This window comes from Anomaloglossus baeobatrachus, chromosome 2 (assembly GCF_048569485.1).
Source record: "Anomaloglossus baeobatrachus isolate aAnoBae1 chromosome 2, aAnoBae1.hap1, whole genome shotgun sequence".
NCBI classification, from domain to species: domain Eukaryota; kingdom Metazoa; phylum Chordata; class Amphibia; order Anura; family Aromobatidae; genus Anomaloglossus; species Anomaloglossus baeobatrachus.
The window spans coordinates 401338067-401609522 of NC_134354.1; the positions used below are offsets into that span (position 1 = coordinate 401338067).

The 271456-nt window shown below is 47.6% G+C and overlaps 1 protein-coding gene across 1 annotated transcript; it reads left to right on the forward strand.

The window, feature by feature from the left end:
• The first annotated feature begins 70832 nt into the window (after nucleotides 1–70832).
• CYP4F22 (cytochrome P450 family 4 subfamily F member 22) lies at nucleotides 70833–214318 on the forward strand. The gene is made up of 13 exons (XM_075336096.1): nucleotides 70833–70911; nucleotides 103049–103271; nucleotides 132032–132176; nucleotides 157209–157262; nucleotides 165829–165956; nucleotides 167190–167311; nucleotides 170979–171246; nucleotides 172437–172503; nucleotides 182799–182925; nucleotides 192290–192423; nucleotides 195752–195816; nucleotides 195923–196005; nucleotides 211725–214318. The coding sequence occupies exons 2-13, from the start codon at nucleotides 103050–103052 to the stop codon at nucleotides 211894–211896; spliced, it is 1587 nt and encodes a 528-aa protein (XP_075192211.1). The 5' UTR covers nucleotides 70833–70911; nucleotide 103049; the 3' UTR covers nucleotides 211897–214318.
• Nucleotides 214319–271456: the final 57138 nt, after the last annotated feature.

A 271456-nucleotide genomic window follows, 5' to 3' on the forward strand; every position in this document is an offset into this window, starting at 1 on the left:
GGTGCAGGGAGGAGATGGAGACGGCCTGAGAGCTGTGCGTCCGGTTGGACCGGGGGATGTTGTTACTCACAGTTCGCTTTGCAAGAAAATTCACACAGCGTCAGGAATTAACCAGAAACTGTCGGAGCCCGCAGCCTTCGGTACGGAGGGTGTTAGTGTCCCACGCATGGTGCAGCAACCCCTGTTCGTTCCCTGCAGCCAGGTGCCTCTTTCTCCACTCTCTCTCCTTCTCCTCAGCCGGGAACGGGGAGTCTACTCCCCGGCAGTGATCCGGGTCACCCTTGGTACCGGCGGGCCGCTACCCTGCCCTGGCTACCTCTGGCCCCTTCCTCACTACCTAAGGCCCTGTCCCGGCCCTTTTGGAGCACTCTTCTGTAGCAGCCCAGGAGCTACAACTCCAGGCTCCTCTCCTGTCTCTCTCTCCACACACTCTGCTCCAGCCCCTCCCCTCCTGCTCTGTTTTGCTCTTACACTGGGGGAGGTGGTTTGTCCTGCTGCACCGGTGTGGGATCAAGTTACCAAGGAGGATTAACTCTTTCTGGGACAACCTGGCTTTGCCAGGGCGTCACAAGCACATTACAGGTTCCCCCTTTTTTTTTGGTTTACACCAGATAATATCATGTGGATATTACTAGTGTTATTTTATTTAAGAGTGTATGTAACTGTATTAGATGCATTTCTGCACTTTATGGATGTTTATCATTCCAGGACTTTTAACCCCTTTCTGACTAGAGCCAATTTTTATTTTTGCACATTTAATTTTTCCTCCATTTTCTTCAAAGAGTCATAGCTTTTTTTTGTTCCAGTGTACATAGCCTGTCTTTTTTTGAACATCTTGTAGTATTGAATGACCCTATTTACTTTACCATATAATGTGCTGAAAAATGTGGAAAAGTGGAAAAAAAATCCAAGTTGGGTGAAATGGTGAAAAAAAATTGCATTTTTGTCATGATCCAGGACCAGTATTCCCCACTCCAGAGTTTCCCAGACCCGTCCTGTTCATGTCAGGGGTTAACTCCCATCAGCCTCATTCTGGTTTCAGAACCTCCGGTCTTGTCTTCTGTTCCCTGTGACCTTTGTGTTTCCCTCTGCATACCTGATCTCTCGCCATCCGACTTCGGTTCTGTTTTCTGACCTGATTTTGATCCTCCCTTTGCAGTGACTTCACTTTCCTGGCTTGCTGCCTGACAGCTTGGATACTCTATTGCCCCCTAGTGGTTCGCCTGTGAATTGCCTGCTGAAGTTACTCTGCTGTACTTCAGCTGCCTTTCTGTTATAGTGTTACTTTGACTCTCCTTCACTACTCTGCTACCACTTAGTGGGAAATACGCTGTTCTACGCCTTATTAGCCCTTTGTACAGCGTGATAATTTTGCTATAGTTTTTTATGGGTATTGTTGTTATGGTGTTAGTCGTAAAAATGACCTGCCTTTATGATCCTTCAGGATAGTGTGATAATGATTATACTAAACTAAATTGTTTTCTATATTTTAGGGATTATAACTTAATCACAATTAAGTTTCTTATTGAGCCGTGTGAGGGCTTATTTGTTGCATAGGGAGCTGTAGTTTTTATTGGTTTCTTCCTCCAATTGCAGCTGTTAGAGGCAAGTGCTGGCTGTATAACACAGTCAGTACCTGCCATGTAAGGATCAGGATCTCAACCTGTCCATTACACATGCACCTTTTCCAATTATGGTAGATGTTGGAAAGGTGTTAAAAAATATATGCATGGCATATTGTGTCCAAAAACTACTTTCTGGGTTTTGTTATCTTGTTTAAACACCCTATTTAGGGATTTGTTTTTGCTTGATTCAGGGTCTACCCTTGATTGTAATGTGGTTTCCTCTGGAAACAGTGAATAGTCTTGTATCCTTCTATAACTGTTACAAAACTCTGTTCATAGTAGCCTGGAAGCTCTTAATAGGTTGCTTAGAAACTTTGTAATAGCCACTCTGTTTGGTATATTTCAGGGGAACTCTGGCCTCTCACTTTAACCCCTAAACAGCAATTCGAATTTACACAAGGTCCCCCTGATTAGTATTCACAGAGTGATTGCTGGCTTGTGGAGAAAGCTGGCAGAGAAGGATCATACTGAATGAGTCAAAACCAGAGAGGGTTGCAGCAGGATAGAACAGGAGACAGATGAAAAAGTCAGGAGGTAGTCATAGTCAAAACTAGGAGGATAGAGTAAGAGGCAGAATCATCAGACAGAGAAAAGGTCGAAGTCAATACAGGGTGGACAACAGAATATAGTAGATCAGGTAGAAAAAAGATACAGGGTCTGATCAGGGTCAAAATGAGCCTATAACTGGCAGCTAGAGACAGGCTGTTAAAAGCTTAAATAGGAAAAAGCCCCACCTGTGGCTCCAAACAGATTTATTTACATCTGATCATTAGCCCTGTGCAGTAAAATATTGGTTGATTGGCTGAGGGGACGATGTGTCGCCCCCGTGGAAGCAACCGAGCTGCTCGGATCCGGGTTCGCTGTGGCTCGAGGGTCTCCGGACTGGGCGTCGTGTGGCCACTCAAATGAAAAGGGGGGTAATTGATATAGTTCGTGACGCCACCCGTGGTGTACGGTAATTTGGAAGTATCGCTGCTGCCATTGGGAGTACCCGGGGTGATGAAGTGGGGCAGCAAGGTGTTGTAGCCCTCCACGGGTAGGGAGGAATGCCCAGGGGACTCAGTGTGAGGTGCCGTGGGATGCAGGGGTCACTCTCGTACTCACTCAGTCAATAAACAGACGCTGACAACCGGGTAAACCAACTCTCTGGATGCCGCTGCCACTGAAGGGAGCCTACAGTATTGCCTGGTGATCTATGACCTGCCTCCTGGCACTAAGTTTAACTTCAACGTGGTGGCCCAGTAGTATGGAACTTGCCGGGCCCCGCTCCCCACTGTGGCTAAGTGTGGGAGCTTGCTCTCAGGGCTCACGCTTGGGATTTTCTGGACTGTTTTGGATTGGAAAGTCCTATCCCCCTCGTTGCTCTAATACCCCTATTCTGGAGTGGGTGGAAACAGATCATAAAGGCTTCGTTCTCCTCAGGTGAATTGTCGGGTTGCCTGAAGCTACTCCCCGACCTAGGGTCCGTGTACCCCATTGTACCTTCAGTCCCAGATCAGTGATGGTGCTAGGCTGCCAGCTGTCCTCATCGACAGGTCCAGGCACCTTGCCACAATCCCCTGCGACCGGGGGTCCAACTCCTCTAGGTCCAGACCACCGTCTGCAACCTAGACAGCTTCTCTTAGGAGCCACCTCTCCCTACTTCCTCTCACTCTCACTTTCTGACTACACACTACCGACTGACTACACACCTCACCTCCCCTCCCTGACCCCCCAGGTGGGCGACTCTATTCCACTCAAGCCCTCCACTGGTGTGCCTGGTGGGTATGGTGCAGGCTGTATCTAGGATTTGATTTGCTGTTGGAGGCAACACAGTCAGATAGGGACCCAGAACCATGAAGGACTTGGAATACTGCACGGAAGGGCAGTTTGTGCAGTACCCTGTGACGACCTGATAGTCCAGAGGCATCACAACAAGTCCCAGCTACACTAATTTTTAAATAAAACATGTTTGTAGTGGCATATGAAGCATTATTGTAGCACCGCCAATGACAGAGTCAGAAGTAGTAGAAGCGGGTTCAGACACATATGTGATAATAATAAAGGTTAACTTTAATAATTCCATGGATGTGTGCATATACTTTCTAAATATAGCTGTAATTTCAATATAGATATACCTTCTTTAACTGTATAGAAAGGCATAAGTAAAAACATAGGGTATAAATTTGTTTTATTATAGCGGCCTAAGATTATATTTTACCATAGATGCCTCCCCTCGTACAGAATAACACACACAACGCTACAGACACACAGCGCTCTACAAACAACGCAACACACAAACAACACCGCTCTCACCCGCCGCCACACCCAGACAACACCCAGAACATGTACAGCCCCTACACAAACACTTGGTAACTACACACAACAACATCTATATATATATATATATATATATATATATATATATATATATATATAACAAAAATCATACATTAACTACACAATATGTAAATTCTAGAATACCTGATGCGTAGAATCGGGCCACCTTCTAGTAATACATAAGAGAAATCCAATTGGAGAGATCTGGATGCAGATACTTAGTTTTCTTACTATACTTTGTTTCTGTTTCTCACACCCACCTTGTCCATTGTTACGAAATGAGTCTGTTGGTAAAATGATACCCTTATTGTAGCTTGCGGGAAACAAAAGACCCTCAAAACTGACAGCATGTAGCTAAATCTGTGTTTTCGTTTTTCCATGACCTAAACTAAAATCAATGAATAGTTAAGACCACCTTGTTGAGCCTCTGTTTTTACTACATGGAATAAACTGTGACAGTTTGCTTGATGGGAACTACATCCATGTAATGACAGACACGGTTAGTCCCCAGGCAGATTACAACAGCTAGGAACTATGGAGAGAAAAAACAAAAAGACGCTTCTATATCTAGTTGTTAATCTGCAATAGAGTTTCCTTTCTTGAAACCAAAAGAAAAGTGTCAAACAAGTCGTATTGTTCTCTACACCTGCAGCTCTTTACCACCTTAAATTGTCAAGGGATAATTACTTATACTGAAAATGGCTTCTTTCTTTACCACAGCCGTCACCTTAACACAATACTCATTGTCTACCATAAAAGTGCAATAAATAAATGATGTTTCATTACAGGAATTTCCTTTATTATATTCCGTTTTTAAGGTTGATTGAATTTCAGTGTTAAAATATTTCATATGCCATAAAGTATAGTGAAGTTTATAAGTCAATTCTCCAGGAGACGTTTTCTACTTGGCCTTCACCAGCCTGAACATGGTGATGCCTGATTCTCCATAAGTCATTGTCTATGCCAACATGTTACAAATGATTCTGTCAAACCTAGTGCAAGATTAAAAAAAAGTGAGGACCGATGTGTGGACATTACAGGATACCATTCAGATGAATGTGGCAGAAACATCTAGACCTGCTACCTGGTTTGATCACCAGGTGAGGACCAACGGGTGGACACTACAGGATACTAGTCAGATGAAGGGGGCAGAAACATCTAGACCAGCTACCTGGTTTGATCACGAGGTGAAGACCGATGTGTGGACATTAAGGATACCAGTCAGATGAAGGTGGCAACATCTAGACCTATTACCAGGCTTGATCACGGGGTGAAGACCAATGTGTGGACATTACAGGATACCAGTCAGATGAAGATGGCAACATCTAGACCTATTACCAGTCTTGATCACAGGGTGAAGACCGATGTGTGGACATTACAGGATACCAGTCAGATGAAGATGGCAACATCTAGACCTATTACCAGTCTTGATCACGAGGTGAAGACCGATGTGTGGACATTAAGGATACCAGTCAGATGAAGGTGGCAACATCTAGACCTATTACCAGGCTTGATCACGGGGTGAAGACCAATGTGTGGACATTACAGGATACCAGTCAGATGAAGATGGCAACATCTAGACCTATTACCAGGCTTGATCACGGGGTGAAGACCGATGTGTGGACATTGCAGAATACCATTCAGATTAAAGTGGCAGAAGCATCTAGACCTGCTACCTGGATTGATTATGAAGTGAGGACCAATTGTGGATATTACAGGATACCAGTCAGACGAAGGTGGCAGAAACATTCAGACCTACTACCTGGCTTGATCATGAGGTGAGGACCAATGTGTGGACATTACAGGATACCAGTCAGATGAAGGTGACAGAAACATCTCGACCTACAGTACTACCTGGCTTGATCACGAGGATTGTAGTGATATCAACAGTACAGAAGTAGAAGTGATTTCATTACATGAACAATAATGTAATAATTAGAAAAAAGTGATCTTCACTTTTGTAATGTATATACTGTACTATGCCCTAAGCACAGTGGATGAACGCAGGTACATATTTTGACAAGGGTCCAGGAGCTTCAAGCTTCACCTTTATGTCAACTTGCCGTGACGGAAATTGTGTTCAGTAGGATTCCATTATGATGACAAATCTCATGGGAACCTGTCACATTGTACAAGCAGTCTGATCTTTAAACAATTTGATATAGAGAAAAAGCTGAACAGAATGTTATATAGCTTTGTTGGAAAAGATTTAGTACAACTTGTATTTTATTGATTGAAATCTCTGGTGTTTGTATGTATGAGTCCAGTGGGCGGCAATACTGGTGATTGATAGCAATCTATGAAGGCACAGTAAAAGGGAAGACTGTCAATTACCATTAGGACCACTCACTGGGCTCATGCATACATTCTAAAATCAAATAGACAAATGCCTATTCCAACTCTGTAGGCCGAGTCTCAATTATGACAACTATTATGGATCGAATCCAACAATCCAAGATTTAAATTAACATTGAGCTCTATGTCTTAAATCCCACAGTTTGGAGTTAGGGCGCTTTCACACATCTCTGCAATTTGGTCGAATGTCAGATCGCAGTTCATGGACTGGCTACACCAGTGCCGGCGTCAGCACCTGGCGCACCCAGGCAAGTGCCAGAGCCATGGACTGCTGGGGGTGCCCACTTTCCATTAGCAGGGGCGGTGATGTATCTTCAAGTTCCGGGGACTGCAGTGTTCAGGCCGGCAGCCGCACTTTGCTGACTGTCGGCCATTTAAATTCATACTTGCACACAGTGTTCACTGCTGAATGCTGCGTGCAGGGGCATTAAAGTTCATCAGTGGGCGGAGCTCATGTGCGGTGTGCTACCATCCCACAGATGAAGAGAGGAGCCGCAGTGCTGATAGCATCCCGCCGAGCTGTATGTTCCCCCACCCCAGTGCTCTGTACCCCCCAGAGCTGTATGTACCCCACCCCAGTACATTGTAGCCCCCAGAGCTGTATGTTCCCCGATCCCAGTGCTGTATATCCCCTGACCACAGTGCTGTATACACTCCCAGAGCTGTATGTCCCCCCAACTCCAGTGCTGTATACCCCCCCAGAGCTGTATGTCCCCAGACCCCAGTGCTGTATACCCCCCAAAACTGTATGTCCCCCTATCCCTGTTCAGTATACCCCCAGGGCTGTATGTCCCTTACCCCAGTGCTGTATAACCCCCAAAGCTGTATGTCCTTCATCCCAGTGCTGTATACCCACCCAGAGCTGTATGTCCACCCTCCCCAGTACTGTATATGTAGAGCCCCATGGGGCAGGTGGTTAACCTACTCATCGCTAGGCCGTTTTGGGTCGGGTCAGGCGTTGTCACGGGGTGGCCTTGCCTGGTTCTGTTGCTCGAGGTGTACAGTAAATGGTGGGGGAAGCAGGGTATTGGGGAAAGTTTGTCATGACACCACCTGTGGTGTGCGGCCAGGGAATAGAGGATGATAAGGGTTGTAAGTGGTGCAATGGCCATTGGTGCCCAAGTGCTGGGCGGCGGTGCCAGTAAGGACAAGCCAACACAGTCTCTGTAGGTTCAGGGTGTAGTTTACTCACAATTTCAGCTGCTAGTCCAGTCATACTGATCATTGCCATGATGGTCTCCGGTCAATCCCAGATCTGGTAAGGGGTCACCACCGGTGTTTTGAGAGAGAAGGAGTGAGAGTCCTATGTCTTGACATAACTATGGTCCTGACGGGTCTGTGTTGCGCCTATGTCTACCCCAGGTGGAGCCCGCTCCCAGGAGGCTGGCTTCAGTGACCGGGAAGTCCCATGGCCATTATGACCACCCCCCTGTCTACCCTGAGCCAATCCACCCTATGTGAAGGCTCCTAAGCTGTATGTAGTGTGTGTTTGTGGAACACCGATGATTAACCCCCTCCTTACCTGAGATAGATACCGCACCTTAATTGAGGTGCAGTTCCCTGTGGCGACCACAGCCTCAGGAGCACCACATTCCCCCACGGCTAATGGCAGCACTCCCATGCTGCAACAAAACACAATTAACACTGCATTTCTTATATGCATGTAACAGATAACAGTTACCAAGAAAACATCCTTTTTAGGAAGCAGCATTTACTTCAAACGTTTCAAACATGTTCAACATTATCAGTGTTGTGAATGTCATCTGAGTGGGTGCTGGTGTGGAGCTCCGTATGGTGGCCAGGAATTGTAATGAAGCTGAGTCTGAATCTGTGACTCAAACAGGTGATGGAATTAATTAGGAATCCAGGAAGTCCTATTGCAGATCAGCCTAGTGTATTTAGGAGAGCAGTTTCTGCCTGGCGGCCGCCGGTGATGGATTTTTCCTGCTGCTTCTGAAGATGGCTGGGAGTTTTTCCTTCAGTTTGTCCCATTTATTCTGTGCCTGAATCTACTCCAGATAAGTTTACTAGTTTGCTTAATTGCTGGAATTGCACTTAAGGGTGTTTCTGCTATTTCCATTTTGTTCTGTATTTTGGATTCTTCTTTATGAGGCTCTGTCTCTCTGCTTTTTGTGAGCAGGGCAGTTTCTCCAGCAAGAAAGGGAGCTTGCTCCCTGTTCATGTTTGGATTATTTAGTAATAATTAATAATTTAGCAGTTCTCTTTAAAGTGTCTGGCACAAGAGTACCTGATATAGTGGTGGAGAGACCATGTGGTCTTAGAATTTTTATTTATCAGGAGTTTGGTATTTTTTACAGGGGTTTTTTGCTGGCCGCAATCAGTTATCTTTACTGTCCTGTAGTAAGTCGGGCCTCACCTTTGCTAATCTATATTTTCTTTCTGTGTATTGTGTTTTCTTACATCACCGTCATTGCATGTTGGGGGCTTGCTATTTCTTTGAGGACTGCTCTGAGGCAAGTTAGGATTCCTCATTTCTATCTTTGAGGTGTGGCAAGTTTCTACGGCAGTGACGAAGTGTCTAAGTGTGTTAGGAACATCCCACTGCTACTTCTAGTGTTGTCCAATAGATAGGGGATTGTGGTCAGCTTAGATTCCAACTACTCTTGTGGTTTTGTTTTTTCCTGATTAATGGGATTTTTTGTGATCGTCCACGGTTACCAGTTTATAACATCAAAACATTTCAAATCAGAAAATATCAGAAATGAGAAAACATTCAGCATAGAAAAACATCAACAATTATTCTTGCTTGTTTGCTGGTGTTTCCAGAGGGCCAGTCCTGACACCCTGGCTTGGCGCGATCATTGCATATCCTCTGGCATAATTTCCTGACCCGCTGCAGTGACGGCAAATGGGCCGCCAGTCAGCATCGCAACGGTCAGTTACTAGAGCCGGCGGGTACCTTCCACGTCGCATGACCAAGAAAGCCAGTAGTATCGGGGGTGAGCTCAATGGTGACAGGTCGTTGGTTCTCATGGTCCCGGATCAGCAGTGGCCAGGTTTCCTTGGGCATGAGATATGCCTGGAACAGGTTTTAAAGTCTCTTCTTCCAGTTGGCCAGGGTATATGCCCCCACCGAAGACTGTGGCAGCCAGGTCACGCCTGGGAGACATGGCATGGTAAAGGGCAAGACCGAACCTGCCTTTACAACTCATGGAACATCCCCGACCTCCTCTCTTAGGAACAGATCTCTTGGAAAACTTCACTTTTGCACAGTCTATCAAGGAGCACAGTACCCAGGTTTAAATGGGCCCAATGTCCTGTTCGTGACGCCAAATGTAGCGCCCCACGGGGCAAGCGGTTATCCTACTCGTCTCCGGGCCATTTCGTGTCTGGTCAGGTGTTGACACAGTGTAGCCATGCCCAGTTCCGTTGCCCCGAAGCGTACAGTAAATGGTGGGGGAAGCGGAATATTTAGGAAAGTTTGTTGTGACGCCACTTGTGGTGTGAAGCCAGTGAATAGCCGCCGCTGCCGGGTTCCTCGCCAGGGCTGGTGTCATGGCAGCCGGGATGGTGTCGCTCCCCACAGGCGAAGAGGGCCCCTAAGTGCTGAGCGGCGGCGCTGGTAAGAACGAGCCAATACAGTCTATGTGGGTTCAGGGTGTAGTTTACTCACAACTTCAGCTGCCAGCCCGGTCACACTGGTCAATCACAGATCCAGTAAGGGGTCACCACTGGTGTTTTGAGAGAGAAGGAGTGAGAGTCCTATTTTTAGGGTGTCCCCCTCTGCAGTTAGGTGCCCTGGCTGTGCTCCCGCTCCAAGCCCCTTGGCCCAGAAAAAGTCCAAGATTCCCGGAGGTGTCTTGCCAGAACTATGGTCTTGATGGGTCTGTTTTTAGATGTGAGTGTTTTGCGCCTATTTCTACCCCAGGTGGAGCCCGCCCCCAAGGTGGCTGGCTTCAGTGACTGGGAAGTCCCATTACCGTTATGACCACCCCCCTGCCTACCCTGAGCCATCCACCATATGTGAAGGCTCCTAAGCTGTATGTAGTATGTGTTTGTGGAACACCAATGATTAACCCTCTCCTTACCTAAGATAGATACTGCACCTTAATTGAGGTGCAGTACCCTGTGGCGACCAGAGCCTCAGGGGCACCACATACATTCCCCAGAGCTGTATGTCACCCCAGTCCAGTGCTATATGCCCCCCAGAGCTGTATGTCCCTTACCCCAGTGCTGTATAACCACCCAGACCTGTATGTCCCCCCGCACCAGTACTGTATAACCCTTAGAGCTGTATGTCCCACAATCCAGTGCTATATACCCCCAAAACTTTATGTCCGCTTACCCCAGTGCTGTATACCCACCCAGAACTGTATGTCCCCTGACCCCAGTGCTGTCTAACCCCAGGAGCTGAAGGTCCCCCTCCACAATGCTATATCCCCCAGTGGTGTATTGTATGTTCTCCCACCCCAGTGCTGTATACTCCCCAGAGCTGTATGTCCCTCCACCCCAATGCTGTATATCCCCAGAGGCTGTGTGTCCCCTGACCCCAGTGCTGTATACCCCCGAGCTGTATATCCCCAACCCCAGTGCTGTATGCCCCCAGAGCTATATGTCCCCCCATCCCAGTGCTGTAGTATGTCCCCCCACCCCAGTGCTGTATACCGCCCAGAGCTATATGTCCCCCACCCCAGTGCTGTTTACCCCCAGAGCTGTATGTCACCCCAGAGCTGAATACCCCCAGAGCTGTATTCCCCCCAGAGATGTATGTTATTCCTCAGAGTTATATGTACCCCCACCCAAGAGCTGAATGACCCCCTGTAGAGCTGTTTGCCTCGCCATTGCTGTATGCCTCCAGAGCTGTATGCCCTCCTCCCCAGTAATGTGTATGCCCCCTAGTATGTCACCACACTCCAGTGCTGTATACCCCCCAGAGCTGTATTTTCCCCCACCCCAGTGCTATATAGCCCCGTAGAGCTGTATGTCCCCCCACCCCAGAGCTGTATATCCCCCTAGAGCTGTATGTGTGGCGCCCCAGGACCTGGTCGCCACAACAGCATTGCCCTCCCAAAGGGTTAATGCTGAGCCTGGAGGTAATTGGGAGGTCCATTGGCCAGCAAGTTTAACATCCAACGCAGTTCTCCCTCCGGCCAGCAGGGGGAGCTCTGAACCTGGAATTCCAGGGAGCATTCCTTAAGTCTGACCTGAGGGAGGAAGTAGTGTTCAGTCTGTAGAGAGAAGTGAAAGGAAGCAGACGCAGAGTGTGCTGTCCTGTGGATCTGGGGCCTGGAGCTGGAACAGCTTGGCCCAGGGAAGCAGGAGTAGCAGAGAGGCAGAGAAGAGACTCGGACATCGGAATCTGTGGCCACCAGGGCATAAAATACTCCCTGGTAGCCGAATACGAAGGGCAGGAGAGCTGCAAGCACCTGGCCCATAAACAGCCCCAAGGTACAGCTGCAGCATCAGAGCCCGGTGTGGACTCCAGCAGAGAAGCACCAGAGAGGGCCTGCGCAGCCTACCACAGAGGGAAAGGGACGTACCATCGGTCCCAGCAGCAAAGAGGGCCATTGCTGGATCCAGAGAAGCAGGGTCCTATCGTAGTAAAGAAAGGAACAGGAGTAGGCCTCATACTCAGCTGGCCAGAAAGATCACCCCAAGTACTTCCAGGCCGACCGGATCCCCTTCACCACCTGTGACGGTCTGCCAGGATTGGACTGTTCCCTAAGTAAAAGAGGAGAAGGTAAAGAGACTGTTGTTTGTGCCTGGTTCTTTCATTGCCTGTCGGCCCTGCACCGTGTTAGCCACACAACACCATAGACTTTCACGAGCACTAACAGTGTCCCCGGGGCTCCGCTCCACCTGTGGGGAGTAGTACCACCATTGCTGCCGTATCATCACCCCGGAGGCCTCACACAGCAGCGGCGGCTTAATAGCCGCAGGCCACAGGTGGCGTCACGAAACAAATACTTTAATTGCTCCCAAGTCACCAGCCATATTAAACTGACACCCACCAGGGCCACGGAGTCGGGCCCCGCCACCACTGACGTCCCCCGGACTAGTCTGGCCCGGCACCGGGTGTCCCATAGCCCTGGGGTGGGCGAGTCAAATTTTGGCGTCACGAACAGGATTTCGTGCCCGGTCCCACCGGGTACTGTGCACCTGCAGAAACTGTGCTTAAAAGACTGTGATACTGTTTGCAAACTACCGCCGCCATTAGCCTCGCCGAGCGCAGGAAGAAGGGGGGCGTGCCTGACAAAGAGCGCGAAGGGAGCGCGCCATCAGAGCGGATCGCCGTTAACCCCGCGCGACCCAGAAGGGAATTTGAAAAGTGAACGGAGCCTGGTAAGGTTCACTAAGGGGGAGGAAGATGTCCGACTCGGAGGGAGGGCAGGTGGCTGCCATAGCCCGAGACGCCGCAGCACCAGCCGAAGCAATCACAGTCGCCGTCACCCCAGCCCCCGCTGTAGTGCCGGTAATGCCTATCACAATGCCGTACATCCCGGGAGCAGAATGGCTGCCGCAGTACTCCGGGGAGTCCCATACCTTGAGCGACTTCAGAGAAAGGCTGCACAGCTTGTTCCGGGTGTATCCGCTGACTGAGAGCCAGAAGGTGGGCATATTAATGGGGCAGCTAGCCGGCGCGGCCCAGCGTGAAGTGAAGTCCTGGCCTGATACAGATAAAGGGACAGCAACCCAGATGCTGGCCAAGCTAAAGAGTACTTTTGACACCCGCACCGCTGCAGAAATAAAGATGAGATTCTTTGGGTGCAAACAACGGGCCACAGACAGCATAAGGGACTATGCCTTAAACTTGCAGGAGGCCCTGAAAGCAGTTAAACAGGTGGACCCAGAGAGTGTACGTGAAGAAAACAAACTCCTAACTGAGCAGTTCATAGAGGGGCTCCTGTCAGATGCCCACAGGACCCAGCTGCGTATCATGGTCCTGCAGAACCCTGCTTTGGACTTTGCAAAGTTTAAGGACCAGGCCATCCGGGTACTGAGAGAATCTACACCGAATGACCCAGTACCCCTCCGACTCTTGCTATCACGTACCCAGGGGTGGTGCCTGCAACACAAGCCGCTGCAGGGGCTGAGGCGCAGTCCCTGGATAAGGATCCCGCTGCAGAGCTCAGACAGCAGGTTCAGGAGCTGACCAAGACTGTAGCTGCCCTTGCCAAGACCGTGCAGTCTCTACAAGTGACCCCATCGCCTGCAAGAATCGAGTTGGCCTCCAGCCCATATGACGTCCCATGGATGCGACAGAGGAGGATTCCGCCGACCCGAGGAAAAGATACAGACCGGTATGATTCAACGGGACAACCGATCTGCCGCCGCTGCAGTCAGGCGGGCCATATTGCAAGACACTGTCCTTTAAATGGGCCGAGCCTGGGGCCAGGAGCCAACCCCCAGGTGTAAGGAAGCCCGGCTCAACCCCCAGGCGCAGCAAGTATGTGGGAGGACGCCCGGTCCTTCCTATTGTGCTGGATGGGATCCCTTTGAATGCCCTCCTGGATACGGGGTCCCAGGTAACAACCATCCCTTATAAACTGTACAAAAGATATTGGGCTGATTCAGACATTGACCATGGCCCAGATGATGATTTAACAATTGTGGCCAGTAATGGTCAGCCCTTACCTCAAATTGGGTATAAAGAAGTAACCATTAAAGTGGGGCGGGTAGAATTGCCATGTCAGGGGATGATAATTGTAGATATTGATCGCAAAGAATCTGACCCACTGCTAACCATTGGTACAAATGTGATAGAAAATTGTATTGCCGAAGTGATAATTTTGTTGCAACAGGTGTCTGAAACTGCCAGCTCCGGGCAGCAGCTTGCCCTACAGAGGGAGATCAGAGCCCTGATGAGGAGGCAGCAGGTAGAGCTGGCCGGAGGAGAAATTGGCAGTGTGAGGGTAAGTGACCCCCTCCCCATTGCAATACCCCCAAGAAGTGAAATGTTGATATGGTGTCGGGCAGCAATAGGCCTCAAGGGTCAGGATTACCATGCCTTGGTAGAACCGGTGTATTCAGACAGTAGGCCTGGAGTCCTGATAGTCAGAGGGGTAGCAGATGTCTGCAAGGGGAGAGTGCCCGTCCGTGTCCTGAATTGTGGGGAGGAGGAAGCCAAATTGCTCCGGTACGCCACTGTAGCAAAACTGTACACTGTCAGCAACAATACCATCAAAGCAGTGGAACCCTTGACCCCGTCCGACCAGGCGGAAGACAATGGCTCCAAGGGGCAGCTGGAAGACTGGTGCCAAAAATTACATGTGGGCACCGACTCCACCCCCTCACACCAAAAGCATGGGGTTTACCGGGTGGTACAGGAGTATGAGCGGGTCTTCAGCAAACACCCCCTAGATTTTGGGCAGGTAAAAGGGGTTAAACATCAAATCTCCACGGGTGATCATCATCCCATTAAAGAGAGATACCGCCCTGTACCCCCAGCACAGTATCAGTGTGCCAAGGAAATGTTACGAGAAATGAAGGAGGCTGGGGTGATCAGAGATAGTTGTAGCCCCTGGGCAGCTCCACTAGTGCTCGTAAAGAAAAAAGATGGTACAATGAGAATGTGCGTAGATTACAGACAAATTAACCGCATTACACATAAAGATGCTTATCCACTACCCAGAATAGAAGAGTCACTAACGGCCTTAAAGTCAGCTAACTATTTCTCCACCTTGGATCTCACCAGTGGGTATTGGCAGGTTCCCGTGGCAGAGGCGGACAAGGAGAAGACTGCATTCACGATGCCAATGGGCCTCTGCGAGTTCAACTGTATGCCATTCGGGCTCTGCAACGCCCCAGGGACATTCCAAAGGTTGATGGAGTGCTGCTTGTGCCACCACAACTTTGAAACCGTGCTGTTGTACCTGGATGACGTCATAGTCTACTCCAAGAATTATGAAGACCACCTGAGGCACTTAGCAGAAGTGTTTGAGTCCTTGTCGGAATATGGCCTGAAGATAAAGCCGTCCAAATGTCACCTCTTGAAGCCAAAGGTACAGTACCTGGGTCATGTGGTCAGCGCAGAAGGTGTGGCACCTGATCCGGAGAAAGTCACCGTTATCAAGGACTGGCCAAGACCCACCACGGTAAAGGAGGTGCGGCAGTTCCTTGGGCTGGTGGGCTACTACCGAAGGTTCATTGATGGTTTCACAAAGATAGCAGCGCCCCTTCAAGATCTCCTGGTGGGCCAGCCAAAGCAGGCTAAGAAGCAGAGCCCTCCATTTGAATGGAGCAGCCAAATAGAAACATCCTTTGTCCGGCTGAAAGGGGCTCTCACGGGAGAAGAAATTCTGGCCTACCCTGACTACAGCCAGCCGTTTGTACTGTACACAGACACCAGCAACGTGGGCCTGGGAGCAGTTCTGTCCCAGGTGCAGGGAGGCATAGAGAAGGTGATAGCTTACGCCAGTAGGAAGCTTCGGCCCACAGAAAGGAACCCAGAAAACTACAGTTCCTTCAAGCTAGAGTTCCTCGCTATTGTTTGGGCAGTGACTGAACGCTTCAAGCACTATCTGGCATCGGCCAAGTTCACCATCTTCACGGACAACAATCCGTTGACACATCTAGCAACAGCCAAGTTAGGTGCGTTGGAACTGCGATGGATCGCCCGGCTGTCTAACTTTGACTTTACCATCAAGTACCGAGCTGGCAAGAAGAATAACAATGCTGATGCGCTGTCCAGAATGCCTCACTTACCCGAGTCTGGAGAAGACCTGGATGAACTCGAAGAGATAGAGTTACCGGCTTTCCATCACCAAGGTGTTTCCCAGTGTGAGCATGCTGTAGGAGTGAAGCACTCGAGCCAGCACGAGGTCTCGGTCAACCCATTACTCCACCATAATTGGGAAGAGACACAGAACGGTGACCCGGCCGTGCGATTGGTCAAAGAAAAGCTAGCACAAGCCGAGACCCATCTTGGCCCAGATTCTCCAGAAGAAGCCCAGCAGCTGTGGAAGGAGAGGGGACAACTGTTCACATACCAACGCAAGCTCTGCAAGAGATATGTCAACTGGCGAACGAATGAACTCGTCTGGCAGATAGTGGTCCCACAGAGGGATGCTCCAATGGTCCTAGCAGCTTACCATGATAACGCAGGACACTTCGGGTGGAAGAAGTTGGAGACCCTACTCCGTGATCGGTTCTACTGGGTGCACATGAGAAAGACAGTCGAGAAGTGGTGCCGAGACTGTGGCCCGTGTAACCTGAAGCGGAAAGATGATGCCAGCCAGAGGTCTCCCCTACAGCCAATTGTCATGAAGCAGCCCCTGGAGTTGGTGGCCCTGGACCACTCGAAGTTAACACCAAGCCGGTCAGGCTATGTGTACGCCCTCACCATTGTGGACCATTACTCTCGTTTCCTGGTAGTAGTGCCCGTGAAGGACCAGACAGCCAGAACAGCAGCTAGAGCATTTCAGGCATACTTTTGTCGACCTCACGGTTACCCTGAAAGGGTACTGACTGATCAAGGTCCTGCATTCGAGGCAGAAGTGTTCCAAGAGTTCTGTAACATGTACGGTTGTAAGAAAATCATAACCACACCGTACCACCCCCAAACCAATGGATTGTGCGAGAAGATGAACCATGTGGTTATTGATATGCTCAAGACTCTACCTCTGGAAGAAAGAAACCAATGGCCAGAGAAGTTACCAGATCTGGTAGACCTGTACAACCATATCCCAGTAAATTCGACCAACTGCAGCCCTGCTTACCTGATGCGAGCAAGACCTGGCAAGTTACCTGTAGACTTTGAGATGGGGACTGTGTCACCTGAAGCGGTTCAGGAGATAGAAGATTGGGATACAGAGCGACAACAGCAGTACCGCAAGGTCCAGGAATGCGTAGAAAGGAGCCTGTCCCAAGCAAGAACGAGACAAGAGCAGCATTACAATCAAACAGCTCCAGCAACTCCCTTAGCACCTGGAGAACAGGTCCTCAAGAAAAAGCGGAGGGCGCATAAATTAGATGATCAGTGGGAGAATGAACCCTACACCATTATCCCCTCCAACTTTGACAATAGTAAGGTATGCCTCATAAGCAAAGATGAAGGCAAGACCTATCAAGCAGTTTCTCGAGACCGCCTGAAAGCGTGCCCCGAACGGTGCAGAACCCAAAAAGAAGTAGAAGAAGTACAAGAAAGTCCCCAAAGTCCAGAAAAAGAGGAAGAGATGATCCAAACAATCCTTGGAAAATTCCCCAAAACTTGGACCCGAATAAACAATGCCATAGTGGTACCAGTGTTGATGTTCCCGCAGTTGGTCGAGCCAGAAACAGAAGAGGTTCCAGATCCACCTAAAGAACCGTCTGCTCCAACACGAGATGACACGCCAGCAGTGGAACAGGAGAATAAACCCCCTGTCAGTGGTGAACCTGTCATACCCTTGGCGACTCTCAGACCACGTAGGCAATCATCACGCATACCTATCAGGGTTAGGCCTACCTGTAGTGCTGAGGTAGAAGACACACCAAGTAGTCAGGGGCAGATACCAGAGCTACGCAGGTCCCAACGCAGCACTCGGGGACAGCCCCTTCCAAGGTATAGAGAGTAAAAAGAAAGAGTACTTATTAGAATGTAAATAGTTATGTGAAATGTCTGTAATGTTGTGTATAAAATGTTTTTTTTTTTTGGTACAGAAAATGGACAATTGGGCCACTGGACTATGGGTGGCCAACACCTAGCTGTACATAGTTAGCACCAGTGTGCTCAGCAACCCCTGAAGAAAAACCCGTCCGGCGTGCATAGAGTGGGGTCATCAATGCTCTGACGCACGCCCAGAGCCTACGTTGGGGGTTTTATCACGGTGGGTCCCCCATGGAGCAGTGTAATGGACACCCGGCAGGGAGCCACACTGGACTCTTATAGTTGTTTAAGGTTGTAACATGTATGTCTTGTTTTGTTTTCTACAGTCCGGGAGTACTGAATTTAACTTAGGGGGAGTGTGGCACCCCAGGACCTGGTCGCCACAACAGCATTGCCCTCCCAAAGGGTTAATGCTGAGCCTGGAGGTAATTGGGAGGTCCATTGGCCAGCAAGTTTAACATCCAACGCAGTTCTCCCTCCGGCCAGCAGGGGGAGCTCTGAACCTGGAATTCCAGGGAGCATTCCTTAAGTCTGACCTGAGGGAGGAAGTACTGTTCAGTCTGTAGAGAGAAGTGAAAGGAAGCAGACGCAGAGTGTGCTGTCCTGTGGATCTGGGGCCTGGAGCTGGAACAGCTTGGCCCAGGGAAGCAGGAGTAGCAGAGAGGCAGAGAAGAGACTCGGACATCGGAGTCTGTGGCCACCAGGGCTTAAAATACTCCCTGGTAGCCGAATCCGAAGGGCAGGAGAGCTGCAAGCACCTGGCCCATAAACAGCCCCAAGGTACAGCTGCAGCATCAGGGCCCGGTGTGGACTCCAGCAGAGAAGCACCAGAGAGGGCCTGCGCAGCCTACCACAGAGGGAAAGGGACGTACCACCGGTCCCAGCAGCAAAGAGGGCCATTGCTGGATCCAGAGAAGCAGGGTCCTATCGTAGTAAAGAAAGGAACAGGAGTAGGCCTCATACTCAGCTGGCCAGAAAGATCACCCCAAGTACTTCCAGGCCGACCGGATCCCCTTCACCACCTGTGACGGTCTCCCAGGATTGGACTGTTCCGAAAGTAAAAGAGGAGAAGGTAAAGAGACTGTTGTTTGTGCCTGGTTCTTTCATTGCCTGTCGGCCCTGCACCGTGTTAGCCACACAACACCATAGACTTTCACGAGCACTAACAGTGTCCCCGGGGCTCCGCTCCACCTGTGGGGAGCAGTACCACCATTGCTGCCGTATCATCAGCCCGGAGGCCTCACACAGCAGCGGCGGCTTAATAGCCGCAGACCACAGGTGGCGTCACGAAACAAATACTTTAATTGCTCCCAAGTCACCAGCCATATTAAACTGACACCCACCAGGGCCACGGAGTCGGGCCCCGCCACCACTGACGTCCCCCGGACTAGTACGGCCCGGCACCGGGTGTCCCATAGCCCTGGGGTGGGCGAGTCATATGCCCCCCCCTCAGTGCTGTATACCCCCCCGGAGCTGTATACCTCCCAGAGCTGTATATCTCCAACCTCAGTGCTGTATACCCCCAGAGCTGTATGTCCCCCCCATCCTAGTGCTATATGTCCCCCCACTCCAGTGCTGTATACCTCCTAGAGCTGTATGTCACCCCACCCCAGTGCTGTATACCCCCAGAGCTGTATTCCTCCCCAGAGCTGTATGTTCTTTCCCAGATTTGTATGTACCCGCCCCCAAGAGCTGAATGACCCCCTGTAGAGCTGTTTGACACGCCATTGCTGTATGCCTCCAGAGCTGTATGCCCCCCTCCCCAGTAATGTGTATGGCCTCCAGTAATGTATATGTCCCCATCACCTCATGTGATGTATACACAACAGTGTCATAGTGCAGATATGTCTGTTAGTGATGGCCACCAATTAGCGTGGCACAGCCACATACCCAGTAGGAGCTGGATGGAAGTCAAGTGGGGGGGAAGGGAGTGAGGCTGCTGCCGCCTTTCCAATATTAAAAATATCTCTAATATGTCTGTGTTGTGTGCATTTATGATGTGTATATCCAGGGCCGCCACTAGGAATTTCAGGGCCCCATACTGGCAAAATTTTCGGGGCCCCTTGGGACTCCGCCCAGGCTCCACCCCAGCTCCGCCCCCACCCATCAAACCTCCTACAGTCTCACTGCCACTCTTGGAAAAACATGTAATATATATATATATACACACACACATACAGTTAGGTCCAGAAATATTTGGACAGTGACACAATTTTCGCGAGTTGGGCTCTGCATGCCCCCACATTGGATTTGAAATGAAACATCTACAACAGAATTCAAGTGCAGATTGTAACGTTTAATTTGAAGGTTTGAACAAAAATATCTGATAGAAATTGTAGGAATTGTACACATTTCTTTACAAACACTCCACATTTTAGGAGGTCAAAAGTAATTGGACAAATAAACCAAACCCAAACAAAATATTTTTATTTTCAATATTTTGTTGCGAATCCTTTGGAGGCAATCACTGCCTTAAGTCTGGAACCCATGGACATCACCAAACGCTGGGTTTCCTCCTTCTTAATGCTTTGCCAGACCTTTACAGCCGCAGCCTTCAGGTCTTGCTTGTTTGTGGGTCTTTCCGTCTTAAGTCTGGATTTGAGCAAGTGAAATGCATGCTCAATTGGGTTAAGATCTGGTGATTGACTTGGCCATTGCAGAATGTTCCACTTTTTTGCACTCATGAACTCCTGGGTAGCTTTGGCTGTATGCTTGGGGTCATTGTCCATCTGTACTATGAAGCGCCGTCCGATCAACTTTGCGGCATTTGGCTGAATCTGGGCTGAAAGTATATCCCGGTACACTTCAGAATTCATCTGGCTACTCTTGTCTGCTGTTATGTCATCAATAAACACAAGTGACCCAGTGCCATTGAAAGCCATGCATGCCCATGCCATCACGTTGCGTCCACCATGTTTTACAGAGGATGTGGTGTGCCTTGGATCATGTGCCGTTCCCTTTCTTCTCCAAACTTTTTTCTTCCCATCATTCTGGTACAGGTTGATCTTTGTCTCATCTGTCCATAGAATACTTTTCCAGAACTGAGCTGGCTTCATGAGGTGTTTTTCACCTCATTGAATTACAGATTAACGAGGGAGACGCCTTCAGAGTTAATTGCAGCCCTTAGAGTCCCTTGTCCAATTACTTTTGGTCCCTTGAAAAAGAGGAGGCTATGCATTACAGAGCTATGATTCCTAAACCCTTTCTCCGATTTGGATGTGAAAACTCTCATATTGCAGCTGGGAGTGTGCACTTTCAGCCCATATTATATATATAATTGTATTTCTGAACATGTTTTTGTAAACAGCTAAAATAACAAAACTTGTGTCACTGTCCAAATATTTCTGGACCTAACTGTATATGTCCTTCTGGTATATATGACCCCTTCCCAGGCCACTCATGGTGTATATGTCTTGCTCCTGGTATAGATGTCACATCCTGGGGGCTTCCTGGTGTGTGTTTGTGTGTGTGTTTTATATATATATATATATATATATATATATATATATATATATATATATATATATATATATTACAATAATTATTATTATTTATCCCCCTCCTGGGCACATGTGGGTATATATGTTTCCAGCCTGGTTTCTGACTCTTCCTGGTGAATATGCCCTCCTCCCGGTATATATGTACCATCCTGGGGGCCTCCTGGCATTTTGCTCCCACGTCGCACGGCGTCTTTTCTGAACAGTGAGCCGTGATGCATTTTAGCATCCTCCCGTGCATCTAGACCAGGGGTGGGGAACCTTTTTTCTGCCGGGAGCCAGTTGGAAATTTCTACCACCCTTCGGGGGACACAAAAAATTATCAGCTTAAAAACTACCCTAATATATTTGGTTAATTGATTAATTAACCCCTTCACGACCACGGGCAGTAAAATTACGTCTTATGTTAGGCCCGTTTCACATGTCAGTGAAAAACACTGACGTTTGTCACTTGCGTGTAAAACACGCACATGTCCCTCCGGTTGCCGTGATTCACGGCACACGTGGGTTGTCTAAGTGCAATCCGGGCTCCGTTCTCCGTGGCCCGTGATTGCACTTAGAGATAAATTCACCTGTGCGCGCTCCCGCTGTCCATGGTGCTGAACGCTCCAGCGGTGCAGCATCCGGCCGGCGCTGACCCCCGCAGCAGCTGCTTCCGGGTCGGCTGTATCGTGCATCATGAATATGCGCGACAGTAATGAGTCAGCTCAGAAGCAGCAAGCTGCATGGGCTGTAGAGGACATCGCTGGAGCCGGGTGAGTAAAAATGATTTTTATTTTAAAAGCACGTTTTTTTTCCGGCACGTGTTTCATGGACCACACCACTGCGTGGTCCGTGGGACATCAGTGATGCCAGAAAAAAATGGACATGTCTCCGTGCGGCAATCACGGACACGCGGGTACGCCGCACGGAGACACGTGCAGTGAAAAATCACTGATGTGTGAGCAGACCCATTCATTATAATGGGTCTGCGTATATCAGTGATTCTGGTACGTTTAAAAAAAAAGCACAAACGTACCAGAATCACTGACGTGTGAAAGGGGCCTTAACGTGACTTAACGACCAGGGACGTAACTTTACTGCCTGAAGTTGATTTGATTGCCGTGGCCATAGTAATGGCTTTCAAATGATGTCCCCTGCTGTTTCTTACAGCAGGGGGCCTTTGCTTGACCCCAGGGGGGGTGGCATCGCCACCCCCTATCGATGATCGATGTGATTGGCTGTTCAAATCTGAACTGCCAACCACATCGTTCGCACTAATTTCGGCAAAAATAATGCCTGAATTAGTGTGATACTGTGAGATCCAGCTATGAGATGCTGTAGCAGCTACAGCAGATCACAGGTGGACCTCAAACATGTCGCCCCCAGCCCCTGCAGCACTGATTGGAGCGATCGTGCTATGACTAGAGTTGAGCGCGGTTCGAGGTTCGCCAGTTCGCGGTTCGAGTGATTTTGGGGGGTGTTCTAGATCGAACTAGAACTCGAGCTTTTTGCTAAAAGCTCGACAGTTCGAGTTACGTTCGAGAACAGTTCTATCAGCAAAAGCAGGGCTTTTTACAGCTACAGTGTGCAGGGAGCCTTCGCTGGCAGCCTGCGGTAAGCTGGTAACCAAGATAAACATCGGGTATCCAAGCAAAGCGCTTTGGTTAGTAACCCGATATTTACCCTGGTTACGCGTGCAGGGAGCCGACACTTCCCCGCTAGGCTCCGCCCCCTCCTGCACTCAGCATGTACACACACATACACACACACTCACACTCACCTGTCCCCAGCCATGCAGTCCCCGGCACTGATGTCCTCAGCGCCACATGGCCCCACTAGGCTCCACCCACTTCGCACTCCGCCACCCGCACACATTGCCCCGCTAGGCTCCGCCCACCTCACACCCACACACATTACCCCGCTAGGCTCCGCCCACCTCACACCGCACACATGGCCCCGCTTGGCTCCGCCCACCTCGCACCCGCACACATTACCCCGCTAGGCTCCGCCCACCTCGCACCCGCACACATTACCCCGCTAGGCTCCGCCCACCTCACACTCGCACACATTACCCCCTAGGCTCCGCCCACCTCGCACCTGCACACATTACCTCGCTAGGCTCCACCCACCTCGCACCCGCACACATTACACCGCTAGGCTCTGCCCACCTCGCACCGCACACATAGCCCCAGTAGGCTCCGCCCACCTCACACCGCACACATTACCCTGCTAGGCTCCGCCCACCTCACACCGCACACATAGCCCGCTAGGCTCCGCCCACCTCGCACCCGTACACATTACCTCGCTAGGCTCCGCCCACCTTGCACCACACGCATGGCCCCACTTGGCTCCGCCCATCTCGCACCCGCACACATTACCCTGCTAGGCTCCGCCCACCTTGCACCACACACATATCCCTGCTAGGCTCCGCCCACCTTTCACCCGCACACATTACCCCACTACGCTCCGCCCACCTCGCACCCGCACACATTACCCCGCTAGGCTCAGCCCACCTCGCACCCGCACACATTACCCCGCTACGCTCCACCCACCTCGCACCGCACACATAGCCCCACTAGGCTCCGCCCACCTCGCACCCGCACACATTACCTCGCTAGGCTCTGCCCACCTCGCACCCGCACACATTACCTCGCTAGGCTCCGCCCACCTCGCACCGCACACATCCCCCCGCTCGGCTTACCTGCGGTGATGAAGTCCTGCCCTCCCGACCTCAGCGCTGACACTGTCCTCCATGGCTGCCGCTTCACATCTGTCACTGCGGCCCATGACTGTCACTAGCGGTGACGTCACGGGCCGCTCGAGATACTTTGCTGTGAAGGTGATTGAAGTCAGTGTGCAGTATCAGCAGTGCAGGAGATCAGCGCAGGTAATGTACCTCGCTCCTGACAGCAGCACTTATCATGCCCTGCAGTGACCTGGGCTGACCTATTGATGTTATCTCAGGTCACTGCATTGCTCTCCCAGCCAATGGGGAACATTCTGTTCTTCATTGACTGGGACAGTGACTATGGTATGGATCATCATGGGAACCGCTTGGATTACAGCAGACCTGGATTTGTTTTTCTTTCTAATAAATTGGTTAAAGAGGGAATGTGTTGGGCAGTGTTTTTTTCAAATAAAAATGTGTTTGTCGTCTTTTTTTTTATTACTGACTGGGTTGGTGATGTTGGGTATCTGATAGACGCCTGACCTCACGAACCCCAGGGCTTGATGCCAGGTGACATTACACATCTGGTATTAACCCCATATATTACCCCATTTGCCACCGCACCAGGACACGGGATGAGCTGGGGCGAAGCACCAGGATTGGCGCATCTAATGGATGCGCCACTTCTGGGGCGGCTGTGGCCTGCTATTTTTAGGCTGGGGAGTGTCCAATAACAGTTGACCTCCCTAGTCTGAGAATATCAGACCCCAGCTGTCTGCTTTACCTTGGCTGGTGGTCCAATTTTGGGGGGACCCCTACGTGTTTTTTTTTTTTTTTTAATTATTTATTTAATTTAAAATAACAGCGTGGGGTGCCCTCAGTTTTGGATTACCAGCCAAGGTGAAGCTGCCAGCTGTGGTCTGCAGGCTGCAGCCGTCTGCTTTACCCTAGCTGGCTACAAAAATAGGGGGAATCCCACGTCATTTTTTTTTAAAATGTATTTATTTATTTTGGTAAATATAAGGCTAAGCACCCCTTAGTGCCACATGAAAGACACGAAACGGTGCAAAATTACAAAATGCAGGAGAGTGGGACATTATGTGTCCTTCTGCCATTATAATGACAGAAAAGACTGATATGAAGTGAACAAGCACAGGAAAATCACCAGAGCGCTATACGCTGTGAAAAGCAGTAGAAAATGGCACTAGACTGAACATGTAGGTTGAAGCTATGGATCCGGGGTAAATTTATGTATTTTCCCTCCTTCAGTTTTTTGGCAGTACTCCAAAAAAACGGAAGGCACACGGATGACAAACAGATGACATACGGACCGTATACGTGTCACGCTCCCGATGCCTCGGCACCGCTCCTTACCCACTGATCCGGTCACACCTGCACGACACCGCTCCTTACCCACTGATCCGGTCCACGTGTCCACCGGTCACGGCTGCCACTCCCGCTCGTGCTTTCCTGTGTCCTGTCCCCAGTCTCATGTGTCTGACCCATGCTTCAGTATAGGGTCGGGCCGCGCCCACTCAACTGGTCTTATGGGCCCAGCACTGCTGCAGCAGGATATGACATGAGGCTGTGCTGAGTATATAAGACTGGCCTTGCCATGTGGGCGGGGCCTGATCAACGTGTCTTGTAAGACTTGTCTTGAAAGCTAGGTGCTCAGGTCCCCCTTGTGCCGTGTCCTGTGATCATACTATTGCCTGACATTCCTACCCGGCACCTGTGACGGATTCCTGCACTGTCTCCAGGAACTCTGAAGCCCCAGTGACTGTTATACCCGTCCCCTGTGGGACGCAGTCCCTGCCATGCTAGTGCTCCGGCTACCGTGCATCCAGGCCTCCGGTGGGGTGCACGGCCCAGTGGATCCACCACCCGGACCTAACAATACGGAACGGAAATGGATGCCACACGGATGCACCCGTGAAAAAAATGGACCGTTTTTTGCAAACCGCAAAAACGGATCGGTCGTGTGAATGTAGCCTTATTCTATCTGCCGTTTATAAACAGCAGGCAGAAATAAGTGAATAGCGCACCCCAGCGTCAGAAAATCTCCGGGGTTTCAGAGGGTAGCTGAAACCCCGGAGATCATGATTCAGGTCGGTTTGTCCGGTCCCCGCTCACGTGATCACCGGTATACACCGTATACCGGTGATCACGTTACAGAAAATGACAGCGCCGGTAAAAAATTATCTCCCATCTGGCATGAACAAACATGTCAGATGGGAGATAAATCTCCTCCCCGGTCCCCCGGTGTCGCCAAAGTGCCCCCCCCTGACCCCCTCCCGGAAAATCCAAGATGGCCGCGCGCACAGCGGCGCGCTGGCCGCATTCACCCTACTCCTCTGATTTCTGTCGCATGTGCCATAACACATGCGACAGAAAACTCCTCCCCAGGCCCTGCCAGGTCACTCCCTATAACGCCACCGGTGTTCCCCGGTGTCCCACGGTACCTGTGCAGCGTTGAATCCCCGCGGCCCCCTCCTTCACAATAGATGCTGCCACATGCACAGAGCAGCTGTCAGCTCAAGTTCCTGTGTTCAGACACAGTGAGTGGTGGTAACAATGCATCTGTAAGCTACTGCAATGCCCTGCTCATGAGGTAAGGAACATAGTTGATCAGGAGAGCTATACTACATTTCCAAATGGAGGGATTTGCTTTTATAGTTGCCCTGCTTAACGACTACCAAACATGAGAGTCCGTTATACGCCACAAGAATACATGCCTAAATAGCGAGCTCTGTTGTTTATGTTTAGTATTCATTCAGCTTGATAACTGGACTTAAAGGGGTATTCATTCTCCAAGATCCTATCCCCAATATATAGTAGGTGGAATAGCAATAATATCAGCAAATTCCAATATTTGGAAATGTAGAATAGTTCTCCTGATTAGGCATGCCCTTACCTCATGAGCAGGGCATTGCAGCTTTGGTAGCAACAGTTACGACATGGATTCTGCTGCTGTCGACCCGGGGAGAGTGGGTGCAGATTCATTGCACCCACACTCCTCATATGGAGGGTCTGCAGTCCTAGAAAATGGGGGATACGTTCCCTGAGCGTGTCCCCCCATATTCTAGATGGTCCAGAGTCGTCGTGGGACCCCTTTATTTTTTTTCCTTACAATAAATTGGTGAAAGAGGGAATGTTTTGGGGAGTGTTTTTTCAAATACATTTTTTTTCGTCTATTTGTTTTGTTAGTACTGACAGTTTGTGATGTCGGGTATCTGATAGACGCCATGACATCACAAACTGCTGGGCTTGATGTCAGGTGACTTTACAGCTAGTATCAACCCCATTTATTACCCCGTTTGCCACTGCACCAGGGCACGGGATGAGCTGGGGTGAGGCGCCAGGATTGGCGCATCTAGTGGATGCGCCAACTCTGGGGCGCCTGAAGTCTGTTATTTTTAGGCTGTGAAGGGCCAATAACTATGGACCTTCCCACCCTGAGAATACCAGACCACAGCTGTCCGCTTTACCTTGGCTGGTGATCCAATTTGGGGGGACCCTACTTTTTTTTGTAATTATCATTATTTATAAAATAATTATAAAAAAGAGCCTGGGGTGACCTCCACATTGGATCCCCAACCACGGTAAAGCTGCCAGCTGTGGTTTTCAGCCTACAGCCTTCTGCTTTACCCTAGGTGGCTATCAAAAATGGGGAGACCCCACGTCATTTTTTTTAAACTATTTTTTTAAATAAAAAAAATTAATTGGCTTCCCTGTATTTTGATTGCCAGCCAAGGTAACGCCAGGCAGATGGGGGTGGCAACCCGTAGCTGTCTGCTTTATCTTCGCTGAGAATCAAAAATATCGCGGAGTGCTATGTCATTTTTTTAATGATTTATTTTTACAGCACTGTCATGTCAGGCAATCAAAATACAGGGAAGCCCTTTTTTTTTTAGTTATTTAAATAAATAAATAATTAAAAAAAATATATATGGGCTCCCGCTGCATTTTTTGTATTGCTAGCTGATGGTAATCCGAGCAGCTACTGGCTGCTAACCCCTACTGCTTGGTGTTACCTTCACTGGCAATGGAAAATCCAGGGAAGCATTTTTTTTGCCAAAAAACTAAAAAAAAATGCCGTGGACTTCGCTATATTTTTGTATGCTAGCCAGGTACAGCAGGCAGGTACAGCTGCCCCCAACCCCCAGCTACCTATTTGTACCCGGCTGTGAACTAAAATTATAGGGAAGCCCTTCCTTTTTTTAATTATTTCATGAATTTCATGAAATAATAAAAAAAAAACCGACGTGGGCTTCGCCACATTTTTGTGTCCAGCCGGGTACAACTAAGCAGCTGGGGATTGGATCCGCAGCACAGGTTAGCCCGAGGTTTCTGGGCCCCTCTGCTGCGAATTGCTGCCTGCAGCCGCCCCAGAAAATGGCGCTCTCATAGAATTGCCATCTTCTGGCACTGTATCCAACTCTTCCAGCAGCCCTGAAGCCGGGTGGCTTGCTGGGTAATAATGAGTTAATACTAGCTATGTTTTACTAGCTAGTATTAAGCCAGAGATTCTTAATGTCAGGCACGTTTGACCCAGCCATTAAGAATCTCCAATAAAGGGTTAAAAAAACCACCACACAGAGAAAAAATACTTTAATAGAAATAAATACACAGACACATTAGAGACTCCATCTTTATTACTCCCTCTCACCCCTCTAAAATCCTGGTCTTCTGTCTTCTTTCTCCTTCAAGACATGCAGCTCTGTCTGCTCCATCAGACAGCAGTGCATGGAAGAAAGGACGCTGTGCTCCGTGCAGAAATCACTCTGTGAGAGTGACCACAGGCTCCCGGCTTTAAGCGATGGCACGGGTTGCCATAGCAACGGTGCTCCGATCACGTGATTCCGGTGCCACTGCGTGCTGGTAGCGGGACGTCCCCGTCACCGCTACCAAGCGCATTGCTATGGCAACGGTGATCTCCGTTATTGACTGGCTGTGTCACCGGTTAGGAGCCGGCTTCTGCGGACGCTGGTAACCAAGGTAAACATCGGGTAACCAAGAAGCCCTTTCCTTGGTTACCCGGTCTTAGCCTTCGTTACCAGCATCCACCGCTGTCACGTTGTCAGTGCCGGCTCCCTGCTCCATGCACACATAGCCAGACTACACATCGGGTAAAATTAACCCGATATGTACTCTGGCTAAGAGTGCCGGGAGCCAGCGCTAAGCGGTGTACGCTGGTAACCAAGGTAAATATCGGGTTGGTTACCCGATATTTACCTTAGTTACCAAGCGCAGCATCGCTTCCACGCGTCGCTGCTCGCTGGGGGCTGGCCACTGGTTGCTGGTGAGATCTGCCTGACAGCTCACCAGCAACCCGTGTAGCGACGCTCCAGCGATCCCTGCCAGGTCAGGTTGCTGGTGGGATCGATGGAGCGTAACAGAGAGATGCAATGACAGGTCCTAGCATGTCGGCGTCATAGTCATGTGACCAGTCTGTAGCCAATGAGATAATAGACACGTGACTGGTCATATGGCTATTTTGACATCACGATAAGTCCTGCATCACTGCTGACAGTGCTGGTTACCAGGAAGATTCAGCGATCATTGGATGGAATAGCGGCAGGAGACAGAGTGCAGGACGGATCACGGGGACAGGTAAGTGTTATGGCAATGTTTATTAACTGTATGTGTACATTTATAATGTTTTTTTATGTGTTTGTGATTGCCTCCCATTGTTTCCTATGGGGTTCGAGCGGTTCGCCGAACCGAACTCGAACCAGACCTCAGTTCGGCGAGCCGAACCGCGGCCGGTTCACTCATCTCTAGCTATGACGCGCAATCGCTCCAATCAGTGTGCAGTGGGGCGGTCTGATCTGCAGGTGGTCGCCCTCCCCAGGCCTGTGCTGGTCTGGGAAGCCCTCCCCCAACATGTCTGCAGCGTGGACTGGCTGGTAGTTGTGGTACCACGCCACCGCTGCTGCTGCCGCCGCTGATGTCACTGCTCCTGCTCCACGTGAGTACTGTGAGTACTGTGCTCACCTTGCAGCCCGTGCCCGCTCCCGTGACGCCCCCTGCGCACTCCCGCGATGGCCCCCGCCTATGCCCCCCTGTGATCTGCCCCCCCACGCCCCGATCTGCCCCCGACATCCCGATCTGCTCCCCCCGCGATCTGCCTGCCTCCCCCATGATCTCTATTCTGCTTCTGCAGCTCCTTCTCCGGTATCCCACTCCCCACTCCCCCTCTGCTCTCCCCTTACCCCTCTGCTCTCCCCCCGACGTCATCTTACCTGTCTTCACAGGGTCGTCCGAGGTCTTCACTGGCCCGATCACATCTGCCTCCATCGCTGGGTCCATCCTGGGTATTCTGCAGAGCTGTCCAACGTCCTGCCTGCTGCTTCTGTAAAGCTGTCCATCTCGCTTGCCTTCTGTTCCTCCTGCAGTTCTTCTGGTCAGTGATCCTCCTGCTAATCCTCTGGGTACTGTGAGTATAACTTTTTTTTTTCTTTCTGTTTCCCATGTCCATTGTTACACCTCATCCGTCTGTGCTTTTTTTTTCTCGTATCCCTGACGCTTTTTGTATCGCATCCGTCTGTGCGTCCCGCCGAGCGCTGATCAGGGATGCACATAACGTATCTGCATCCCTGCTCAATTTTTGGCGTGACTTTTTTTTTCGTATCCCCGACGCTTTTTGTATCGCATCCGTCCGTGCATCCCGCCAAGCGCTGGTCAGGGATGCACATAACGTATCTCCATCCATGGTCAATTTTTGGCGTGACTTTTTTTCCGTATCCCTGATGCTTTTTGTATCGCATCTGTCCGTGCATCCCGCCGAGCGCTGATCAGGGATGCACATAACGGATCGGCATCCCTGCTCAATTTTTGGCGTGACTGTTTTTTTTTTCCATATGCCCGACGCTTTTTGTATTTCATCCGACCGTGCGTCCTGCAGTGGCCGATCAGTGCACCGCGTCTGTGCATTTGAAAAGTCAAATGGCGTTCCTTCTCTTCTAAGCCCCGACATGCGCCCAAACAATTGATTTCCACCACATATGAAGTATCTGCGTACTCAGGAAAAATTGCACTATACGTTTTATGGTGCATTTTTTCCTCATACCGTTGTAGAAAAAAAAGCTACCTGATTGATGCAAAAATTTTGTGGTAAAAAAAAAATAATAATTTTCACGGTTCAACGTTATCAACTTCTGTGGAGCCCCTGGAGGTACAAGGGGCTCACCAAACATCTAGATAAATTCCTTGAGGGGTCTAGTTCCAAAATGGGGTTATTTGTGGGGGAGCTCCACTGTTTAGGCACCATAGGGGGTCTCCAAACGTGACATGGCGTTCGCTAATGATTCCAACCAATTTTGCTGTCAAATGGTGCTCCTTCTCTTCTGAGCCCCGCCATGCGCCCAAACAATTACTTTCCACCACATGTGAGTTATCTGCGTACTCAGAAGAAATTGCACAGTACGTTTTATGGTGCATTTTTTTCCTGATACCCTTGTGAAAAAAAAGCTACATGGTTCAAGTAAAAGGTTTGTGGTGAAAAAAAAAAAGTGTATTCATGGCTCAACATTATGAATCTCTGTGGAGCCCCTTGGGGCTCACTAAACATCTAGATAAATTCCTTGAGGGGTCTAGTTTCCAAAATGGGGTCACTTGTGGGGGAGCTCCACTGTTTAGGCACCATAGGGGGTCTCCAAACGTGACATGGCGTCCGCTAATGATTCCAACCAATTTTGCTGTCAAATGGTACTCCTTCTCTTCTGAGCCCCGCCATGCGCCCAAACAATTACTTTCCACCACATATGAGGTATCATCGTACTCAGGAAAAAATGCACTATAAATGTCATGGTGCATTTTTTCCTGATACCCTCGTGAAAAAAAAGCTACCTAGTTGAAGCAGCAGTTTTGTGGTAAAAAAATTTTTTTTTTCTTTTCACGGCTCAACATTATAAACTTCTGTGAAGCCCCCAGGTGTTCAAAGTCCACATCAAACATCTAGAAAATGTATCTGAGGGCTCTAGTTCCCAAAATGGGGTCACTTGTGGGGGAGCTTCATTGTTTAGGCACCACAGGGGGTCTTCAAACCCGACATGGCGTCCGCTAATGAGTGCAGCTAATTTTGCACTCAAAAATTCAAATGGCGCTCCTTGCCTTCCGAGCCCTGCAGTATGCCCAAACATTTGATTTCCACCATATATGAGGTATCTGCCTACTCAGGAGAAAATGCACAATACATTTTATGGTGCATTTTTTCAAGATACCCTTGTGATAAAAAAAGCTACCTAGTTGAAGCAACAGTTTTGTGGTAAAAATTTTTTTTTGCTTTTAACGGCTCAACGTTATAAACTTCTGTGAAGCCCCCAGGGCTTCAAAGTGCTCACCAAACATCTAGAAAAATTATTTGAGGGCTCTAGTTTCCAAAATGGGGTCACTTCTGGGGGAGCTCCATTGTTTAGGCACTTCAGGGGGTCTTCAAACCCGACATGGCATCTGCTAATGAGTCCAGCTAATTTTGCGTTAAAAAATTCAAATGGCGCTCCTTCCCTTCCGAGCTCTGCCGTGCGCCCAAACAATTGATTTTTACCACATATGGGGTATCAGCGTACTCAGGAGAAAATGCACAATAAATTGTATGGTGCAATTTCTCTTTTCTTCCTTATGAAAATGAAAATTTTATGGCTAAAGTAACATTTTTGTGTTAAAAAGTAAAATTTTCATTTTTTCCTTCCACATTGCTTTGGTTCCTGTGAAGCACCTAAAGGGTTAATAAACTTCTTAGATGTGGTTTTGAGCAGTGTGAGGGGTACAGTTTTTAGAATGGGGTCACTTTTGGGTATTTTCTGTCACCTCGGCCTCTCAAAGTCATTTCAAATGTGATGTGGTCCCTAAAAAAATTATTTTGTAATTTTTTTTGGAAAAATGAGAAATTGCTGATGAACTTTGACCCCTTATAACTTCCTAACGAAAAAAAAAATTGTTTCAAAAATGTATGATGTAAAGTAGACATGTGGGAAATTTTATTTAGTAACTATTTTGTGTGACATATCTCAGATTTATGGGCATAAAGTTTGAAAATTGCGAAATTTTCAAAATTTTCGCAAAATTTCCTAAATTTTCACAAATAAATGCAAAAAATATTGGCCTAAATTACCACTGACATGAAGTACAATATGTCACAAAAAACAATCTCAGAATCGCCAGGATCCGTTGAAGCGTTCCAGAGTTATAACCTGTCAAAGTGACACTGGTCAGAATTGCAAAAAATGGCCCGGTCATTATGGTGTTTTAGTGGCCGGGGGTGAAGGGGTTAACCCTTACTGTGGTGGCTAGAGCTGCTTCTCTTTGGTGCGGCTGTGGTGTTCAGTGATATTGATCATGTGGCTTCTCACAACTGCTTTTCCAAGTTTGTCTCGGTCTGAAGCGCAGTCAACAGATTGGTAAATCATATAAATCAGGTAGGAGATGCTCAAGGCACACACATCACAGGAGGGACTGAGCGCATATGTATATATCACAGGAGGGGCTGGGAACATATACACACATCACAGCAGGAGGGACTGGGGGCATATATATATACAACACTGGAGGGGCTGGGGCTCGGACAGTACTGCTAGGCACAGACAGCACTGGCGGTGGCACGGACAACACTAGAGAGGCACAAACAGGACTGGAGGACATGAACAGGACTGAGGGAGCACAGACACCATGGGAGGGAGGCACACAGCACTGCGAGGGTGGCACACAGCATTGCGAGGGTGGCAGGAGGCCTCACAGCAGAGAGGCAGGAGGCTCACAGCAGGGAGGCAGGAGGCTCACAGCAGAGACGCAGGAGGCTCACAGCGGAGGGAGGCAGGAGGTTCACAGTAGAGGGAGGCAGGAGGCTCACAGCAAAGGGAGGCAGGAGGCTCCCAGCAGAGGGACGCAGGAGGCTCACAGCAGAGAGGAAGGAGGCTCACAGCAGAGAGGAAGGAGGCTCACAGCAGAGAGGAAGGAGGCTCACAGCAGAGGGAGGCAGGAGGCTCACAGCAGAGGGAGGCAGGAGGCTCACAGCAGAGGGAGGCAGGAGGGTCACAGTAGAGGGAGGCAAGAGGCTCACAGCAAGGGGAGGCAGGAGGCTCACAGCAGAGGCACGCAGGAGGCTCACAGCAGAGAGAGGCAGGAGGCTCACAGCAGAGGGAGGCAGGAGGCTCACAGCAGAGGGCAGCAGGAGGCTCACAGCAGAGGGAGGCAGGAGACCACGGGGTGGAGGTTCCCCATCCCTGATCTAGCTGAAGCAAGACAGGGGCTGGGGTCAGCGGTCAAGCGGTCCGCGAGCGGCCACCCATGGACAGAGATCAGCGCCCCCCTAGCAGAGATCAGAGGGCCCTGGCATAGATCAGCGGTCCCCCCAGCAGAAATCAGTGGGCCCGGGCAGAGATCAGCGCCCCCCCCAGCAGAGATCAGCGGGCCCGGGCAGAGATCAGCGCCCCCCCCCAGCAGAGATCAACGGGCCCAGGCAGAGATTAGCGCCCCACCCAGCAGAGATCAGCGGGCCCGAGCAGAGATCAGCGCCCCCCCAGCAGAGATCAGTGGTCCCGGGAAGAGATCAGCGGCCCCCTCCAGTAGAGATCAGCGCCCCCCCTAGCAGAGATCAGCGGGCCCGGGCAAAGATCTGTGCCGCCCCCCCTCCTCACCTAGCAGATGTCAGTGGGCCCCGGCAGAGAACAGCGTCCCCCAAGCAGAGGTCAGCGGGCCCCCCCAGCGATCGTCTTCAACTTACAGCGCTTACCTGTCCCTGCTGGCTGCCGCGTCCTCGCCACCTCAGCCGCTGTTGAAGGAGTATAATGAGGTCGCAGAGTGATGACCTCACCACACTGCTGCACGGCCCAGCGATGACGCGCCGGCGCTCTGCTCTGCTCCAATCACCCTGCCTCCACTACAGCACATGGCTAATTTGCATGCGCTGCCCCTTCGCATGCAAATTAGTCATGTCAGGAAGTGAAGCGAGTGCGACTCTGTGGGGCACCTCTGCTGCTGCTGTGATAGGGGCCTGGTGAAGAGAAGGGGCCCGTCCTGCCGGGGGCTTAATAAAGATAAGTATTTACCCCGGGCCTGGCCGTGCCCCCTCTGTTCACCGGGCCCCCTACACCAGGCACAGTAAAAATGCACTGATGGCAGCCCTGTGTATATCTACTGTGTGTATGTCAGTGTATATGAATATGTATAGATTTATGTCTATTTTGATGTATTTTTGTGAATTTGTCATTAAATATGTATATGTATGTATGCCTGTATGTGTATATATCTGTGTATGTACATGTCTGTGTGTGCACGGGGCTCACTGAGATTCTTTCGCCCGGAGCCCAAAAAAACCTAGAGCCAGCCCTGGGCCACACGTCTTCCAACATGAGCGTGAAAGCTTCAAAGAAATATATGAAGCTATGTCGCTTGGGTCGGGAGAGCCGCTGCCAGTCCGTGCATTGCGATCTTTCACACTACGTCTTTTTAACATCCGTTGAAAACGTTATTTTAGCGGAAGTACGGATCCAGTGCAAATGCGTTTTCATTTCAATGCATTTGCAATGGACTCGCGTCCACCTGCGTTCACCTGCGTTTGCGTGCGTTATAGTGCGGATCCGGTGACTTGCAGTTTTTTAACATGTTTCAAAAACGCTACTTGTAGCGTTTTTGAGCTGCGTCAAAATACTGCAAGTCACCGGATCCGCACTATAATGCACGCGAACGCAGGTGAACGCTGGCGTGCTGATAGACAGGATCCTGCTTTTGTACTGAGCATGCCCAGAAAGTACTGAGCATGCCCAGAACCAGTCTCGCGTGATCTGTCTCTCTCTCCTCCTCCCTCCCTCACCCTCTCTCTCTCTATCTGTCTTTCCCCCTTCCTCCCTCCCTCTCCCCCACCTGAGAGCTGCGGACACTCGTAACCAAGGTAAATATCGGGTATCCAAGGCCGATGTTTACCTTGGTTACCAGCGTCTGCAGCTGTCAGAAGCCGGCTCCCAGTCTAGCTCCCCTCACTCCCGATCACATGACTCCAATGCCCGCCCCTAAACATCCAGTGCAGGATCCTGCAAAATAACATATGCGTTTGCATACGTTATTTGCTGTAAAAGCAGGATCCGTACTTCCGCTAAAAAAACGTTTTCAGCGGATGTTAAAAAGACGTAGTGTGAAACCAGCCTAAAATGCATGCTCTCCTGCTCCAGCAAAGCCTCTCCACACCTGCTCCTGAGGATGCATCATGACTAAATCCCCATTAGAGCCAATTGTAATAAGTTATATAATGTATTTACAAAAATACCTAATTTTTCCTTGTTCCTTTATCTATACGTATTCATGAATAACTTATAAAGTCATGTTAATAATTGGGATATAATTCTGTTCAACTCCCACTGTGCTACTGAAGACCACAGAACACTTCTATATGCAGAATGTTTTTGGAGTCAAGACAAATCAATTCCTTCAAAATGTATCAAAACTGTTTCAAAAGTGCAGGTTTGTCATAAATTCAGTTATTTAGCTGTGCTGGAATAATGGGGTACATCCATCAGGACCTCTTCACCCTATATTTGTTATGGACATCGAAGGGAAGGGGAATTTCATCATTAGACTGCCCTTCATTTTAAAAATAGAAATAAAAAGCTAATAGAAAGCGGCTACCATGGTCGACTGAGCGGTGGGGTGAGGTTTACAGGTGCTGGACCTGGAGCGATCAGGCATTTTTAAAGGAAACCTGTCACCAGTTTTGGAGCCTATAAGCTGCGGCCACCACCGATGGGCTCTTATATACAGCACTCTAACATGCTGTATATGCGCTGCCCCGCGACAGCCGACGGGCTGCTCGGATCCGGATCCGCAGTGGCTCGAGGGGTCTGCGGACCCGAGGCGGGATTGCGCGGCCGCTCCAAATGAAAAAGGGGGAAAAGATATTTACAAAAGGGGGTGAAAGAATTGGATAGTGTTCGTGATGCCACCCACGGATCGTGGTAAGGCTGGATACCACCGCTGCTGCGTTTAGGGGAGAGCACCCGGGAGCGATGGGATGGCAGCTTGTGATGTTAACCCCTCCGCGGGCAGGGGAATGGTGTCCCGGGGCTCGGTGATGGTTGGCTGGGGACCCGTCGGGAGTAGAGGGGCACAATGTACTCACACAGTCCAGAGATTCTGACACTGACACCGGGTAAACCAAAGTCCTGAATGCCTTGCAACATTTGGGTGAGTATGCTGGGTCTGTGCCCTTTTGGCGTTGCTGGTTGGTCTGAAGCCTTGTCCCTTGGCACTGTGTTTACTTCTGTGTGGATCCCTTTTGCCTGTAACTACTCGGGTCCCGCTCACCTGCGTGGCTAGCAGGGTGAGCTTGCTCTCAGGGTTTATGTTTGGGATTTTCTGGATAGATTTGAGAAGTCCTATCTCCCTCGTTGCGCTAGTACCCCGACTTTGGAGCGGGTGGAGAACAGTTCGTGAAGATTCCGTCCTCGTCGGGTGAATTACTGGGCTGCATAAAGCTCCTTCCCAGCCTAGGGTCCGCGTACTCCGCTGTGCTCTGGCCCCTGCCCGGTTGTAGCACAAGGCCGCCGGTCTGCCCTCCGTGGCAGTACTGTACCCCCTGTCACTATCCCCTGCAGTCGGGGTTCCAGCTCTTTCCAGGCCAGGGCAACGTCTGGCACCTGGGACGGGTACAGGAGCCCAGCTCCGCAGCGTAACCATGTCCTGTCATGGCTCACTGACACTCTCTGACTACTCTGACACTTCTGGTATTCCTTCTACCATCCCCCTATCTGGGTGGCCCTATTCCCCTCAGGCAGCCCAATGGGTGTGGTGCAGTGTGTTCCTCACGATTTGTGTATACCTGTCCTTAGCAACACCAAAGTGACAGGACCAGTAACCAAGGAGGAGCGGGTACCATGAAGAAGGGCAGATTGCACGGCACCCTTGTGACGACCTGATAGGCCACGGCGTCACATATATAAGAGCTCAGGCCACTGTGTAGAGTGTAAAAATCACTTACTAATATTTACCTAATGGTCGATCCGGTACAGACTGGTCGGATGGGTGTCTCCATTCTCCGGTGCCGGCGCCTCCTCTTTCAGCCATCTTTGTCGTTCTTCTTCTGAAGCCGGGGTGCATGACGAGTACTACGTCATCCACACTCGCCAGCATTGAGGTCCTGTGCAGGCGCACTTTGATCTGCCCTGAGCAAGGTAGATTAAAGTATTGTAGTGCGCCTGTGTAGCGCCCCTGAGCCACTCAGGGCACTACTAGGAACTGCATCCTCACCGGGATGCAAGGCCTACCCCCGGGAACATGGAACACCAGTGCCAGTGTGACGCCCTGGCAAAACCAGGTTGTCACAGAGACTGGACAAATCTTCCAGGTGCAGGAGTTTATCTTCCTTGGCGTACCAACACAAACCCACACAACATCAGCCAGCAAAGCCTAGCCACCCGCCATGACAATAGGGACACACCAGTTGGAGGGGCCAAGTGGGTGGTGACGCCCACCTACTGGTCTTGAGGTGTCCTGAGAGGGAACAAGTGAGTTGGAGTTGAGCAGTGAGAGAAGAAGTGAGAGGAGTGTGAAGTGACAGGGTAGTCAGGGGTTGGAGCCTCTGAACTACTGGACTACTGACTAGCTGGCAGTCGGCAGACAGGGCCACAGGCAATGGAGATCCGGTCGCGGGAGACCTTAAGTGGACCGGGGCAGGGTTGTAGCCCGCCGGTGCCGACAGCGGGAATCCGGTCCAGAGGCCGTGAACAGTCGGGGTGCCTGGACCCTAGGGCGAGGACTACTTCAAGCCCCTTGTCAATTAGCCAGCAGGGGACAAGATTCCACGTCTTATCCCACCAGCAAGCCCAGAGAGTGAGACAGAAGCCCAACGAGGGGAATAGGGCTCCCCAATTGCCTAATAAGATCCCACGGGTCAGTTCTCGCGGGTCACAGCTCCCAACACACAGAATCACCGGGAGTGGACTTCCCCGTTTCAAGCGGAGTAGTCAAACTAAAGACACAAACACTAAGTGCAGGAGGAAGGGACCCCTGTTTGCTGTATCATGGTGTGGGACCCGAATACACCTGCCGGAGGTCACCGCTCACTGGTAATTTGGTTTACCACTTGGACTTTCTGTGAATTCCTCTACAACTGTGAGTACACCAATACCACCCGGTCCAGCCCTACAGAATACGCTCCGTAGCATCCTTCCCCATACACCTGGGCCCCGGGAAAACACCTCCCCTACCCGTGGAGGGGATACCATCCTGCTGCCCTGCTCCATCAGCCCCGGGCATCCCATACCAAGGCAGCGGCGGTGCCACCAATCATCACCGCAACCCACAGGTGGTGTCACTGACAAACTTTTCCCCTGTAAATACCCCCCTTTTTATTGTTGTGGGTGGCGGGCTGCTGCACAAGCCCCAGATCCGACCGCCACGTGAGTCACAGACACGATCCCGGATCCAAGCGCCTCGGGTAGCCTTCCCTGCCGTGGCCGGTCACCGCTGGCCGTAACACCAGCAACACCTAGACACACCAAAATCCTAGTTACCACTCCACACTAGGGGTAATTGGCTAGTCGGACACAAGGGAATGGCCACCTAGAGGGTGGAGCCAGACCAGGGGACTAGACAACCTGGTGGGAGGGGACAGCAGTCAATCTAGAGAAGTCAGTAGTAGTTAGTGAAAGTGGAAAGACGTGCCTAGAGCTGGGTCGTGTAACGGTGGCCCGGGGGCATGGGAGAGTGGTCGCCAGGGCAGGTACACCCGAATACCGCTGGGACCAGAGAACTGACGGGGCACGAGGTCCTAGGTCAGGCAACAGTTTCAGACGGCCAGGCAAATACCTGCACAGTGAGGGGACCTTCACAAACCTCACTGATTCACAAATCCGGGGGCATCAGCAGTAAAGCAAGGATAAGGGTTTCGGGACACAGACCAGGCCTAAAAGGTTCACACTGCCCGCCGTACGGACAAGGAGACTGCCACAAAAAGGGACAGTCGGGCCCCAAACCGCTCCACGATATGGAGACCCAACCACACTGAGGGTGCCAGGGACAGAGCAATCGAGTCATCAACTGGCACTGGAACGACAAGGACCTGAACCAGCCATCCAAGGGTCAAGAGTGAGTAGAGACTGTTAACTAAAACCCATGGTTTAGCCTCCCTTATTACTCCATCATACATCTCCCAGGCTCAGCCCTACCTGCGGAGGGCCTACCACCACAGCTGCCATTACCACCAGCCCTGGGGATAACCAACTCAGCAGCGGCGGTTCCACCATCTTCTGTAATGAGGAAGCCCATTTAATATATGGGGTGCATGTCTTTAGAAGCACAAGCTAGGTACAATGTATGGGCACTGCAATATGCTGGACAATACAATGTACTGGGCACTACAATGACATATTTGCAAATTTTCATTCAGCAATATCCATTGCTGCTTGTTGTAGGAAAACGCCCATGGAGTCAAAATTGTCACTGTTGACAAATTCCTAAATGGGGTATAACTTTCAAAATGGGGTCATTTGAGGAGGGCTCTGCTCTTCTGGCACTCAGGGTTTCTGTATATGGAGTATGCAAAACTATTGTACGAAAATGTGTACTTCAGCAGTTAAATAGCGCTCACTCCTTCCCTCCTGAATCTTGCCATGTGGCTAAGCAGTCCTCTACAGCCACATATGGGGTATTGCCATGCTCAGCAAAAATTGTGTGACACATTTTGATGCAGTGTCTACCAGTTTTCCTTCGTGAAAATGTAAAATTTGAGGCTAAAACAACATTTCTGTGGAAAAATGTAAATTCTTCACCAATTGTATAAAATTCTGTAACACACCTGTGGTGTCAATATGATCACCCTTAAATGAATTCATTGAGGAGTGCAGTTTGTAAGATAGGGTCAATTATGTGGGTTTGCTGTTCTGATGCCTCAGGAGCTCTGCCAATGTGGCATGGCACCCTTAAATAATTCCAGCAAAATGTGAAGTCCAATATGGCACTCTTTCATTTCTGAGCTTTCTAGTATCCCTCAATATCAGTTTTAAGCCACTTATGGGGTATTGGCATACTAAGGAGAAATTGCACAGCAATGTTTATTGTTCAATTTCTACTATTACACCTTTTGAAAATTAAAAACTTGGAGCCAATGCAACATTTTAGTGAATAAAAAAATAATTTTCATTTCCTCAACCCAATGTTATACAATTCTGTAAATCGCATAAAGGTTATAAATGCTCATTAATCCTCTAGATGTATTCCTTGAGGGGTGTAGGTTTCAAAATGGGGTCACTTGTTGGGGTTTCCACTCTTTAGGTACATCAGGGACTTTCCAAACGCAACATGATATCTGCTTTTTTTGAGCCCTGCCATGCGCCCATTCAGTAATTTTCCACAACATATGGGGTATTGGAGTATCCTGAAGAAATTACACAACAAAATGTATGGTGCATTTTTTTTCTTGTTATCCTTGTGCAAATAAAAAATTTGGGGCTAAAGGAACATTTTTGTGAGAAAATGTGAGGGTTTTTTTTGTTTTTTTTTAAGTTTACAAGGCTCAACACTATAAAATTCTGTGAATCACCTGGGGGTTCACAGTGCTCATTACAAATCTAGATAAAATCCCTGAGCGGTCTAGTTCCCAAAATGGGGTCAGTTGTGGGGGTTTCCACTATAAACGTGACATGGCATTGACTATTGATTTCAGACAATTTTGCGTCAAATGTTGCTCCTTCCGTTAAGAGTACTGCCATGCACCCAAACAGTAGTTTTCACCACCACTGGGGAACTTCCATACTCAGGAGGATTTGCACAGCAAGTTGTATGGTGCTTTTTCTCCTGTTGTACTTGTGAAAATAAAAAAAATGTATTAAAGTTACAAAAATAAATAAATTAAAGTTACATTTTCATGTTTTTATTCCACATTGCTTTGGTTCCTGTGAAGCACCTAAAGGGTTAATAAACTCCTTGAATGTGGTTTTCAGCACTTTGAGGGGTGCAGTTTTTGAAATGGTGTCACTTTTGGGTATTTTCTGTCACATAGAAATTGCTGATAAAATTGTAACCCTTTCTAAGTTCCTAAGAAAACAAATGTTTAAAAAATGTTGCTGATGTAAAGTAGACATGTGGGAAATGTTGTTTATTAACTATTTTGTGTGATATAACTCTCTGGTTTTAGGACATAAAAGTTAAATGTTTGAAAATTGCAAAATGTTCAACATTTTTACGAAATGTCCAATATTTTCTCAAATGCAATAATATTATCCTAAATTTACCATTAGCATGAAGTACAATATGAAATGGATGAAAAAAACATTCTCAGAATCACTGGGATCCAATTAAAGTGTTCCATAGTTATTACATCATAAAGTGACACTGGTTAGAATTGGAAAAAAATGGCTCAGTTATGAAGGTGAAAACATGCTTCTGGGTGAAGGAGTTAAATAGACTATATTACTTACCGGCAATGGGATTTTCCTGAGTCCACGACAGCACCCACAAGAGAGGGATCCGCCCCCTTCAGGACAGGAAACCTACAGATAAAAAAGGGGCAGTCCCCCTCCCTCATCAGTTGGTTGCAGAGAACCGGGAGAGGGACCGCCAATGAATGAATATACAAAATAGACAAATCCCAGGACACCAAAATGGTGAAAAAAACAAACAAGAAAGGGCAGGGGTGTAAAGGGTGCTGTCGTGGACTCAGGAAAATCCCATTACCGGTAAGTAATATAGTCTTTTCCTTTCGTCACGACAGCACCCACGAGAGACTTAGAGAGAATACACTCAGAGGGTGGGAAAAACTGCGCGAAGGGCCAAGCCTCCAACGGAAGACAGGTGAAGAACAAAGGCCAGCTGGCAGAGCCTGGAAAGGCGGACGGAGAGGACCAGGACGCAGCCGTACAATACCATCGATGGAGACACTGGTCACAGCCACCCAAGGGGGAGGTTACCGCCCAGGAGACGAATCCGACACCGAGGAGGCCAGAGGAACTCGCTTCATCACAGACGATAGGGAAACAGCATTCCATAGCCATCGGGACAAGGGACGGCACGCCACGAGAGGACCACAGCCGGAATCCTGAAAGACAAGAACAAAGAACAAAGACCAAAGACCAAACCCCCCCGCCAAGGGGCCGACCTAGCGACAAAGGCGAGGACAGAGACCTCTGAACCGAAAGGAATGGAGAAAACACCCCGCGCGGGAAAGAACCCAAAGACACCCCGCGCTGCAGGAGAACAACCCGAACCGGAACACCCCAAGGAAGGAAGGACCAACGGATAGGGCCGGACAGGCGCGAACACACCCAGGAGAGGCAAGGGCGACCAAGAGACAGAGGAACAGGTACAGCACCGTACCGGACGAGGAGGAGAAGAGACTCAGAGGAGAAGCAGGAAGCCCGAGGCGCCAGGCCAGGCGGAAGGCCAGGGACGCGCAAGGCGGCAGAGGTGCAAGGCAGGAGCGCCGCAAGGAGCAAGCACAAAAGTGCAAGTCCCAGAAACGCAGGATGAGAACACAGGCCCACACGACCAGGAGGTCCCGAGGCACAGAGGCCAAGAGGCACAGAGGCACAGAGGCACAGAGGCACAGAAGCACCGAGCCCAGGATGCACAGAGCCCAAGAGGCACAGAGCCCAAGAAGCACAGAGCCCAAGAGGCACAGAGCCCAAGAGGCACAAAGCCCAAGAGGCACAGAGGCACAGAGCCCAAGAGGCACAGAGCCCAAGAGGCACAGAGTCCAAGAGGCACAGAGTCCAAGAGGCACAGAGACCAAGAGGCACAGAGTCCAAGAGGCCCCGAGGCCAAGAGGCCCAGAGGCCAAGAGTCCCAGAGGCCAAGAGGTACAGAGGCCAAGAGGCACAGAGGCCACGAGGCACAGAGGCACAGAGGGCAAGAGGCCAAGAGGCACAGAGGTACGGAGGACAAGAGGTCCAGAGGCCCAGAGGCCAAGAGGCCCCGAGGCAGAGAGGCGAGGAGGCACAGAGGCCAAGAGGCACAGAGGCACGGAGGCCAAGAGGTAAGAGGCATCGAGGCACAAGGGCCAAGAGGTACAGAGGCCCAGAGGCACATAGGCCAAGAGGTACAGAGGCCAAGAGGCCCAGAGGCACAGACGCACAAGGGCCAAGACGACAAAGGCCAAGAGGCACAGAGGCCAAGAGGCACAGAGGCATAGAGGCCGGAGCCAGGAGGCATAGTGCCCGGAGGCCCAAGCCAGGAGGCACAGAGGCCAGGAAAGCACAGAGGCCCAGAAGGCACAGAGGCCAAGAAGGCACAGAGGCCAAGAAGACACAGAGGCCAGGAAGGCACAGAGGCCAGGAAGGCACAGAGGCCAAGAGGCACAGCAGGCCAAGAGGCACAGAGGCCAAGAGGCACAGAGACCAAGAGGCACAGAGGCCAAGAGGCCGTAGCCAGGAGGTACAGAGGCACGGGGCCAGGAGGCCCCGAGGGCAAGAAGGCACAGGAGCCAAGAAAGCACAGAGACCAAGAAGCCAAGAGGCACAAAGGCCAAGAGGCACAGAGGCCAAGAGGCACAGAGGCACAGAGGCCGGAGCCAAGAGGCACAGAGGCCGGAGCCAGGAGGCACAGAGACCCGGGGCCAAGAGGCCCCGAGGCCCCGAAGCTACACAAAGGCCCGGAAGCCACACAGAGAGACGGAAGCCACACAGAGGGCCGGAAGCCACACAGAGGGCCGGAAGCCACACAGAGGCCCGGAAGCCACACAGAGGCCCGGAAGCCACACAGAGGCCCGGAAGCCACACAGAGGCCCGGAAGGCACACAGAGGCCCGGAAGGCACACAGGGGCCCGGAAGGCACACAGAGGCCCGGAAGCCATACAGAGGCCAGGAAGCCACACAGAGGCAGGAAGCCACACAGAGGCAGGAAGCCACACAGAGGCCAGGAAGCCACACAGAGGCCAGGAAGCCACACAGAGGTCAGGAAGCTACACAGAGGCCAGGAAGCCACACACAGGCCAGGAAGCCCACACACAGGCCAGGAAGCCACACACACAGGCCAGGAAGCCACACACACAGGCCAGGAAGCCACACAGAGGCCAAGAAGCCACACAGAGGCCAAGAAGCCACACAGAGGCCAGGAAGCCACACAGAGGCCCGGAAGCCACACAGAGGCCCGGAAGCCACACAGAGGCCAGGAAGACGCACAGAGGCCAGGAAGCCGCACAGAGGCCAGGAAGCCGCACAGAGGCCAGGAAGCCGCACAGAGGCCAAGAAGCCGCACAGAGGCCAGGAAGCCCCACAGAGGCCAGGAAGCCACACAGAGGCCCGGAAGCCACAGAGACCAGGAAGTCAAGAGGCCAGAGGCATCGAGGCAGGAGGCACGAGGCCAGGAGGCAACCAAGGCGCGCGGCCAGGAAGTCCAAGGCACAGAGACAGTACACATAGAGGCCCGAAGGCAGGAGGCACCGAGGCCAGGAGGCACAAAGGCCCGAGGCCAAGAAGTACAAAGGCCCGAGGCCAGAAGGGCACAGAGGCCCGAGGCCAGAAGGCACAGAGGCCCGAGGCCAGAAGGCACAGAGGCCCGAGGCCAGAAGGCAGAGGCCCGAGGCCCGAAGGTACAGCGGCCAAAGGCCAGGAGGGACAGTGACCAAAGGCCAGGAGGGACAGCGGCCCCAGGCCAGGAGACCCAGCGGCCCAAGGGCAGGCAACACAGAGGACCAAGGCCAAGAGGCACAGAGGACCAAGGGCAGGCAGCACAGAGGAACCGAGGCACAAGCCATGAAGCACGAGGCCCGGAGCACGAGGCCCAGAGACACAGAGGCCCGAGGTCAGAAAGTCCGGAGGCCCGGAGGTACAGGGACCAGGAGGTCCAGAGATCCAATCCCCAGGAAGCGCAAAGGCTAGGAGGCTCAGAGACCGGGAAGGCCCGAGGCCAGGAGGGCGCGAGACCTGAGGACAGAGGACACAGAGGCCACAGACACCAGGAGGGCCCGAGGCCACAGAGGCCAGGAGGACCAGAGGCCACATAAGGCCAGAAGGCCCCAAAGGCCACAGAGGCCCGGAGGCCCAGAGGCCACAGAGGCCAGGAGGCCCAGAGGCCAGGAGGCACAGATGCCCAGAGGCCAGGAGGACACACACAGGCCTCATGGGCCAGAAAAACACACAGGCCACAAGGGCCAGGAGACACAGAGGCACAGGGGCCCGGAGCCCATAGGGACCAGGAGGCCCCAGAGGCCACAAGGGTCAGGACCCACAGAGGCCACAGGTGCCAGGCACCCCAGGGGGCCAGGAGGCGACAGGGCCCACGAGGTCACAGAGCCCACAGGAGCCAGGAGCCTACAGGGGCCACAGGGGCCAGGAGTCCACAGAGGCCACAGGGGCCCGGAGTCCACAGAGGCCACAGGAGCCAGGAGTCCACAGAGGCACAGGGGGCCAGGCAAACACAGAGGCTACAGGGGCCCCAGGCCATGCAGCAGAATCCAGCTCCAAAGCCCGATCAGGAAGCCACACAGCCCGGCCCGAAGCCACACACCGACCCCGGACTAGCGCAGGCAGGGACTCCGGGACGATCCCCCGTGCACTGCCGGGACACCGCCGAGGAGACAGCGCGTGGACGCGGCCCCGGACACAATGCACCCATCGTGCAGCCGGAAGGCGCAGCCCGCGCCACAGGGAGAGGCGGCGGCCTCCGCACAGACATTTCGCCATGCGGCTGTGAAGACGCAGGCACGCGACAGGGAAGGCTCCGGCCCGACCGCAATAGACTCACCAGCATCGTCAGCGTCCGGCCAGGATGGAGGGGACCACGGGCTTCACAAGGAACCTTCCCGGCCGCTCCCCCGGAAGTGCTCCTGAATACTTCCGGGTCACTGCAGCAGGGAAGCGCACACCTTCGACGCGGCAGGGCCCCCCTCGCCGCGCACACGTCTGGCAGAAGCACACCCTGCTTGCAGGCGTCATATCACCCGGAGGCAAAGCCGGACCAGGAGAAAGAGGACGAGGTGCACCGGAGGACGGAGTCCACGAGGGGAGCTCCACCGACCGTGCTTCTGGATCCAGAGCTCCGCCGTTCCCTTGGAGACCGCACGGACTCACCGGACCCAGGTACTGTAGGTTCCTCTCCATGCAGGACAGGAAACCAACTGATGAGGGAGGGGAACTGCCCCTTTTTTATCTGTAGGTTTCCTGTCCTGAAGGGGGCGGATCCCTCTCTCGTGGGTGCTGTCGTGACGAAAGGAAAAATAAATTTCAGCCCTCAGCAGTCTAATACCCCTAAATGAAATCCTTATTGATCAATTGTCTCAACGTCATCTAATTAGTAAATTAAGTCCACCTGTGTGTAACTTATTCCCAGTATTATTACAATTGTTCTGTGAAGGCCTCAGAGGTATTTTTTTGAGAACATTAGGGATCAAACACTATCATGAAAACCAAAGAACACACCAGACAGGTCAGGGATAAAGTTATAGAGAAGAGTAAAGCAGGGTTAGGTTATAAAAAAAAAAAATTAGCCCAAACTTTGAACATCTCATGGGGCACTACTTAATCCATTATCCAAAAATGGAAGTAGTATGACACATTACAAGCCTACCAGTATATGGCCGTACACTTAAATTAGTATTCCAAGCATCAAAAGCACTATTTAGAGAAGCATTCCAGAGGCCCATGGTGATTCTGGAGAAGTTGCAGAGATCCACAGCTATGATAGGAGAATTTGTCCAAAGGACAAAAGTTAGTCATATGCTTCACAAATTTTGCCTTTATGGAAGAGTGGCACAAAGAAAGCCAATTTTGTAAGCAGATCTTAAGAAGTACCATTTGCAGTTTGCAAAAAGCCATGTAGTGGACGCAGCATGTTGGAGAAGGTGCTCTGGTAAGATAATACCAAAATAGAACAGGCAACTGGTCAGAATTGATGGGAAGATAGATGGAGCTAAACACAAGGCAATCCAGGAGTAAAACCTATTAGAGATTGCAAGAGACTTGAGACTTGGGTGTAGGTTTACCTTCCAGCAAGACAACAACGTTAAACATACTGCCAGAGCTGCAATGGAATGGTTTAGATCAAAGCATATTCATATATTTGAATAGCTCAGTCACAGTCCAGACCTACAGTACAGACCAAAAGTTTGGACAGACCTTCTCATTCAAAGAGTTTTCTTTATTTTCAGGACTCTGAAAATTGTAGATTCACATTGCAGGCATCAAAACTATGAATTAAAACATGTGGAATGAAATACTTAAAAAAGTATAAAACAACTGACAATATGTCTTATATTCTAGTTTCTTCAAAGTAGCCACCTTTTGCTTTCATTACTACTTTGCACACTCTTGGCATTCTCTTGATGAGCTTCAAGAGGTAGTCACCGGAAATGGTTTTCCAACAGTCTTGAAGGAGTTCCCAGAGATGCTTAGCACTTGTTGGCCCTTTTGCCTTCACTCTGCGGTCCAGCTCACCCCAAACCATCTCGATTGGGTTCAGGTCTGGTGACTGTGGAGACCAGGTCATCTGGCGTAGCACCCCATCACTCTCCTTCTTAGTCAAATAGCCCTTACACAGCCTGGAGGTGTGTTTGGGCTCATTGTCCTGTTGAAAAATAAATTATGGTCCAACTTAACGCAAACCAGATGGAATAGCATGCCGCTGCAAGATGCCGTGGTAGGCATGCTGGTTCTGTATGCCTTCAATTTTGAATAAATCCCCAACAGTGTCACCAGCAAAGCACCTCCACATCATCACACCTCCTCCTCCCACATGCTTCACGGTGGGAACCAGCCATGTGGAGTCCATATGTTCACCTTTTCTACAAAGACATGGTGTTTGGATCCAAAGATCTCAAATTTGGACTCATCAGACAAAAGCACAGATTTCCACTGGTCCAATGTCCATTCCTTGTGTTCTTTAGCCCAAACAAGTCTCTTCTTCTGTTTCCTAGCAGCTATTTTACTATGAAGACCTGCTGCACAAAGTCTCCACTTAGTTGTTCTAGAGATGAGAAGGTGTGTCCAAACTTTTGGTCTGTACTGTACATCATATTGAGAATCTGTGACCAGGGCCGCCATCAGGGTATTACAACCGTGAGTGGTGTACCGGGTCCGGAGAAGAGGGGGGCCTGGCCGTGCCCGGGTTAATTACTCAGCTTTATGAAGCCCAGGCCGGGCTCTCCCTATTCACCAAGCCCCAGTCACAGCTGCAGCATGGGAGCCCATCAGTGTCACTTCAGTCACTACATATGACTACGATGCTTGCAAAGCCCTTCTAGTGCATCACATGCAATTTAGCAAGGTAGTGGAGTAGAGCAAGGAGGCGGCTCGTCATCTCGCAGCCCAGCGTGATGACATCATCACTCTACCTCTCAGCACAGTGATGCGGGCAACGCAGAGGTGGCGAGAACATGGCATCTGGCGGGGACAGGTAGGAGCTCCAAGAGCTGAAGATTGCCGGAGGTGGTGGGGGGCCCGCAGTCCCCAGCCTCTGCCTTGCTTTAGCTGGATGCGCTTTGGAGGGTGCACATCCAGCCTAAATGCATGGCGGCTCAGAGGGGATGCCATGCAATATGTGAGCCGGGGAGGGTGAGTAAAATGTTTTTGTTTTTTTTTCTTTTTGCAGCAGACAAATATGGAAGGGGATGTATACAAGAAGGACGGCACATATACCAAAAAGGGACATATACAAGAATGTGCCCAGGAGGGGGATATATATGCCAGGAGGGGCCCTCGAAGGGGACATACAGTATATAGAAGGAGAACATACAGTTAGGTCCATAAATATTTGGACAGTGACACAATTTTCGCGAGTTGGGCTCTGCATGCCACCACATTGGATTTGAAATGAAATCTCTACAACAGAATTCAAGTGCAGATTGTAACATTTAATTTGAAGGTTTGAACAAAAATATCTGATAGAAATTGTAGGAATTGTACACATTTCTTTACAAACACTCCACATTTTAGGAGGTCAAAAGTAATTGGACAAATAAACCAAACCCAAACAAAATATTTTTATTTTCAATATTTTGTTGCGAATCCTTTGGAGGCAATCACTGCCTTAAGTCTGGAACCCATGGACATCACCAAACGCTGGGTTTCTTCCTTCATAATGCTTTGCCAGGCCTTTACAGCCGCAGCCTTCAGGTCTTGCTTGTTTGTGGGTCTTTCCGTCTTAAGTTTGGATTTGAGCAAGTGAAATGCATGCTCAATTGGGTTAAGATCTGGTGATTGACTTGGCCATTGCAGAATGTTCCACTTTTTTGCACTCATGAACTCCTGGGTAGCTTTGGCTGTATGCTTGGGGTCATTGTCCATCTGTACTATGAAGCGCCGTATGATCAACTTTGTGGCATTTGGCTGAATCTGGGCTGAAAGTATATCCCGGTACACTTCAGAATTCATCCGGCTACACTTGTCTGCTGTTATGTCATCAATAAACACAAGTGACCCAGTGCCATTGAAAGCCATGCATGCCCATGCCATCACGTTGCCTCCACCATGTTTTACAGAGGATGTGGTGTCCCTTGGATCATGTGCAGTTCCCTTTCTTCTCCAAACTTTTTTCTTCCCATCATTCTGGTACAGGTTGATCTTTGTCTCATCTGTCCATAGAATACTTTTCCAGAACTGAGCTGGCTTCATGAGGTGTTTTTCAGCAAATTTAACTCTGGCCTGTCTATTTTTGGAATTGATGAATGGTTTGCATCTAGATGAGAACCCTTTGTATTTACTTTCATGTAGTCTTCTCTTTACTGTTGACTTAGAGACAGATACACCTACTTCACTGAGAGTGTTCTGGACTTCAGTTGATGTTGTGAACAGGTTCTTTTTCACCAAAGAAAGTATGCGGCGATCATCCACCACTGTTATCATCCGTGGACGCCCAGGCCTTTTTGAGTTCCCAAGCTCACCAGTCAATACCTTTTTTCTCAGAATGTACCCGACTGTTGATTTTGCTACTCCAAGCATGTCTGCTATCTCTCTGATGGATTTTTTCTTTTTTTTCAGCCTCAGGATGTTCTGCTTCACCTCAATTGAGAGTTCCTTAGACCGCATGTTGTCTGGTCCTAGCAACAGCTTCCAAATGCAAAACCATACACCTGTAATCAACCCCAGACCTTTTAACTACTTCATTGATTATAGGTTAACGAGGGAGACACCTTCAGAGTTAATTGCAGCCCTTAGAGTCCCTTGTCCAATTACTTTTGGTCCCTTGAAAAAGAGGAGGCTATGCATTACAGAGCTATGATTCCTAAACCCTTTCTCCGATTTGGATGTGAAAACTCTCATATTGCAGCTGGGAGTATGCACTTTCAGCCCATATTATATATATAATTGTATTTCTGAACATGTTTTTGTAAACAGCTAAAATAACAAAACTTGTGTCACTGTCCAAATATTTCTGGACCTAACTGTATATACAAGGAAGGGGACCAAAACCAGTATCTCTATATCTCTTGTTTTCTTTATATTGTATTTGAACCCATGTACCTGTAATGTGCTGTGATACATTTGGAGCCAGTGGATCATGGGTTAATTCTGAGGATTTCAGCAAGAATCTACACCTGTTTGTTTGGAGAACTTTCCCATGTATGGGTATAAAGAGGACTCAGTTCACATAGTAAAGCCACTTGACAAAGGCTACACTCCTGTAGCTGAAACGCGTCGCTGTTGTGTCAGTATCCATGGAGGACTATGTCTTAACTGTTCATATGTTTATATGACCGTTTTTATTGGAAAACAAGCAGAATAAAGCACCTGGAAATTTACTGACGTATCTCTCCTTCTTGCGCTGGGCAGAACTCTTCCCTCTTCATTATACACAGGTAACAGCACCTGCAGCCCGAGCAGCAGAAGGAAATCTGAGCACATGGAATGGGTAAGCTGAAAGTTTCTCTTTTTGTCTCTTAAAAACCAGGATGAGGACATATATATCAGAATGTGCCCAGGAGGGGGATATACATACCAGGATGGGATATATACCAGGATGGGTACATATATACCAGGAGGGTCCCAGGATCGGGACCTACCATACCAGAATGAGGACATACAGTATATGCTAGTAAAGGGACAATAAACCAGGATGGGTACATACATACCAGGAAGGGCCCAGGATGGGGACATATATACCAGGATGTGGACATATATACCAGGAAGGTGACATATATACCAAGAGGATATTATACAGAGGGGTAATGTGTGTAGCACGGAAAAGGAAGGGAGTATGCTCCAACCAAAATCCAAAAGAAAACAAGGTTTTCCAGCTACTTCATCAGTAGGATAAAACGTGAATTTTTATTTTCATCAGTTAAAATTATTAGCCACCCAAGGACTACATGTTTCGGCACTAAATGTGCCTTCTACCAGGTCCCAAACTGAACAAAAACATACGGACTCAGGATATACGCAAAGGGTGTATACCTACATACAAAAATATACACTTATATTATATCAGGACAAGGGTCTTAAACAAATTCTAGATAATCATTTCATTCAGTATGTGCCTTGCCAAAAAGTTCCATTTTTGTCTTATCTGTTCATAGGACATTCTCAAAGAAGCTTTGTGGCTTGTCAACATGTAGTTTGGCAAATTCCAGTCTGTCTTTTTTATGATTTTTTTTCCCACAATGGTGTCCTCCATGGTCGTCTGCCATTAAGTCAACTTTGGCTCAAACAATGACGGATGGTGCGATTTGACACTGATGTTCCTTGAGCTTCAAGTTCACCGTTAATCTCTTTAGATGTTTTTCTGGACTCTTGTGTTACCATTTGTATTATCCGCCTTTTTGATTTGTCATCAATTTTCTTCCTGCTGACACATCCAGGGAGGTTAGCTACAGTTCCATGGTTCTTAAATTTCTGAATAATATGTGCAACTATAGTCACAGGAACATCAGGCTGCTTGGAGACAGTCTTATAACCTTTACCTTTAACATGCTTGTCTAAAATTTTCTTTCTAATCTCCCGAGACAACTCTTTCTTTCGCTTCCTCTGGTTCATGTTGAGTGTGGTACACACAAAGTCACAAAACAGCACAGTGAGTATCTGTAGCCCTATATATGGGCCAACTGACTGATTACAACATTGTAGACACCTGTGATGCTAATTAGTGTACACAATTTGATTTAACATGTCCCTTTTGTCACATTATTTTCAGGGGTACCATCATTTCTGTCCAGGTCTGATTCATGAGTTTTATGTTTTTAAACATTTTGTGGAAGAATGGTTGAAAAGAAATAAAATAAATAAAACACACTTTAGTTGGTGTGCAACATTTAAAAATGTGGAAAAGTTCATGGGGAATGAATACTTTTTCAAGACATTTTCATAAAACAGATCAGTTATATAAATTATAGATCCTTTAAAATGGAACATGACGCCAGTGTGAGGAGAGTCGTACATGTAGAAATGCTCATTCAACTGATATAAGCTTGAGACAGTCAAATTACATGTTTATTTGAATAGAGAGATATAAATGAGCAGTCTTATAATCTTATAAATAAGATTATTGGACAATATTTATATTATACTGTGACTTTATCTTTCAAATAGTAGAATACGGTACACTGATAAGAATGGACTGATATGATACTTATTATTTTGCATTTTCAAATGTATTCAGTGTATTTATGAAGTCTGCCACATGGTGACACTAGTGAATCATAAATCTCGTACACAGTAACTAACCTACTGTTTACTGCTTAGATCTGCACCATTTTAAAACTTGGGCATTTCAAGAAGTAAAAGCTCACCTGACATTCTAGAATAAGCAGTCGTGTGTGTATATGAGGAATGACAACATTTTTGGCTATTATGACACGCCCGCACCGGGGTCTGGGGGTTACTCGTTACCAGGCTGTAGTTCTGCTCTGTTCTGAAGATGTCACAGTGACAGGGCCCGGTTCCGTAACCCCAGCGATGTTGTTAATAAAGATAGCTGATGATGGTGGGGAAGTATTTACAAAAGAGATGTCGTGATGCCACCCGTGTTATGCGGCAAGATGGGTGCCGTTGCTGCTGCTCAGTTCCCTGGGTGGCAGTGGTGATCCAGCTGAGTTAGTATAGCTCTCCACAGGTAGAGCTAGGCCCCAGGGCTGTTGGGAGTAGTAGTCTTTACGAATGATGGAGGGACGTAACGTTAGGGTACAGGACTGAGTACGCCGGCAATAAATAAACAACACAAGGGCCGTAATTTGCTTTACCTCTTACTCGGTAGTAGATGACACAGGCCTGGGAGACTGGTCCAGCAGGTAGCAGAGGTACGGTCAGCCTGGAAGCAATTGAAGGAATCCACCTAGACGGGTGGGTTCAGAGGCCTTCCTGCTTGCACTGTGATTTATATGTCCCTGCGGCTTGAAGCTACACTGCGGCCTGTTCCTTGTGTCACTAGTGGTTCTCACCCGTATGGCAGTCAGCGCAAGTCTTTCACTGGTGCCGTTCCACTGGTCACGGCTCCTGGTTCTACTATGCAGCTTTGCCCTGGGTGTTCTGTGGGCCAGAAGACCTGCAGTCTCCTGTCCTCCGGATTTAACTGCGGGGACTTCAGTACCCACGCAGTTTCGGACTCCGGCATCTGGTCCACTGCGCTCGATCCTAAGGAAGCTATATCGCAGCTCCCTTGCCAGCGACCGTCTTCTCTCTCCTCCTTACTTGTTCTGACCTGCTTAGTTTCACTTTTGTGTGTCTGTGTTACTAACACCTCCTACAGGCAAAAATGCATAGGGAAGCTCACCTCAAACTGGGTTCTCGAGCTTCCCCTTCTGGTCTGGAGTTAGGAAGTGTTGAGTGCTGGTGCACTTATCATGGGGGACCCCCCTTCTTGCTTCCAGGAATAACGTCACCCCCTGTGAGGAGGGCAATGTTAATGTGGCTACTGGACTACTGGGGTGCCACAATTATATCACTTGCATCCTGTGTTTTATTCTAATATCTACAGTACAGACCAAACGTTTGGACACACCTTCTCATTCAAAGAGTTTTCTTTATTTGACTTTGAAAATTGTAGATTCACATTGAAGGCATCAAAACTATGAATTAACACATGTGAAATGAAATACTTAACAAAAAATTGTGAAACAACTGAAAATATGTCTTATATTCTAGGTTCTTCAAAGTAGCTACCTTTTGCTTTGATTACTGCTTTGCACACTCTTGGCATTCTCTTAATGAGCTTCAAGAGGTAGTCACCGGAAATAGTTTTCACTTCACAGGTGTGCCCTGTCAGGTGTAACAATTGGGATTTCTTGCATTATAAATGGGATTGGGACCATCAGTTGTGTTGTGCAGAAGTCTGGTGGATATGTAGAGCCCCTGACTATATCAGGGTGCTACAGGAAACTGCATCCTTCCCTAAGGGTGCAGGACCTCCCCCTCATGGTTCCAGGTTCCCAACAATCGGTGTCCCTACCATCAGCACCACAAATACCAACTACACCTCACATCATGACCTGTCAGACACACCAGTGGGTTGGTCAAGCTGGAATAGGGCCACCCACCTAGGGGTCAGGCAGACTGGTGGAAGGAAGTGAGCAGAAAAGTGAGAGCCCTCAAAGAGTGAGGCGCTGGAGTGTTAGCTCCTGGGGAGCTAGACCGAGGTTGGGTCGCAGACTATGGTCCAGGACCAATCTGTTGCAGGGACGTTGGAAAGGGGTGTGACGGACTTAAGGCCGCTTTACTTGCAACAACATCACTAACGAGATGTCGTTGGTGTCACGGAATTCGTGACCCACATCCGACCTCGTTAGCGACGTCGTTGCGTGTGACACGTACGACCGCCAACGATCAAAAATACTCACCTTATCGTTGATCGCTGACACATCGTTCAAATCCCAAATATCATTGCTGGTGCTGGACGCAGGTTGTTCTTTGTTCCTGAGGCAGCACACATCACTACGTGTGACACCCTAGGAATGACAAACAGTACCGTACCTGTGTCCTCCGGCAACGAGGTGGGCGTGGTTATCATGCGGCTGCTCTCCGCCCCTCCATTTCTATTGGAAACCTGCTGTGCGACGTCGCTGTGGCCGGCGAACAGCCTCTTTTCTAAGGGAGCGGTTCGTGCGGCGTCACAGCGATGTCGCCGGGAAGGTAAGTCCGTGTGACGGGTACTAGCGATATTGTGTGCCATGGGCAGTGATTTGCCCATGACGCACAAACGACGGGGGTGGGTGCAATCGGTAGTGACATCGCTAGCTGTGTGTGAAGTGGCCTTTAGTCTTGGAGGACTGTCGGCACCAGAAAGCCCAATAACCGGACCGGTACGAGGACAACGAGGTACAGGACCCTAGGTCAGGAACCGACTCAACGTCCTGATAATTAACCTAGGAGGGAGAGTATCTTCACGAACTTCCCTAAGAGCTCAGAGATTGAAGGCATCAGCACAATGCGGGGGATAGGGTTTTCCAGATAAAGCAACCCACTGAAATCCCAAGTGCCAGCCATCAAGAGCACAGCTACACTACAGACAGTGAGCGGGGCCTTAACAGCTTCAAACCAAAAGGCCACAAACAGACAACTAAATTGTACATGGAGGCAGGCTCTGGATTACCAAGTGACACCGGTGGGAGCGGATACCTGGATGTGGTACACAGCCGCAGTGGCAGTGGTACACAGAGACTTTGGTTTACCTGCAGTGTGTGTCTACTTTATAAACCTCATCCAACACCACGACTACCACAGTGAGTACCCTGATCCCTGCATCCTGCCTTCCCAAATAACTAACAAGTACCCTGAGTCCGGGGCTTTCCCTACCTGCGGAGGGACTGACACCTTGCTTCCCCATACCATCTGCCCCGGTACTCCTTCTAGCAGCGGCGGTACTCCCATTACCGCAACCCGCAGGTGGCGTCACGAACTTCTCCCCTGTAAATATCCCCTTTCACGGATCAAAGTGTCCGCCAAGCAGGGTCCGGACGACCCCCTCGAGCCACGATCCCGGATCCGAGCAACCCTACTAACACCGGGGCGGTACACCTTCACAGCTGATAGTCCTACTAAATAGACTGTTAGAATTTGTATTATGGCAAGAAAAAAGCAGCTAAGCTAAGAAAATGAGTGGCCATCATTACTTTAAGAAATGAAGGTCATTCAGTCCGAAAAATTGGGAAAACTTTGAAAGTGTCCCCAAGTTCAGTGGCAAAAACCATCAAACGCTACGAAGAAACTGGCTCACATGAGGACCGCCCCAGGAAAAGAAGACCAAGAGTCACCTCTGCTGCGGAGGATAAGTTTATCCGAGTCACCAGCCTCAGAAATTGCAGGTTACCAGTAGCTCAGATTAGAGACCAGGTCAATTCCACACAGAGTTCTAGCAGCAGACACATCTCTAGAACAACTGTTATGAGGAGACTTTGTGCAGCAGGCCTTCATGGTAAAATAGCCGCTAGGAAACCACTGCTAAGGACAGGCAACAAGCAGAAGAGACTTGTTTGGGCTAAAGAACACAAGGAATGGACATTAAACCAGTGGAAATCTGTGCTTTGGTTTGATGAGTCCAAATTTGAGATCTTTGGATCCAACCACAGTGTCTTTGTGCAACGCAGAAAAGGTGAACGGATGGACTGTACATGCCTGGTTCCCGCCATGAAGCATGGAGGAGGAGGTGTGATGGTGTGGGGGTGCTTTGCTGGTGACACTGTTGGCGATTTATTCAAAATTGAAGGCATATTGAACCAGCATGGCTACCACAGCATCTTGCAGCGGCATGCTATTCCATCCGGTTTGCGTTTAGTTGACCCCAAACACACCTCCAGGCTGTGTAAGGGCTATTTGACTAAGAAGGAGAGTGATGGGGTGCTACGCCAGATGACCTGGCCTCTACAGTCACCAGACCTGAACCCAATCAAGATGGTTTGGGGTGAGCTGGACCGCAGAGTGAAGGCAAAAGGGCTAACAAGTGCTAAGCATCTCTGGGAACTCCTTCAAGACTGTTAGAAGAGAATTTCCGGTGACTACCTTTTGAAGCTCATCAAGAGAATGTCAAGAGTGTGCAAAGCAGTAATCAAAGCAAAAGGTGGCTACTTTGAAGAACCTAGAATATAAGACATATTTTCAGTTGTTTCACACATGTGGTAATTCATAGTTTTGATGCCTTCAATGTGAATCTACAATTTTCAGAGTCATGAAAATAAGGAAAACCCTTTAAATGAGAAGGTGTGTCCAAACTTTTGGTCTGTACTGTAGTTCTCTCTTAGCTATTAGATGGAATGTAGCTGCTCTGATGTCTCCTATACACATTACACATGGATTCATTCTTCTTTCTCTCTTTAGATTATGCTGAGAAGTAGCAGAAAAGAGGGCACTGTAGCATTATTGTGCAGTGTAGTTGTGAATTCTGGACTTGGTAAGATTAATCACTCTCTCTATCTTTCTATGGCCCCCTTCACACGTCAGTGTAAAACACTGACGTTCTTCAGTGACATGTAAAACACGCACATGTCCCTCCGTGTTCCGTGAATCACGGCACACGTGGGATGTCCATGTGCAATCCGTGATCCGTGATCCATGATTGCAAATGGACATTACTCACCTGCCTTCGCTCCTGCTGTCCATGGTGCTGAACTCCTCAGCTCTGCAGCGTCCGACCACCGCTTTCTGCAGCTCCTTCCGGGTCGGCTGTTCCTGCTTTCATGAATATTCATGAGTCGGGCAGGAGCTGCAGAGAGCGGAGGCTGCACAGCGCGTCGCTGGAAATGTGAGTTGAAAATGTTTATTATTTTATGTCAATGTTTTTCTGGTACATGTTTCACGGATCACACACGGATCACACCATAGTGTGGTCCGTGGGTCATCAGTGATGCCAGAAAAAAACGGACTTGTCTCCGTGCAGAATCACAGACACGCGTGTACGCTGCACGGAGACATGTTCAGTGAAAAATCACTGATGTGTGAGCAGACCCATTGACTATAATGGGTCTGCGTTTGTCAGTGATTCTGGTACGTATATACAGTCATATGAAAAAGTTTGGGCACCCCTATTAATGTTAACCTTTTTTCTTTATAACAATTTGGGTTTTTGCAACAGCTATTTCAGTTTTATATATCTAATAACTGATGGACTGAGTAATATTTCTGGATTTAAATGAGGTTTATTGTACTAACAGAAAATGTGCAATCCGCATTTAAACAAAATTTGACCGGTGCAAAGATATGGGCACCCTTATCAATTTCTTGATTTGAACACTCCTAATTACTTTTTACTGACTTACTAAAGCACTAAATTGGTTTTGTAACCTCATTGAGCTTTGAACTTCATAGGTAGGTGTATCCAATCATGAGAAAAAGTATTTAAGGTGGCCACTTGCAAGTTGCTCTCCTATTTGAATCTCCTATGAAGAGTGGCATCATGGGCTCCTCAAAACAACTCTCAAATGATCTGAAAACAAAGATTATTCAACATAGTTGTTCAGGGGAAGGATACAAAAACTTGACTCAGAGATTTAAACTGTCAGTTTCCACTGTGAGCAACATAGTAAGGAAATGGAAAAACACAGGTACAGTTCTTGTTAAGCCCAGAAGTGGCAGGCCAAGAAAAATATCAGAAAGGCAGAGAGGAAGAATGGTGAGAGCATTCAAGGACAATCCACAGACCACCTCCAAAGACCTGCAGCTTCATCTTGCTGCAGATGGTGTCAATGTGGATCGGTCAACAATACAGCGCACGTTGCACAAGGAGAAGCTGTATGGAAGAGTGATGCGAAAGAAGCCGTTTCTGCAAGCACGCCACAAACAGAGTCGCCTGAGGTATGCAAAAGCACATTTGGACAAGCCAGTTACATTTTGGAAGAAGGTCCTGTGGACTGATGAAACAAAGATTGAGTTGTTTGGTCAAACAAAAAGGCGTTATGCACGGAGGCAAAAAAAACACGGCATTCCAAGAAAAGCACTTGCTACTCACAGTAAAATTTGGTGGAGGTTCCATTATGCTTTGGGGCTATGTGGCCAATGCCGGCACCGGGAATCTTGTTAAAGTTGAGGGTCGCATGGATTCAACTCAGTATCAGCAGATTCTTGACAATAATGTGCAAGAATCAGTGACGAAGTTGAAGTTACGCAGGGGATGGATATTTCAGCAAGACAATGATCCAAAACACCGCTCCAAATCTACTCAGGCATTCATGCAGAGGAACAATTACAATGTTCTGGAATGGCCATCCCAGTCCCCAGACCTGAATATCATTTAAAATCTGTAGGATGATTTGAAGCGTGCTGTCCATGCTCGGCGACCATCAAACTTAACTGAACTGGAATTGTTTTGTAAACAGGAATGGTCAAATATACCTTCATCCAGGATCCAGGAACTCATTAAAAGCTACAGTAAGCAACTAGAGGCTGTTATTTTTGCAAAAGGAGGATCTACAAAATATTAATGTCACTTTTATGTTGAGGTGCCCATACTTTTGCACTGGTCAAATTTTGTTTAAATGTGGATTGCACATTTTCTGTTAGTACAATAAACCTCATTTCAATCCAAAAATATTACTGAGTCCATCAGTTATTAGATATATGAAACTGAAATAGCTGTTGCAAAAACCCAAATTGTTATAAAGAAAAAAGGTTAACATTAATAGGGGTGCCCAAACTTTTTCATATGACTGTAAAAAAAGCACATACGTACCAGAATCACTGACGTGTGAATGTACCGCCCCGCGCTCGGCTGCAGCCGAGACGCTCGGATCCGGGCTCGTTGGAGGGTGGCTCGAGCGCCTCCGGACCCGGGGTCACTTTGCTCTGAAAGGGGATGCTGGCGCTTTTGGTGGGGGTTAGGAAGGTGCACGGCCGGAGCTGCGCTTGAGTTCATGACACCACCCACGGGATGTGGTGAAGGTAGACACCACCGCTGCAGTTACGGGGCACCCGGGGGAGATGTTATGCAGCAAGTTGTTAACCCCTCTGTGGGCAGGGATGGTGGCCCCGGGGCCCGTTGGGGATAGCTGGGCGGTGCAGGGCGGTGCGTGGCCGGATGGCACTGTTGTACTCACTGTTATTGACACACTCAAGTTTCTGGTAAACCAAGTTGATGGTGATCGGTGCCTTTCGGTGGTCTTGGCCTTTCTCCTGCACCGTGTTGTGTACTTGGGCTGCCTGCGCTTCAGCGATGGGAGTCTGCTCCTCGACTTTGTGAATGTCGGGAGAGCCCATTTGCCCGCAGACGATGGCCCGTGGCATCTCTCTGCCTGTGCGGTGGCTTTCTATCCCCCTCGGTGGGCTGTTGTCTTCAGTCAGGACTTGGGTGGGAAGACCTATAGTCCAGACCACAATCAGTTAATTAACTCAGTCCAGTGGATTCTGGAGCTCGTTTCAGGGTCTGAGTACCCCCCTGTGTGCTCTGGTTTCCGAGTTGGTTCCCGGGTCGGTACAGGCGGGCCACTACCCTGTTCCGGTCCACCACGGTTCCACCGAGCCGTCTTCCCGGCTCCTGCAGGCTAAGGCCACCATTTGCCTCCTAGCCAAAGGTGCCCGGGCTCCAACCCCGGCACCTGTCAGACTGCTGCAGACCTGGACACAGGCCTGCTTCCACTCTCTTTCATTCCTGTCACTAATCTGAACTCAAACTGAACTGTTTCGTGCCTCAGGCCCTCTGAACTCCACGGTGGGCGTGGCCAACCGCCTGGCTCCGCCCCCTTGTGTGTTCATCAAGCACTGAGGGAGGTGACTAGGTTTTAAGGGTTGGCTGATGACACCTTTTTGGGGCACAGGTGTAGTGCAGGGGTCTATCTGTGACTACCTGGCTAGTCCAGGGTGTCACATGAAGGGGGCCTAAGGCCTATTTCAGATGTCAGTGATTCTGGTACATTTGTACTTTTTTTTATACGCACCAGAATCACTGACATACGCAAACCCATTATAATGAATGGGTCTGTGCACACATCAGTGATTTTTCACTGACCGTGTCTCCGTGCTGTGTACATGCATGTCAGTGATTGCCGCACAGAGACATGTCCGTTTGTTTATGGCTTCACTGATGTTCCACGGACCATGCAGTGGTGTGATCAGTGAAACTCGTACCAGAAAAACACGGACATTTAAAATAATAAACATTTTCAACTCACCTTTTCAGCGACGCTCTGTGCAGCCTGTGCAGCTTCCTGGCCGGCTCATGAATATTCATGAATGGAGTCAGAGCCGACCCGGAAGTAGCTGCAGAGAGCGGTGGGCGGATGCCGCAGAGCTTGAGTCTTCAGTACCATGGAGAGCAGGAACGGGACAGGTGAGCATACGTCCATGTGCAATCACGGATAACGGATCACGTATCACGGATTGCACATGGACAACCCACGTGTTCCGTGAATCATGACATGGACATGTGCATGTTTACACGTCAGTGAAGAACATCTGTGTTTTTCACTGACGTGTGAACGGCCCTAATGCTGTGCTGCCAGTTTATCTAGCTTTGACCAAGATGGAATTGAGGTGATTCAAGAGAATAATGAGGCAGTGGGAGGAGAAGTGGCTCATAAGTGGAGAAAGATACAGATTTTTCTGATAAGATACAGTGCTCAGGATAAATGAGTACACCCCAGGAGAAAACCTTTAGAATCAACATTTTCTATGGGATACCAAACAACAAAATACTCCCACAGATGTGAGCCATTGATTACAAACAAAAAAAAAAATGTAACGATCATTTTCCTAACAAATTCATTCAAGATCATGTTGCAAAAAATAGCACACCCCAGTAAAAGTCTTAGGAGGAAAGCTAAAGTTTAGACTACAAAATTAAAAAAAAACAAGACTCTAACCACAGGTAAGTCTAATTATTCATTAAAGGGAGTATGTCGGTAGGAATAGGATCAATCCTCATATGCCATCTTATTTTAAAGCACCACTCCAGTGGGGGATTTTCACTGTTGTAGTGGTGCTTTAAATCTAAGACCCTTGTCTTATACTCACCTGTCACCATCTTCATCTTTTTCCAGCGTCACTCCGATCGGTCTCCTGTGATTTGTGATCTGCTGGCTGCTCCAGTGTGTCATGGAGTGAAGAGGCCACAACTCAATGTTAGTCTATGAGAGTCTCATTCATGCTTTGTTCTAAAGCCTGCTTTACATGTTACGATTTCGCATAGGATATCGTCTGCGATCGTAACCGCCCCCATCATATGTGCGGCACGTTCAATTTTGTTGAATGTGCCGCACAAACGATTAACCCCCGTCACACGTACTTACCCGTCCATACGACCTCGATGTGGGCGGTGAACATCCACTTCCTGGAGTGGGAGGGACGTTCGGCGTCACATCGACGTCACGCAGCAGCCGGCCAATAGAAGCGGAGGGGCGGAGATGAGCGGGACGTAAACATCCCGCCCACCTCCTTCCTTCCGCATTGCTGGCTGGGAGCCGCAGGACGCAGGTAAGATCTGTTCATCATTCCCGTGGTGTCACACACTGCGATGTGTGTGTGACGCCCTGGACTAGCCAGGTAGTCACAGGCATGACACCGCCCGCACCCCCTCCCCTAGACAGGTCCATCAGTCAAACTCAAATCCTTGTTGCCCCCCCTCCAGGGGCTGATGTCCACACCCGGTGGGGTGGAGCCAGGTGGTTGGTCCCACCCACCGAGGAGTTCACAGTCCTAAAGGCGGGAAAAAGAGCAGTTAGTTAGTCAGTGAGAGAGAGTGGAGAGGAGTGGAGTGAGGAGCCCAGGGTGGGCAGGAGTAAAGTGGAGTGAAGTAAAGGAGAGGCGAAGCTGCCGGTGTCTGGGAAGGAGCCCGGGCACGGAGAGCAAGGTCGGCAGACGGTGTTGGCCGTCTGCAGGAGTAGGTGCAGGTCGGTGAAACCGAAGGACCGGAGACGGGCGGTGACCCGCCGGTACCGAGCCGGGAAGCAGAACCTGCATCAGCACGAAAGGGCAGGGCCATTGGACCCCGACCAGGCTAGAAGCCGCCGGCAAAGGTCAAATCCGAGTGTATGGGGAACCCCCGAGGTTCCTTAACTACCAAGTCCCGTCAGAAGGCAACCGCCCAATCCGTTCGGATAGAGAGCCAATGCCAAGGGCTAGAGATCCAAAGGGCCAGCGCCTGCGGGCAACGAGAGCTCCTTAGGGCATATACACCAGGGAGTGGACTACTGTTGGGAAACCATCATAGTCAAGCCAGTTTCAGGGTGCAGGGAAAGACAGCCGCCACCACCTGTCCGGGGAGAGCACAGACGCACCAGCCGGCTGCGGGACCCGTCCATCCAGCCATTTGGTTTACCGAGGACTTTGTGCATTTGTATCTGAGCGAGTACAACGGTGCCATCCGGTACCGTGCCGCGCTGCCCCTGCAACCCTGCACCCCCGGCCATCCAGCCTCCCCATATCACAACCGGGCCCCGGGATCACCAACCCCTACCCACGGAGGGGGAATCGACATCCTAGCTGCTCCCCACCATCGCTCCCGGGATCCCCGTCACTAGCAGCAGTGGTGTCCATCATCCACACGACCCGTGGGTGGCGTCACAAACTGTCCCCTAACAAACAAACCACCCTCTTTTCACTCACGGGCGAGGAGCGCTGCTCGAGTCCCCGGGTCCGGCCCACCGCTCGAGCCACCGAGCAGCAGCAGCAGCAGAAGCCCCGGGCCCGCCAGTAGCGAGCAACATGTGATACCCCAGGTGCGATGAACAACCTGATGTTAAATTTATGAGGAATGAACGACGTGCGTGCGATGAACATTTTACCGTTCATTCGCAATCGCATGTAGCTGTTACACACTACAATGTACCTTACGATGCCGGATGTGCGTCACTTACGACGTGACCCCGCCGTCACATCGTAAGATATATTGTAGTGTGTAAAGCGGGCTTTATTCTCATAGACTTACATTGAGAGCTTGGGATGCAACTTCTGACTTCGTGATGCCTTCATGAGATCGGAGCAGCACCAAGAAAGGACGAAGCCACCCGAGAGTGAGTATTAAAATAAGAGTAGGGGACTTAAATTTAAAGCACCACCCCAGAGCTAAAAAAAAACAAAAACGCTGACGTGGTGCTTTTAATGATAGTGTGTGTTACCAGTGTGAGACGTGTAACTAATACAAAACAGTAAAACTAATCTTATTCTTCTTACAAACACATTTGCTGCAGCTCTCACAGCTCTGCTGTATTACAAAAATATTGCAACACTGGCAGCTTATGAGATGGACACTGAAGCACTGACAGGACATCTACAGATGTTTCAGGTATAATCCACAATTCTGCAGTGAGACCAAGAGAGCAGAGAGCAGCCATTACATATCACACTACAGGGATGAACATGCCATTGGTGCAATCTAAGCAACCACAGTGGCCTAAAAGGTAAAGGGTCTGACTTCCATTTCCAAAGCAGTTGATATTGTGTATTTTAATGAGCTATTGGACTTCAATGGGCCTTTTTACTGTCCTTGCATAAGTTCCCTCTTCTATCTGTGTCTGTGTTACATCACCACCGGAATCCGCTCCACAAACTTCTACTTCGATCACCTGGCGACGCCCTGTTCCTGCCGTGGATAGTGCTGGTGATAGGAGAAGAGTCGATGCCAGCGGTGCTGGTGAACGTAGGCTCTGCTCATCCACTGGACTGGGTTTCCTTGGGATCTACAGGTGGCGTGTGTCTTCCAGCTGAAGTTACAATCATTCAGCTACAACCAATGGGAAGACACCACACCCTTCTTATTACCCTCCTGTCTGCTGACCACTGCCAGAGAGAGTTCTGTATTCCTGATTCCTGTCCTACCCTGTTCTGTTTAGTGATTCTGGTGTTCTGTCTTTTGCTTATTTCCTGACTACCCTCCTGCCTGCTGTTTATGTACCTCGCTGACCAATCCGGATTTGACCTCTGCTTTGTTTTCTGCTTACGTCCTTGCCTGCGTGATTCTGTCCCTGTTTTGCATTTACCAGTTCGACCCTGCCTGACTACTACTCTCATCGGACTGCAGCCTTCCACAGGTAGTGATCACCTTGGGCCCTGTGTAATTCCACATCCCTGTATAGGGCTTAAAGGGTTTCAGGGTTCTAGGGGTCCTGCTTGGTGAGTGGCATTCCTCTAGTCTGTCCATTACAGTCCGTCTGAGTCTGTGGATCCAGGCAGGCGTTACAGTCTGCCACTGTCACACTGTTAACATCCTGTGTTTCTTATATTCATTTGTAGTATTGATTTCTTACATTCGTTTATACTATTGATAGTCATTTAATGTCTTTTGTTATGTTAGCAAAACAAAACAAAAACAAAACAAAACAAAAACAAAGGGCATTTAAAATCTTAAAGGCTGAGAATACAGAAATAGCATTGCAGGAGTATAAAGATAGCAATAGGAAATGTAAAAAAGAAATCAAACAAGCAAAATTAGCTACTGAAACAAAAATCGCCAATGACATTAAAATAAATCCCAAAATCTTTTATAAATACATTAATGCCAAAAGGAAAACAAAGGATAGTATCGGCCCCTTAAAATATAATAACAAGTTAGTTATAGAGGACAAACAAAAGACTGAGATATTAAATAGGCATTTCTCATCTGTATTCACCAAGGAACTGACTGTACCAGGGATCATTCAACAAGTGAAAAATCAAAGTCCACCACCCGATATAATTAATTTAACACAAGATGAAGTACGCCTACGTCTGAGTAAATTAAACATTGACAAATCCCCAGGGCCAGATGGCATTCATCCACGAATATTGAGGGAATTGAGCTCCGTAATCGACAGACCGCTGTATCTCATCTTTTTAGACTCACTTGTAACGGGGTTGGTGCCTCAGGATTGGAGGATTTCTGATGTGGTACCGATATTTAAGAAAGGTAAGAGGGTAGATCCAGGCAACTACCGTCCAGTAAGCCTGACATCAGTAGTATGCAAAGTTTTTGAGGGCATTTTAAGGGATGACATGCAAAAATATATTGCAGAAAATAATATGATAACTGACAAACAGCATGGATTCATGAAAGATAAGTCGTGTCTAACCAACCTGTTGGGGTTCTATGAGGGGGTAAGTTCAAACCTGGATATTAGTAATGCAGCTGATGTGATTTATTTGGACTTTGCAAAGGCATTTGATACTGTACCACATAATAGCCTTATACTAAAGCTCCAGAAGCAAGGACTAGGGGACACAATATGCAACTGGGTAAGGAATTGGCTAAAAGATAGGAAACAAAGAGTAGTCATAAATGGTACATTCTCTAAGGCTAGGTTCGCACACTGCGTCTTTTTGACGCTGCGTTTTTGTGCGTTTTTGGCCGCTAAAAATGCACAAAAACGCACCTGCGTCGAAAAAACGCGGCAAAAAACGCACGCGTTTTGCCGCGATTTGGTGCGTTTTTTTGCTGCGTTTTTGCTCACTGCGTCCTTATGCGTTTTTTATCAGTGAACAAAAAAAAAAGGTCTGATGTCATTTCCTTCTTCAATGTGTTCTTCATTCTCCACTAGTGTATGCAGAAGAGCAGACAGCTGCAGAACTACAAGGCTCAGCATACTCCATCCAATAGTGTATGCAGGAGAGCAGACAGCAGCTGTCAAACTACAAGGCTCAGCATCCTCCTTCCAGGACTGTATGCAGGATTTCTTTGCCCCCCCAAACAAAAAAAATGACGTGGGCTTCGCCATATTTTTGTATGCTATCCGGGTACAGCAGGCAGGGACGGGCTGCCCCCAAATCCCAGCTGCCTATTTGTACCCGGCTGGGAACCAAAAATATAGGGAAGCCCTTTTTTTATTAAATTATTTCATGAATTTCATGAAATAATTTTAAAAAAAAAATGACATGAGCTTCGCCCAATTTTTGAGTCCAGCCGGGTACAACTAGGCAGCTGGGGATTGGAATCCGCAGTGCAGGGTGCCCATGCTTTCTGGGCACCCCCGCTGTGAATTGCAGTCCCGCAGCCACCCCAGAAAATGGCGCTTTCATAGAAGCGCCATCTTCTGGCGCTGTATCCAACTCTTCCAGCTGCCCTGATGCCGGCTGGCTCGCTGGGTAATAATGGGGTTAGGGCTAGCTGTATAGCTGGCCCTAAGCCCGAAATTCATGGTGTCACGCCAATATTAGACATGGCCACCATGAATTTATAGTAAAGATAAAAAAAAAACACAACACACAGAAAAATATTTTTATTAGAAATAAAACACAACACAATTAGTGACTCCATCTTTATTGAAATAAAGAACCCCCCCTCCGCAGTAATCCTGGGTCAGGGTCCCGCGCCGTCCAATCCGGATCCAATATCATCTGATCGGTTTGCTGGAAGGCAAAGCGATCAGATGATGTGTCAGGATCAAGTGCCTGAATCCCATCACACATCAGCTGATTGTATAAAAGCCGATTGTACAATCAGCAGATGCATTGGTGCAAAAAAAAAAAAAAAATACTCACTTATGTGCTGATTACCGGCAGCTCCTGCAGCGATGGGGCGGGAGTCTGATCCTGTCCGATCGCTGCAGCAGCTGCCGGTAATCAGGGATGAAGTCTCCTGACGCATCCGCTGATACCGGCCGGGCGCCCGCGTCACCGCGATACTTACGATCACCTGATGCGTCAGGTGACTGCATCAGGTGATCCATCGCCAGGTCCTGCATCCATCGGAGGTTTCCCGGCCGTCTGCACACAGCCGGAACGGGGGTGGCGATACCGTGAGAGGAGATGGGAGCGGGCATGGCACCGGGAGGCTGCAGACAGGTGAGTATAACTTTTTTTTTTTTTCTACTGTTAACTTTTGTTTTCGCAGCCGCTTCCACCTCCCGCCCAGACATGGCGCCGCACGGCAGCATACATGCCCAGGACCGGAGGTGGAAGCGGCGGTGACGGTACCGGGAGGATTCACGCTTCTGTGTTTACTGACAGAAGGAATCCTCTTCCTGTACACGTCACTTTACTACCCACCTCCTGCATTTATAGCTGCGTTTTTGGTCTTAGAAACGCACCAAAACGCACCAAAACGCAGCTATTTGCATTTCTCATTGCGTCTTTCAACATCCCATTGAACTCAATGGATGAAAAGCGCAGTGAAAAACGCGGGAATAATTGACATGCTGCGTTTTTGTGGCACCACAAAAACGCAGCTGAAAAAAAACAGATCATAGTATCATAGTATCATAGTTTTTAAGGTTGAAGGGAGACTCTAAGTCCATCTAGTTCAACCCGTAGCCTAACATGTTGATCCAGGGGAAGGCAAAAAAAAACCCAATGTGGCAAACAAGTTCCAATGGGGAAAAAATTTCCTTCCTGACTCCACATCCGGCAATCAGACTAGTTCCCTGGATCAATACCCTGTCATAAAATCTAATATACATAACTGGTAATATTAAATTTTTCAAGAAAGGCATCCAGGCTCTGCTTAAATGTTAGTAGTGAATCACTCATTACAACATCATGCGGCAGAGAGTTCCATAGTCTCACTGCTTGTACAGGAAAGAATCCTCGTCTGTGATTATGATTAAACCTTCTTTCCTCAAGACGTAGCGGATGCCCCCGTGTTCCAGTCGCAGGCCTAGGTGTAAAAAGATCTTTGGAAAGGTCTCTGTACTGTCCCCTCATATATTTATACATTGTGATTAGATCCCCCCTAAGCCTTCGTTTTTCCAAACTAAATAACCCCAAGTTTAAAAACCTGTCTTGGTATTGCAGCCCACCCATTCCTCTAATAATCTTGGTGGCTCTTCTCTGCACCCTCTCCAGTTCAGCTATGTCCTTCTTATATATGCGGTGTGTGCGGATCTGTGCTGTCCGCACAGATGTGTGCGGACAGCAAAAATGAAAACTCATAGACTTTGCTGGGGAAGCAAAGTCCTGCAGTTTTGAGGCCAAAAACGCACCCGAAAAACGCGCAAAAATGCCGCGAAAAACGCACTGTGCGCACATAGCCTAAATGGGCTATAGTCAGCAGTGGGGTGCCGCAGGGATCTGTGCTTGGACCGATTCTTTTTACTCTCTTTATTAATGACCTTGTGGATGGGATTGATAGTACAGTGTCAGTCTTTGCCGATGACACCAAACTATGTAGGATATTAAAAACTGACCTGGATAGTACAATATTACAAAAAGATCTGGATAAGATGTCAGAATGGGCAGATACTTGGCAAATGAGATTTAATGTTGATAAATGTAAAGTAATGCACCTAGGACGGAGTAATCCTATAACTGTGTATACATTAAATGGAAGTAAACTCGGGACTACAGAACAGGAGAAGGACTTGGGTATTCTCATTACAAATAAGCTGAGTAGCAGCACTCAATGTCAGGCAGCAGCTGCAAAAGCAAACAAGATTTTAGGGTGTATAAAAAGAGAGATTAGATCCCGTGATCCCAACGTATTGTTACCCCTCTATAAATCACTTGTAAGGCCACATCTGTAATATGGGATCCAGTTTTGGGCTCCACATTTTAAAAAGGGCATTCAAAAGTTAGAGTCAGTTCAAAGGCGGCTAACTAGACTATTACAAGGAATGGAAGGCCTCCCATATGATGACAGGTTGAAAAAGATAGATATGTTTAGCTTAGAAAAAAGACGTCTCAGAGGAGATCTCATTTATATGTATAAATACATGTGTGGTCAATATAAAGGACTGGCACATGACTTATTTCTTCCAAAGACAGTACTAAGGACCAGGGGGCACTCACTGCGAGTGGAAGAAAGGTGATTTCGGCAGCTAAATAGGAAAGGGTTCTCTACAGTAAGATTAGTCAAGAGGTAGTAATGGCAGATACTATAACAGCTTTTAAAAAAGGGCTGGATGATTTCCTCACTACACACAACATTGTGACTTAGTGACAAAATGACTTAGTGACAAAATATATAATTTGTGAAGGAAGATTGAACTAGATGGACCTAGGTCTTTTTTCATGTAACTGTAATTATTCAGATTTTTGTTTTATCAGGCTTGTAGTTCTAGAATCTTACCACCAGGTGGAGACATGATACAGGGAACAGGTGTCAGACACTTGAGCTGCTAGAGCCATTTATTGGTCTGAGATGGGCATGCCCAGAGGCATTTGAGACTTCAGGAAGTGTAAGCAAGAGATAAGTTACTGCTGAAGTTTGTACTGCGGAATTGCCTGATATTCTGCTCAGTGACAGGTAATGTCTGCATTTCTCTGCTTATAAGTGTCATGTTCGCACTACATGCTGTAATGATGGAAGAACAATGCATTGCATCATAAGCTTCTATATCAATGTTTTGTCTATGCTCTTTGTGACTCTTCAGCTGCTAAATCCCAGCATTTCCTGACAGTCCACGGATTCATGTGTTGTAAGGTGTTCCTGTCATCTTTAAGTCCTTGTGCAGACAGCTGTATTTTTGGTCTAAGTGCTATCGGTGAAAAAAACCCGAATCGCACTTAGACCAATGTTATTCAATGGCGCAGTGCAGAGGAACGACTTTATTCACTGACAGAATCTGTGTGTGAAAAAAAATGCAGCATGGTTGATTTTCCTCTGGAAATCAGATGAAATTCACCCATTGAACTCTATGGGTACAAGAAAAAAAACCAAATGCCACAATACAGCACCCGATTTTTATATATAAATTGCAATTCTGTAACAAAAGAAACTGTAAATGATCCTGTAAATGATTAAAAACCGCTGTAGTAAAAATAACAAACTTCATACGGATGACAAGTGAGAAAAAAATGTACGTAAAAATGAGTCTATAAACAATTGATCCAATTTTCATCTAGAAACATAGGAAGATTCTTTTTTTCTCACTAGGCATCCATGTGCTGTCCAATTTTTATGTTCCATAATTATAGTGGATCGAACTCAGATCAAAAATAGGGGCGTGTGAACCTGGTCTAAGGATGAGATTTATTGGTAACGTTGTAATATACCAAACTATGTGAAAATCATGTCACATTTATCAATATGGTGTAAGGGGTGGACGGACCCCTTACAAAGAGGCGCAGTTTCCCCCCCTGAAGATACCCCCGCTGGGGTAGACAAAGCCGTTAATGTTAATGTTTATGTTTTACTGTATTTGCACTGTATAGATGGGTTCCCCTAGTGGCCGGGTGGGACGGCTGTCCCAATAGAAACAGGGTAGGAGAAAGGAGGAGCCGGCAGCAAAGGGGCAGGTAGAGAGTGTGGTAGAAAAAAGGAGGGGAGTTTTTTGAGTCAGTCGAGTCCGGGACGGGAGAGAAGAACAGCGGGGGGCAGAGTGTGGGAGCTAGCTGAACAGCGTACGAAGAACAGAGAAAGAGAAAGTGTCCTCTATGGTGAAACAGGTTTGAGTGGGTCAGGTCTGCTGTAGCCGGAGTGGGAGCCCAGGTGAAGTAGAGTAGCCGGGCACACCCCCACGAGAGGAGACGACAAGAAGAGGTGTTCCCCCATCAGGAGTTGTGAAACGACGCTATCAGCTTACTGCCACTGTTGTGAAGATGTGTGCAATAAACGTGCCTTCTGATTCAACTGATCTTCGTCTGCAAAGTATTTATACATCTGACAGCGTTTTCTGTACCACCACACTCTGCCCCACCAAGCAATCTCTTGTCCCAAAAGTGACGGCGGAGCCGGGGGTAAGCCTAATAGAAAAAGGGGCCACGACTACAACCCCCGAGGCACCCCCGGCACCCCGTTACATGTGGCGTAGTCGGCAGGATCCGGATTATCAGCAGGGGGTCCCGATCCAAGAAGATGGAGACCAAGTGGTGCCTAAGGCGTTGGACCAGGCACAAGACGGCGGTAAGATGGCCGCCGTCTTCACGAGTACAGCGAGCGCGCGAAGAATTGGCGCCAAACGAAAAACCCTGAGTTGTCCGGCGAAGAAAAAGAAGTACAGAGTGCGCCGCCCAAAGAGGGGAGGTGCTGGCCCCAAGATGTTGCTGAAGACATGTGAAGAGGGCAGCGTTACAGAAAAGAAGAGGTGTCGCCTGAGCTGGGTCGATTTGATGTGCGAGACTGGGGGTGGAGTGTATACAAGAGCGGGAAAAGACGGCCCGCCTCCACCTTCCCCAGCATCTCCACTGTCCCTGGCGCCATTACAGGAAGAGCTGCAAAAGACGCCAACTCAACAACTGACCTTAAGTGAGATGGAGACTCAGATGAAGCAGCAAGCTGCAGCGGGCGCGCTGGTGGCAACCAGCCTGGGGAGAGGACGCCCGAGGCAGACTACAGCCGAGGAAGCCCTGACCATTAAACTACCGGCTGTGCCAGGAGGTCCGGAGCGGCCCGCAAAAATAACGTGGGTCACTTCCTGGGATGTCGTGACCGGTGAAACCTCCACGGAAGTCCGGGCCACCTACAAGACACAACTACAGCCGGGAAGCGAAATGCTGGAAGCACCTCTCCAGAGTCCGGAGGTGGTTACACCAGACAAGGTGGGTCCTCCAGCCCCCACAGAAGTTCCGGCCCCGGGAGAACAACATGCCCGGGAGTTAGAGGAAGATGAGTGGGGATTCTTCTGGGAGCCGGTAAAGCCGGCGCCCCTGACCCGACGACAGTCCCCACCGCCTGAAACCGATCCGGTGCAAAGAAAGGTTACTGGCCGAGACCGTGACCCGTGAGATGATGGCCGGTCCCCTTAGCGAAGAGTTTGATCGGCAGTGCACCGTTGGCACCGTGGTCAAATTCAATCAGGCGGAGGGCTATGGGTTCATAGAGGACGAAGAGACCGGGGATCATTTTTTTTATAACCGGGTTAACCTGGACACTGAGGGCTTGCCCCAACGGCTGCATACCCTGTACCCGAGAGAAAAAGTGAAATTCCGGAGAGAAGTGGGATGCCGGGGCCTATTTGCCGTAGGAGTGACCCGGATGCCCACTGCTCAAGAGGCCGCACAATGGCAACAAGAGATTGAATGGGAAGAGTGTCAGTGCCGGAGACGTACACAGCGGAGACCGGTGCTGGCTGAGGCTGCCCGGCCGAGAAACCCGCTGGCGGTGTCGCCAGAAGTCACTACCGGACTGTTAGCTGAGCCGGAAAAGGAGACGCCGGCGGTATTGGCGATTCGTCAAAGTATGGTGACACACCCGGTGGTCGTCGTTGGAAGTCCACAGCCGTCCCGACCCGCTACTCCGTCACCTCCGCCGGGAGTCGAGGGGCCAAAGCCGGAGCCAGAAGAATCGGAGACACCGGTCAACTATGAACCGTTCCGGAGGCTGCGCCGCTTGCCAGGTCAGTCACTCTCCGATTATGTGAGGGCCCAGCGGGCCGAATGGCTACGAGCTTATCACCCCGTGTGAATCCCAGTGACCGGAGAAGGGGGCCATATCCGTGTTAAGTACCGGTAGTGTTGAAGAACCGGTGAAGCTTTATAGGTTGTAACCATGTTTAAGTTACCGAGCCCGGAAGGAGCCTGATGCTGAACTGTGCGAGGACTCCCTCTGTGATGTTAAGGAGGACTTTATTGTTTGTGCTCCTGCCTTCAAAGACCGGGAGTGCTGTGAGAGACTCCGGGCAGAAGATCAGCAAAGACCGGGAGCGCCTGTTATGGCCTCCAGGCAAATCTACTGCAAAGACCGGGAGCTCCCTTGGAGGGACTCCGGGCGCCGGACGTATGCGCTCATTGATTGTGGTTTTATATGAAAGTTTTAAGGTTTTGAAAAATTTGTCTTGCTGCTAAGATCGTGTTTTGCAGGTGCGGGCCTTGCCGGGAGGCTAAGGCAAAAAGAGGGGAGGAATGTAAGGGGTGGACGGACCCCTTACAAAGAGGCGCAGTTTCCCCCCTGAAGATACCCCCGCTGGGGTAGACAAAGCCGTTAATGTTAATGTTTATGTTTTACTGTATTTGCACTGTATAGATGGGTTCCCCTAGTGGCCGGGTGGGACGGCTGTCCCCATAGAAACAGGGTAGGAGAAAGGAGGAGCCGGCAGCAAAGGGGCAGGGAGAGAGTGTGGTAGAGAAAGGAGGGGAGTTTTTTGAGTCAGTCGAGTCCGGGACGGGAGAGAACAGCGGGGGGCAGAGTGTGGGAGCTAGCTGAACAGCGTACGAAGAACAGAGAAAGAGAAAGTGTCCTCTATGGTGAAACAGGTTTGAGTGGGTCAGGTCTGCTGTAGCCGGAGTGGGAGCCCAGGTGAAGTAGAGTAGCCGGGCACATCCCCACGAGAGGAGACGACAAGAAGAGGTGTTCCCCCATCAGGAGTTGTGAAACGACGCTATCAGCTTACTGCCACTGTTGTGAAGATGTGTGCAATAAACGTGCCTTCTGATTCAACTGATCTTCATCTGCAAAGTCTTTATACATCTGACAGCGTTTTCTGTACCACCACACTCTGCCCCACCAAGCAATCTCCTGTCCCAAAAGTGACGGCGGAGCCGGGGGTAAGCCTGATAGAAAAAGGGGCCACGACTACAACCCCCGAGGCACCCCCGGCACCCCGTTACAATGGTGCACTGCTCATTATTAGTGCAGTATGAATTTTCTAACATATTAGTTCCTTTTTTGTGTCCCCAATGTAAACCAGTATTTTATTCCAAATAGTAGCGTGTTATTCATGATAATTTGTTTAAAAAATTATTAATTAGGTAATCCGATTAGCCTCATGACACGCATTGTAGTCACCTATTTACTGCCGACTATCACATGCCTCAACTGTCCGAGGACTGAAGAGCGGGTCATCATCATATTGTGTTCTAGCACAGTCCTAGGGGGGCTTTACACGCAACAACATCGCTAGCGAGATGTCGTTGGGGTCACGGAATTCGTGACGCACATCCGGCTTCGTTAGCAACGTCGTTGCATGTGACACGTACGAGCGACCGCTAACGATCAAAAATCGTGGATCGTTGACACGTCGTTCAAATCCCAAATATCGTTGATGGTGCTGGACGCAGGTTGTTCGTCGTTCCTGAGGCAGCACACATCGCTCCGTATGACACCCCAGGAACGACGAACACCGTACCTGCGACCTCCGGCAACGAGGTGAGCGTGACTTTCATGCGGCTGCTCTCCGCCCCTCTGCTTCTATTGGACGCCTGCCGTGTGACGTTGCTGTGACGCCGCACGAACTGCCCCCTTAGAAAAGAGGCTGTTCGCCGCCCACAGCGACGTCACTAGGAAGGTAAGTATGTGTGACGGGTACTAGCGATTTTGTCCGCCTCAGGCAGCGATTTGCCTGTGACGCACAAACAACGGGGGCGGGTGCCTTTACACTAGATCCATGAGGATTAGAACAGTTGAGTCAAATTTGTGTATTGTGTCCTTTATACAATTTGTTTCTATCAGCTCGAAATTGCCCTAAAGTGTTGCAACTTTTGGCATTTTTGCAGTCCTGGACGGCATTGCTAACTTTTTGAAAAGAGGAAAGAGCTTGGGTGGGATAGGCATGGGCATGCCCAATCGCGTCTGACAAATTCATCATAACTTATGCCACTAATGTGGTGTAAATGATCCCATAGGTATATGTGATAGGTACCTAGCACCTCATAATAAATTCTCTGCATTTTACACCACAGATAAAGTCTCTAACACCCTGGAGTAATAAGCGAAGGGGACACAGGGCAGAACCTCAACAGTTGTAGTTTTTATTATCCATTTCTATATTGATGGTATTAGTCTGGGTTGTTCCCCTTTTAGAAACAGACGTCTGTTGTTTGTGTGGAGTTTATGAAAGGATGTAACTTTCTATCTCACTGTCTCTTCCTCTTTTCTCACTAGATGAATTGGCAGAAACATTTCTATAGTCTGAGGAGTATAGCGCTATATGCACATGGCACCTTTCAGCCATGTAGTTTTCCCAGGTTAAGTTGTTTTAGGAGACCCCACGGTGGTTGTCCTAAAGAGTAATGATGGGTGAACTCTCAGCTATTTGGGATCAACGGGAAATAACCAGACTTGAAAAAACAAAACGGCTCTGGCTCTTTTTTACTTGATACTGTTAACTTGTATTTCTTCCCATTTATTTGAATGTGTGAAAACACTGCAAAACTCCTGTATTGCTGCTGCTGATTGCTGTATGTCAGGCAGCTGGGGGATCTTCCAGTATCTGTCAATCTCAGAATAGACTTGCCTAGCATTTCACCTAACACTTACCACAGTCTCACCATAGTCATAAGCTTTGAATAAAAAAAATTGATACCAAAATAATAATATTTTTTTTGTTGGGCCATATTGATACTGTGGTTTGGATTATGTGTTAATGAAAGTGGGTCCATCCCATATCCAGAATTATGTAGTCAAATAGTGACAGAAAATGAGTGTCTGCCATAGGCCTGAGAAAAAAGAGAGAGAGCCCAATGTACAGAGGACTGTGCTCCTACAACAGGGAGATGTGGACATACCTGTATAACAGTGAGACTAGTGATGGGCGAACCTGAACTGTAAAGTTCGCAGCTCGTACCAAACACATAATGTTTGTACACACGACCCCGAACACGAGCATTCCTATGAAGCTCGTGTTACAGTTCAGGTCCAGTTCGGGTCCATGGGCTGTAAAAAAAAACAAAAAAAAGCACATTATTAAAAAACATTCTGATTATACTTACAGGTCCCGCGACGCATCCTGCAGGCTATGACATCATTGAAGGTGCTGTTAACTTCCAGGGGTATTCATTGCACTGCTCGTCACACGGCAATCTTCGGCTGTTTTTTTCCGTGTTTGCGGTGACGCTAGGGTTCACCCGAGTCCATGGCTCATGGACTCGATTGAACTTTGACTATCACTCTGCGAGTGTCGCATCGCATCACCCGGCACGGCACACACTCTCCTGACAGGTGCAGGTAGGCTGCATGTATTTCCATGTATCGCATGTATTTGCCCCTGTACGGAGAGTGTCATGCCATGCGGGGTGATGCAATGCGAGAATGCACGAGTCATACGCAAGTGGAATCATACCCTCAGTGTCAACCTGCTTCTCGCTCGTTACAGAGTGATGAAGCAGAGCTGACATGGCTCGCTCTCCTTGTTTCTCTCTCTGTAGAGACGCTTGTCTTTACAGAGTCATGAAACGGAGCTGACATGGCTCTCCCTGCTTCTCGCTCTGTATAGACGCTTGTCTGTACAGAGTGATGAAGCAGAGCTGACATTGCTCTCTCTGCTTCTCATTCTGTAGAGACACTTGTCTATACAGAGTGATGAAGCAGAGCTGACATTGTTCTACTTGTTGACTACGTCGTACTAAGGATTTTTTTTATAATAAACATGGAGTATCCTAATTTTTTTGTTTTATTTCTAATAAAGAATTTTTTTCTGTGTTGTGTTTTTTTTACTGTTTACTAGAATTTCATGGTGGCCATGTCTAACTTGGTGTGACACCATGAATTTCGGGCTTAGTACCAGCTGAGAATACAAAGCTAGTATTAACACCTTTATTACCCAGCGTGCCACCACCATCAGGGCCACTGGACGAGTCGGGTAAAGCACCTAGAAATGTCGCTAAGAAACAATGCGCCATTTCCAGGGGTGGCTGCGGTTATCGGCGTGGGGGGCCCAGAATGCTTGGGTCTTACCACGGTGAGAATCCCAGCCTTCAGCTGCCTGGCTTTACCTGACTGGCGATCAAAATACGGCGGGAGCGCACACATTTTTTTTAATATTTTTTTAAAATAATTAAAAAAAATTAATGGGCTTCCTGTATTTTGATTGCCAGCCAAAGTAAAGCCAGGCAGATGGGGGTGGCAGCCCATAGGTGTCCGCTTTATCTGCGCTGAGAATCTAAAATACTGTGCCACGTCTTCTCTTTTTAATTATTTATTTATTTTTCCACTACTATATGTGTGAGGGACCCAACAGCCAATCACAGACACTGTCACACAGAATGGGCATCTGTGATTGGCTGTTGGAGTAACCTGGAATCTGCCCATACATTCCAGATGCTAGAATGTATAAACTGGTTTCAGGTTACTCCAGCATCCAATCACAGACGCCCACTCTGTGACAGCGTCTGTGATTGTCTGCTATTTTAACAGTAAAATAAAACAAAAACACAGAGAAAAAAATATTTTATTAGAAATAAAATAGAAGACATTTAGGACTCCATCTTAATTACTCAAAAAAAAACTTTGACATAGTCCAAAGGCGGGCGAGCATCTTCAGCTCTGCTACATCTGACTTACAGGACTTTCCATGACGTCATAGCCATGTGACCAGTATGTAACCCAATGTCTGTACAACATTCATATCAGATTGGTCACATGGCTATGACGTCATGGAAGGTCCTGTAACCCGGGGGCACAGCAATGATCAGACACGAAAGCAGAAGGGGCTGTTACACAGAGTCTGCTGAACGCGTCGCGGCAGGGGTAGGTATAATGAGAATGTTTATTATTAACTATACAGTGGAACCTTGGTTTATAACAACAATCCGTTCTGGGAGTGTGCTTGTAAACCAAGTTACTCATCTAGCAAAGCAAGATTTCCCATAGGAAATAATGCAAGCTCAGACAATTTGTTCCACAACTTGTTCAATGTCCCATCCTGGTCCGCTATTGTGCCATTCCACACAGGCACAAGCACGCACAAACACACACAAACACACATGTTATGCTCACCTTACCTTCCGTTCCCTCGCCAGCCTCCTGGTTCATATAGTTCACCGGTACAGGATGTATATCTGGTAACCATCGCGACCGATGCCGGAGCTTCCGCTGCACAGCGCTGACGTCAAAGGCATGAGCGGCTGACAGCTTGCCTCTGATTGGTCAGCGCGCTTCCTTTGAGAAGCGGCTGACAGCGGAAGTTCCTCCATCGTCGCGATGGTTAACCGATACACATCCTGTACCAGGAAACTACAAGAACCAGGAGGCCGGCGAGAGAATGGAAGGTAAGGTGAGAATAATATGTGTGTCTTTGTGTGTGTTTGTGCGGACTGCAAGAAGGGTCAGAGCATGGCGAAAGTACAGAACCGGAAGTGTGCGGAGAGTTTTTGCTCGTACAGCAAAGCATTGCTCGTAAACTGAGTTACAAATTTACAGCAAGCTTTGCTCGTATAGCGAAATACTCGCACACAAAGTTACTCGTAAACCAAGGTTCCACTGTATTCATTACTTTACAGCCCCATCCCATAACTGTAAAATCCAAGTTAGGTGTTCGGAGTTATCTCAGAACCCGAACTCAATCTTTACAAAACGTTCGAATGAGGTTCTCGAACACGAACATCGGGGGGTTCGCCCATTACTAACTGAGACAAATTTGTATCTTTTGCGTCGGTGAGGCATGTCTAGTGATGAAAGCTGAGTGCCTTCATTTTGAGAGTTGAAATACATACAGTATATTCATACCCCATGAACTTTTAACCTTTTTTTTTACGTTACACCTACAAAATTATATGTACAGTATTTTATTGGGATTTTATGTGATATACTAACACTAAGTAGCAAGTATTTGTGAAATGTAAAAGAAATGATACATAGTATTTTAAATATTTTCAAAATATAAATCTGAAAATTGGGATGTGCCTTTGTGTTCAACCTAATTAATCGGTACCTGAGAGGACCACCTTTTGTTGCAAGTCTTTGGGGTCTGTTCCTACCAGCTTTGCACATCTAGAGGCTAAAATACTTGCCAATTCTTCTTTGCAAAGAAGCTTGAGCTCAGTGAGATTGGATGGAGGCGTCTGTGAACAGCAATTTTCAAGTCTTGCCATTCACACACATTAATATGCTTTGATCTAATCCTTTCCACTGTAGCTTTGGCAGTATATTTAGAGTTGTTGTTCTGCAGGAGGGCGAAACTATACCCTAGTCTCAAGTATTTTACTGCCTCTAACAGGTTTTCCTTCAGGATTGCCCGGTATTTAGCTGCGTCAACTCTTACCAGCTTCCCTGTTCCTGCTGAAGAAATGCATCCCCACATCATGATACTGCCACCAACATGTTTGATCAAGGGGAGGGTGTTTTCAGGACGATGTGCAGTGTTAGGCTGCTTTCACACATCCGGTTTTAGCAGTGCGGCTAAATCCGGCTCTAAAACCTATGCAACGGATGCAGAGAAAAAAACGCATCCTTTGCATAAGTTTTTACATGCGGCCCGTCCGTTCTTTGCCAGTTGCGGCACGCTACTGAGCATGCGCAGTGCAAAAAACCGGCATCCATAGGCATGCATTGGAAAAAGCACCGCATCGTCCGGATGCGGCGCAATGCGTTTTTTTTTGCCGGACAAAAAAACGTGCCAGGCAGCGTTCCATCCGGCTGCCGCATGGGCTAAATATGCCGCATCCGGCAACAACCGGACCGAACGCAAGGCCATGCGGCACAATCCGGCACTAATGAAAGTCTATGCGGAAAAAACGCAACCGGCGGCAAAAAAAAACGATTGCGTTTTTTCTGCAAAGAGCCGGATTGTGCCGCACAGCAAAAACCGGATGTGTGAAAGCAGCCTTAGCGCTTTGTATTTAGCAAAAAAAGTTTTACTTTGATTTCATCTGACCAGAGCACCTTATTACACATACTAACTGCGTAACTTCATAGCAAGTGGAAAAAAATGCTGTGATCAGATGTAGAACTATTTAGGCTAATTCCAAAACACTATGTGTGGCTCAAGGCTAACACTGGACATCACCCTGAAAACACCATCCACAGCATCAAACATAGTAGTGGCAGTATCATAATGTACACATTCTTTTTTTCATCAGGAACACAGAAGAAGGTCAGTGTTGATTGGAGGATTAATAAAAATACGAAGCAAAATGCAGGGCAATCCTGGAGGAAAACCTGTTAGAGGCTGCAATAGTCTTGAGACTGAGGCATAAGTTCACCTTCTAGGAGGACAAGGACCCTAAAGATACTGCCAGCATGCATGGTTTTAATCAAAGCATATTCATGTGTTTTAACGTCCCAGATAGTGTTGAGCGAGTAGTTAACTATTTGTTCTCGCTATGCTGTTAGCGAGTATTATCCGCTACTCACATATTCGTTACTAGTAGCAGGCGCAATGTAAGTCAATGGGAAATACTCGTCAAGTAGCGAGTAACCCGAAAGCCGTACTTTTCGTGCGAGTGGCGAATAGTACGGCTTTTGAGCTACTCGCTACTTAGTAACTATTTCCCATTGACTTACATTGTGCCCGCTACTCGTAACGAATATGTGAGTAGCAGACAGTACTTGTTAACAGCATAGCGAGTACGAATAGTTAACTACTCCCTCAACACTAGTCCCAGACTTAAATCCCATTGAGAATCTGTTGCAAAACTTGAAAATTGCTGTTAACTGACGCTCTCCATCCAATCTCATTGAGTTAGAGCAAGTTTGCAAGAAACAATGGGCAAAAATTTCAGCCTTTAGTAGACATGCAAAGCTGGTAGAGATTTAGGACTTGGTTGCGCCCCACTATTCTTTTATGCTAATTGTCTGTGTTGCAAAGGTAATGTGTTTTAGGTACCTAGTATGCTGTTAATGTATTCGATAAAATGACTACTGCTTCGAGAGACGTGTGAGTCCCTGATGTAGCAGATCCAAGACTGTGTAGTGGCCGACACCACCTAGCGGTTGGGCAAGAGCAGCGGTGGGTTAAATGTTAGATAAGATAGGGGAGGAGTGACAAATGGTCAGGGGGGTTGGTTAGAGAGACGGGCCTAGTGAGAAGGAGCTTTGCAGAAGAGTTTGAGGAGTAAACTTGTGGCACGGTGTCAGGAGCCAGTCAGGGAACCTTGAGGTAACCTCTTAAAGGTCCGGAGCCTACGTCTCAGCCCGGCGGGCTCAGGGAACTCATACGACTAGACAGCTGTCAGGGCCCCCATAATCAGACAGTGGTGAGAAGAAGCGTGGGGGAACGGAGACACAGGTGCAGCTTGCAGACTAGTTCCAAGATAGTGGAGATAGGTGGAGTGGGAGTACCACAAAGAAACAGTAACTGCAGAACCGTCAGCATTAAGGCCATGTCTGTCATAGAGTGGAAAGGATAAACTGTTCAAGTTTTAGTTTGCCAAGAGTACTACGGTGTCACGTGTATGTCTACTGCGTCCACGACGGGGACTGGTTGCGAGGTGATGGACACCAACCCAACAAAAATAGTAAGTGTCATACACCCCATCCGAAGGCCTTCACACGCACTGTCTCTCTCTGGTAGAGGAGTGCAGGGCCCCCACAGCCCGGCATTTGTACCTTCCTTCAGAGACATACCTCAAAAGACTTGCAGCAGTAAGTTCAGCAAACAGTGGTCCTTTTATTATTAACTCAGAGTCTGGATTCAAATGCACATCAGAATTTTCAGACTTATATTTTTTAAATATTTAGAATACCATGTATAATTTCCTTAATACTTCACAAATACTTGCTACTTTGTGTTAGTATATCACAAAAAATACCAATTAAATACAATTAAAGGGAATATGTCAGCAGGTTTTTGCTATGTAATCTGAAGACAGCATGCTGTAAGCGTTAAATTAGGAGCATGACAACCTGGAAAAAGGGCCGACTAGTCAGAGGAACTAACGCCCCTGTGACTAGTCACAGGCCTAATTAGCATATGTACAGCGAGGTTTATAAGTTGTTTTTTTAAACATTCATATTAGTGAATAGCGTAATACAGGGCTGGTTAGGCAAGAAATTTGGGCATACAGGTTACATTGCTGGGTTGGAGGGTATTAGGTACCTGACTGATTCCCTTTAAGTATGCCGTTTTGCAATCACAATGTGCTCTTATACCCAAATCTGACAACTTTTTAATTCCTTCATTTGCCACCTCTGCCATTTATTAGTCACTGTTTCATTTAAAGCATTCTGTATCATAGCTTGCATAACTTTATATAGCTATAGCTTTCCTATCGTTTTCTAGATACTAATACACATCAAACATGAATTAGAAATGTATTTCTAAAGGCTTTGTGCTCGTTGCCAGAATGGTGAAGACTATAGTGTTTTTTCTGCTTTCAAAGATACTAAAGTCCAGCAGAAACCTGTCTATGAGACTGAGGATTCCTTTGTGAGAGAGTGGGCAATTTGCCAGTCTTCCCGGGGTTTGTGCCATGTTGTTTTGTAATGTGTGAGGACCACTGAAGATTCTCTGTTGGTGTTTTATGCACATTGGACTGAGTTCATACCTTTTAAAATAATGTGAAAATGTGTAATAACCATGCTGGAAATTCACATTAGTGCTCGCTCACACCAACGTATAACACGGACGAGGGCTATCCAATGTTTTATCCAATAGCACCAATGTTATACTATGGGGCAGTGGAGATCTGGCGATGTTTTCTCCTGCCCATTCTGCATGAGAAAAAAGCACAGTATGCTGCGAGTGACAGCTCAAATCAGATTGTGCATACCCATTCAAGACTATGGGTGCATGAAAATCATCGGACTGCACTCGGATGACATGTCCACCGACTCATAGAATGAAAATATCTCCATCTTCTTCTTACCAGTGATACGATTCTTTCCTCTGAGAGGATTAGATCCTACTAAGCTGACACTCTGATCAAGCTTTGATCAGTGTCAGCATGGAGTCAGAGATAGATAGCAGACTCTGCGTGGAGTCAGAGGTAGATGGCAGACTCTGCGTGGAGTCAGAGGTAGATGGCAGACTGCGTGGAGTCAGAGGTAGATGGCAGACTCTGCGTGGAGTCAGAGGTAGATGGCAGACTCTGCGTGGAGTCAGAGGTAGATGGCAGACTCTGCGTGGAGTCAGAGGTACATGGCAGACTCTGCGTGGAGTCAGAGGTAGATGGCAGACTCTGCGTGGAGTCAGAGGTAGATGGCAGACTCTGCGTGGAGTCAGAGGTACATGGCAGACTCTGCGTGGAGTCAGAGGTAGATGGCAGACTCTGCGTGGAGTCAGAGGTAGATGGCAGACTCTGCGTGGAGTCAGAGGTACATGGCAGACTCTGCGTGAAGTCAGAGGTACATGGCAGATTCTGCGTGGAGTCAGAGGTAGATGGCAGACTCTGCGTGGAGTCAGAGGTAGATAGCAGACTCTGCGTGGAGTCAGAGGTAGATGGCAGACTCTGCGTGGAGTCAGAGGTAGATGGCAGACTCTGCGTGGAGTCAGAGGTAGATAGCAGACTCTGCGTGGAGTCAGAGGGAGATGGCAGACTCTGCGTGGAGTCAGAGGGAGATGGCAGACTCTGCGTGGAGTCAGAAGTAGATAGCAGACTCTGCGTGGAGTCAGAGGTAGATAGCAGACTCTGCGTGGAGTCAGAGGTAGATGACAGACTCTGCGTGGAGTCAGAGGTAGATGACAGACTGCGTGGAGTCAGAGGTAGAGGGCAGACTCTGCGTGGAGTCAGAGGTAGAGGGCAGACTCTGCGTGGAGTCAGAGGTAGATGGCAGACTCTGCGTGGAGTCAGAGGTAGATGGCAGACTCTGCGTGGAGTCAGAGGGAGATGGCAGACTCTGCGTGGAGTCAGAAGTAGCAGACTCTGCGTGGAGTCAGAGGTAGATAGCAGACTCTGCGTGGAGTCAGAGGTAGATGGCAGACTCTGCGTGGAGTCAGAGGTAGATGACAGACTCTGCGTGGAGTCAGAGGTAGATGACAGACTGCGTGGAGTCAGAGGTAGATGGCAGACTCTGCGTGGAGTCAGAGGTAGATGGCAGACTCTGCGTGGAGTCAGAGGTAGATGGCAGACTCTGCGTGGAGTCAGAGGTAGATGGCAGACTCTGCGTGGAGTCAGAGGTAGATGGCAGACTCTGCGTGGAGTCAGAGGTAGATGGCAGACTCTGCGTGGAGTCAGAGGTAGATGGCAGACTCTGCGTGGAGTCAGAGGTAGATGGCAGACTCTGCGTAGAGTCAGAGGTAGATGGCAGACTCTGCGTAGAGTCAGAGGTAGATGGCAGACTCTGCGTAGAGTCAGAGGTAGATGGCAGACTCTGCGTAGAGTCAGAGGTAGATGGCAGACTCTGCGTAGAGTCAGAGGTAGATGGCAGACTCTGCGTGGAGTCAGAGGTAGATGGCAGACTCTGCGTAGAGTCAGAGGTAGATGGCAGACTCTGCGTGGAGTCAGAGGTAGATGGCAGACTCTGCGTGGAGTCAGAGGTAGATGGCAGACTCTGCGTAGAGTCAGAGGTAGATGGCAGACTCTGCGTAGAGTCAGAGGTAGATGGCAGACTCTGCGTGGAGTCAGAGGTAGATGGCAGACTCTGCGTAGAGTCAGAGGTAGATGGCAGACTCTGCGTGGAGTCAGAGGTAGATGGCAGACAGTCATTTGATGACCTGTCATTAAAAGAACAGTGATTTAAAGAATAACTAAACTTTTATTTAATAATTTGTGAAGCAAGGAAAGTTCTGAAACTTTGCAAATTACTTTATAAACAAATGTGTCTTCATTCTTGTACAAAAGAAGCATGTAAATGACTGCCCTGCTGGTCTATTTTCCTGACTTTACCTGCATTGATATCAGAACATTCTCATTTGGAGTACAGATGATGGCATTGAAAGGGTTGGCTAAGCCCTTGTACCTCTGGAGATAAGCTGCTGCAGGTGATTGTTCTGTAAGCACAGTGCTCAGAGGAGGAGGTAAGTGCTGATGCTGACCCTTTCAGTGCCATCATCTGTGCTCCAAATGGGTATGTTCTGTTATCAAGGCAGGCAAATACATTGAGGAAAAGTGAGGCACTTACATGCATTTATTTACTGGAATGAAAACAGATCTCCTTAAAGTTATTTGCAAGGTTTAATGATGACAAAAATGATTTAAAAAACAGTTTAGTTATTCTTTAAATATTTGGTGTCTTCCTGCTTTGCAATGGCTGCCATCCTGCCAACCAGCGTGTGCTTATCAGAGTGTTACCGCCTCTCCGGCCAGTCTTTACACCAAATTTATTTGAAAAATGTAAACTTTAGTATTGTAACTAACTTATTATTACTGGCATCCAGGGGCGGACTGGCCCACCAGGAGGTCGGGAGAACCCCCGGTGGGCCCCTGCTATTGATGGCCACGCCCCCTAGGCCCCGCCCCCCTACCCCTCCTGGGCCCCTATGGATGTGTGTGAGAGGCCCCGCCCCCGCGGCCGGTAATTTCACTAATCATATCGGCACATTGCCCGGAGAGCGAGCAGGGGCCCCCGGGGGGGGGAGTGCAGGGGCCCAGTTCCGGGGACCGGAGTCCTCAGCAGGAAACTGTGGCTGCTGTCTCTTTAAGGCACGCAGACCACAGTGTCCTGCTGCTTTGAGCTTCATCTGTGGGCGGAGCTACCGCCCGGCGTCCTGCTCTGTCCCAGAGAGATGAAGTGCCAGCCAGCAACCCCCAGCACAGCGCTGGCCTCCGGCGCTGTGTGGGCCCCCTCTCATCCGTGTCCGAGCAGTAAGTGCTACCCCCCTCCCCCCCTCGACCTGTATACTCCCTCCCAGCCACCCAGTTTATGGGCCCCAGTGAGCTGCATGGGCTTTCCCCACCTCAGGAGCTGCGTGTGCGGGCCCCCAGGAGCCGTGTGTGTTGGTGCGGGCTCACCTCTGCTACATCTGCCCTGTGCTTGGTGTCGGCTCAGCTCTGCTACATCTGCCCTGTGCTTGGTGTGGGCTCAGCTCTGCTACATCTGCCCTGTGCTTGGTGTGGGCTCAGCTCTGCTACATCTGCCCTGTGTCTGGTGCGGGCTCAGCTCTGCTACATCTGCCCTGTGCTTGGTGTGGGCTCAGCTCTGCTACATCTGCCCTGTGTCTGGTGCGGGCTCAGCTCTGCTACATCTGCCCTGTGCCTGGTGCGGGCTCAGCTCTGCTACATCTGCCCTGTGTCTGGTGCGGGCTCAGCTCTGCTACATCTGCCCTGTGTCTGATGCGGGCTCAGCTCTGCTACATCTGCCCTGTGTCTGGTGCAGGCTCAGCTCTGCTACATCTGCCCTGTGTCTGGTGCAGGCTCAGCTCTGCTACATCTGCCCTGTGTCTGGTGCAGGCTCAGCTCTGCTACATCTGCCCTGTGTCTGGTGCGGACTCAGCTCGGCTACATCTGCCCTGTGTCTGGTGCGGGCTCAGCTCTGCTACATCTGCCCTGTGTCTGGTGCGGGCTCAGCTCTGCTACATCTGCCCTGTGTCTGGTGCGGGCTCAGCTCTGCTACATCTGCCCTGTGTCTGGTGCGGGCTCAGCTCTGCTACATCTGCCCTGTGTCTGGTGCGGGCTCAGCTCGGCTACATCTGCCCTGTCTCTGGTGCGGGCTCAGCTCTGCTACATCTGCCCTGTGTCTGGTGCGGGCTCAGCTCGGCTACATCTGCCCTGTATCTGGTGCGGGCTCAGCTCGGCTACATCTGCCCTGTGTCTGGTGCAGGCTCAGCTCGGCTACATCTGCCCTGTGTCTGGTGCGGGCTCAGCTCGTCTACATCTGCCCTGTGTCTGGTGCGGGCTCAGCTCGGCTACATCTGCCCTGTGCTTGGTGCGGGCTCAGCTCCTCTACATCTGCCCTGTGCTTGGTGCGGGCTCGGCTCCTCTACATCTGCCCTGTGCTTGGTGCAGCCTCAGCTCTGCTACATCTGCACTGTGCTTGGTGCGGGCTCAGCTCTGCTACATCTTCCCTGTGCTTGGTGCAACCTCAGCTCTGCAGCAGCCGTGTGTGCGGGCCCTAAAAAGCCGCGTGTGTGTCTATATGTGCAGCAGAGTTGTGTGTGTATGTATGTATGCAGTAGAGCTGTGTGTGTCTGTCTGTATGTAGCAGAGTTGTGTCTGTATGCATGTATGCAGCAGCTACAGAGTTGTGTGTGTCTGTATGTATGCATGTATGCAGCATCTACAGAGTTGTGTGTGTCTGTATGTATGCATCTATGCAGCAGCTACAGAGTTGTCTGTATGTATGCAGCAGCTACAGAGTTGTGTGTGCCTGTATGTATGTATATATATATGTATGCAGCAGCTGCAGAGTTTTGTGTCTGTCTGTATGCAGTAGAGCTGTGTGTCTGTATAAATGCAGTAGAGCTGTGTGTGTCTGTATGCTGCAGAGTTGTGTGTCTGTCTGTATGCTGCAGAGTTGTGTGTGTCTGTCTGTATGCAGTAGAGCTGTGTGTGTCTGTATGTATGCAGCAGAGTTTTGTGTCTGTATGCAGCACAGTTGTGTGTGTCTATGCAGCAGAGCTGTGTGTGTCTGTATGTATGCAGCAGAGCTGTGTGTCTGTATGTATGCAGCAGAGTTGTGTGTGTCTGTCTGTATGCAGCAGAGCTGTGTGTGTCTGTATGTATGCAGCAGAGCTGTGTGTGTGTATAATAGGCCTACATGTGTGTAAAAAGGTGAAAGTCTAGGACTAATAGCAGCAGTCTTCAATTAGATCTTTGATTGTAGTTCCATGAAAAATAAATATTTTGATGGTTTTCCACATTTTTGAAAATTTCTGGATTATCAACGGCCAACGGAGGGGGGCGGCAAATTTGACGACCGCCCCGGGCGGCAAAAGCAGTAGCTACGCCACTGCAGGGGCCTCTCATACTCGCCTGTCTGCAGACTCCCGGTGCCATGTCCGCTCCCGGTACCGCGGCTCTGGCTGTGTGCAGACTGCCAGGACACCTCCGATAGCTGCAGGTCCTGGCGCTGATCACCTGATGCGGTCACCTGATGGAATCAGCTGACAGTGATAGTGACAGCGGTGACGCCGGCTTTTTACTACCCGGCCGGCTAAACTATCAGCTGATGCCGTCAGGAGACTTTATCAGCTGATTACCGCCGGGTCCTGCATTGATCGGTCTGACAGGAGTCTGCACAGAAGTGTGTGGGTTTTTTTTCTTTTTTTTTTTTGCACTGTTGCATCAGCTGATTGTATAAACGTCTTTTATACAATCAGCTGCTGTGTCATGGAATTCACATCCTTGATCCTGACACATCATCTGATCGCTTTGCCTTCCAGCAACCGATCAGATGATATTGGATCTGGATTGGACGGCGCGGGACCCTGACCCAGGATTACTGCGGAGGGGGGTTCTTTATTTCAATAAAGATGGAGTCACTAATTGTGTTGTGTTTTATTTCTAATAAAAATATTTTTCTGTGTTGTGTTTTTTTTTTTATCTTTACTAGAAATTCATGGTGGCCATGTCTAATATTGGCGTGACACCATGAATTTCGGGCTTAGGGCAGCTGATAATATACAGCTAGCTCTAACCCCATTATTACCCAGCGAGCCACCCGACATCAGGGCAGCTGGAAGAGTTGGATACAGCGCCAGAAGATGGCGCTTCTATGAAAGCGCCATTTTCTGGGGTGGCTGCGGACTGCAATTCGCAGAGGGGGTGCCCAGAAAGCTTGGGCACCCTGCACTGCGGATTCCAATCCCCAGCTGCCTAGTTGTACCTGGCTGGACTCAAAAATATGGCGAAGCCCACGTCATTTTTTTTTTAATTATTTAATGAAATTCATGAAATAAAAAAAGGGCTTCCCTATATTTTTGGTTCACAGTCGGGTACAAATAGGCAGCTGGGGGTTGGGGGCAGCCCATAGCTGCCTGCTGTACCTGGCTAGCATACAAAAATATGGCGAAGCCCACGTCATTTTTTTGGAGGGCAAAAAACTCCTGCATACAGTCCTGGATGGAGCATGCTGAGCCTTGTAGTTCTGCAGCTGTCTGCTCTCCTGCATACACTAGTGGAGAATGAAGAACATATTGAAGGAGGAAATGACATCAGATCTTTTTTTTCAACAATCTTTAATGGCATTGTTCACTGATAAAAAAACGCATAAAAAAGCAGTGAGCAAAAACGCAGCCAAAAACGTGGTAAAAACGCATCGTGTTTTTACCGCGGGTGCATTTTTGTGCGTTTTTCTGCGGCCAAAAACACACAAAAAACACCTAGTGCGCACATACCCTTAGTGTGCAGAGAGCCGCAGAGGATGGAAGACAGAGGAGAGGCCACCGGTGCTTGGAGCAGGTAAGCGCTCAGTGAGCCGAAGATGCAGGGAGAAGGGCCACATAAGATGGAAGCTATATGTGGCTATATGGGGAGAGGGGCCACATTAAGATGGCAGCTATATGTGACTATGGGGAAAGGCCACATAAGATGGGAGCTATATGTGGCTATATGGGGAGAGGGGCCACATTAAGATGGTAGCTATATGTGGTTATATGGGGAGAGGGGCCACATTAAGATGGCAGCTATATGTGGCTATATGGGGAGAGGGGCCACATAAGATGGTAGCTATATGTAACTATATGGGGAGAGGAGCCGCATTAAGATGGCAGCTATATGTGGCTATATGGGGAGAGGAGCCGCATTAAGATGGCAGCTATATGGGGAGAGGGGCCACATAAGATGGGAGCTATATGGGAAAAGGAGCACATGGGATGTGATCTGCTGGGGAAAGAGGCCATAATGGGATGGGATCTGCAGGGGAAAGAGGCCATAATGGGATGGGATCTGCAAGGGAAAGAGGCCATAATGGGATGAGATCTGCAGGGAAAAAGAGGCCATAATAGGATGGGATCTGTATGGGGAAAGAGGCCATAATGGGATGGGATGTGTAGGGGGAAAGGAGCCACATGGGATGGGATGTGTAGGGGAAAAGAGGCCATAATGGGATGGGATCTGCAGGGGAAAGAGGCCATAATGGGATGAGCTCTGTATGGGGAAGGTCGTCCATTCCTATTTTAGCAGGGCTCCTTTAGTAATAATTTTTAAAAACTGTAAAAAAAAATCATTTAATACAATAAGAGTGACAGTGACTGGAACAACTGGTGCTGGACAGGAGAGTGACGGTATTGGAGGGGAAGGAGATTTTACTTTAAATTACTTGTATTTTTTGGTTGAGGAAATTGCGTGAAAATGGGTGTGGCTAACAGAATGGATGTGGTTACAGAATGGGTGTGGTTTTCAAATGGGCGGGGTTTACAGAGAACCTGTTAAAAATTTGAATCCCACCCCTGCTATATACAGTATGGTAACTGCATGGTGCTGGTGGGCCCCAAGATTGATTTTTCCTGGTGGGCCCCAGGTACTCCAGTCCGCCGCTGCTGGCATCCAAGGATATACGCAATACGATCAGTTCTTTTAAAAATAAAAAAAAATCTTTTTTTGTTCTGTAAGAAAATGGTAGAGAGATCTCAAGTGGTAACTACATGAAAGGGTCATAATGAAAGGAGCTCTGTAAGAGTGGCTTTGGTGGACTCTTTCCATTCATTCAACTCATGAATGGCCATTCTAGACTGTTGCATTAGCTACTTGAGGGGCAATGAATTAAGAAATACTGCTCTTTCCAAAGTTAATAACTATTTAAAATGATTACTAACTATTATCGGTTGGACAACAGCTTTAATAAAACAAAGGTTTTTTAAAATTCCAGATTAAAGGGAACCAATCACCAGAATATTCATATATAACCTAAAGCCAGTGCTATACTGGCACTATCAGGCTGATTCTCTACATACCTGTAGTGGTCAGCTCGGATGTATAGGTTTTGAAATCTAAGAAAGTAAAGTTTATAAAATCACCAGCTTTTTGAGTGACAGCAGCTGAGGATCAGATAATATCTGGGGGGTATTCAGAGTTATCCCCTCCCCTTTTAGAATTAGCATAAGTATTATACAATTGTTTTAATTTTTGACTTACAGGACGTATGCTGAGGTCATACCCATGTGACCAGAAGGGGCGGGCCTTAGCCAACAAAGCTGATACCAGGAAGCAACATTTTTCTTTTGGCTGAGGCTGCGCCCCTTCTGGTCACATGGGTATGACTTCACACAGGTCCTGCAAGTCAAAATGTAAATCTATTGTATAATACTTGTATAGCACTAGCTTTGTGTTATCTACGAAAATCCTGGTGATTGGTTCCCTTTAAAGAATTATGTTTATTAAACCAGGAACAAACCTCAACTCTCTCTGCTGTATCTGTAGCTTTACCTTAGCCAGACAGAAATATTCCATTTTCACCTTAAAAAAGCTGAGATGAGAATAACCCTTTAGAGCTCCTAACTTGTTATGTTACATTCCTATAACGAGCTGTGTGTCCACGGGAATTGAGCCCTACCTTTGTGATATAGGTTGTGGAAAAACTCCTGGATATATTCTAGTCACAAAAAGATAGGGATTTTTGGTTTTTGGTGAAATTTATGTAAAACATGAAAAGTTCACGCTACAGTGATATTTTATAATAAAAGTAAAGGATTTAAGTAGAAGCATGCAATGGTGATTTCCTCATCTCAAACAATTAATTGATATAAAAGCCAACAACAGTGGTGGGTATAACCCTCCTCCCAAAAAGGCAATGTCTCAATACCTTGTCATGTCGCCTTGCGCATCAATTACAGCTTGACAACAATATTTCATGCTGTTTACAAGTGGAGTTACTGTCTGCGGAGGCATGGCATCTCACTCCTCTTAAAGGGTGGACCTCAGGTCATTGAGGTTCTGGGATACAGAGTTATGAGCCTCTACACGGTGGCTCAGCTGATCGCATAGGTTTTCTATGGGATTTAGGTCTGGAGAAAGTGTAGGCCACTCCATTTGAGATATCCCAATCTCCAGCAGCCGTACCCTAAAGATGCAACCTCAAAGATTAATTATGTTATTCCAGTGGTAGGGTCTTCTCACTGTACCATTCACAGTGTAGGGCAGTTCTGTAGTGACTAGACACACACCTGCCAACACTGTAATATCACCACCAAAGGCTCATCTGGTGACAACAGTGGCTGATGCATAGCGCTCTCCTTGACATCTCCAACATCATTGGTGGCCATAATTTCTGCTCAGCATGAATTGACTTTCATCAGTGAATAGCACTAAGGTCCACTGGTCCCTCATCCAGCGTAGATGACACCTGTGCCTGGTGATGTGGTCAGGTACCCTTTCAGGTTGTCTAGCACGCAGACCACGCTGATGTAAATGGTTTTGAATGGTCTGATGTCACACTTGTGTGCCTCTCACCTCCATTAAATGTGCCTGGAGTTGTGTGTCGATTATCATCCGGTTCCAAATGGCACTGTACAAAATAAAGTGGTCATCATTGTGGGATGTGGCCAAAGGACGCCCACTTTTATGCCTTTCTGTGACTCTTCCTGTTTCTCTGTATTTCTGTTGCAACCTGTTGTTGATGACACTCTGTGACACTCTAAGCTCAGTGGCCACTTTTATCTGAGAACATCCTGCTGAAGCCTTGCAATAACGAGGTACTGTTGATCAACTGTAAAGGGGGCTTTACACGCTACGACATCGCTAATGCAAACTCGTTGGGGTCACGGATTTGGCGACGCACATCCGGCCGCATTAGCGATGCCGTTGCGTGTGACACCGATGAGCGATTTTGCATCGTTGCAAAAACGTGCAAAATCGCTCATCGGTGACATGGGGGTCCATTCTCAAATATCGTTACTGCAGCAGTAACGAGGTTGTTCCTTGTTCCTGCGGCAGCACACATCGCTCCGTGTGACACCGCAGGAACGAGGAAGCTCTCCTTACCTGCCTCCCGGCCGCTATGCGGAAGGAAGGAGGTGAGAGGGATGTTACGTCCCGCTCAGCTCCGCCCCTCCGCTGCTATTGGGCGGCCGCTCAGTGACGTCGCTGTGACGCCGCACGGACCGCCCCCTTAGAAAGTTCGCCAGTTCGCCGGTTCGCCGGTCACAGCGACGTCGCCGGGCATGTGTGACGGGTCTGGGCGATGTTGTGCGGCACGGGCAGCGATTTGCCTGTGTCGCGCAACAGATGGGGGCGGGTACCCACGCTAGTGATATTGGGACCGATATCGCAGTGTGTAAAGCCCGCTTAAGGTGTCGTCTTCCTTTCATATCAAAATGTGAACAGAATGATGAGAAGGACTGTTTAACTTCCAATTGTAATTGAACCCCAAAATTTATTGTGTGATTCATGGATCAAACACCTTTTGTGAATTTTGCAATTAAGCTCCTTGTTAGAGAACAGCAAGTGCAAAAAGTTCTGCAACCTTGTACAGTTGGATACGTGCTTTCAAAAGTCACATTAATTCACCTTAACAGGTTAGGGTGCATTTTAAGATCATCCTGAAATTTTCCAAAAAGCCAAATATCTCTAACTTTTTGTGAGTAGTGTTGTCACTATGTGACTGCAGGTGTCACGCCTAGTCATGGAAGGACTCTAGGTGAGCAGATTAGGAGGGGATCATGGAGTCACCTCCAAGCTCTCACCTGAGGCTGAACCCTGCACGCACTAATGTCCCTAGACAGTTCCTTTCCTCTGTGCACCAATCACGTGCCTAGGCCTTCGCTGACCCTAAACTCACCTTAGCTAGTGAGGGCCAGCAAAACACTAACGTTTGTAAACCTGTGGTGTAGAATCAGCAAACCAAATTTGCAGCAAATCCTTTATTACAGCCCTATTGCACTATACAAAACCATACTGTATGTAAGGCCCTGTGTGCACACTGCGTTTTTACCCGCGGTTTTGCCGCGGAAATTTATAGAGAAATGTTTGTGATCTTTCTTCAGACATTTCCCAGCAAAACCTATGGGGAAAAAAAATAGCTGTGTGCACACTGCGTTTTTTTCTCAAGAAAATTCTTTCTGAAGAATTTCTTGAGAAAATTTCTTGAGAAAATGTGCATGTCACTTCTTTTCCGCAGGTAGCTGCGGTATTTCACTCCGTTCACTGTAATGTAATCGCGAAATACCGTGGGTATACCGCAGGTAGCAAATCATGTGCGGTATACCCCCGGTATAGCCGCAATTTACCTGCGGTAATGCTCATCACTGCCTGTGGTTTTGCAGGGAGTGATGTCATTATGACAGAAAGAGGAAGCGGAGCAGAGTAAACACACAGATCACACTCCCTGGACGCCGCACAGAAGCACTTCCTCCGTCGGGTGCCTGTGCAGTCTGTATCCCGCTCCAGCCCCGCGGCTGCCTGCACTTCAGCATGTCAGTGTCTGCCGGCAGTATCAGCAGCTGCTCATGCTGCAGTGCTGACAGCCGCGGGGATGCCGAGCGCTGCTGTCAGGAGGTTAGATGAGGTCATTACCTGCTGTGACGATCTCTTGCCTCCTGACGTCAGCGCGGTCACTGCCGTCTATGCCCGTCTCGCGGGCGGCCCGAGACTGTCACTAGCGGTGACGTCACGGGCTCTCGTGATACTGCTGAGAACGCGGCGAGCATAGAAGTCAGTGACAGCGCTGACGTCAGCAATGTAGGAGATCGTCACAGCAGGTAATGATCTCATCTAACCTCCTGATGGCAGCGCTCGTCATTCCCTGCAGTGACCTGGGCTGACCTATTGATGTTAGCTCAGGTCACTGCATTACTCTCCCAGCCAATATGGAACATTATGTTCTACATTGACTGGGACAGTGACTATGGTATGGATCGCCGTGGGACCCCCTTATTGGATTACGCCGAGCCCGGATTTGATTGTTCTTGTCAATAAATTGGTGAAAGAGGGAATGTTTTGGGGAGTGTTTTTTCAAATAAAACTTTTTTTGTTGTCTATTTTTTATTTCTTACTGACTGGGTTGGTGATGTCAGGTATCTGATAGACGCGTGACATCACTAACCCTAAGGCTTGATGCCAGGTGACATTACACATCTGGCATCAACCCAATATATTACCCCTTTTGCCACTGCTCCAGGGCAACGGGATGAGCTGGCTAATGGACGCGCCACTTCTGGGGCGGCTGTAGCCTGCTATTTTTAGGCTAGGGAGTGCCCAATAACAGTGGACCTCCCTAGTCTGAGAATACCAGACCACAGCTGTCTGCTTTACCTTGGCTGGTAATCCAATTTGGGGGGACCCCACGTTTTTTGTTTTAAATTAGTTATTTAATGTAAAATAACAGCGTGGGATGCCCTCTGTTTTGGATTACCAGCCAAGGTGAAGCTGCCAGCTGTGGTCTGCAGGCTGCAGACTGTCTGCTTTACCCTAGCTGGCTATAAAAGATGGGGGGACCTCACGTCGTTTTTTTTTTAATTATTTATTTATTTTTTGGCAAAATACAAGGCTAGGCACCCTTTAGTGCCACTAAATGAATGGTGCCAGCTTAGAATATGCAGGGAGGTGGGACATTATATAGGTCTTTCTCATCTATTATCTATCTCTCTATCTATCTCTCTATCTATTCATCTATCCATCTTTCCCTCTATCCATTATCTGTCTATCTATCGATTATCTATCATTATCTATATTATTTATTGCAGTTACAGCATAAAAAAACGCAGGGACCAACCTGCGGAAAAACCGCAGCAAAACCGCGGCAAAAACGCATGCGTTTTCCGCGGTTTTGGTGCGGTTTTTTACCGCAGGTGCGGTAATCTTCATCTCCCAGAAGTTTCTCAAGAAATTTTCTTGAGAAAAATCACTTTTCTAGTGCGCACATAGCCTAATATGGCAAGTCGTAAAGTTGCGCGAATCATAAGATTGCGTTAATCCTAAGTTTGTGCCGAGTCCTGAGGTTGTGCGAGTGTGTAACTGATGCAACCAATTGTATCAAATAGTATACAATGTTACAGAGCTATACTATATATTGCCACACTTTAAACAGATGAGAATCAAAGGTGAGCATGTTCTAAATTACTATCGTCGATAAGACTATTTTATTGACTATAGTTGAGAGGTTAAGGATAATTTATGTCTGCTATCTGATTTTGAAATCTCTATACGTAAAGTACAAGTTATCCTATGTCCCAGGTGCCGTGTAGACTTTTTATTCCAGTTTTTGGGCTGTAATTTTACTGACTGATGTAACTTGTATAAACATGGCTGGAGATAAGGAGGCACTTTATTTTTCTATTAATAGAGCATAAAGGGGCTGAGTTAATCTTAAATTAAGCTTTTTTAGAGCTCATATTTCAGGCATAGGGGTTAATAAAGAAAACATCGCTAGAATGAAAGTTATGCTGAGCTCAGATAAAGTAGCAAAAACTTAGTGACAGATTTTTGAATAGCCATGCAGGGGTTTTGAACACATTCTGACGGGTATCACACATTAAAATGTACAAAACAGTTGGACAACTCCTTTTATATCAAAATCATATTTCCCCAATCCAAGTGACATGATGATTGATGAGTTAGACCTAAGCACAACTGATTATTTGATATCTGGATCTATGTCTATCAGTTGACCACCTGAGTAGCTGAATTTTGAATGGACTTGTTAACTTAGGATAGTGTTCCCCAACTCCAGTCCTCAGGAGCCACCAACAGTGCATGTTTTCAGGATTTCCTTAGTATTGCACAGGTGATCATTTAATGATGACTCCAACACATGAACAATACTAAGAAAATTCTGAAAACATGCACTGTGGGTGGCTCCTGAGGACTGGAGTTGAGGAACACAGTGGATTATCTTTACAAAATCCACTCTGCTGTAGATTTCGCTACCATACTCCATGCATGTTCATCATTAACGGCCCAGCCATAGGTCTTCTGGCCTGATCGCAGCAGTCTCATAAGCATATAGTAATCTGTTGGATTTGGGCCTGGAGACCCCAGGCCAGTCTGTACATGGACCATGTTTGACAGATGCCTGAATTTGGCCTTATAATAAGGTTTCTCCTCTCATGTTCACTTACATTTTTGAATGTAATAAAGCCCACTAGAGAGGGAGTCTGCTGATCATGATGTGAAACTCATTTGTTTAAAGCAGAACAGCCAAAATAGTTAAAGGGAACCTGTCATCAGATTTAGCCCCTACAAGCTGCCACCAATGGGCTCTTATGTACGGCATTCTAACATGCTGTATGTAAGAGCCCAGGCCGTTGTGTAGAACGTAAAACTCACTTTATAATACTTACCTAAACGGTCGCTGCGGTGGAGTTGGGTCAGGTGGGTGTCTTCGTTCTCTGGTGCCGGCGCCGCATCTTTCGGCCATCTTTGTCATCCTTCTTCTGAAGCCGGGGTTCATGACGCGCCCTACGTCATGCACACACGCAGGCATTGAGGTCCTGCATAGGCAGTATTGTAGTGCGCCTGCGCGGGACTGGCGAGTGTGTATGACGTAGGGCGCGTCATGCACACAGGCTTCAGAAGAAGGACGAACATGGCCAAAAGAGGAGGCGCCGGCACCGGAGAACGAAGATGGCCATATGGCTCAACTCAACTTCAGCGACCAATTAGGTAAATATTACAGAGTGTTTTTTATGTTATACACAGCGGCCAGGGCTCCTATATACAGCATGTTAGAATGCTGTATATAAGAGCCCACTGGTGGTGGTGGCGGCAGCTTATAGGCCCCAAAACTGATAATAGGTTCCCTTTAAACCTTTTTTTCTGTCCTAAGCTTTTTGCAAAAAAACAGCTTCAGAAAAATGTGCAATTCAATTTGTTTGCAATTTGTGCAGATAAAAGACAAACAGAACATTAACATTCAAAGTAGATTTAGATGAGATGTATGCTTGAGATGGATGTTATGATATGTTGTGCAACATCCTTCCTTGTCAAAACCTGTAGAATATTTATGGTTGCGGGAAGTTACGGTTGCTTTCGTCAAATTGTAGGTGGTTATATGCATATTAATGTCAGGCTACTAGCCCCAGGTGTAATAACTAGCAAATACTCCAGCGCTCCGTTGTCTTTCATCTGGCAGTATCATTAAAGGAGCATGTCATGTTGGACATGCAGTCAGATTAGTGAACAGCATGATGTATGTAAGGAGAAGCTGAGCAGAAAAATATAGACAGTTTTTCATCAAGATTGAGTATAACTTTGTGGTTATGTAAGTTCAGTGGGCGGTCCTATTCAGTGATTGACAGCTATATCTCCATGTACATGTGACGCCCTGGGCAAGCCAGGGGTCACAGGTCACAACACCACATGCACCCCACATTCCCAGCAGGTACACCTAAGTCAAAACTTAAATCCTTGTTGCCTTCCTCCAGGGGCTGATGTCCACACCAGGGGGTGGGCCAGGCGGTTGGCTCCGCCCACCGAGGAGTTCACAGCCCTGGAGGCGGGAAAACCAGGCAGTTAAGCTAGGGACGTGGAGGAGTAAACAGTGGAGTTGTAGTGAGAGAAAGAAGAAGTGACAGAGAAAAGTGACAGCAAGAAGCCTGAAGTTGGTCCAGGTGTGTGCCCCGGACTGAGACAGCAAGGTTGGCAGATGGCGGTGACCGTCTGTAGGAGAGATTGCTCGGAGGTTGCCGAAAGGACCGTGGACGGGTGGTGACCCGGCGGTACCGGAGCGGTATACAAAGAACAGTCAGCACCAGGGCAGGGGCCTTTCGGATCCCGGCAAGGCTAGGAGTCGCCATAATTTGCCAAATCCGTCAGTGAAGGGGACCTCTGTCTCCTAACAACTAAGTCCCGATTGAAGGCAACAGTCCGACCGTTAAGGGGAGACACCGCCACCGCGAAGGCACCAGTTTCCCAGGGCCAGCGCCTGCGGGCAAGAGAGGGGCTCCTCCGGCTCATATCCAGGTCGGGGAGCGGGTAACCGGTGGGAATCCATCGCTACCAAAAAGACTATACATAGGTGCAGGGAAGAGACCGTCACCGCTAACTACAGGGAACATCAGCACCGTAACCGTCCGAGGGACCCGTCCAACCAGCCGTTTGTTTACCGAGAACTGTGGCGTGTTTACTGGCTGAGTGAGTACCTTCGTGCCGTGCGGCACAGCGCTGCCCCTGCGCCCCTGCACCTCCACAGGCCCCATACCCGCCTGTCCACCATACCAACCCCATCACTGGGCCCCGGGACCACCAAACCCCCTAACCACAGAGGGGCAAATCAACAACTGGCTGCTCCATACCATCACTCCCGGGCTCCCCAGACAGAGCAGCGGTGGTGTCCACTTAATCACCACAACCGTGGGTGGCGTCACGGACAATAAACTATCCCAACAACCAATCCCCTTTCACTCACGGGCGAGGAGCGCCGCTCGAGTCCCCGGGATCCGGCCCATCGCTCGAGCCACCGAGCAGCAGCAGGCCGCAGCAGCAGCGGCAGCCGGACCCGAGCAGTGGGAGAGCGCAACGTCCCCTCCTCCGCCCGCGACATACACACTGTAAAGACTGTCAGTCACTGAATAGGACCTCCCACTGCACTCATATGCCTACAAACAACCGGTATTTCAATTAATAAAATGCAAGCTTTATAGAAACGTCTTCCACTAAAAAGTATATCAATCTGATCAGCTCCTCCTCATCTATACTATCTAGTCGGCAGATCAGATACCATTTTCAATATGACTATATTACTTAGTTTTTCTGCTTCCAGACTACGCCACCACTGCAGCCAATCACTGAGCTCATATTACTTGTGCGGTGTACCACCACTGCTGACCCCAATGATTGACTACAACCGTGATGTGTCCCGTAGACATGAATCCACTATTATAGCTTATCAATAAAGACCGCTCTGGACCCTGGATAGCTGTATTTATTATTTTATAGGTTTCCAGCCCTGTGGCTAAATACAGTTTGGACATTTTGCTACGAGGACACAGAAATAGTCAGGTCCACAAGTTCGGAGCAATTTGCAAATAAAAAATGTAAAACCTTTTAGGATGTCTTCCTCAACTTTCTGACATAAGTACAAAGATTAGGCTCTCTTCACACCCACATTTTTAGTGTTCTGTTTTAAAAGCAGAGAAATACAGGTTAGTAGGAAAATTGATCTACAGTCCCTGACAGAAGTTCTGTCGCTTATCCATGTTGTGTAAATAAAAGCTTATAACCTGACTTTATATTCATCCATTGGTTTCATAAATTACTCTTTTGAAAGCTGAAACCCTCACAAATTTGGTTTAGGTTATGAAAATAAAGTTGCTGCAAAGCTGAAATATTGATCATTTAATGAACACAGAAAGGTAAGATTTTGGCAGGACAAAAGTTTTGTTGCCCACAGAAAGTAATGTGAAATTCAAACAAATAATTAACTTCTAATACAAAGATATGTTGCATAACATTGGTGAATGAAGTTGTGGTGCTATTAGTGCCATATTTAATATTGTGTATGACTTCCATGAGCTTGAAGGACTGCATGCATGTGGTTCAACAATGATTCATACAATTTATTGATGAAGTCATCAGGAATAGCAAAGAATGCAGTCTTACATGTCTCCCAGAGTTCATCTAGATTCTTTGTTTTTGTCTTCCAAGCTTCCTCTTTCATCCTACCCCAAACATGCTCAATGATGTTCATGTCTGGTGACTGGGCAGGCCAGTCCTTGAGCACCTTGATCTACTTTGCTAGGAGGAACTTTGTTGTAGAGATGGATGTATAAGATGGAGCACCATCCTGCTGCAGAATTTGACCCCTTTTATGATTGGGAATGTAAGAGGTAGCTAATACTTCTTGATATTTTAGGCTATTGATATTGCTTTCCACCTTACAAATGTTTCACACACTCCCATACTGAATGTAACCCCAGACTATGATCTTTCCACCACCAAACATAATTGTTTTCTGGATCCATACGAGCTCCAGTAGGTCTCCTGCAGTATTTGCGGTGGCTGTGGTGTAATTTAACTGAAGATTAATCAGAGAAATCCACCTTCTGCCACTTTTCCAGCGTCCATCTGCTTAGCAGGCTGTGGGACTTGGCAAAACCAACATGTTTTTTTAATTGCCTTTTGTTTAGTGCTGGCTTCTGGGCACTGATTCGACCATGGAGGCCATTTCGAGACAAAATCCTACAAACTGTTCTAGTTGACACAAGGACTTGAGGTGACCAGGCCTTTTGGAGCACTGCTGCAGTGGAAGAGGGGCTGGCTTTGGATTTTCTAACCAACTAACGTTCCCCCTGAGAAGTTGTCTTGTGGGGTCTGCCGGACCTGGGCTTGTCAAAAATATCTCCAGTCTCTTCAAATCTTTTTTTAATACTTACTTGACGCTGAGACACATTAAAGGTGCCAGTCACCTCTGCAGTGGATCTGTTCTTCAGCCTCTTGATAATCAAGGCTTTGGTCACGGTGGATTTTTGGCATGTTGTCAGAGGTCAAGTTGCAGTTCAAGTGAAGATCTGGGGTGCTGGGTTTCTTTTTATAGACACCCACTAATTAAGCGATCATTTAGTGAGCACAGGTGAGGATGTGAACTAGGATTGGGTGCATTATATGACAAGGCGACAAAACTTTAGTCTTGCCAAAATCTGACCTTTCTGTGTTCATTAAATGATCAATATTTCAGCTTTGCAGCGACTTTATTTTCAGAACCTAAACCAAATTTGGAGGGTTTCAGCTTTCAAAAGAGTAATTTATGAAACCAATGGATGAATTTAAAGTCAGGTTATAAGCTTTTATTTACATAACATGGATAAGCGACAAAACTTCTCTCATGGACCATAGACTGTATTTCAAAATGTATCAAAACTGAAGCAGAAGAGCCCATTGATTTCAATGAGGTGTCTGGTATCCATTTTTTAAATGTAACAGAAAGTTCTGTATTTATGTATGTATGTATATATATATATATATACATATATATATATATATATAAAAATATTTTGTTATCAATAATAGTAATAACGATGAATTGTTGTTATTAATTATTATTATTATTATTTTATAATAATTCCTAATTATTATTTTCTTGTTCCCCTTTTTATAATCAGGATGTTGCCCATAGTGGATCATGTGCTGGATGTGCTAAATCTAGAGCACACACCCTTCAGAACTTATACCATCACTGCTTTACTTTTGCTCTTTGCTGCCCTTATTGCTCGCACTGTCCTAAAGGTGGCGCTTTACATCCAGGCATATTCAGCCAATGCCAAGAGACTCAGCTGCTTTCCAGAGCCTCCAAGGCGCAGCTGGATTTTTGGACACCTAGGAATGGTAAGTCAAAACAAAATTTTATCACACCCATATTTTTCTGACTATAATATGCACCTTATCTAAAGATATAAAATTAGAAACTAGGAAATACATTTTTTCCTACTGGTTAAAATTTTTCTGGTGGTGTAAAGTGGAGGGGTCACTATTACTAATTTCAATGCACTAGAGTAGAATAGGAAGTTAAATTGAATTTGTCAGCAGGTTTTTGCTAGCTCATCTGAGAGGAACATAATGTAGGAAAAAAGATTCTGAATCCAGCGATGTATCACTTAATTACTGTATGCAGCTGTTCTGACACAATCACATTTTTAAGATTTAGCAAAGCAGCAGGAGCTGAGAGCTGTCACACCCCCACCAGGCTCCCAATAGACATTGTACATCAATAGTGAGGTGTCAATCACAGGAAGGGGCATGCCAAACTGCCTTGTGCATGACATTGTAGTCCAAGAATTGATAATCACAAGGTGATAAAGCCTCTAGTTTAAGTAAACAACACACCACCCGATAAGAGAAACATAATTGATTTTTTTAACTCCTACAGCATGCTGTTCTCAGATTACATAGGAAAAACCTGCTGACAAATTCCCTTTAATACATCTGTTAGTGTTTTTCTGCAGTCACATAAAGCTTTACTGAAAAATCATTATATACATTCTGCAGTGCATGTATACATAACACTGCACATGCACATTTAAAAACAACACTGCTATATGCATAATATTGTTACATGCACATTTACACACAACTCTGTTACATGCACATTTACACACACAGCTCTCCTACATGCATATTTATGCACACAGCATTGATGTATGTACAGTTACACACACAGCTGTACTACATGCACATTTATACACAAACACAGCTCTACTCCATGCACATTTACACACAGCTCTACTACATACACATTTACACATGTACCAGTACATACTTTCTAGCTGGGATCTATAAAAGCTGAATATTATATATGCATGTCCATTTGTATGAAACACCAGTTGTATCTGTGCTAATCTACCACTCTGGATTCCACATGCTGTGAAATAATGATATGTCTGCATGCACTTCATAATATGTTACACATTGTTGCTATTAGACCATGTCAAGGTTGGAATTACCTCTGCGCACTTTAGCGCTGTTGTTATCTTTCTGTACAGTCACATTGCAGGAAATGTAGCACCATTCACCGAGCGACAAGCCTGACATTTGGCACTTTCTCGTGAAAACCTTTTTCTTTGCAATACTAAACAAGGTAGGGATATAAGATCAATGGCCTTTCTGAGCCCACTCTGTAATTTCAAATGATGGTCTGGCTATCTTAGTAAGGGTATGTGCACATTACGTCTATGTCAGGTGGATGCACTCTGTAACCCGTCTGAAAAAGTGTCCAGAAAACGCTCAAAGAAAATACATAGGCAAAAATTAATTGCTGTTCACAATTTTGATCGTCTTTTAAACACTTTAGGTTTCCAAAGACGCCAAAGAAGTGAGATGACCATTCTTCAAGCATTTTCTGCTCTGTACTTTATATTCGGAATCAATGGGAAGGCTCAAATCACTCCCGGAAAACACCTGGGTGCCTTTGTGAGTGTTTGGCACGCTTTCTAGCTTAAGAAACCACCATTGATTTCTTTGTTGTAAAATGTAATTTAAAAGAACAAGCAGAAAACGCTAGTATAATTAGATACTGGAAAAATGCTCAAAAGAAAAGCTGGCGGTCAAAAAATTGTTTAGGAAATTAGCCACAAAAAAATGTTAAAAATAACACTATGGGAAATAAAACTCCCTGAGTTTTCTGAAGCATTTTCCTCTTAAAAACTCAATAGGTTCACCACCCTGAAAAAGACGTCTAATGTACAAACCCTAAGGGCTCGTGTGTAAACTGCGTCCTGACCAGTGCAGAAAAAAGCACACCCTCTGGCAGACATGACACTGCGTTTTGACAAAAAGAATGCATCCCAAACACATGTATTTTGGATGCATTATGCATGCATTTTACATGCGTTTTGGATGCATTTTTGTCAGTGCGGTCCCCTGCAATTCAGCTCTGCTACATGCTCGTTGACAGCAGACACAGACAGAGTCGGGCAATGAGAATGAACTCGGATGAACTTCACCCGACTTCATTGTCATCCCACGGCTCTGTCTCTGTGTGCTGTCATAAACTCAGGTGAACCTCCGAGGTCAGTGCCAGGACACAGGAGTCCGCAGCAGTGACGTCAGAGCTTTACCCGATTTCACTGACATCGCGCAGCGCTCTCTCTCTCTGTCGCAGCCTGATTTGCGTTCACACATGAAGGACTCACCTGTGACCGCAAATTCCCTGAGTGACTGAAGTGAGCCACGTGATTAGTGGTGCTATCACTCACCTGAGTGACAGCACCACTGACAGCGTGGCTCACTTCAGTTGCTGCGTGGAGCTGACAGAGAGCGGCGGTGTTCTACGGCCGCTCCTGTCAGCTTCATGTAGCAGAGCTGGATGCGTTACGGGACCTCGTGAGAATTACACTGGACCTGGAGAGGTATTTGGGGAATTTAATAAAGTGGTCAAAGAGGGTGTTTTTTTCATCTTTTATTCCAAGTAAAGGATTTTTTCGGGTGTATGTGTTTATTTACTTTCACTTACAGGTTAATCATTGGGGGTGTCTCATAGACGCCTGCTATGATTAACCTAGGACTTAGTGGCAGCTTTGGGCTGCCATTAACTCCTTATTACCCCGATTGCCAACGCACCAGGGCAATTCTGGATGAGCCGGGTAGAGTCCCGGAACTGTCGCATCTAATGGATGCGGCTATTCCGGGCAGCTGCTGGCTGATATTTTTAGGAATGGGGGGCTCCCCATAACGTGGAGCTCCCCATCCTGAGAATACCTGCCCACAGCTGTGTGGCTTTATCTTGGCTGGGTATCATTTGGGGGGAGACGCACGTTTTTCTTTTTTTTAAATGATTTATTTATTTTACTGCACGATATAGACACGCCCACCGGCGGCTGTGATTGGTTGCAGTGAGACAGCTGTCACTCATCGTGGGGGCGTGTTTGACTGCAACCAATCATAGGCGCCAGATGCAATAATGAGTGGACGACATTTTCAAAAGACGAGAAGCCGCCAGAGCAGTGTGACAGCCGTGCAGCGCCGTACCGGTGATCGCGGATCGGTAAGTATGAGAGAGAGTTGGGAGGGAGAGACTGACATCAACAGAGAGAGAGATAGAGAGAGAGAGACAGAAACTGACCGACAGACCGACCGAGAGAGAGAGACCGAAAGACCTGCGTTTATGTCAAAAAAACATGCAGATCGCAACAAAAATGCAGTGCAAATGCACTGCTTAGGCTAGGTTCACATTTCCGTTGTTTATGATAAGTCACAATCCGCCGCTCTGATAAACAACGCGATCTGTTTGGCGGATTCCGTTGTTTCCCATAGACTTATATAAGCGGCGGATTGTGACTGATGCCCTTGCGTTGCATCCGCCGCCCGACTGATCAGTCGTGGAACGACTGACCGTCGGGCATCAGAAACGCAGAGTGTAAAGTTTTTTGAGCAGCAGAATCCTTTTGATTTCGCTGCGCATGCTCTCTCTCGGCGACCGAACGATCAGCTGATCACCCGGCGGCCGGCTTCTGTGAGCGATCAGCTGATCTCCCGGCCGCCGGCTTTTGAGAGCGATCAGCTGATCGTTCACAATAGCCGGCCGTCGGGAGATCAGCTTATCGCTCACAGAAGCCAGCCGCCGAGAGATCATCTGATCGTTCTCAAAAGCCAGCGGCCGGCTATTGTGAACAATCAGCTGATCGTTCTCTCTCTCTCTCTCTCGTTTTACAACAGAGTCCGCTTTCTCATGACAATGAATTCCAATTCTTGTCATCCGTTGTACAACGTATCAGTCACAAGCGTCAAGCAACGCATGTGACTGATGCAAAACAACGGAAATGTGAGCCTAGCCTTAGCATTTTGGTAGCGTTTTTCTACAACTCATTGATTTCAATATGTGTAGAATGCTGCCAAAACAGACAAAAGAATTGACATGCTGCTTTTTTAAACGCAGAGATTTTGTCAAATTTTTGACAATCAAAATGCTGCGTTTAAAAAAGCTTTGTGCGCACGGATTTTACATGATTCTCATAGACTTTGCTGGGGAAGCAGAACGCATGAATTTTGACAATGTGACAGTGCAGCTTAAAACACTGCAGAAACGCAAAAAACCACAACATGCGCACGAGCCCTAACAGTACACCATTAATCCAAAGGAAAGAGACTGACACTGGCAGCCTCTAATCAGCTGTTAAGCTAAGATCAAGGAAGGGTGCCCTACTAAAGTCCTGACAGTATGTAAAACACAACACAGAATTCCAATTAAAATACTCAATAAAGTTCGATCATCCAGAAGCCATATCCCCCTATTGAGCATGTTGTAAAATTTTTGTAAACCACATAAACATGGTACAAGGCTTAGAAGACCCCTTTTTTGGCTCTAATTAAAATAGAATTCTGCTTCATGTCTAGTAAATCTGCTCTAATATTTTTTCCAAATTTTTTTTCCTTAGCTGAAACAAGGTTATATTAACCCCTTCACCACCTTGCAATTTTCATTTTTTTTTTAGCTTTTTCATAACCTTCTTTCAAAGCCATTTTTTTTAATCTTTTTGTCAATCTTGCCATATGAGGGCTTGTTTTTTTGTGGGATGAGTTCTACTTTTGAATGAAACCATTCATTTTACCATAAATGGGAAATAAATCCAAGTGCAGTGAAATTGCAGAAAAACGTTTTTATTTACCATGTTCACTATATGGTAAAACTAAGGCTGCTTTCACACTATGTTTTTTTAACATCCGTGATGAACGTTTTTTTAACGCAAAAACGGATCCAGTGCAAATGCGTTTTCATTTCAATGCATTTGCAATGGACTCGCGTCAACATGCGTTCACCTGCGTTTGCGTGCGTTATAGTGAGGATCCAGCGACTTGCAGTTTTTTAACTTATTTCAAAAACGCTACTTGTAGCGTTTTTGAGCTGCGTCCAAATACTGCAAATTGCTGGATCCTGACTAAACAGCACGCAAACGCAGGTGAACGCTGGCATGCTGATAGACAGGATCCTGCTTGCTCTACTGAGCATGCCCAGAAACCAGCCTCATTTGATCAGTCTCTCTCTACCCCTCCCTCTCTCCACCTCCCTCCCTCCCCCTCCCTCTCTCTCCACTCTCCCCCGCCTGAGAGCGGAGGACGCTCGTAACAAAGGTAAATATCGGGTAACCGCGGTCTTAGTTACCCGATGTTTATCTTGGTTACGTGTGCAAGGAGCAGGCAGCCGGCTCCTAGCAGCTGCAGACGCTCGTAACTAAGATAAACATCGGGTAACCGCGGTCTTAGTTACCCGATGTTTATGTTGGTTACATGTGCAGGGAGCCTGCTCATAGCAGCTGCAGACGCTCGTAACCAATGTAAATATCGGGTATCCAAGCAAGTTACCCGATGTTTACCTTGGTTACGAGCCTCCACAGCTGTTAGATGCCGGCTCCCAGTCTTTCACGTTCAGTTCCCCTAACTCCCGGTCACATGACTCCAATGCCTGCCCATAAACTTAAAGTGACAGGATCCTTTATATTAACACATGCGTTTGCATGCGTTTTTTTGCTGTAAGAGCAGGATCCGCTTTTGCAGCAAAAAAACGTTCATGACGAGTGTGAAAGCAGCCTAACCTGGCATTATAATTCCAACAATCAGTATGAGTACATATATACCAAACATGTGTACCTTTCTTTAATTGAAGTAGTGAAAAAAATTCAGAAGTTTGTAATTGAATTTATTTTGCCTTTAGTAGAGATGAGCGAACCGGTCGCGGTTCGGCTTGAGGTCGGTTCGCCGAACGGAGCTCCCGTTCGAGTTCGGTTCGTCGAATGTTCGACGAACCGAACTCGAACCAATAGGCTATAATGGGAGGCAATCACAAACACATAAAATTGCATTATAAATGTACACATACAGTTAATAAACATTGCCATAACACTTACCGGTCCCCGCGATCCCTCCTGCACTCTGTCTCCTGCCGCTATTCCATCCGATGATCGCTGAATCCTCCCGGTGACCGGCACTGCCAGCAGAGATGCAGGACCTATCGTGACGTCAAAATAGCCATGTGACCAGTCACGTGGCTATTATCTCATTGGCTACAGACTGGTCACATGACTATGACGCTTCATGTAGGACCTGCGAGTGCATCTCTCCGGTACACGGTGCACATTTGTGTATCGCCGTGTACCGGCGACATGCTCTAGCACACGGTCGACTCCCCGTTCCGTTAGGAACCGGCTGACACAGCCGGTCATTAACGGAGATCACCGTTGCCATAGCAGCGCAGTTAGCGGTGACGTCACCGCTAACCGCGGCTCCGAGAGCACCGTTGCTATGGTAACGCGTCTGTCAGCGTTACCGCTGTTACTGCTGGCAGCCAGCAGCACTGATCTCTCACGGAGTGAAGGCTGCACGCTACTTCCCGATTGTAGTGAGGATTGTAGTGAGGATGAGGTGCCCCAGCTCATCAAGTGATGAGCTGGGGCACCTCATCCTCACTACAATCCTCACTACAATCCTGAAGTGCAGTTTTTTCAAATTCATTTAAAGGCACTTGGAATGCTGAAATTGCTGCTTATAATTTAAGCCTCTATTAAAAACCTCTTATCAGCGCTGGTTTATTGGGGATTTATTGGGCTGACAGGGGGTAATAAAGATGGAGTCTCTAATGTGTCTGTGTATTTATTTCTATTAAAGTATTTTTTCTCTGTGTGGTGTCTTTTTTTTAACCTTTTATTGGAGATTCTTAATGGCCGGGTCAAACGTGCCTGACATTAAGAATCTCTGGCTTAATACTGGCTAGTAAAACAAAGCCAGTATTAACTCATGATTACCCAACAAGCCACCCGGCTCCAGGGCTATTGGAAGAGTTGGATACAGCGCCAGATGATGGCGCTTCTATGAGAGCGCCATTTTCTGGGGCGGCTGCGGACTGAAATTCGCAGCAGAGGCGCCCAGAAACCTCGGGCTAACCTGTGCCGCGGATTCCAATCCCCAGCTGCCTAGTTGTACCTGGCTGGACACAAAAATGGGGCGAAGCCCACGTCATTTGTTTTTTAATTATTTCATGAAATAAGTGAAATAATTAAAAAAAACGGGCTTCCCTATATTTTTGGTTCCCAGCCGGGTACAAATAGGCAACTGGGGGTTGGAGGCAGCCCATGGCTGCCTGCTGTACCTGGCTAGCACACAAAAATATGGCGAAGCCCACGTCATTTTTTTGGTGGGCAAAAAACTTCTGCATACAGTCCTGGATGGAGTACGCTGAGCCTTGTAGTTCTGCAGCTGCTGTCTGCTCTTCTCCATACAGACAGACAGCAGCTGCAGAACTACAAGGCTCAGCATACTCCATCCAGGACTGTATGCAGAAGTTTTTTGCCCTCTGAAAAAATGATGTGGGCTTCGCCATATTTTTGTATGCTAACCAGGTACAGCAGGCAGGTACGGCTGCCCCCAACCCCCAGTTGCCTATTTGTACCCGGCTGGGAACCAAAAATAAAGGGAAGCCCTTTTTTTATTATTTCATGAATTTCATGAAATAATTAGAAAACAAATGACGTAGGCTTCGCCCCATTTTTGTGTCCAGCCAGGTACAACTAGGCAGCTGGGGATTGGAATCCGCAGCACAGGTTGGCCTGAGCTTTCTGGGCCCCACTGCTGCGAATTGCAGTCTGCAGCCGCCTCAGAAAATGGCACTTTCATAGAAGCACCATCTTCTGGCGCTGTATCCAACTCTTCCAGCACCTGCCTGCTATACCTGGCTAGCATACAAAAATATGGCGAAGCTCACGTCCTTTTTTTGTAGTTTTTTGGCAAAAAAAATAAAAAATGCTTCCCTGGATTTTCCATTGCCAGTGAAGGTAACACCAAGCAGTGGGGGTTAGCAGCCAGTAGCTGCTTGGATTACCCTTAGCTAGCAATACAAAAAATGCAGCGGGAGCCCATATATATTTTTTTTAATTATTTATTTAAATAACTAAAAACAAAATGGGCTTCCCTGTATTTTGATTGCTGGACATCACAGTGCTGTAAAAATAAATCTTTAAAAAAATGACGTAGCGCTCCGCGGTATTTTTGATTCTCAGCGCAGATAAAGCAGACAGCTATGGGTTGCCACCCCCATCTGCCTGCCGTTACCTTGGTTGGCAATCAAAATACAGGGAAGCCCATTAATTTTTTCTATTTAAAAAATAGTTTAAAAAAAAAATGACGTTGGGTCCCCCCATTTTTGATAGCCAGCTAGGGTAAAGCAGACGGCTGTAGCCTGAAAACCACAGCTGGCAGCTTTACCGTGGTTGGGGATCCAATGTGGAGGTCCCCTCAGGCTCTTTTTTTATAATTATTTTATAAATATTAATAATTACACAATAAAAGTAGGGTCCCCCCCCAAATTGGATCACCAGCCAAGGTAAAGCGGACAGCTGTGGTCTGGTATTTTCAGGGTGGGAAGGTCCATACTTATTGAGCCTTCACAGCCTAAAAATAGCAGGCCGCAGGCACCCCAGACGTGGCGCATCCACTAGGCGCTTCACCCCAGCTTAGCCCGCGCCCTGGTGCAGTGGCAAACGGGGTAATAAATGGGGTTGATACTAGCTGTAAAGTCACCTGACATCAAGCCCAGCAGTTTGTGAAGTCATGGCGTCTATTAGATACCCAACATCATAAACTGTCAGTACTAACAAAAAAAAAAAAAAATCGACAAAAGAAATTTATTTGAAAAAACAGTCCCCAAAACATTTCCTCTTTCACCAATTTATTGTAAGAAAAAAAATAAAGGGGTCCCACAACGACTCTGGACCGTCTAGAATATGGGGGGGAGACACTCAGGGAACGTATCCCCCATTTTCTAGGAGTGCGGACCCTTCATGTGAGGAGTGTGGGTGCAATGAATCTGCACTCACTCTCCCCGGGTCCACAGCAGCAGAGTCCATGTCGTAATGGTTGCTACCAAAGCTGTAATGCCCTGCTCATGAGTAGAGTTGAGCGCGGTTCGTGGTTCGTGGTTCTCCAGTTCGCGGCTCGAGTGATTTTGGGGCATGTTCTAGATCGAACTAGAACTCGAGCTTTTTGCAAAAGCTCGGTAGTTCTAGAAACGTTCGAGAACGGTTCTAGCAGCCAAAAAACAGCTAAATCATAGCTTGGTTTCTGCTGTAATAGTGTAAGTCACTCTGTGAATCAAACTATTATCACATTTCAGTGTATAGTGTGCGTGAACAGCGCCTTCAGATCACTGCTGTTTCTATAATGGCGATCGCCATTTTTTTTTTTTTTTTTTCTTGTCTTCCTTCCCTAAGCGCGCGCGTCTTGTGGGGCGGGCCAGCATGTCAGCCAATCCCAGACACACACACAGCTAAGTGGACTTTGAGCCAGAGAAGCAACGGCATGTGTGATAGGATCTGCATGTCACATGTCCCTGCATTATAAAACCGGACATTTTCTTCACGGACGCCATTATCTGCCTTCTGCGTCTTTGGTGTCAGACATCACTGTCGCAGCTCCGTCTTCCTGAGTCCTATAGCCGATACAGCTGTATGCGCTGCATACACAGCGTTAGACAGCTTAGGGAGAGCACTTTATAGCAGTCCTTTTAAGGGCTCCAACCGGCAGGGTCAGAGAGCCATAGGTGACAGGTCCTGCAAACAGCAACAGCGTCTGTGTAGCCCAGGTCAGGGATTTCCTACCTGCATTTCACCATTAGGAGGGAATAGAAAGGCAGTCTTCCATTCCTCTACCCAGAGCACCACAATCCTGCCACTGTACCCTCTTGTCCTCTGCACACTCCAACTGATAACTAAGCCATTATACTAGCAAACACTCAGTGTACCTAGTGGCATCCTATACGTGGCTATTGGACTTTGCTATAGTCCCACTAGTGCAAAGACATTTGCAGAGCGCGTCTGCCTGCGTTGCACACTACAACTCATTCTAACCAAGCCATTATACTAGCAAACACTCAGTGTACCTAGTGGCATCCTATACGTGGCTATTGGACTTTGCTATAGTCCCACTAGTGCAAAGACATTTGCAGAGCGCGTCTGCCTGCGTTGCACACTACAACTCATTCTAACCAAGCCATTATACTAGCAAACACTCAGTGTACCTAGTGGCATCCTATACGTGGCTATTGGACTTTGCTATAGTCCCACTAGTGCAAAGACATTTGCAGAGCGCGTCTGCCTGCGTTGCACACTACAACTCATTCTAACCAAGCCATTATACTAGCAAACACTCAGTGTACCTAGTGGCATCCTATACGTGGCTATTGGACTTTGCTATAGTCCCACTAGTGCAAAGACATTTGCAGAGCGCGTCTGCCTGCGTTGCACACTACAACTCATTCTAACCAAGCCATTATACTAGCAAACACTCAGTGTACCTAGTGGCATCCTATACGTGGCTATTGGACTTTGCTATAGTCCCACTAGTGCAAAGACATTTGCAGAGCGCGTCTGCCTGCGTTGCACACTACAACTCATTCTAACCAAGCCATTATACTAGCAAACACTCAGTGTACCTAGTGGCATCCTATACGTGGCTATTGGACTTTGCTATAGTCCCACTAGTGCAAAGACATTTGCAGAGCGCGTCTGCCTGCGTTGCACACTACAACTCATTCTAACCAAGCCATTATACTAGCAAACACTCAGTGTACCTAGTGGCATCCTATACGTGGCTATTGGACTTTGCTATAGTCCCACTAGTGCAAAGACATTTGCAGAGCGCGTCTGCCTGCGTTGCACACTACAACTCATTCTAACCAAGCCATTATACTAGCAAACACTCAGTGTACCTAGTGGCATCCTATACGTGGCTATTGGACTTTGCTATAGTCCCACTAGTGCAAAGACATTTGCAGAGCGCGTCTGCCTGCGTTGCACACTACAACTCATTCTAACCAAGCCATTATACTAGCAAACACTCAGTGTACCTAGTGGCATCCTATACGTGGCTATTGGACTTTGCTATAGTCCCACTAGTGCAAAGACATTTGCAGAGCGCGTCTGCCTGCGTTGCACACTACAACTCATTCTAACCAAGCCATTATACTAGCAAACACTCAGTGTACCTAGTGGCATCCTATACGTGGCTATTGGACTTTGCTATAGTCCCACTAGTGCAAAGACATTTGCAGAGCGCGTCTGCCTGCGTTGCACACTACAACTCATTCTAACCAAGCCATTATACTAGCAAACACTCAGTGTACCTAGTGGCATCCTATACGTGGCTATTGGACTTTGCTATAGTCCCACTAGTGCAAAGACATTTGCAGAGCGCGTCTGCCTGCGTTGCACACTACAACTCATTCTAACCAAGCCATTATACTAGCAAACACTCAGTGTACCTAGTGGCATCCTATACGTGGCTATTGGACTTTGCTATAGTCCCACTAGTGCAAAGACATTTGCAGAGCGCGTCTGCCTGCGTTGCACACTACAACTCATTCTAACCAAGCCATTATACTAGCAAACACTCAGTGTACCTAGTGGCATCCTATACGTGGCTATTGGACTTTGCTATAGTCCCACTAGTGCAAAGACATTTGCAGAGCGCGTCTGCCTGCGTTGCACACTACAACTCATTCTAACCAAGCCATTATACTAGCAAACACTCAGTGTACCTAGTGGCATCCTATACGTGGCTATTGGACTTTGCTATAGTCCCACTAGTGCAAAGACATTTGCAGAGCGCGTCTGCCTGCGTTGCACACTACAACTCATTCTAACCAAGCCATTATACTAGCAAACACTCAGTGTACCTAGTGGCATCCTATACGTGGCTATTGGACTTTGCTATAGTCCCACTAGTGCAAAGACATTTGCAGAGCGCGTCTGCCTGCGTTGCACACTACAACTCATTCTAACCAAGCCATTATACTAGCAAACACTCAGTGTACCTAGTGGCATCCTATACGTGGCTATTGGACTTTGCTATAGTCCCACTAGTGCAAAGACATTTGCAGAGCGCGTCTGCCTGCGTTGCACACTACAACTCATTCTAACCAAGCCATTATACTAGCAAACACTCAGTGTACCTAGTGGCATCCTATACGTGGCTATTGGACTTTGCTATAGTCCCACTAGTGCAAAGACATTTGCAGAGCGCGTCTGCCTGCGTTGCACACTACAACTCATTCTAACCAAGCCATTATACTAGCAAACACTCAGTGTACCTAGTGGCATCCTATACGTGGCTATTGGACTTTGCTATAGTCCCACTAGTGCAAAGACATTTGCAGAGCGCGTCTGCCTGCGTTGCACACTACAACTCATTCTAACCAAGCCATTATACTAGCAAACACTCAGTGTACCTAGTGGCATCCTATACGTGGCTATTGGACTTTGCTATAGTCCCACTAGTGCAAAGACATTTGCAGAGCGCGTCTGCCTGCGTTGCACACTACAACTCATTCTAACCAAGCCATTATACTAGCAAACACTCAGTGTACCTAGTGGCATCCTATACGTGGCTATTGGACTTTGCTATAGTCCCACTAGTGCAAAGACATTTGCAGAGCGCGTCTGCCTGCGTTGCACACTACAACTCATTCTAACCAAGCCATTATACTAGCAAACACTCAGTGTACCTAGTGGCATCCTATACGTGGCTATTGGACTTTGCTATAGTCCCACTAGTGCAAAGACATTTGCAGAGCGCGTCTGCCTGCGTTGCACACTACAACTCATTCTAACCAAGCCATTATACTAGCAAACACTCAGTGTACCTAGTGGCATCCTATACGTGGCTATTGGACTTTGCTATAGTCCCACTAGTGCAAAGACATTTGCAGAGCGCGTCTGCCTGCGTTGCACACTACAACTCATTCTAACCAAGCCATTATACTAGCAAACACTCAGTGTACCTAGTGGCATCCTATACGTGGCTATTGGACTTTGCTATAGTCCCACTAGTGCAAAGACATTTGCAGAGCGCGTCTGCCTGCGTTGCACACTACAACTCATTCTAACCAAGCCATTATACTAGCAAACACTCAGTGTACCTAGTGGCATCCTATACGTGGCTATTGGACTTTGCTATAGTCCCACTAGTGCAAAGACATTTGCAGAGCGCGTCTGCCTGCGTTGCACACTACAACTCATTCTAACCAAGCCATTATACTAGCAAACACTCAGTGTACCTAGTGGCATCCTATACGTGGCTATTGGACTTTGCTATAGTCCCACTAGTGCAAAGACATTTGCAGAGCGCGTCTGCCTGCGTTGCACACTACAACTCATTCTAACCAAGCCATTATACTAGCAAACACTCAGTGTACCTAGTGGCATCCTATACGTGGCTATTGGACTTTGCTATAGTCCCACTAGTGCAAAGACATTTGCAGAGCGCGTCTGCCTGCGTTGCACACTACAACTCATTCTAACCAAGCCATTATACTAGCAAACACTCAGTGTACCTAGTGGCATCCTATACGTGGCTATTGGACTTTGCTATAGTCCCACTAGTGCAAAGACATTTGCAGAGCGCGTCTGCCTGCGTTGCACACTACAACTCATTCTAACCAAGCCATTATACTAGCAAACACTCAGTGTACCTAGTGGCATCCTATACGTGGCTATTGGACTTTGCTATAGTCCCACTAGTGCAAAGACATTTGCAGAGCGCGTCTGCCTGCGTTGCACACTACAACTCATTCTAACCAAGCCATTATACTAGCAAACACTCAGTGTACCTAGTGGCATCCTATACGTGGCTATTGGACTTTGCTATAGTCCCACTAGTGCAAAGACATTTGCAGAGCGCGTCTGCCTGCGTTGCACACTACAACTCATTCTAACCAAGCCATTATACTAGCAAACACTCAGTGTACCTAGTGGCATCCTATACGTGGCTATTGGACTTTGCTATAGTCCCACTAGTGCAAAGACATTTGCAGAGCGCGTCTGCCTGCGTTGCACACTACAACTCATTCTAACCAAGCCATTATACTAGCAAACACTCAGTGTACCTAGTGGCATCCTATACGTGGCTATTGGACTTTGCTATAGTCCCACTAGTGCAAAGACATTTGCAGAGCGCGTCTGCCTGCGTTGCACACTACAACTCATTCTAACCAAGCCATTATACTAGCAAACACTCAGTGTACCTAGTGGCATCCTATACGTGGCTATTGGACTTTGCTATAGTCCCACTAGTGCAAAGACATTTGCAGAGCGCGTCTGCCTGCGTTGCACACTACAACTCATTCTAACCAAGCCATTATACTAGCAAACACTCAGTGTACCTAGTGGCATCCTATACGTGGCTATTGGACTTTGCTATAGTCCCACTAGTGCAAAGACATTTGCAGAGCGCGTCTGCCTGCGTTGCACACTACAACTCATTCTAACCAAGCCATTATACTAGCAAACACTCAGTGTACCTAGTGGCATCCTATACGTGGCTATTGGACTTTGCTATAGTCCCACTAGTGCAAAGACATTTGCAGAGCGCGTCTGCCTGCGTTGCACACTACAACTCATTCTAACCAAGCCATTATACTAGCAAACACTCAGTGTACCTAGTGGCATCCTATACGTGGCTATTGGACTTTGCTATAGTCCCACTAGTGCAAAGACATTTGCAGAGCGCGTCTGCCTGCGTTGCACACTACAACTCATTCTAACCAAGCCATTATACTAGCAAACACTCAGTGTACCTAGTGGCATCCTATACGTGGCTATTGGACTTTGCTATAGTCCCACTAGTGCAAAGACATTTGCAGAGCGCGTCTGCCTGCGTTGCACACTACAACTCATTCTAACCAAGCCATTATACTAGCAAACACTCAGTGTACCTAGTGGCATCCTATACGTGGCTATTGGACTTTGCTATAGTCCCACTAGTGCAAAGACATTTGCAGAGCGCGTCTGCCTGCGTTGCACACTACAACTCATTCTAACCAAGCCATTATACTAGCAAACACTCAGTGTACCTAGTGGCATCCTATACGTGGCTATTGGACTTTGCTATAGTCCCACTAGTGCAAAGACATTTGCAGAGCGCGTCTGCCTGCGTTGCACACTACAACTCATTCTAACCAAGCCATTATACTAGCAAACACTCAGTGTACCTAGTGGCATCCTATACGTGGCTATTGGACTTTGCTATAGTCCCACTAGTGCAAAGACATTTGCAGCACGTCTGCCTGCGTTGCACACTCCAACTAATTATAACTAAGTTGCATTGTCAGGGATATTTATTCTTTATTATTCTGCTGTTAATAAAGCTAGACCACCACTGCAATCTTCACCACCTCTCAATTTTTACTACCACATTTTCAGTCCACAATCTTGTCGCAATCAACATGAGTGGCAAAATGACAGATGCTGGTGGAAAGGGGAAGAGGCGTGGTGGAAAAGGCAAAAAAGGTTTTGTCCGTGGGGAAGGTGGCAAAGCTCCATTATCATCTGCTGAAGATAGACCATCTACCAGCAAAAGTAAGATGTCTACTACTTACCGTGGACAATCCGATGTGCTCCCTTTTTTACGGACACGAACAACAGGAAGAAAGGTAGATGATGGGCAAAAAAGGAAAATGCTTGAATGGATCTCAAGTGGTCCAACAAGTGCCCTCTCAGCCACTTCAAGTACCGCATCCAAAAAACACCAGTCCTCTGAGTTGTCATCCCAATCACACTTGATTTCTCCCAGCTCTGAAGTCTCCATCAGCCCTGCACAGTATGGTGGAACTGAGATGGCTGAGTCTGCAGAGCTGTTCAGTCACACTATAGCCTGGGAATCAGAGGTCTGCTCCCAAGCTACAGTGAGTACAGAACAGGAAATGGTCTGCAGTGATGCCCAGAACCTTTGTGACTCAGATTCAGGCCGTGAGGACCAAGTTTCTGAGCATAATGTTGACCCTTTGTCACAAACTGTAACACCTGTGGTTATAGACAATGAGGAACATACTGATGAAGATGAGACGCAGATACCCGATTGGGATGACAACTTAAATATTCCGTCAGGGCAAGAAGAGGCTCGGTCTGAGGGGGAGGGGAGTGCAAACACAACAATTGATGATGACGTTCTAGATCCCACCTACTGTCAACCCCCAGTCAGGCACTCGAGGAGGTCAACAGAGGCGGTGGAGGAGGATGCAACCGACGACGAAGTTACCTTGCGCCTTCCTGGACAGAGTCGGAGCACTGGTAGCACGTCTACAACTGCATCCTCAGCCACCACTCTGCCTATGAGCATTATTCGGGGTGGATCAACAGGTCGCATGGCCTCTAAGCCTTGCCTAGCCTGGTCCTTTTTTCACATCGAAAAAGATCGCCCAACTCATGTGATATGTAACATTTGTCATGATTCTCTTAGTAGAGGTCAAAAGCTCAGCAGTTTGACAACTTCTTCCATGAATCGTCACATGAATAAATATCATAAGTCCCGGTGGGAAGCTCACCGTGCTGCAATGCGGCCTAGCTGAGCGAACCATCCACCGCCCGCCCCTTCCACTGCATCCGCGCGCTCTTCATCTTCTAGGACTGTGGGGACAGCTGCCACACCTGTTTTTCCACGCAAAACTTCCACCACTGTAACCGCAACAGGCAGTTTGCTTGTAAGGTCGTCAGTTGGTTTGGAAGGGGAAACAAGTGAGTGTGTACAGCTCTCTCAGACATCGATAGCACCAACGTTGGATGAAGGCAACATCATGTCTCCGCCTGCACTTTCCTCACAAACCTGCATTTTTCCAGGGACACCCTACTCAACACCGTCTACACACAGCAGCCAGATCTCTGTCCCTCAGATGTGGTCAAATAAAAGGCCACTTCCTCCGACCCATGACAAAGCTAAGAGGTTGACTCTATCCCTCTGTAAGCTGTTGGCTACCGAAATGCTGCCTTTCCGCCTAGTGGACACACAGGATTTTAGAGACCTTATGTCTGTCGCTGTGCCCCAGTACCAGATGCCTAGTCGCCACTACTTCTCTAAGAAAGGTGTGCCCGCGCTACACCAGCATGTCGCACACAACATCACCGCTTCCTTGAGAAACTCTGTGTGTGAACGGGTGCATTTCACCACCGATACTTGGACCAGTAAGCATGGACAGGGACGTTACATGTCGCTGACTGGGCACTGGGTAACTATGGTGATAGATGGTGAAGGGTCTGCTGCACAAGTCTTGCCGTCCCCACGACTTGTGTGTCAATCCTCTGTCTGTCCAAGTTCCGCCACTGCTTCTGCATCCTCCACCTCATCTGGGTCCTCCACCTCCGCCCCAAGCCTGCCTGGTCAGGCCACCAGCGTTCTCACTGCGCAGAAGGAATCACGCACCCCTCATTACTATGCTGGCAGCAGAGCGCAACGGCATCAGGCGGTCTTTAGCTTGACATGTCTTGGTAATAAGAGTCACACAGCTGAGGAGTTGTGGTCAGCTTTGCGGTCCGAGTTTAATAAATGGTTGTCTCCACTCAAACTGCAGCCTGGTAAGGCCGTGTGCGACAATGCTGCAAACCTGGGTGCGGCACTTCGCCTGGGCAAGGTGACACACGTACCTTGTATGGCTCACGTGTTGAACCTTGTCGTGCAGCAATTTTTAACACACTATCCCGGCCTAGATGGCCTTCTGAACAGGGCACGAAAACTGTCAGCTCACTTCCGCCGTTCAAGCGCCGCAGCAGAGCGACTTGCATCGCTCCAGAAGTCTTTCGGCCTGCCGGTTCATCGCCTGAAATGCGATGTGGCGACACGCTGGAATTCAACTCTCCACATGTTACAGCGACTGTGGCAGCACCGCAGAGCCCTGGTGCAATACGTCATGACGTATAGCCTGGGCCAACGAGATGCAGAGGTGGGGCAGATCACCCTGATGGAGTGGTCTCAGATCAAGGACCTATGCACCCTTCTGCACAGTTTCGACATGGCGACGAATATGTTTAGCGCTGACAATGCCATTATCAGCATGACGATTCCAGTCATTTACATGCTGGAGCACACGCTAAACACTATTCGGAGTCAGGGGGTGGGACAACATGAAGGGGAGGAACTACAGGAGGATTCATATGCGCAAGGGACAACAACATCACGAAGGTCCAGACGTTCATCATCACCAACGCAGCAGGCATGGGACCATGGGGGACAGGGATCGACAAGGGCGCATAGTAGCAGGCGAAATGTTGAGCAAGGTGCAGGAGAACATGAAGAAATGGAGGACGAACTGTCCATGGACATGGAAGACTCAGCGGATGAGGGAGACCTTGGTCAAATTTCAGTTGAAAGAGGTTGGGGTCAGATGTCAGAGGAAGAAAGAACGGGTAGCACCTCTATGCCACAAACACAGCATGGACTTGGTCCGCATGGCTGCGCAAGACACATGAGTGCCTTTTTGTTGCACTACCTCCAACATGACAGTCGTATTGTCAAAATTAGAAGTGATGATGACTACTGGATTGCCACACTATTAGATCCCCGGTACAAGTCCAAATTTTGTGACATAATTCCAGCCATAGAAAGGGACGCACGTATGCAGGAGTATCAGCAGAAGCTGTTACTAGATCTTAGCTCGGCTTTTCCACCAAACAACCGTGCAGGTGCAGGGAGTGAATCTCCCAGTTGTAACTTGACAAACATGGGACGGTCTCGTCATCTTCAACAGTCTACCCGTACCAGTAGGACCTTTTCTGGTGCCGGTAACAGCAATTTTATGGAATCTTTTCATAATTTTTTTAGACCCTCTTTTGCAAGGCCACCAGAGACAACAAGTCTGACACATAGTCAACGGCTGGAGAGGATGATACAGGAGTATCTCCAAATGAACATCGATGCCATGACTGTGCAACTGGAGCCTTGCTCCTTTTGGGCTTCAAACCTACAAAAATGGCCAGAGCTCGCAACTTACGCCTTGGAGATTTTGTCGTGTCCAGCTGCCAGCGTTGTCTCTGAACGTGTATTCAGTGCTGCTGGGTGTGTGCTGACAGATAAGCGCACGCGTCTGTCCAGTGACAATGTGGACAGACTGACGTTCATCAAAATGAACAAGTCATGGATCCAGAAGGAATTTACTACCCCTGTGTCATCCTGGGGAGAGTAAATGCTTGTGGATTTGGAATGTGCTTGATGCAAATCAAAACATCCTGTTTGCAACTAGGGCCCAAGTGCTGCCACTGATGGGGTGGGTGTCTGTGTGGCCCAATTTTTGGAAAAAAGGGAGACTCCGCTTGGAGTAACCCTTGCTTGCTGTGTTTTTAAAAGAAGCCAAGATGAACAGAGCTGGGATCAGGAAAGACTTTGCTACCTACCCCGGTGTCATCCTGGGGACGGCTAAGAATAGCGTATTTTTGAATGTGCTTGATGCAAATCAAAACATCCTGTTTGCAACTAGGGCCCAAGTGCTGCCACTGATGGGGTGGGTGTCTGTGTGGCCCAATTTTTGGAAAAAAGGGAGACTCCGCTTGGAGTAACCCTTGCTTACATTGTTTTTAAAAGAAGCCAAGATGAACAAGTCATGGGTCAGCAAAGACTTTGCTACCTACCCCGGTGTCATCCTGGGGACGGCTAAGAATAGCGTATTTTTGAATGTGCTTGATGCAAATCAAAACATCCTGTTTGCAACTAGGGCCCAAGTGCTGCCACTGATGGGGTGGGTGTCTGTGTGGCCCAATTTTTGGAAAAAAGGGAGACTCCGCTTGGAGTAACCCTTGCTTACATTGTTTTTAAAAGAAGCCAAGATGAACAGAGCTGGGATCAGGAAAGACTTTGCTACCTACCCCGGTGTCATCCTGTGGACGGCTAAGAATAGCGTATTTTTGAATGTGCTTGATGCAAATCAAAACATCCTGTTTGCAACTAGGGCCCAAGTGCTGCCACTGATGGGGTGGGTGTCTGTGTGGCCCAATTTTTGGAAAAAAGGGAGACTCCGCTTGGAGTAACCCTTGCTTACATTGTTTTTAAAAGAAGCCAAGATGAACAAGTCATGGGTCAGCAAAGACTTTGCTACCTACCCCGGTGTCATCCTGGGGACGGCTAAGAATAGCGTATTTTTGAATGTGCTTGATGCAAATCAAAACATCCTGTTTGCAACTAGGGCCCAAGTGCTGCCACTGATGGGGTGGGTGTCTGTGTGGCCCAATTTTTGGAAAAAAGGGAGACTCCGCTTGGAGTAACCCTTGCTTGCTGTGTTTTTAAAAGAAGCCAAGATGAACAGAGCTGGGATCAGGAAAGACTTTGCTACCTACCCCGGTGTCATCCTGGGGACGGCTAAGAATAGCGTATTTTTGAATGTGCTTGATGCAAATCAAAACATCCTGTTTGCAACTAGGGCCCAAGTGCTGCCACTGATGGGGTGGGTGTCTGTGTGGCCCAATTTTTGGAAAAAAGGGAGACTCCGCTTGGAGTAACCCTTGCTTGCTGTGTTTTTAAAAGAAGCCAAGATGAACAGAGCTGGGATCAGGAAAGACTTTGCTACCTACCCCGGTGTCATCCTGGGGACGGTTAAGAATAGCGTATTTTTGAATGTGCTTGATGCAAATCTAGCTGTGAAGTGTACAACTGGGGCCCAAGTGCTGCCACTGAAGGGGTGGGTGTGTGTGGGGCCCAATTTTTGGAAAAAAGGGAGACTCCGCTTGGAGTAACCCTTGCTTGCTGTGTTTTTAAAAGAAGCCAAGATGAACAGAGCTGGGATCAGGAAAGACTTTGCTACCTACCCCGGTGTCATCCTGGGGACGGATAAGAATGGCGTATTTTTGAATGTGCTTGATGCAAATCTAGCTGTGAAGTGTACAACTGGGGCACAACTGCTGCCACTGAAGGGGTGGGTGTGTGGGGCCCAATTTTTGGAAAAAAGGGAGACTCCGCTTGGAGTCACCTTGCGGTGTTTTACATGACTTTAGAAGGGCGTGCCATGCCTATATCTGTGTGTCCTCCTCTTTTTCCTTGTCCAGCTGTTTTGTTTTCGCATGAGTACATGTCCTTGTCACTTTCCCATGTGTTTGTGTTGTGTTGTGAGTTGTTTGTCACCTTTTGGACACCTTTGAGGGTGTTTTCTAGGTGTTTTACTGTGTTTGTGATTGCCTGCCATTGTTTCCTATGGGCTCGAGTTCGGTTCGTCGAACGTTCGACGAGCCGAACTCGAGCCAGACCCCCCGTTCGGCGAACCGCCTCGAGCCGAACCGGGACCGGTTCGCTCATCTCTACTCATGAGGTAAGGGCATGCCTAATCAGGAGAACTACTGTAGAGGAAGCTCTGCTCACTGGTATATAGGTGCTCAGAGGTAATAATAGATAAAATTAGTGAGTAACCTTGGCACTCTAAATCTCCCAGACTAAGTCAGTAAGTCACAACGGATAGTAATGCAAAATCACTCTTTATTGGTCCGTATTAAGAAAAAAAAATTTTCATAAGCATATATGTTTTTGTCCAAAACAAGTTACAAATGACATTTCGGCCTGAGCCTTCGTCAGATTGGACTTATCTGCATGTAATCATGAAAAATGACAATAATCAGTATCACATAAGAGTGAGAGAACAATAACATAAACTCGAACAATGTAGAGGTACAATTGGGATGCAGCAAAAAAATTGCAACACAGCAAGAAATGAAACACATGATACAAATGTCATAATACAGTACAAGGACAATATAGTAATGACAAATATGGGGTCAGAGTAGGCTTAGACAGCTCTGGTACGAAAGAGATGTCAATCATAAAGTAACATGTGCAGTAGGTGTAGAGCTACACTATGCATGGCAGAGCTAATGGGTAGACCGACCATAGAAAAAGAACAGAGAAAAAATGGAGAGAAAGTGGAGAAAAAGTGGAGAAAAGGTGGAGAAAAGGTGGAGAAAAGGTGGAGAAAAGGTGGAGAAAAAGTGGAGAAAAAGTGGAGAAAAAGTGGAGAAAAAGTGGAGAAGTGGAGAAGAAGTGTTTGTTCATGCCAGATGGGAGATAAATAATTTTTTACCGGCGCTGTCATTTACTGTAACGTGATCATCGGTGTACGGTGTATACCTGTGATCACGTGAGCGGGGACCGGAAAAACCGTCCTGAATCATGATCTCCAGGGTCTCAGCTAGCCCTGAAACCCCAGAGATTTTCTGACGCCGGGGGGCGCTATTCACTTATTTCTGCCTGCTGTTTATAAACGGCAGATCAGAATAAGGCTACATTAACACGACCGATCCATTTTTGCAGTCCGTTTTTTTTCACGGGTGCATCCGTGTGGCATCCGTTTCCGTTCCGTAGACGGTCCGTATGTCATCTGTTTGTCATCCTTGTGCCTTCCGTTTTTTTTGTGTACTGCAAAAAAACTGAAGGAGGGTAAATGCATAAATTTACCCAGGATCCATAGCTTCATCCTACATGAGGCGGTCACATGTTCACTCCAGTGCCATTTTCTACTGCTTTTCACAGCGTAGAGCGCTCTGGTGATTTTCTTGTGCTTGTACACTTCATATCAGTCTTTTCTGGCATTATAATGGCAGAAAGACACATAATGTCCCACTCTCCTGCATTTTGTAATTTTGCACCCTTTGGTGCCTTTCATGTGGCACTAAGGGGTGCTTAGCTTTGTATTTAGCCAAAAAAAATGAAAAAAAAAAATGACGTAGGGTTCCCCCTAGTTTTGTAGCCAGCTAGGGTAAAGCAGACGGCTGCAGCCTGCAGACCATAGCTGGCAACCTCACCTTGGCTGGTAATCCAAAACTGAGGGCACCCCACGCTGTTATTTTAAATTCAATAAATAATTTTAAAAAAAAACACGTAGGGGACCCCCCAAAATTGGATCACCAGCCAAGGTAAAGCAGACAGGTGGGGTCTGATATTCTCAGACTAGGGAGGTCCATGGTTATTGGACTATCCCCAGCCTAAAAATAGCAGGCCGCAGCCGCCCCAGAAGTGGCGCATCCATTAGATGTGCCAATCCTGGTGCTTCGCCCCAGCTCATCCCGCGCCCTGGTGCGGTGGCAAACGGGGTAATATATGGGGTTAATACCAGATGTGTAATGTCACCTGGCATCAAGCCCTGGGGTTGGTGAGGTCAGGTGTCTATCAGATACCCGACATCACCAACCTTGTCAGTAATAAAAAAAAATAGACGACAAACACATTTTTTATTTGAAAAAACACTCCCCAAAACATTCCCTCTTTAACCAATTTATTAGAAAGAAAAACAAATGCAGGTCTGGTGTAATCCAAGGGGTTGCCATGACGATCCACACTGTCCCAGTCAATGAAGAGCAGAATGTTCCCCATTGGCTGGGAGAGCAATGCAGTGACCTGAGCTAACATCAATGGGTCAGCCCAGGTCACTGCAGGGGATGACAAGTGCTGCTGTCAGCGAGGTACATTACCTGCGCTGATCTCCTGCACTGCCGACAGCACCTGTCACTGAGTTCAATGACCGCCGCCTTCACAGCCAAGTATCGCGAGAGGCCCGTGACGTCACCGCTAGTCAGTCTCGGGTCGGAAGCGAGAGAAGGTGATGTGACAAGCGGCGGCCATGGAGGACAGTGACAGCGCTGAGGTCGGGATGGCGGGACTTCATCCCCGCAGGTAAGCCGAGCGGGACCATGTGTGCAGAGTGTGTGTGTGTGTACGTGTGTGTGTGTGTGTACATGCCGCGGGCAGGAGGGGGCAGAGCGAGCTGAGCGGGGAAGTGTGGGCTTCCTGCACGTAACTAGGATAAACATCGGGTTACTAACCAAAGCGCTTTGGTTGGATACCCGATGTTTATCTTGGTTACCAGCTTGTGGCAGGCTGCCAGCGATGGCTCCTGCACACTGTAGCTGTAAAAAGCCCTGCTTTTTGCTGCTAGAACCGTTCTCGAACGTATCTAGAACTATCGAGCTTTTAGCAAAAAGCTCGAGTTCTAGTTCGATCTAGAACAGCCCCCAAAATCACTCGAACCGTGAACTGGAGAACCTCGAACCGCGAACCGCGCTCAACTCTAGCCTTTAGCGCCATTTTTCAAGACCCGTAACGTTTTTCTTGTTTGGGTCTGGGACTAAGTGATGGCTAATGTTTTTATTTATACAATTTTTGAGCAGATGTAATGTTTGATCGCCGTTATTTGTATTTTATTGCAATGGCGGCCAAAAAAACTTACCGTAATTCTGATGCTTTGATTTTGTTTTTGTTACGCTGTTAAATGATCAAATTAATTTATTTTATATTTTGATAGATCAGACATTTCTGAACATGGCAATACTAAATAGGTGGGTTTTTTTCCACTGGGGCAAAGGGGGTTGATTTGAACTTTGGTGCATTTTTTTCATATTTTTAGAAACTTATTTTTTTATTGTGTTTAGTAGTTGCCTTAGGAAACTTGAAGCTGCAATCTTCTGATCACTTGTGCTGTACAGAGTAGAGCATCACTACTGCTATGTGAGGCCGGTCCCTAACGCGTGAGTGACTCATGCAAGAATAGAGTCGCATCACCTGGCACAGCCGCACACTCTCCAGACAGGAGCATGCAGCTGCATAGAAATATAGTATATGTCTGGAGAGGAGCAGGCCAGGCCAGGTGACACGAATAGATTCCCGCCCAGGTCACTCACAAGTGTCGCACCGGCCTCAACCAGAAATACTGATTTCCTATGAACGCCAGCGCGCTGCCGGTGTTCACAGGAAGTTTGACATGACAGACACAGGAGTCATCAGCTGACCCTCCACCTGTTTTGACAACCCATTGGCGCGATTACGTCACAGGGCGGCCATTGGGAGCAGGGAATGAAGCGCTTCCTGTTGACGCATGTTAAATCCTGCTGTCAGAGCTTGACAGCTGGATTTAACTGGTTAACAGCCACGGGTGGATCGGTGGCACATATCAGCTGATCAGATCAGACGACGTGCAGAGAAACATTCCGGCTCGGTGTGCAAGCCCACATCAAAGCAGTATACATCATAGGGGTTAAGGCTAAAGAATGTTAGACAACAGATATAATGTATCACAAGTCGGTGGGTGCTCCTACATCCACGAAGACTTTTTTGGCTTTTCCATTTGTTACCTGTTATTTCTACAAACCTTTCATGTCAGCTTTTGACCTTTTAGCCAGCTGCCAATCTGCTTTGGAATAACCTGCAAATCTTGCTGACACTTGTATTTTCTATTAACAAGGCTCATTAAATTTCCAGCTAGACAGTATAAACTTTTATCACATAAAGACAAAAGGACAAATGCAATTTGCATGCCCCGTTTGCCATACATGTGTGCATGCGTTACTGTGCTAATATTTCATCGCTTCCTAAACAATATCTCGAATATGTATGTCCTGCAAAGTATTTACCTTGTTAAAGTCACAATTTCAGCTTTAGACCTGCTCCTAATGTAAGGTAGAAAAGAAAATTAAAAAGCGATTCAGCCATTTTGGGGGGTTCTAAGAAGAATAAAATTTTAACTAATAAAAATGCTCAAAATTTATTTAATGTGTGCCACATATATTAAAGTTTCCAGATCCCCCTCCACAAGGCACGATTATAAGGTCTCTAGAATAGGGGATAAGGGTACAACACTTCAAAATTAAGTAAAGGCTAAATAAAAAAACATCAATAGTAAAAACACACCAGATTTACCAGTTAGCTGGAGCCACTGTGATACATTTGGTGGATTTTCAGACTGTTTTTACAAGGATTGACAAACTTAAATGTACACTTAAGTCCATACATATTTGACCCTAGTTTGGTCATAGCTGCATTATACACAGTGATATTCGTCTCAACCTGTGCTCTTTATGGCGAGTACAAAATAGGAAGACAGATGATTCCTGCAGCGGCTTATCTGCCCTCTGTCAAGAGGCTGATTTCTAACTTCACAATTCTTATGTTCTCTGAAGTAATCAGTAGGACACCATGTACACTAGATGGTAAGCCGATATATCCAAAATCGGGGGGTTCAGCCAACTTTTATCCAAAATGTATGGTAGCATTCGCAGCTCAGTTGCTCCCGCTTGCTACACAATGACCTCAGTGCAAATTATGCCCACTGCACTTTGAGATGAATAGCCAAGATCATAAAGACTGCCATCACCTTATGAATTTGTGGCGTGCGACTTGCCAGAAATCTTACTCCAGTCAGTGACTGGAGTAATATTTCTTGCATAAGTAACGCTGCCACTTTTTATAAACTTGACGGCTGAGTATAACTATACTACAGCTCTTATCAACCACGGAGTTGCCTGTAAATGCCAAACTCCATGTTGTGCATCATTTTTGGATCTTTTCAAAGTGTTTTGCGCCAATCTTCCAACGTAAACACTTTGATGAATCGGGGCCAATATGTCAAATCCTGACTATTGCTCTGCATCATCCATGTGGCCATTGTAAAGAGCATATCTCAGACATGGTGGCTGCTACCATAATCATATATCACAACAAAAAAATGCAAATTTAAAATATGAATAGAGATTAAAATAGCTAGAACAAATATGGCTTAATGATTTGGATAATTAAAATATACTACAGTTCAAAAGTTTGGAGTCACCCAGACAATTTTGTCTTTTCCATGAAAAATCATACTTTTATTTATCAAATGAGTTGCATAATGATTAGAAAATATTGTCCAGATATTGACGAGGTTAGAAATAATGATTTTTACTTGAAATAATATTTTTCTCCTTCAGACTTTGCTTTCATCACAGAATGCTCCTTTGCAGCAATTCCAGCTTTGTAGACCTTTGGCATTCTAGCTTTAATTTGCAGAGGTAATCTGGAGATATTTCACCCCATGCTTCCAGAAGCCCCTCACACAAGTTGGATTGGCTTGATGGGCACTTTTTGTGTACCATACGGCCAAGCTGCTCTCATAACAGCTCAATAGGGTTGAGATTTGGTGACTGGGCTGGCCACTCCATTACAGATAGAATACCAGCTGCCTGCTTCCCTACATAGTTCATGCATAATTTGAGGTGTGCTGTGGTTCATTGTCCTGTTGTAGGATGAAATTGGCTCCAATCAAGCGCTGTCCATAGGGTATGGCATGGCATTGCAAAATGGAGTGATAGCCTTCCTTATTCAAAATCCCTTTTACCTTGTACAAATCTCCCACTTTACCAGCACGAAAGCAACCCCAGACCATCACCTTACCTCCACCATGCTTGACAGATGGCGTCAGGCACTCTTCCAGCATCTTTTCAGTAGATCATTGCATGTCACAATGTTCCTCTGTGTGATCCAAACACCTCAATTCGTCTGTCCATAACACTTTTTTCCGATCTTCCTCTGTCCAATGTCTGTGTTCTTTTGCCCATATTAATCTTTTACTTTTATTAGCCAGTCTCAGATATGGCTTTTTCTTTGCCACTCTGCCTGAAGGCCAGCATCCTGGAGTCGCCTCTTCACTGTAGACATTGACTCTGGCGAATGCGGGTACTATTTAAAGAAGCTGCCAGTTGAGGACTTATGAGATATTTTTTTCTCAAACTAGAGACTCTAATGTACTTCTCTTGTTGCTCAGTTGTGCAGTGGGGCCTCACACTTCTTTCTACTGTGGTTAGAGCCTGTTTGTGCTTTCCTCTGAAGGGAGTAGTACACACCATTGTAGGAAATCTTCAGTTTCTTGGCAATTTATCACATGGAATACCCTTCATTTCTAAGAACAAGAATAGACTGTCAAATTGCACATGAAAGATCTCTTTTTCTGGCCATTTTGAGAGTTTATTGGAACCAACAAATGTAATGTTCCAGATTCTCAACTAGCTCAAAGGAAGGTCAGTTTTATAGCTTCTCTAATCAGCAAAACTGTTAGCTGTGCTAACATACTTGCACAAGAGTTTTCAAGAGATTTCTCCATTAGCCTTCTAACACAATTTACAAATACAATGTACCATTAGAACACTGGAGAGGTGGTTGTTGGAAATGGGCCTCTATACACCTATTTAGATATTGCATTCGAAACCAGACATTTGCCGCTAGAATAGTCATTTACCACATTAACAATATATAGAGTGTATTTCTGTTTAATTTAATGTTAGCTTCATTGAAAAAAATGTGCTTTCCTTTCAAAAATAAGGAAATATCTAAGTGACCCTAAACATTTGAACTGTAGTGTATATGTTGTACATTCTCTTTAAAAATATACAGTATTTTGCTGTTTTAGTGTGGCAGCCAGGCTCAGACTGGTCTACAGGGGAATTGGTGAATATCCTTCTGGGCCTTCCCACAACCCTATATGAGCAGTAATTGGCAGGATACACTTGATTCTCTATGTACAGATAGAAGCAGCATGTCATCATTCATTTACCTAACTAACCAGTTATGTAGAAAAAAAGTAATTTTGTGAATGATAATGTAATATTTGAATGTAGGTGAACATTGAGCCCCAGTGTCAATGTTACTGCTAAGACCTTGCCACCCCAGTCTGATACTGATGGAACCTCTAGATATGATGGTACAATAAACAAAATAAATATATACCCAATTAGATGGGTCAAAAATTATTCAGAAACAATGGTTCCTTAGAATGTTCATTCATTGGGTTCAGAATGGTTGACAGCATGTGTAAACAGTACACTTAACGACTGCCAAGCTGCTCACATATCGTTAATTGGCAACCATTTAAAAGCTGTGGTTGGCTCGTCTATATGGCCGTGACTGGGAATATGCTTTACTGTACCATCAATTGGGCCATTCTTCCTCAGGAGCTACAGATTTGCACTTTGTCCTTGTTTCTTTTTAATGCTTTTATTGTGCTTCAGTCTTAACCGCTTTCTGTCTCTTGCTGCAGCTTAACTTTGCATTATGCCTATCATTACTTGTAGTTTTTGCCTAATGAAGAGGGACTGAAGGAAGTCAGCAGTCAAGTCAGCAAACTTACCTACTATATCAAGACTTGGATGGGACCAAGCATCCCTCTAGTATCACTGATTCATCCGGAAACCCTCAAACCTCTTGTTACCGCATCAGGTATAGTACCTGGGATCTTCATTGAAACATTCAATCTTTCCAGTGGTTAGATGAAAACTTTGATCAATGTAGTTCTCCTATTTGGGTTAAAACAAATTTGCAAATTCATAAATCTCTAAAATTGGTATTTATCTGTACTATATGATGCAATGCTAAAGTCATTCTGGTGAGGAGCTACACTAGACAATACCAATACATTTCTAAGGCAATGAGCATCTCAGGAACTCTGGGATAGGGGTGCAGAACAAGGATGACCACGAAGTCAGGGGGTTCAACTGAAAGACAACGTTATTGGACAGCCAGAAGAAAAATACAGATCTCACTGATGGCAGGCACAGATATGTCCATGATACAGCTTCACTGTATAGAGGCTAACCGCTTCATATTAACAGAGGTGCAAGTTTCTTAACAACGTCGGTACCGGCTACACAATAATAAAGGTATGCAAGCTCACTTGAGACACTGGCGATTCTCACGTTTCACAATACTGTTAGGGTCAGGTGGACGGGCAGACCCAGGAGGTGGATCCACTGGGCTGAACACCTCACCGAGGGCAAGGTGCCCGGTAGCCGGAGCACTACAGGTAGCAGGACAGTCCGTTCAGAGGAGTGTAGAAGTCCCTGGGACCACGGAGTCACTGAAGGTAGTCCGGGTGACGGAGCTCAGGTTCGGAGGCCGAGATGACGTCAGGCAGAGTCCGGAACCGACGGAGCGAGAAGACGGGTCACCACAGGGATCGGAGATGGTATGAACTTGACGGGATGGCAGACCCTCACCGTTCGGGGTTCGGGTATCATCAGAACCGGTTGGCGAGGCAGGAGCGGCTCTAGGAGAGAGATAGGTAAGTATACCACAAAACACAAGGAGACCTGACTCCTAGCTTAGCAAAACACGAAGAACAGGCCCCGCCCACTTGGAAAGGATCCCCCTATATACCCTGTACCTGATTCTTCAATATCCTGTTGGAGGACACTGGCCCTTTAAGAGAGGGTCAATGACCGCGCGCGCCCTAATGCGCATGCGTGAGGCCCGGGTGCCAGAAGCCAGAGCAGGGAGTGGTGAACAGGAGGCAGGAGAGCCGGGCTGGAGCAGAGCTGCCGACGGGCGCCGGGAGCGGGGACCGGGCCGCCTGGGGACCGCAGGTGATGGGGCCTGGAGGCTGTGGAGCGGGGGACGCCTGGCAGAGGAACCGGGGAGCGAGGCAGGGGAGCCGGGGAGCGTGGCAGGGGAGCCGGGGAGCGAGGCAGGGGAGCCGGAGAGCGTGGCAGGGGACCCGGGGAGCGTGACAGTACCCCCTCCCCCACGCCCCCCTCCCCGCAACCGGGACAGGAAGGCACGTATCAGGGGGGTACCCACATTCTCACGGGGTTCCCAGGACCTATCCTCAGGACCATACCCTGCCCAGTCCACCAGGAAGAACTGTCGGCCCCGTACGGTTTTCATGGCCACGATATCCCTTACCGCATAGATGTCATCATCAGCAATAGGAGGAGGAGCAGAACTGGCAGCAGCGGAGAAGGGACCAAGGACAACCGGCTTGAGCAGGGAGACGTGGAAGGAGTTGGGTATTCTCATCGTGGCCGGGAGCTGCAGCTTGTAGGAGACCTCATTTATTTTGCTGAGGACTTTAAACGGCCCGATGTAGCGAGGACCCAGCTTGTATGATGGTAGCTTCAATCGGACGTACTTGGAAGCAAGCCAGACCAGATCTCCTGGAGAGAAACACGGAGGATCCAGACACCTCTTGTCTGCGTGTCTCTTCATCCGCAGGGAAGCACGTCCAAGGGACGTCTTGACAGAGTCCCAAATTGTCGTAAAGTCACGGACTACAGCATCAGCAGCAGGGACATCCGAGGAAGAGGATACAGGTAAAGGGACGGAAGGCTGAAGTCCATAAATGACGTGAAAGGGAGAGCTGGAGGAGGACTCACTGACGTGGTGGTTATGGGAGAATTCAGCCCAAGGAAGAAGCGTGGACCAGTCGTCGTGATGGGCGTTAACGAAGTGACGTAAGAAGGAGGTCAGGATCTGATTGACTCGTTCCACTTGGCCATTCGACTGAGGATGGTAGGCTGAAGAAAAGTCCAGAGTCACTCCCAGATGTTTGCAGAGGGCCCTCCAGAAGCGGGAGGTAAACTGAGTTCCTCTGTCGGACACAATGTGAGATGGAAAGCCATGCAACCGGAAGATGTGCTGTATGTAAGCGTCAGCGAGTTCCTGGGCAGAGGGCAGTCCAGCCATAGGGACGAAATGAGCCATTTTGGAGAACCGATCCACCACGACCCATATGACTGTGTGTCCGGAGGACAGGGGCAAGTCCGTAATAAAGCCCATTGCAATGTGTTGCCACGGAACGGAGGGTATAGGCAGAGGCAGAAGACGACCATATGGCAGGTGTTTGGGCGTCTTGTTCCTGGCACAAGAGGAGCAGGCTGAGACAAAAGAAGCGACGTCCGTGCGAAGGGATGGCCACCAGTAGTGACGTACAATTGTACTCCATGTTCTCTTCTGACCAGCATGGCCGGCTATTTTCGAGGCATGGCCCCAGTGCAACACTTTTTGCCTGTCAGTCTCAGAGACATAGGTCTTCCCGGGCGGTATCTGGGCCAGGGTGACAGGGGCCACCGGAATGATTTTACTAGGGCAGATGATAGGCTGGGATGTCTCCTCCTCCTGCTCCATGGGCAGGAATGACCTGGACAAGGCATCTGCTCGTACATTCTTGTCCGCAGGTCGAAAATGGAGCTGAAAATCGAACCTGGCAAAGAACAAGGACCACCTGGCTTGCCGTGGGTTCAGTCGCTGAGCGGACCGCAGGTATTCCAGGTTCTTGTGGTCCGTGTAAATGATCACGGGGTACACTGCTCCCTCCAGAAGGTAGCGCCATTTCTCCAGAGCCAGTTTGACTGCCAATAGCTCTCGGTCACTGATGGTGTAGTTGCGTTCAGGCGCTGAGAAGCTCTTGGAGTAGAAACCGCAAGTAACCATCTTCCCGGAGGAGGACTTCTGCATGAGCACTGCTCCGGCTCCCTAGGAGGAGGCATCCACCTCCAAGGTGAACTGTCGGTTTAACTCAGGACGGTGGAGCACAGGGGAAGAAACAAATGCCTGTTTCAGGGAGCCAAACGCGGCGTCGGCCGCAGGTGACCAGTCCTTTGGATTAGCCCCCTTCTTGGTCAAGGCGGAGAGAGGTGCAGTCAGAGCAGAGAAGTGAGGGATGAACTGACGGTAATAGTTTGCGAATCCCAGAAAGCGTTGGATTGCCTTCAGTCCGGAAGGAGGGGGCCAGTTGAGATTGGAAGAGACCTTCTCCGGGTCCATCTGCAGACCGGTATCGGAGATTACGTAACCCAGGAAGGGAAGAGAAGACTGCTCGAAGACACACTTCTCGTACTTGGCATACAGACGATTCTCTCTCAGTCTTTGTAGTACCAGCTGCACGTTCTCTCTGTGGGTCTGGAGGTCCGGAGAGAAGACCAGGATATCATCAAGATACACCACCACACAGACGTAGAGAAGGTCCCGGAACACGTCGTTCACCAATTCCTGAAAGACTGCTGGTGCGTTACACAGGCCGAAGGGCATCACACAGTATTCATAGTGCCCATCACGAGTATTGAATGCGGTCTTCCATTCGTCCCCAGAGCGGATGCGGACCAGGTTGTAGGCACCCCGAAGATCCAACTTGGTAAACACACAAGCTCCTCTAAGCCGATCAAACAATTCGGGGATGAGTGGCAGGGGGTATTTATTTTTCACGGTGATTTGGTTCAATCCCCGGTAGTCAATGCATGGGCGTAGGTCGCCCTCTTTCTTCTTAACGAAGAAGAAGCCTGCTCCCGCAGGAGAGGAGGATCTCCGAATGAATCCCATTGCCAGGTTCTCCGTGATGTAGGCAGACATGGCCTTTGTTTCAGCAGGAGACAGCGGATATATCCGTCCTCGAGGTGGTGTAGTTCCCGGGAGTAGGTCGATGGCACAGTCATAAGGACGATGTGGCGGAAGTACCTCTGACTCCTTTTTATCAAAGACGTCCGCGAAGAACCAATAGGCCGAGGGCAGTCCCGGTAGGGACTCTGGAACCGGAGGTCGTCGGATGGGCTGTATAGTCTTCAGACAGTTCTCGTGGCAAGAGGAGCCCCATCGGGTGATTTCACCAGTACACCAGCTGACTGACGGTTCGTGTGTCCGTAACCAGGGGAGTCCCAGCAGGATTTGATGAGACATGTGTGGGAGGACGTAGAGAGCGATGTTCTCGGTGTGCAGGGCACCGATACGTAGTTCCACCGGCTTGGTGATCCACGAGATGGTGTCAGAGAGGGGTCTCCCATCTACAGAGGCAATCACGAGGGGTTTGTCGAGTGGAGTAACAGGCACCTGGTACTTGTCCACCGTGGCCTGCTGGATGAAATTGCCTGCTGCCCCGGAATCGAGGTACGTCTCGGCCGTGAACCGTGTCTCTCCCGTTGTCACTTGAACAGTCCACGTAACCGGGTCTGAGAGAGTCCCAGCTCCTAGGGTGGCCTCTCCTACCAACCCTAGGCTTTGGAGTTTCCCGGCCTCTCTGGACAGGAGCGTAGAAGGTGTGTGCCCTCTCCGCAGTAGAAGCAGAGGCCCTTGGTGAGCCGTTCTGCTCGGCGTTGTTCGGACTGCCGCAAACGGTCAATCTGCATGGGCTCGTGGACAGAGACACCAGACGCCGCTGACTGAAGTACGGCGGGCTTCTGCGGAGGAGAGGAATGCCGTATCGGACGTCTCTCATGGGACACCTCTTTGGATCGTTCCTGGAATCTGAGGTCCACGCGGGTGGCTAGTGCGATCAGGGCATCCAGGGTGGAAGGAACATTGCGGCCTGCCAGCTCGTCCTTAATACGGCTGGAGATTCCTTCCCAGAAAGCGGCGGTGAGGGCTTCATTGTTCCACCCCAATTCTGAGGCCAAAGTGCGGAAGCGGATGGCATACTGCCCCACCGTCATGGTCCCCTGACGTAGCCTGAGGAGTGATGAGGCGGATGCGGCGGCACGTCCGGGTTCGTCAAAGGTGTTTCTAAATGCCTGCAGGAAGTCCTCCCCCACGCCCCCCTCCCCGCAACCGGGACAAGAAGGCACGTATCAGGGGGGTACCCACATTCTCACGGGGTTCCCAGGACCTATCCTCAGGACCATACTCTGCCCAGTCCACCAGGAAGAACTGTCGGCCCCGTACGGTTTTCATGGCCACGATATCCCTTACCGCATAGATGTCATCATCAGCAATAGGAGGAGGAGCAGAACTGGCAGCAGCGGAGAAGGGACCAAGGACAACCGGCTTGAGCAGGGAGACGTGGAAGGAGTTGGGTATTCTCATCGTGGCCGGGAGCTGCAGCTTGTAGGAGACCTCATTTACTTTGCTGAGGACTTTAAACGGCCCGATGTAGCGAGGACCCAGCTTGTATGATGGTAGCTTCAATCGGACGTACTTGGAAGCAAGCCAGACCAGATCTCCTGGAGAGAAACACGGAGGATCCAGACGCCTGGTGTCTGCGTGTCTCTTCATCCGCAGGGAAGCACGTCCAAGGGACGTCTTGACAGAGTCCCAAATTGTCGTAAAGTCACGGACTACAGCATCAGCAGCAGGGACATCCGAGGTAGAGGATACAGGTAAAGGGACGGAAGGCTGAAGTCCATAAATGACGTGGAAGGGAGAGCTGGAGGAGGACTCACTGACGTGGTGGTTATGGGAGAATTCAGCCCAAGGAAGAAGCGTGGACCAGTCGTCGTGATGGGCGTTAACGAAGTGACGTAAGAAGGAGGTCAGGATCTGATTGACTCGTTCCACTTGGCCATTCGACTGAGGATGGTAGGCTGAAGAAAAGTCCAGAGTCACTCCCAGATGTTTGCAGAGGGCCCTCCAGAAGCGGGAGGTAAACTGAGTTCCTCTGTCGGACACAATGTGAGATGGAAAGCCATGCAACCGGAAGATGTGCTGTATGTAAGCGTCAGCGAGTTCCTGGGCAGAGGGCAGTCCAGCCATAGGGACGAAATGAGCCATTTTGGAGAACCGATCCACCACGACCCATATGACTGTGTGTCCGGAGGACAGGGGCAAGTCCGTAATAAAGCCCATTGCAATGTGTTGCCACGGAACGGAGGGTATAGGCAGAGGCAGAAGACGACCATATGGCAGGTGTTGGGCGTCTTGTTCCTGGCACAAGAGGAGCAGGCTGAGACAAAAGAAGCGACGTCCCTGCGAAGGGATGGCCACCAGTAGTGACGTACAATTGTACTCCATGTTCTCTTCTGACCAGCATGGCCGGCTATTTTCGAGGCATGGCCCCAGTGCAACACTTTTTGCCTGTCAGTCTCAGAGACATAGGTCTTCCCGGGCGGTATCTGGGCCAGGGTGACAGGGGCCACCGGAATGATTTTACTAGGGCAGATGATGGGCTGGGATGTCTCCTCCTCCTGCTCCATGGGCAGGAATGACCTGGACAAGGCATCTGCTCGTACATTCTTGTCCGCGGGTCGAAAATGGAGCTGAAAATCGAACCTGGCAAAGAACAAGGACCACCTGGCTTGCCGTGGGTTCAGTCGCTGAGCGGACCGCAGGTATTCCAGGTTCTTGTGGTCCGTGTAAATGATCACGGGGTACACTGCTCCCTCCAGAAGGTAGCGCCATTCCTCCAGAGCCAGTTTGACTGCCAATAGCTCTCGGTCACTGATGGTGTAGTTGCGTTCAGGCGCTGAGAAGCTCTTGGAGTAGAAACCGCAAGTAACCATCTTCCCGGAGAAGGACTTCTGCATGAGCACTGCTCCGGCTCCCGAGGAGGAGGCATCCACCTCCAAGGTGAACTGTCGGTTTAACTCAGGACGGTGGAGCACAGGGGAAGAAACAAATGCCTGTTTCAGGGAGCCAAACGCGGCGTCGGCCGCAGGTGACCAGTCCTTTGGATTAGCCCCCTTCTTGGTCAAGGCGGAGAGAGGTGCAGTCAGAGCAGAGAAGTGAGGGATGAACTGACGGTAATAGTTTGCGAATCCCAGAAAGCGTTGGATTGCCTTCAGTCCGGAAGGAGGGGGCCAGTTGAGATTGGAAGAGACCTTCTCCGGGTCCATCTGCAGACCGGTATCACAGATTACGTAACCCAGGAAGGGAAGAGAAGACTGCTCGAAGACACACTTCTCGTACTTGGCATACAGACGATTCTCTCTCAGTCTTTGTAGTACCAGCTGCACGTTCTCTCTGTGGGTCTGGAGGTCCGGAGAGAAGACCAGGATATCATCAAGATACACCACCACACAGACGTAGAGAAGGTCCCGGAACACGTCGTTCACCAATTCCTGAAAGACTGCTGGTGCGTTACACAGGCCGAAGGGCATCACACAGTATTCATAGTGCCCATCGCGAGTATTGAATGCGGTCTTCCATTCGTCCCCAGAGCGGATGCGGACCAGGTTGTAGGCACCCCGAAGATCCAACTTGGTAAACACACAAGCTCCTCTAAGCCGATCAAACAATTCGGGGATGAGCGGCAGGGGGTATTTATTTTTCACGGTGATTTGGTTCAATCCCCGGTAGTCAATGCATGGGCGTAGGTCGCCCTCTTTCTTCTTAACGAAGAAGAAGCCTGCTCCCGCAGAAGAGGAGGATCTCCGAATGAATCCCCTTGCCAGGTTCTCCGTGATGTAGGCAGACATGGCCCTTGTTTCAGCAGGAGACAGCGGATATATCCGTCCTCGAGGTGGTGTAGTTCCCGGGAGTAGGTCGATGGCACAGTCATAAGGACGATGTGGCGGAAGTACCTCTGACTCCTTTTTATCAAAGACGTCCGCGAAGAACCAATAGGCCGAGGGCAGTCCCGGTAGGGACTCCGGAACCGGAGGTCGTCGGATGGGCTGTATAGTCTTCAGACAGTTCTCGTGGCAAGAGGAGCCCCATCGGGTGATTTCACCAGTACACCAGCTGACTGACGGTTCGTGTGTCCGTAACCAGGGGAGTCCCAGCAGGATTTGATGAGACATGTGTGGGAGGACGTAGAGAGCGATGTTCTCGGTGTGCAGGGCACCGATACGTAGTTCCACCGGCTTGGTGATCCACGAGATGGTGTCAGAGAGGGGTCTCCCATCTACAGAGGCAATCACGAGGGGTTTGTCGAGTGGAGTAACAGGCACCTGGTACTTGTCCACCGTGGCCTGCTGGATGAAATTGCCTGCTGCCCCGGAATCGAGGTACGTCTCGGCCGTGAACCGCGTCTCTCCCGTTGTCACTTGAACAGTCCACGTAACCGGGTCTGAGAGAGTCCCAGCTCCTAGGGTGGCCTCTCCTACCAACCCTAGGCTTTGGAGCTTCCCGTCCTCTCTGGACAGGAGCGTAGAAGGTGTGTGCCCTCTCCGCAATAGAAGCAGAGGCCCTTGGCGAGCCGTTGTTCGGACTGCCGCAAACGGTCAATCTGCATGGGCTCGTGGACAGAGACACCAGACGACGCTGACTGAAGTACGGCGGGCTTCTGCGGAGGAGAGGAATGCCGTATCGGACGTCTCTCATGGGACACCTCTTTGGATCGTTCCTGGAATCTGAGGTCCACGCGGGTGGCTAGTGCTATCAGGGCATCCAGGGTGGAAGGAACATCGCGGCCTGCCAGCTCGTCCTTAATACGGCTGGAGAGTCCTTCCCAGAAAGCGGCGGTGAGGGCTTCATTGTTCCACCCCAATTCTGAGGCCAAAGTGCGGAAGCGGATGGCATACTGCCCCACCGTCATGGTCCCCTGACGTAGCCTGAGGAGTGATGAGGCGGATGCGGCGGCACGTCCGGGTTCGTCAAAGGTGTTTCTAAATGCCTGCAGGAATTCCTGGATGTTAGTGGTCACAGGGTCCTCCTTTTCCCACAAGGGGTTCATGCAGGCCAGTGCCTCACCCTCTAGATGGGACATGACAAACGCCACCTTGGCTTGATCGGAGGCAAACAAGTGCGGAAGCAGCTTGAAATGGAGGGAGCACTGGTTTAAGAATTCTCTGCAGGTCTTGGGATCACCGGCATATCGGGGTGGAGAGGCCAAGCGGAGTTTAGAAGCTTCCGAAGTAGCCGCCACGGGAACCGTGGCCGTGGACTGTGCAGTAGTAACCTGAGATGCCAGGGACGTGGCAGATGCTTGCAGCATGTGCAGGCGGGTATCCACAGAGGACATGAAGGCCAGCATGCGGGACTGGGTCTCGCGCTGTCGTACGAGTTCCTGCTGCAGGGTGCCCAGCTGGGCCGCTAGTGCTTCGGCGGGATCCATGGCCTGTTCTTACTGTTAGGGCCAGGTGGACGGGCAGACCCAGGAGGTGGATCCACTGGGCTGAACACCTCATCGAGGGCAAGGTGCCCGGTAGCCGGAGCACTACAGGTAGCAGGACAGTCCGTTCAGAGGAGTGTAGAAGTCCCTGGGACCACGGAGTCACTGAAGGTAGTCCGGGTGACGGAGCTCAGGTTCGGAGGCCGAGATGACGTCAGGCAGAGTCCGGAACCGACGGAGCGAGAAGACGGGTCACCACAGGGTTCGGAGATGGTATGAACTTGACGGGATGGCAGACCGTCACCGTTCGGGGTTCGGGTATCGTCAGAACCGGTTGGCGAGGCAGGAGCGGCTCTAGGAGAGAGATAGGTAAGTATACCACAAAACACAAGGAGACCTGACTCCTAGCTTAGCAAAACACCAAGAACAGGCCCCGCCCACTTGGAAAGGACCCCCTTATATACCCTGTACCTGATTCTTCAATATCCTGTTGGAGGACACTGGCCCTTTAAGAGAGGGTCAATGACCGCGCGCGCGCCCTAATGCACATGCGCGAGGCCCGGGTGCCAGAAGCCAGAGCAGGGAGCGGTGAACAGGAGGCAGGAGAGCCGGGCTGGAGCAGAGCTGCCGACGGGCGCCGGGAGCGGGGACCGGGCCGCCTGGGGACCGCAGGTGATGGGGCCTGGAGGCTGTGGAGCGGAGGACGCCTGGCAGAGGAGCCGGGGAGCGAGGCAGGGGAGCCGGGGAGCGTGGCAGGGGAGCCGGGGAGCGAGGCAGGGGAGCCGGAGAGCGTGGCAGGGGACCCGGGGAGCGTGACAAATACACACAGCTGCGTCCTATATTTTATTTCTCACTGCTAGGGGCATTCAGCATCTACTGAAATGTCTGTTAGCTGCTCCCTTTTCTATCCTTTGGGTATGGTATTTCTCTGTCTGTCCCAACTAGATTTCCACAGCATAGTGCCAGATTTTCATGTCCTGCTGCAGTAAATTGTTCAATACACCTCGGTGGCTTAAGGCCACGTCTCACTAAGCAACATCGCTAGCAACATCGCTGCTGAGGCACGACTTCCTAGCGATGTTGCTGTGTGTGACATCCAGCAACAACCTGGCCCCTGCTGTGAGGTCGCTGGTTGTTGCTGAATGTCCTGGACCATTTTTTAGTTGTTGCTCTCCCGCTGTGAAGCACACATCGCTGTGTGTGACAGCGAGAGAGCAACAACTAAATGTGCAGGCAGCAGGAGCCGGCTTCTGCGGACGCTGGTAACCAATGTAAATATCGGGTAACCAAGAAGCCCTTTCCTTGGTTACCCGATATTTACCTTCGTTACCAGCGTCCGCCGCTCTCACGCTGCCAGTGCCGGCTCCCTGCTCCCTGCACACATAGCCAGACTACACATCGGGTAATTAACCCGATGTGTACTCTGGGTAGGAGTGCAGGGAGCCAGCGCTAAGCGGTGTGCGCTGGTAACCAAGGTAAATATCGGGTTGGTGACACGATATTTACCTTAGTTACCAAGCGCAGCATCGCTTCCACGCGTCGCTGCTGGCTGGGGGATGGTCACTGGTTGCTTGTGAGATCTGCCTGTGTGACAGCTCACCAGCAACCCGTGTAGCGACGCTCCAGCGATCCATGCCAGGTCAGGTTGCTGGTGGGATCGCTGGAGCGTCGCTTAGTGTGACGGTACCTTTAGCCATGTCACTTTGCTTCTCACACAAGTGGAGAGCAAATAAAGAAATCTATGAAGACTATGGGACATTTTCATCGAGACCATCATTCACACCGGTGTTGAGGAGACGGGCTGGAGTTAAACGCTCCTGATTCATGAAGAGGCATTTGCGTCTTCAAGAATCATTAGCGTTGGACAAGTGGTGTGTAAATCACAAAAAAATCTGCTGCAGTCCCTGCTGGATTTGTGGCGTAGCAAATGTTGCTGCTCGTCATGAATTTGATAAGTGCTAATCACCATGCCCCATCCCACCCTAGCTTCGTCTACTTTTTTGAATCTGGGCATAAATGGCATACGAACACCAAAAGTAGCAACATTTTAGCTCAGTTTCCAGTCCCTCCCCTCCGCAGCTTTGATTCGATTGCAGGGTCGGATCGCAGTTGTATGACACTCTGATCACGCTCCCAGCATAGTGGGAGTCGGTGGTCATTAGCATATCACATCCGATGTGCTCGCATCGGATGCCATGCAATCATGTGAATCCAGCCTATAAGCGATGCTCAGGTCATTACTACTTTTTAAGGAGTTACTAGGGATGCATTATTACTTTATAATAGAGCATTCAAAGCATTATTAACTTTCAAAGAAGACACTTCTGGCTTTATTACTTTATAAGGGGGTACTCGTGGAATTAGTACTTTATAATGGGGTACTTAAGCGATTTTTAATTTATATGGGGACTCTTGGCATTATTATTTTTCAAAGGGGCAATAAGAGCAGCAATACCAAATGAGATGGGCTTTGGCCATTATTACTTGATAAAATGGCATTCGGGGCATTATTACCGTACTTTATAAGGGTACATTTGCAGTATTATTACTTTACAAGAAGGTACTCAAGGAGTAATAGCTTTGAAAGAGACAAAGGAGGCTTCTACCATTTCTCCATAAACAGTATTGTGCTCGTGACCATCTTTCTGAGCTGATTATGATTTTCAAGGTAAAATGGCTGGGACCCTGGATAGCGTTGTAAGAATATAATTGGTAATGAACAAGAAGATGACTGTAAATCTGATTAAATATTCCACATTGAAGTACCTATTGTATTTTTTTGTAAGAGGCTTAAACTTATGTAAAAAGAAATCATGCATTTAAAAGCCTATGCAAATAAATTTTCATCTGTGATGGACCACAAATGGTCAAAACCGGAATCTTCGACAATGTTTAGTATCTTACTATAGATGGTCAGGAACAATGTAGACTAAGTGAAGAACCCGCCATCTATATATGAGTTTCTTCTGTTCGTGATCCTTCGTATCCTTGTAATATGATTGTATTAATTGAACAAATAGCCAACTACTTACTAAGAATCCATTATTATACCCTACAGCCTGGTTCATTATATGCATTAATTGATTGATTACTTTCTGTTATAATTAGGTCAGTTTCACATATCCGACATTCACAGTTCAAGTATGGGCTGTGATTTTTGGAGAGGCAGTGGCTACCTAACACACTCATAAGCATATATGAAGCTGTTGAGTTTGGGTCAAGACTATAGACCTTAAATGTCAGACGTTTTGGAACTGGCCTTACTCCTATAACAATTTTATGTCTGTATGTTAGAATCTGGGGGCTCCAACCATGGTCAGATTTGGAATCTGTTATCTACTTGGCCTTGGCCTAGAATTTTTTTATCTGGGTAATTTGAAGCATAAGATGTAACTAGATTTGTGACTGTGCTCTAGAGCCCCATCTATGGAGTTGATGAACTTGATGGTCAATACACTTTTTCACCAGTTAGTGCTTTTTTTTTTATTTTCTTCCAATTTTTTACTTGTTGTCTTTTAAGAGATCCCATATCCGTATATCCTGATTCCTTGCTGCTAACTATCTGATTGTAACTTCCCATCACTCTAGATTAGGAGCACAGAAGAAGGATTGCTGGTGGTGAACGAGTTGGTCAAACAGTACACCTATGGCTGCTCCTGGTGGTTTAGTCTTTATTATCCCATCGTAAGGCTTTTCCATCCTAGTTACATTAAGCCTGTGTTTCAGGTTCCAGGTAGTCTATTCTTTCTGACATTACTGTTCCCAGCTTTAAGAATGTGCATGCTTTGCTTTCTACCTGCAATAAAAATGAAAATTTCCATAATTAAAATGAGTAATGAAATACCATGTCCTGATGGGTTTGTGCCCATGTTTGAAAAGTGGGGTATCAGGAAATCTGCAGGTCAGGTGTGCCTATATTATTTGATGCCGACCATATGACATTACTAAAAAATGTTTAATTCAGAATTGGTATGGAAGTGCACTGAATTTTTCAATGAAAACAGGTGGTGGGGGATTTATCAAGCTTTTTATACCAGAAAATGGCATACAAAAGATTTTTTTTGTGATTGGCAGTTTTACACTAGCTCTTCCTCCTTTCTTAAAATTGCATGGAACTTAAAGGAGGAAGTATGACTTACCAAGTTTCAACAGTTTCTCTGTACTTTACAACAGAAAGTGGCATAAATTATAGAAGTAATGTACTGCAGTTGATGACTTGGGTCTATTTTCTGACTCTGTAGCAGAAGGAAGCTGAAAGATATGCCAACTTCTGTAAAACTTGTGTACCTCCTAATACATTTCACGCATCTTACTTCGGCAGACTTTTAATTAAAGGATTGTTCGGTCTTATGGTACAATTTGCATACTTTCGGCAATATTCCAACTAGACTTACGCACTTAAATTGTGTGAGGTTGAGCACGTCTAGTCGACACATGACTGCATGTGTGCAAATCGCAAACTTGCGGGCACCACTGCTCTCACCGGCAACAGAGAATCCTGGCAACGTGCGGTGCACATGCTATAAGGATTCACAAGTCTACAGTCATTGAGTGATGCATACTTTGACCACAAGGTCGGACAATCCGATTAAGACTGGTCTATGTGACTACAGTCTAGATATACGTTTGCATATATTTTTTACTGCTTGGGAAAGCAAATTCTACTTCACTCTCCTGTGGGCTAAATTTACGAGTAAATTTTAGGTCGGGCTGCTGTCCATAAAAAGCAGATGATACACCAATGCACTGAGGCCAATGTTATTCAATGTGGTAGTGCAGATGAGCATTATTTTTTATTTTATTTTTGTTTCACGACCCGAACCTGCGCATGATAAAATTGTAGCATACACTTGTGTCATCCGTATGTTGAATGGGTGAGTCTCATCCAAGTCTATGTGTGCCCAAAAAAAAAATCAGATTCCATACGGAGCAAACATATAGCATACCGTTTTTACATATACAAGCAGTTTCTTAGCATAAGAAACTGTATTTAGTCTTTTAATTTTTTCCATATTTCCATATAAAAATTCATTGCTCATGAGTAAAAAATTATCTGAGTTTTCTAGATGAAACTCGGACATGCAGCCCACAGTGCGTTAAGGATAGTCACACTACTGCGTATGTATGTCTTCTGTATGCCGGGGTTACACAAGTGTATGAATCGGACAAGTAACATCCGATAAAAAAAAAAATCGGATTGCAGTCTGCCCAATATTATTCAATGATGCAGGTCAGATCTCCGTATTTTTTCTTAATTGTATTTGGCATTATATTATTTTTGGCTCCAAAAGATGGGTTCAGGTGATCACTTGTATTTTGTATTGGCCTCAATGATTAGGTCGCCCGTTAATGGAAAATTAATATTCATTTCCATAAACACACGTTCCAATCACTGACCCCGGTACAGAGGGGTGGGCAGGATTATGGGTGGGGGAAAGGGGTGAATATTCATTTGGAATTATCCCACGTTCCTATCACTGACCCTGGTGTACAGGGGTGGGTAGGCGAAGGGGTGAATATTCATTTTCCATTAACTAGCTGGTATGTGACTATAAAGTCCCGGGGCTTACAGAAACACGACTGGGCAATGTACACCAATAAAAGTTAAATATCCTAAAAGGGTTGCTCTAATTGAGGATACTATTATAGTATGGTACTGTACCAGAGCTTATTTTTGGAGTAGAGCTTATAAGTATGCTCCGAAAAGGCTGAAAAATCATCCTAGTAACACTTAATTTCGGTGTAGGTCTTATTTCAGGGGCAACACGGTAGTGGAAAAATTAGATTATATCCATTTGGTTTTACTTGGCTCACTTGTAAAACCACAAGACAATGGACCAGGTTAACAGTGACTCATTGCATCTGAGGGCAGGTGGATGTGCTTTGGCTATGTTCGCTTGCAATGCTATGCAAAGTGGGAGAAACTGTCAGTGAAATAAAGAAACAGTTTGTTTGTGATTGTAGTATGGTGTTGTGCCTTTTGTTGTTCAGAATTGTATTTATGTTTTTAGGTTTTGCTGCTGTGTGTCTATGACTCTTACCACATATATAAAATATACTATATTACTTCCCATACCCTGTATTGCTCTTGACACACTATGAAATACTCAAGACACATTTGCATTTTACATTACTCGACGGGTCCTCCCTATACAGCGCGGTGCTAAATACGAGAGGAAAAAATCTGTACAAAGGCTTAGTAGTTTGAAAAAATATATATACATTTTATTAAGTGAAAAATACATATAACATTGCATATTAAAACTTGTAGAGACAGGTGATGAGAACCACTAGATGGCGCCCTCACAGCACACTGGTATGCAGATGGCTATAGCAAGACAGCTCAGTGGCCAAAAGGTCACATAAAACAACCAAATGGCATCATAATGAAAGTCCACTGACTGACAGGCATAAACCGTGCTGCAGCCATAACTACTAACATCAATATCCTTGCTTTGTGCAAATATAAATGCAAGCACGGAATACCTGATCACAAAAATCTAGCATACCTAAAGCGTGGTGTGAGAGTCCAGACCCGACCTATAGGTTTCGATAATCCTTCTTCCGGGGGTGGTCTCAGGATAAAAAGAAGCGTCCTTATAAATAAAAACCGTCCACTCATAGACCATGTAAGTCCGGGCCAATCAGAATAGACCTATTCAATCGGAGTCCCCCAAACTCCCTTTTATTAACATTTATCATTGGTAGACAGCCTGAGATGCCGTGTTGGGCTCCGCCCCCATGATGACGCGGTACCGGAAGTCTCAAAAGTATAGGCACCGCGTCACCAGCCAGGGGGTGTGTCCACCCTTTCATTGATGAAAAGCCCAAGATGCCGGGCTAGGCTCCGCCCCCATGATGACGCGGTGCCGGAAGTCTCCAAACATAGGCACCGCGTCACCAGCCAGGGGGTGTGTCAACCGCGTCATATAGGGGAGTGGACATGTGCCGCACCATCTACTCACAAGGGCTCTTAGATAAGTATACCGAATGTATCAAAGTGCCATGGCAACTAAACAGCCATGGTAAATCATGCGTCAGCAATGTCCCCGTCATTGATAAAGGCTACACCTCCCCCCCATTGATCCACATCTAATGTAGAAATACAGGGGGCGGTTCCCAAATGACGGAGGCGTATATATGACTTATAAGGCAAATGGTGTGTCAATCTTACAATATAGAGAGATACATCTTTTTTATACATATACATCATAAATATCACAATATAGCTTAAAAGGTCAGAACGATGTCCAGTACGTCAGTGTCAGCACTAAATTGCAGCACATGTACACTTGATTGAAGATATGGCTATCATCTTTTCCAGGTTAACCATTTGTGGCGCGTGAGCGGACGCCCAGGAGGCACCGCACCGCCGCGAGCGCGTCCGGCCACCGCCATGGCGATAATATCACCACGGGAGCGGTCATATGGACGCGCGCACGGCGACACAGAACAACCAGGGCGAGCGCATGCGCGCACTGGTACCGAGACAAAGGTAGTCTCTAATTGAAGGGGGGGGGCAAAAGGGGGGGGGAAAGAAAAAAGGGGAAAGCGTTGGGGGAAGAAACTCCGAAAAAACCACATATAGGGGAGAACGCCCCATATAACCATATAACGCACATATACGTTTCAAAAGCCCTATAAAGAAGACATATATTTAATAAACAGAGTTATATTAAATGTATCCTGACAGATATCAGGTAAGGCGGGCCTATGCATTCTTGCGATGATCTCATGGGTCACGAACTCCTCCAGAGTCATATGTGGGCATTATAATAGGTCCGGAGTCACATGGAAGAGAAGACGTAAACTAAAATTAAAAAGATGATAAAAAATATTAAAAAAGGACCAGACAGATAAAAAACACACGAAGGAGCAATACATAGAGCTGCAGACTGATAATTTACAAATATACGAAGAAGATAGTTGTCCAGGATACTCTATAGAAAGGACACGAAGCTTAAACACTCATTCAGCCCATGGGGCTGTAGAGTCTTCAAGGTCCATATCCATTCAGTCTCACGCTGTGTAAGAAGGCGGCTAACATTGCCGCCCCGAATCCCGGTTATGATCTGGTCAATGCCCCTTACCTTCAATAGGGTGTGGTCACAGCGATGGTATTTCTTAAAATGCCTAGGTATTGTTTTTAGGCTTTCGATGTCTACCTCGTCCCTGGCGGCCTGGATGTCACGAACATGTTCTCTCACACGGACCTTCAAGGCCCGTGTGGTCAGGCCGACATAGACGAGGGGACATGGACACACAGCATAGTATACCACAGCCTTAGAGAGGCAATTAATTTTCTTCCTGATGGGAAAAACTTTCCCATCAGACGAAGTAAATTCTGTCGCTGTCTCAATATTGGGGCATGCCACGCACGCCCCACAGGGTGAGCAGCCAAATCTCAGCCTCGGTGTAACAGAGGCAGAGGACATAAACGGAAGGACATTTTTATCCTTTTTATTGTAATGACTGCAAGTCAATATGTCCTTCAAATTCTTGGCCTTGCGGGTCGCAACCGATGGCTTGTCAGAAAGATATTTCTGAAGAATGGGATCAATCGTGAGTATAGACCAATACCGGGACATGACTTCCACCATCCGATCCCAGTGTGAGTGATACCTGGTGATCATTCTGACAATGTTAGTATTATTAGTCCTATGTCCACTAAATAACACTTCAACACGTGGGGAGTTCCTGGCTCTGTTGTACGCTTTTTTAATGGACCTATTGCTATACCTGCGGTCACGAAATCTTTGCTTAAGATCCAAAGCTCTGGATTCAAAAGCAGAATCTGAAGAGCAGATTCGCCGTAGGCGAAGAAATTGTCCTATAGGGACCGCTCGTACAACATGTGCGGTGTGGGCAGAAGTAGCATGTAAAACAGAGTTCACAGACATGTCTTTGCGATATACCGTAGGTCTGTTTGCAGAAAACCTGAAGTGTCTCGTATGACCAGGACGTCTAGGAATTCAAGGGACGTGTCACTGTACTTATGAGTTAGCCGTATATTCATCTCATTCTTATTCAGATTTTGTATCTGCTACCTAAGATACATAAAGATGTAAATACGCCACCTGGGAGACTGATTGTGTCGGGTGTGGGCAATTTTCTTGAACGTGTATGCATTTATATCGACTCTTTGCTGAAACCTTTAGTTGAGTCTCTTCCGTCATACACAGAGACACGAGTAGTTTTCTACAAAAAATTGACTCCATCTATGTGGGGGAGGGTTCCCTGTTGGTCTCTTGCAATGTCGAATCGCTTTATACGAGCATTCGACATCGTGACGGACTACAGGCGACTTCATATTTTCTCTCAATGACCGGCATGTCTGGGACTGAGAGGGACTTTGTCATGAAACTATTGAGTTTTGCCTTGACTCACAATTTTTTCTTTTTTGGGGGGTCCCTGTACCTGCAGCTCCAGGGTACAGCAATGGGGGTGGCCTTTGCGCCCTCATATGCAAATTTATTCCTGGGGCTGTGGGAGAGGGACCTTCTCCTGTCAGATTGGATGTCATCGGTGGACCGCGTCCCATTTTGGACGCGGTACATCGATGACATCTTTTTTATCTGGCAGGGGACTATCCTAGATCTTAATTTATTTATACAAAATCTGAATAAGAATGAGATGAATATACGGCTAACTCATAAGTACAGTGACACGTCCCTTGAATTCCTAGACGTCCTGGTCATACGAGACACTTCAGGTTTTCTGCAAACGGACCTATATCGCAAAGACACGTCTGTGAACTCTGTTTTACATGCTACTTCTGCCCACACCGCACATGTTGTACGAGCGGTCCCTATAGGACAATTTCTTCGCCTACGGCGAATCTGCTCTTCAGATTCTGCTTTTGAATCCAGAGCTTTGGATCTTAAGCAAAGATTTCATGACCACGGGTATAGCAATAGGTCCATTAAAAAAGCGTACAACAGAGCCAGGAACTCCCCACGTGTTGAAGTGTTATTTGGTGGACATAGGACTAATAATACTAACATTGTCAGAATGATCACCAGGTATCACTCACACTGGGATCGGATGGTGGAAGTCATGTCCCGGTATTGGTCTATACTCACGATTGATCCCATTCTTCAGAAATATCTTTCTGACAAGCCATCGGTTGCGGCCCGCAAGGCCAAGAATTTGAAGGACATATTGACTTGCAGTCATTACAATAAAAAGGATAAAAATGTCCTTCCGTTTATGTCCTCTGCCTCTGTTACACCGAGGCCGAGATTTGGCTGCTCACCCTGTGGGGCGTGCGTGGCATGCCCCAATATTGAGACAGCGACAGAATTTACTTCGTCTGATGGGAAAGTTTTTCCCATCAGGAAGAAAATTAATTGCCTCTCTAAGGCTGTGGTATACTATGCTGTGTGTCCATGTCCCCTCGTCTATGTCGGCCTGACCACACGGGCCTTGAAGGTCCGTGTGAGAGAACATGTTCGTGACATCCAGGCCGCCAGGGACGAGGTAGACATCGAAAGCCTAAAAACAATACCTAGGCATTTTAAGAAATACCATCGCTGTGACCACACCCTATTGAAGGTAAGGGGCATTGACCAGATCATAACCGGGATTCGGGGCGGCAATGTTAGCCGCCTTCTTACACAGCGTGAGACTGAATGGATATGGACCTTGAAGACTCTACAGCCCCATGGGCTGAATGAGTGTTTAAGCTTCGTGTCCTTTCTATAGAGTGTCCTGAACAACTATCTTCTTCGTATATTTGTAAATTATCAGTCTGCAGCTCTATGTATTGCTCCTTCGTGTGTTTTTTACCTGTCTGGTCCTTTTTTTAATATTTTTTATCATCTTTTTAATTTTAGTTTACGTCTTCTCTTCCATGTGACTCCGGACCTATTATAATGCCCACATACGACTCTGGAGGAGTTCGTGATCCATGAGATCATCGCAAGAATGCATAGGCCCGCCTTACCTGATATCTGTAAGGATACATTTAATATAACTCTGTTTATTAAATATATGTCTTCTTTATAGGGCTTTTGAAACATATATGTGCGTTATATGGTTATATGGGGCGTTCTCCCCTATATGTGTTTTTTTCGGATTTTCTTTCCCCAACGCTTTCCCCTTTTTTCTCCCCCCCCCCTTCCCCCCCCCTTCAATTAGAGGCTACCTTTGTCTTGGCACCAGTGCGTGCGTGCGCTCGCCCTGGTGTTCTGTGTCGCCATGCGCGCGTCCATATGACCGCTCCCGTGGTCGCCATGGCGGTGGCCGGACGCGCTCGCGGCGGTGCGGTGCCTCCCGGGCGTCCGCCCGCGCGCCACAAATGGTTAACCGGGAACAAATGATAGCCATATCTTCAATCAAGTGTACATGTGCTGCAATTTAGTGCTGACACTGACGTACTGGACATCGTTCTGACCTTTTAAGCTATATTGTGATATTTATGATGTATATGTATAAAAAAGATGTATCTCTCTATATTGTATGATTGACACACCACTTGCCTTATAAGTCATATATACGCCTCCGTCATTTGGGAACCGCCCCCTGTATTTCTACATTAGATGTGGATCAATGGGGGGGAGGTGTAGCCTTTATCAATGACGGGGACATTGCTGACGCATGATTTACCATGGCTGTTTGGTTGCCATGGCACTTTGATACATGCGGTATACTTATCTAAGAGCCCTTGTGAGTAGATGGTGCGGCACATGTCCACTCCCCTATATGACGCGGTTGACACACCCCCTGGCTGGTGACGCGGTGCCTATGTTTGGAGACTTCCGGTACCGCGTCATCATGGGGGCGGAGCCTAACCCGGCATCTCGGGCTTTTCATCAGTAAAGGGGTGGACACACCTCCTGGATGGTGACGCGGTGCCTACACTTTGAGACTTCCGGTACCGCGTCATCATGGGGGCGGAGCCCAACACGGCATCTCAGGCTGTCTACCAATGATAAATGTTAATAAAAGGGAGTTTGGGGGACTCCGATTGAATAGGTCTATTCTGATTGGCCCGGACTTACATGGTCTATGAGTGGACGGTTTTTATTTATAAGGACGCTTCTTTTTATCCTGAGACCACCCCCGGAAGAAGGATTATCGAAACCTATAGGTCGGGTCTGGACACTCACACCACGCTTTAGGTATGCTAGATTTTTGTGATCAGGTATTCCGTGCTTGCATTTATATTTGCACAAAGCAAGGATATTGATGTTAGTAGTTATGGCTGCAGCACGGTTTATGCCTGTCAGTCAGTGGACTTTCATTATGATGCCATTTGGTTGTTTTATGTGACCTTTTGGCCACTGAGCTGTCTTGCTACATCCATCTGCATACCAGTGTGCTGTGAGGGCGCCATCTAGTGGTACTCATCACCTGTCTCTACAAGTTTTAATATGCAATGTTATATGTATTTTTCACTTAAAATTTATATATATTTTTTCAAACTACTAAGCCTTTGTACAGATTTTTTCCTCTAATTGTTACAATCATTTTCTGTATATGGCTTTCTCCATATGCTGACTATGGCACGAATGCAACTATTCATATAACCCTTTTAAAATCTTAAATTTTATTGATACTTATTTAAAATCCACAACCTTTGTGCAAATACAATGTGAAAAAAAGAGGGAAGAAGGTAAGATGCTTACCCTTTACAATGACCCTCCCTCCTGTCCACTACCTACCGCGGGGGTCGGCACCCTGATAGCTACGAAAATGGCGCCCCCACTCTGCGGTGGCTGACCCTGTGATATCCCTAAGAAAGCCCTCAAATAGATGGTGAAAAAACAGATAAAGTCAGGGGTCACAGACAGGGTACAATCATCCTTCAGTGGACAGAAAGATTGGGACAACCCACATGAACACCTGGTTCAGACCACCTCCAATGTCATTGGTGGTTCCGGGGTAATAATACAGACTATAGATATCAGATACACTAGGTGTATAGTCCTATATGACCCCAAAAGGAAAAGTCAATAGCAAATGCATGCATTAGATGCCAAAAAATTACGCCTAGGTATGCACAGTGATGAACAATGAGATACTTAGTGACATAAAGTGTACAGACTAATGAACACACCCTGGCCTCTGATGCTGACTCTTATACACGGCCGGTTTGCTCCTGTACAAAATAAATCAGTGCATTTAAACCTTACCGGTATCTGCGCATACCCAGTGCAACTGCCTAGGAACAACCAAATATGATCATTGAGGTTAGTCAAAATGAACACTTATCGTGTGAGGAGGGTTCATGTGTCAGTCCCAGAATCGCCCCGGTTCTGCCTCTACGCGTTTCTCCGGACACGGATCATCAGGAGGCTTGATACAAGGCTTTGCCAACCAGTTTCAGGACAGCATGATGTCAGGATAAGGGGGGAGAACCGATATACTTGGGTCTCCTTTTAAACCTTGCCGGTAGTGGGCCACCTCCATCCCCAGCCAATCAGCCCATCCCCCCTCCACATGCCCAGACACACCCCCCACCACATCAAGCCAAGCCCTCATGATGTAATGTTACAACAAGATCCCTTGTCAGATGTTAAGGTCCCTTCAGCAATGTGTACAATAGAAGGGCGCATGATTATCGCACCGGTGAACCACATGTTTTGTCCCGTTCACACACCATTTATTTTGGAATCATACATACTCACAAGATGCCTCTGGGAACGCCCCCTGATGCGTTCCATGGTGTAACGCCGCTTGCGTTCCACAATCGGAACGCCAGGCGGAACCGGAAGTGACGTCCATGCCCGAAACCGGAAGTGACGTCACACGGTTACATACGGCCGGATGCATAGGCGGAGAGCAGCATGAACATACCCGCCCCACGACAGGTGTCATCCCTCAGCCACTCCCACAGTGGGACGCTGTTACCCATCAGTGGGGAGGCATCAGTGGCCGAAACCGGAGGTGACGTCACATGGTTACATACGGCCAAGTGCATGGGCGGAGAGCAGCATAAACATACCCGCCCCACAATAGATGTCATCCCTCAACCACTCCCACAGTGGGACGCTATTGCTTATCAGTGGGAAGGCGGGGGAAAGATACACTCCCCCCAGATTCTAACGGGCATCTTATATTCTCAATATCTAAGTTCATATATACTCTTGTTTCAACCTGGGGACATCCTGTATATACATACAGGTTATACTTATAACAACCCAGGAGTCACAAAAATGACCATATGCTAAAACATCACACCACCACATTAATATCAGGAGAGCATCATCAGATAAACAGGGATATCTATGAAAGAGGGACAGGCATACATGATTGGGGAACACGCCAGGAACAGGAGGGGGGGGGGGCAAACATCTGACAAGGGATCTTGTTGTAACATTACATCATGAGGGCTTGGCTTGATGTGGTGGGGGGTGTGTCTGGGCGTGTGGAGGGGGGATGGGCTGATTGGCTGGGGATGGAGGTGGCCCACTACCGGCAAGGTTTAAAAGGAGAGCCAAGTATATCGGTTCTCCCCCCTTATCCTGACATCATGCTGTCCTGAAACTGGTTGGCAAAGCCTTGTATCAAGCCTCCTGATGATCCGTGTCCGGAGAAACGCGTAGAGGCAGAACCGGGGCGATTCTGGGACTGACACATGAACCCTCCTCACACGATAAGTGTTCATTTTGACTAACCTCAATGATCATATTTGGTTGTTCCTAGGCAGTTGCACTGGGTATGCGCAGATACCGGTAAGGTTTAAATGCACTGATTTATTTTGTACAGGAGCAAACCGGCCGTGTATAAGAGTCAGCATCAGAGGCCAGGGTGTGTTCATTAGTCTGTACACTTTATGTCACTAAGTATCTCATTGTTCATCACTGTGCATACCTAGGCGTAATTTTTTGGCATCTAATGCATGCATTTGCTATTGACTTTTCCTTTTGGGGTCATATAGGACTATACACCTAGTGTATCTGATATCTATAGTCTGTATTATTACCCCGGAACCACCAATGACATTGGAGGTGGTCTGAACCAGGTGTTCATGTGGGTTGTCCCAATCTTTCTGTCCACTGAAGGATGATTGTACCCTGTCTGTGACCCCTGACTTTATCTGTTTTTTCACCATCTATTTGAGGGCTTTCTTAGGGATATCACAGGGTCAGCCACCGCAGAGTGGGGGCGCCATTTTCGTAGCTATCAGGGTGCCGACCCCCGCGGTAGGTAGTGGACAGGAGGGAGGGTCATTGTAAAGGGTAAGCATCTTACCTTCTTCCCTCTTTTTTTCACATTGTATTTGCACAAAGGTTGTGGATTTTAAATAAGTATCAATAAAATTTAAGATTTTAAAAGGGTTATATGAATAGTTACACAACACCCCCCCTTTTTTTCCTATGGCACGAATGCTATCGTGTATTATGGTATTGGTTGTTTATTTGCTAAATACGAGAGCAGAGCACCCTCTTTGTCCACAATAGTGCAAGTTCTAAAAATGGAAACTTCACTCATTAGATTAATGCATAGATACGCATTACTGTCAATCTATGCCTCGGACCAGAATGCCGCTTCAAATTTTATGCGGCACTTGAACCTAAACGGTTGTGCACCTCTGATCTATAGGGAATCTGACATGCATTGCACTCTACAAACATAAAAGAGGACGAAAGTGTACATTTATACAACGTTACTGACCTCAATAATTACATTACTCCTTCCTCACACTTAATAGCTATTTCACACATGAAACTACATTAACTGTTCACATTTCTTAACTTCAGCATTGTTTACATACACTGCGCATATATATTTTTCAATTATGTGGATCACCAATTTTTTATTTTTTATTTTCACAGCTGCCATTGCACCGAAAGATGAATTATTTTATGGCTTTCTAAAACCTTGGTTGGGTAAGTTATGTTTCTTTTTTCATATGTATCCATGGTTTCAGGATAAGATATCATCAATGTATACATGACCATAGCTCCCACCCATCCCGGATTGTCTCTCCTTAATCTCACCTCTCCTTGTCGGTTGTGTAGCTCTTCCTCCTTGGGAGCGGGGCTGGCATCTTACGTAATGAGCATAAATTAAGCCTCACACCATGCACAAAGCTAACGTAACAAGAGTAGTGATGAGCGGACCTGGACTGTAAAATTCCGGATCCGCGCGGTTTCAAACATACACGAGTGTCAGGCCCAGACTTGGAATTCTCGGGGAATTCCGGCTAATGATCCGGAAAATAAAAAAATAAATGAAGGAAAAATAAAGAAAACAAGAATGAAGCAAGCGCTTCATACTTATCGAGGGTCCGTTGCAGCTGTACACTGCTCCCACGGCCGCTCATTCATTTCCAGGACCGTTTAATGTTGCTCATCCATATGCACTGCTTTGTCCACCAATCGGCAGTGCCGGCATCTGTGATTGGTTGCAGTCAGACATGTCCCCAGCTTTTCTCCTGATTTATTCATTATCATTTTTCATTTGCCATCTTATTTTCATTCACTCCACATTGCTACCATATTATGCCTTTGTCATCCTACCATGAATGTAGTTTCTACCATATATTAGTCTGTGGCACATTTAGTATTTGATATTTTTTTATTATTCTCACTACTTTGTGATTAGTAATATATTTATTATTGTACACTGTCAATTTTCATGTTAATTATTAACATTTGTTGTGGTTTAATGTATATTGACAGATGTACATTCTATTACTATTAGATATTTTCATGTGCCACGTACTCATTTCTGCATTTTATACTGCTGTGGATTTTTTTTTTTTCTTGTAATAAAGATGAATTATGATTCAAACTTGGTTTGATTTATTCCTGGGTAATTTTATAGATATCACATTTTCCATAAAGCAACTACCTGGTTGTTATTAGTTCAGGTTTTTTTTTTAGTAGTGGTCAATATTGTAGGTTTAACGTTTTAATGGGGCTGTCCACTACCTGGACAACTCCTTCTTAAATGTTGTTGTCCCCCATGTAAAAAAAGACATACTGTCCCCACACACTGATGCCATTTCAGCTTTGTAGGCATCAGGTCTCCATTGTTATGCTATCCGAGTGCTGCAACCCATCAGCAGACAATGACAGACTGCAGCGCTCACGTGGCACAGCAATGTCCCTCAAGTGGCGGGAGACCAGGTACCAATATTGCTGGCATAGCCACGGTGTGTGCCACCCCCGGTAGACCTCTGATGTCACGGTGGTGGCTCAGAGTGGCAATATGGCTGTACCGAGCGCGAGCGGCAAGCTTTTGTAAAGGGGATGACAGTTGGCTTCTCTGCTGTATAGTGATGGTGTATTCTTCCTGCTGCTATTTCCCTACCTGGGAATAGGTATCTTGTTATCCTAGGATTCCAAAGACAAGAGCCATCTGGAATTGTGATCCCTTTTAGCGAGTAAGTGACTAAAATCCTGAAGGAAGACTCTATTTCTTCTAGAAGTTTCCAAAATTACACATGCCACTGTGCTCCCAGGAACTGCACTGCCCCTTGTAAAAAGGCTGCAGTCTTAGTTTTGTCTCCAATCTTGAAGGTACCGGTGACCTACAGACTGATACGCTGACAAGTGTAGTGGGCCCCTTCAGAGGTTTTAGAAAACACCTCAGGTCAGGAGTCAGGACCTCTCCTCAGTACAATCCTCACATCACCTCACACAACCACACCAACTCCCCAACTCACTGAAATTTACCTCAAAACTAAGCTCCACCTCTAACTCCATCTAGGGCTCTCTCTCTCAAGCGTTGTTTTTTCCCAAGAGAATAACCCCAGTACGAGAGTGTATGTAAATGTGTGTTTTGTAGTGAGCAGCAGAGGTAACCAAATTTTCATTAAGGCTAACAATACATGTTATACAGATGGAAATATACATGTAGTTATTATCTGTGGCGTCTAGGCACAGGGCGCTACAGGTGCAAGAAGGGAGTATAAGTGTTTTTTAATTTACATGGAGAACTGCAGCAATTGAGAAACGGTTCTCCAAGTATTGAACAACCTCTATAAAGATTGGATTGTGTTGTTGTAATATATTTGATCGCTTTTTTTTTAATTTGTTTATCGGTTCACCATGGTGATGTAGGAGTGGAGCACTTAAGGTACCCTGACAAGCAAAAGGATAACAATGTTTTGATCTTTTAACTTTCAGACTCCATATCTCACCATCCACTACAGCTTTGAGAATGAGACTACCTTCATTTTCTGGACAATTATCCTGGCTAGCTCATACATGCATTTGATTTGCAACTATTTAGCATATTATTGATTATTCAGATTCTCATCATGTCACTGCATTGTTACTATCTAAATTTATATTTATATTGTTTTGTTAGTATTTTTAATCCACCTTTGGCTTTTAACACTGCTTGAATCCTTTTGGGTTTGCTCAAGCATGTCTTGATCGAAATCTGTTCCCAGGTTTCACCTACCTGTTCCCTATGTTGGTGCATATGTGACGCCTTGGGCAAGCCAGGGGTCACAGGTCATCACACCACCACACCCTACACCCCAGTTAGGAACACCTAAGCTACCAAAATCCTTGTTGCCTTCCTCCAAGTGGTTGGCTCCACCCACCGAGGAGTACACAGCTCTGGAGGCGGGAGGAACCAGGCAGATAGAGTTTGGAGGAGGAAGTGAGAGGAGTTCAGTGCAGGGGAGTGAAGTAGAAGGAGGTGGTAAAGGAGCTAAGTGAAAGTGAAGTGGTAGTGGAGCAAAGAAGAAAAGGAACAAAAGGGAGCGTAGAAAGGCCTGAAGTGAGTCCAGCTAAGTGCAGGACAGGTCAGCAAGGTCAGCAACAGCGGTGATCGTCTGGAGGGGGACTGCTCGGAGGTTGCTGGAAGGACCGCGATCGAGTAGCGGCCCGGCGGTCTGGAGCAGTATACGAAGGACAGTCAGCACCAGGGCAGGGGCCTCTCGGACCCCGGCAAGGCTAGGAGTCGCCATAATTTGCCGAATCCGTCAGTGAAGGGGACGTCGATCCCCCAACAACCAAGTCCCGACTGAAGGCAAAAGTCCAACCATTAAGGAGGAACACCGCCACCGCCAGAGCACCAGTTCCTCAGGGCCAGCGTCTGCGGGCAAAGTAGGGCTCCTCCGGCCCATATCCAAGCCGGGGAGCGGGTTACCGGTGGGAACCCATCGCTACTAACATAGAAACTTCAGGTGCAGGTCAGAGGGACATCACCGCTACCTACTGGGAAAGCAAGTGCAGCCGTCCGTGGGAACCGTCTTTCCAGCCGTGTGGTTTACCGTAAAACTGTGTCAACGTCTCAGGCTGAGTAAGTACCACAGTGCCGCAAGGCACAGCGCTGCCCCCGCATCCCTGCACCCTTCCACCCCATCACCGGGCCCCGGGATCACCAACCCCTACCCACGGAGGGGCAACACAACACTTGGCTGCTCCGCATCACCACTCCTGGGATCCCCATATTGAGCAGCGGTGGTGCTACAAATCACCACAACCGTGGGTGGCGTCACGGACAATCTCCCCAACAAAATCCCCTTTTCACTCACGGGCGAGGAGTGCCGCTCGAGAACCCCCGGGATCCGGCCCACCGCTCGAGCCACCACTGAGCAGCAGCAGCCGGACCCGAGCAGAGGGGTGAGCGCGGTGCCGGCACCCTCCTCCCCGCCCGCGACACATACTGGTAGATTCACTTGGGTTTTTTCAACTCTATCCACAAGTGTTTAATTGGGATGAGGTGCGTGGTCTGTGGGAGACAATCCAGTACCTCTACTTCATTGTCATTCAACCATTTTCTTCACCAATCTCAACATATGCTTAGAGTTGTTGTCCAGCTGAAACACTTTGTCGTTCTTTTCATACCCATAGTTCTCGAGGGTATCAAGTAACTTGTCTTGTAGGATACTCCCATAACTCAGTATTGAGACCACCATCAATCCTGGTCAAGTATCCAACAACTTTGGCTGTAAAACATCCCCATATCATCTGGCTTCCTCCACCAAACTTGACAGTTCCTTTAATTTCTCGATCTGTTAGCCCATTTTTTCCATTGTTTCTTCTAGACCCATTTGCACTTATCAGAGCCTAGTCTATTGACTTTCATCTTATCTCTCCAAATCACCTGTTTCCAATCTTTTGCTGTCCACTCTTTATACTCTTTTGCAAACTCAATCCAACACTTCTTATGATATAGGGCGGCACGGTGGCTCAGTGGTTAGCACTGCAGCCTTGCAGTGCTGGGGTCTTGGTTTCGAATCCCACCAAGGACAACATCTGCAAGGAGTTTGTATGTTCTCCCCGTGTTTGCGTGGGTTTCCTCCAGGTACTCTGGTTTCCTCCCACACTCCAAAGACATACAAATAGGGAATTTAGATTGTGAGCCCCAATGGGGACAGCGTTCCTGATGTATGTGAAGCGCTGCGGAATATGTTAGCGCTATATAAAAATAAAGATTTATTTTTTTTTTATATTGAAGTGGAGACTTCTCCTTTTTTCGGGCCTCCATTCCAGACTTGTGTAACATGGGTTGCATGGTGCTTGCATTGACGTCTGTGATCTCACTATTACAAAGCATACGAGCCACTTTCACTACCGTGTTTGTTACGCCAGAACTAGAGTTGAGCAAGTAGCTAACTATTCTAACTCACTATGTTCATAGCGAGTACTGTCTAATATGCACATATTTGTTCCGAATAGCGTGTGCAATGCAAGTCAATGGGGAATACTCGCAATGTAATGAGTAACTCGAATTTCGCACTATTCACTACTTACCTGAATAGTACGGCATTCGGGTTACTCGTTACATTGCGAGTTTTTCCCCATTCACTTGCATTGCACATGCTATTCGAAACAAATACGCGAGTATTAGACAGTACTCGTTCTGAGTATAGTGAGTACAAATAGTTAGCTACTCACTCAACTCTAGCCAGAACTAAGAGACCTTGTGATGAGCCGAGTTGTTGACTCCGATATTTAGCCTCTTGGCTTTTGATTGGATGGATAGACTTCATTTTGTATTCTTCTAACTGTTATTGCACTTACATGATGCAGTTGGGTGATTTTCGTGGCCAATTGACCACTATCGATGAGCTGTATGAGGCTGTTTCCCAGAATCAAATTTAGTATGGGGTCCAATCAGACTCTAGTTACACCACTTTGTGTGACAGCAGAATAGTTATTGACAGGAGGAGCAGCACAAGTAAGAGATGTATATGACTGCACATTTTCTTAAGGATCCCTCATCGCAGTTCACTCAATCTATGACTGCGGGAAACCGAACACGTGTATAATTTTTTTTCTTTAAGTATTTCCTAGTTCTCCTGGCCTGATGCTTGTTAGTCATGCCCTTTTTTAAGCGTCAACACTGAAAGACCACTTCAATTTTTTCCCTAGATTGAATGTCACCCTGTGAAGGGCTCTCACATTCAGAACTTTGTATTCCTGCAGTTGATTGTGCCTAGATTGCTGATAACTAAGCCTGTTTGGCTAGAACTTCAGTAACTTGGCTCAGCATGTGTACAGTAGGGGTTTAAGCAAAATTATATTATTTCATGTGTCCACAGCACTTGTTACGTGGTGTCATAAATATCTTCCGCATACAGTAAATGCTGATTCATTGCGTATAAAGGTATGACATTCCATTTATTGACTCTTTGTGGACTTTGCTGTTAGGGCCGGAGTATGTGATATGTTTGCCTATGTTATCTATCTAGTATTTAGAAATAAAATTGTTACTAAGACATTTCACAATTTTATCATCGCTCCTCTGGAACCTCCAGGATAAAGAACATGAGACAGACAGGCATTAAAGGGTTATTCCAATCTCCAAAATCCTATCCTAATATGTAGTAGGTGTAATAATAAAAACATTAGCAAATACCTGCAATTAGAAATGTAGTATAGTTCTCCTGATTAGCTATGTTGCTTACCTCCTGTTCAGGGCATTGCAGGACCTAAGGTATCCATGGTTATGACCACTAGCAACTAACTAACTGTGTGGTCGTAACCATGGATACACAAGGTCCTGAAATGCCCTGAATATGAGGTAGGCGATATGGTGAATTAGAAGAACTAGGCTACATTTCTAATTGGAGGTGTTTGCTATTATTATTATTATTATTATTACTATTATTATTATTACTACACCTACTACATATTGGGAAAGGATCTTGGAAATGGAAATAAGCCTTTAAATGTGAGATCTATTTGGACAAACTATCACGTGGTGATGCAACTTTTGACGATAGAGTCTACAGTTATTGTAGTCCATAGCAAGTATTTAAGTAACAATACAATACCAGTTTATAACAAATCCCACTCAGTAAAATGAATATTACAACAAAATAGCTTACAAACTCACAAAATACAAGGTGTTATATATCGATATATCGTATTATATAATCAAAAGCACAAATAGCAATATGAAATTAGGTCTGGCATGAAAGGGTCACCCAAAAAGGGGAGTCAACTGTCTAAAGTCCCCGTTACACGCAACGACGTATCTAACAATATATCGCCAGGGTCACGGATTCTGTGACGCACATCCGGCATCGTTAGCGACGTCGTTGCATGTGAGACCAACGAACGGCCCTTAACGATCAAAACGTGTCACTATCTCTGTCGTGTCGTGTCGATATCGCTGCGTGTGACGGGGCCTTAAAACAAAAAATGTTCCCTAGACCTAAAAGTGAAATTCAGCACTAGACCCTGGTGTGGAAGATGGCAGCTTTCTCAGCCCCTGCTGCTTTGCTAAATCTAAAAACTATGATTGTGTCAGAACGTCTGCAGCCAGTAATCTAAGTGATACATTGTTGGATTCAGGGTCTCTTTGCCTACAGCATGCTGCTCTCAGACAAGGTAGCAAAAACCCGCTGACAGATTCCCTTTAAGTATGTGAAATGCTTGCTCGATGGGGATGAGATCTGATGATTTACCTGGCAGAATTGCAAAAAATTCCACTTCGTTGCCTTAAAAACTCCTGGGTTGTCTTTGCAGAATGTTTTGGGTCATTGTCCATCTGTATTGTGAAGCGCTGTTCAATCAACCTTGCTGCATTTGGTTGAATCTGAACATAAACTATAGCCCTGTACACTTCAGAATTCAGCCAGCTGAAAGAGGTGACCGGTTCATAGTTCTGGTGGCTTCCAACGAAAGCCTCCATTATGTTATGTATGGAATTTAAAAAAAAAAATGTCAGCACTAAAGCCATCACAAAAGACCTCCAAAAAGGTTTCAGAAAAGATGCTTAGGGGAAACCGCTGCCGGCATTTTTCTGAAGTGTATACTGCATCACAACGACTGTAGGTACTCCAGCATCTAAAAGATGACATGCACACACCTAAAGGGACCCATTCATTAAAGGGTTTGTGACAGTTTTCTGTAGAAAACACTTTGAAAAGTCGCAAACTTTTGACTTTTTCGTGCCAGTTTCAGACAGCTTTTATAAAGTGGGTGACACAAAGATGGGATGTGCGAACACCCATCAAAGTCATCAAAAATTACGACACTTTGGATTAGTATTTTTCATGACCCCTAAGTGTTTTGTTTTCCAGCAGCAGCACCACCAGAGAGAACATGAGACGATAATTAAATTATTCCCCACTGGTCTTTATTTGCATAGTTTTACAATAAGTGACAATTATTGGCCTCAGTCTTCTCATGCATCTACCATGACATCACAGCTCAGACCAGTGATTGGCTGCAGTGGTCAAAATCATCATTTCAGCTCAAAGATTGTCAGGGAGCCTAGGAGAGGTGGCACTGGAGCGGTTGTGCCATTGTCACGCTGTACAAAGAGCTAGTAAGATGTAGTACAGTGTATTCTCCACTAGGTGGCAGAAGAGTAGTGAAGGAGAGACAAAGTAACACTGTAACAGAAAGGCAGCTGAAGTACAGCAGAGTAACTTCAGTAGGCAGTTAACAGGTGAACCACAAGTGGGCAATAGAGTAGTCAAACAGTCAGGGTCTAGCCAGAAAAGTCAAGTCACTGCAAAGGGAGGATCAAAATCAAGTCAGAAAACAGAACCGAGTCAGAAGCCGGGAGATCAGGTATGCAGAGGGAAACCCAAACAACAGACAGGAGAGGGAAGTCAGGGGCTGGGGCAGGGAGACAAACGGGGGAGGGTACAAGTCCGGACACAGTAGTAGGGAGGCAGAACAGATCAGGAACACTCACCAGAGCCAGTATACATGCTGCAAGGCAGAAATATCACTGGCACTGAGCCATAGGTAGACAGGCAATATATAGCATTCTAGGATCCAGAACGAGGCAAAGGAAGTTAACACCTGACATGACCAGGCCAGAGCTGGGTGTAACCAGCAGCAGGGAAAAGCCAGCCTGGATCATGACAGCCATCAACAGGAATGTAATGATTTTGTTATTTTAATTGTTGATAAGGTAAATGTGTAAAAGAATCAAATCACAAATTCTCTTATTAAATGATTAATCAGTATAAGTCCTGATGTGTTAAATTAACTCATTGTTTGAATCATTTTTATCTTTTAGGAGATGGTCTTTTGCTCAGCCGTGGAGAGAAATGGGCCCGTCACCGACGTCTCTTGACTCCTGCATTTCACTTTGATATTTTAAAGCACTATGTGAAGATCTTTAACGAGAGCACAGATATCATGCATGTGAGTTTAAGCCGTAGGCGTCACGTATTTCTTACTTGGCAGTAGTAGATGTGAGGTAAAGGCTAATTGGAGAATTAAAGCTTCACTCCACAGTTTTTATTCCTTACAAATGTATAAAAATCTATCCAGGCTACATGATGGATCCAGAGGTGGACAGCTTATGACAATTATCAGAGCTTTTAACAAGCATCACATGACATGGACAGATTTCTATCAAGTAGCCGTCCTCATTGGGCATTCCCTTTAAATTAAAAACAGAAATCTTGAAAACCTTGAAAAAAATCGACTTGGTATGCATCGGGAAATATGTAATGAACATGTCACCAGTTTTCTAAGGAAATATATTTCTAAAGGTGCTATCGATATGAATTTCTCACCAGATGTCAGTAACAAGCCATCCAATCCAGACAGGCAAAGAAATAAAACCGTAGATGTTCGTAAATTATGTGTAATAGTGAGACATGCAAAGACACCAGATGGCCATGCACTTTTAGTAATATATTCTTGGACTATATTCAATGTACTATGGTACTGCAGCATGGGAGGATATCTCTGCTCTCCGTATGAACAGACCACTGATAAAAGTGATCTAATAGTAACATCCCAATAGACCACTGTCACTAAATGGCACTTTACACACAGCGACATCGCTAGTGATGTCGCTGGTGAAAGCACCCACCCCCGTCGGTTGTGCGTCACGGGCAAATCGCTGCCCGTGGCACACAACATCGCTAACAGCCGTCACACGTACTTACCTGCCTAGCGACGCCGCTGTTGCCAGCGAACCGCCTCCTTTCTAAGGGGCGGCCCGTGCGGCGTCACAGCGGCGTCACTAAGCAGCCACCCAATTGAAGCGTAGGGGCGGAGATGAGCGGCCGTAACATCCCGCCCACTCTCTTCCTTCCTCATTGCTGGCGGCCGCAGGGACGGTGATGTTCCTCGTTCCTGTGGTGTCACACATAGCGATGTGTGCTGCCGTAGGAACGACGAACAACCTGCGTCCTGCAACAGCAACGATATTTGAGATTAGAACGACGTGTCAACGATTAGGTGAGTATTTTTGATCGTTCTTGCGTTTCACACGCAACGACGTCGCTAACGAGGCTGGATGTGCGTCATGAATTCCGTGACCCCCAACGACATCTCGTTAGCGATGTCGTTGCGTGTAAAGTGATCTTTAGTCAGGGGTGAACAACCACTTTACATCTTACCTATCTATGTATGTTTTCACAGGCTAAATGGCGCAGACTGAGTGTGGAAGGCCCGATGTCCTTGGATATGTTTGAACACATCAGCCTCATGACATTGGACAGCTTGCTTAAATGTACCTTCAGCTATGACAGTGGCTGCCAAGAGTATGTAACTTTTTGCATATATATTGCTTCAGAATGACTAATGGGTACAGTTCTTCAGGAGATACATAATGATTAAATAGAATCTGTGACCATGTTTTGCCACCTAATCTGAGAGCAGCATAACGTCGAGGCAGAGATCCTGATTCCAGCAATATGTCACTTACTGGGCTGCTTAGTGTAGTTTTGATAAAATTACTGATTAATCAGCAGTTGATTATTAGAGGACTACTTAGTGTGTTGTCCGGCATATTCATGAACTCTATATAAGGCCGAAAACACACATCCGTTAAAACCACGTCCATGTTAAACGGGCCGTTTTTCGGTTCCGTTTTCTAGGTCCGTTTTTATGGTATGTGTGGCCTGCGTATGTATCCCGTATGCTAGCCGTATGTGCGTGTGAAAGGTCCGTGTGTGCGTCTGAAACTTAACTGACATGTGTTTGTGTTGTCCGTGTGGAATGTCCGTGTGTGATGCAAAATGTCGTTTACTACATGTTGGCTGACAGGAGACAGAGTAGCGCGATGAGAATGAACTCGGGTGAACTTCACCCGACTTCATTGTCATGCTGCGGCTCTGTCTGTGCCGTGTACTGATTAGCGGTCACCTGTGAAGGATTCACCGGTGACCGCTATTCCCCCGAGTGACTGAAGTGTCCCCCCCTCTCTCACACTCACCGATCCCCGATCACCGGCGCTGCACGGCATTCACACTGCTCTGGCGGCTTTTCCTAATTTGAAAAAGCCGGCCGCTCATTAATTAATCTCGTATTCCCTGCTTTCCCCACCCACCGGCGCCTATGATTGGTTGCAGTGAGACACGCCCCCACGCTGAGTGGCAGGTGTTTCACTGCACCCAATCACAGCAGCCGGTGGGCGTGTCACTATGGAGTAGAGAAATAAATAATTAAAAAAACCGGCATGCGGTCCCCCCCAAATTTAATTCCAGCCAGATAAAGCCATACGGCTGAAGGCTGGTATTCTCAGGATGGGGAGCTCCACGTTATGGGGAGCCCCCCAGCCTAACAATATCAGTCAGCAGCCGCCCAGAATTGCCGCATACATTATATGCGACAGTTCTGGGACTGTACCCGGCTCTTCCCGATTTGCCCTGGTGCGTTGGCAAATCGGGGTAATAAGGAGTTATTGGCAGCCCATAGCTGCCAATAACTCCTAGATTAATCATGTCAGGCGTCTCCCCGAGATACCTTCCATGATTGATGTGTAAATTACAGTAAATAAACACACACACCCGAACAATCCTTTATTAGAAATAACAAACACAAACACATTCCCTGGTTCACCAATTTAATCAGCCCCAAAAAGCCCTCCATGTCCGGAGTAATCCACAGACCTCCAGCGTCGCTTCCAGCTCTGCTGCATGAAGGTGACCGGAGCAGCAGAAGAAACTGCCGCTCCTGTCACCTCCACGCAGCAAATGAAGAGAGCCGCGTGATCAGCTGTGCTGTCACTGAGGTTACCTGGATCCAGCAGTGGATGAAGCGGTGGCCGCGGGTAACCTCAGTGACAGCTCAGCTGATCGCGCTACTCACCGCCGCTCCGGTCAGCTCCACGCAGCAACTGAGGTGAGTAGCGTGATCAGCTGAGCTGTCACGGAGGTTACCCGCGGCCACGGCTTCATCCACCGCTGGATCCAGGTAACCTCAGTGACAGCACAGCTGATCATGCGGCTCTCTTCATTTGCTGCGTAGAGCTGTCAGGAGCGGATGTGTCTTCTGCAGCTCCGGTCACCTTCATGCAGCAGAGCTGGAAGTGACGCTGGACCATCCTGGAGTACGCCGGACATGGAGGGCTTTTTGGGGCTGATTAAATTGGTGAACCAGGGAATATGTTTGTGTTTGTTATTTCTAATAAAGGATTTTTCAGTTGTGTGTGTTTATTTACTGTAATTTACAGATTAATCATGGAAGGTATCTCGAGGAGACGCCTGACATGATTAATCTAGGATTTAGTGGCAGCTATGGGCTGCCAATAACTCCTTATTACCCCGATTTGCCAACGCACCAGGGCAAATCGGGAAGAGCCGGATACAGTCCCAGAACAGTCGCATATAATGTATGCGGCAATTCTGGGCGGCTGCTGACTGATATTGTTAGACTGGGGGGCTCCCCATAACATGGAGCTCCCCATCCTGAGAATACCAGCCTTCAGCCGTATGGCTTTATCTGGCTGGTATTAAATTTGGGGGGGACCGCACGCCGTTTATTTTAATTATGTATTTATTTCTATACTCCATAGTGACACGCCCACTGGCTGCTGTGATTGGGTGCAGTGTGACACCTGTCACTCAGCGTGGGGGTGTGTCTCACTGCAACCAATCATAGGCGCCGGTGGGCGGGGAAAGCAGGGAATACGAGATTGATTAATGAGCGGCCGGCTTTTTCAAAAGAGGAAAAGACGCCGGAGTTTAGAGAACAGCCATGCAGCGCTGCGCCGGAGATCGGGGAATGGTAAGTATGAGAGAGGGGGGGAACTGACCGACAGACAGCTAGAGGGACAGATAAGACACAGAGACCGACCGACAGATATAGAGAGAGACGGACTGAGGGAGAGAACAAAACAGAAAAAGAAAAAAGACCGACATCACATGAAAAAAGCACAAAACGTACAGGGAGCAAACAGAGATGCGTCCGTGTCACTCGGACGTGCGCACAGACCCATTGACTTTCATTGGGTCCGTGCTGCGTGTTGCGTGCTGAAAGCGGACATGCTTCCGTGCAAAACGAAGACACAAACGTAGCACGCACATGGACCCACGGACTTTAATGAAAAACGCACGTGTCCTCAAACATTAAAAAACATTGGTGCACGTTTGGCCGTGTCTCCGGTATATACGGAAACGGACCAAACACGCACGTGTTTCACGGATGTGTGTTTCAGGCCTAACTGATAGATCTGCAGCAGAGAAAACATTGATTTTATCAAAATGAGCGCAAACAGCTCAGTAAGTGGCACATCACTAGAATCAGGGTCTCTGTCTCTACATAATGCTGCTCTTAGATGGGGGAGCAAAAACCCAGTGACAGATTCCTATTAAATGGTGATCACTGTTTACTTGCAATACCAGATAAAGATACAGCATTGGATATAGAAAAGGTAACCCTTTTTTCTAACATCGGACAAACTCATTAAAAGGAATCTGTCACCAAGCAAGAGCAGAAAATGTAGGAGCAAAGAGCCTGAATCCAGCAATCTATCACTTACTGGGCTCTTTGTCTTTGCTGCAGATTTTGATAAAAAATGCAGTTATACCAGTTATCTGCATAACTCTACCAACAACATTGATTGACAGCACACTGTGTACACTGTGCATAGGCAGAAAGATTTCAATGAGTGGTGAGGATATAGTAATACAGAGCTCATGAATGTGAAGAATTACATGGCAGCAGGATTACTAGTCCACTACTGATGCTCTCCAGTGATTTTATCATAACTACATAAAGCAGTCTAGTAAGTGACACATCGCTGGAATCAGGAGTTCTGCCCCTATGTTCTGCTGCTCTCAGATGAGGGGTTAAAAACATGGTGACAGATTCCCTGTAATTGGTAAGATACCAAGTCAGGCCACTGTTACATTATGTTTTATGCCCACAAGCATCATTTTGGGATGTTTGACTTCTTACAGTCTCTGGTAAATGTTGTCATTACAGGAAGCCAAGTGAATATATTGCTGCAATTTATGAACTCAGCAACTTAATTGTGCAACGTGAGCACTACCTTCCTCATCACTTTGATTTCATCTACCGCTTTTCCTCCAATGGAAGAAAATTTCGACACGCTTGCAAAATTGTGCACGAGTTTACCGCAAACGTAGTACAGCTGAGGAAGAAGGCTTTACAGGAGAAGGGCGCAGAGAACTGGATCAAGTCCAAGCAAGGAAAGACCAAGGATTTCATTGACATTCTGTTACTCTCTAAGGTCAGATCAGGTGTCTTTAATAAATGGGGATTTACATGCGGGGTAGAATTGTCTAAAAGGCCGGAGTCACACTTGCGAGAGACGCGTGATAGTCTTGCATCAGTATCACCCGGCACGGCCGCACACCCTCCTGAAAGGAGCAGGTCGGCTGCATGTATTTCTATGTAGCTGAGACGCTACCTGGCAGCCCGTGCCGGGTGATGCCAATGCGAGACTCTGTGAGTCACTCACAAGTGTGACTCCGGCCTAAATGTCAATATGTGGTGAGTGAATTCCACAGACATCTTGGATCACTTCTCTTAGGCTTATAAGAATAGGCCAAATGCCATAAAATGCTACCGTGTAACTCATCTTACCCACATTACATGATGAACGAGGGTCCTTCAGCTTCATAGACATTTTCTTGTCTGTAGGGTATACAACAGATCTCCATTTTTTCTAAATCTACAGTATTTATAGCCATCTGTTGCTTGTCCATGCCATATACAATGACTGGAGCCTGCATTATACATTGTGGCTTGGGATAATGTCCCATAAGCGATTGTTTTCCTATCTTTAATTAAAGAACTTAAAGGAGTTGTCCACTAGCTGGACAACCTATTTTTCAATTACATAGTCCCTCCTGACAAATTGAAGTAACAGAAACCCAACTCCTGCACCAGCGCTGTTCCAACATTGCCCAAGTCGCGTGACATTGGCCTACAGTGGCCGCTATTGGGCCACTTTCTTTGGACAAGCGGAAATATTGAGGGACAGCAGCCCAATAGTGGCCGTTGATTGTCACATGAGGAGAACTGGGTCAGATCTGTTATTTTACAATGGGATTACTTCATTTAAAAAGGGTTTGTCCAGGTAGTGAACAATCACTTTAATCTTATCGTCTCATAAGATCAGCCTCTGTATATATTCAGAATGAATGTATATGAACATAGAAGCAGCCTACAGAGAGTGGCATCAGTTCAGAAGGAATTAAGCCACCCTTGTATTACATGGACAGCCATTTAACCAAACGGTCATTATACAATACTTCAGTTTCCCCCACAGTGACTGTGGCTGGGAAGAAATCTGACAGGCTGCAGCGTTCCCTAAAATCAGCTAATTGTCTAGGGACTGGGAGGGAGACTTGGGGCAATCTCTAGCAAAGCATGCATATCCTGCTAAAAAATAAGTTTACTTTTTTTTTGGCCCAGGATGATGATGGCAACCAGTTATCAGATGAAGAGATGAGAGATGAAGTGGACACATTCATGTTTGAAGGTATGTTCATGAAACATTCACTGCACTGATAGATCAGATCAGTTGTATAATATTACAGAATGATCTGGATAAAATTGTGGAATGGGCAAATGAGATTTAATGTTGATAAATGTAAAGTAATGCACCTAGGACGGAGTAATCCTATAGCAGCATATACATTAAATGGAAGTAAACTCGGGACTACAGAACAGGAGAAGGACTTGGGTATTCTCATTACAAATAAGTAGAGTTGAGCGCGGTTCGAGGTTCTCCAGTTCTAAGCTCGAGTGATTTTGGGGCCTGTTCTAGATCGAACTAGAACTCGAACTTTTTGCAAAAGCTCGATAGTTCTAGATACGTTCGAGAACAGTTCTAGCAGCAAAAAAACAGCTAATTCCTAGCTGGCTTTCCGCTGTAATAGTGTAAGTCACTCTGTGACTCACACTATTATGACATTTCAGTGTATAGTGTGCGGGAACAGCGCCTTCAGATCACTGCTGTTTGTATAATGGCGATCGCCATTTTTTTTTTTTCATTGTCTTCCTTCCCTAAGCGCGCACGTGTAGTGGGGCGGGCCAGCATGTCAGCCAATCCCAGACACACACACAGCTAAGTGGACTTTTAGCCAGAGAAGCAACGGCATGTGTGATAGGATGTCCATGTCACATGTCCCTGCATTATAAAAACGAGTATCTGCCCGTCCGGACGCCATTATCTCTTCTGCGTCCTTGGTGTCAGACATCACTGTCGCAGCTCCGTCCTTTGTCCTATCGCTGATACAGCTGTATGCACTGCATACACAGCGCTGGACAGCATAGGGATAGCACTTTCTATCAGTCCTTTTAAGGGCTCAAACCGGCAGGGTCAGAGCCATAGGTGACAGGTCCTGAAAACAGAGACAGCGTCTGTGTAGCCAAGGTCAGGGATTTCCTCGCTGCATTTCCCCATTATGAGGGAATAGAAAGGCAGGCTTCCATTCCTCTACCCAGAGCCCACAATCCTGCCACTGTACCCTCCTGTCCTCTGCACACTCCAACTCATTATAACTAAGCCATTATACTAGCAAACACTCAGTGTACCTAGTGGCATCCTAAACGTGGCTATTGGACTTTTGTGTAGTCAAACTAGTGGAAAGATATTTGCAGCACGTCTGCCTGCATTGCACACTCAAACTCTTTTTAACTAAGCCATTATACTAGCAAACAGTCAGTGTACCTAGTGGCATCCTAAACGTGGCTATTGTACTTTTGTGTAGTCACACTAGTGGAAAGATATTTGCAGCACGTCTGCCTGCATTGCACACTCCAACTCTTTTTAACTAAGCCATTAGACTAGCAAACAGTCAGTGTACCTAGTGGCATCCTAAACGTGGCTATTGTACTTTTGTGTAGTCACACTAGTGGAAAGATATTTGCAGCACCTCTGCCTGCATTGCACACTCAAACTCTTTTTAACTAAGCCATTATACTAGCAAACAGTCAGTGTACCTAGTGGCATCCTAAACGTGGCTATTGTACTTTTGTGTAGTCAAACTAGTGGAAAGATATTTGCAGCATGTCTGCCTGCATTGCACACTCAAACTCTTTTTAACTAAGCCATTATACTAGCAAACACTGAGTGAACTTAGTGTCATCCTAAACGTGGCTATTGGACTTCTGTATAGTCCCACTAGTTGGTAGCTGTTCAGATTCAGTTACCTCACCCCTTTCCACAGGCATTGCTAATTAAGCACCATCTTGGATCTGGTCCGCCTTTATCAATGGTTGCTGTTTGGCACTGGGAGTATCAGTTCTGATATAGTCCTGGTATGTGTAGGGCTTGCTCCACATGCTGGGACCTGGGCTGGTCTCTATCCACAAGTGCCTTTTTTGCAACATAGAAGCGGTTATATACAGGTTACAGGTATGTGTGCTCTATTATGGTTCTGCTTTTAACTTTATCTAGGAGGCCGCATGGCACATGAAATACAGAATGTAGAGTAGGACCCCCCTATTGAGATTTGCCGTGACGTTGGTAGGGGTGGCTCAAAAAATTGATCAATTATTTGCTAAAAATCTCATTTTTTTATTGTAGTACAGTTGGAATAAATCTGTGAATTTTCACTTTTTATATGATGCATGCCAATTTCAGATCGTGCTGGCTCCCCTCTCTCTCTAGTGCAAAGATATTTGCAGCACCTCTGCCTGCATTGCACACTCAAACTCATTGTTACTAAGCCATTATAGTAGCAAACACTGAGTGAACTTAGTGGCATCCTAAACGTGGCTATTGGACTTCTGTATAGTCCCACTAGTGCAAAGATATTTGCAGCACGTCTGCCTGCATTGCACACTCAAACTCATTGTTACTAAGCCATTATACTAGCAAACACTGAGTGAACTTAGTGGCATCCTAAACGTGGCTATTGGACTTCTGTATAGTCCCACTAGTGCAAAGATATTTGCAGCACCTCTGCCTGCATTGCACACTCAAACTCATTGTTACTAAGCCATTATACTAGCAAACAGTCAGTGAACCTAGTGGCATCCTAAACGTGGCTATTGGACTTCTGTATAGTCCCACTAGTGCAAAGATATTTGCAGCACCTCTGCCTGCATTGCACACTCAAACTCATTGTTACTAAGCCATTATACTAGCAAACAGTCAGTGAACCTAGTGGCATCCTAAACGTGGCTATTGGACTTTTGTCTAGTCACACTAGTGCAAATCTATGTGCAGCACCTCTGTATGACACCCTCCTGCTCTGTTTTTAATAAGCTATAATGATAGCAAAAAATACTGCCATTTAGTGGCATCATAGAACTGGCTGTTGTATTCCATTAGTGCCCCACTGGTGCCAAGCTATTTCTAGCACCTGTGCATGACACCCTCCTGCTCTGTTTTTAATAAGCTATATTGATAGCAAAAAATACTGCCATTTAGTGGCATCATAGAACTGGCTGTTGTATTCCATTAGTGCCCCACTGGTGCAAAGCTATTTCTAGCACCTCTACATGACACCCTCATGCACATTTTGCTACGCTAATGTTATAGCAAACTCAGGGAATTCATTGCTGCATTTGATAATTCGGAGGGATAGAAAGTGAGGCTTCCTTTAGCTTTTCCTTCTGTTCATAGACAGCATCTCCAAGTTCACACCCGAAGAGCAATTTCTCCTCCACGTCTAAGTGTGGAGAGGCAGCTAGTGCGCATGCGTGTGCCGATTTACCCCAGCTGCAGCTTAACTACAGTGTTTCGCCTAGTGAGTATGCTCAGCCTGACTGTGCCATTCCTGACGCTAAGTCTTCATTTTGGGATACAGCGCATGCTCCCACACTAAGTGTCAAAAGCCTCTTTGCACAGGTACTTGCATTCCGTGCCGGGTCTAAGTCCTGTTTTGTGCCTAGACACCATGCTAAAGCTGATAGTCTTTTTTCAGAGACTTTATTTCATGCTACTGAGCATGCTCAGGCACTTACTGCATCAGAGACTAGGTCCGGTAATGAACTCTTTGGCCCTGCCCCTGATGTGGGGGTCCCATATAGACCACAGGGCATCAGGTGTCCTCCCAAATGGCTTGCAGAGGCCCACCCTCATGACTTGTCACCGCATTATTGATGGTCAGACGATGACTGGTGAGGTGTTTGGGTCATGGCAGCCATGAGGTCATCATTGAAGTTGCGGTTCCAAATAGGACGCTAGTTATGCCACTCATGACGTGTCACTCTACTTTTGTCTCCAGGAGGTTCATCGTGGTTCACCCTGGTTTGGGGCGGACCCAGGTTATAAAAGGGGCTGGAGCCAACAAGGAGGTGCGCATTCTTCTATTATGCTCCGAAAGAGCACACCTCCATGTGTTGAACCCATTGCGGCTTTAGGCCAGAGGTAGGCAGAGATAGGGTGTCGATGCAGGCCACCACCACAGTTGGTAACGCAGAACGGTTAAGACCAGCTCCTGTCCTACCAGTCCTGCTTGTGCAGCCCAGTGACATTAACAGGCCTGCTGCTGCTGATGCGCCTGCTGTCCACAGGTGTGGCCCCTACGCACACGGTCAGCGTACTCAATGGCTCCTGTGTTGTTAACAGGGAGTTCCTGGGCTGGGTGGGCATGTGGACCCTGTGACGCTAACAGGGCTCACAGTCTCCAGATCCGAATGGCGTCTAACTCGGTTCAGGCTACTATTAGTTTCATAGCCACACAGCTCTGTATCCTCCACCAAACCCTCCAGTTGCCAACCTCTCCTTTTCCATCTGGGAACACGGTGGACACTGACTGCTGATGGGGATATATACCTTTCTCTTTCTTTTCTTATTAATTTTCGTTATATAGCGGTAACATAGTATATACCACCTTATCCAAATCTGCCAGTCCCACTGTAACAGATGGTGTTTCTTCATCAAATGTTACTTTTGCTTAACCACCAAATCCACGGACCAAAACTTTTTTCCCCTTTCCAACACACCTGTTCCCCTTTCCACCAGCATCTGTCCTTTTTCAACTCATTTTGGTATATGACCAAAAGTGCAACTCTGCAGGGACACCGTACTCAACGCCATCTCAGCACAGCAGCCATCCCTCGGTCCCTCCGATGTGGACAAGGAAAAGACCATTTCCTCCTATCCATGACAAAGCGTTGAGATTCACTCTGTGCAGCACTGGTGTTTAGTGGAAAAGCAGATCTAAGATTGCGCACCACATTCTGCAGATACTCCTGTATACGTGCGTCCATTTCTATGGCAGGAATTATTTCGCCAAATTTTGTCTTGTACCGGGGATCTAACAGTGTGGCAACCCAGTATTCAGGATTACTTCGAATTCGTACAATCCGAGGGTCATGTAGGTAGTGCAGCAAGAAGGCACTCATGTGTCTTGTGCATCCAGGAGGACCAAGTCCTTGGTGTGTTGGTGGCAGAGAGGTGAGAATCGTGCCTCCTTCTTCTGCCCTCTCCCCACAACCTCGCACAACGGAAATGTGAGCAAGCTCTCACTCATCTGCTGAGTCTTCCATGCCCATCGCCAGTTCGTCCTCCATTTCTTCATGGGCTCCTGCACTTTCCTCAACACTTTTTGCTGATACTATGCGCCCTTGTTAATCCCTCTCCCTCACCATGACTGCCGCATAGGTGCCGCTGACCATCTGGACCTCGTAGATCTTGTTATCCCTTCCGCATATGACTCCTCCTGTACTTCCTCCCCTTCCTCTTGTCCCAACACCTGACTCCGAATAATAATTACAGTGTGCTCCATCATGTAGATGACCAGAATTGTCACGCTGAGAATGACATTGCCAGTGCTAAACATCTTCGTCGACATTTGTAAACTGTGTAGCAGGGTGCATAGGTCCTTGATCTGACACCACTCCAGCAGTGTGATCTGCACCACCTCTGGATCAAGTTATCCCAGGCTATATGTCATACCGTATTTCAGCAGGGCTCTGCGGTGCTGCCTCACACGCTGCAACATGTGCAGATTCCAATTCCTGCATGTCGGAACATCGCATTTCCGGCGTTTAACTGCCAGACCCTAAGACTTCCGGAGTGATGAAAGTTGTCGAGCTGCTGTGTGCGCACGATGGAAGTGAGCACATAGCGAGCGTGCCCGCTGCACAAGGCCATGTAGGCCGGGATGGTGTTTTAAAAATTGCTGGAGAATTAGGTTCAACACGTGAGCCATACAAGGCACGTGTGTCACATTGCCCTGACGATGGCCCGCAGCCAGGTTTGCATCATTGCCGCACACGGCTGTTAAGTCACCAACGGAGTACGCTCCGTCAATTTGTACTCCGGTCGCCAGGTGACAACGTGTTCCTTTCATGCATAGTGCTGATGATGGGAGAGGAGTCGATGCCAGCGGCGCAGGTGGACGCAGGTTATGCTCACCCACTGGGCTGCATTACCTTGACAGATGCAGAATCTCTGGCTGAATGTAGCTGGTGGGTATCTCACAGATGAAATACCATCATTCAGCTACAACCAATGGGAAGACACCACACCCTTTTTAATGCCCATCCTGTCTGCAGACCACTGCCAGACATAGCTATGAACCTCTGGTTAATTTTACCCCCAGTTCAGTTTTATGATTTTGTGTGCTTGTTACCTGACTACTTTTCCTGCTTGCTGTTTATGTACCTTGTTGGCCGATCCGCATTTCACCTCTGCTTGTTTTCTGATTAAGTCCTGGCCGTCCCATTCTGTTCCTGTTCCTCAATTAATGTTTTGACCCTGCCTGACTACTATTCTCTGGAACTGCAGCCTTCCACAGGTATTAATCACCTTGGGCCCTGTGTAATTCCTAATCCCTGTATAGGAGTTAAAGGGTTTCAGGGTTCTAGGGGTCCTGCTTGGTGAGTGGCTTCCCTCTAGCCTATCATTTACAGCCCATCTGAGTGTGTGGATCAAGGAAGGCGTTACACCGTGCTCTCTGCAGAAGGCCATGTTGGCCAGGATAGTGCTTTAAAAATTGCTGGACAACCAGGTTCAACACGTGAACCACACAAGGCACGTGTGTCACATTGTCACAGCGAAGGGCCGCACCCATGTTTGCATCATTGTCGCACCCGGCCTTCCCTGGCTGCTGGTTGAGTGGAGACAACCATTGATGAAACTCGGTCTCCAGAGCTAACCGTCCACAACTTCTCAGCGGTGTGACTCACATTTCCCATACATTTCAAAGTAAACCTTTGACCGCCTGATGGCATTGAGCTCTGCTGCCAGCATAGTAAGGAGGTGTGTGGTAGTCCTTGTGCGCAGTTACAAGGAAGGGTGGCCTGACCACACAGGGTTTGCGCCAAGGTGGAGGACCCACACGAGGTTGAAGAGGCAGAAGCAGTGTATTAACTTCTACATACAGAAGAAGGATTGACACAACTCGTGGGGACGGCAAGACTTGTACAGCAGACCCTTCTCCATCTCTCCCCTCAGTAACCCATTGCCCAGTCAGCGACATGTAACGCCCCTGTCCATGCTTACTGGGCCAATTATCTGTGGTGAAATGCACCCTGTCACACAGAGTTTCTCAAGGAATCAGTGATGTTTAGTGCGACATGCTGGTGTAGCGCGTGCACGCCTTTGTTGGAGAAGGAGTGGCGCCTGGGCATCGGCTCTTGGGGCACTGTGATGGGCATAAGGTCTCGAAAATCCTCGGTTAAAAAGGTTGGAAAGGCAGCATTTTGGTAGCCAACAGTTTCCAGATGCTGAAAGTCAACCTCTAAGCCATGTCATGCCCTTCTAAAAGCATGTAAAACACAGTAAGGGGACTCCAACCACAGTCTCCCTCGTTGCCACTAATTGGGCCACACACACCCCACTTGACTGGCATCAGTTGACCTTCCCTTTTGAAAAAGAAAAAGATGCTTGGCATGAAGCACTCTCAAAAATACGCGTGCCTTTCCCGTCCCCTGGCTGACCCAGGGGAAGAAAAGTCCTCTGAGAGCCATGACTTGTTCATCTTGGTTCTTTTAGAAACACAGCGAGGAGACTCCAACCACAGTCTCCCTCGTTGCCACTCACTGGGCCACACACACCCCACTTGACTGGCATCGGTTGAGCCCCCCTTTGAAAAAGAAAAAGATGCTTTGCATGAAGCACTCTCAAAAATACGCGTGCCTTTCCCGTCCCCTGGCTGACCCCGGGGAAGAAAAGTCCTCTGAGAGCCATGACTTGTTCATCTTGGTTCTTTTAGAAACACAGCGAGGGGACTCCAACCACAGTCTCCCTCGTTGCCACTAATTGGGCCACACACACCCCACTTGACTGGCATCAGTTGACCCCCCCTTTTGAAAAAGAAAAAGATGCTTGGCATGAAGCACTCTCAAAAATACGCGTGCCTTTCCCGTCCCCTGGCTGACCCAGGGGAAGAAAAGTCCTCTGAGAGCCATGACTTGTTCATCTTGGTTCTTTTAGAAACACAGCGAGGGGACTCCAACCACAGTCTCCCTCGTTGCCACTAATTGGGCCACACACACCCCACTTGACTGGCATCAGTTGACCCCCCCTTTAGAAAAAGAAAAAGATGCTTGGCATGAAGCACTCTCAAAAATACGCGTGCCTTTCCCGTCCCCTGGATGACGCAGGGGAAGAAAAGTCCTCTGAGAGCCATGACTTGTTCATCTTGGTTCTTTTAGAAACACAGCGAGGGGACTCCAACCACAGTCTCCCTCGTTGCCACTAACTGGGCCACACACACCCCACTTGACTGGCATCAGTTGACCTTCCCTTTTGAAAAAGAAAAAGATGCTTGGCATGAAGCACTCTCAAAAATACGCGTGCCTTTCCCGTCCCCTGGCTAACCCAGGGGAAGAAAAGTCCTCTGAGAGCCATGACTTGTTCATCTTGGTTCTTTTAGAAACACAGCGAGGGGACTCCAACCACAGTCTCCCTCGTTGCCACTAACTGGGCCACACACACCCCACTTGACTGGCATCAGTTGACCTTCCCTTTTGAAAAAGAAAAAGATGCTTGGCATGAAGCACTCTCAAAAATACGCGTGCCTTTCCCATCCCCTGGCTGACCCAGGGGAAGAAAAGTCCTCTGAGAGCCATGACTTGTTCATCTTGGTTCTTTTAGAAACACAGCGAGGGGACTCCAACCACAGTCTCCCTCGTTGCCACTAATTGGGCCACACACACCCCACTTGACTGGCAACAGTTGATCCCCCCTTTTGAAAAAGAAAAAGATGCTTGGCATGAAGCACTCTCAAAAATACGCGTGCCTTTCCCGTCCCCTGGATGACCCAGGGGAAGAAAAGTCCTCTGAGAGCCATGACTTGTTCATCTTGGTTCTTTTTTCAAAAGCGAAGGGACTCCAACCACAGTCTCCCTCGTTGCCACTAATTGGGCCACACACACCGCACTTGACTGACATCACTTGACCCCCCTTTTCAAAATGAAAAAGATGCTTTGCATGAAGCACTCTCAAAAATACACGTGCATTTCGCCTCCCCTGGCTGACCCAGGGGAAGAAAAGTCCTCTGAGAGCCATGTCCACATTGTCAGTGGACAGACACATGTGCTTATCTGCCAGCAGACCCCCAGCAGCACTGAAGACAGGTTCCGAGAGAACGCTGGCTGCAGGACACGACAAGATCCCCAAGGCGTACGTGGCGAGCTCAGGCAATTTATCAAGATTGGAAGCCTAAAATGAGCAGGGCTCAAGTTGCACAATAATGGAATCGATGTTTCCTTGCATATACTCATATATCTGTGTGTCCTCCTCTTTTTCCTTGTCCAGCTGTTTTGTTTTCGCATGAGTATATGTCCTTGTCACTTTCCCATGTGTTTATGTTGTGTTGTGAGTTGTTTGTCACCTTTTGGACACCTTTGAGGGTGTTTTCTAGGTGTTTTTCTGTGTTTGTGATTGCCTGCCATTGTTTCCTATGCAGTTCGAGTTCGGTTCGTCGAACGTTCGACGAGCCGAACTCGAACGGGAGCTCCGTTCGGCGAACCGACCTCGAGCCGAACCGGGACCGGTTCGCTCATCTCTACAAATAAGCTGAGTAGCAGCACTCAATGTCAAGCAGCAGCTGCTAAAGCAAACAAGATTTTAGGGTGTATAAATAGAGAGATTAGATCCCGTGATCCCAACGTATTGTTACCCCTCTATACATCACTTGTAAGGCCACATCTGGAATATGGGATCCAGTTTTGGGCTCCACATTTTAAAAAGGACATTCAGAAGTTAGTCAATTCAAAGGTGGGCAACTAGACTGCTACAAGGAATGGAAGGCCTCCCAAATGATGACAGGTTGAAAAAGATAGATATGTTTAGCTTAGAAAAAAGACATCTCAGAGGAGGTCTCATTTATGTGTATAAATACATGTGTGGTCAATACAAAGGACTGGCACATGACTTATTTCTTCCAAAGACAATACTAAGGACCAGGGGACATACACTGCGAGTGGAACAAAAGCGATTCCGGCAGCTAAATAGGAAAGGGTTCTTTACAGTTAGAGCAGTCAGACTGTGGAGTGCCCTACCACAAGAGGTAGTAATGGCAGATACTATAACAGCTTTTAAAAAAGGGCTGGATGATTTACTAGGTATACATAACATTGTTGGTTATACATGACTTAGGGACAAAATGTAGAATTGGTGCAGGAAGGTTGAACTAGAAGGACCTAGGTCTTTTTTCAACTTATGTTACTATGAAACATACTGTGGGAAATAAAGTGATGCTTTACTCTCAGTTCTGGTTCATGAAAGACCTTAAGCACATGACTGTATAGTGTTTACGTACAGAACTGTATTGTACTGTAAAAGGATGCTCATGGACTTCTATGGGGCCATTTTATACCTCCTTCTGCCTCTGACTTCATTCAACCATTGTTCTCTCCACTAAGGACACGACACCACAGCAAGTGGACTCTCCTGGATCTTGTATAACTTGGCCGCTTACCCTGAACATCAAGAAAAATGCAGAGAGGAAATAAGAGAATTATTAAAGGGGAGTACAACACACTTGGAATGGTGAGTACTTTGCACAAAATCAGTATACAATGGTGGCATCCTTCGCTCTCAGTAAGTATACCATGGAAAGACTATTTCTGACTTTCCTCAGCTTGTAAACTGATTCCTTTAAGAATATTTTTGTGTCTATTTTATGAAAAGGAAGAATTGATCAGCTGTATGATTGAGGGAACTGAGCAGCTTTCTGTGTATTGTTTGTACATTGAAAAGACAATTCTGTCAGCAGTTTGTTTTTAATCTTAATTATTGGAAGCCATTTTTTTTAAAAAAAAAAAAAAAAATGTTCTTGATTTCGGCAGGGTTATGCAAATAATCCCTGCTGTACTATTACTGCATGGCAATAAAGCAGGATGAGGTGATCTTCTTAATCAGCAGCAGATGTCGGCTGTAATACACAGCTGACACATTGTTACAATGGTGGCAGCAGAGTGCTAGCTTTGTTCCCAACTTGTTAATCCCCTGGATGCTGCAGTCAATAATGACTGTGGTGCCTAAGTGGTTGACAAAGGAAGGAGGCTACGTTTATACCTCATTGGACTTACCTTAATATGATCGAAGAATACCGATTAATGTTATGGCAACCAGAAACTCTAACAATGGCCTCTGAGATTACCAACTATGGGAGCCTAAAGCCAGCCATATACATTAGACAAATGATGCCATCTCAGCCAAGTTTCCCATACACAGAAGCGTTTGTTCAGCCAAGCACTCCTGTGTTCTCTATGAGAAAACCGCCTGATGACATGTCCAGCAGCTTCAGTCAGATCAGCAGTCCAAAATTGGACATGCCCAATCAACATCTCATTCAATGGTCAGTTAGCCAGTGCCTCCATACACATTAGACTTTCAGCCGAACCCGTCGATATATAGTCTAATGTGTATGAGGGCAATAAGGGTATGAACACACAATTTTTTTTTTCAGGTGGTTTAAACCTCAGACTTTTCCAAGGCAGTGTTTCTTGAAGCATATTTTAGCATTTTTGGTAGCTTCTTAAAGGGAATCAGGATTTTGCAATATAAGCTGAAGACAGCATGTTGTGAGGGTTAAAAAGTAAAAACATCTGTGTTTCTCTTATCTGTGTGCAAGCTATTGTTTACTCATACTAAATGATTTGTTGGTCTATGATTAACATTGGTGTGACTCCTCTGCACAAGCAGAGCTTTCTAGCATGCCCCATGATGTGATTAACACATCACAGTCAATGCACAATCTCTATTGAGAGCCTGGTATGGGTGGGGACAGTTCCCAGCTCTGCTACAATTCTGAAATAGATGACTGATATCTGGATCTCTTTTGCACTGGCCTTCTGGTATAAGGAAGATGAGTCCACGATCGCAAGAGTTATTATCAGCTGTGGTTTATTTCTACGCGTTTCAAAGCCTACACTTTGTGGCCTTTTCATGATGAAGAAGCCAGTGTAGGCTTTGAAACACATAGAAATAAACCACAGCTGATAATAACGCTTGTGATCGTGGACTCATCTTCCTTATACCAAAGGGGCAGCGCAAAAAAGATCCAGACTTTATTCATCACACTCATCCCTCTTGCCTTTGGATCTGCAGCAGCCTTTCATTTTATGTGCATTACCATTTCCATCAGGTGTGCACACCTATTATTTCTTCTATCCTCCATAACACCATATAAGACCCGAAGCGCTTTTTTTTTCTTTTTTCCCCAGCACATCCTCTTTTTTCCTACAATTCTGAGATAAAGTCAGAATGGCTACACACAGTGATAAGATAAACTTAGTTAGTTTCAGAGTTTTTTTGTCTACAACATGTGTGGCGCCCCTGACCTGGTCAGGCGCCACTGAGTACTGCACCCATGCTGGGACAGTGCTTCCAGGTAATTCCAAAGGCCGGAATGGGATGTGTACACACAGACACATAGCAACCAGGTCTCCCACACCTTGAGAGGGGACCCTTGGGCAGACCCAAGATGAGGCTTTCCTCCACATTTCAGCAAGGGGTGTAGGGGAGGGGCTGGAAGCTAGGTTGCAGCGGCTGTCAGGAAAGTAGGAGGAGAGCCAGTCTGAGAGGGGAGCGCGGCAGTTGCGAGTGGGACGCGCGCTGACTCTAGTCAGACCCTGCACGTGGAGTAGCCATTAGCGGGGGAGAACAGTTACCGGCTAGTCAGTCAGAAAGATACCTAAAGAGAGGCGGTCGAGTACGGGGACTGCTGGTGACTAGGCACGCACGGGGAACAGGTCCCTATATTAGACGTCCATTTATTGATCTGCTAAACCTGCCGGTGAGGGGAACTACAAGTACCTCACCAACCATCTAGAGTCCGAGCCTCAGCAGCAACGAGGGGGCCCATAAGGGGGATCGAGCCTGGAGCCTTCTCTCTTGGTCCACGCTGCCGGCAAACGGGCCAAAAAGGGGAGAAAAGGCAGTAGCGACTTCCCTGGATGAATCCCACGGTACTTCAAGTCAGGGGTTATCCGAAACAAGAAGTGCTAGGAAGGCGAGTTAATGGCTACCCTTAGACCAGCCTAAAGGATACCTGGTTCCACCTGGTTTGTCTCAGCATTGCCCGGGTTACCTCACGATAACAACAAAAGTGAGTAAACAAGTTGAAAGACTTTCTGGACTGAGCCTGAGTTATTCTGAGACCTGTTGTTCTACACACCCAAGCCCCTGGGGCCAGCCTCACTCACGGGAGGCCACACCACCCGACTGCAGACTCCATTAGCCCGAGACGCTCGTTAAATCTGCAATGGCGGTCACCCATATCCCTGACCACAAACCGTGAGTGGCGTCATAACTCCTACATATATAAAACTGACATGCCTGTTGCCAGAATTACCAAAGTGAAGACCCTGTGGCGTCCCTGAGGGTGGAGTGATATCCCTGGGGCGACCGCTGCAGGTGGGTGACACACATGCTGCTCTCGTTTAAAGTAGGAAAAACCTGGTGACAGATTCCCTTAAGGCCTTTTTCAATCTTTTTGGCCATCAGTGACTTTTATAACATTTTTTGTGGTGTCTTTTTTACTGGCCTGAGAACTGGGCGCAGCATGTAGAGGGTTAACAGTGGGCAGATGTGAGTCCCAATCCCTTAGCTGTTAACCTGGGGAAGGGGTGTGGCTAGTGGAAAGCGACAGGGGTTGCTAGGCAGAGTAGGCAGAGTAAAAACGACAGTTGAAGGAGTGAGAGTTGAAAGGAGTCAGTGAGTGAGAAAGGATTGTGAGGAGACCCCAAAGGGCGACTAGGAGGTAGTAGCCTGAGGGTAGACCGAAGATCCCAAGTACTAAGCACGACGGGGTACTGGATCCCTGAGTAGACGACAGCTCCAGGCGGTCTGCTGATCCAGCCGTGTGTGGTAACTTCCAGGGTACCACACCACCCATAGGCTCAGGGACACAGCCTCATATATAGGACCTGGGAGAGGGCACCGAGAAATAGCCTACCCCACAAGGGACCACTAGGCCTGTCATACTGGGCCTGGAAAAACAAAGGAGCGGAGCTCCGCAGGTAACCAACAGCTTCAGGCAAGGGTACCATCAGCTCTGCATGTGCACGGAGGGCTCAACTGGGTCTCAAGTCGCACTGGGACAAAGGAAAGTCGGTTGACCAGCCGTACCAAACTGCACTTGCAACATCCAGTGAGTAAATAACGGTTAATCTGCAAGAACTGTGTCGTGTCTATTACTGGCGCACCACAAGGCGCGGCACACCTACATAGGACTTAATCCCCTACTGGTGGAGGGCGCGAGCACACTTACTGCTATACCATCTGTCCCTAAAACCACAGCAGCGGCAGGACATCTTATTGCCGCAACCCGCCAGTGGTGTCACGAGTGACATACAAAAGAACCCTGTTACCGAGCGCCCGCCAGGTCACGGTTCCGGCCACAGCCACCTGTGACGGTGATCCCCATTATCTACCACCCGGAACAGGGTATCCCAAGGGCCTGGGGCGTGGCGATTTAGTGAATCCTGCTTTGAGCAGGGGCTTGGACTAGATGACCCAAGAGGTCCATTCCAACTCTACCATTCTAGAAGTCTTTTTTTACCAGTTGGAGGTTTTGGAGACCAAAGCATATAAAAGACACTCAGAAGACTGAACATATGAACAGCAAATTGGTTTTACTTAGAAATGAACATGTACATTCTTTCGAGTGTTTAGTTAGCTCTTCTTCAGGCAGGTATCACAGCGGACTCACCTGAAAATGACATCATGTGTATATATCCTTATAGTCAGCAGCAGGGTGTAATTGGCTGTATATCAGAGTAAACCTAGCAGTAATAGTACAATGTAATACAGGTGTATTGCAGTGGATTATATGAGTAACAAGTGAGAGTAAAGGCCGCTTTACACGCTGCGACATCGGCTAGCGATGTCGAGCGCGATAGCACTCGCCCCCGTCGCTGCCGTAGCGAACATTATCGCTACGGCAGCGTCATACACATACCTGCTCTGCGACGTCGCTGTGACCGACGAACCACCTCCTTTCTAAGGGCCTCCTTTCTTCAGCGTCACAGCGACGTCACAGCAGCGTCACTGAACCGCCGCCCAATAGAAAAGGAGGGGCAGAGATGAGTGACCGGAACATGCCGCCCACCTCCTTCCTTCCTCCTTTTCCGGTGGACGGAGGTAAGGAGATGTTTGTCGTTCCAGCGCCGTCACACATAGCGATGTGAGCTGCCACAGGAACGACAAACAATATCGTTACTGCAGCAGCAACGATAATTGGGAAGAGGGGGGCATGTCACCGATAAGCGATTTTGAACATTTTTGCGACAATTCAAAATCGCTCATAGGTGTCACACACAACGACATCGCTAAAGCGGCCGGATGTGCGTCACAAATTCCGTGACCACAACGAGATCGCTTTAGCGATCTCGTAGCGTGTAAAGCCACCTTAAAGGCTGCTTTACACGCAGCGACATCACTAGCGATGTCGCTCGTGAAAGCACCTGCCCCCCTCGTTTGTGCGTCACGGGCAAATCGCTGCCCGTGGCGCACAATATCGTTAGTCCCTGTCACACATACTTACCTGCCTAGCGACGTCGCTGTGGCCGGCGAACTGCCTCTTTTCTAAGAAGGCGGTTCGTGCGGCGTCACAGCGACATCACACGGCAGGCGGCCAATAGAAGCGGAGGGGCGGAGAGCAGCCGAAGGAAAGACACGCCCACCTCGTTGCCGGAGGATGCAGGTACGGTGTTGTTCCTCCTTCACCGCAACACTGCAGGCACCTCCGAGAATGTATACAAAACTGATATCGAGACAGGGCAGCTTTGTCGAATTGACACAAAAAGGGGACCCACACGGATTCCCTTAACCTTTGGCACCTCTATGAAAAAACATGCCCTCTCAGCCAACCAAGCATGTCCCCAAAGGAGTGACCCTCTACAAAACAACACACGAGCACAACACCCGTTGTGGAGATATTTGGGATTTGAACGACATGTCAACAATCAACGATTAGGTGAGTATTTTCGATCGTTAGCGGTCGTTCGTACGTTTCACATGCAACAACGTCGCTAACGAGGTTGGATGTGCGTCACGAATTTCGTGACCCCAACGACATCTCGTTAGCAATGTCGTTGCGTGTAATGCCCCCTTTAGGTTGGATTCATACATCCATGTGTCACAGTCCAAGCACAGACCGGTCGTGAGTCTCCTAACTCGAACTCAGTCACCTTATAGGTGTATAAAAGAATGCTGAGATCGGGTCAGAAGACCAAGGGCCAAAAAATACCACATAGTTCAGATTGTTACAGACGCACTGTTATCAGTTATAAATTTGTTATTTATATTGCCCAATGGACACTGGAAAAAAATAAAAAAAAACTATAGAATAGCAGTTTTTTGTTGCCACTGTTGCCTACAAGCATTCATTATTGTACTGCTCTCCAGATATTTTACATCTTGAATCCTCAGTCCAGAGGACCTGCAGCCATTTTTTTCCCTCCAGTTCTTCTGTTTTCCTGCATAGTCTAGTCATTTGGCCTTGTTTCAATGTTGAAGGTATGGTTTTTTTGGCCACATTTCACCCATTAAGACCATTTCTGGCCATACTTCCCTGAACAGTAGAAGGGTTTAGCTGGATCCCATTGGTTACAGCCAGTTATGACCTGATCATTTTCTAATTTCCCAATGTCAAAGGGAAGTTAAGTTTCATTGCCCAACCTCTGCATCTATGGCCCTCAACACTACCCATTTCTTGATGTTGTGACGGCTGGCAGGTGTGTGGACCCTCTGCACCATGGGGCCGGGCTTATCCTGAAGGGAAGAAACTAAGCAGCTACTTGGATTTTGCTAGCGCCTCTGGTGGTGAGGTTAGGCTATTCCAGGGCAGTCCCCAGGCCTGCAGCAGCTGACTGGAAGGTCAGGGTGCAGGACACAGACAATGTAAAATTCATAGACAAACCAAAGCAAGCTAGGGCATGGTTAGGACAAACTGGAGGCAAGCCATATCAAAAACAGGTGAGACAAAATGGAGACTAAACAGAGACCAACAGATAGAGCCCTACAAGTAGGTAGACAGACAGACCAAAACAGGGTAAATGGACAGAGCTTGAAAAGAGGTGAACAGACAAAGCAAATGGACAGAACTTCCAAGCAGACAGACAGAGCAAAACAGAGCGATTGACTGAACATGCAAGCAGGCAGATAGACAGGGCAAAATAGACAACACTTGAAAGTAAACAGAAACTGAAGCATACGAAGAGCTTTCTAGCATGCGCTAGCTAATACAAGACAGACAGAGCATGCTAAAGGACAGGCACCTTGTGTGGAGGGAAAGGCTGCCTGAAATAGTGAGTGCTGGCAGGGATTTGGCTGGAGAACAAACTCACTGCAGGACACAAGGAATACAAAGTCTGGCTGTGTCCCCATATAGCCAGGATAAGAGTCAGCAGCAACAGGCGGTAGCAGCATCAAGTGACTGCAGACTTAGCAGGAGACCACAAAACCCCTTTAAAAACTGTCTTCATCATAAAGAAGCACAAGGAGTCCTGGAAGTGATGTTGCTGAGGTCAGGTTGGGACAGAAGTGCACAATAGGGCAATACTACAAGAGAAATAAAAGAGGGTGAGAATGATTCTAAGGCTGTGTGCGCACGTGTGCGTTTTTCATGTCTTTACACTGCGTATAGCACTGCAGTGTAAACGAATGCCTCCTGCGTCCCCAGCACAATCTATGAAGATTGTGCATAATCCATCCGCACGTTTCGTTTGAGAGCGCAGTGATTTGCATGCTGAAATTTTGATCCAAATCGCTGTGTTCTAAAAAGCAACATGTCACTTCTTTTGTGTGTTCTGGATGCTTTTCCCACTGTGTCTATGGCAGAGCAAGCATCCAGAACACATGATTTCTGCATGACTTCTGCATTCACAATGCATTCAAAACGCAGCTTTTTGAAACGCACATGCAGTGCCAAAACTCTGCAGAATATTTGTCACAGCAGACTGCAACGTGCGCACATACCCATACATATAGCAATTCACTTTAGGGGCAATATCATGTTTCCTGGATTGCGCATGTGGGAATAAAGAATCTTCAGTGGTAAAAAATTAAGGTTTTTATTACACTAGTGCATTTTGGTGCCCTTTTTTCAAGGTAAAATAAAAAACAAATGACAGTTGTAAGTGATGTTATGGCCGTCACAGAGCCCGGATCTCTACATTATCGAGTCTCGGTCTGGCATTATGAGAAGAGACACTCACTTTGTATTTTGTTGATTGATAATAAACTACTAACATTTGACAGCATTCTTACTCTGCAGCATTTTCTCCACACATGCATAAACCTTTTCCACGGGACTGTGTGTTAGGATCTTTTCCCAGAGTATTTATTAAATGGAGGATAAGAATATGATGTGAGCAGACCTCACCTGTATTCAATATGTAATGCTGAACGATAGAGGTGACGACAGGTAGCAAAGTGATAAGTTAAAACTTAAAGCATTAATCTTGCTCCACTTGCTTTCAAATCGGGAGGTTAATGTGGCAGGTGACATCACATCGACGATGCCTGCATAATTTACAGCCATTGTGTGCCTGTCATGAGGGATCTGTGAGTAGTAGCTTGGCATTTCTTAAAGTGGCTCCACTAAACTTCGGAGAATGGCCGAAGGAGTCGGATGAAAGATCATGATGGGAAAGTTGCGTCAATACCAGGTGGACGAGAAAAGGAGCAAAAGCGTCAAGTAACAGGACTGTCAGCATACAGGCCATGGTCAATGACAGAAAAAGTACTATATCAAGGCTGTAAACATGGGTAAGCTTAGTTTATCCCTGACAACTAGTAGTGAGAGATCAGGGCTTACATTGTGTGAGTCCCACCCAGAGTTCACAAAAGGGAGCTCATTAGATAACAAATTGGGAGTTGACTCCTAAGCTCCCTGACGATGCTACCACTAGTTCAAAATTACCAGTCAAAAGGCAGCTCTGTGACCAGCTGTACCTGAAAAAGCACAACATAGCCCAGCAAGATAAACAGAGGGAATGGACATATAGGTAGAACAGGTGCACAATATCTGCCACTTACAAGCCCACCAAGGTAGATATTAGTAGCCATGATGTCCCGATATGGAAGTGACTAACCCTATGAAGAGGGTAGCCACTTTCTATAAAATAATCAGAAATGTCAACACTTGTTTCGTAACACCATATGAAATGCTATCCTGTTGCTCTTTTAACTTTTATTGAAAACTTAAATAAAAATGTGATTGTGTGTAGCCTTAATAACATAAAGGTGACCTATATGATAGCTGATGAGTGGTAGATATTATCTGCCTCGAGTTTTGTCTCTCCTATTGGGCCCGTTGCTGTTGGTATACTACATTGCCTTTCCTCTGCATTGAGGAGCCATTAGCACCTGGTGCTCTGTGGCTTCTATTATTTTTGCTGCTGCAAAAGAACCTATTCACTACTAGGGGGGCGCTCACTGCATGCGGATTTATACAGCTTTCATAAATACTGGCTGTATGAATTAGCGTTTATAAAGCTCCCTCTAGTGGTTGTAAACTATATCGGTGGTGTCAATGAGGCTGGTGTAACAAAATCGAATCAGAGCAGAGTATTCATTCAGGAAAAGGTGAGACATGACGCCCAAACATGCCGGGAGAAACTCCATCTTCCAGCACACAGGAAATTTCCTCCATTATGATGAATAAGTTGGATATATTTACGGGGCTCTTTGCCTATTATTTGCTTTACAGTGTGTCTTTTCGTCAGTATGCTAAGGCGAGAGTGTGCAAGAGAGAAGATACTCCTGCTATAAAGGGGCTTCCCCTACACTCATAGTGTCGCCTCTGTGGTCCCATGTTAATGTAGGGAATACTTATACAGTTTTATCTGTGATGTTTGAAGTTGGTCTCTAGATTTAATGTTCCATTTATTTTGTGCTTTAGGGATGACTTGTCTCAACTGCCATTTACCACCATGTGCATTAAAGAGAGCCTCCGATTACATCCACCTGTAACAGCAGTGTCTAGGCGCTGTACTGAAGACATTACAATGCCTGATGGCAAAGTTATTCCAAAAGGTAAAGTCTAACCTTGCATCAGAACAAGTTTATCAAATTATAAAAAAAAATCTGTAAATCGCCATACTGTTATACTTGTGTAAGGGTGGGCTCACACATGCAGGTTAAAGAGAACCTGTCATCAGGATCAGACATCATGCACTAAATGTATAGGCCTAAAGGTGCTGTTCTACTGATGTATTTGGTATCTTCACTGTAGAAATCCGCAGCCTGGTTATTCTTTAGTCACCATTAGAAGTTTGGTGCAAACATCGGGGCAGGACTATAGGTCGGGACTGTGGGTAGGGTCTTCATCTCTGCCATAGGCCCTCAGCTGCCTCTGGTGCATCTTCATGCTGTTTAGAATTCTGTTCTGGAGCCGTCCTTAGCTGTGTGCAGATCAATCTGTTGCAGGGTTCAGTAAAATGGCACTTGTGTTTGTGTATGTGCACCGTAATCTCCTGGCAGGCTTCAGAAAAATGGCGCAATAATGGCGCATGGGCAGATTGAGATTTCGGCTCAGTGACAAGCTGAGATCTGTCTAGGCATGTAACACCAATGCATCTGTCATGACTATAGCTTTTCTCTGACAGGGTCAAGTCAGGTGGGAGGGGTCTGTTCGGGCCTGCCTTGTTCCAGGACTCTCATGCTTCATTATTGTCTGTATACCTCCTAAACACCTCCAGAAATAGCTCTACTCTGCAGCGTGCGTCCTGGTCCCTGTAAGTTGTCTGTGATCTGTCCCGCTACCCAGCCTTCTGTGTCTCGGCCTCCTACCCCTCCTCTGTACTTACCTGATCTCCTGGCCTCCAACTTCGGCTACGTTCCCTGACTACAGATCTGCTCCTCTCCAGCTCCTGACGTGATCTCCTGGCTTCCGACCCCCTTGCTTCCACTTGACTTTAGGCTTGTTTGACTTTGACACGCTGCTAATGACCTCTTGTAGGCTTTTGTTGTACTGCACTTAGAAGTCTGATCTTCTCTTGTTCCTGCGCCCCCAAGTGAAAGCTTGACAGCACCATTTTCCTGAAGCTTGCCAGGAGGTTAAGGCCCCGTCACACTAAGCAACATCGCTAGCAACATCGCTGCTAACGAACAACTTTTGTGACGTTGCTAGCGATGTTGCTGTGTGTGACATCCAGCAACAACCTGGCCCCTGCTGTGAAGTCGTTGGTTGTTGCTGAATGTCCTGGGCCATTTTTTAGTTGTTGCTGTCCTGCTGTGAAGCACAGATCGCTGTGTGTGACAGCGAGACAGCAACAACTAAATGTGCAGGCAGCAGGAGCCGGCTTCTGCGGAGGCTGGTAACCACAGTAAACATCGGGTAACCAAGAAGCCCTGTCCTTGGTTACCCGATATTTACCTTTGTTACCAGCCTCCGCCGCTCTCACTGTCAGTGCCGGCTCCTGCTCTGTGCACATGTAGCTGCAGGACACATCGGGTTAATTAACCCGATGTGTGCTGTAGCTAGGAGAGCAGGGAGCCAGCGCTAAGCATTGTGCGCTGCTCCCTGCTCTGTGCACATTTAGCTGCAGTACACATTGGGTAATTAACCCGATGTGTGCTGTAACTAGGAGAGCAAGGAGCCAGCGCTAAGCATTGTGCGCTGCTCCCTGCTCTGTGCACATTTAGCTGCAGTACACATCGGGTAATTAACCCGATGTGTGCTGTAACTAGGAGAGCAAGGAGCCAGCGCTAAGCATTGTGCGCTGCTCCCTGCTCTGTGCACATTTAGCTGCAGCACACATCGGGTAATTAACCCGATGTGTGCTGTAACTAGGAGAGCAGGGAGCCAGCGCTCAGTGTGCGCTGCTCCCTGTTCTCTGCACGTGTAGCTCCGTGCGCTGGTAACCAAGGTAAATATCGGGTTGGTTACCCAATATTTACCTTAGTTACCAAGCGCAGCATCTTCCACGCGGCGCTGGGGGCTGGTCACTGGTTGCTGGTGAGCTCACCAGCAACTCGTGTAGCGACGCTCCAGCGATCCCTGCCAGGTCAGGTTGCTGGTGGGATCGCTGGAGCGTCGCAGTGTGACATCTCACCAGCAACCTCCTAGCAACTTACCAGCGATCCCTATCGTTGTTGGGATCGCTGGTAAGTTGCTTAGTGTGACTGGACCTTTACTCTGCGCATGCGCCGCCAAGGTGCCATTTTACTAAAGCCTGCAATCAGATCATTTTCTGCAAGCTCCGCCCACGACTAAGGACAGAGCTGGTGCAGAATTTAAAACAGCATGAAAATACTTGCACCAGAGACACTGAGGGGTTTATACTGATGACAGGTGCTCTTTAAGGAAAAACACTGATTTTCACACCACTTTTTTAGCTTTAGTTTAGGGTTTTTTAATTTGCTAAAATTACAGGGCTAAATGCGCTTGGAAGCACAGTGGGATCTGCCACACATGTCCGGATGTCCACTATGAGCATATAGATATCGCAGACAGAAAGCTTGCATATTATATCACAAATGAGAAAAAAGGTTATCACGTCATTGTCACACAAGTGATGGGGAGAACCGCATCTATGGCCTATATACCATAGGCAGTGATCTCTAAGGTCTGGACGAAGCCAGAAGTCCTGTCCTGTAGTTAAGAGGCTAATAATGTGATGCTCGTCGACGGAAAGTATAGGATTGGATGGCAAGCATCGATGCAGCCAGAGAGGTGAACAACTAGGCATTATTTGTTCAATTTTTTTAACATCTTACATTCGAAACTAGGAGTCGTACATACAAGTGTCTCTCAATAAATTAGAATATCATCAAAAAGTGAATTTATTTCAGTAATTCAATACAAAACGGAAACACATTTATTATATAAAGTCATTACAAACAGTGTGATTTATTTCAAGTGTTTATTTCTGTTAATATTGATGATTATGTCTTACAGCCAATGAAAACCCAAAAGTCATAATCTCAGAATATTAGAATAATTACCACAAAACACCTGCAAAGGCTTCCTAAGGGTTTAAAATGGTCCCTTAGTCTGGTTCAGTAGTCTACACAATCATGGGAAAAACTGGTGACTTGGCAGATGTCAAGAAGGCAGTCATTGAAACACTCCACAAGGAGTGTAAACCACAAAAGGTCATTTTTAAAGAATCTGGCTGATCATAGAGCGCTGTATCCAAGCATATTAATGAAAAGTTGAGTGGAAGGAAAAAGTGTGGTAGAAAAAGGTGCAAAAGCAACCGGGATAACCGCAGCCTTGATAGAAATGTTAAGAAAAGGCCGTTGATAAGCTGGGGACTGCATGCATATATAGATTATTAAATAATTTTATGCATTCATATACGGTAACATAGATATATTTTTAACTCACTAACTACGTGATAATGCTTAATTTTTTCAGGAAACATCAGCCTGATAAGTATTTATGGAACCCACCATAACCCCACTGTTTGGCCAAATCCAGAGGTATAAAATGTTGTTTGTTTTTTACCATGTATATTTTTTCTTCTACTCAAAAAACCTACAAGAAGTGTGGCTTTTTCTTTTTTTTTCATTATTTATTTTTTTACAGGTCTATGATCCATATCGGTTTGATCCGAACTCCACCCGGGAGAGGTCTTCACTTGCATTTGTACCTTTCTCTGCTGGGCCGAGGTAAGGATTAACCTGTTCGCTACCGGGTCATGTTCCATTTTTGCGGTTTCATTTTTGCCTCTTCTTCTTCCAAGAGCCTTAAAGAGAACCTGCCGGTATAGGGTTAAGTAGTATTACAATGCTGCCTAACACTAAAGGCTGCTTTATACGCAGCGACATCGCTAGCGATTGCATCCGCCCCCGTTGTTTGTGCATCACGGGCAAATCGCTGCCCGTCGCGAACAATGTCACAGGTACGCGTCACACGAACTTACCTTCCTAACGACGTCACTGTGACCGGCAAGCAACCTGTTTTCTAAGGGGGCGGTTCGTGCAGCCTCACAGCGACGTCACACAGCAGGCCACCAATAGAAGCGGAGGGGCGGAGAGCAGCCGCATGAAAGTCACACCCACCTCGTTGCCGGAGGACACAGGAACGCTGTTGTTCGTCGTTCCTGGGGTGTCACACGTAGCGATGTGTGCTGCCTCAGGAACGGCAAACAACCTGCGTCCCAAACTAGCAACGACATTTGGGAAATGGACGACGTGTCAACAATCAACGATTTGGTGAGTATTTTGGATTGTTAGCGGTCACTCGTAGGTGTCACACGCAACGACGTCGCTAACAAGGCCGGATGTGCGTCACGAATTCCGTGACTCCAGCGACATCTCGTTAGCGATGTTGTTGTCTGTAACAGGGCCTTAAGCATAGCTATTGAGAGAAATTAAACTTATATCCACCTGGGAGCCACCAATAAGAATAACCAACATCAATAAAAATGTCACCTTGCCATGCGACAACATTTTACACAGCTATATCACTGGAAAAATGAAAATATTAGGGTCTTGGAAGCACACCCTGACATTTGATTGACAGTCAGCTCTACCATGCATCTGTGCAGAGCAAGCTGTCAATCAAAATGCTAGGGCGTACTATAATGAGCAATGAATATAGCTGTGCTGTGCTCATTTTTAGGTAGATACCACGTTTTTGTTGCTATTTTATGCGCTGTTGTGGCGACTAAACAAATGCAGTCCTGGTGTTTCTCTTACATTGTTTACCAATCAGATTAATTCATTTGATATTTGATAGATTTAACTTTTACAAGTGCAATGAAACCACATACTGTATGGTTTTGTTTTACAAGTTTATTTTGAATGGGAATTACTAATTTTTTTATTTTTTTTTCTTTTTTACTTTATTTTTAGTCCTCTAAAGCCTGCTTTACACGTTGCAATGTATCTTACTATGTGTCGGCGGGGTTACGTCTTAAGTGACGCACATCCGGCATCGTAAGGTATATTGCAGTGTGTGACAGGTAGGTGCGATTGCGATTGAACGGTAAAACGTTCATCGCATACACATCGTACCTTTCTCTAGAATTGCACGTCAGATTGTTCATCGTACCCGGGGTAGCACACATCGCAGTATGTGACACCCCGGGAACGATGAACAGATCTTACCTGCGTCCTGCGGCTACCGGCCAGCAATGCGGAAGGAAGGAGGTGGGCAGGATGTTTACGACCCGCTCAGCTCCACCCCTCCGCTTCTATTGGCTGGCTGCCGCGTGACGTCGCTGTGACGCCGAACGTCCCTCCCACTCCAGGAAGTGGACGTTCGCTGCCTACAGCGAGGTCGTATGGACGGGTAAGTACGTGTTACATAGTTACATAGTTACTTAGGTTGAAAAAAGACCTAGGTCCATCTAGTTCAACCTTCCTCCACCAGTTCTACATTTGGTCACTAAGTCATTTATAACCAACAATGTTGTGTGTAGTGAGGAAATCATCCAGCTCTTTTTTAAAAGCTGTTATAGTATCAGCCATTACTACCTCTTGTGGTAGGGCATTCCACAGTCTGACTACTCTAACTGTAAAGAACCCTTTCCTATTTAGCTGTCGGAATCGCTTTTCTCCCACTCGCAGTGTATGCCCCCTGGTCCTTAGTATTGTCTTTGGAAGAAATAAGTCATGTGCCAGTCCTTTATATTGACTACACATGTATTTATACATATAAATGAGATCTCCTCTGAGATGTCTTTTTTCTAAGCTAAACATATCTAACTTTTTCAACCTCTCATCATATGGGAGGCCTTCCATTCCTTCTAATAGTCTAGTTGCCCGCCTTTGAACTGCCTCTAACTTCTGAATGTCCTTTTTAAAATGTGGAGCCCAAAACTGGTTCCCATATTCCAGATGTGGCCTTACAAGTGATTTATAGAGGGGTAACAATACGTTGGGATCACGGGATCTAATCTCTCTTTTTATACACCCTAGAATCTTGTTTGCTTTTGCAGCTGCTGCTTCACATTGAGTGCTGCTGCTCAGCTTATTTGTAATAAGAATACCCAAGTCCTTCTCCTGTTCTGTAGGCCCGAGTTTACTTCCATTTAATGTATATGCAGCTACAGGATTACTCCGTTCTAGGTGCATTACTTTACATTTATCAACATTAAATCTCATTTGCCAAGTATCTGCCCATTCTGACATCTTATCCAGATCTTTTTGTAATATTGTACTATCAAGGTCAGTTTTTAATATCCTACATAGTTTGGTGTCATCAGCAAAGACTGACACTTTACTATCAATCTCATACACAAGGTCATTAATAAAGAGATTAAAAAGAATCGGTCCTAGCACAGATCCCTGCGGTACCCCACTGCTGACTGCAGCCCATTTAGAGAATGTACCATTTATGACTACTCTTTGTTTCCTATTTTTTAGCCAATTCCTTACCCAGTTGCATATAGTTTCCCCTAGTTCTTGCTTCTGGAGCTTTAATATAAGGCTATTGTGTGGTACAGTATCAAATGCCTTTGCAAAGTCCAAATAAATCACATCAGCTGCATTACCAATATCCAGGTTTGCACTTACCCCCTCATAGAACCCTAACAGGTTGGTTAGACACGACTTATCTTTCATGAATCCATGCTGTTTGTCAGTTATTATATTATTTTCTGCAATATATTTTTGCATGTCATCCCTTAAAATGCCCTCAAAAACTTTGCATACTACTGATGTCAGACTTACTGGACGGTAGTTGCCTGGATCTACCCTCTTACCTTTCTTAAATATCGGTACCACATCAGCAATCCTCCAATCCTGAGGCACCAACCCTGTTACAAGCGAGTCTAAAAAGATGAGATACAGTGGTCTGTCGATAATGGAGCTCAATTCCCTCAATATTCGTGGATGAATGCCATCTGGCCTGGGGATTTGTCAATGTTTAGTTTACTTAGATGTAGGCGTACTTCTTCTTGTGTTAAATGAATTATATCGGGTGGTGACCTTTGATTTTTCTCTTGTTGAATGATCCCTGGTACAGTCAGTTCCTTGGTGAACACAGCTGAGAAATGACTATTTAATATCTCAGTCTTTTGTTTGTCCTCTATAACTAACTTGTTATTATATTTTAAGGGGCCAATACTATCCTTTGTTTTCCTTTTGGCATTAATGTATTTATAAAAGATTTTGGGATTTATTTTAATGTCATTGGCGATTTTTGTTTCAGTAGCTAGTTTTGCTTGTTTGATTTCTTTTTTGCATTTCCTATTGATATCTTTATACTCCTGAAATGCTATTTCTGTATTCTCAGCCTTTAAGATTTTAAACACCCTTTGTTTTTGTTTTATTATACTTTGTACAGTCTTATTTATCCATATTGGTTTCTTTTTATTCCTGGACATTTTATTACCAGAGGGTATAAGCTTTTTACAGGACTCTAGCAGTATAACTTTAAACTTACCCCATTTATGTTCGGTATCGCCAGTTACCATGACTTTGTCCCAATCTACACCTTTAAGCTCTTCCCTTAATTTGTTGAAATCAGCTTTCCTAAAATTCCAGGTTTTTGCATTTCCCCTTTGAAATGTTCTATTGAATATTACTTTAAAGCTTACCATATTATGATCGCTGGTGCCCAAGTGCTCACGGATCTGTAGGTCTGAAATGGTATCCGGTCTATTTGACAGGACCAGATCTAGCAAATTATCTCCCCTGGTCGATTCATCTACCATATGAGAGAGGAAATTGTCTTGAATGGTAGATACGAATTTACAGCTTTTAGCAGAACCAGAAGATTCTATGTCCCACTGAATGTCTGGATAGTTGAAATCCCCCATAATAAGAACCCGATTATTATTATTAGCTGCCTTTTCAATTTGTTCGAGCATTTCACCCTCTATTTGTTCAGGTATGTGAGGAGGCTTATAGCAAACTCCAATTAGCATTTTTCCATTATTCCCATCCCCATGTACATTTACCCATACTGACTCCACATTGTTGCAGTTCCCCCCAATGTCATCATTCAACACAGGTTTTAGGTTAGATTTGATAAATATACACACCCCACCACCTTTTTTGTCTTTCTTGTCCTTCCTAAATGTAGTACAACCCTGTATGTTTGTCACCCAGTCATGGCTTTCATCCAGCCAGGTTTCCGTAATGCCCACCACATCATAATCCATGGTTGACATAAGAGTCTCTAATTCATTCATTTTGTTTGCAAGACTTCTTGCATTTGCCAGTAGACATTTAATACTATTAGCACCTTTATTACTCCTAGCCTCCCTACGTTCCTTGCATGTCCCTGTGTGACGGGGGTTAATCGTTTGTGCGGCACATTCAACAAATTGAACGTGCCGCACATACGATGGGGGGGGTTACGATCGCATACGATATCGTATGCTGGATCGTAACGTGTAAAGCAGGCTTAAGGGGAGTTGAAGCTGCAATAGTGTGATCGCTTATACTATAGACTGCAAAATCACAGTATTGCACTATATAGAAAAGTCACAGTCTTCTAGGAATAACAGTCACAAAATGGGTTTCACAGAAGTCCAGTCATGGCAGTAATAGGGGCTTTCAGCAGACCAGCAGCTGCCATGTCATCTCAATAGTACCCAACAATTATGGTGCATGGAGGACAGTGGGTATGTAGAATGATGCGCTTTAAATTCCTCTGTTAGTGATTGACAATGGCATTAAAGGAGTGAATAGCAGCGGGTGGAACTCAGGGCCTCATATCAGCATACCACACTGAACACCTATGACAGAAACTTTGTGAACAAGGCCTATCTGGCCGAAACGTTAGAGTGATCTTAAATATATGCCATTACATTTTGTTCCCTGTGGTTCTGTGAGAAATTTATATTGAAACATCACAAATGTTGCAAGCATCCTGAGTCCCATATTTTTCTGACTATACTGGGGGGGTTTTACCCAACAACGGGCACCTAAACCTCCCATAGTGTGCACACCATTGCCTCAATATACTCACTGCGGTTAGAGGCAGATGTTGGCTGTGTAACACAGCAAATAAGAGAACAGGAGATAAAGGACACAACTGTTGCAAAGTATAAAAAGAATTTTAACCGAATTTCTTTTACAATCTTCTCTTATACAAAGAGCATTTCATTGATGACATTATAATCAAAACAGTCCCGCCCACCCCTCCCCCCGCTCTGTGTGCGACCAGAAGCAACTTAAAATGGTAACTTATGTAATTGGTATGTGTCCATTGAGCAGTTCAAGAAGGTACCAAGAGGTCTGTCCAAACTGAGATTTAACTCTATCCTTAAGCACTGTAGCCAAGTTAGGTATAAATAAAGACCATGTTTCAAAGAAACGCTTAGTCAACTTCTCCTTATTCGACAGTGCATCCAGCCAGTCCATTTTGAATATGAACATTAGTTTTGTTTGGATAAACGCTAGAGAGGGTGCTTCAGGATTTACCCAGAGATGTAGGATACTTTTCCTAGTGGCCGAGGCCCAAATAGTTAACATTGCCCTGGTACCTCTCGGAAGACTTTGTTGAGCCTCCTCCAACATGTTAAAAATCGCCCACTGTGGTGTCAGAGCAAACTGAATATTGTATGTGTTTTGTAAGACTGAGTGAACGCTTCTCCATACTCCCTGTATCTGAACACAGTCCCATAAGTGGTGAAACAGGTCAGTGTCTCTTATGCCACATTTAGAACAAGAGTATAAGGCATTTGTGTCCATTTTTGATTGAATTTTTGGAGTAATATATGCTCTATGTAGAATCATCAAGGCCATATCTGTGTAGCTACTGGATGACAGAAATTTACGTTGCAACAGCGTGGCTTGTAAAAAATCCTTTACCTCGAACTCTGGCATGTCTACCTTCCATTTTGCTGGACCTGTTGTTTTCCCCTCCCATGTCCAAACTGTACGCAACATTGAATAAACCTGACTAGTCGAGGACGCCTGGCTTCTTGCCCTCCTAAGAAAGTTTTAGAGAGAGTTTATGGTAATTGCACTTATACCCTTTTACTAGTGAATCCTCATTCCCTAAATGCAGCAATGCTGTTAACGAGACTTGTGAACATAGCTGTTGTTCCAATTGTACATTGGCAAAGTGAGATACTCCTCGCACCCAGTCCATCACATATCTAAAATTTGCTGCTAGATTATATCTGCCCAGATCTGGAAGATTTATGCCCCCTGCCCCTTTTGGTAATTGAAGCTTGATTAAGCTGATCCTAGTACGCCCCTTGTGCCCCCAAATGAATTTTCCAAAGGATGAATTTAGTAGCTTAATATCTGATTTGCGTAGAAGCAACGGGAGAGTCTGAAATAAGAACATTATTTTGGGGAATGCTACCATTTTAATTAAGTGACATCGGCCCGAAAAGGATATTTTCAGATGTTTCCAAGATTGGAGTAGATGTATTAATGAATTTATAAGAGGCTTATAATTAATTTGATATAGTAACAAGGGGTTTGCTGGGAGCTGAATCCCCAAATATTTAATGGACCTGGTACACCACTGGAAGGGAAATAAGTTGTTATCAATTTTACCCGATTTGTACATTGCCAATGCATCAGTTTTTTTGTAATTTACCCTGAAGCCTGAGGCCTTTCCAAAATTATTCAATGTGTTCATTATCTCTGGAATCGCTTGAGAGGGATTGGCAATAAACAATAAAATATCATCGGCAAAAGCCAAAAGTTTAATTGTTGTCCCACCGACTCTCATGCCCTGAAATATTGCTAAATTATGTAGGGTCCTCAACATTGGGTCCAGAGCCAAATTAAACAATAAAGGTGACAAGGGACACCCCTGCCTCGTTCCCCTCTGTACCTCAAATGGCTCAGAGAATGTATTATTTATAGATAATCTGGATTTGGGGTCTGTGTATATCATCTTGACTGCTTCGCAAAACCAGGATCCCGCCTGGCGACATGCCAAAAGATTATGTAAATAGGCCCAAGAGACCCTGTCAAAGGCCTTGTCCGCATCAAGGCTAACTACTATATGTTTGGTACATCTATGCTTCCTACTATAAGAGATAGCCCCAATAGCCGTCCTGATGTTATAGGTGATGGATTTCCCGTGCACGAATCCCGTTTGGAAGGGCAGAATAAGATCTGGAATCACTTGTTGTAATCTACCAGCTAGTATTTTAGTAAAGATTTTAAAATCAGAGTTGAGTAATGAGATGGGTCTGTATCCCTCCACCTTTAGTGGGTCTTTTCCTGGCTTAGGTAATACTATAATGTTTGCCTCATTGAACCTGTCGGGAATTATTCTATCTGTGACTATCTTATTATACACTGCACATAGATGAGGACCGATAGAGGCTCCCAAGATCTTATAATATTCGTTACTAAATCCGTCGGGCCCTGGGCTTTTGGCTAGTTTAAGAGTGCCAATAGTTTTTACTATTTCTGAAATATTTATAGGGGCGTTTAGTACTACTCTTTGTTCCTCTGTCAAGATGGGTGCTACGGTACCATGGATAAAATCAGCTTCCCCGTCAACCTCCCTCGGTTCCGCCTCATACAGCGAGCCAAAGAATTCCCTGAACTCCTCCACTATTTCCTCATCTTTTGTTACCATGGTACCATCTTTCTTTTTAATTTTGTGGATTCTAGTGGTGGTTCTAAAGGGTTTGGTTAAAGAAGCTAGTAATTTCCCAGGTTTGTTGCCCCATTTAAAGTATTTATGTTTCTGGTAGTCCAGGTTACTAAGTGCCATCTCATGGGCCAAGGTGTCCGCCGCCTCCTTGGCCTCTAAGAAATGTTGTTTTGTTGCATCCGTGTTGTTATTTTTAAAATCTTTATATGCCTGCGTGAGAAGTTTTTGTGCTGATATAGTTTGTTCCAGGAGCTTTTTTCTCTTATGGCTGACATATGATATTATCTGACCTCTTACTACTGCCTTGGAGGCAGCCCAATACAAACCAGCGTCCCCACTATGCTCGTGATTATCCTTCTCATAAAAGCTCCAGTAGTTTTGTAAAGAAGCTTTGAAATCCTCAGATTGATATAAATATGAAGGAAACCTCCACCTTCTTTCCCGTAGTATTGTGGTAGATAATAACAAATTAAAAGTAACCGGTGCATGATCCGAAATACAGATGTCTAGGATGTTGGAGGAAAGTAAATGTGGTGTCAGTGCTGTTCTTAGTAGCCAATAGTCAATCCGTGTATGTAAGTCATGGACATGTGAATAAAATGTATAATCTTTATCTATTGGGTGCTGCATGCGCCATGTGTCTATTAGTCCCAATTGATTGACGAGATATTGCAAACCACTATGGAGCGCCAATAGAGGAAATGGCTGGGGACTTGACCTGTCTAAAATTCCATCATGAGCCTCATTGAAATCTCCGCCTACAATTAAATTAGTCATATCCCAACCTGTGATACTTTCGATCAATCTGGCTCTGAACTGTGGATCAGGAATATTTGGTGCATATATGTTTGCTAAGTTGTAGATAGTGCCCTCTATCTTCACTTTCACCAATAATAATCTCCCCATAGGGTCCTCTGAAACCTCCAGAACTTCATGACTAATATGCTTATTGATCAATATAGCTACCCCTCTTTGTTTTCTCGTAAATGACGCTTCTGCGCATACGGCATATTTTCTGCTGTGAAGAAATGGGTGATTGCCCTTCATCCAGTGTGTTTCCTGTCAGAAGACAATATGGCAATTTAAACGATGTAGATAATTTAAAACTTTTTTCCTCTTAATAGGAGAGTTTAACCCGTTAACATTCCAGGAGCACCAATACAGCGATTTAATCGTGGACACATTTGTGCTCTCTGTGTTAGTCATTTATCCTATTCCAGAAGGAGGAATTAATTGTAAAATTATAAACAACCTATTTGGGTTCCCTCGTCCATCCCAGCGAGTAAACGCGACAACCCATATGAGAGCTAAACTAAAGGTGCGCACGCAGAGCCCCCTAACCCCTTCCCATCTAAACAAAAACCTTAATCTAATGGCAATGTCACCTGCCTCTCTGGCAGTCCTGACACTGAAAAAAAAAGGAAAAACAGAATGAACATCAGAACTGTAGCACAGTGAGGTCTCCGATTTAAGTGTCTATGTTGAGTGCTGGCGAAGCTCCATTTTCCTGAAGAAGGTAATTTAAAGCCAACTTAGGCTCTTCAAAAGTCCAATTCTTTCCCCCTGTAGTGAAGCGTAGAACAGCAGGATACAGTAGACTGAAGCGAATATTTTTTTCCGCCAATAGTTTGCATACTGGATTAAAGGCTTTGCGTCTTGTTGTCAAGGCTGCTGAGTAATCTTGGAACAAAAGCAGTTTAGAGTTATTGTAGGTAAGTGAGCGATTTTTTTCTAAATGCTGTCAGTAATCTAATCTTGTCTTGGAAGTCCAGGACCTTAAAAATTACTTGTCTGGGTCTGACCTCTCCATCATTTCGAGGGGTTTCAATAGCAATTGGCCCCGACTTTAGATCCAATTTCAAAGATCCTGGTGGCCATTCTGAAGTGAGTTTCAGTAGATCAGCTTGCCGAACCGATTCAGGGACGCCCACCAACCTTAAATTATTGCGTCTGGACCTGTTTTCAAGATCATCTACCTTGTCCAGCAATACAGCAATGTCCTTATTCCTGCTCTCCAGCATCTCTGAAATTTCCTTTACAGAGTCCTCCATGTCAGAGACCCTCTGCTCCACATCTGTTAGCCTTGAACCCTGGGCATTAACTTGGGTGACTATAATGTCTAATGAAGACTGGAAGGCTGCCAGCCGCCCATCAATCACCGGCATCAAGAGATCCGTAATGGCCTTAGCAGTGGCCTGGGGTGGGTCTGTAGTTGCCTCAGGGGAAGCCCCTGGTGATGGGGGTGCATTTTGGTTTCGTCTTTGCGGTCTAATTCCTTTACTTGGTTGTGTGGCATTGCTCTTACCCACAAATTTATCCATAGTAAGAACTGTAAATATGTAGCTTCTTTAGAGACTGTGGTGACGTCACAATAACATAAGCTTAATTACATCTGTGTGGTAAACTTGGCTGTTTCACAATTATTTCCACGCTGTGTATGAGAGTGTATAGATGTTACTTGAAAAACACCAGTCAGAAGGGCAGGAGGCAGGCCAGGTGACTGATCCCACTTCTTTTTGTTTTTCACCCTCTACTATACTGTCAGTGCTGGTGAAGTGGTGAGGTAGGGGTTAATCAAGTTGAGCTGTGATGCACTTCAGGCTTATCTGCCTCTGTTTACTGTTGCAGATTACAGGCCTTGTGCAGCAGCCATGTAAGATGAGACCTGCAGGGATGTATCTGCCCCCACCTCAGCCCCCTGTTTATCTCCTGACCTGCTGAATGTCTCCAGGGGCTCTCAGCTCCCCCCTCACTCACAGTATCTCAGACGTTGGGCCTGTCCACGGAGCTCTGTGTGACAGTGTAACGGGGTGCCAGGGGCGCCTCTGGGCTTGTAGTCGTGGCCCCTTCTGTCAGGCTTACCCCTGGCTCCGCCGTCACTATCGGGACGGGAGATGTCTTGGTGGGGCAGAGTGTGGTGGTGCAGATGTCGTCCGACGTATAAACACTCTCCAGGCATGGTTCGATGCAAATAAAAGACATTCTTTATTTCACAACTCTTTCCAAAAACCGGCAGTTACAGATGACTTCACGTTCTTTTCTTAGCTGGGGAAAGCCTGCCCTGACGTCTCCTCCAGTGGGGATGTGCCCGGCTACTCTACTTCACCTGGCTCCCACTTATGGCTACCCACAGCCCGGACCCACACCGGGACTGCTTCGCACTATGAGGTTCTGCCCGCTCCTTTTCTCTCCGGCTTCCCTGTTCTTCCAGCTCCCTTCTTTCTTTCTTTCTTTCTTTCTGCCCACTCAGCTCCACACTCTGCCCCTGGCTGTTTCTTCTCTCCCGTCCCGGACACAACTGCCTTCAGCACACACTTCCTTTCCCCCTAAGCTGCCGGCTCCTCCTCCCTCCTCTACAGTTTCTATGGGGACAGCATTAACCACTTCAGAGAAAACCTGTGCTTCCTTGTAAGGGGTCTGCCCACCCCTTACATACCTCCCCTCTTTAAGCCTAAGCCTCCCGGCAAGGCACAAATCTAAAATCACATTTTAAAACTAAACAAAGTCATTTTAATGAAACTGCGAACATGTTCACCTGAGGGCACCCGCAAGGGCACACCAGTCCAGCGCCCGGAGTTCCTCCTGGAAGCTCCCGGTCTTAGTCGTGCCCGGAGGCCGTCGGCAGGCACTCCCGGTCTTAGTGGAGTTTCTGCCCGGAGGCTTTTGCAGCACTCCCGGTCTTGGTCGTTTAAACAAGAGAACCACGACACTGAAACAGCACTTTTCCCTTTCGGCAACGCGGAGGAGCCCCTGGCTCAGTCCAGCCGCAGACTCCCTCCGAACTTAACATAACTTCTGCCGGTCAAACAACAACACCGGTCTTCACACGAGCCGATCAGGACGCTTTACGCTGGAGGCCAGGCTCGCTTCCACTCGGCCCTCTGTGCCTGAATGTAGTCGGACAGGGACTGCCCGGGCTGTCGACGTAACCTCCGAAAAGGTTCAGGAGCAACGGCGGCCTTGGATGTCGCGATCTCTTCATTCCCCGGCAGGGGTGATGGGGTCGCTCTCCGGGGTGGCTGAGGCACGTCCAGAACAATCACCGGGTGGTTGGTTATGCTCTGGTTGACGGCCAGCACCGCCGGGGTCTCTCTTCCCGGGCCAGGAGTCGGTCCGGGCATCATCTCCGGAGCCACCGCTAGGGTACGTCGGGGGTGAGAGGCTTCAGCCAGCACCGGTCTTGCCTGGGTCCGCCGCCGGCTTTGATGTTCCTCCCACTCTATCTCCTGTTGCCATTGAGCGGCTTCTCGTGGGGTCGGCATTCTGGTCACGCCGACCGCGAAGAGGCCGCGGCTTCCCGCCTCAGGTAGGAACTGGACTTTTTCGTCCGGATAGAGTGTGTGGAGGCGCTGTGGCAGACCTTCCACATCCAAATGGACCCGGTTGTAAAAGTAGTCGTCTCCGGTTGCCTCTTCCCGGATAAAGCCGTAGCCTTCTTGTTGATTGAATTTTACCACTATACCAGTGGTAAACTGTAGCGCCAGCTCTTCGCCTCGGGGACCGGCCATCATCTCCCGGGCAATGGTCTCTGCAAGCAGCCGCTCCCGGACGGGGTCTGGTACCGGAGACGGAGGCCTTGAGTGAGGTATGGTAGACGGCTGGACGGGGTCCCAGAAAAAACCCCAGGGATCTTGTTCCAGCTTCCGGGCGATTTCTTCTGCCGGAGCCTGCACGGGGACGGCTGGCACTGCGGCCGCAGGCAGGGGTGTCTCCAGGACGGGATAGGAGATCCCCAGGGGCCGATTCCCCACTGGTAACTGGGTGGCGTAGGTCGCCCGTACCTCGGTAGAAGTGCCTCCCGTCGCAGCGTCCCAGGTGGTTAGCCAGGTCACCTTAGCCGGACGTTCTGATCCTCCTGACGCGGCCGGGATATCGAGAGGGGACACTTCTGCAGCATGTTTAGGACGCCCTCGGCCCAGGTTAGCGAGGGCCATAGCGGTCACTATTTCCTGCTGTTGTCCGAGGTCTCCATCTCGTGAGCTTGCGGCGTCTCTAGTAATGGCGGCGGGGTCAGTGGAGAAGGAAGTGGAGGCGGGCTTATTTTTCCCGCTCTTGAGCAGACTCCACCCCCAGTCTCCCACATCATAACGACCCCTCCGCGGCGGTTCTTCTATTCCTTCCAAACACCGCCCACTGTACATGTTCTTCTGCGTGCCCTGGGACTGGCACCTCCCCTCTTTGGGCGGAGTACTCCGAACTTCTTTTTCGGCACCGGCCAGCCCCAGGCTCTTCTTTTGGCGCCAACTTTTCGCGCCCTTTCTTCGTCTTCACCGACGACGGCCATCTTGCCGCCATCTTGTGCCCGGTCCAACGCTGCAGGCTCTGTATCTTCTTCCCACCAGAGGACTGGAAATCTTTTCTCATAGTCCGGATCCTGTGCCCCAGGCACCACTTGATCTCCGGCTTCTTGGGTCCCTGGCAGGAAATTCGCATCCTGCTGAGTACGCCACATGTAACGGGGTGCCAGGGGCGCCTCTGGGCTTGCAGTCGTGGCCCCTTCTGTCAGGCTTACCCCTGGCTCCGCCGTCACTATCGGGACGGGAGATGTCTTGGTGGGGCAGAGTGTGGTGGTGCAGATGTCGTCCGACGTATAAACACTCTCCAGGCATGGTTCGATGCAAATAAAAGACATTCTTTATTTCACAACTCTTTCCAAAAACCGGCAGTTACAGATGACTTCACGTTCTTTTCTTAGCTGGGGAAAGCCTGCCCTGACGTCTCCTCCAGTGGGGATGTGCCCGGCTACTCTACTTCACCTGGCTCCCACTTATGGCTTCCCACAGCCCGGACCCACACCGGGACTGCTTCGCACTATGAGGTTCCGCCCGCTCCTTTTCTCTCCGGCTTCCCTGTTCTTCCAGCTCCCTTCTTTCTTTCTTTCTTTCTTTCTGCCCACTCAGCTCCACACTCTGCCCCTGGCTGTTTCTTCTCTCCCGTCCCGGACACAACTGCCTTCAGCACACACTTCCTTTCCCCCTAAGCTGCCGGCTCCTCCTCCCTCCTCTACAGTTTCTATGGGGACAGCATTAACCACTTCAGAGAAAACCTGTGCTTCCTTGTAAGGGGTCTGCCCACCCCTTACAACAGGTAAACACAGCGTGTAGTCCTGTTTGCTGAGCTTGCTGCTGCTCAGTGTTTCACTATTTCTTCTGTGGCAGGGAGGGGAGTGTGTGAGAGTTCACTGAAAACTATGGCTGCCGCTGGAAGCACTTCAGTCCCCTTCCCTGTCTCCTTCTGGATGTCAGTGCCCGATATTTAACCCCTCTCTTACCAGATCCCGGGTGCTTTCCGTTTGCAGTGGCACAGCTGCAGGGGGAGCAGGGAGGATGGGCAGCGTTCCTCTGTGCAGCACAGCCCACAGCCTGCAGCCTGGTGCTTTGTGTCAGAGCACTCCTTTCTTTGTGGTGCAGCATACACCTTTCACCTCCGGAGTATCAGGAGAGCCGGGCCTGATGTGCGCCCCTTGTCCTGGCCTTATCCCTGCAGCCTTGAGATGTTAGGATGGGCCTGGATAACGTTTTTATCCTAGGCTGCTGCAGGAGCTCATGATAAAAGCAGCTACCTCGTAGCTCCGCCCCTGGGTTCCTCCTCATCAAAAGCATTTTTATTAATTCAAGTGACTAGAAGTGAGATAAAGACTGCTGGCAACTTAGACAGAATATAAAGCATGTTCAATACTTGTGGATAAGTATACAGTGATGACATATATCATGCAGCAATAACATAGGCACAATGGCCGCGGAAGGAAGGAGGTGGAAGGGATGTTTACGTCCCGCTCAGCTCCGCCCCTCTGCTTCTATTGGCCGGCTGTCGCATGACGTCGATGTGACACCGAACATCCCTCCCACTCCAGGAAGTGGACGTTCGCCGCCCACATCGAGGTCGTATGGACGGGTAAGTATGTGTGACTGGGGTTAATCGTATGTGCGGCACATTCAACAAATTGAACGTGCCGCACATACGATGGGGGCGTTGCAAATCGCATACGATATCGTATGCGAAATTGCAACGTGTAAAGCAGGCTTTATCCACATGTATTGAGCATGCTGTGTATTCTGTGTGCTGTGTCTATGTTGCCAGTAGTTGTGCTGTGCTACTCTTTATCTTACTTCTATTCACTTGAATTAATAAAATGTTTTTGATATTTTGCAACAGTTGTCCACTTTTTCTCCTGTTCTCTTATGAATCTCTTATGTAGGAGTTGCTGCATCTTTAGGGATCACTACTTGTGCTTCTTTTGGGTACTATATATATCCTGTCTATATAGATTTTGTTGTAGTAACACAGCCAGTGTGTGCCAGGGAAGATGCAAACTTAGCTGCCTTCACTGTGGTTAGAGGCAGATGCTGGCTGTGTAACACAACCAGTGTCTGCCAGGGAAAATGCAAACTCAGCTGCTTTCGCTGTGGATAGAGGCAGATGCTGGCTGTGTAACACAGCCAGTGTTTGCCAGGGAAGACGCAAACTCAGCTGGCTTCACTGTGGTTAGAGGCAGATGCTGGCTGTGTAACACAGCCTGTATCTGCCAGGGAAGATGCAAAATCAGCTGCCTTCGCTGTGGTTAGAGGTAAATGCTGGCTGTGCAACACAGCCAGTGTGTGCCAGGAAAGATGGAAACTCAGCTCTTGAGCTTGTATCAAATATGGGGAGATATAATGTGTTACTATGTCCTATGCCAAGAAGGAGTTAAATAGTAACAAACAATGTTGCTATAAAAAATCAGACTTAAAATATTTGCAGTTTTAGTCAAGGAATAAGTGTGTTTGGTTTGCAATTATGTTTCAATGATATTTTTGATTGAAACATTATAATTGTTTTCTATTTTTATTAACTTAGCATATGTTTTTTGAACTTATAGGAATTGTATTGGACAAAATTTTGCCATGGCGGAAATGAAAGTGGTGCTTGCTCTCACACTTCTCAACTTCAAGGTGACCTTGGATCCCGATAAGTCAGTCCGCAGGATGCCAGAGCTGATCTTAAGAGCAGAGGGTGGGCTGTGGCTTCAAGTGGAAGCTCTAAAATCCTAACTGTACATCAGAAGATGGAGGTCGTGGAGTAGCCTTCTACACTGTAACAAGCACAGTCACACGATTATTAACTTGCAGTCAACTTTATTTTCTAGAATCATCCGCCATCTTCACACAATTATAGCAGATTTATTGTAGGCAGAACTTAAAGGGGAATACAATGTATTGGGGGGATCTGCTTTGTATGTTGGTTAATTTTTTTATGCAGTCAGTATGTGAAAGTCAAGTCTTGGCTACATATTTGTTTCATGTCATATTATCTGACCTTTCTAATTTTTGGCACGTCATGAGACTTCATTCCACACCCATAATGATGTCATATTGACATTTTGCTTTTAGACCTCACCCCAAAGGTATGGTGTTTTAAAAGATCATCAAATGTCATTCGGAGAGACAATTGAAAGTGAGAAGGATGCTTCTAATGAGAACTTTTACCAAATTTATAGAAACTAAGTAAATTTCTCTTTGGTAACAAATAGTTAATTTCTGTCATTAATACTATACTCTAAATTCTAGAGTTAATACATATTCAATATTTCTCGACACATCACCTCATATACAGTATGTGTGGTAGAGATGGGTGAATAAGTTCACAGGACCCTGGCCAGTACTAAATGGTGCTGGGCAGGAGCCTTGTGAACTTCCTTTTACCGGCTTGTATCCACCGTTTCTCCTTTGATTAGCCAGTTTGGCATGATGTCGTATGTGCATCATGCCACAGTGATGAGAACACACTAGGCCGGCTATTCAAAAGAGAAGCCAGGGATGCGCTGGCAAGGAAGCAGTTTATGGGGCTCTTATCCAGTGGCTATGGTAATCCACCTGGATCCTGCAAATTATTTGCTCATCTCTATTGTATGGGTGCCATCAGATCGGGTTGACCTTGATGAAGAGTCTAAGGGGTACTTCTCAAATAGCGAGATCGCTGCTGAGTCACAGATTTTGTGACGTACCAGTGACCTCATCAGCGATCTCGCTGTGTGTTACTCTAAGAAGCGACCTGCACACTGCTGTGGTTCATTTTTTGCTTGTTGCTCTCCCGCTGTGAAGCACACATCGCTGTGTTTGACAGCGAAAGAGCAACGATCTGAATGTGCATGGAGCAGGGAGCCGTCTTCTGTGGACACTGGTAACCAAGGTACACATCGGGTAACCAAGCAAAGGCTTTGCTTGGTTACCCGATATTTACCTTGGTTACCAGCGTCCGCGGCTTCTAGAAGCCGGCTCCCTGCACACGTAGCTAAGGTACACATCGGGTAACTATAAGCAAAGCGCTTTGCTTAGTAACCTGATGTGTACTATGGTTACCAAGCACAGCGTCTTTACACGGGTCGCTGGTGGCTGGTGGCTGATCTCTGATCCCTGTGGAGAGCTGCCTGATTGACAGCTCACCAGTGACCGTGTAGCGACGCTCCAGCGATCCCTGCCAGGTCAGATCGCTGGTGGGATCGCTGGAGCGTCGCTTAAGTGTGACGGTACCCTAAGTGTAGTTGTCTTTTTAGCAAACTGTTTTCCTAAGAGATTAATCCACCTCCCCCTTTCTCAATCTATAAAAATAAAATGTATGTTCTGCCAAGATAAATGCTTATTCTAACTGGGATATATGAACCAACAGTGCCTTGCAAAAGTATTCACTGCCGTTGGCATTTTTCCTATTTTGCTACCTCACAACCTGTAATTTCACTGTTTGTTTTGATGGTTTCTTCAGTACATGTAAAAAAACATGCCTACAGCTGTGAACATTTGTTTTTATTTTTATTTTAAAGGAAACAACAAATAGTACTTAATGACTGAACACTTCAGTGTGCATAACTATTCACCCCCTATAGGCAGTACTTTGTAGAGCCTCCTTTTGCAGCAATTACAGCTGCATGTCACTTTAGATAAATCTCCATGAGCTTTCCACATCTTGCCACTGGGATTTTTGCCCATACCTCAAGACAAAACTGCTGCAGCTCCTTCAAGTTAGATAGTTTCCTCTGGTGAACAGCAATCTTCAAGTCTGATCACATATTCTCAATTGGATTACTGTCTGGGCTTTGATTAGGCCACTCCAATACATTTACACATTTCCCCTTAAACCACTTTAGTGTTGCTTTAGCAGTATGCTTTGAATCATTGTCTAAAGGTACCGTCACACTAAGCGACGCTCCAGCGATCCCACCAGCAACCTGACCTGGCAGGGATTGCTGGAGCGTCACTACACGGGTTGCTGGTGAGCTGTCACACAGGCAGATCTCACCAGCAACCAGTGACCAGCCCCCAGCCAGCAGCGACGCGTGGAAGCATGCTGCACTTGGTAACCAACCCGATATTTACCTTGGTTACCAGCGCACACCGCTTAGCGCTGGCTCCCTGCACACCTAGCCACAGTACACATCGGGTTAATTACCCGATATGTACTCTGCTACGTGTGCAGGCAGCAGGGAGCCGGCTTCTGCGGACGCTGGTAACCACGGTAAACATCGGGTAACCAAGAAGACCTTCCCTTGGTTACCCGATATTTACCTTCCTTACCAGCGTCCGCTGCTCTCACAATGCCAGTGCCGGCTCCCTGTTCCCTGCACTTCTAGCCACAGTACACATCGGGTTAATTACCCGATGTGTACTCCAGCTACGTGTGCAGAGAGTAGGGAGCCGGCACTGACAGTGTGAGAGCGGCGGACGCTGGTAACGAAGGTAAATATCAGGTAACCAAGGGAAGGGCTTCTTGGTTACTCGATGTTTACCGTGGTTACCAGCGTCCGCAGAAGCCGGCTCCCTGCTGCCTGAACATTCAGTTGTTGCTCTCTCGCTGTCACACACAGCGATGTGTGCTTCAGAGCAGGAGAGCAACAACTAAAAAATGGTCCAGGACATTCAGCAACAACCAGCGACTTCACAGCAGGAGCCAGGTTGTTGCTGGATGTCACACACAGCGACATCACTAGCAACATCACTGCTACGTCACAAAAGTCGTGCCTTAGCAGCGATGTTGCTAGCGATGTTGCTTAGTGAGACGTGGCCTTTAGAGGGTGAACCTACAGTCCCAGTCTCAAATCATTGAGGGACTGAAACAGGTTTTGCTGAAGAATATCCCAGTATTTTGGACCATCTTCTCTGTCCCTTCAGTCAAAAATCTTGGTGCTGCCACAACCATGTTTCATTTTGGGGATGGTGTTCTTGGGGTGATGAGCTGTGTTGGTTTGGCACCAGGCATAGCGTTAACTTTGGTGGCCAAAAAGTTCATTTTTTTTTCTCATCTGACCACATCATCTTCCTCCATACATTTGGGAAGGCTCTCATATGTCTCTAGCAAACTCAAAATGAGCCTTCCAATTTTTGGCGGTAATAAAAGGCTTTTTTTCTGGCCATTCTTCTATAAAGGCTGGCTCTGTGGAGTGTTCGGCTTATTGTGGTCATATGGACAAATACTCCAGTCTCTGCTTGACAATTCTGCAGCTCCTTCAGGGTTACCTTTGGTCTCCATGATGCCTATCTCACTAATGCCGTCCTTACCCAGGCTGAGAGTTATGGTGGGCAGGTTTGTTGTAGCTCCGGGGAATGAACAGAGGCTGGGATATTTCTTTAGATCCCAACCCTGACTTGTACCATACTTCTCAAAAACCTTGTCCCTGACTTGTTTGGAGATCTCCTTGGTCTTCATGGTGTTGATTGGTTAGTGGTGCTTCTTGCTTAATGGTGTTGCGACCTCTTTGGCCCTTCAGAAAAGGTGTATATATACTGAAAGAACATGGGACATTCAGATTGCACACAGGTGGACTTCCTTCCACTAAGCATGTGACTGCTCAAGCTAATTGCTTGCACCAGAAATTTTTAGGAGCTTCATAGCAAAAGCGGTGAATACATATGCACATGGCAATTTTTATTTTTTTTAACCCATAAATTCAATTTCTGCCTATAGTTTTCACATTTAACTTCCCCAACTTAGACTATTTAGTGCTTGAAGCATCATACCAAAATCGTATTACATTACAACCTGTGTGTAAATATTTTTGTAACAAAATAGGTAAAAAACCAAGGGGGTGAATACTTTCGCAAGGCACTGTACATTTTCATTATCACAAGACATTCTACTTCACAAAAATAATTATCCGCTTTCAGACCAGTCACATACTGTATATGCAACTAGTGCAGACAGGTTTCCAGCCATCTACAGAAAAAAAAGCATGACTATTATTATTAATCAGCTAAACGTTAGGTAAAGTTTTAATGATGTTTATAGTTTTTATGCCATGGCTATAGCTAATACATCATGCCTAAGTTATTTCTGACCTTATGAACTGACTAGAGAGCTCGCCCACTCCAAGAGATCATATGAAGAAACGCTGTTTCTAGTTGAGCACCACCTTGACATAATTGGAAATCCCCATCATATGCTTCGGGGCGAAAAGTCTTTGATTTGTATGTCTATATTAATGTCCAAAAATGATTTAGGCAGAATTTTCCAGTTAAGCGGAAACTTCTTGACTAGTTGACCTCAGTCCCTTAAGTTTTTTTAATAGACTAATGTAATTATATGCATAGTTCTAGAACATTGTACTGTATGAAATACAAAATAAGAAGTAAATGGATGTTTGCTGTTTAACAGAAATAAAAACTTGTGCAGTATTATTATTATTGTTTTTTTATTTTGTTTCTGTCTGTCTACCAGACATTTTCAATTCATAATTATGCAAAAATATGTTTTCAATTTGAAATGCTAAAGGGAACCTGTCACCGGTTTTTCGGCCTATAAGCTGGGGCCACCACCACCGGGATCTTATATACAGCATTCTAACATGCTGTATATAAGAGCCCAGGCCGCTGTGTAGAACAAAAAAAGCACTTTATAATACTCACCCAATGGTCGCACTGCGGTGGAGTTGGGTCATATGGGCGTCTCCATTGTCCGGTACCGGTGCCTCCTGTTTCGGCCATCTTTGTCCTCCTTCTGAAGCCTGTGTGCATGATGCGTCCTACATCATACACACTCGCTGGTCCCGCTCAGGTGCACTACAATACTTTGTTCTGCCCTGCTCTGCGCTGTGGAATTAATAGCGCTATATAAATGAATACAATTCTTATTAATTAAATTAAATTAATTATTAATTTCCCAGAGGAGCACTGCATGGTCTAGAAGTCTCCTTACACCAGCATGTTATGGTCTACAAAGAGAAACGTTGTTCTGCCTAGACTGCCCACAAAAAACAAGAGTCATAACCTAGCTAAGAAAAAAAATAGCTATGTGTTGCTGTTGATTATACCAGCAATTTACATATACAATAAAGTGAATAAGGAAAGGAAAAAAAAAGACTTGAAGGCATAGATGGGGGAAGAATGAGACCATTTTGTTGCTGATGTTCAACTGAAGGGATGTTCTCAAAATGATAGCTATGATGTGTTTTAAATATCATGGGTTATTGAAGATCTTGAGAAATGGCCTCAAAGCCCTTGTTTTTGGGAACAAGAATGGACTGACCTGTTATGCTAGCCTTGAAGCATCATGTTTGTTTTTGGAAAGATGTTTTGTCTGTTGGTGGTCTAAAGCTTTTGGGGGAGTACTTGGTTGTCTAAAGCCCTTGCAGGAGTAGTGGGTAATAGACATCTTTTTTTGGCTGAATGAGGTGGTATTAAGAGCAAGTTTATGGGAACAGTTGTGGTGCAGAAAGCTGTAGTAGTGGGCATATCATTGACATCATGTGACAAGACAGCCCCGGTGCCATTACTGAAGTTGACTTGTTACCTATAGACATGCCCTGATGGAAGTACTGTACGTATTCTTCCTTTAGTCATATAAGGTAGGAAAGTGTTTTATACTTGCAAGCAGTGTTTTTCTTTCCCTAACAGGATTCTTGAAGGGTTACATTCCCGGCCTCTCCAGCACCATTGGTTCTCTATTTCCATGGCACCAGTGAAGACTCTTTGAAATAGGCCGTTTTGGTTTTCATCTGCTCTTTACTCACCCTCCACAGGTCCAATGCTGAGTCTCCTGCGCTGCCCCTTGTGTCTGTTATTGTCTGCATCACGGATCCCACATGGACGGTGCTTCAACCAAACAGTGAGCTCATTGACTCCGAACGGATTGTGCCGTCAAGGGCAGTACTATTGACATGACGTCAGTTCTGCAGATACTAACAGACTCTAGGGACAGCAACGGAGACTCATCGCTGGACTGGGGGAGGATGAGTAAACTGTAGTTTGTTTGTTTGTTCTTTTTAAACAAACTGCAGCCGAGGGGACAGATATTTTTCGAAACCAGAAAACCCCTATAAATTTCTTGGTTTAAAAATTACGGTACATGCCATTGGTACTTAATATGAATGTGGGTGACCCATTCAACTCATAAAGAATATGCATGAATGGGTTTTTTATCCATACCCTTAGGACTGATGCTATCCTGAACCCAATTACCATAGCAGTGTAGACCTCACATAATGGAATAAATCACAGTATGATCTACTGGATGCCATATCTTGGACTATATTTTCCTTTAGAAATATTGTTTCAGTGCTCATATGGGCAATTCTGAGCCATACATATGGTAAAACGATTGCAACTTACAATCTGTTGAGCACACGGTGTATAAAGCTAAAGGATGTGCTATAATAGTAATGTTTCCAGATCAAGCAATGGTGAAGAAAATGTAGGCCCTTCTGAAACCTAATTTATTTGAAGTATTTTGGCTTTGTATTCTCTGCTTTTTGACACTGTATGGCTATAAGGAGCTCTGGAAAGCTCTTGTCCATGGCAGCAGCTATTGATAGGATTCCCTAATGACGTATATTTGCTGTAGTGTTGTGCCTATTTCCAGCAGGTCTCTTGAGGGTCTCTTGACGACAATTCTTACTAGCTGTTTCCAGGTGTTTGCTGTATTAAAGTCTGTTTTTGTTTGGGCCACTGTCTATGTTAACAGTTTAGTTTTTTTACCTAGTCTAAATTCAAACTAAAATCCATAATATAATCCAAGTGTTACATTTAGATTTTGGTGGGGAATTGGTCACTGATCTTAATGGAATTAGTGGTCAGTACTGTGGGGCACTTGCTGTTTTGAAATGGGCATGAGCTCCATACACCTAATTTTTAGCCATTTTCAAACTTGATACACTCAAGATAGCAGTTGAGAAGACCTTGGTGGACCTATCTAGGCTTGCACAAGATCGATCTTCCTACAAAGCATTCATCCATCAAGTCGCCATGGCTCGCGATCGAGCTGAAGGCCATTAAATAATAATTTTTAGTTCCCACAGGAGATGAGCAGCTATCTTCCACAGCGGAGCTTTTGTTTGTGGTGTTCAGTATGTGAATGTTTAGCTTACAAAAAAGTTATTCTGTATTACTATATCTTTTTTCTAGTCAACTTATTTTTAAAGAGTAAGAATTTTTCAATAGAACAGAGGTCCCTCCCTTTGGCCCACACTGAACTGACCAATGCTGATGTCTCAGTAGCACTTCAAGTCCAGAAGTCCATAGAGGGTTGCTCTGTATTGAACAGAAAGGTTTTTAACACACAGTCTGAGTACAGAACAGATGTATTCCTGCTCACAGTATACACTGGAAATCAAAATTAGAGAACAACACACAATTTCCTAAATGTTAAGGTCATGTAATTATATCTTAACATGAGAAAATTAGGAGCATTTTAAGCTTACTTCATAAATTGATTTTTCTCAAAAACACATAATATAAATGAAAACTAGATAAATGAAAAAGAACTCTGATCAAAATTAGAGAACACTTTCAGATACCTACAAGTTATTAGTGTTAATCTGGCACCTTGTGCTAATTTCCTTAATTATCTGACAAGCCCTATTTAACTGGCAGCCTAGCTTTCCAGTTTGCACTGACTTTGCAAAAATATTGTGCCGTTCCAAAGTGACTGAACCCTTTGGCCCCAAAGTGACTGAAACCTTCCGGCTGCACATTGTCCAGATGATAGAAAAAGGGGTAACCCTATCAGCCATAGCAAGGGAAGTTGGTTGTTCCAAGTCTGTGATTTTGAGAATATTGCATCTCTACAACATCACAAACTCTATCAAGTCCCCCAAGAAGGCTGGCCATCCTCGAAAGACAAATGCAAGAGTGGACAGGATAATATGGAGAATCTCCATGGGTATTCGTTTCACCATTGCAACTGGAATTGTTCGCCATTTCATCACTGAACAGGGTAAGGATCTGTCTCGTCATACAGTGTCACAACATTTAAGAGCATTTGGACTGAAACCCCACTCTGCAGTGACCAACCCTCTCATTAGCAGAAAGAATCAAAAGGCTAGACTCACCTTTGGTGAGGAGCATGTTGTGTGGACTGATGTGAAGTGCTCCACAGTTCATTTTAGTTTTGGAGGGAAATTTAATTTATTTTGGTCTAGTGGGAAACATTATGTTTGTCAACAAACTGGCGAAAGATTGAACCCACAGTGTGTTAGGAAGTCAGTGAAAGGTGGCGAAGGAAGTTTCATGGTTTGGAGAATGTTTTCTGCAGCAGGAGTTTGACCTCTCATACAGCAACATGACAGAATGAATGCAAGTGTGTATCAGAACCTTCTTCAACAACATGTTGTTTCTTACTTGCGTTTATCAATCAATCAGCCAGCAATTTTTATGCAGGACAATTCCCCCTGTCACACAGCAAAAAAAAAAAAAAGTAAAGCTGTGCCTTGAAACACCAAACATTGAAGCAATGAAATGGCCACCCCAGAGTCCTGATTTAAACCCAAAAGCAAACCTGTAGAAAATCCTTGATGACAAAGTTATGGCCAAGAAACACACAACAGTCAAAGAACTGTGGAAGAGACTGGAAGAAGAGTGGACCAAAATCACACCAGAGCAGTGTGAGAGCCAAGTGATGTCCTGTGGCCACAGATGTGCTGAAGTCATTCAAAGCAAAGGCCTGTACACGTCCTACTGATTGGTGACTGTTACCATCAGAAAATTTACTAGTAATCTTTCTCTGTGCTACAGTCATTGCTGTTCTCTATTTATGATCATCACGTTTTGGGCAAAATCAAGGATTTATGTTGAGGAACTTTGGATCTTTTGTAAAACACTGGTTTAGTAGCATGATTTACCCCTTACAAAAAAACCTTCAAATGTTGATCAATGTAGATTACATAATTTCTGAAAAAAGCAAATGATCATACATTGATCTCAAATTTTGATCTCCAGTGTATATTCATATGGAACAGTTATACCACAGAAATGTATGCAAATGTCACATTTATCTAAAAGGACCTTACTGATTTCCAAATACTTGCTAGAGAAACAGCCCCATTCAGATGTATGGAAAGGACCGTAGCCACATGCTGCCAAGTGAAAACAATTGTTGACCTTGTAACCCAGTTCAATTGAATAATTAATGGGAAACAGGAGCTTTCTTTGAATAAAGCTGGTCTGATCAGTCTTTCGGTACTTTTTCTTATGGTTGTACTACTCTATTTGCACAGTATAAGCACAATTGCGTTTTGCTATTATGTTGACTAATAGCAGTCTCATGCTTGGTTTATGAGGTGTGCAGCTGCTTATTATTAGACCTAGCAAACATGCAGTGCGTGACGTAAACTGGTATGTCAGGAAAGCTAACAAAGGAGTGGAAAAGAATAAACAATACTCATGCTAGTCGCTAGGCAGGTAAGTTTTTTTCTCATGTTTAGCCCTCAAGTGCAAATATTTTTATTATATCAGCATTGAAATGGTTGGCCCAAAAGTAAGAATAAGCAATAAAAGGAAAGCATTTTAAAGGGAATCGGTCACCTACAAAAATGCTGATTACTTGCAGAATAGGTGATATACAGATAAATAACTCATAAATCATTTTAGTGTGGTATACTAGAATCTGTGGTCCAGGGAGAAAATGAAGTTATTTTCTCCCTGCAGCCGTTCGCTTCCAGTCGCTGAGGTTGTGCAGTGAGTGCCGTTATCACTTTTATTGCTTGCTCTGCAGTATGGATGCAGATGCAGGGGAGTGATATTAACGCATTCATGGTGTAGAGTGTACCGCCCCGCGGCCTCGGCTGCGACCGCCGAGCCACTCGGATCCGTGCTCGCACTGCGGGTGGTGGCTCGAGCCTCTCACAGACCCGGGGGTCACGTCGCTCTGCAAGGGGGTTTGGCGCTACGCGCGGGGGAATGCGGGTGTTTGGTTCGTGATGATTGCTTGTGAAGCCACCCACGGGTTGTGGTGATGGTGGACACCACCGCTGCAGTGAAGGTACGGGGACTCCCGGGAGCGGTGTAGTGGCGCAGCTAGGTGTTGACCCCCTCCGTGGGTAGGGATGTTTGTCCCGGGGCCCTGATGTGCGAGGGCCAGGGTGCAGGGAGCAGGGTTGCAGTGCGGCGCGGTGCGGTGCCGGATGGCACTGGTGTACTCACGATTAAACCACACAGAGTCACCGGTAAACCAAACGGAGGGATGGATGGGGCCGGGCCCGCAGCCGGCTGCAGCTTCCTAGTCGGGTTGGCAATGTCCGCCTTTCTCCTGCACCTGTGTTTGTAGTGTGACCACTGTGCCTGGACACTGGTAGTCCACTCCCCGGTGTGTATGTGTCGTCAGAGCCCCTTTTGCCCGCAGACACTTGCCCTTGGATCTCTGGCCTCTGGCAGTGGCTCTTATCCGGACGGGTTGGGCTGTTGCCTTCAATCGGGACTTTGGTGGGAATGAACCCTTGAGGTCCAGACCGCAATCAGTTAATCTGACTATGGTGGTGGCGTATAGCCTAGTTCGGGGTCTAAGTACCCTGCCTGGTGCTCTGGTATCCTGTTGGCTCCCCGGTTCGGTTCCGGCGGGCCACTACACTGTCCCGGTCCCTCACGGTTCCACCGGTCGTATTCCCGGTCTCCTGCAGGCGGCTACTGCCGTCTGACTGATCTGGGGTCCTAGGCTCCAGCCCAGGCCCCAAGCAGAACTGTACTCCTCTACTCTCCACTCCACTGTACTGAACTTGACTGTCTACTGTTTTTCCTGCCTCAGGCCAGCAGACTCCTTGGGGGGCGTGTCTTTCCGCCTGACTCCGCCCACCTGGTGCGCCTGTCTGACTCTGAAAGAGGCAATCAGGTCTTTGTGGTTGACTGGTGGTACCTTTCTAGTGTGGGGGTGTATGTGTTGAGTGTGATGACCTGTGACCCCTGGGATCCAGGGCATCACAAGAGCAGTGACTTTTGCATACTTCTGCACCACCCCTATGAGTGAGAGCAATCAGTTGTAGGGAGAATAAAACTTCACTCTGCAAATAATCCAGCCAAAACTGATTAAACGTTACATATCTGCTGATTACCACTATATCGACAGGTAAATAGGTTTTTTTTGTAGGTGACATGTTGCCTTTAATTTACTCGATGAGCAGCAAGAGCAAAATGTTATCACTGAATTAATTTGATACTGGTAGATACTGTGTCAGGTATTAAGCATATGTACACATCTTGTTGAAATCTAAAATTATAACTGTATAAATTTTACACATTATTTTAGTAATCTCTAAATTATTTGTTAAATCCAGGAGAATTTTAAAGCCAGGTTTATACATGAAGTGGCTCAGCTGTGGAAAGGAGCCCTTATCACCTATGGGAACAAAGGATGGAGCTTGTTGAAATCAATCCCCCGTTCAAAAAAAGTGGCACAAATTACATTTACTGTACATAACTGAACACATCTCTATTACTGATGGGCGAGTGGGGGGGCTCGTATACACTCGGTACTTGATTGATTATCCCTGCTGCTCAACCGCTATGCTCAAGTTCCCGCCCCACATGTTTCGCAGATGTTTTTCAGCCACTAAATATGTGTTATTGCCTGCCAATCACAGTATTTCTGTAGCCATCATTTACTGAAGAGGAAGTGAAGAGGTAGTTGGTGGAAGAGCAGGAGATGGAGAGTCGTGATGGGGACAGAAAAGTCTTGCCTATTGAGATTCCTGCAGACATGGCTGACGTTATGTCCCGCTACCATTCTCGTCACCCTTGCATTACATGCATTTGAGCCAGCAGAGATTAGGGGTAGTTCATCCTTCGCGACCCATGCTACAAGGAGGACTTTCCATCTTTCTTTCCTGCGGTGGAGAGCGTTACTAAAATAGTGCAATACCAGAAGGCCCTAGTTGAACAATTACTCCAAAAATTCATATCACATAACAACACTGGTAGCAGAGGTTATAGTTTCTTGGCAACCAAGGAGTAAAGACTAGGTAGACACACACACCAAGGTCCAACAGAGGCAGGGGAACACTATCAAAGGTCAGTGACAGTTTCATTAAACCCTCCCAGCACCCAGGCCCAACTAAGAACGATTCTCTGAAAAGTAGGGAAATGTTTATGAAGATGATGAAGAAGTACCTAGCTGACTGAAACTGTAGCGCCCCCTGAAGGCATCAGGGTGCTACAAGGTCCTCATAAGGATGCAGGGCCTACCCCCTAGGGCCCCAGGAGACCAGTGCCGGTAACACCAAAAACCCAGGTAATCCCAGTTATTCCCCAACAATCCCCCATACAATAGTGGAAAGCTAGGGTCGGACCAATGGATGGCCGCCAAGAGGTGGAGCCAGTCCAGTCCACTAGTTAACCAGGTGGGAGGGGCAGACTGGAGAATAGTCAGTCTCAGACAAGAGTAGAGTGTGGAGGAGTAAAGGTGGACGTGAAGGGGCGTGCTGACTTGGGTTAACAGTGACCTGGTACCCAAGAGAGTAGTTGCCGGTGGAGTACTCCCGGAACTACGTACCAATGGGGTACAGGACCCTAGCACAGGAAAGAGATCCAAGCCGACATGTTAATGTAACGCCCTGGCAAAACCAGGTTGTCACAAAGACTGCACAAATCTTCCAAGTGCAGGACTCCATCCTCCTTGGCATACCAACACAAACCCACACCCAGGTACACAATATCAGCCAGCAAAGCCTAGTTACCCCCCATAACAATAAGGACACACCAGTGGGCAGGGCCAAGCGGATGGTGATGCCCACCTAGGGTTTCTGAGGTGTCCTGAGAGGGAACAGAGGGAGTCAAGTGGTAGAGGAGGAGAAAGACAGTCTAGTCTGGACAGTAGAAGTGAGAGGAGTGAAGTGACAGGGTAGTCAGGGGTTGCAGCCTCTAGACTACCGGACTGCAGACTAGTTGGCAGTCGGCAGACAGGGCCACAGGCGACGAAGATCTGGTCGTGGGAAACTTTAAGTAGACCAGGGCAGGGTTGTACCCCGCCAGTGCCGACAGCGGGAATTCGGTCCAGAGGCCGTGCACAGTCGGGATGCCTAGACCCTAGGACGAGGACAGCTTCAAGCCCCTTGTCAATTAGCCAGCCAGGGACAAGATTCCTCGTCTTGTCCCACCAGTAAGCCCAGAGAGCGAGACGGAAGCACAACGAGGGGGATAGGGCTCCACAATTGCCTGCTAATATCCCACGGGTCAGTTCTCGCGGGCCACAGCTCCCAATACACAGAATCACCGGGAGTGGACTTCCCCATTTCAAGCGGAGTAGTCAAACTAAGGACACAAACATTAAGTGCAGGAGGAAGGGAACCCTGTTTGCTGTACCATGGTGTGGGACCCGAATACACCCGCTGGAGGTCACCGGTCACTGGCAATTTGGTTTACCATTCGGACTCTGTGTGACTTAATCTGGAACTGTGAGTACACCAATACCACCCGATCCAGCCCTGCAGAATACGCTCCGCAGCATCCTTCCTCACACACCTGGGCCCCGGGACAGCACCTCCCCTACCCGTGGAGCGGATACCATCCTGCTGCCCCGCTCCATCAGCCCCGGGCGTCCTTTACCAAGACAGCGGCGGTGTGACCAACCATCACCGCAACTCACGGGTGGCGTCATTGACAAACTTTTCCCCTGTAAATACCCCCTTTTATTATTGTTGTGGGTAACGGGCCGCTGCACGAGCCCCTGATCCGGTCGCCACTCGAGCCGCAGCCACGATCCCGGATCCGAGTACCTCGAGTAGCCCTCTGACGTGGTCTACGCCCCCCGCCCGCGACATTAACACCTGCACAGAGAGCGGACCATCGAGGACCTTGCTGACCCTAAGAATCCAAAGACTCAGTAGCAAAGGGAGAACCGGGGACAGGACCAGAGACTCCAACCCAACAGGGTTCACGCTACCGTCAGGCAGACAGAAGTGGACAAACCACCGGACGAGGACCCCCAGTTGCTCTACGCCACGGGGACCCATTTACCAGAGACAGGTGCAGGGGAAGAAGGTACCAGAGTACTAAACTGGCACTGAGACGAAGAGGACCTGGAGGTGAAACCAACCGGCCTCGGGTAATCAATTACCATAAACCAGCAGTAAGTAAAAACCAGTTGCACTAAATCCTCTGTGTGGACTACCTTCTTCCGATGCCCGTCACATCACCCATCCTCTGGGGCCCGGCCCTGCTTGCGGAGGGCCTGCCATCCAGGCTGCAATTAACACCAGACCCAGTAGTGACATTCTGCAGTGGCGGCTCCATATCTATAGCCGCAACACCGCAAGTGGCGTCACGTATGAACATTAATACCCTGAAAATACACCCCCATTACAAAACAAGCCCAGGGCACGGAACCGGGAAATGGCCACCCCAGTGACATTCCCAAGACACGCACTGCCCAGGACCGAGTACCCCATATCTCTGGGCACAACAAAATCAGCATCATTCGTGCCATACAAATATTGGGTATCCAAGCAGGTCACGAGGCCTTGGAGGTGCTTGCCTGCCCTGCCGCTAGTGTTTTATCTAAGCAGGTTTTTAGGCTACGGAAGGCATAATAACTGACAGGCGCATCTGCCTTTCAACTGAAAATGCTTACAGGCTTACTCTTATCAAAATGAACATGCCCTCGAATGGCCCAGACTTCACAACCCTACCCAATGATGGCAGCAGAACCTAAAAACAATTAAAATGTTTCTCAAACAAGGGTATATATCTCACAATTTCTTCTTTTTCATTTTCTCCCCTCCACCATATCAACAGGGTGATCATGCGACCCTCGCTCTTAATTTTCCCCGGGTGTGCATGCTACCCTCCTATATAACTTTAGCATGCCTACCTCAAAATTCTCTTACATAAATAGATATATATATATTTCACAGGGGTAAATGTTTCAGCTCTTGCATTTAGTGCATAAACTTTACCAGTCTTAGGGTACCTTCACACTTAGCGATGCAGCAGCGATCCGACCAGCGATCTGACCTGGTCAGGATCGCTGCTGCATCGCTACATGGTCGCTGGTGAGCTGTCAAACAGGCAGATCTCACCAGCGACCAGTGACCAGCCCCCAGCCAGCAGCGACGTGCAAGAGACGCTGCGCTTGCACGGAGCCGCCGTCTGGAAGCTGCGGACACTGGTAACTAAGGTAAGCATCGGGTATGGTTACCCGATGTTTACATTAGTTACCAGCGCACACCGCTTAGCTGTGTGTGCAGGGAGCAGGGAGCCGCACACACTGAGCGCTGGCTCCTTGCTCTCCTAGCTACAGTACACATTGGGTTAATTAACCCGATGTGTAATGCAGCTACATGTGCAGAGAGCAGGGAGCCGCACCCACTGCTTAGCGCTGGCTCCTTGCTCTCCTAGCTACAGTACACATCGGGTTAATTAACCCGATGTGTACAGCAGCTACATGTGCAGAGAGCCGGAGCCGGCAGCACAGGCAGCGTGAGAGCTGCAGAGGCTGGTAACTAAGGTAAATATCGGGTAACCACCTTGGTTACCCGATGTTTATCTTGGTTACAGCTTACCTCAGCTGTCAGATGCCGGCTCCTGCTCCCTGCTCGCTTCATTTGTCGCTCTCTCGCTGTCACACACAGCGATCTGTGTGTCACAGTGGGAGAGCGCCTTTGAAGAAAACGAACCAGGGCTGTGTGTAACGAGCAGCGATCTCGCAGCAGGGGCCAGATCGCTGCTCAGTGTCACACACAGCGAGATCGCTAATGAGGTCACTGCTGCGTCACAAAAAGCGTGACTCAGCAGCGATCTCGACAGCGAGCTCGCTGTGTGTGAAGCACCCCTAAGAGTCGCAGTTCAGAAAAAAATTCTAAGGCCTTACTTTATCTGTGTTGCATGGTGTATTGGAGTACCTTCTTCTAATTTTTGGCAGCCCTTGCACTTAGTGCATAGGCTTTATGAGTCTAGGCATCCCACTACCCAACAATTTTAACAGAATTTGAATGAGGCCTTCCTTTATGTCTAATAAGAGTGTATCGGAGTTCTTCGTTTTAATTTTTGGCGGTTCTTGCATTGTCCACATAGGCTTTGTGAGGTTCAGAGTCCCTCCTTCATAAATTAATCAGGATGTGTCTGCTCATGTCACACACACCCCATGCCCAGGTAAGGTATGTTAAAATTCCATCTAACGGTTACTAAGAAAAGAACACAGTACCTACAGTCAAATATGGTGGGGGTTCAAAGATGTTTTGAGGGTAATGAGACCAATATGAAGTTTTTTGTTAGGTTGCCTTTAAAACTGGGTGCCTTTACTGTGTGCAAGGCATCATGAAATCTGAAGATTACCAAAGAATTTTTGGTGGCAATGTAGTGCCCAGTGTCAGTACCTTGGTTTGCGTCCTAGGTAATGGGTCTTCCAGCAGGGCAATGACCCAAAATATACTTCAAAAAGCACTCAGAAATGGGTGGAAACAAAGCGCTGGAGAGTTCTGAAGTGGCCAGCAATGAGTCCGGATCTAAATCTCATTGAAAGATTGTGGAGAGATCTTAAAATTGCTGTTGAAAAAGGCACCCTTTAAATTTGAGAGACCTGGAGGAGTTTACAAAAGAAGAGTGGTTCAAAATTTCAGTTGAGAGGTGTAAGAATCTTGTTGATGGTTACAGGAAGCGATTGATTGCAGATCTATATTCCAAAGGGTGTGCAGCCAATTATTAAGTTGGGGGTGCTAACAATTTTGTACTGCCCATTATTGGAGTTTTGTGTGAAATGATGTCAAATTTTCCTTTTTTTCTCTGATTTTTTTGGGGTTGTTCAAATACACACAAGGGAAGTAAACATGTGTATAACCAAATATGTGTCACACTCAGTGAATCGGATGAGGTGGAAGTGGGTCCAAGATACCATTCACTGACCCGGACGAGCGGACCTAAGCGGCCATTGATAAAAAGCAGGTAAGTCCAGAAACACGACCCTGATGAGATAAAATCCAATTTATTAGAAAAACATTAAAACATGTCAAAAAATGGGGAATGCATGCCCCTGAGCTGCTGTTACATGCTTCGAACAAAGTTTGTATGACTTAGAATTTTGTTTGAAACATGTAACAGCAGCTCAGGGGCATGCATTCCCCATTTTTTGACATGTTTTAATGTTTTTCTAATAAATTGGATTTTTTCTCATCGGAGATGTGTTGCTGGACTTACAGGGTTTTTATTCTTGCATCTGGATAGCCAACCTGCTCGTTCATGCACTGCACGATATACCACCTTTTCCTAATTTCCACCTGGTGAGCTGGATAACCTCTTCAATTCTCTATCTGAGCAGCAATCGAGTCTTCACTACAACCACAGAAGGTGGAAATAGGTACACAGGTGGATAAGTAGCTGACAGGAGGCAGCCCCGAGGGATCCCGATACCTCAGAAGCTGACGCCAAAGGATGGAGACCAGGAACTGGTTTGGATGAGGTAGAGGATGGTGCGGACTGGTGCAGGTTTGTGGATTAATGTTTGCAGGGACTGGCGGACTCAAGATGGGTACAGGTAGGCTCACAGACAGTCTAGGCGGAAGCAGAAACACAGTCAGAGACATTATACACCGTGTGCAGAATTATTAGGCAAGTTGTATTTTAGAGGATTTTTTTTATTATTGCTCAACAACTATGTTCTCAATCAACCCAAAAGACTCATAAATATCAAAGCTTAATATGTTTGGAAGTTGGAGTGGGTCTTTTTTTAGATTTGGCTATCTTAGGAGGATATCTGTTTTTGCAGGTAACTATTACTGTATAGAAGTATTAGGCAACTTAATAAAAAACAAATATATTCCCATCTCACTTGTTTATTTTCACCAGGTAAACCAATATAACTGCACACAATTTAGAAATAAACATTTCTGACATGCAAAAACAAAACCCCAAAAAATTAGTGATCAATATAGCCACCTTTCTTTATGATGACACTCAACAGCCTACCATCCATAGATTCTGTCAGTTGCTTGAACTGTTTACGATCAACATTGCGTGCAGCAGCCACCGCAGCCTCCAAGACACTGTTCTGAGAAGTCTACTGTTTTCCCTCCCTATAGATCTCACATTTTATGACGGACCAAAGGTTCTCTATGGGGTTCAGATCAGGTGAACAAGGGGGCAATGTCATTATTTTTTCACCTTTTAGACCTTTACTTTCCAGCCATGCTGTGGAGTAGTTGGATGCATGTGATGGAGTATTGTCCTGCATGAAAATCATGTTTTTCTTGAACGATACCGACTTCTTCCTGTTCCACTGTTGAAGAAGTTGTCTTCCAGAAACTGGCAGTAGGTCTGGAAGTTGAGTTTCACTCCATCCTCAACCCGAAAAGGTGTCACAAGTTCATCTTTGATGATACCAGCCCATATCAATACCCCACCTCCACCTTGCTGGCATCTGAGTCGGAGAGGAGCTCTCTGCCCCTTCACTGATCCAGCCTCTGGCCCATTCATCTAGCCCATCAAGAGTCACTCTCATTTCATCAGTCCATAAAACCTTTGAAAAATCAGTCTTAAGATATTTGTTGGCCCGGTCTTGACGTTTTATCTTATGTTTCTTGTTTAAAGGTGGTCGTTTTTTAGCCTTCCTTACCTTGGCCATGTCCCTGAGTATGGCACATCTTGTGCTTTTTTTATACTCCAGTAATGTTGCAGCTTTTGAATGGCAAAACTGGTGGCAAATGTCATCTTTGCAGCTTCACGCTTGATTTTCCTCAATTCATGGGCAGTTATTTTGCGACTTTTTTGCCCAACACGCTTCTTGTGACCCTGTTGGCTATTTGCCATGATACGCTTGATTGTTCAGGGATCACGCTTCTAAAGTTTGGCAATTTCAAGATTTCTGCATCCCTCTGCAAGACCTCACAATTTTGGACTTTTCAGAGGTCGTCAAATCTCTCTTCCGACCCATTTTGCCAAAGGAAAGGAAGTTGCCTAATAATTAAGCACACCTTATATAGGGTGCTGATGTCATTACACCACACCCCTCCTCATTACAGAGATACACATCACCTGATGTACTTAATTGGTAGTTGGCTCTCAAGCCTATACAGCTAGGAGTAGGACAATTCGTATAACAAGTATCATGTGATCAAAATACTCATTTGCCTAATAATTCTGCACACAGTGTAGGAAGTGTTGGTAGAAGCATAGGGACCTGACAATTAACATGAGCAGACTAACTACAGGGACACATTGAACAGGCATCTCTTATAGGGGGAGGATGCCTTAAATACACTGTGCCCCTCTCAGCTACAGGCTGAGAGGCACTTCTGTGTTAGGTCGAGCTAGCCCTTTAAGAAAAGCAGCGCTCCTGAGATAAGCATTTGTATGACAAAGCGTGTAATTACAATAATTTTCTGGTAGAATTACTTCATATTCTGGAAAAATTTCAAGGGTGCCAACACTTTTAGCCATGACTGTATCTAATGTTCAACTTCTGATATGTGTTCTGTGTACTGTTGTAAATAAAATATGGCAATAAGAGATTTCCAAGTGATTACATTTTTGATTTATTTATATTTTACTCAGCATCCTACTTTTTTGTTACTGGGTTTGAATATTAAGTAAAGAAAATAAGCAGTACGGTATTTTGAAAAGGGCATACAATTTGTACTCTCACATTAGGGAAAACACCATCCGCCTTCTGCAAACCTCAAGCTCTATTTTCACCGATACACAACAAGACAATGCCACTTGTGGTTTCCTGACCCTCGGTCTCGTATTAAAAAGACTAAATACCCGTAGACGCACAGGATGTGTCTGGCTTTCTGCTTATGCTCCCACAGCGAAACGCTATGTTGTAATATTACATATTATTAACTTTTTACTTATGTTTTTACTTAAATAGAATTTAGTTTTGCTCACATCTTTGAAGAGCACATATGACATTGGGATTCATCGAAAAGACGTGTGACAAACTGACGTCTGTTATTTACCTTAATACATAGAAATACAGTCTACTCTCGCAACATCTTACATCTTGCATGTCATGTGCTACCACATATAGGACTTCACATATAACCATGCTCATACATAAAACAGAGACTCTCATTACATACATTTAGAGTTGTACATAAAATAGATATAAAATGTCTACACACCCCTTTTAAAAAGCCAGGTTTATGTCATTGAAAAAAAAAAATCCTAAATAAATTCAGAACTTTGTCCACCATGAATGTCAACTATAATCTTTACAATTCAATTAAAAACAAATATTTTCCGGTGTAAAAAGAAAAAAAAAGGATTAAAATAATGTTATACACACACTTAAATTATTACTTTGTTGAATTACCTCTTGAATTTATGACAACAGTCTTTTTGAGTAGGAGTCTGTCACCGTGGCACATCTGGAATTAGCAATCTCTGACTATTGTACCTTGCAGTAGCATGACAAATCGTAGAGATTGCAAGGTTATCTCTTGTGTAATAATAATAATAATAATAATAATAAATCTTTATTTCTATAGCGCCAATGTGGCGCACCTGAGGCTTCAGGCGCCACAGGGTACTGCACCACCTTTAGGGTGTAGTACGTATCCTGGGTCCAAGGAAGGTCAGTGCCAGTTCCACCAACATACACATACATAAACAGTGGGTTGCGCTCCCCAATGGGAGGGGAGGGTCACAGAAGGGGGTCACCACCGCGGTTGGGTTTACAGGACACCACCGCACTAGGACTCCCGATCTACTGGAACCGGGACTCAAGGTCAGGGAGAAGGAACCACCAAGGTGAGTTAAGAGCACACAGTGGGGAAAGCAGGTTGACTTAGTGAGAGTAGTGAACCAGCCAGTGGCAGCGGATGGGGACAACAGCTTCCAACAAACACACAACACAACTTAGAAAGAGAGAACAGCCACAGACGCTGAGCACAGCAGTTGCTCCACGAGGCAGCTGTGTGGGCCAAGGTGTTTCAACACGGTCGCTGGAGAGAAGCAGGCAGCTGCTTCAACAGGATCGGCGCTGTCGGGGTCGGGCAGGCATTCTTCACGTTGTCTACCAACTCTGCAAGGGTCGCAGGAACAGGCTAGAAAAGCCACCGGACCTGTCCCACCATTCCTGAAGCCAAATAGCATATAAGATCTGGGGCTGAGGTCTTCGACCATCCCCACAGCGGAACCGTGCTAGCAGCATACAGGACGGGACACTTTACTGACACCGGGATCCCCAAGTGCTTCACACCACGGGGATCCGATACTTAGCGCATCAAAGGAGGAAGGGCCCATAGGCTGACACACACCGGACTTGACCTTCCACGGATTTGGGATTGGCTGGAACTCATCGTGGCGGAGACCGGTACTCTTGGGCAGTGCCTGGACTACCAGTGAGTAAAAGACCTGGAACCGCAGCCCTTGTCTCTGCCTCTCCTTTACCGGCGCTGTTGCTCAGCGCTCCGGTGCCAACGGGGATCAGATTGCTAATGCCGACCAGGATAGCCACAGAGCAGGCTGCTGTTGACCAGGCTGCCTGCAACGTTTTCCTTGTTCCGGTATCAGGGGAACCTGTTGCCTCCGAATAGTGAGATCATAGAGAACCGGGAGCTGAGGCTCACACCGGACAACTGGAGGACACCCACCCAGGACTGGTGTAGGAAAAGCCCTATTCCAACTCCTTCGCGAATGCAGAGAGGGGTGCTATGACTGTTGACATCGACGCAGAGGAGGACTGTCAGGCCACCCTTGTCCAGCTAGCCGCTGAGGAAAGTCAGCGATGGGCTCGGCTGGCAGAGGTGGAAAGAAGAAACATGGCAAACAAGGAGCACCTCCGACGGGCCCGTACATCGAACCGGGGGGAGCTCCATAAAGGTACTGTAACTAAGTGTGACCTTAGGAAGGGGTGGGGTGTTCATCGCTGAACCGGGACTGAGTAGGGAGGTATTTCTGTCCCGGTGGGATGTGGAAGCCCATCTCCCCAGAGATCATCCTGATAGAGACTTGTACAGGAGACTTGTATAGGAGTAATCTATACCTGGCAAAAAGGAGAGCGGGGCTGGTATGCCCTGGATGTGGTGTTGTGTCGCTCGGAGGCGGCAGCTGCAGCATCAGCACTCACCCCAGTTATAATGCCAATGCTAGTTCCCGTTGTTTCCCAAGAGCCCTACAGAAAGGGGAATTGCGACAAGACTACCCAAACCCCAAAGGAGAATTACCTGAGACTGGCCAGCCAGGAGTTCCCATTCCCAAGCCCCATAATTTGTGCTTGAAAATTGTTCCCTGTTTGATATCATGGACAACCGGGCCACTGGACATTGTGTGGTCGGTACTGTACCTGTAAATAGTTGAACCTTTTGTGCACCCTTCCAGAATTATTTCAACCTTTTTTGTCCTTCCGGACATCTGTTAAAATGGTGCCGCGACCGGTGGCACACTGGACTCTAAAGTCATAAGTTAATGACCATTTTATCTGAATAACAGGTGCTATAATGCTCTGCTGAAAACTGTAAATAATATTGATCCTGTATACAGAATGTATATAACGTGTAATTATGCTCTGCTAACAACTGTAAATAATGTGATGTTGATATCATGCACAGAATGTATATACCTGGTGTGAAAGTGATAATGATGCTAGCTATGAACCATACAGAGTTAACTATTTGAAATGTTTAATGTGCTGTGCCTCCAATAAAGAGAAGAAATGTTGTTTGGTTAATTGCATAACAAAATGCGGTGATCCCTGTAAAATGTTGCAGCCCCGGGGAATGTGACGCCCCTGAGGCTTCAGGCACCACAGGATACTGCACCTCGTTAGGGTGTAGTACTTATCCCGGGTCCAAGGAAGGTCGGTGACAGTTCCACCAACATACACATACATAAACAGTGGGTTTATCTCCCCAATGGGGATCAGGCCAGGGACGGGTCACAGAAGGGTGTCACCACAGCGGTTGTGTTTACAGGACGCCACCGCATTAGGGGCTCCCGATCCAACGGGGACTACCACCCCCCCCGTCCATCCTCCATCATCCTTCCCGTCGTAACCCACTCCGCCTGTGGGGATTGACACCATCCTGGCTGCCTTCACCCTCAGCCCTGGAGAGCAGCACACGCAGCGGTGACCCATTTCTGGCCGTGGACCACAGATGGCATCACAATCTAAACAGAGTTTCCTCACCATCACTACTACTCCTAATATCCATCCTTCCTCCCGTCCACCACCTTCCCTCCCTCCTGTATGCCTCGGGGTCACGAAACGGGGCTAGGCCAGCCCGTGACGATGCAGAGGATCTGCACCCCCGGCCCGGTAAAGTAAGAAGAGCTAGCACGATCTGAGAGTGGCATGCATCATATAAAAGTGCAAATTCACGGATTTATTCCAAATGTACTATAATACAAAATTAGATTTTTAGCAAATAATTGATCAATTTTTTGAACCACCCCTGCCACTTCACAGGAAATCTCGATAGGGGGGTCCTACCCTGTATTATGTATTTCATGTGCCATGTGGCCTCTTAGATAAAAAAATTAAAAGCAGAACCATATCCTAAAACACACATACCTGTAACCTATATATAACCGCTTCCATATATATATATAACCGCAAGAGGCCAGGTCCAAGGAAGGTCGGTGCCGGTTCCACCAACATACAGTACACATACATAAACAGTGGGTTGCCCTCCCCAATGTGGACCAGGTTAGGGTTGGGTAAAAGAAAGGGGTCACCACAGCGGTTGGGTTTACAGGACGCCACCGCATTAGGGGCTCCCGATCCACTGGAACCGGGACTCAGGGTCATGGAGAAGCAACCACCAAGGGGAGTTAGGAGCACATAGTGGGAAATGTAGGTCGACCTAGTGAGAGTAGTGAACAAGCCAGTGGCAGCGGATGGGGGCAGCAGCTTCCAACACACAACACAACTTAGAGAGAACAGCTACAGACGCCGAGCAGAGCGGACGTGCCGCAAGGCAGCTCTGTGGGCCAAGGCGTTTTAACACAGTCGCTGGATAGAAGCAGGTGGCTGCTTCTGCAGGATGGCACTGTCGGGGTGCAGAACCCTAGGACAGGCATACTTCACATTGTCTACCAACTCTGCAAGGCTCGCAGGAACAGGCTAGAAAAGTCATTGGACCTGTCCCACCATTCCTGGAGCCATATAGGATCCGGGGCTGAGGTCTTCGACCAGCCCCACAGCAGAACCGCACTAGCAGCATACAAGAAGAGACATTTTACTGACACCGGGATCCCCAAGTGCTTCACGCCACGGGGATCCGATACTTAGCGCATCAAAGGAGGAAGGGCCCATAGGCTGACACACACTGGACCTGACCTTCCACGGATTCGGGATCGACTGGAGCTCATTGTAGCGCAGACCGGTACTCTTGGGCAGAGCCTGATCTACCAGGGAGTAAAAGATCTGGGACCGCAGCCCCTGTCTCTGCCTCTCCTTTACCGGCGCTGTCGCCCAGCGCTGCGGCGCCAACGGGGACTACCACCACCCCGTCTGTCCTCCAACATCCTCCCCGTTGTAACCCCACTCTGCCTTAGGGGAGCAACACCATCCCTGTTGTGACCATCACCATCAGCCCTGGAGAGCAGCACCTGCAGCGGCTGTCCATCTCTGGCCATGGACCACAGGTGGTGTCACGATCTAAAAAGACTTTCCTCACCGTCACTACCACCTACATCCTCCATCCTTCATTCGGTCCACCACCTTCCCTCCTTCCTGTACGCCTCGGGGTCACGAAACCGGGCCAGGCCAGCCCGTGACGACGCAGAGGATCTGCACCCGCTGGCCCGACGACGAGTCAGGTGAAAACCCCTCGACCCCAGGGTGTTACACCAATATATTCCACAGCGCTTTACAATTCAGGAGGTTGATATACAAACAAGTAACAGTTATAGAAAATACAATAATTAGGAAAAAAAAATGAAAAAGACAACCCTGCTCATGAGAGCTTACAATCTACAATGAGGTGAGGGGGGGACAGGGTACAAGTGCTTATTTACAATGACAATCCAGCCATCTCAAAAAAATGGGGGATAGATAAAGCCTGTCTGAACCAGTCAGCCAAAATTTTGAGATGCTTTTGGGTGCGGTGGAGTTTGATGTGGAATTATGTTCTGAGAAGTTGTGGATGGACTATGATAATTTAGTTTGGCTAGGAAGTGTGATAGGCCACCCTAAAAAGATGTGTTTTTAGGGATCTTCTTAAGTTAAGTTGTGATTTGTCCTAGCTTCTTGGGGTAGAGCATTCCAGAGGATTAGTCCAGCTTGAGAGAAGTCTTGGATACGGGAGTGGGAGGTTTGGATTAGTGTGGATGTTAGTCCAATGTCGTTTGCAGAGCATAGAGAACGGGTAGGGTGATAGACCGAGATGAGAGTGGAGATGTAGGGGGGTGCCACACTGTGGAGCACTTTGTGGATAAGAACAAGCAATTTGAATTGGATCCTGTGATATATGGGCAGCCAGTGCAATGACTGGCACAGAGGGGAAGCATCCGAGTAACGATTAGCCAGATACGTGACCCTGGCTGCAGCATTAAGGATGGACTGTAAGGCCTAAGCCACACGGCGAGAAAATCAGTGCGAGTGGAGTGCTATAAAACATCGCATTCAACTCGGACCAATTCTAGCGTGTGTGTCAGCACACATGAGCGATTATTTTCTCAGCCCTAATCGGACTGAGAAAACAATCGCAGCATGCTGCGATTGTAATGCGAGACTCTTTCTCTCGCACCCATTCAAGTGAATGGGGCAAGAGAAAAATCGCACCCCACTCGCGGTACATCGGTGTACCGCTAGTGCAGTGCGAGAATGGCAATAGCCGGCTATGCAGGAGAAAGGGAGAGAAATCCCTCCCTCCCCTCCTGAGTGCCGGCCCGCCCCCCGCAGCTGAGGTCTGCTCGCACGAACGGACTTCGGTTGCATGGACACACGCATGACACTCGGCTCTGCTGTACTGCCAGCGTGAGCAGAGTGTCATGCAAGGGGATCGCAGTAGTCCCCGTGTGGCCCCAGCCTTAAGGAGAGAGTCTAGTTAGGAGACCAATTAATAGAGAATTGCAGTAGTCAAAGCAGGAGTGGATCAAGGCCACAGTGAAGGTTTTTCTAGTTTCCATGGTGAGAAAGGGGCGGATTCTAGAGATGTTCTTGAGGTGCAGGTGATAAGAGCGGGAAGAGATTGTAGATAGAAAGTGAAGGAGAGATCAGTGTTAAGTATAACACCTAGACAGCGGGCTTGCTGCCTAGGAGATATTGTGGTGCCGCACACAGAGAAGGAGATGTCAGGTTTAGGAAGTTTAGAAGACGGAGGAAATAGAAGTATTTCAGTTTTGGAAAGGTTAAGTTTCAGATAGAGGGCAACATGATGTTGGAAACTGCAGTCGGGCAGTCACTTGTGTTCTGTAGTACAGCGGGGGTGAGCAACCACAAACAAACAGATTTTCAATAGGACTGCATCAAAACTTGAAGCTTTAGATGAAAAATTGACTGATATTTGGAACTATTCACAATTCCCTCAACCTTCACTTAAGCCCTAGTTCCACCTTGCAAAAAATAGCCCCAAAGAATAATGCTGCCTCCACCAGCTTCACTGTGGGCATGCTGTTCTTTTTGTAATCCTCACTGTTGCCTTGGCCAATAAGTTCAACCTTGCTCTCATCAGCCCATAAGACACTTTCTCATGTTTTTTTTCTGACTTGACGCACCTTTTGGCAACACATAGCAAGGCTTGGATGTTAGTCTTTGTAGGAAAAGTCTTCCATCTTGCCACTGTACACCACAGGCCAGACAAATGAGAAAAATAAGAAATTGTCACATTTTTACTTCAAAGAAGAAATAATGGGACCCGCACAACTTTAGTATTAAATTAATTTACAGATGCACAAATATGCTATGTGGTCAATATACAAACAAATACATACACAATACATCAGCACACTGCGATTAATGAATACATGAGCTACAATATTGCTGAAACCATAAAAATTAAGATATTTAGTGTTTTTTTTATCAAAGAGCTCAAAAAGCATCCAACGACGTCAAGGTGTACCTAAATATGGATGGACTCTATCACTTATTTCCTACCTCTCCAAGTGCCAAACCAGGTTTCTTCTGAATGGGAAGTCAAAGGAAACCGCGCATAGCTCACAATTAAAACCTTGTCTGGGAAAGTTTTTTTGTAGTACATAGGGGTGTCCTTGCAGAGCTCAGTATCCTTATTTGCCCATCTTTCCCAGACAAGGTTTTAATTATGAGCTATGCCTGGTTTCCTTTCACATCCTATTCAGAAGAGACCTGGTTTGACACATGGAGAGGTAGGACATAAGTGATAGCATCCATCCATATTTAGGTGCACCTTGGCATGGTTGGATGGCTTTTACACAACCAGTACTTAGCCATAAATGTCTGCAGCTCGTTCACTGTTTCTGTATGCTTCTTGCCAACCTTCCATTACAATTTTCTTAATCTTTTCATCACATTTTGAGGGACACCCAGACCTTAGTAATATCACTGTTGTGCCATATTTAAGCCACTTCTTGATGCTATCTTCACAGTGATCAATAGTTTGCCTAATGCATTGGCATTTTTTTTGTTTCCTTCTCCTTAGTGATAAATGAGATCCCTTTACTGTGTTGTAAGCTGTTTATGGACCATGGCTTTTGCTGTAAAACAAAACCAAATGTAGGAAAATCCTACAAGAACAGCTCAACTTTATATTGGGCTAATTAGATTCACTTTATATGACGGTATCTGTGTACTGATTATTATTTACAATGAACTTAAATGTGATTGGCTAATTCTGAACACAATCACATCTGCAATTATAAAAGGGCGTTTACACTTATTCAACCACATTATTTTACTTGTTAATTTTATTTCCCCCCTCAAAATAATTTTGGTTTGTTTTTCACTGGATTTGTACAGATAGTTAATATTAAAGGTGGAAAATGTTCTAAAATTATTCTTAGTATTATTTTTTTTTTTACAAGACAAAAACCTGGCATTTTAGCAGGGGTTTATAGACTTTGTATATCCACTATAGATACATTAGATAGACTCACAGTAACGTCTTTCCTTCTCAACTCCAGGTGAATCAAGGAGAAGATTATAGCTGTGAGCAGCTGCAAGGAGGGAGCGAGTGCTGATTAGGAAGATTTCCAAAACCTACTAAGGATTGCATTTTGCATGAGTAGATGATAATAGCTGGTTTAAAGCAGGAAGATGAGAGCCTGGGAGAAAAAGACAGATAACATGACCACTGAGGAAGGATTCTCCGGTCGTGATGGTTAGTATACCCAACTTAACCTAAAATAACACACCGACTGCATATGACTTGGTTAAACAAATTGGCCACAGCAGCCTTTATTACCTATTATTAACATACTAACACAAGGGGGCGCCGTCCAACGGGCGACCCCAAACACACAATAATAGGTAACACATAATAAACAAAACATGAAAACCTTATGTAGGCCCGATCCAGAAACCAATTCCTACGCCAATATCCCTGGCCGCAACACTCCGACCCAGAGATGAGGTATTAATCACCCCACGGATTAATACCCCCCAAACTTTGCAGAACCCCGTGCCTGCAATTTACCGGAACCCGGAGACACCATACCCAGACAGTGCCTCTCGGTCCAGCTACCAATCCCTTACAACCGCTTCTGGACCAGACCTACCCCCGCTGCTGCGACTAACATACATCCCTTTCAACATTGGTTTTTTTTTTTTTTTTTTTTTAATATTACCTTTCCCTTTTTTTTTTTTTTTTGAACATAGCTAAAAACAAAACGCCTTCACAAACCACAAAGGGAGGGTGGGCGGGAATCTGTCGCCGTCCGGAGTCAAAAGGGGAGGTAAGACCCCTCCCCATTACTTATATACTTCCCCCCCCTCCCCTATAGGGACCCTTTCTCCACCAATCCCCTATATCCTCCCATAATGCCCTATTTCAACTTTATTAACCCCCTCACTCCCTTCCTTCCCTCTGGTCATGTCGCCCCTCCCCCCTATGGGGTCCATGGCTTTCTTGACCACTGAGGAAGGATTCTCCGGTCGTGATGGTTAGTATACCCAACTTAACCTAAAATAACACACCGACTGCATATGACTTGGTTAAACAAATTGGCCACAGCAGCCTTTATTACCTATTATTAACATACTAACACAAGGGGGCGCCGTCCAACGGGCGACCCCAAACACACAATAATAGGTAACACATAATAAACAAAACATGAAAACCTTATGTAGGCCCGATCCAGAAACCAATTCCTACGCCAATATCCCTGGCCGCAACACTCCGACCCAGAGATGAGGTATTAATCACCCCACGGATTAATACCCCCCAAACTTTGCAGAACCCCGTGCCTGCAATTTACCGGAACCCGGAGACACCATACCCAGACAGTGCCTCTCGGTCCAGCTACCAATCCCTTACAACTGCTTCTGGACCAGACCTACCCCCGCCACAGGACAGGACACGTGACACCTTACGTGGCCTGGACCCGCCACACACCCAAGGCTTGCTCCACGCCATCAGGCAAACCCAGGGCCCATAAATCGGAACCAATATCATTAAGGTGAACCCCATCACTCCTCCTAAACTGCCACTTCGGCGACTCCAGGTCCACGTGCCTCACCACAACACCGCCATTTTTCCGCACAAAACGCGCAACCACCTTGTTCACTTGAGCCCGGGCGCGGTTAAGCTTTTCCACCGACCGGGCCCCCCTCCACCATAATCTGGCCACAATATCCGACCACACCACTATCAAGCCCGGATACCGTGTCCATAAACGCAAAAAGGTCCATCTTAGTGTCCCTGATCAGATCGCGGGATGCCCGCGAACCCAGGTCATTCCCCCCCACGTGCAACACTAACACGTTCGGAGGTCTGACCATCCTGTAATAATATTCGAACTCCGGCACGACCCTGCTCCATTCCATGCCACGCACTCCAATCCACTTGACCGACGCCAGCGATCCGTCCACACCCAACTGCCGACCATTTTGGACGAGCGTCAGCCCAACGGGCCCCCCCCAGAAAAACGACAGAGTGCCCCAAAACCCAGATCAGACACACTCCCATGATAAAAGAAACAACTTTAACAAACAACAGCGCCATTCCAAATTGCCCAAGGAACAACAACCCCCAACAGCAACACAAACAAAAACTCCAACCGAAACCTCAATGAGATAACAACTGTGGGCGCACATAACCCCGAAAACGATAGGACTCCCACCGACCAATCCGTCTCACCACGTAATCTCCAAGGCCCCAACGAGAAGCCTCCATCGCTGCCCTGATCCCAAAGGAATGAGACCCGTAATCCTCTGGGCTCTCCCCCGCCCAGCGCAGACAACTCCTCAGCACTGCTACAAAACTGGTAACGAGACAACCAAGCCCAGTCTTCGTGACACAACAGCGGGCCCGGAAGACCGCCCCGCCATCCACAAACGTACTCACCACCTGCACCGGGCACAACTCATCCCCTCGCACCGCATACAACACTACCAACATGCCTCGACCCATCTGTTCCATTTTGGACCGCCGGAGCCGACACTCCACTCTCTGTCCCACTACCGACACACCCTCGGATAGCAATAACCGCCCCCATTAACCCTAGAAGGGCTCACCAACTCCCCAATCCAAAAAACCCCGGAAAAGCTAACACAAAAGCGGCTTCAAACAGTACCGTCTCATATGCTGAGACACAAAGAACCCGCAAACCATCCACCAATCGCCGTAACAAGTCCAACGAAATGGGACGCCTAGCGTCCCGCACCTTTACCCCTTTCTGAAAACCCTTCAAGGCCTGCCGCACGCGGAAATCCCGCGAAACGTCTTGCTCACCCCTAACCTTTAACCAGAAGGCCACTGCCCCACAGCCGATGCTGACCTCCCAGCCTTAAAATCCTCACTCACCAATGCCAAGAGCGCCAATAAATAATCCCCTCGCCCGTTGCCAACATCGCTCCCAGCACTGCCTGCCACTCAACCCACACTTTTGCATAACGGCACCAAGTCACCTCGGTTACAAAATTTCTAATCAAGCCCACAATCACTGCCTCACCAGGCTCCCCAAGTCCTCTGGACACACCGCTCCAATCTCGTCCGCCCCCGGCCTTAAGTCCCGAAACCTGTGGAACTGAAAACGAGATAAAGCGTCAGCCACCCCGTTATCCACCCCCGGCACATGTTTTTCAACCACATGAATATTCCACAGTAAACACTTGAGCACCAAATGCCGCAGATATGCCACTACCAGTCCAAACTTCGCTGACAAGCTGTTTATTGCATGCACCACCGCCTGATTATCGCAATGAAAGCACACTTTACGTCCCGAAAATTGCGACCCCCACAACACCACCGCCCCCACGATTGGAAACAACTCCCGCAGGGCCAGATTTTTTTTTACCAGGCCACTCTGCCGCCATTCCTCAGGCCACTTCCCAATGCACCAATGTCCCTGAAAATGGCGCCGAAACCCGCCGACCCGGCCGCATCCGTATACAGCTCCAGCGCACCCTTAGGCACCGCCTTCTCCAACCACAAAGCTCGACCGGTAAAACGCCTCAAGAAGACATCCCAAACCAAGAAATCTTCCTTGATCTCCCGCGTGACCCGCACCAAATGCCCCTAGGACCGCACGCCTGCCGTAGCCGTCGCCAACCTCCTGGCGAAAACACGTCCCATTGGCATAATCCTGCATGCAAAATGCAGCTTCCCGAGCCAAGACTGTAGCACCTTAAGCCGCACTTTTTTTTTTTTTTTTTCGCTGCCAGCATCGCCGCAACTGCGCTCCGCAAATCCACCATCTTGTCCTCCGGCAACCTACATTCCATAGCTAGAGAGTCAAGTCACTCCCCAGGAACCGCATAACCGGCGCCGGCCCCTCCGCTTTTCTTGCGCCAAATGGATCCCAAAACGATCCGCCATTCTCTGCAAGGCGAACAACAAACCAGCGCACACCATGGAACCCGCCGGACCAACGCACAGAAAATCATCCAAATAGTGGATAATGGAGGACAAGCCAGACACGTCCTGCGCCACCCACTCAACAAAGGAGCTAAACACCTCCAAATATGAACAAGAAATTGAACAGCCCATAGGCAAACAACGATCCCCATAAAACTTTCCCCCCACCAGCACAACCCAGAAGGTGCTGACTCTCCGGATGCACCGGCAATAAACGAAACGCCGCTTCTACATCCGCCTTTGCAATCAATGCACCGCGTCCCGCCGCCCGTACCAAATCCAGCGCTTTGTCAAATGAGACGTAGTACACCGCCGACAACTCCGGCGCGATGCCATCATTCCCCGACGACCCCTCCGGAAATGAAAGATGATGAATGAGCCGAAATGTGTTCGGCTCCTACTTTGGCACCACCCCCAGCGGGGACACCACCAAATTACTGCACGGCGGGCTCTCAAATGGGCCCCCCATCCTGCCCAGCTCAGCCTCTTTACCCAACGTCTCACCCCCAACCATAGGGTGGCCCTTGCCGACCGTAAGTTACGACAAACCAGAGGCAATGCCTCAACCGCCGACGGAATCTGAAAACCGTACAAAACCAAACCACAAAAGCGACGCCGCTGCCCCGTCCGGATACCTACTTAAAACGGCGCCATCGCCCCTATTTTCACCAGCGTCCTCCCTTTTACCAGACCCGTCCCTGGCCTTGCCTCTCCCTTTCTTAAAACATTTGGACAAACTATGCCCCCCCCCCCGCAGCCGGAGCACTCATGATGTAACCTACACGCTGCACCAAATTTTTACTGGCCTTCGTTAAATTGCCAGCACCAATCCCTTTTTCTGGATACCCGAGGGCCCGGCTCCCGCCCCCCCGGCGCCCCCACGAAAGGGCTGGCTCGGGGCCGCCATTAAACGCATCCATAAGGAAATGTCCTCATGGTCCCACCGCAAGCCGGGCCGCAACGCCGTCCGCTGCCTAAACTGCTCAGCATACCGCAGCCATGCCAAGCCCCCATACGTGCGATACGCCTCCCCGATTGCATCCGTATAGCCAAACAGAGCCGAGCAAGGCTCCGGCTCCTTTCCCCTATCACGCTGGCCAAAATTACGAACGCCTGCAACCAATTGGAAAAAGGAACGAGGAATGAGCCTATAACGGCGTTTTTCTTCCTCCTCCTTTTCCTTCTCGGAATCGCTCGGCTTCACCCTGCTTAGGTTAAATTTCTCCAGGGGTAGTAGGGAAAATCTCTCCACCTACTCTCCTTTCCAAATGTTTTTTTTTTTTTTTTTTTTTTTTGAGGTGCGCCCCTAGCGGTCCCTCAAAGCACACCTACACCTCGCTCTTCGCCCTATCATCCAGCCGCACCACCTCATCCTCCTTTTCCATCACCTGTTTTGTCGCCCACGGACTCCACTACTCCGCTAACTGCACCCGCCCCCACCGGCGCCTTCTCGCCATTGGCCGCTGCTGCGCCATCCGCCGCTGACCCCGTCCAGGCCGCCGCCACCAGCGCTCGCGCTAAACCCTGCAAAAAAAAAACCCCAGCAACTGACTAAGTAAAGCTGACCCCTCTGGCGCTGCCGTACCCGCAGCCACCTCCCCAACACCAGCACCCCGCGCCGCAAGCAATGCCGAATCCACGGCTAGCTCACCCGACCGTGACGCAGAGATAGAAATCGAAACTGTGACGTCCTCTGCCATCTGCTCCTCTGGTTCGTCCCCCCGACCTGAGGGCTCGTTCTTCTTCCTTGCTGTAGTCGTCCTCCAACCGTCCCAGCCCCAGAGGACGCAGCCGATGCGCCCCCTCCACCACGGCCGCCCTCCTGGGCCGCCGCGTGGGCACTGTGCGGCGACAGCCCACAAGACCGTCCTGTCCCCTGGGCCGCCACCAACTGCATCCTCTTCCTGGAGGAGCCTCTCCCCGGCTTGGGGGGCTCCCCACCGTCGTTTCCTGCCCTCCAGGGCCTCCGACCGGGACCTCCCGCTGGGTCCTCCCCCGCCCGAGGGAGACCGCGGCCGCCGGACGCAGTGCTGCTGACCTGAGGGACCTGGCAGTCGCAGCAGGGCTCCCGCCGTCCCTCCTTCTCTCCGCAGCCTCGCAGGTATCCTGGTGGCGCCTGCCCACCCGGTCCCCCCGCTGGCTGCCTGCGCCCGGCCCCCCCCTCCCCCCCTGTCCTCGGGGGGGGGGGGGTACAGCTGGCCTCCATCATCCGCTGGGCCCGCACCTATATAGGAGCAGCCGCCGGGACGTGCCCCACCGCCGGGGGCCCGGCATCCACAGCAGGCCCCAGGCCGGACACGCCCCCTCTCCGTGCCTCCGATCCACGCTGGGCACGGCCCGGATCCCGGGCTGCCGCCGGCCTGCCAAATCTAGCCCGAGGCCTGGGACCGGAAGTAGGCCCCAGGCCGGGCCCGCCTACATCCAGGCCACCGCTGGCCTCAGTCCATCGCCGGGCTCGCTCCTGGCCGGGAGACGCCGCTGGGCTCTGCACTCCAGCCCGAGGCCTGACATCGGAAGAAGGCCCCGGGCTGGCCACGCCCCCTTCTCGGCCGCCGCGGCCTCGCCGGAGATTCCTCCCGGCGGCCGGGGCAGACGCTGGGAGCTGCTGCCGCCCGCCCCGCCGCGGAGGGTCCCGAGGGGGGGCTCTCGCTGGGCCTCCTCGCCCCCCCCCCCCTGCGCCCGGAGAATACCTGAACGGGGGCCTGGAACGCCGCCCGCGGCTAGAGGGGGAGCGAGGGGCAGGTGCCGACGGGGAAACCCAGGCAGCCCTGACGTGGGACTGCACTGCCCGGGCCCCGTGCACCGCCATCGCCGCTCGTATCATCTGGTCCCACTTCTGAGGGTCCGCCACGTCCACGCTGCCGACGTCCTGGTCCTGGGAATCTGTCGCCGTCCGGAGTCAAAAGGGGAGGTAAGACCCCTCCCCATTACTTATATACTTCCCCCCCCCCTCCCCTATAGGGACCCTTTCTCCACCAATCCCCTATATCCTCCCATAATGCCCTATTTCAACTTTATTAACCCCCTCACTCCCTTCCTTCCCTCTGGTCATGTCGCCCCTCCCCCCTATGGGGTCCATGGCTTTCTTGTTCTTAAATGGTGCTCTGCAGCAGAATCCATCAAATTGTCCTATTAATAAAGTGGCCCTGTTGTTTATGGTAGGAAGAAATTGCTAAACATTAGGCTCACTTTGTTCCTATTTATTATTAATGGGCTTATCATGTCTTACAACTCTCATTATGTCATAGTTTCTTCTTATAGAGTTGATCCATGATTCCTGCTTGCTAGAGTGTCATGAAGACTATGGGGATAGCGGGAAACCGGGGTTCCTAAGGTGAACCTCAAGCTAGGGGCCTATGCAATCCCTAATCTCAGGGATACCCCTTCCTGGCCATGCTCCTGACTAGCCCTGATCTTATACCTCCTACCCCTCCCCCAGGGAGCTGAGACAGGAGTGATTTAAACCACAATAGACAGGGGAAACCAAAACTCTGTCACACAGCACACACAAACGTATAAGACAATAACAATTTAGGAGAAAAACAAGAGCAGGGTGGAAACTACAAGATGATGGGTAAACTGCACAACAACACCAAGCACAAATCAACTCTTTCTCCAGCAAGTCTGGGACACCACAACACACAGGCCAACACAGCATAAACTATATTTGGTGTTGGAAATCCCAAAAAAATGAGTCAGAGCATGAGTTGTTATACTGTACTTTATAAGTGCATCTTCACACAGGCCATAAGACAAAGAAATTTCATCCATTGCATCCCATGGCTGTGTGCCTATAGTCGGGACCCAGCCCTTATTCAGATTGTTGTTGGTTGACACATGGTGAGGTTTTAATATTAGAGAGTGTAGGGACCGTCCCGATTTGGGTACACCTTGTCGCGGTGTGATTGCTTTATGCTTTTTTGATCAAAATTATGCTTCCTAAGTACCCTATGTTTATATGCACTATGCTTTTATTTATTAGTTACAGTAGGGTATATGTTAATATTATTCTTATTTTGAGTTTTTTTTATATTTGGTGTGGGTTAAAGTATTCCTCCAGCTAAATATGAGAGGAGCAGAAGTGATTGGCTTCCTTACAACATATAATCAAAGAGGCCTAATGAGCAGGCTAGCAGGGGTTAACTCTTGCTAGCCTGTCTATGAACAGACAACAGGTAGACGCCTGAGTCTGGCTATGTTGGATAGAGATGTGAGAGAAATCAGGGCCAGACTGGGACTAAAATTCAGCCCTGGCATTTGGCGGTACACAGGCCCACTTTTCGCGTGGTGAATGTGTAATATATTTCTGCACTTGTATATGTGAGCACTGTATGGCATTATGTGAGCACTGTATGGCACTATGTGAAACTGTATGTGTGTGTCGCCTGTAGCGGTCGCCTCAGGGACGTCACTCCACCTTCTGGGACGCCACAGGGGCTCCACTTGATTACCGCTGGCAACAGGTATGTCAGGTTTATTTACATGGGAGTCGATGACGCCACTCACGGTTTTGCGGTCAGGGGTATGGGTGACCGCCACTGCAGGTTTAACGAGCATCTGGGGCTGATGGAGTCTGCAGTAGGATGGTGTGGCCTCCTGTGAGTGAGGCTGGCCCCAGGGGCTCAGGTGCGTGGAAAAACAGGTTCCAGAATAACTCAGTCACAGTCCAAAGTGTCTTTCAACTCGTTTACTCACTTTCAGGTGTTTTTGTGAGGTAACCCGGGCGATGCTGAGATAAACCAGGTGGAACCAGGTATCCTTCAGGCTGGTCTAAGGGTAACCGTTAACTCGCCTTCCTAGCATTTCTTTTTTCGGATAACCCCTGACTTGAAGTACCGTGGGATTCATCCAGGGAAGTCGCTGCTGTCTTTTCTCCCCTTTTTGGCCCGTTTGCTGGCAGCGTGGACCAAGGAAGATGGCTCCAGGCTCGATTCTCCTTATGGGCCCCCTCGTTGCTGCTGATGATTGGACTCTAGTTGGTTGGTGTGGAACTTGTGGTCCTCCCCACCAGAAGGTTTAGCAGACCAAATAAATGGACATCTACTCTAGGGACCTGTTACCCGTGCGTGCCTAGCCACCAGAAGTCTCTGTACACGACCAGCTGACTTCCTCAGTGTCTTCCTGACCAACTGACTTCCTCAGCGTCTTTCTGTCCAACTACTGGTAATCGCTCTCCCCCGCTAACGGCTACTACACGTGCAGGGTCTGACTAGCGTGTCCGCGCGCCTGCTCGCTCCTTCTCTCTGCGCTCTCCGCTTCAGACTGACTCTACTACTACTACTTTCCTGACAGCCACTGCCACCTTAGCTTCCAGTTCCTCCCCTACACCCCTAGATGAGATGTGGAGGAACGCCCCTTCTTGGGTCTGCCCAAGGGTCCCCTCTATGGTGTGGGAGACCTGATTGCTATGTGTCTGTGCGTACACACCCTATTTCATGCCATTATCTGAGTACTGTATGCTATTATGTGAGACTGTATGGCATTATGTGAGACTGTATGGCATTATGTGAGTATTGTATGGCATTATGTGACACTGTATGGCATTATGTGAGTACTGCATGGCATTATGTGAGTACTGCATGGCATTATGTGAGTACTGCATGGCACTATGTGACACATTTTTGCAGTGTGTAGCAGACCTTGATGTATTTTCTGCTCTTTGCTTCCCTGATTTGAGGATTGTTCCGCCACATACCTGTGTCCTAATCACTCTACAAGCTCTGCAGTCACTACAGGAGATTGTACCTGTGTGGACAGGTCCAGGGCTAATATCACTGATATAACACTAATTAGTCCTCGATTAATGACTCCGCGCCGCTCCCCCCACACACATTAGAATGCACACCCATTACCCCTACACACACACACACACACACACAATACAATGCACCCCCATTACACACACACACACACACACACACATACAATACAATGCACCTCCATTACCCCTCCCCACACACACAGTACAATGCACCCCCATTACCCCCCCCACACACACACACAATACAATACACCCCCATTACTTCTCCCCACACACACACACAATACAATGCACCCCCATTACACACACACACACACACACACACAATACAATGCACGCTCCGTTACCCCTCCACCCCCACACACAATACAATACACCCCCCATCACCCACTACACACACACACACCACAATGTACCCCCCATTATCCCTCCTCCCTCACATAATACAATGCACCCCATTACTTCTCCACACACACACAGTACAATGCACCCTCATTACCCCCCCCCCCACACACACACACACACACACACTACAATGCACCCCCATTACCCCTCACCACACACACACACACACAATACAATGCACCCCATTACCCCTTCACACACACACTCACACACACACACACACACACAATACAATGCTCTCCCCATTACCCCTCCTCCCTCACACAATATAATGCACCCCCATTACCTCTTCCCACACACACACACACACACACACACAGAGTACAATGCACCCCCATTACCCACACACACACACAATACAATGCACGCTCCATTACCCCTCCCCCCACACACAGTACAATACACCCCCTCATCACCCGCTACACACACACACACACACACACACACACACACACAATACAATGTACCCTCCATTACCCCTCCTCTCTCACACAATACAATGCATCCCCCATTACTACCTCCCCAGACACAATACAATTCACCCCCCATCACCCCCTACACACACAAATTACACTACCCCATCACTACACACTCCTGCCTCCCCTCCTCCCTCGGAATACAGTACTTCCCCTCTGCCTGTCACAAAGCTGTGTTCCTTCACAAGTGTTCCCCTTTATTGGTCCTCAGCCCCTCCCCACTCATCCCCATTAATTAAACCTGCCATCTTCGGCTCCTCCATGGAGCGCTTACCGCTTCCTGATGTCTCCTGTGTGGCGCCCACAGCACTGTGATGACGTCAGCAAGGTGCTGATCTCATCATGTTGCTGCACATCGGGGGCGTAGCCCAGTCTTGGCGCGCTGTTCAAATGTATTTACGTCTGAAAGGCGTAAATACATTTGCATAGGAAGGAGGAAGCTGCGATGACCGGCACCGCCACCACTCCTCAGCAGTGAGTGCATACCGGGCCGGCACAGCAGCACACAACAGGGCCGGCACAGCGCTGCCTCCTGGTCCCGCTGCAGCTAGTGTGCCCAGCATGCACACACTGCTGAGGAGCGCGGCGGTGACTGCAGATACACCGGCCCACTACAGGCACCGGCCCACTACAGGGACTGGCCCATCTGGCATTTGCCAGAATTGCCCTATGGTCAGTCCGGGCCTGAGAGAAACGATCGGGCGGAGTGTCAGAATCTACAATGTGAACAGAGCCTGATGCTGCCATGACAGTTGGTGAGTTTTGTGCAAAATTCCGTGTGACAGTACCCCTCCCACTAACAGGGGCCTCTGGACCTTCGGCACCTGGTCTCTCCAAGTGGAGATGCTGAAATGCCCTAACCAGATATTCCGCATGGATATCTGAGGCTGGTACCCATCTCCTCTCCTCAGGACCATAACCTTGCCAATGAACCCAGTACTGTAAAGATCAGTGGACAAAACGAGAATCAATGATCTTAGATATCTGAAATTCCAATGACCCATCTACTAAGACCAGATGTAAGGGAAGAAGGGCTCCCGAACCCACACATTTTTTTCAACAGGGATTTATGAAACACATTATGAATCTTGTAGGCTACCGGTGTTCTGCCTTCTTTCACGTAACGCTATGAATCTCCGGCATAAAGCTAAACCCTCGTTCACATTTCAAATAAACAGACTGGAATTCAGTAGCCTTGATTTATTAGCTGGTAACGTGAACTTGATTGCAGTATACGTGGAATATACAGTGAATATAGGAATATCCAAGATGCAGGTGAATACGGTATACAGGATATGGTATATCCAAGATACTGTTTTATACGGGTAAAAACTATAACAAGAAAATGATTACAGTCAGTACAGTGTTAATACAGAGTTAACATAGCATAACAGTACATGAGATACAGTTCTAATGAGAAGCTAGGTGAAAGGTCACTGCAGCTTCAACACATAGAAATCTTATCTATACAAACAAGGCAGGGATGACACTAAAGATGTAGAATTACAATGTACAATGCATTTACTACAGTCTTCCATCTAAGATTCTATCACTAACACATGTAATTTGCTTTGCTCACCGGATTACACTAGGCAGGGTCTGAATGTACAGAGAGGTGAATTCTGCAGGTCCTTCCCTAACAAATCTAAGGAGAAAATGGCTGCAGACTTCTTCTCAGCTCAGATTGGGGGCGTATCCTTACCCAGAATACATTAGCTTAAAGGAGAAACTCAGCAATTCAAAAGAAGAACAACGACCTCTAGGGGTTGTAACAGAAATTGCGATGAATGACTATTAGCAGACTGCCATGAGGCAGAAAAACCGGTATCACCATGTGGAAAGCCAATGGATTAATGACAGCAGTGATTCTGAACGGACCAATAAACCAAGGTCCTAACTCAATTGAAGGCACATTAAGCTTAATGTTTCTCGTAAATAAACCACATCAGATCACCCACACACCCATTCACTGACCCACCCACAGGTTCATACCAGGCACATGTCTACAGTCAGCCGCACGGTTATACTTAGAACCCATGTCACGCAAATGCTGCTGAATCATCTCCCATGTAGACGATAATACTGAGACCAATTGGTCCTCTCCAAGTACCCATGAAGTGTGCCCCTCCTAAAATGTACAGAACTGAGGATAATGACCATAGACACAAAAAAAGGAGAAACTCCAGATGATTCATGGCGGAAAAAGATTAATCTCTCACTGATAAAATAATTACAAAGATTTTTTAGAGTAGACTTCATTATTGATTTTTTTCAACTTTTGGAAAAAATGACAATAAATTAAGCTAATAAAAAATGAGAGTCTACAATGAGAAAATCTATAGTGTAAAAGTTACGCAAGTGTGAAAGTGGAAAAATGAGAAGAATGAGGGAAGCCGCAACAAACGGCATGTCAGTCATACAATTGGAAATTTCAGCAATCCACCACCTACGATGCTCAGATTGCTGACAACATCAAACTTTTCCCCACAGTCTCCTACTGATATTATTCTAGCATTAATGTTCTTTTTTTGCTCTTTTTTGAAACCAAACTGATCTGAGGTTTTGGTGTTATTCATTGCCAAGGGCTGACTTCAGAAATTACTCACAAGATGTAACTGATTATTAACTTTAGGGCTGAGATTTACCCAAAACTAATATATACTGTAATTTAAAGTGGTGTAAACATAAAATATAGTTGTTCTGGGCGTGAAGGTCTGAAATCCCTTTGTTTAAATTCCTTAATTATGTTGAAAATACTAATCAACCGGGGAAATTACCTGATTTCCTGCTAGTTGCTGAAAAGAGTTAAACATGGACCATGGCTGCATGATAGTTCCAGGAGAGATTTGTCTGGTCGTTGATTCCTGTATTACTCCTAATTACCCCTACCCTGTATAAATAATACACGGACACTGCTTATGACTTGGTTAAATCGGCCACAGCAGCCCTTTATTGCCTATTGTTTACACATTAACACAAGGGGGTGCCGTCCAACGGGTGTCCCCAACATTTAACAATAGGTAATACCATAATAATACAGTACGTAATACAATACGTAACCCTGGGTAGGCCCGGTCCAGAAACCACCTTCCACCACCAAAACATGATCCCTGGCCGTGACACACACCGGGCCGGAAATGAGGTATTAATCACCTACGAATCAATACCCCAACCTTGCAGGACCCCGTGCCTGCAAGATCCCTATAACCGGAGCCACTATATCCAACAAGTGACTCTCTATTCAAATAACATTATCCGTTAAACCGCTTCTGGACCAGACCTACCCCCGCCACAAGTCCGGTCCAGAAGCCATACTCCACCATCAGAACACAATCCTCGGTCGCAACACACCGACCCAGAGATAAGAGGCATTAATCACCTACGGATCAATACCCCAACCTTGCAGAACCCCATGCCTGCAAGATCCCTGTAATCGGAGCCAACATATCCTACAAGTGACTCTCCAATCAAATAACCTTGTTCGTTAAACTGCTTCTGAACCAGACCCACCCCCGCCATAAGTCCAGTCCAGAAACCATATTCCACCACCATAAACACGATCCCCGGCCGCAACACACCGACCCAGAGATAAGAGGCATTAATCACCTACGGATTAAAACCCAAGAGCCTAACAATAACTGAGACTCAAAATCTTAAAGCCCATTAGCGATTTTAATCTAACAACATCCCCCCGGCCGCAACCACTAGCCCAGAGATAAAAGGCATTGATCACCCACGGATCAAACCCTCCATACCATGCATAGCCCCAAGCCTGCTCACCATTACCTGTCACCAGAGCCACTATACCCAACTTGTGACTCTCGGCAACCACCAACACTTTAATCTAACCTTTGGCCACAACACTGACCCATATAAGAGGCATTGAACACCAAAGGAGCAATACCTCCACCCTGCAGAAACCTTGTCCCTGCAAGCTACTAGTAACCACAATCAATGAACTTACCCAGTGGCACTCCATCCAACCACCAGTAACCATTAGAGCTCCTCTGGACCAGACCTACCCCTGCTGCTGTGACACAAAAAGAGGAGGGGGGAATAAACCCCATTATTGATGTTGACCGTACACATATATATCATATACATACACAGATACTCCCACGTGATCTCCCATTTTGTTCACCCACTGACAAGAATCCCTAAATGACAGTATAACAACATAACCCACAAAGCAAGATTCACTTTTTTTTTACAATGCCTCCTTTTAAATTTAAGAGTTATACATGCATAAAAAACACAACAACAATAACAATACAATTCAGAAGGGAGGGTGAGTGGGAAGCTGTGGTCTAGGATGTACAAGAGAAGGTAACTGACCCCCACCTCCTCTTATATACCTATGCAGCTCCTCCTTTTCCTCCCACCATACTCCCCTCCCTAACCAATCATCATCTTCTTCCACCTGCCTATAATAATGTACTGCCCCGCGCTCGGCCGCAGCCGAGCCGATCGTATCCGGGCTCGTTTGGTGGGTGGCTCGAGCGCCTCCGGACCCGGGGGTCACGTCGTTCTGAAAGGGGGGGTTGGCGCTACATGTAGGGACTTCGGTGACGACGTTCACGGCCGGAGCTGTGGTGTTTTTAGGGATTAAAGTTCGTGACGCCACCCACGGGTTGTGGTGAATGTGGACACCACCGCTGCCGTTAACTAGGCTCCCGGGGATGGTGTTATGCAGCCTGGTGTTGACCCCTCCGTGGGCAGGGGGTGATGGTCCCGGGGCCCGATGGTTTGTGAGGTGCGGGCAAGATGGTGTGGTGCAGTGCACGGCCTGAGGGCACTGTTGTACAACACTATGACAGATACACCGGAGTCTCTGGTAAACCAAAAAGGATGGTGGTCGGAGCCCGCAGCCGGCTGCACTGTGTCCCTCTCTCAGGTTGGTGGTTCCCGCCTTTCTCCTGCACCTCTTTAGTAGAATTTGACTGCCTATGCTTCAGGAACAGTAGTCCGCTCCCCGGCTTGATGTGTGTCAGGGAACCCGTTTGCCCGCAGGCGCTGGCCCGTGGGATCTCTCTGCCTGGGCGGTGGCTTTCTATCACCCTCGGTGGGCTGTTGCCGTCTTTCGGGTCTTGGGACGGGAAAGGACCTAAGGTCCAGACCTCAATCAGTGAATTCGACGTGGTCCAGTGGCTTCTGGACCTCATTCTGGGTCTGTGTACCCCTCCTGTTGCTCGGGTTTCCAGTTGGCTCCCCGATTCGGTTCCGGCGGGCCACTACCCTGTCCCGGTCCCTTACGGTTCCACCAGCCATCTTCCCGGCTCCTGCAGGCGGCAACCACCGTTTGCCTCCTTGCCAGAGGTGACTAGGCTCCAACCCAGACACCTGGTGTTAGACTGTGGACACAGATCTGCACTTGAACTCCACTCCACTTCACTTTACTGAACTGAACTGAACTGCACTGTTTGTTTCCTGCCTCAGGGCCTGTGAACTCTTCGGTGGGCGTGGCCAACATCCTGGCTCCGCCCCCTGGTGTGAACATCAAACCCAGAGGGAGGTGACAAGGGTTTTGTAGGTTGGCTGCTGTCACCTTATTAGGGGCTGGTGTTTGTGCAGGGGGTCTACCTGTGACTACGTGGCTAGTCCAGGGCGTCACAATAATATCACCATTTAACCCCATCAACTCTCTACCCTCCAGGCTGTCATGTTGCCCCTACACCCTATGGGTTCCATGGCTGTCTGGACTGGCAGCAGCCAGCATGAACTTGTGCTCTTTGTAAATAGGTGCACCTTGTGTGCCTACCAGAGTCATCCCCTGAACCAACAGGGTTTCAATACTGTAACCACGGACACAGCAAGGAACTCAGGGTGGTGCGACACCATAACTAAATGTGGCACCAGGGGTTCAGGTGTTTTGGGTGGCGGGTTGAAGGGAAAGGGACAATGGGAATGGACTGTCGCAGGAAGGAGCTGCAGCAGAGTAGGCTGAGTCTCCGACTACCGCTATAACCGGTAGCGTTCCCAGATGTTCTAGTGTTAGAATCTGTGAGTTTGTAACATTTAAATGTATTGCCTCCTCTGTGTGGGAAGAGTATTTAATATCTAAATGTTATCTATTTTCATTTCCAGTTAAATAAAACTGTGTGCCCTGTAGCTCGCGGATGAGCTACGTTTAACCAAGGGGGAATGTAGCGCCCTTGACTATATCAAGGTGCTACAGGGAATTGCATCCTTTCCCTAGGGTGCAGGGCCTACCCCCCATGGTTCCAGGTTCCCAACAATCGGTGTCACATCCATCAGCACCACAAATCCCAACCACACATCCCATCATGACCTGTCAGACACACCAGTGGGTTGGTTTAGCTGGAAAAGGAGCCATCCACCTAGGGGTCAGGCAGACTGGTGGGAGGGAGGAAGTAGTCAGAGTAGTGAGAACCCTCAAAGGGTGAGGAGCTGGAGTGGTAGCTCCCGGGGAGCTAGGCCGAGGTTGGGTCAAAGACGGTGGTCCGGGACCAGAAGAGTCGGGGAATGGTTGCAGTGACGTTGGACAGGGGTGTGATAGACATAGTCTTGGAGGACTCTCAGCACCAGAAAGCCCAACAAATGGACCGGTACCGAGCATAAGTGGGTACAGAACCCTAGGTCAGGAACCGATTCAACGTCCTGATAATTAACCTGGGAGGGAGAATTTCTTCACGAACTTACCTAAGAGCTCAGAGATTGAAGGAATCACCACAACGCGGGGGACAGGGTTTTCCAAGCAAAGCAACCCACTGAAGTCCCAAGTGCCAGCCCTGAAGAGCACAGCTACACTACACATAGTGAGGCCCTAACAGCTTCAAGCCAAAGGGCCACAAACAGACAACTAAATTGTGCACGGAGGCAGGCTCCGGATCTCCGAGTGACACGGGTGGGAGCGGATACCTGGATGGGCTCCCCGCAGTGGCAGCGGTACACAGAGACTTTGGTTTACCTGCAGTGTGTGTGTCTACTTTATAACCTTCATCCAACACCACGACTACCCGCAGTGAGTACCCTGATCCCTGCACCGTGCCTTTCCCAAATCCACCAAAATCCCAGTGTCCGGGGCCTTCCCTACCTGTGGAGGGACTGACACCTAGCTGCTCAACACATCTGCCCCGGTACTCCTTCCAGCAACGGTGGTACTCCCATTACCTCAACCCGCAGGTGGCGTCACGAACTTTTTCTCTGTAAATAATCCCCTTTCAAGGATTGGAGTGTTTGCTGAGCACGGGTCCGGACCCCTCAAGCCACGACCCCCGGATCCAAGCACCCAGTCGTCGCTGGGGTGGCACAGGTATATAGATATAGGAGGCCGAGACTGTGTTATATAAATGTAGGAGGCTGAAAATGCGGTATATACATATTGGAGGCTGAAACTGCGGCATAAACTTATAAGAGGCTAAGACTGGGGCATGTAGGAGGCTGGGATTGCTGCATCTAGTAATACATACTTACACTCACCGGGATCCAGGAGAGGAAGGGTTAGATAAAATATGGGTGCGAAGAATAGCAGAATCAATTTCTACACCGGACACTGAGCAGAGTACAAACTCCGGACCCAGAAAAAAACCCTGATTCTGGCACTGGCTAGCCTCAGACACAGTAACATCCCTGTATGCACTGCAGCTGCACAGCGAATGTGCGCGCATGCCCAACGCTTCTATTTAAATAGCCAGCTGCCGAACACTGGGACTGGCGGCCCCCATATTGAAGTTTATTGCTGCAGCCCATGCTGTTCCTATTCCATTGTAGTGCTGTTTCTATCCATTTCAGCTATTATGCTTACCTTCCTCATTTACTTCCATTTATTTAATAATTAGGTTAAACAAGGCTAAAAACACATTTTAGTGCCACATGAAAGGCACTAAAGGGTGTTCTTAGCTTTGTTTATCCTAATAAATAAATAATTTAAAAAAAATGATGTGGGCCCCACCTATTTTTGATAACTAGCAAAGCAGACAGCTGCAGGCTGGTACTACCAGTTTGGGAAGGTCCATGGTTATTTGGCCCTTCCCAGCCTAAAAATACCAGCCCGTAGCCTCCTTAGAATTGGCTCATCACATTAGATGCACCAATGCTGGTGCTTTGTCCTAGCTCTTCCGATTGTCCTGGTGTGGTGTCAATTATTTTTTGGAGTTGATATCAGGTTTGTATTTTCAGCTGGCATCAAGCTCCGTGGTTAGTAATGAAGAGGCCTCTATCAGACAACCCCTTTACTAACCCAGTAAGTGTACAGTAAAAAAAACACCCAAGCAGGAAAAAATAGCTTATTTGAATAAAGACTCCTCACACTATCCCTTGTTCACCAATATATTATCTAAAATAAATCCACAAACCATTTAATCCATGGTGTACCGGTCCTACAGCGTCCACCAAATCGGTACTCCAATCTATTGAACCTCGTTCTCTGAATGAGGTTCCTAGGTCACTCCAAGTCAGCGCCAGACCTGCAATTTCATCACATCAGTGACGTCATCGCGCATGAGAAATTATGGGTCTGCCACTGACCGGTACACAGAGCTTTGATCTCTGAACAAGGCTCTATAGGTTGGAGTACCAACTCAGGGATCGTCGTTGGACCTGTAGACAATGGATTTCGTTAGAACTTTGTGGAATATTTTAAAATAATATATTTGTGAATGAGGGATAGTATGGAGGAGTTCTTATTCAAAGAAATTATTTTTTTCCAGTATGTTTTTTTTTTACTTTACTTACTCAATTAGTAATGGGGGTGTCTAATAGATACCTGTTTATTACTCACCCTTGGGCTTGATGCCAGCTGATAATTCACAGCTGACATCACCCCCAAAAAATTATTACCTCGATTTCCACTGCAACAGGGCAATCAAGAAGAGCTGGGCAAAGAGCTAAAATTGGAGCAATTAATGGATGTGCCAACTTGAGAAGGCTGGGGGCTGCTATGTTTAGGCTGGGAAAGGCCCAATGACCATGTATCTTTACACCTTGATAATAGAGCACACAGCTGTCTGCTTTACCTTGGCTGTATATTAAAAATAGGGAGGACCCCAGGTCCCTTTTTTATTATCTATTTGTTCAATTAAACATGGCTAAAATCTCCAATTAATGTCACATGAAAGGCCCTAAAGGGTGAAAGTGTAAAACACTGCCTATATGCCTGCTCTAATATTAGCTTTCTCTCCTATATCAACTTTCCCTGAACTGCATCTAGAGGAGATTATGCCAAGCATCGCACTCCTGTGTCTCATATAAGTGCCGATGACGTGATGCGAATGGCCAATCACAGTAATGTCAGCAGCCAACATGGTTTTGGCATTACCGTATATGTTAGCCAGTCTCGTATTTTTATTGGCTGTCTATTAGACACAAAACTTGTGTGGAGAGAATTCGAGCTTTCACTCAAGCACCCACAATACTCGTCAGTAATGAGCTTGCCCGAGCACTATGATGCTTGATCGAGTATCGAGCAGTGGTGAGCATGCTCGCTCATCACTACTAATGAGGATTTCACTTAGCTTTATGGAACTCTGGGTATGTTTGTATGAGTGTCTTTGTAAATGGATCTATTGAGGAGCTGAAACTAAATGGGGCTTTACACGTAACAACATCGCTAACGAGATGTTGTTGGGGGTCACGGAATTCGTGACGCACATCCGGCCTCGTTAGTGACGTCTTTGTGTGTGACACGTACGAGCGACCGCTAACAATGCAAAATACTCACCAAATCATTGATTGTTGATATGTAGTCCATTTCCCAAATGTCGTTGCTTGTTCTGGACGCAGGTTGTTCGTCGTTCCTGTCACATCGCTACGTGTGACACCCCAGGAATGACGAACAACACCGTACCAGCGTCCTCCGACAACGAGGTGGGCGTGACTTTCATGCAGCTGCTCTCCACCCCTCCACGTCTATTGGATGCCTGCCGTGTGATGTCGCTGTGACGCCATACGAACCGCCCCCTTAGAAAAGAGGCTGTTCGCCAGCCACAGAGACTTTGCTAGGAAGGTAAGTCCGTGTGACAGGTGCTAGCGATTTTGTACGCTACGGCCAGCGATTTGCCCGTGACGCACAAACGACGGGGGCGGGTGCTTTCACGAGCGACATCGCTAGCGATATCGCTGCGTGTAAAGCAGCCTTTAGGCCTCCTTCACATGTCAGTGATTCCAGTACATATGGTATCTGTATTTTACATGGATACCACACGTACCCATTATAACCTATGGTGATCTTTACATGTCCATGTCTTCACGTGAACTGTGTAGCTTTGTGAACCACACAGAGACATTTCCATTTTTCCTAGCAGCACAGATGACAAGAGCCAATACAAGTCTATGGGTCCACGAAAAATGCATATAGCACACCAATGGCCTCCATGTGCATCCGTATGCTTTACGTGTTTAACATTAAAAAGTATAGGAGAAGCTTTGTAATTTAATTTTTCATTCCAGTATGCATACCAGAAAACCAATAACACTGGCACTAATTTTTTCACATACGTGTTTTATACGAACGAGTGAAGGAGATATTTTCAAACACTGGAGGCTTGGATGAGTAAAGTGCAAAGCTGTTTTTCTTTTTTTTAATCCTGACTTGCCACTTTTATCTGTTTCTATTGCATTGGAGAACCTCTTGAAAGCTTTATAACCACCCAGCTAGGATTTTGTACAGTGCCGTTTCTTGTTTGTGCTTATCACAATGACATAAAAGCTGGGGTCCCACTGGCATATAGCATCCGATAATTCTCTAATGTGAGAGCATCAGATGTGATATGCTAATGACACACAGCTCAAACTCTGCTGCGCGGGTGATCCGAGTGTCATGATACTGTGATCAGATTTTCTAGCTTGCGAGAATCAGAGCACAAGTGAGGTGTAGAAGGAGACATTAATCTCTCCTTTTTATCAGTTGCCTCTCAGCACATATTGGACTACACTCAGATGACATCAGTGCACTCTGATGTTTTACATGAACCCATAGACTTGTACGAGCGCACACCATCCAGGTGCACTTGATCCAATGTACGCTGCCATACGCAGTATGCTGTGATTTTTCCCTTAGCCCGTTTAGAGCTCAGGAAAAACTCACAGGTCTGACCTGCAACATTGACTAACATTGGTCTGAGTAGAATGCGAGACTCATTGTACTTGTCCGATTTAAATTCTAATGTGAGTGCGCACTAATAATACTACAGTGGTGTGAAAAAGTGTTTGCCCCCTTCCTGATTCCTTATGCTTTTACATGTTTGGCACACAAAAATGTTTCTGATTACCAAATAAATTGAAATATTAGATAAAGGCAACAAAAGTAAACACAAAATGCAACTTATAAAAGAAGGTCTTTATTATTAAGGGAAAAAGAAACCCAAAACTACAGGGCCCCGTGTGAAAAAGTGATTGCCCCCTAAACCTAATCACCGGTTGGGCCACCCTTTGCAGTAACAACTGCAATCAAGCGATTGCAATAACTGGCAATCAGTTTTTTACAATGCTCTTGTAGAATTTTAGCTAACTTATCTTTGCAGATTTTTTGTAAATTCAACCATATTCGAGGGTTTCCAATTATGTACCGCCTTTTTAAGGTCATGCCGCAGGATCCCATATGGATTAAGGTCAGTTGTGCCATGTTGGCTACTGGTATTACTGTGACTGGGCTGGCTGCATCGCGTCATCAGGTCTTAATATGAGACCCGGGGTCATGATGCTCAGTACACTATCTTCTAGAAGCAGTTCAGGGAGAGTTGATGTAGGAAGGAGAGCTTAGATTATCGCAGGGTATATTCACTTGCACCCTTTAATGCCTGCCTTTCATGTAGCCTTCAATGTAGCCTAATAAGTAAATAAAAAATGTAAAAAAAACCCTACTATTTTTGATAACCAGCCAAAGTAAAGCAGATAGCTAGGGGCTGATATTACTAGGCTGAGAAGGTCCATGGTTATTTTGGCCTTCCCAGACTAAAAACTCAGCGGCCCCAGACGTTGCACATCACATTAGATGTGCTATTTCTGGCGCTTTGCCAGGCTTTTCTTGATTGCCCTGGTCCGATGGCAATCAAGGTAATTTTTTTTGGGTTTATGTCAGCTGGCATCAAACCCTGGTGTTACTACTATATTGGACTCCCAATATTAATCTAGGAATCCACCAAAAACACACACACAGGAAAAAAAAAATTATTTGAATAAAAACTCCCCCACACTATCCCTAGATCACCAATTTATTGTCAAAAATGTTGCCATGAAGCTCCTCCGTCGTAGTGCATGATCACCAAGTGCAGCTCCAATGACTGCGATTAGCAGTAAAGTATACCTATTTACAGGTGCTGGTTAATGATGACAAGTCTGATCAGAGTCGCTGGTTCAACTCTGTGCTCAATGAGACCTAGCAACGCTGAAGAGAGTTATCACACTACCTGGCGCCTGTGAATAGCTGAACTTTACTGCTATTCACAATCGCTGGAGCTGCATTCAGGAATCGAGGACAAAGGAGCTTCAAGGCAATATTTTTGGTAAATTGGTGAATGAGGGATAGTGGGGGGGAAATCTTTATTCAAATAGACTATTTTATCCTGTATGGGTGTTTTTTCTTTACTACTGTGTTAGTGATAGGGGTGTCTGCTAGACACCTCTCCATTACTAACTCCTGGGCTTGATGCCAGCTAACATTACACAGCTAACATCAACCCTAGGGCAATCGGGAAGAGCAGGGCAATGCACCAGAATTACCGCATCTAATGTGATGCAACAATTCTGGGGTGACTGCGGGACAATATATTTAGGCTGGCAAGGGCCAAATCACTAGCTTGATAATATCACCCCCCAGCTGTCTGCTTTACCTTGACTGGTTATGAAAAATGGGGGAGAGGGAAACCCCCACATCATTTTTTTTAATTATTTATTTAGTTCCCATCAGAGACCTGAGAGTCAGAGATGCATCCAAATATCTTTCCCATCTGTACCCATTGCATTTCAGCTGTGTTTCCATCCATTTCAGTAATATTCCTGCCCTTACACTCCTCCTGTTAGTGTCTTCAAGGAAAAATGCTCGAGTTCCCCATTGAATTTCATTATACTTGTTGCTCGAGTTGCGCACATCCGAGCATTAGACCTGCTTGATTCCAGCACAGGAGGATGCCGACTGGAGCCACGGGGGAACGAGGACAGAAGTGAGGACGGAAAGCGCTGAAACAAGTAGAGGTGAGGACAGAGGTGCGGTGGGAGGGGAAGAAAGGTGAGTACTTGTTTTTTTATTTTTTTTTATAAATCAGTGAGTACACGGGAGGCTGGCTGCAGGACACATGGAGTCCTTGGAGGGGGCCTGGCTGTAGGACACATGGAGTCCTTGGAGGGGGCCTGGCTGCAGGATACATGGAGTCCTTGGAGGGGGCCTGGCTACAGGACACATGGAGTCCTTGGAGGGGGCCTGGCTGCAGGACACATGGAGTCCTTGGAGGGGGCCTGGCTGCAGGACACATGGAGTCCTTGGGAGGGCCCTGTCTGCAGGACACATGGAGTCCTTGGAGGAGATGGGCTTCAGGACACATGGAGTCCTTGGGGGGAGCCTGCAGCCCAAGGACTCCATGTGTCCTGCAGCCAGCCCCCTCGAGGGCCTCCATGTGTCCTGCAGCCAGGCCCCATGGAGGCCCTGGGGGGGGCTGGCTGCATGACACATGGAGGCCCTGGAGGGGATGGGCTGCAGGACACATGGAGTCCTTGGGGGGGAGGCTGGCTGCATGACTCATGGAGGCCTGGGAAGGGGCTGGCTGCATGACACATAGAGACCCTGGGGGGCTTGCTGCATGACACATAGAGGCCCTGGGGGGGCTGGCTGCATGAAACATGGAGGTCTATAGGGCTGCATTGTACATGGAGGTCTATGGGGCTGCATAATAAACATGAAGGACACCTTATACATGGACTATATGGGTGCATTATACATGGAAGAGTATGGGGCTGCATAATACAATATGAAGGTTTATGGGGCTGCATTGTAATACATATAGGACTATGGGGGCTACATTATAATATATGGAGGACTATGGAGGCTACTTTATACATGGAGGACTATGGGGATGCATTATAAAACATGGAGGACTGTGGTGCAGTATAATATATGAAGAACTATGGGTGAATTATAATACATGGAGGACTAGGGGAAATGCATTATAATACATGGAGGACTATGGAGCTGCATTCTAATATATGAAGGGTTATGTGGGACCCTTTATACTATATGGAAGGCTATGTGGGGGCCATTATAGTATTTGGAGAACTATATACGAGGGGGGACAAAGATACAAGCATGGGATGGAATGTTTTGTGCTGAGGGAAAAAGGCTCTTTCCCTCAGCACCCATGCACCCATGCTCTGCTGTACATCTCTCAGCACCCAGCTTTTCCATGCTCTGATATGGGAAAGCTGGGTGCCGAGGCAATAATGTATAGCAGAGCATGGGAAAGGTGGGTGCCGAGGACAAGATGGATATCAGAACATAGGAAAGCTGGGTGCTGAGGGTAAGAGCCAAGTGTCAGCATCATTATCCTGTACCCCGAGTGTCAGTGTCATTATCCCGTACCCTAAGTGTCGGTGTACGTGGAGGGGGGGTGTGAAGCCCCTCCAGTGTTGTGTCGGTGCATTACCTTCAGGGACTCCACGTAGCTGGATCTTGTCACAGGTAGGAGATCTTCTTTTAGGATTGTCGTGACGCCACTCTCAGAATTGCGGTCAGTGGGGACCGCCACTGCAGGTTAAGGGATGCCTGGGGCTGATGGTGGGTGCAGCCAGTTGTAATAGCCTCCTGAGAGTGAGGCAAGCCCCAGGGCCCTGTGTAGGTGTGTAGAACCACAAGGCGCAGAATAACTCCACACAAGCAGAAGGTCTTTCAGGGGTTTTACTCACAGAAGGTGGCAGAGTGAGTAACCCGGGCGTAGCTGGGATGAACCAGGCTGGAACCAGGTATCCTTCAGGCTGACTGATGAGGGTGGCTACCGACTCGCCTTCCTTAGCCCTTCTGTGGTTTGTGGTAACCCCGACTTTTAGTCCCTATGGGGGTCACCCAGGGAAGTAGCTGCTCCCCTCGTTTGTTTGCCGTTTGCTTGTCGCCTGGACCAGATCACTCCAGCTGCTTGCCTCCTGTGAACTATGGGCCCTAACTGTGGCTACGTGGCTGCGGCTTTTGGGGTGTTGTGGCGTGGGCTTTGAGGGCCCCACACCGGCAGGTTTAGCAAGGAAAGGTGGATCTATCCCCGCACCGGGATCTGCCGCCCGTTTGGGCCTGGTACTCCCTGACAGTCTCCGTACTTTCCACTACGCTGCTCTCTCTAGCTGTGTGTGGGGTTCGGGCAGCACTACCAGGTGACCGTTCTCCCCCGTCGGTAGTCACTGCGCGGACGCTGTTAGACTGCAACAGCTCCAGGGTCTGCTTCTGCTCTTCCTGAGCTGCACACTAAACCGGCTCACTCGTGGGACCTGCACTGATGCTCCTGTCTGAGCTCCACTTCCATGCTCCTCACTCCTCCACACTCTGCTTCAGACTCCTTTCTCTTTTCCCTTTTGTGCCTGCCTACGCCACCTAGCAACCAGGCTCTCTACCACACCCCTTGAGTGGAGATGGAGGCTTCGCCCCCTCCACTCCTCAAGTGGAGGTGAAGGCTTTGCCCCCTCCTGGGATCCCCAGGGGTCCTCTCAAAGGTACATGTGTGAGACCTGATCACTATGCGCCTGTGTAGTCACACCTCGGTCAGCCTTCTGGATTACCTGTTTGTACTGTCCCCAGCATGGGTGCAGTACTCAGTGGTGCCTGACCAGGTCAGGGGCGCCACATTCCCCCTTAGTTATCACCAGCACGTCCTCGGGCTGCAAGACAACATTTTAAAATGCATAAAACATTAAAACATGGTAAAACATTTTAAAACCACCAGGTACCATACATCACCACCCTCCACCCACAAGTCCGTTAACCCACCCAAAACCCTCTCACGTTGGCCGCGCCTTCAGCCACTTCTGGCAGGATGTAGAGGCGGCTTTCATGGGCTGGTGGTTTCAGGGTATACCTGGCCTGGTGGAGCCGCGCCTTCAGCCTCTTCTGGCAGGATGCAGAGGCGGCCTCCACAGTTGGTGCCGACCAGGTACCCTCTTTGTGGTGGAGAGCCAGGTCCCATAAACAGGCGTGCTCCCTGGTTGCAGGCGAGCCAAGGCCCCATAAACGGACGTGCTCCCTGGTTGCAGGTGAGCCAAGCCCCTAAACAGGCTGGCTCTGGTGGTGGTACCTCTGGGGTAACTATGTACACTGCGAGAGTTTGTGGCTATAGCCAGTTCATAGCCTTAAGGTTCATGGGTTTCTCACACTAGTTCATGTGGGCACATTTCTTGAACATTAACGTTGCAAACTTTTCAAAACTTGTCAAACTGGTAACTTCTGTACTTTACTTTACTTTACATAGATTCCTCCTTACCAGGGCTTGGGCCTGTAGGGCTGCGGCACCTGTTGTTTTCTTCATTTCTCTCATCATCGGAGGTAGTCTCATCAGTGGGTCCTTTATCTTTCCTTTCTTCTTCTGTATCTGTTTCTTTTTCTTGTGGTATGGAGACAACTGGGTTGCTATAGGAATCTCTGGTACATGGCGTAACGTCAAGTGCATACCATCCTCTTTCTCCCTGATGCATTGTGAATTCCACTGTATCTCCCATCTGTAAGTTCCTTCCCGGATGTCCTCTGGGCAAATGGGCTCTAACAACCCTTCTATTCACAAATACAGTTAGGTCCAGAAATATTTGGACAGTGACACAATTTTCGCGAGTTGGGCTCTGCATGCCACCACATTGAATTTGAAATGAAACCTCTACAACAGAATTCAAGTGCAGATTGTAACGTTTAATTTGAAGGTTTGAACAAAAATATCTGATAGAAATTGTAGGAATTGTACACATTTCTTTACAAACACTCCACATTTTAGGAGGTCAAAAGTAATTGGACAAATAAACCAAACCCAAACAAAATATTTTTATTTTCAATAGTTTGTTGCGAATCCTTTGGAGGCAATCACTGCCTTAAGTCTGGAACCCATGGACATCACCAAACGCTGGGTTTCCTCCTTCTTAATGCTTTGCCAGGCCTTTACAGCCGCAGCCTTCAGGTCTTGCTTGTTTGTGGGTCTTTCCGTCTTAAGTCTGGATTTGAGCAAGTGAAATGCATGCTCAATTGGGTTAAGATCTGGTGATTGACTTGGCCATTGCAGAATGTTCCACTTTTTTGCACTCATGAACTCCTGGGTAGCTTTGGCTGTATGCTTGGGGTCATTGTCCATCTGTACTATGAAGCGCCGTCCGATCAACTTTGCGGCATTTGGGTGAATCTGGGCTGAAAGTATATCCCGGTACACTTCAGAATTCATCCGGCTACTCTTGTCTGCTGTTATGTCATCAATAATCACAAGTGACCCAGTGCCATTGAAAGCCATGCATGCCCATGCCATCACGTTGCCTCCACCATGTTTTACAGAGGATGTGGTGTGCCTTGGATCATGTGCCATTCCCTTTCTTCTCCAAACTTTTTTCTTCCCATCATTCTGGTACAGGTTGATCTTTGTCTCATCTGTCCATAGAATACTTTTCCAGAACTAAGCTGGCTTCATGAGGTGTTTATCAGCAAATTTAACTCTGGCCTGTCTATTTTTGGAATTGATGAATGGTTTGCATCTAGATGTGAACCCTTTGTATTTACTTTCATGGAGTCTTCTCTTTACTGTTGACTTAGAGACAGATACACCTACTTCACTGAGAGTGTTCTGGACTTCAGTTGATGTTGTGAACGGGTTCTTCTTCACCAAAGAAAGTATGCGGCGATCATCCACCACTGTTGTCATCCGTGGACGCCCAGGCCTTTTTGAGTTCCCAAGCTCACCAGTCAATTCCTTTTTTCTCAGAATGTACCCGACTGTTGATTTTGCTACTCCAAGCATGTCTGCTATCTCTCTGATGGATTTTTTCTTTTTTTTCAGCCTCAGGATGTTCTGCTTCACCTTAATTGAGAGTTCCTTAGACCGCATGTTGTCTGGTCACAGCAACAGCTTCCAAATGCAAAACCACACACCTGTAATCAACCCCAGACCTTTTAACTACTTCATTGATTACAGGTTAACGAGGGAAATGCCTTCAGAGTTAATTGCAGCCCTTAGAGTCCCTTGTCCAATTACTTTTGGTCCCTTGAAAAAGAGGAGGCTATGCATTACAGAGCTATGATTCCTAAACCCTTTCTCCGATTTGGATGTGAAAACTCTCATATTGCAGCTGGGAGTGTGCACTTTCAGCCCATATTATATATATAATTGTATTTCTGAACATGTTTTTGTAAACAGCTAAAATAACAAAACTTGTGTCACTGTCCAAATATTTCTGGACCTAACTGTATGCCTTCTTTTATACCAGGAGCTACTATGAAACCATATCCACTCTTCAAACTGAAATCCTCTACTACACCACGACAAAGTGGACCTCTAACCTGGGATTTGGCCCTTCTCAGGAACCGTTTCTCTTCCAAGTCTCTGGCCATGACTTCGTCTTTCTGCTCTGGAGACTGCGGTGCAGGGGAAAGCTTGGTTCTGCTACGGCGCCGTGTCCTACGGGCTGGATTCTGCTGGGTTGTTACTTCACTGCCTGCAGGCCCCCAGGTGAGGTTTCTAGGCAACTCTTCCTCTTCATCCCAGCGGGAGTATGGCAGCATCTCTGGCTCGGGGCATGGATCCACTGCTGATGGCTCTGGGCATGGATCCCCTGCTGATGGCTCCGGGATCAGCTTCTCAGCTTCCTGGCCTCCTCTCCCCCTTAGTTCTTCGGAGCACTCCTGTTGTGGCAGCGCTGGGGATGGGTGTTCATCAGCAGGCCCGGGCGGGGGACTCTTTGGCGTGGTTGCTGCAGAAGTCGCCTTGGGGGTGTGCGGAGGGAGCAGATACCGATCCACCATCTCTTGTGGGAACTGGGCCTCTAGGTCAGCCTTCAGCTTCCAGTATTCGGGGTCCTCTCCTATCAGGGACTTCCTAGCAGGGACTTCCTTAGACTGGGGAGCGGTGTCTGCTCTGGCCTTGCAGGCCGGGGTAAACAGTGGTACATTCTTGTCTTGGCGGGCCGCGCCTGACATGGCGGCGGCCTGGTCTTGGCGGGCCGCGCCTGACATGGCGGCGGCCTGGTCTTGGCGGGCCGCGCCTGACATGGCGGCGGCCTGGTCTTGGCGGGCCGAGCAGGGCATCGCTGCGGCGGCCTGAATTGGCATCGCAGCTGCGATGGGATCTGTGCAGGCTGGGCTGGGCGTCGCTGCAGCGATCGGAGCTTGGCGGGCCGCACCTGGCGTGGCTGCGGCCTGGTCCAGCACCTCACTTGCGGCGCGGACGGGCGTCGCTGCTGCGGTGGGGTCTTAACGGGCCGGGCCTAGCATGGCGGCGGCCTGGGTCAGCGTCACACCTGCGGCATGGATGAGGGTCGCGGCGGCAGCCGGATCTTTGCGGGCCGGGCAGGGCATCTCTGCGGCGGCCTGGGCTTGGCGGGCCGCACCTGGTATGGCTGCGGCCTGGTTCAGCGTCGCCGCGCTGGGCATCTCATCAGGGACCGCGGGCGTGGCAGCAGGGGTCGGGGCACTCGCGCTGGCAGGGGCAACACTGGACTCACCCATCGGTGGCACCATCGGGGTCTGAGTCGTCGCCGCTCGGTCTGGCACTCGTCGCGTGGCTCTCCCCTCGTAGGCCTGAACCGCTGCAGCCATCTCCAGAAGCTCCGTGCGTTCCTCTCTGATCTGCTCTACGACCCTGGTCTCCAGTCGGTCGCAGAACTGGGCAAGCTCCCGATACCACCAGGCAGCGGAGCCTGGTTCTGGGCCTCTGCGTTCAGACGCCATTTCCTCTGCGCCTTCTTCTGCACGATTTCCCAGCAGCGGACTCGTCGCTGCCTCCAGTAGCAGGCTCTTCAGTTTCTGCTCTGCCTCTTCCAGCAGCAGGCTTCTGGCTCCCTTTCTGTCCCGACGTCTCTGAACGCCTCCGCTCTCTTCACTTGCGAGGTCAGGACTCTGCAGGGGATCTCTGGGTAGCCACACCTCTTCGTGGGCGGTAACTTCTCCCAGCGCGGGCTGCTGTTGTTTTTCAGCGCGCTTTTCATGGTGGCAATATGGCGGCGCTTCCAATTTTTCAAGCGGACCGCCCAGGCACATGGTCACCTGTCTGAACAGGTCTAGTCCTTATCCTGTTCGTGACGCCAGATGTGAAGCCCCTCCAGTGTTGTGTCGGTGCATTACCTTCAGGGACTCCACGTAGCTGGATCTTGTCACAGGTAGGAGATCTTCTTTTAGGATTGTCGTGACGCCACTCTCAGAATTGCGGTCAGTGGGGACCGCCACTGCAGGTTAAGGGATGCCTGGGGCTGATGGTGGGTGCAGCCAGTTGTAATAGCCTCCTGAGAGTGAGGCAAGCCCCAGGGCCCTGTGTAGGTGTGTAGAACCACAAGGCGCAGAATAACTCCACACAAGCAGAAGGTCTTTCAGGGGTTTTACTCACAGAAGGTGGCAGAGTGAGTAACCCGGGCGTAGCTGGGATGAACCAGGCTGGAACCAGGTATCCTTCAGACTGACTGATGAGGGTGGCTACCGACTCGCCTTCCTTAGCCCTTCTGTGGTTTGTGGTAACCCCGACTTTTAGTCCCTATGGGGGTCACCCAGGGAAGTAGCTGCTCCCCTCGTTTGTTTGCCGTTTGCTTGTCGCCTGGACCAGATCACTCCAGCTGCTTGCCTCCTGTGAACTATGGGCCCTAACTGTGGCTACGTGGCTGCGGCTTTTGGGGTGTTGTGGCGTGGGCTTTGAGGGCCCCACACCGGCAGGTTTAGCAAGGAAAGGTGGATCTATCCCCGCACCGGGATCTGC

Excerpts from the sequence above, each read along its gene's own strand:
- CYP4F22 (XM_075336096.1), top strand. The coding sequence starts at position 103,050 with ATGTTGCCCATAGTGGATCATGTGCTGGATGTGCTAAATCTAGAGCAC. Across the intron at positions 132,177-157,208 it reads ACCTCTTGTTACCGCATCAG|CTGCCATTGCACCGAAAGAT; the intron begins GTATAGTACCTG and ends TTATTTTCACAG. Across the intron at positions 172,504-182,798 it reads GGACACATTCATGTTTGAAG|GACACGACACCACAGCAAGT; the intron begins GTATGTTCATGA and ends CTCTCCACTAAG.